Genomic DNA, 241,915 nt, shown 5'->3' with positions numbered 1-241,915 from the left:
AGATCCCAAATGAATGTTTGGATCCTGTGCTGACCTGCGCATACAGTGCCTATAGTCACAGCAGTGAGAGCATCTGAGGCAGGAGGATTACTTGTACCTCTGAGTCTGAGATCAGCCTGGGCAGTACAGTATGAGTATGTCAATGAACTCAGCATAGCCTAGGCTATCCTCAGGACCCAAGGCTGGTTTGTTTGGTTCACAATCTGAATGTGGGGGTTCAGAGAGATGGGTCAGTGGGTAAGAGCACTTGCTATTCTTCAGAGGACCTGGGTTGAATTCCCAGTGTTCCCAGTGGGCAGCTTATAACTGTCTGTAACCCCAGTTCCAGGGATCTGATTCCTGCTTCTGGCCTTGTGAGCAACACACACACACACACACACACACACACACACACACACACACGCACTAAAATCATAAAAAGGAATCTCATGTGTACTATTTGTATATTCATTTGTGTATTGCCTTTTGCTACTTTCTTGATTGGTCTGTAAATTGCCCATTTTGTGGTTTTTCTTGTCACTGGTTTATTGTTCTCCCTTTTCTTATAGATTTTTCTGGATTTCTTCCTGTCTTAGTTAGGATTTTTATTGCCGTGAAGAGACCATAACCACAGCAACTCTTATAAAGTAAAACATTGAATTGGGGTAGCTCACTTACAGTTTCAGAGGTTCAGTCCATTATCATCATGATGGGGAGCATGGTGGCCTGCAGGCAGATGTGGTGCTGGAGCTGAGAGCGCTGCATCTTGACTCAGAGGCAACAGGAAGTCGACTGACTGTCACAGTGAGGGAAGCTTGAGAAAAAGACCTCAAAACCTGCCTCCAGAGTGACACACTTCCTCCAAGAAGGCCACAACTTCTAATAGCACCGCTCCCTGTGGGGGCAATTTTCTTTCAAACCATCACACCCTCCTTCATCTTTTACTCATTTGTAATTTATATGCTCTATTTGCCTTCTGGCTGTTATCCTAGACTTTATAACAAACAACTTATTAATAGACACTTGGGCCTTGACTTTCCCGCTAGCCCTAGGAGAGCCCTTGAAGACCTCTTCTCCCTGGTGAGCCCTGACTATTTGTGTGGTCTATTTTCATTCTTGCCTTTCACTGTTGACCCTGCAAAGTCTTGTTTCACACAGGTGATGTTTGCTTCAGGTGATCACATACGCATCCTGTTCATCTGAGGCTTCCATCTGGAGTCATGTGTCTTCTGTCTGGAGTACAGCTCCTGAGGGTGGGGTGGGAGGGGAGTCTGCTAGTGACAAACTTTCAGTCTTTGCTTCTCTGAGGATGTCTATTTTGCTCCCTTTTAGAAATATAACTTTACTGGTTATAGAATTCTGGGGTCGGTAGTTATCTTCTGATTTCTGTTGTTCCTGTGGCTCCTGTAGTCAGAAGGTTTCTCTGGTCTCACCTGGCCCCGTGGTCCTACAGCCATTTATGAAATAATCATTTAGAGGCTTATATTAATTATAACTGCTAGGTCATTAGCTCAGGCTTATTACTGACTAGTTCTTATATTTAAATTAACCCGTAATTTTTATTTATGTTTAGCCATATGTCTTGGTACCTTTTCTCAGTTCTGCCTTGTCATTTTGCTTCCTCTGTGTCTGGCTGGTGACTCTGCCCTTCCTCTTTCCAGCATTTTCCTAGTCTGCTTGTCCCGCCTATATTTCCTGCCTGGCTATTGACCAATCAGCATTTTATTAAGCCAATGTACTATCCCATAGCAGGCTCCTTCCAAGATGACCTGTCACCCTACCCCAGTTTTTCCATGCCTTTAAAAGGTGTTCTTTTTATTATTATTATTTTCTTTTTATTGATTAATTTTGTTATTTGACAATTTCTTTTTTAGTTTTTTTTTTTTTTGAGTTGGAATTCTAACGCAGGTCTGTTCTTGTAAATTTTCTTTTTATTTATTCTTTGTGTTTTTCACATCATGCATCTTTATCCCATTCATTTTGCCATCCCTTTGTATCTGCCCTTGCAACCTCCCCCCCAAAATAAAATAAAACAAAATTTAAGAGAAAAAAAAAAAAGAAAAAATCAGTCTCATCATGGAAGCTGTAGCGTGACACAGCGAGTCACACAATATACCCTTTTATCCATGTATCTTTATTTGCAGGTGTTCACTGCAAAGTCATTGGTGTGGTTTGAGGCCCTTGGTTTCTGCTACACTATTGATGCTGGGCCCTCACTGGAGCTCCTCTCGGATATTCTATTGTTGCCCTATGTTGTAGAGATCCTGCAGCTTTGGGTCTGCAGGACTGGCCCCTTCACGTGCTCCAGCAGATCATAGATGGGGTGGATACTGGGGTGGGCCAACTCATAATCCTGCTTCTGGGCCTGGGTAGTTGCAGGGTTGGTCATCCCGCCAGCTCTCCCTTGTCCTCCCCACCACGGTGAACCCTCCAGCACTGCCCTGGCGAGTTCAAACCCTTGCAGCAATGAGCAAGGGGCGGGGCCAGTTCTCCTGCTTTCGTGCCCTCAGGGATGGCTCTCCCACACCTGGGCCATCAGGGCCATCTCTACTGTGTTGTCCAGGCGAGATGCAGGGACCACTCCCCTGAATGCTGCAGCTGATGAGGGGTGGGGACAGCTTTCCTACTCTTATGACCTCAAAGCCAGCTCTCCTACCTGCCACAGGTGGTGAGGGGCCGGGGGGTGGGGGGAGCATCCCTCCCTCACCCACACCACAGATGAGGGGTGGGGCCAGATCTCCCACACTTACATTCTCAGGGTCATTTTAAAAGACAATCCTTATCATTTATGACATATAATGTCATTGTTGTGTATCAAGATAATGATTTATCTTATCTCATTTAATATACACTGTGATTCTTGTGTCTGTGGTTTCCTTCATCAGTTCTGGAAAGTTCTCAGCCTTTATTATCAAATATTGCCTTTTCCCCATTCTCCCTCTGTGGTAGTTTGAATGTAATTGACCTCCATAAGCTCATAGAGAGTGTCACTATTAGGAGGTGTGGTTTTGTTGTAGTAGGTATGACCTTGCTGGAGGAAGTGTGTCGCTGTGGGGGTGGGCTTTGATGTTTCCTATGTTCAGGATAGCCCCAGTGTCTGAGTCCACTTCTTGTTGCCTACCTATCAAGATGTAGCCAGCACCGTGTCTGTCTGCATGCTGACATGCTCTGCACCAGCTGATAATCGATAATAATGGATTAAACTTCTGAAACTGTAAGCCAACACCTCAATTAAATGTTTTCCTTCCTAAGAGTTGCTGTGGTCCATTAATAGTGGGAGACTTCAACACCCCACTCTCACCACTGACAGATCTGCCAAATTGAAACTTAATAGAGAAATAAGGGGATTAACTGATGTTATGATTCAAATGGACTTAATTCCATCCTAACAAAAAAGAATATACCTTCTTCTCCGCACCCCATGGAACCTTCTCTAAAATCAACCACATACTCAGTCACAAAGCAAATCTCAACAGATGCAAAAAAATTGGAATAACTTTCTGTATTCTGTCAGACCACCAGGGTTTAAAGTTAGATTTCAACAACAACAAAAATTACAGAAAGCCTACAATCTCATGGAAACTGAATAACGCTCAACTGAATCAGCAGTGGGTCAAGGAAGTAATAAAGAAAGAAATTAAAGACTTCCTAGAGATCAATGAAAACGAATATACTACATACCCAAACTTAGGGGACACTATTAAAGCAGTGCTAAGAGGAAAACTCATAGCACTAAATGTCCACATAAAGAAGTTGGAGAAATCCCACACTACTGACTTAACAGCACACCTGAAAGCTCTAGAACAAGAGGAAGCAAAGTCACCCAGGAGGAATAGATGCCAGGAGATAATCAAATTGAGATCTGAAATCAATAAAACAGAAACAAAGAGAACAATACAAAGAATCAATGAAACGAATTTGGTTCTTTGAGAAAACTAACAAGATAGACAAGCCCTTATCCAAACTAACCAAAAGGCAGAGAGAGAACATTCAAATTAGCAAAATCAGAAATGAAAAGGGAGACATAACAACTGACAATGAGGAAATCCAGAGAATCATCAGGTCATACTTCAAAAACCTGTACTCCACAAAATTGGGAAGTCTAAAAGAAATGGACAATTTTCTGGATAAATACCACATACCTAAGTTAAATCAAGACCAGATAAACTATTTAAGTAGACCAATAACCCCTAAGAAAATGAAAACAGTCATTAAAAGTCTCCCAACCAAAAAACAAAAACAAAAAAAAAACAAAACAAAACAAAACAAAAAAAAAAAAAACACCCAGGACCAGATGGTTTCAATGCAGAATTCTACCAGATCTTTAAAGAAGAATTAATACCAATACTCTTTAAATTGTTCCACACAATAGAAACAGAAGGAACATTACCAAACTCCTATGAGGCTGCAGTTACTCTGATTCCCAAGACAAACAAAGATGCAACAAAGAAAATTACAGACCAATCTCCCTCATGAACATTGATGCAAAAATACTCAATAAAATACTGGCAAACAGACTCCAAGAACACATCAAAACAACTAGCCACCACGATCAAGTAGGCTTCATCCCAGAGATGCAAAGTTGGTTCAACATATGAAAGTCTATCAATGTAATACACCATATAAACAAACTGAAAGAAAAAACCCACATGATCATTTCATTAGATGCTGAAAAGACCTTTGACAAAATCCAACACCCCTTCATGATAAAGGTCTTGGAGAGATCAGGAATATAGGGAATATACCTAAACATAATAAAAGCAATTTACAGCAAGCTAACATCAAATTAAATGGAGAGAAACTCAAAGTGATTCCACTAAAATCAGGAACAAGACAAGGCTGTCTGCTCTCCCCATATTTATTCAATATAGTACTTGAAGTTCTAGCTAGAGCAATAAGACAACAAAAGGAGATCCAGGGGATATAAATTGGAAAGGAAGAAGTCAAACTTTCACTATTTGCACATTGCATGATAGTATATATAAGTGACCCCCAAAATTCGACCAAGGAACTCCTACAGCTGATAAACACATTCAGTAATGTGGCAGAATACAAGATTAACTAAAAAAAAAATCAGAAGCCCTCCTATATACAAATGATAAATGGGCTGAGAAAGAAATCAGAGAAACATCACTCTTTACAATAGCCATAAATAATATAAAATACCTTGGGGTAACTCTGTCTAAGCAAGTGAAAGACCTGTATGACAAGAACTTTAAGTCCCTGAAGAAAGAAATTGAAGAAGATACCAGAAAATGGAAAGATCTCCCATGCTCATGGATAGGTAGGATTAACATAGTAAAAATGCCAATCTTACCAAAAGCAATCTACAGATTCAATGTAATCCCATCAAAATCCCAACACAATTCTTCACAGACCTGGAAAAACCAATATTCAACTTCATATGGAAAAACAAAAAACCCAGGATAGCCAAAAGAATCCTGTACAATAAAACAACCTCTGGAGGCATCACGATCCCTGACTTCAAGCTCTACTACAGAGCTACAGTAATAAAAACAGCTTTGTGCTGGCATAAAAACCAACATGTGGACCAATGGAATTGAACTGAAGAAGCTGACATTAATCTACACATGTATGAACACCTAATTTTTGATAAAGAAGCCAAAACTATACAATGGAAAAAAGAAAGCATATTCAACAAATGGTGCTGGCATAACTGGATGTCAACATGTAGAAGATTGCAAATAGATCCATATCTGTCACCATGCACAAAACTTAAGTCCAAGTGGATCAAAGACCTCAACATAAATCCAGTTACTCTGAACCTGATAGAAGAGAAAGTAGGAAGTAGTCTTGAACGCATTGGCAATTAAAAAATGGGCTATAGAGCTAAATAGAGAATTCTCAACAGAAGAAGCTCAAATGGCTGAAAGACATTTAAGGAATTGCACAACATCCTTAGTCATCAGGGAAATGCAAATCAAAACGACTCTGAGATACCACCTTACACCTGTCAAAATGGCTAAGATCAAAAACACTGAAGACAGCTTATGTTGGAGAGGATGTGGAACAAGGGGAAAACTTCTACACTGTTAGTGGGAATGAAAACTTGTACAGCCACTTTGGAAATCAGTATGGCAGTTTCTCAGAAAATTGGGAATCAATCTCCCTCAGGACCCTTCTATACCACTCTTGGGCATATACCCAAGGAATGCTCAATGATACTATAAGGACACATGCTCAACTACATTCATACCAGCATTATTTGTAATATCCAGAGCCTGGAAACAACCTAGATGCCCTTCAACTGAAGAATGGATAAAGAAAATGTGGTACATATACACAATGGAGTACTACTCAGCAGAGAAAAACAATGATATCATGAGGTTTGCAGGCAAACGGATGGAACTAGAAAATATCATCCTGAGTGAGGTAACCCAGACTAAGGAAGACAAACATGGTATTTACTCACTCATAAGTGGATACTAGATGTAAAGCAAAGGATAACCAGACAGCAACTCACAGCTCCAGGGAGGCTAGCTAGTAGTGGTAGAGTGGGTATGGCCTTGTTGGAGGAAGTGTGTGACTGTGGAGGAGGGCTTTGAGGTTTCCTATAGCCGAATTTCTAAGCGGTCTTATTAAATAAAAAACACAGAGCCAAATATAGTGGTGAAAACCTTAGAGATCAGGGAAATAGTGAGAGCCACCAACCAACCTTATCTCACCAGCTCTGTAGCTTCCAAATGCCACAACTTCCTGTTTACGCAGGCTTTTATTGCCTTGCTGTTCTGCCCTCTCATTGGCACTTATCCCAGCTACCTCACTTCCTTGTCACTGCCTGTCTGTACAGACCTCCAGGTTTCTAAGGTTGGTACTGGGATTAAAGGCGTGTGTCACCACACATGACTCTGTTTCCTAGTATGGCCTTGAACACACAGAGACCCTGCCAGCTGAGTGATTGGATTAAGGGCATGTGCTACCACTGCCTGACTTTTGTGTTTACTTAAAACGGCTTGCTATTTCCTCTGATCTCCAGGCAAACTTTATTTATTAACATACAAATAAAATATCACCACGTTTCAGCACAAATAAAATATCACCACAGTTTCCTATTCAGGACACTGCCCAGTGTGTTAGTCGACTTCCTGTTGCCTGCCTATCAAGGACTATGTAGGACTCTCAGCTCCAGCACCACGTCTGCCTGCACACCGCCATGCTCCCCCTCATGATGAAAATGGACTGTGCTTCTGAAACTGTAAGCGAGCCACCCCAATTAAAAATTTTTTTCTAAGAGTTGCTGTGGTCATGTGTCTCTTCACAACACTAGTAGCCCTAACTAAGACAACATGCAACACAGTAAATTCTCATTTAATGCCGCAATGTATAAATCATTTTTTTTTTAAAAAAACATGTTTTAAAATACACATAAATACAAAGGAAACAGATGAGAAAGGACAAAGTCTCCTGATGCAGATAGCTACTGTAGACTTGCTTTTAAGAAGGAAAACCTTGGATCGGAGAGATGAGTTTAATTCCTAGCACCATCAGGCATTTTACAACTCCCCATAACTCCAGAGGATCCAACGCCCTCTTCTGGCCTCTGCATGCATGTTCATGCATGTTCTCACACAGACAAATACATAATAAAAAATAAAATTGTGGGACTGGAGTGATGGCTCAGTGGTTAAGAACACTGGCTGCTCTTTCAGAAGTCTTGAGTTCAATACCCAACAACCACATGGTGGCTCACAACCATCTATAATGAGATCTGGTGCCTTCCTCAGACATGCAGGCAGAATACTGTATACGTAATAAATAAATAAAATAAAATAAAAAATAAAATCATAGAAGTTATCTTTTTAAAAAGATATAAGCCAGTGTTCCAGGAATTTGGCTGTGGTAATATTGGCCATTGGCCCTGCGGTCACCCATTCAGTTCTCAAATGGGTGTATGTATTCTGAGTTCAGTAGTGTGTGTGTGTGTGTGTGTGTGTGTGTGTGTGTGTGTGTGAGTGTGTGTGTGTGTGTGTGTGTGTGTGTGTGTTTATGGAGAACAGAGCCACATTCTGTTAGATGTGGGGGAAGAAGAATGTGGACAGAAGCTTCTGTCCCTAGATTGTTCGTGTTCCAATCCCCCTAGGTCTGTAACAAGAAGACACTAACCCCCCAAATACTGAAATCATTGCTGGTGAGGAAAGCCTTCATAGGTCTCCAGGTGCAGTAATCTCAGTGGATATTTAAGTTATAAGTAATAATGTCCACTAGGTGGCGCTAAAGTACAACCAGGACCAAAATATTCACATCCTGTGGCCAGACCAAGAACTACAGCCCGGCAAAGGCAAGCCCAGCTAGGGTGGCTTCATTAACCTTTCAGTAACAGCAGTCACTTTTTTTCTATTTTAGACTTGCTGCCTTGTGACAGATGCTACTATGCATGAGATAAAGAACCTCCATTTCTGCTGCTACAATTCCAATTTTTTTTGTAACTGCTTCTTGAATTTTATTTCCAGAAAAATATTATATTTATGCCTGGACGCAAGCATCCACTTACACATTTTCTCCTGTTTTCGCACAAGCACATATTATTCAAAAGTGATTGAGCTTGCCCCTTGCTAGGGACACTGGTTCCTTATTAGCCTGTCTTGAAGATATTACTTTGCTGACAGGTACGCATCCTCAAATTATTTCCTAATTAATTTCACTGCTCCCAGTGTCTTATTACTAGAAACAGTGCGGTGAATGTTTCAAGAAGGGTAAACTGCATAGAAGATTGGTTGGAATTGCGGGTCCAGGGCGTTTTTACATCTTGATGGCTACTGCCAAATTGCCCTGTGGGCATGAAAATGCTTTGTATAGTTGGGGGTGGTCTCACTATGTAGTTCAGGCTAGCCACGAACGAGTGGGTGATCCTCCTGTTGTGCTGGGATTACAGGTATGAGCCATCATGCCCGACCAAAATGCTCGCGGTTTTTGACAGTTTTACCCCTGGAGCTCGGTGCCTGCCTTTTGGCTCTCCCTCTGGGCACGCTTTTGAACGAGGGCAGGGACGCTCGCCTGCGTTGACTCCTCCTGTCCAGCCGGGGGCGCGGCACGACCTCTCCGCATGCGCAGTGCGCGCCGTGTCAGCTGCCCGGAGCTAGAGGCCTGCGCCGCTTTCCCGTCTGGCTCCCGCGGACCGGGTGCCGGCGGCTGCCTCCCGTCTCCACGCGACCCGACACGGGCGGCCGTGGCTCGCGGCCCGCGGCAAGAGCCGGTGACGGAACGCGGGGCCGAGCGGGAGGCGGCCGGTTCCGAGGTGAGCGCGGGCCGGGCGGGCGGGCCTCACGGCTGGGCTCGGGGAACCCGGGGATCTGCAGGAGCGCTTGCAATGAGTCCCCATCTGTGCCCTCTCCCCTGGGCCCGTGCGCCTCGCTTCCTGCTCTCACTGGGCGCTGAGGGATTCCAATCTTCCCCGGGAGGTCTTGCACCTTGCCTCTCCCAGGCCGGTGGCTTCCAGGGACGTGGTGAGGAAGATGGCCCACGACCCATTGGCTCTGAGCGTGGACCGGGAGCTCAGGATAGTTGGGAGATGCGTTCCCGATGGTGGCAACAGTGTCCACTTCTGAGAGTCAAATAATGGCTTGGTGTCATTAATTAGGAAGTGCCAGTCTAGAAGGGCCCTTTCACTTACTGGTCTGTGGATGTTGTCGAGATTGGGACATGTCCATTTCAATTCTTTTTAAATCGACCAAATGTTCTAAGTCCTTGAACTGAACTTTGTGTGTTCCGGAGCTCAAGGCTATTCATGGTAATAAAGCACACGGTTGATTTTCATCGCCATCACTTTCCCTGACTGACGCCTCCTGGTTGCGCTAGCCAGTGTGGATGGGTTGTCATCTGAAGAACCAGACTGCTGGGCCCTGAACCCCGGCCTTGAGGTTCTGTTGTGGAACCCTGGAGGTTCTTAGCCTTGCTGTTGACTTTTCTCTACCACAGGAGGTTCAGAAGTTTGTCACACAGCGCTGTCAGGAAGATGAAGACTGAGTGAATGTATACGCGTAAAGCAGATGTGTGGAGTAAGTGGTACTTAATGTATTCACTGTGATGTAATGCCATAGTCAAATCTTTATACTAGACTACGTTTTTAGAGGTAGTTAGCCACACTGGAACGGTAATTATTATCCTGCCAGGCAAGGTTGTGCATTGTGAGTTTGTGTCTATTTGCCTACTTTGTTTCCAGAAGAGCGGTGGCTGTGGGAGTTTAGCAGGCAGGACATCTCCAAAAAGCCTACGAGGACAAAAAATTGTGACTTGGAACGTTGTGCTGAGTGGATTGGCTGTAACCTGGGGCTTGGAAGGAAGGTGGTTCCGGCCAGTGTTAGGACTAAGCAATTCCAGGAACCTGGTGTCTCACCCTGATGGTGGATGATGGGTGTCCCAGTCACTTCCAGTGACTCAGTCTCCACTGCTGGATGAAGGGGCCCAGCATTTTTTTTTTTTTTTTTTTTTTTTTTGGAGGGGAGGAGTTTGATGGGTTTGAAGGATGATAATTTGTAGGGTCTGTGTTGAAAGTCTTCTTGTGATCCAGGTCATGGTATGAAACTGGGCAGACAGAAGAACTGTGGCTTCAGCCTAGATGGATGCCTTAGGCGGGATTCAGCACAGGCTTATCAGCAGGGCTGGGCTGTGTGGAGGATGTAGCTCGGCTGGTAGAGTTCCCAGCATGCATGAGGCCCTGGATTGACTCTCCAGTAGCCCCATACACTGGGGTGGGGGTGCATGCCTGCAGTCTTGGCACTCAGGAGGTGAGAGTGGGATGACAAGTTTCTGACCAGCCTGGACTAATTAATTAGTTATGGATTTTCTTAATCTTAATTAATTACTTTATTACTTTTATTTTATATGCAAGTGTTTTGCTTAGATACATGCATGTGTACTATGTGTATGCAGTACCTGAAGAGGCCAGAAGAGGGCATTAGAGCCCCTGGAACTGAAGTTCGAGATGGCTGTGAGCTTCCATGTAGATGCTGATTATTATTATTATTATTATTATTATTATTATTATTATTACTGTATTGCTGGGGACCTAGGCCATGCTCAGCCAGCACTCTGCCCCTGGGCTGTAGCCCTGTTGCCATGCGCCCCCACTTCTTTTATTTTGGGTGTTTGTTCTGACTCAAGTGCTTTTGCACATCCTCAGCTTTCTTTCTCAGAATTGGTGTAGATGGTGGGTGTTGAACCAGCCTGTGAAGGCTTCCATAAGCCAGGAAGAGTGTCCTGCCCAGGCTGGTATGGCGTTGTCGTGCCTCAGCTCCCTGTCAGTCAGTTGGTTCTGAAGTATATTCTGTCTGAATCTTCGGAACTCTTAGCAGAACTTAGTTGTTTGCGGAGCTCGGTGATCTGGCCAGCTCCATCATCACCGTTCCCTTTTCTGGCTTCGCTCTGGGTTTTCTGAAGTCTTCTCCTGCCAGCTCCTTATGCTCATGTTGTTTTTCCCAGTTTGGCAGACCATGCTAGTCGGTCTAGAAGTGGCCCTAGCAAGCAGCCCTGAGAACATGTCCTGAGACCTTCTTGCTCACCCTCAGATGGCAGCAAGGACCCCTCCAGCAGTGGAAAGCAAGGCATCAGGAACCCCTGTACTCTAGCGGAACAGCTGTAGGACCTCCTACCGGGGCAGCTTGGGGTGAGCTCAGGTGGGAGGGAGGCAGTCCCAGCATGGTGGCTGTAGCTCTTGAGAGAGTATGGCCTGTGGTGATGGAAGGGTAGTGGCATTGGCTGCCTCTTGGCATCTTCCTTAGGAGCCTTCATAGCAGAGAATGCTAGGTTCTGGGCAGCCAGATGCCAGCTCAGGGCACATCACGAAACATGGGAGGTTCCATGGCAGTATGTCCTGCAGCTGGACGCAGATGTGATGATCATATTAGAGTTGAATCATCATCATGGCGGAACTGCTGAGGAGATGAAGGCATAGCCTTGGCATCTGTGGTCAAGGCCACAGTGGGAAGAAATCCTGGGATGGAGAGGCTGGGGACACTGAGAACTTGGATTCTTAGGATTCCCCAATCTCCGGCCTGGCAGCAGGTCTTTGAGGTAGAGGAGAGTTTCTTTGCCCAGGCTAGCCCATGCAGAGCCATCCCTGGAGGCAGCTGCTTTGCCCAGGCTAGCCCGTGCAGAGCCACCCCTGGGGCAGCTGCTTTGCTCGGCACATCTTGTCTGCTTCAGGGTCTGCCTCCACCTTCTCTGATGGCAGCTTCCCCTAAGTGGGGAGTCTTCAGATGTCTGTGGCTGCAGGACCTGGCTGTGTGGACTAACAGCAGCTGGGGGAAATATGTGGAGTGGTGGGCTATAAAACTGGATGTACAGGGTGTGGAGGCAGGTACATTTTCTCATGATCCAGAGTTAATGACCCAGCTGGATATCAGGAGCTGGTCCTAACGTGCTGCTGGACAGGCTTGAAGCTTGGATGCAGCCATGACCTAAACCACTGGTTCTCATCCTGGGGTGAGTTCATTGTCCTCAGGGGTATTTAGCAATGTCTGGATATACTCTTGGTGGTTACTATTAGAGATCTGGCTTTCACCAAGTAGAGGCCGAGGGTGCTACTGAAGCAGTTGATCTGTATAATAGTTTCCCAATGAGAGAGTTAGCTAACTCAGAATGTTAGTAGAAGCCACAGCCAGGACTTTGGCCTCCAGTAAATGAGGGGAGGCATCAGGACTGCTGTGGCAGTGTTGAAGAAGCCATTGGAAGTTTGGGGAGGCAGATAGCTTAGATAGGTTGTTACTCAAGGCTAGAGATAACACTGCTTCCTCAGCCAGCCTCTGGGGGAGTCCACTCCCTTCACTCTGCTGATATGGAATGGCCAGGGAGGGGCTGGCACTGTGGTAATATGGAATGACCATGGAGGGGCTGGCACTGTGGTAATATGGAATGGTCAGGGAGGGGCTGGCACTCTGGTAATATGGAATGACCAGGGAGAGGCTGGCACCTTTGAGACATAAGCTCAGCACTGACCCCCTGCAGGCTGGGATTGGCTTTCATGGTACCAAAGAACTGGGTTCCCAAGTTCCTGAGAAAGGTAGAGTTCTGTCCTATCAGTGGCCAGGTGGTGTCCTTAGCCGCATACAGAGAGGCAGACATGGTACCCATAGCGGATGGTAAGCGGGGACTCACCAGGCTGTCTTGACCCACTGTGCTGTGACTAGGCCATGGTTCTAGAGCAGGGTGGAAGGTCAGCCAGCTCAGACACTGCCTGCTGTGTGTGTCCTTTCTTTTGGTTTTGCTGGCGTGAGATTATTTATTTCCTGTGTTTTCATGGGTGTAGTTGACCTCCTGGGTTTGGATTTTTTTTCCTTCTAGTGTCTTCTGTAGGGCTGGATCTGTAGATAGATATTGTTTAAATCTGACTTTGTCATGGAATGCCTTGTTTTCTCCATCTGTGGTGACTGAAAGTTTTGCTGGGTATAGTAGTCTAGGCTGGCATATTTGGTTTCTTAGAGTCTGCAGCACATCTGTCCAGGCCCTTCTGGCCTTCAGAGTCTCCATTGAGAAGTCAGGTGTAATTCTAATAGGTCTGCCTTTATATGTTACTTGGTCTTTTTCCTTTGCAGTTTTTAATGTTCTTTCTTTGTTCTGTATGTTTAGTGTTTTAATTATTATGTGGTGAGGGGACTTTCTTTTCTGGTCCAGTCTGTAGGTGTTAGTGTTCTGTAAGCTATAGGCATGTCCTTCTTCAGGTTAGGAAAATTTTCTTCTATGATTTTGTTGAAAATATTTTTTGGGCCTTGAGCTGAAATTCTCCTTTTTTCTATTCCTATTATTTTTAGGTTTGGTCCTTTCATCCAGATTTCCTGGTTGTTTTGTGTCAGGAACCTTTTAGATTTAACATTTTCTTTGACTGATGTATCCATTTCTTCTATGGTATCTTCAGTGTCCAAGATTCTCTCTTCCATCTCTTGGATTCTGTTGGTGAAACTTGTCTCTGTAGTTCCTATTCACATTACTCAGTTTTTCATTTCCAGATTCCCCCAGTTTGTGATTTCTGTATTGATTCTATTTCCATTTTCAGATTTTGAACAGTTTCATTTGTTTTCTTCAACTGTTTGTTTTTTCTTGGCTTTAAGGGATTTATTCATTTCTTGCAGTCGTTTGTGTTTTTCTGGATTTCTTTAAGGGATTTATTCATTTCTTCTTTAAGGACCTCTGTCATCTTCATATAGTTGGTTTTAAGGTCTTCCTCTTGGGCTTCAGCTGTGTTGGAATATCAGGGCTTGCTGTAGTAGGATGGCTGGGCTCTGGTGGAGACATATTGCCCTGGCTGTTACTGATTGTGTTCTTGCTTCTAGGCATTTAGGTTTGGGGTGATTATAGGCCTAGCTGCTGATTTCTGGGTTTGTCTTTGTTGGGTAGCTGTTCTATTCCTTGGTTTCTGCTTCCTCTCTGGATTTTCAGAGAGCGCATTGGCTGTGTGTTGCCTGTTTTCCTGGTGTATGCAAGGGAAATGCTTGCTGGTGTTGGAGACGGGGGAAGGGGAGGCCAGGGGAGGATGGTCTGTTACAGTGCTAGGGGAAACCCCGGAAATTGGGACTGAGGTAACAGAGAGAGTGGAGAAGGCCGGACAGCCTACCTAGTCTTCTGGGGGGCATGGCCTGTGGTCGAGTAGGGAGTGTCTGCCTGAGTTGGGGGCTGGGTTGCATCTACAAGGTGGGGAGATGGTCTGTGGGGTCCACAGGAGGCGTGGACAGTAGGGAGGGGAGGTTGCAGCTGGTGTTCCGTTGCAGTGCTAGGGGTGACCCTGAGAATTGGGTTTGGGGGAACAGAGAGAGTGGAGAAGGTCCGAGGGCAGCCTCTCTGGTCTTCTGGCCAAAAAGTGGATTTCATAGTGTGAATTGAAAGGTTGGAAAACCATTGTGTGAAGGGAGTTGGTTTAAAGTTAGCAAAGGTCTCAGACTGACTCTGTACCGTAAGCTACCTTGGCCACCTTGCTCAGTGGTGGGTTCTCCAAGTCTAATTTAGACCAACAAGGATGAGCTGCAGTGGCGGGCCGTGAGTCCCCCTGGGGTGCTCACCTTGTGGCGTTTGGTAACTACTGACTTAGAATTGAGGCAGACGGCGAGAGCTTGTTGGGAAAGTTTGCACATGGGCTGGTGGGGTACATTGTCTGCCTCAACTCTTCCTCTCTGCAAACCCTGGGGGCCATCCGGGGAGGCAGAGCCATAGCACACACCGGGCCTGGGGCCAGTGCGGTGACTGTTAGGGTGTCAGAGAGGTGATGCCTCTGGAGCCCCTATTCCTGCTATGGAGGCACGTAGCATCTATGGAGTGGTTAACACATATATCCCAAAGATGATGATCTTTAAGCGTAAGTGGATAGACTTCTGCATGTTAGTCCCGATTCCTGGGCATACGTTGGTTCATGGTCTCAGAGATTTGAGTGAAATCACTTTTGACCGTGGCACATTTCCCTCCCACCTGGACTGGCAGTGATTGCAACTGCAATATTCAAGGCTGGAAAGTCTTCCAGGGTGTGCGGTGATGGGGTGGGGGACACTCTATTTAGCCAAAGTGAAAATGACTGATAAGCCCGCTGAGAACCTCTGGGTTTTTCAATAACTTCCCTCTGTGCTCAAAGTTACTCTGGCAAAGCAGTATTTAAGGGGCCCTTTGTAGTTTGGGGCTTCTACTTGAAATGCCAGTGTGGCTCATTGCAATCCTGCTCATCCATCACACTCTAGGCTGTGTCCTGCCCACAGCACCTGGGCGTGAGCTATGGGAAGCTGGCTTGGTAAGCACCTTATGTTATGATCTGCAGGGCAAGTGTGCCTGTCTTAGTCAGGGTTACTATTGCTGCGACAGAACACCATGACCAAACACAAGTTGGAGAGGAAAGGGCTATTTCACTCACAGTTCCATATGACAGTTTGTCATCAAATGCCATGCGGGCAGGAACTGAAACAGGACAGGAATCTGGAGACAGGAGCTGATGCAGAGGCCATGAAGGATGCTGCTTACTGGCTTGCTCCCCATGGCTTGCTCAGACTGCTTTCTTATAGAACCCAGGACCACCAGCCCAGGGATGGCAGCACCTACAATGAATGGGCTGGACCCTACCCCGTCAATCATTAATTTAGAAAATGCCTTACAGCTGGCTCTTACGGAGGCAGTTTCTCAATTAATGTTCTGTCTTTTCAGATGACTCTAGCTTGTGTCAAGTTGACCTAAGACTAGCCAGCATCCTGCCTTTTTGCTGAGCACTGAGCGGTTTCTTTTCTGTCTCAGCCCATGATGTTTACTGATTTTTTTTCTGCTGCTGTGTAACTGACCACGAAAACGCAGTGGCTTAGAGTGACAATGAGCATGTGGCCTTTGATGGGGACAGTGTGGATATCTGAGGGTACCATCCACTGGTTGCTCAAACTCTTGTGTAGTAAGAGTTCCCAAGGACTGAGGTTTCTTGGGACCCAGGCTTACAGTCTCAGAATGTCCTCTATGTAAGTGCCAGACTGGGCACTTGCAGGGAAGGGGCTGGGCTTCTGCTCTTGAGTTGCAAAGTGCTGCTGTGAGTATTCATGGATGGGAGGAGCTCTCAGCATCTGGATTGACCACAGTGACTCTTTTCTTCTGTCCCCCCTCCTCTTTCCCTTACTCTGGTTCTCCTGCTGGGTTCACGTGTATACTTTTCAGTGAAATGGGCCAGCCTTTGCTTTCATTATAAGATACCGACATGCGTTAGATTTAAAGATGGAGGCTGCTCTTCTGGGATGCCCTTGACCCGGCTCCACACTCTGCATCCCTTGGCTTCCTCTTCTCTCCCTCGCTAGGCCAGAGGCTCCTCTAGGTATGGTCAGCCTTGTCTCTGTCATAGTACCTAGTGAGTGAGTGAATGGAAACTGATTTTAGAGTTACAAAGCATCATTTTGGTCCAGGTAAACTATCACTGTAGGTCAGGTGAATGTTTCAGAATAAGTATCTGTAGTTATTTTGTTTTAGAATTTTCTTCTTGGGTCAGCACCTTCTTCCCAGGGCCCAACATTTTTTGGCTTATGTTTAAAGTGATATACATAGGGTTGGGGATGGAGAGATGGCTCAGCAGTTAAAAGCACTGGCTGCTCTTCCAGGGGACCCATGTTCCATTCCCAGCACATACATGGAAGCTCACAACTATCTGGAACTCTAGTTCCAGGGGAGACAGTGTCCTTTTCTGGCCTCCATGGGCACCAGGCACACACATATATACAGGCAAAAATACTTATACAGAAAATGGATAAATTTAAAAGATGAATACAAATAGGGCATAGCTATAATTTTATATTGTGTATGACATATTATATATTTATGTATAGCATTAAATATTAAATTTATCCTATATGTAAGAATACATATTTGCATATATTAGCAGTGTCAAAAATCCTTGTCATTTTGATGCCCTGTGCTTATAATCACAGTCTTTGGGACACAGAGGCAGGAGGATCAGGGGTTTAAGACCATCATGGGCTATGTAGCAAGTTCAGGGCCAGCCTGCGCTATATGAGACCTTGTTTTGGGAAAAAAAAAGAGAGAGAAATTAAATAAACGTATTAAAAGTTGAACAATCCAATCCTTTCGGGGTGTTGCTTGCCATCCTAAACATTTGCTTTTCCCCACGTTTGTCTGTGTTGACCAGGTGTGTGAGGAAGAGGCTCTCTGTGTCGTCATGTGCGCGTCAGTCAAGTACAACATCCGGGGTCCCGCCCTCATCCCCAGAATGAAGACCAAGCACCGGCTCTACTACGTCACCCTCTTCTCCATCGTCCTCCTGGGCCTCATCGCCACAGGCGTGTTCCAGTTCTGGCCCCACTCCATCGAGTCCTCCAGCGACGGGGGTGTGGAGAAGCGCAGCATCCGGGAAGTGCCGGTGGTCAGGCTGCCAGCTGCCAGCCCCATCCCGGAGCGGGGGGACCTCAGCTGTAGAATGCACACGTGTTTCGATGTCTACCGCTGTGGCTTCAACCCGAAGAACAAAATCAAGGTGTATATCTACCCCCTGAAAAAGTACGTGGACGACGCGGGTGTCCCAGTGAGCAGCACCATCTCCCGGGAGTACAACGAGCTGCTGACGGCGATCTCAGACAGTGACTACTACACCGATGACATCAGCCGGGCCTGCCTCTTCGTCCCCTCCATCGACGTGCTGAACCAGAACCCCCTTCGCATCAAGGAGACGGCACAGGCTCTGGCCCAGCTTTCCAGGTACCTGACACCTAGCCGCCAGAGCCCAAGGGATGGTCTGGAGGGAAGGGGAGAGACGGGAGCGTGTCCCCTGTTGATGTGCCCCCCAGATGCTTCAGCTCACACGTGTGTGAGTGACCGATGTGTAGCAGGAGGTTTGTGCTGTGAACGCCGGCCCTGGGGCTGTCATCCTGCGGCTGTGGCGGCCTGTGGCTTCGTGGAGTTTAGAACTAAGGGAAGCTCTCCTGCTAGACTTCTCCTTGTAGATTAAAAGGCACAGCCGTCTACCCCAGGCACTCAGGTCATTCCCGTTTGCTGTGAAAAGCCTGGAAAGGCAGCTCAGCAAAAGGAATGTAAGATTTATTCCACCCTCTGCCTCTGAGAGGTAACCACTATTACTGTTTCACTGGGCTTATTCAGTCTTTTTTTTTTGTTTCTGGTATGAAATTGCTGTGTGTGTATAATTATGCACATTTTTGGCCAGGAATGGCATCATGTGATCATACTCCAAAGAAGCTTCAATTCTCATAATGTATTGTGAATATCTTTCCAAATAATTTAATGGTGTGTGTGTGTGTGTGTGTGTGTGTGTGTGTGTGTGTGTATGTATGTGTGCGTGCACATAAGAGCACTAGAATGCACACACATACAATGTCTATGCAAAGGCCAGAGATTGATGTTGGGTGTCTTTATCACCCTCCATCTTATTTTATCTATCTATCTATCTATCTATCTATTTATTTATTTATTTATATTTTTTATTTTTTTGAGACAGGTCTCTCACTGAACCTGGAGCTTGCCCATTTGGCTAGGTGGCTGGTCATTGAGCCCGGAGATCTTCCTGTCTGTGCCTCCCCAGCAGTGGGGTTACAGGCATGCTCCTCTGCACTGGCTTTTATAAAGGTGCTGAGAATTGAACTCAGGTCCCCAGGCTTGTACGGCAAGCACTATGCTGACTGGGTCATCTCCCTAGCCCCTCACATTCTTTTTTTATATAATTTTGAAGGTTGTGTGCTATTCCATTTTATGGATATTCTGTATATATTTAATCAGCTGCCTATAATTTGTTTACGTTTGTTTCTTTTAAATTTTTACTTATTTAAATGTGTATGGATATTTTGCCTGTATGTATGTCTGTGTACCACATGAATGCCTGGTGTCCTACAGGCCAGAAGAGAGCATTGGATCCCCTGGAACTGGAGTTATAGATGGTTGTGAGCCATCATGTGGGTGCTAGGATTAGAACCTGGGTCTTCTGGAAGAGCAGCCAGTGTTCCTAACCACTGAGCCATCTCTCCAGTCCTACTTTTGCTTCTTGAGCATTTAGGTGGGTTTCAGGTTTTTGGGTTTATTTTTATGTTTAAATGATCAGAAATGGTGATGTAGCAGATGAGCTGGAAGTACACATCTTTCCATTTTTTTTTTAACCTGTTGTCCCTTTGGGTGTTCAGAAGTTTCTTTGCACCTGGGAGGCCTTGCTGTTGTGGCCACTTACACCTGTGTCTCAGCAGGTGGTGTTGTTGCAGGCTTGGGCTGTTTGCACATGTGATCCAGCATCATCATACCCTCATTTCTTCAGGGTTCAAGTGTGGACTCTCTTAATTGTTTGCTTTCTCAATAGGTGGGATCGAGGAACAAATCACCTGCTGTTCAACATGTTGCCTGGAGGTCCCCCAGACTACAACACTGCCCTGGATGTCCCCAGAGACAGGTGAGCATTTGGGAGGCTGTCCTATGATGGATTTCTGAGGATTAGGTAAGTTAAATAGGAATCATTTATTTCCATGAAATTGGGTTCCTAGATGCAGGTGAGGTGGCGCACACCTTTAATCCCAGCATTTGGGAGGCAGAGGCAGGCGGATCTTTGAGTTTGAGGCCTGTTCCAGGATAGCCAGGGCTACACAGGGAGAAACCTGTCTTACAATAGATAGATAGATAGATAGATAGATAGATAGATAGATAGATAGATAGATAAAGGAATTAGGTCCCTGAACCTGCTGGGATATATTTTACGATCAGAATTGCTTACTAAACTAGAAAATCCTCTGAGGCATTTCTCTCCTTAAGACAGGAATTCGGAAGCTGTTAAACTGTGGAAGCTGTTGGAGCTGGGGTCCTGGGACAGCTTGAAGAACTCTTATTTTCCTAGTCTGGGCTGGTGTTAGTTTCAAGTGTAGCATTCAGTTCCCAAGCCAATTAGGATAATGGTTGTCCATCCATGCTTTCTGAATTGGGGGTCACTTGCCAAAAGTGGTCCTGTAGCTCCTGAGGAGAGAAGGGTGGATGTGTAAAGGTCCCCGAAGCCTGTACTGTGAGGGCAGCCAGGGGGCTCAGGGCATCATTGCCTGTGTTTTGATCGGCCAGTTCCTCCCCTCCTCTCCCTGTTTTTTCCACCTCACTTCTCATCCCCACTCACCTCTCCCATGTTTCCTCCTTTCTGGGAAAGCTTCCCAAACAGGCCAAAGTGGGGAGAGGTGGCCAGCGGTCATGCTCCTGACGCCGAGCTCACTCATTACACCTCTCTGCCCTTTCATGCATCAGTTGACTCACTTTAGCCCAAGGCTCCTGGAAAGTTCCAGAATGAGGTGCTGCGCTTGCCTCCTCTGTTAGTGTTTGGCTCACAGCTTTGAGGAAAGCAGAAAGTTTGGCCCCAGCTCAGGACAGTGTTCAGGTTACAGGAGTGTTGTAAGAGTGTGTGAGCAGATTTTATTTATTCCACAGTCTTGTTAGATGATGCTGAACTTGAGATCAGTGTTACTGACAGAGGTCTCATCTTGAGACCAGCTGTGTTCTCAGAGGCTAACATTATCATCTGTGGAAATATACACTGTGTCATGTGTCTGCCCAGATGGTTGATCTAAACCTTCTAGGCTTCAAGTGGCTGCCTCCAGTCAGTTTTGATTTTCTGTCTGGAAGACACATAATAATGTAGAGAGCCTTGTGACCAACAGAGGGCAGTGTGGCTGCCACACAGAGAGCCCCATGGCCAACAGAGGGCAGTGTGGCTGCCACACAGAGAGCCCCATGGCCAACAGAGGGCAGTGTGGCTGCCACACAGAGAGAGGGGAGAGCCTTGTGGCCAACAGAGGGCAGTGTGGCTGCCATACAGAGAGAGGGGAGAGCCCTGTGGCCAACAGAGGGCAGTGTGGCTGCCACACAGGCAGAGAGAGCCCTGTGGCCAACAGAGGGCAGTGTGGCTGCCACACAGAGAGAGGGGAGAGCCCTGTGGCCAACAGAGGGCAGTGTGGCTGCCACACAGGCAGAGAGAGCCCTGTGGCCAACAGAGGGCAGTGTGGCTGCCACACAGGCAGAGAGAGCCCTGTGGACAACAGAGGGCAGTGTGGCTGCCACACAGGCAGAGAGAGCCCTGTGGACAACAGAGGGCAGTGTGGCTGCCACACAGAGAGCCCCGTGGACAACAGAGGGCAGTGTGGCTGCCACACAGGCAGAGAGAGCCTTGTGGCCAACAGAGGGCAGTGTGGCCACACAAGTCTGCACAAGCACTTCCCCCAGGCTGTCCCTGACTGGCCTCCTGACGAGCTGCTCTTATAGACGCCTAGAAAAGCAGAAATGTGTGAGGAATACGGGCAGAAGAAGGATAACCAAATTCTAAGGTTGTAGAACTGAGAGAACTAACATCACATAAATGTTAAGGGAATGATTGCTCCCACCGGCGTTAAAATGAAATAGGCTATGTGTATGTGGGCCCAGGACCCTCGCTGAGGCCCGAATAGTTGCTGATGTTCTGAGGGTAGGGAGGAGCTGTTGGGGTGCACTCCTGTTTGGGGTGTGCTTTAGGAAGGCTCGGTTCTGTTGTTCTGTTTGGAACATTTCACTTAAAAATTTCATAGTCTCACGATGTAGACCCAGCTGGCCTGGAGCCAGGCTGGCTGTGAAATTCATAGAGATCCGTGGCCTGCCTGTCTCCCGAGTGCTGGGATTAAAGACGTGTGCCACCATGCCCAATGGGACACTTGGCTTCTGCTGGGATCTTGCTGTATGCTCTGTGGGTGACACTGACCTTTATTTTTAATCAAGTGTTAAATGTGAGAAGGGGCCAAATGGGCAGAAGACGGTCGGCGTTTTAGTAGTTGGTGCCTGGGTGTTAGAACCAGAAGGCGAGCTTGTTCTCATCAGCATGTACCAGGCCTCCATCTTGGCTGCCGTACATTTCACTCTGATGCCTTGGTAGCTTTCTGTGTGGGAGGAGTCATAGCCTTGTTTCCAAGTCTCTATCCTCTGTCCTTGCTAGCGTGTTTGGAGGAGTGTACAGTAGCATCATCTGGAGCTGGATGTCTGCTCTGGAACTAGAAGGCAGGTGGATTAGATTAGATCTTGGAAGTCCAAATTCATGGATGTGCTTGCTCATATGATATTTTGTTTCATTTTGTTTTTTGAGACAGGATTTCTCTGTGTATCCCTGGCTATTCTGGAACTGGCTTTGTAGACCAGGCTAACTTCAAACTCAGAGATCCACCTGCCTCTGCCTTGCGAGTGCTGGGATTAAAGGTGTGCACCACCACTGCCTGTCTGCTTATATGGTATTTTGCTTAAAGAAATGTAAGGATCTGAACTGAATTAGAAGCCAGGGCCTTCTGTGTGCTAAGCAAGTGCTCTACCACTGAGCTGTAGTCCAAAACCCAAATGTATCTTTTATGCTGCTCTAATGTTTCCTATTTCTCTTAGAATTTTTAGGAACAGTACATGTGACACATAGGTGTTTTGCACAAGAGTTGAGCTGTATGCAAGTGTGTAAGGGATCAAACTAAACAGCCTGCTCCTTCCAGTTTCATGAGAGAGAGAGAGAGAGAGAGCGAGCGCGCGAGCCTCACCATTAGAATAGTGTCTTAGTTTTGTTCCCCGTTTCTCTGATGAACACCCTGACAGAGCAGCTTTGGGGAGACAGGGTTTATGGGATTTATTTGGCTTCAGCCCATCATTTCGAGGACACGAAGAGCAATGTGAAGCAGCTAGTCACATCCACAGTGATGAGCAGAGGGAATGGCGCATGTTTCCTCGGCTGGCATGCTCTACTCTGTACAATCCACACCCACACCCAGGGAGTAATAGTGGCGCCTACTTGGTGGCTGGGTCTTCCCATATAAAGTAGCATAATTAAGATAACCTCCTCTCCCCCAGACATGCCCACACGCCAGCCTAATCTAGAAAACTCCTTATTACAAATCCTTTCCCAAGTGATTCTACATTGTGCTAACTTGACAATTAAAACTGTCACAACTATTTTGTTTTTCTAGTCCTTTTGCCCCCATGAGTTTACACACACACACACACACACACACACACACACACACACACACGCACACGCACACGCACACGCACACGCACACGCACATACATGCACACCCTCCCACATTCAGTTTAACTTTAGTAGGAGCATATTAGACCTCTTCGATGCTTAACTAATGTTCATTTTCTCAGATATATTCTAGTATTACTACCTTGGCTTTTATTAGTCTTCCTTTGAATATGTCTTATTCATATTTCTGCAGTGGTGTGGGTGTCTATATTCATTTATTTGAACTTGTTAGGGAAACGTAAATCCTCTACAAGAGAATCGAGGATAGCACAGTGAACTCTGTACCCACTCTCAGCTTCATCCCCTCCTGGCCAGTCCTGCCCCAGCTGTTCAGAATGTGCTCCTCCTCCAATTATCTAGAAGCAAATTCCAGACCTCATTACATGTGCAGACAATCCTGTGTGGATCTCCGCATTAACTACAACACTATTACCATATGTAAAATATTGACAGTACTTAGGAAAAGATTTTAATTTCAGTGTGCATGTGTGTGCCTGCATGCGTTTGTGTGCACCTCAGGTGGGTAGGTTCCCTTGGAGGCCAGAGGGCATGTGATCCCCTGGAACTTGAGTTACTGACAATTGGGGATGCTGAGACCCGAACCCTGGCCTGCTGTAAGAACAGTAAGCACTCCTAACTGCAAAGCTATCTCTCCAGCCATATGGTATTTTTTTTTGGTGGTGTTTTTGAGACACACTCTCTCTCTGTAGTACAGACTAGCCTCAAACTCACAATCTATAGCTGCAGATTTCTAAGCTGAGATTACAGGCATACACCACCATGCTCTGTTCAACAATATTTCTTTTTAATTGTTGTTTTGTTTGTTTGTTTTTGAAACAGAGTCTCACTGTTTCAAAAAGGAGACCAGGCTGGCCTCGAACTCATAAATACCCATCATTCTCTGCCTCCCTAGTGCTGAGATTAGAGACATGTGCCATGCCGAAACATGCTCAACAATACTTCTTTAAATAAATTGATAAACTGGGCACCTCTGTTTGGCACTCTGAATGCTCAGCAATAGGAGGAGGCCTGTGAGCTCCTTGCGTGCATGGGAGTCAGGAGGGCGGTGGGAGCAAGACTCGGTGCTGGCGACAGAGGAGGCGTCCCAGAGTCAGGGAGCCCTGGCTAGTTCCATGCTGGAGACCTTCCCTATCGACCCCTTGGCCTGCCAGTCGGTAGGATCATTAACTCAGACTTCCTGACCACAAGTTTTCGATTCCATCTCTTGCAGAACTGAGCTCCAATTTGGGGATCTGTGATGGGAAAACAGAATGCCCTGCTCAGAAGTTTTCCCTGCAGTCAATGTGAAACATGTGTCCTGGGAAGTGAGGGCAGCTGGCACTGTATTGTAATGCCATGGGAAGCTGGGCTGAAGAGGCTAGGGTTTACAGGGGGGGATCCTCAGTACAGGCCTGGCCTGAGGACAGTTTGACCTCCCACCATCAAGGTCCTTTTGAGATCACAATCAGAGATGATGATGATGATGTGTGTGTGTGTACACATGACACAGGCCTGCTTCAGACACACTTCTCCACTGTATCTGCACACCTGCCCCACACTTCTGCAACATATTAACGTGTTTGGGGCCAGCACAACAGAATAATGGAATAACAGTGAAGGTTGATGTGAGAAAGGAAGCATGCTCTGCAACTCCACCCCCACCCCCCACCCCCGCCCTGCCCCTTCCTGTAGGCGGACAGTAACAGTCTCGTCACCTACAATGCTGGCTTGCCTGTGCTGTCTGGTGCCTGTCTGTAGCACTCACGTCTGTTTCTCTGCACAGCAGCCCTGGGCCCTGCAGGGTCTGCTTGCCATCACAGCCATGGAACCCGTCCAAGTTCATGCTGGATGGATTCAGTGCTGCATGCTAATCAGGAAAACATCAGAGCGTGTGTTGGTACTGAGGATAGTTATACCGCGTCTTAGAAGTAGTAGACAGGAAGCTGGAGAGGTCCTGAGCCTGCTTGTTACCCCACTTGGCAGTTCTTGGTTTCAGAGTGCTTAAGCAAACAGAGTGGAATTTCCAGGGGTGGTTTGAACACCTCTGAACTTAGACTGGCCACGTTAGAAGGGAATATAAGTTGTCGTCAGGGTGTGGAGGGGATTGGTAGCAATCAATATTGAGAAGAAAAATGTGGTTTCTCAGTTCAGACATTGTGCGCAGACTCCGAGGCATGTGCAACTAGCAAAATCACCCCAGAGAGTGCTTTCGGTGGATGGGTTGGGGCCCTAGGAGAGAAGACAGCCGAGGGTGGTGTGACCCACACCTGCTCCCTTTGTCTGGTGAAGTGTCATCACGGCACTTGCCGGACCCAGTTAAAACCATGTGGTGGGTGTTTTCTAACTAGGGAGAAAGCGTGCTGGTGCCCACAGACTCCAAGAGAGGCTCTAGTACATGGCCCATCCCTGTTTCCCAGTTAGGGAATGGATTAATAAGACCCACGCCGGGAGGGGCGGTGGCAGCTGCTGGAGGCTGTGTGAGCGACACAGCCCTGGCAGGGCACAGGGAGAGCTGCTTGGTGCAGGGACCAGAGAGTCTGGGCTGATTGGTGTGAGATGTGGTACCTGCCGGCTACCACTGCTTTTCTTGTCTGTAGTCTCGTGAGATTCCAGGAGAGGGTGAGAAATGATACCCAGTCTTCCTGCAGACCTGCCATTACTCCTGTTGCTGTGGGTGTGTCGAGAATAAAGGTATGGAGGCTGGAGAGCTGGCTCAGTGGTTAAGAACACGGGCTGCTCTTCCGGGGGATCTGGGTTTGATTCCCAGCACCCACATGGCTGTTCTTTATAACTGTCTGTATAACTAACCCAAGGAGATCCCATGCCCTTTCTGGCCTCTGCAGGTATACATGCAGGCAAAACACTCATACACATTAAAAATAATAAAATGAAATTTTAAAAAAGGATAAGGCTTTCCAGGGAGGCGCGTGGTGTCCGAAGGAGGTAACACAGGGGCTGACAGTATAGCTCAGTGGGTAAGGGGGGCTTGCTACCAAGCTTCATGACCTGAGTTCTGTCCTGCAACCCGCATGGTGAATGGAGAGCACAGACTCTCACAACTTATCCTCCGACCTCTACTCATGTACTGTGGTGCATGCACACGTGCAAATACACACACACACACACACACACACACACACACACACACACACACACACATCTATATACACACACCAAAAAATAGAAATGTAGTTCAATTTTTTCAAAGTAAGGGAAGGCTCTAGGCAGTGGAGGAAAGCTGTCGTTATTTGATGGAAGCAGCTGATGCCCGGGTGGTGCACTGTGAGTTAGGGTTGTATCAGTGTTTCTCAAGCACAGGGACACAGGGACTCTCATATTGTCTGTTGTGTTTATTAAGACTCGGTCATTGCCATCCCTTCCCATGGCGTTTATCACGACGACCTTTCTTGCTCAAATGTTTACCGACCTTTCTTGCTCAAATGTTTACCGAAGTCTTTTCTCTGCAGGGCGCTGTTGGCTGGTGGCGGCTTTTCTACCTGGACTTACCGGCAGGGCTATGACGTCAGCATTCCTGTCTTCAGCCCACTGTCAACTGAGGTGGCTCTCCCAGAGAAAGCACCAGGGTAAGGTGGCTCAGCCCAGGCAGTGTGCCATTACAGAGTGTGGGTGCTGGCAAGGCCTGGTGTGGGGTACCCTGGCAAGCAAGGTATCTACTTCAGGCCAGAGTCAGGAGTGTGCTGGCCTACCCCACCCATCTTGCTTTTCTTATAGCTTTCAGTATCGTAGGAAGCTCGTGGGCTGTCTGCTAAGTTCACAGACCAGAAACCAGTGGCATCCTGCCCCCTCTTCAGACAGCAAATTAACAAGTCTATCCTGTAAGAAGTGTTCCTCTGGATCTGCCTGCATCAGCCCACTGCCATCTCCTTTGGGATGCTAAGTGATGTCCTGTTTTGTGTCCCTGACTCTAGTCTCACTACCATCCAGCCTGGTCTTGCCCTTCCAGGGCCTGCTGGGTAACGCCACACTTCCCCGAATGCCTGTCACAGCTGTCTGGTGTCTGGCCTGTCTCCTGTGCAAGTCTTCTCTTGAAGGACTTTCCCTTCAGTTTTTTAGAACAGGTTTTACTCTCCCTGTTATTCTGTGAACTCTTCATCTGTGAGTGTGTGAGAGTGTGTGAGTGTGTGTGTGTGTGTGTGTGTGTGTTGTGTACACATGTTTATGTGTGTTGTATATGCACGTATGTATTTGTGGGGGTGTGTGTTGTGTGCATATTTGCGTGTATAGGCAAGGATGGCCCTCGGGTATCTGTCCTCCGTTGCTGTCCACTTCTTGTTTTTTGAGGCAGGGTCTCTCTCTGAACCAGAGCTCATCCATATGGCTAGGCTGACTAGCCAGTGAACTTCGAAGATCTTCCTGTATCTGCCCTTCAATCCCTCCCATCTCTCAGCCTCCCACCCAGGCTGTGCTCTAGACACATGCTGCCATGTCTGGCTTTCCACAGTGTCTCTGGGGATCTGAACTCAGGTCCTGAAGCTTGTGAAGCAGGTAGTCTGCCAACCAAGCCATGTCCTAAGCCCCGCCTGGCAGTCTTCCTCCTTATCTCTGTCAGTCTAACGCCCTGCCCTGCTCATCCTTTAGGTTTCAACTTGAAACTGCTTAGTTGGGGAAGGGTGGGCCGCAGTTTCTCTTCCCCGGGAGCAGATCCCCTGTATTATGTTCCCACTGCAGGCGTCCCCTCCTAGGATGACACTTGTGCAGGGGCACCATGACTCTTGGAAGGCCTGTCTGCTTTGGTCTTTGGATTCTGTCAGTGCGATGGAGTACAGGCCAGGTCTGCTGTTTAACCACCAGAGTGGGTCTGACATTTAGTTGGCTCATATTTTCGTACGTGCCATAAGGGGAAAGGTCTGGTTGCCTGGACGTGGTGGGCTTTCCGTCTAACCCTTTCTTTGCTGGAGACTATTTGGAAGTTGTTTCATGGTGGGAGCTCAGTGAGCTTTAAACAGACACGATGAGGATAGGAGCATCCTTTGCTTGCGTGAGAAGCACCCAGATACATAGCTGAGTGAATGTCCTACCAGGTGACGCTCGAGGCCAACTCACAGTTTGATAGAAAGGAATCTCAAGGTGCTCTTCACCCAGAGAACCATTAGGCCCATTCTCTGAGCATACCAGACTCAGAAGCCTGTATGGACTCTGAGAAGCCAGTGTACACTCCCTAGGATAAGACAGTGCCTTCTTGTGTGTGTTCCACCCCGTGGCCTGGAGCCAGCCAAGCCCTGAAGTATCTGCAGCAGTTCTTTAGCAAATGTTTGGACCCTGTGCCAAGCCCAGGTCAGCTCCAGGTACTTTCCTGTAACCCTTGGAAAGGGCAAAGCAGGGCTGCGTGGTCTGTACACAGCAGCACAGAGTCCTCCTGGGGGCGGCTCCCGGGTGTGACGTCATTACATTTAAGTTGATAGTAACTCACAGACTGTATATCCAGTGTTTTTAAAGTGTAAAATTCGGGCAGTGGGGGTGTTGTTGCTTATTCAGAATTGTGTAATTCTCATCAATACTCCTATCTTAATTCTAGAACATTTTACCACTCTCCAGATATAGTCAGTAGCTGTCACTGGTCATCTCTGCTCAGGGCAGCATCTGCTCACCTCTTTCCTTTCTCTGGTTCTGCTCTGGACACTTCTTGCTGGTGTGATCAGGCCTTTTGTGTCCATCTTCTTCCACCGAGTGTCTTTTTGCACTTTCCCCAAGCCGTAGCATGGAGCAGGCACTCTCTCATTGGCTGTTTCATTGTGTGTCTGCACCATGTTCGATTCACCCAGTCACCAATGGATGGCAGCTGTGATTATTTCTAATGTCTAGCTGTACTGAACATGCTGCTCTGGACTTTCAAGTGCAGGCTTTTGTGGGGGCCTGTGTTTTCAGTTCCCTGGGCGTTATATCGAGGAGTGGCATTGCTGAGCCATGTGGTATTTCTCTTGTAACTTGCAGAGGACACACCAGACCCATTCCCAAAGGTTACAGTGCTGCGCCAGCCAGCCAGCGCTGTATACGGTTTCCAGTCCCCGTCTTCAGAGCTCTGCCGTCGTCTGCACTCTGGATCCTGGCCATCCTAGGACATGTGGGCACTGTATCCCTGTTTTCCCCAGTGACCCCGCCTGCCGCTGCCTGTCATTCTCTTGTGCTTACGGTCATTTATATGACTTCTTTGGAGAAATGCCTGTTCATAGCATCTGCTCATTTTAAATTGACTCGTCTTCTTGTTGTAGAATTTTAACAGTTTTTATGTAGTCCAGGCATAGGGGCCTCACTGGGTATGTGATTTGCAAATATCCTCTCCTGTTCTGTAGGCTACTCTCCACTTCCTTGATAGTGACCTTTGAGGTACAAAAGGTTCTACTTTTGATGAAGTTCAGTTTCTGTGTGTGTGTGTGTGTGTGTGTGTGTGTGTGTGTGTCTGTCTGTCTGTCTGTCTCGGGTTGGGGAATGGCATTTGTGTTTGTGTTTGGAGGCCCGAGGCTGAAGTTAGATGTCCTCCTCATTTGCTCTCCACCTTGGTGGTTGAGACAGGGTCTCACTGGATCTGGAGTTCACCCGTTCATGGAGACTACAGTGCTGGCCAGTGACCCTCTAGAGTTCCCGGGTTGGTCTCTCCAGGACTAGGACTGCAGGTACATGCCACCGCGTGTGTGCTAGGTATTGGCATATAGACTCAGGGCCTGAGGCTTTCACAGGAAGCCCTTTCCTGCCTGGATGTCTCCCAGCCCCCAGTAGATCTGATTTTTGCTTAGGTTGCTTGTACTTCTGGTGTAAGTGTTAACAGTGAAAAGAGAGACCATTGCCGGATCAAGCCTATGCTCGATGTGCACGCATGTTTTCTTTTTAGAGTTTTTGTCGTGTTGGGTGTGTGATGTGTTTTGAGTGTGCTCTGTGAGGTAGGGTCACATCCGTTCTCCTGCTTGTCTATCTCCAGTTGTCTCAGCACCACTTGTATACTCAGACCCGTGTTGAGATGGACCTGGCCATGAAAGACAGACCTATGTTTGGACTCTCTGTGCTGGTTGTCATCGTGTGTCAGTCCTTGTGGAAGGACCTCTGTGGCTCAGTTACTATAGCTCTGCACTAAATTTTGAAGTCGGTAAACTGAGTTCTCCAACTTTGTGACCTTTTCAAGGTTTTCCCTGGCTACTCAAAGCCCATTGCGTTTTATTATTTTTGATACAACACAACTTCAATACAATTTCAAAGCATTGAGTCTGGAGAGATGGTTCAGTGGTGAAGAGTGCCTGCTGCTCTTGCCGAAGACCCACGTCTGCTTCCCAGCACCCACACTGGGCAGTTCGTTACTGTCTGTAACTCCAGCGGCAGGGCTCAGACGCCCTCTTCTGGCCTGCACGGGCACCTGCATCTTCATCCCATACAAGCACACAATTCACAGTTTTCCAAAAAGTTATTATGAAAATTTCCAAAAGCTGAACACCTTTTCACAGTTGCTGTAGCTCACTTTGAGTGCTTGCCTGGCACACAGACAGCTTTGGGCTCGGTCCGCAGCACCCCATACGCTGAGCACAGAGAACACAACGTGATACAATGCTCCTTTTTGCATTTCTTACATATCCTTCTGTGACTTATATTTAAGCCTCCCTTTCTTCTCATTATCTCATGAAATACAAACTTGCACACTGTTTTCAGTTGCTCTGACTACCGCAGACTGGTTTGTAAAGCATGAAGACTTATTTCTTGTTATTAGTTAAGGGCTGGGGTGTTCAGGATGAGCAGCTATGCTTAGCAAGGCCTTCTTGCTGGGAGAACTCTGCGAGCACCCAGGGGGTGCCGGGCATCACACCGTGAGACAGATGCTCCTATCCAGGCCTCTTCCTCTTTTCCTCTTTTTCTACAGAGCTGCAGCCCCCCCCCCCCCCTGGGTTAGGGCTCCACCTCCATAGAGCACAGTTCAGTGACTTCTTCTTCACTCTTCACAGTGGGAATTAAATTTCACTGTGAATTTTGTTAGGAATGTTTAAACCATAGCAGGCATTTTTAAAAATTAATATTCACCACTAAATATGAACAAAATAAATTTATTCCTATGCTAATTTTTTTACTATCAAAATGGAAATATTAAAGAAATTTTTTGCTTTTTTTTTCTTTCAGGGTTTGGGATTGAACCCAAGACCTTGTGTGTCTAGACAAATTCTGCCACAGACCTACACCACAGTCCTAGCCCTTGTTTCTTTGAGACAGTCTCACTGTGTAGTCCAGGCAAGCCTCAAATTTATAATCTCCCTGTCTCTGCCTTTGCCCTGCTGGAGTTACAGGTGTGGCCCTCCACACACACACACACACACACACACACACACACACACACACACACACACACACACACACACACACGTCACCGATGGTTCTTGAAGAGAGGCTCTTATTCTGTAGTTCAGGCTGGCCTGGAACTCACTTTATAGACCAGGCTGGCCTTGAACTTGTGACAGTTCTCCCAGTTCTGCTTCCCCAGTGCTAGGATTACAGGCACTTGCATGATCCCAGCTCTTCACAAACAGTTCTCACAGAGAATCCAGAGGCCAGGGAAACTGCTGCGCTTCAAGCGCCCTGTTCCAAGGCTTGTTGTTCCTGTGAGGCAAGCAGCTCTGTCACGTACCCAGGATCTTCAGTTTGATGCATTGATATAGCGTGAGGTAGGCTGGCCCTGCCTGGCACAGACTGTCCTGTTTGCATGCTTTGGGCACAGTGAACCTCTCTTACCAGTTCCCAGACGCCAGTCAAGAAGCCTGTAGTGAAAACTTCCACAGGAGAGCAGCAGGCCTGCCACGCTAATCCCCCTGTACAGGACGGCCACCACAACAGGGAGTGGATGGCCCCAGACGTCATCAGGGTGCGGCTGAGAAACGTGAGAAACGTTGGGCCAAGCAGTGAGTGTGTGAGGACTGGTCTGCTGGGCGTCCATGCCTCTGGGCCTGTCTGCTTGCTACACCTTCCCGAAACTCACTGTGATCTGCCCCGTGTCCTAATCCAGCCGCTGCTCCGTTGGCTTAGGGCTCTCATTCCCTCCAGATTTAACCCAGGGATGAGAACACTGGAGTCCAGAGATGGACAGGCACTGAAGTGCCGGAGACCACTCAGATGCCTGACTTCAGAGATTTAAACTGTTGTCTGTGGTATTTTTCTAGTAATTTGATCTTTCTGATTTTCATGTATGACTGCATGGAGTTGGAGATCACTTGAGGTTGCAATTAGTTTTAAAATTTTGTGGTGCAATAACCTGTGAGAGACCCCACTGTCTTCATGATAGCCCCCAAAGGCCAAGGGCTCGTGGGACAGGGCCCTTCCTCCTTGGCCACCTCGAAGTTGTGCTTACAGTGGAATGTTACTTCTATAAAAGACGCCCCTCTCCTGCCCTCCAGAGACTAAAGGTGAAAACAGGCTTTGACCTCATTAGCCTCTCAGGGCCCCAGGGAAGACAGGGAGGGTGCCCTGGCGACAGCATGCAGGTTCTGCCCTCTGTGAGAGGTGTCTCTTGGGGAGTTCCCACGTCTCGGGAGGGCCGCCGCCCAGCATAACAATGCTGTTTCCCTTTTTATTTTAAAGCCCTCCCGGTGCTTTTCCAATGGGAAGCCCGGAGTTGTTGCTATTGATAGCTGCTTCTCACAGCCGTGGTGGGCCTGGCTGGAATTCTTACCATTTTCCCTCTAAACGGAGCTAAATCAGGAGTTTACAACCCTGGTAAAGGTTTGAGGGAGACATCAAGTTCTCAGCACGATTTGGCTGTAGCTTTGAGATCAGTGGGGCTGGGAAGATACGTGAGAGTCATAGCTAACACGAGCCCTCGGAAGAAAAACAAATCTACCTGAAAATTTTGCCTGGTTAGAACTAAAGTGGGCATACTCCATCAGCTGTCCGATGAGAGCCAGCGTGCAGGCAGGGGAGCCTGTTTAGAGTCCTGTTCACGTCTGCACACTTGTACTCGGCGGGCCTGGGGGGTAGGTAGGCCCAGTGAGCAGAGCTCTAGTGGGCCCGACAGCTTCTGAACAGGTGAACAGTGAAATCCACCCTGACTCTGCTCAGGTTCCTTTGAGAACCACACACTACCATCTGTTTATTTCTGAATCTGCATAACTCTGTGCGTGTGTGTATGTGTGTTTGTGTGAGTATGGGCTTGCATGCACCCGTGTGCGTGTGTGCCAGAGGGGTGCTTGGGTATCATCCTCAAGAATGAGGTCCGCCTCCTTTGAGGGCTCTCTCACTGACCTGGAGGCATTAATTATGCTCGACTCAATGGCCACCAAGCCCCAGGGAGCTTCTCGGCTCGACCTCCCCAGCTCTGGGAGTGTGGGCATGTGCTGGGCTCGACCTCCCCAGCTCTGGGAGTATGGGCATGTGCTGGGCCCGACCTCCCCAGCTCTGGGAGTGTGGGCATGTGCTGTCACGTAGTGATGCTTGGGGCTTGAGCCCGGGCCCTCGTGCTTGTGTGGGCCACTGCCTGGGCCCCTCTGCCCTCCAGCCCCATATTTATATACCTTTGAGACCAGGTTCTTGCTGTGTAGTTCAGGCTGGCCTCAAACGTGCCACCTCTCTGCCTTAGCTCCTTGGTGCGGGGATTACCAATGCGTATTACCCTACTTGGCTCCAGCTCCATCCAGCACTGCAGGGCCATTCTGGTTCTGGCCTTCCATAGCTGCAGCTCCCTTCTGGCTCCCATGATCCTCAGTGTCTAGACATTGTGATTCTCTGTTCTGTATGTCTTCATGCAACTGAAGTGGACTTTGGATCTGAAGGTTTGTACTTTGGGAGGGTAACCTGAGTTGCAGAGCGTGTTCTTTGGCTGTGGGTGTGTGGCTAAGGCTCTCATCAGTTAGAACAGACACAGTCACAGGACTGTAGGCTTTATGAGCCAGTGTGGAAAACACACAGCTCCTAGTGTTCCCTGGCTTTGCCAGTTTGAGTTGGATGTATGTAGCCCTGCCCTGCTTTTCAGGGTAAGCAGGGGTAGGGTGTTCATTTTCTCAGAACCTGCTTTATGTGAATTTTCTCAATGGCAGCGATCCCCTGTCCTACGGGCCCTCTTCCCTGTGTCCTACCTGCTCTGTACTATATGTAGGAGTCCTGCCTTTCAGGCAGACATCTCCTAGACAGCAGCCTTACAACCGTTCTCACTGTCCAGTCTTTGGGGAGGGCAGCTCATGGCTCCAGAGGCTTCAGTTCACACTTGGCCCAATCAGGACAACATGGCGGCTTGAGCACGTGGTGGGGCAAAGCTGCTCATCCTATAGCAGCCAGGCAAGCTTGAAGAAAGAGGAAGGGCCAGAGGCAGAACACATACTTCAAGCACACCCCAACCTCATGCTTCATCCAATGGAGTCCCCCTCTCCCCCCGAAATTTTCACAACCTTCCAGGAACCCATCAAATGATTAACTTTTGTGTGTTTATTTGTGTGTGTGTATCTCTGTGTGTGCACGTGTGTGTGTTTGTGTGTGTGTGTGTGTGTGTGTGTGTATCTCTGTGTGTGCACATGTGTGTGCCACAGTGCACATGCAGCAATAGGAGGACATTTATAAGAGTTAGTTCTCTCTTTCCACCACTTGGGTACCAGGGACTGAGCTCAGGTCATCCGGCTTGGTAGCAAGCACCTTTACCCACTAAGTAATCTCACTGTATAATTCATAAATTATAAATCTATACATGGACTAATCTATTGAAGAGCTTGAAGCCCCATGATTGGTCACGTTGTGCCTCAGCCTCCTGAGTATGTGGGACATGTAACATGTGCCCCCATGCTCACAGTTTTGCATCTTTGGAGGCCTGCATAACACTGGACCTTTGATGTCTTTATTTTGTTTTCATTCTGGATACTTGCCATACATGTTGAGATGTGCTCTGTGATTTGGTAAGGATAGTTACCATCCCACCCCTACTCCCCCCGCCACCCCGTTTCTGGTTTTTAGATTCCTCTCCTGCCCATATGGCCTTGGGAATGGAGACGTGTCCCAGAGTCCCTACATAGCTTAGGGGTGCTGTTTGACACTGCAGCCCATCGGGGGGGCTCCTTCTCTCCCTGTTTGAAGGATGCAGCCAGTGTTCAGTTTCTTCTCAGACCATAGACTCAGGTTTAATAAAGGATAAGGTTTTGTTGTTCTGTTCAAGTAGTCAGCCTGTTTTCTGTTTATACATATCTGTGTTTATAGCACACTCTTCAGGCTTAGCATGCCACGAGCATTTCTTCACGATATTATAACAGTTTCTGTTGGACAGAGTGGCATACATACACCTTTAATTCCAGCACCCAGGAGGCAGAGGTAGGCGGATATCTATGAGATTGAGGCCAGCCTGGTCTACAGAGTGAGTTCCAGACTAGCCAAGATTACATAGAGAGACCCTGTGTCCAAACCAAGTAAAACAGCAAAAAGAAAAAATAGAAAGAGAAGAGATTTGCCTAAATAAGAATTTTATGGCTTCATATTTCAGAATACAAGTGAGTCATACCTTGTTTTTATATAGTATGTAATGTTTTTAATATCTAGTAATGTGACTCACTCAGTATAATTTTAAAAATAAGTGGTGGGTGTTGAGACTGACCTGTTGCTAGAAGTTCAGTGTTAAGCTTTGTGTGTGACCTGACTGACCGGTGACTGACCCCAGGCGACCTTTTCTCCCTCCCTCCCCCCATAGTCCGCGGCGGTACTTCCTGCTGTCCTCTCAGATGGCCGTCCACCCTGAGTACAGAGAGGAACTGGAAGCCCTCCAGGCCAAGCACAGAGAGTCAGTGTTGGTCCTGGACAAATGCACCAATCTCTCGGAGGGCGTCCTTTCCGTCCGCAAGCGCTGCTACCAGCACCAGGCCTTCGATTACCCGCAGGTGCTGCAGGTGAGTGCCACTCCAGACCCTGCTCAGCTCGGGGCGGGTTGCTGCCGGGGAGTGAAACTGACCCCAGTACCAGGAGCTGTTTTCTGTAAGTAACTGAGGTAGTACCCAAGAGAAGATGCAGCTCCTTCCTGGAGGTGTAGGCCACTGGGAGCTTGAGTGGATGGTGTGTTTATGTTATGTGGAGTGGCTTGATCCATAAAGGTTAATAATCTTTTCAGATACTCATTATACTTCAGATACAAAAACCCTCCAGATTTCTAAGAAGCTGTACAGGCAAAACACACAGATGTATCTTGCTTTTACCTGTCTTCCTGGGCTGGTCCAGAGAAGTGACCAGTAAGGTGGCCGGTTGCTTCTCTTTGCCATGACAGCCCATAGGGCCCCAGTTGGCTGTTCCTGAGCACTCAGGCCTGTTCTTATTGCTCTGGCTTGGGGGTATTTTGTCACCCACACCATACCCTTCACTTCCATCATGGGTGTGTTCCTCCATAACCACAAGGCAAAGTGGCCCTTTGGGGACTGTTTATAGGCAGATTATTTGACATTCCAGGTTATGGGGTGCTAAGAAGGGAGACTCAGAGCCTTGTTCACTTAAACATTTAAAATTGAGACAGGTTAGTTCAAGAGGAATTATCAAGGAGGTGAGGTCATTTTTATGCGTTTACATATTTATTAATTTTTTTGAAATCTCCAGAGAACCAGCGCATCCTGAGATTGTTAAAATACTCTCTCGAGAAGTGCTGTCTTCCTCTGGAGTTTCTGGCTAACAATGGTGGAGATGCAGCAGTGTTTATAGTAACCTTTGTCTGGACAGGAAGAACTATCTGCGTGTGTCCACATCTGGCTGTGGCTGCAGCCCAGGCGCCATGCGCATCCCACCTCCTCAGCAGCTTCTCTCCTGTGTCGAATGCAGAGGCGTTTAGGAGATTGACATAAATGTTTTTCCTTGACCTTCCTCTTTCTATAATGTTATTTATTTTTAAACAAAATTTTTATTAGATTGTTTAGATTGCACATGTATGTACGTGTGTGTTGCACACTTGCACATACCACAGTACAGTGTGTGGAGGTCAGAGGACAACTTTGTTGGAGTTGGTTTGCTCCGTCTCCCCTGTGGGTCCCTGGGATCAAACTCAGGTCGTCAGGCCTGGGAGCAGCGTCTTCACGGGCTGAGCCATCTCACTAACCCCGATAGTACATTCATGTGATTCAGGAATCAGTTTTAAGATACAATTTTCTTGTTTAAAATTACATTTATTTTGTGTAGGGAGACAAGGGAGGAACAGGATTTTTTTAAGAACAGGGTTTCACTGTGTAGCCCGGGTTGACTTTAAACTCACTCTCCTCCTGCCTCACCTTCCCAAATATTGAGATTACAGATACGAACCACTTTGCCTGGCTTTTTCCCCTGACTTTAAAGATGAGGTCATGTTTCCTTTTTCAATCCTTTTGTTTCCTCCTGAAGAGACAGAAGGCTGGGAAACTAGGAGTAAGAGAATTGGGATCTCACTGGGGTGCGGTGCCCACGGCACCTGCCCTTCCTCTGGGCAGCTTCCGTTTTCCCAGCGTCCCCCACATTGAGAGGTGTGAGAGAGAGAACGGGGAAGAGATTTTTTTGAGAGTTCATTTTCACTGGACTTCTTGTCTCTGGACCTATCATTTCAATGCCTCCTAAAGGCTCTTTGTGCCTTTAGTGACCAGCTTCTATAGGCAGACAATGCTAGAGCCTTAGGGACTGAAGATCAGAAAGTTCAGACCTTCCTTATGAGGCTCCTCTAGAGGGCCTGTCCCGTTGCAGGCTGGGCGGAGGCCGGGGATTAGGCAGTGCTGAGACAACATGCCATGTATGTGTACACAGTTCATCGCACTGATGGACACCAGTCTGCAGGACCTCACGCGGTCAGGTGAGGAAGCCTGCGAAGCTGGCTGTCAACATGTGCAGAACGCCAGCCCTGGTGACTTGTGGGTTGCACTGAAGAACGAAGGTGGGAAACCCAGCAGCCCGCTGGGCATTTCCTGTTTCACAGGTGTGAGGCCCTCTAGCAGTTTCTAGATGCCTCGGTGCTGCTTAGCTTTAAGCCTTGGGGGAATGCCATAGTGTGCAGGGATCCAAGTAAGTGATCAAGGGACTTCTTTGTAATCCTCGGCCTTCTCTTGTCTTGCTGCAGGAGGCTACTTTTTGCGTGGTCCTTCGAGGAGCTCGGCTGGGGCAGGCAGTGCTGAGTGATGTGTTGCAGGCTGGCTGCGTCCCGGTTGTCATTGCAGACTCCTACGTGCTGCCTTTCTCCGAAGTTCTGGACTGGAAGAGGTGGGTGTACTGTCTAGTGAACTGTAGCTGGTGGCGTGGCCAGTGTTGGAAAGGGAAGCCTCTTGGACCACTGTGATGCATACCCAGCTTTGAGAACTGCAGGCTGAGTGTGCCTAACTTGTAAGTCAGAAGCATTGCGAAGTGTGGAGCTTTGGAGCATGGTCAAGAATGCCAGTGGACAGTGGTAGCTCCAGCTACAGACAGTCCCACACTTGACATTATGTAATAGCTCACGGTGAAAATGCTGAGGTAGGGAGGTGCAGAAGAACGTGGGGGTGGAAGATAAGGTCAATATACCTGACACACGTGCATGAGAATAGCATAACGAAGCCCCGTTATTTAAGAAACAAACATGACCTTGAGGGTGGCCAAGGCCGTGTGAGTGCGGTACACACTGCTTGGCACAGTTCTTCAAAGTATTGGCCAAGAGGATTCAGACGCCAACACCAAGCTCACGTGCTGGGTGGCAGCCCTATAGTCCTCCAGGAAGTAGCCATTGCTTCACGGTCTTTCCCCAAGTCATCTGTGCATTTCAAATAGATTCAAGTAAAACACACACACACACACACACACACACACACACACACACACACACACACACATACATATTAAAGTATGAACTTTGATAGCCACCTAAGTTTGGTAAGAGGGGCAAAGGGTGCCGGTATACTGTAAATTACATTCAGGTTGTGTGTGTAACAAATGCACAGAACATAAATGAATCTTCATATTTAGACTGGAGTCCTGAGTTATGTTCATGCAGATATTCCCAAATTAAAGGCCCCTTGGGACTGGGCCTAGGGTAAGGGATCCCAGCCGCTGTTGCTTTAGCCCGTTTGCTGTGTCTTCCATCAGACTTAGCACAGTGGTATAGAGCAGGTCCCGGAGTCCAGTGGGCCGAACCCACCCGCTGGCTGTTTTTGTAAATAAAGTCTTATTGAATCACAGCTATACCCCTCATTTGCGTGTTACTTGTGAAGTGATGAGTAATTGCAGAGACTGGGTGGCTTACAAAGCCTAAAATACTTACTCCATAGCTCTTTCCACAAAGCGGTCGCCACCCCTGGGCTGGTGCAGTCTAGACACAGCTGGAGAGTTTCTTTCTTTATCCCAGGGGTTCTGAATTAAAGCTCCCAGGTAACCAGATTCGGAACTCAGTCCAGAGCCACTGCTGTGGAATTGCACCCTGTACTGGCTGCCAGTGGGGAGCCTCTACCTCCACAAAAGCTTGGAAACTCCAAAACAGAGGGATAAATGCAGATCCTGCTTGCTTGTGCTCACAGGAATTGCCCTCTGGTCACGTGTGTTATTTCCACAAGACAGGTGGCAGACTGTTAAAATGGAATTTCCTTGCTGTATACCCTTTAATTCACGTCTTTGCCACAAAAATTTAATTCTTTCTCTTCTCCCAACTCTTAGGACAGTTTATCCAACTCCAATAGCATAGGTGTTTGAACAATTTAAATAGCACCAATTTGGCTAACTCCCTCATCCATTTTACATTTATTAGAAAGTCTCCTGTTAATAAGATGGTATTTTCTAATCTGATAATAGGGATAATTTCTGCTTCTGAGGAGGTTAGATCTAGTGGGGAAGAATAGCCAGGGATCAGGGACAAATGCAGATTCTGTTCGATTGTGTTCACTTCCTCTAGCGAGGCTTCACTCCCCCATAACCTCCCCAAACAGCACAACCAACTGGAAACGGAGTGTTTAAATATCTGAGCCTATGGGGGACATACCGATCAGACCCTCACTGTCACCGTCAGCAACAGGTTCTCCAATATGAGTGAGGTCAGGCCTTTCTTTCTCCAAGGAAGCTCTCTACTTAGTGATGGGAGAGTGATGGTCTACTCTACATTTGGAGTCAGGGCTCTGTAACTCCAACTGGCTAGCTTTGAAATTATAGCACATTAATTCACCTCTTGGTCCTCAGTCCTGTCTCTACTGCAAAAATCATTTGCTTCTTTAGTAGATGTCCCTGAAGTCCTGGCTGTGTGGGAGAGAGCCCGCTGAGTGCCCTGGGTGCAGTGGTGGGCGGGAGCGGGAGCTAGATTTTAATGAGCATCTCTGTGCACATACAGTTACACTCTCTGCACACCGTCCTTCTGGAAGGCAATGCCAGTCTCCCTTTCTCACTCCTCATCCCCAGTCTGTGAGTGAATCCCGTGGGGGTGGGGAGTGTAGGCACCGGCTGGCCCTCTCCTCGCTCCAGCTCCACTCTGATGTAGTTCTGCAGCCTCTGCAGGAGTCCCAGCCCTCCTTCCCATGCCTGTGCCTGCTTCCTGTCACTCGCTGACCCCGTAGACAGCACGGGCCTGCTGGAGCTTACTGGGCTTCTCAGGCCTCTTTGCCTCCACCCCCTAGTGGTTTCCCATCTCAGCACCAAGCTCTCCATGGCCTCCAAGGTCCTGTGAGCCTCACTGCATCCCGCCCTCCCCCTTTCTGCTTGGCTCTCCTTCTTCTCCATCCTGTTTACTCTGCAGCAGCCACAGGGGCCTCCTAGCTGTTCCTGGACCATGCCCAACATGACGCTTCCTTGGCCTTTCACTCCTGAGCCCCGTGCCTGGGGCTCTCTTCCCACAGACCTTCTCGTGCCTGTTCACCCCTCTTTCCTCTGGTGTTCTCTGTTGAACTGTCAATGCCCAGCACATAGTAGGTCTGTCATAAGTAAATGCTGAATCAATGGACGGCTTTGTGTAGAGGCTAAAGGGGGGAAGGAATTGTTAATTCTGGGAGCGTAGAGAAGGGTGAGGACGGGTGAACAGGGAGACAGCATTTCACATGCAAAGGCCCTGTGGTGAGACAGAACTTGCTGTGGTAGGTGACAGCGATGCCAGGGATGACAGAACAGATAGGGAACGATGGAGGGCTGAAGGAGTTTGGGGGGTTTTGTTTCTGCTCTTGAGAAGGGAGCAGGACAGCGGACAGTGTTGCTTTCTGCAATGGGCTGTGCGTATGTAAATAGTGCTGTTGTCTCCAGGGCTTCTGTGGTGGTCCCAGAGGAAAAGATGTCAGACATGTACAGCATTCTGCAGAACATCCCACAGAGGCAGATCGAAGAGATGCAGAGACAGGTAAGAGGCCAGAGCTGAGACACCTGTCGGGGGTGGGGGTGGGAGTACTGGAGCAGTGGCTTGGACACAGAGGACCTTGAGCCAAGTGCACAGTGGGGCCGTGTACTCATTATATCAGCTATTGTCAGGAAGGGAGGGGTAGCGAGGTGACTTAAGTTAGGTTTAGATTAATGACAAGGGGTTCAGGCCATGCTGGGGGACCCTTGCTAGGATTTTAGGGTGCCAAGTGATGGCAGGCAGCAGTGACCAAGACAGCAAGGGGAGCAGGCAGGCAGCGTGTTTATTTGGGGTGTCCTAAGAAGACAGCCTTTGTGACAGTGTCCTCCATTTGCCGTTTGCCGCCTCCTCTGCAGGCAGACTTCGTTACCCTTTGACCCCTGTCTGAGTTCTGACTGCCCAGAAGACTTCACTGGGTTCCCATTCGGTCTCATTGCTCTCCCTCCTAAAGAAGCCTAACGGGGCTTCGTTGTCAAGCAAGTTAAGGAAATCTAAAAGATGGCCCTGAAATTGGTGCAGTGATCATCTCTTCTGTTTCTCTTTATGGATTTTTAGTGTTTTAATCTTTGTCGGAATTATCCACATGGCCTAGAGAGATGCCCAGTCAGTAAAATGCTTGCCATAAAAGCATGAGGATCTGAGTTTTTATCCTTAGGACTCATGTAAAAAGCCAGGCTTGGTGACACAGACCCATAACTCTAGTGCTGGTGAGGTGGACACAGGCGGATCTCTGAAGCCCATTCTAGTGACAGGATTGAGGGTAAGTGAGGGACCTTGTCTCCAAAAAATAAAGCGTTTCCGTTGCTATAAAGAGACACCATGACCACAGCAACTCTTATAAAGGAAAACATTTAATGGGTTGCTTACAGTTCAGAGGGTCAGTCCATTATCATCATGGTGGGACATGGTGGCCTGCAGGCAGACATGGTGCTAGAGAAGGAGCTGAGTGTCCTACATCCTGGTCTTCAGGCAGCAGAGAGCCTGTGTCCACACTGGGCGTAGCTTGGGCATAGGAGACCTCAGAGCCCACAGTGACACACTTCCTCCAACAAGGCCACACCTACTCCAACAAAGTCACACTTCCCAATAATGTCACTCCCTATGAGCTTATAGGGACCAGTTACATTCAGACTACCACAGGAGGAATCAAGGAAAGTCCTGACGTTATAGACATCTGTTGCGGTGCGCACGCATGCACGTGTATATACACACACACATGTATATATGTGCACACACACACACGCACATGCACACGCACATGCATACACACAGGAGTGGGCAAGGGAGATGAGTGAGAAGAGACTTGGAGGGTCTCAGCATAGAACCCATGTTTTTAACCTGGCTCCTCCCCAGGTGGCCAGAGAACAGGCTGAGGGCAGGTCGGCACCGAGCTGTGGCGAGAGGAGACCCAGAGCTGCCTGCTTCCTAAGTGCCTGCCCAGCTGTTCCCACCTTTACTCCGCTTAGGCCCTTCTGGTCCTGCAGCACCAGGTGCCCTGACTCCCTCTGCTTTACAGCATCCAGGTACTATGGATGTGTTCCCAGTCCCTTTACCGTGGGCTGGTGGCATCACGTACAACTTCCCATCACTTGTCGCCCCAGGAGGGATTTAGGAGAGAGAAAATAGCTGTGCCTGGTCCTACCTTTTGTACTTGGATATTTGTACTGGTAATTTTTTATCACTATGACAAATACTGGAGGTAATTACATGACAAAGAGGGAAGGATTGCTTTGGGCTCACAGTTCAGCAGATTCCAGGCTGTGACTGGGCGGACTTGCTGCTGGGTAGAAGGAGAGCAGCAGGTCATGGTGGAGCACAGAGCTGAGGAGAGCAGTTCACTTCGAAGACTGTGTGAAGAGAGGAGAGAAAGGGCCAGAGCCCCATGGTGTCCTTCAAGGGTGCATCGCTATGACCTGAGCACACACACCCCCGCTTCTAAAAGCTCTGCCACCTCCCCATGCTGCCACTCAAGGACCAAGCCTTGAACACAGACAGGTCTTCAAGCTTTAGTGACAGTCAGATGCTCTCACACAGTGACTCACCTGGGTGGAATGCCCACTGTGTACCCTTAGGCTGGGCTCTGCCTTCTGTGGGCCTCAGAAAGCCCTTCTGCAGAGCTCTGGGCCAGCCTGGTAGAGAGCAGCTTGCAGCTTGCTGATGCTGACAGCGTCCCCGCTGGCTTCTCATGGCTGGGAGTTCTGGGCTTCCTGTTACTGTTCACCACTGACCTCATCTGAGCTAGTGAATCCGAGAATCAGTTCAGAGCTTGCCATGTTTTTACCATAAACCTGTAGCGTTGGGGAACACTGCCTCTTGAAGAGTCTGGGCATTTGTGTTCTTTGTGTTACTTTTAAAAATTATTTTTATTTTATTTTATTTATTTATTTATTTTTTAAAATTATTTATTACGTATACAATGTTCTGCCTGCATGTATGCCTGCACGCCAGAAGGGGGCACCAGATCTCATTACAGATGGTTGTGAGCCACCATGTGGTTGCTGGGAATTGAACTCAGATAAAGAGCAACCAATGCTCTTAATCTCTGAGCCATCTCTCCAGCCCCTATTTTTATTTTTTAGACAAGATTGTAGACCAGACTGGCCAGGGACTCACAGAGATCCACCGTCCTCTGCCTCCAGTGTGCTGCGACTGCAGGCATTTGCCTCAACACCATAACTGTTGGTATCTTTGTTTACTAGATTAATTATAGAATCCTACACTAAATAAGATTCCACCTCACACAAGATTCTGCTGTAGGAATGTTAGGGAGAAACTGGGCCTGGGGTGAAGATGAACACATTCTGTCTGGTCTCCTCTCTGCCCTGTCAGCCCCATGTGGAGAAAGATCACTTGCATTTTGGAACAGAGCACTCCCAGACAGCCCATAGAATGGCGTAGTTGCTGGACAGGATCGGGGTGGGAGCTGCCTGCCTGAGACAAGCCTGACTTAGTTGTCAGTGGCCGGCTAGGAGTCGCTGGACAGCTGGAGTGAATGAAGGGCATGTGAAGCAGCTGCTTGTTGGTTATTGAGTTTGAAGACTGGGACTGGGCCCTGGCCCTGGCCAGGCTAATTGTGTTACCATCCTAAGCTGTCTAGGCTTTCATTTTATCATCTGTGGAATGCAGGGCTTCACTGAATCACCTCTCATGTTCCAGGCGGCCATTTAACAACCCTGTGGAAGTCTTGTCTCTGGCGAAAACGTTCCCTTCCCAACCAGCACTGATATTTAAGAGGTCATCTCTCCCTAAATACGTCATCGGGTCATGAGGGCCCCTGACCTCCTCTGCTGGTGGACACTTTCCATCCCACCAGCCTCCCCTTCTCACTCCTCCCCGGCTGCCCATCAGCCTGCCTGCCTTTGCTGTGGATTTTGTGTTCCCCAAGTGGCCTCTTTTGTCTCCCAACCCCACATTTCTGAACTGGACCGGTCCCAACTAAACGTGCTTGAAATAATTCCCAGTTTGCTATAAAGGCTGACAAACTTTCACTCTGGCCAGAAGCCAATAGCACCCTCCCTCCTACAAGCTGTGACAGCGACCAGCGTCTCTTGACATTGCCAAATGTTCTCCTGGGGTGGGAGCTATCAGCTTCAGTTGAGAACCAGTAGTTCCATTGATAAGTTGTCATCTCTTCGTTTGGAGCGTATTAGTCAGTATCCTGCCACTCTAAAGCAGTCTTGGAGGCAATGAGCTTAGACAACGTTCAGAGGCTCACATCTGATGTCCATCAGCTAACTGGTCTGGCCTATGATGAGGGCTGTCCTTGTTAATGTGAGGGTAAGTGGTCATGAGAGAGCAAGAGGGGGCTGTTGATCTCCACAGCCTCTTTTGAGGACATGCCCCACTGATCTGAGAATCCCTCTCTTGGCCTCACCTCTTAAAGGTCATAGTGCTTCCCAGTCCGCCATCTGAGGACCAAGCCTTTACATACGGGTCTTTGGGGGACTCACCAATGTGTGTGTGTCAGCGTGTGTGCTCTTGCTCTGAAACTGCACACACTGTCCTTTGCCTTCTGTTTATGTCTGTGGATTGAACTTGACCTTGGTTGGAGTGTTAAAACTGCTTCTTTATGTCAGCAAATCCTCCCTGGGGAGCTCAGCTTTGGGTCTTTTTGCAATCTAGGCATATGTCTCTGCAGTCACTGGGCCCCTCATACCTCCAGGTAAGGCATAACTGACAGCATAAACTGACACGGGCCTGGTCATCCTGAGGCATTCAGAGCTAGAGCTTAACGAGCTGCAGGAACAGTTGTCGCCAGCAGGGGTCTCCATCTGCTTTTAAGTGACTAATTTTCCTGCCAAGGATTTAAATCTGGGGAAAATCCCATATGCCAGGAGCTGGTTGCTTCTCAAGGGATGAGGTCCTGACTCTTGCTCTCTAGAGACCATGTTGTTCAAGGGACAAGTTAGGCATTTGCTCTAGCAGCATGAGACAGCACCTAACACACACACACACACACACACACACACACACACACACACACACACACACACAGAGAGAGAGGGGGGGGGTAATTAAAACTAGCCTAACAGAAATTTTAAGAAGAAAGGCCATGATCTGAGTGTTTGGTACACACTCATGACCATCCTAAGGTAACTGGGAGTTCAGTAGTCCTAACGGAGAGAGGCATGGAGGCAGCCATCCCTGAGGACAGGGCTGGAGCCTTGAGCTGGCCAAAGCTGTGAGGAAGCCAGTAGTCATGGAGATGAGCATAACAAAGAAAAGTGTCTTTGCAGATAGTCCTGAAAAGGCCCTTGTGAGCAGTGCGCGCGCGCGCGCGCGCACACACACACACACACACACACACACACACACACACACACACCACACACACACACAGCCTTGGTAAGTCTCGTGTGACTCGCACAGCTTTAGGAGGGCGGTTCAAAGCAACCCCTCCAGTTAGCAGGGGCAGCTGTAGCAGAGAAGCTGGTTCTCAGTTGTACTTTTATTGTCCTGTGTGCTAACTAACTAGTTAATTGACCTATTGAAGCCCTAATTGTTTTCTCAGGGAGAGATTATGGGCCACAATAAGGCTCTGTGGCTCTGCCTAGGGCAAAAGTCCTCTTGAGATGCAGCGGTCACCCCAAGCTGCCTTTGAAGATGGTGTTGGAGTTCCAGAGTACTCTAAGCTGAGATGGAAAGGGTGGCACTCAGGGAGCTGCTGCCAGGGCAGTTGGCTGGGAGATGGCCTTCCAAGTAGGTCTTAAAGATGAGCTTTGTTTTTTTTAAAAGGCAGGAGGAAATTTGCAGCTCAGTGTTTCTCCGCAGTCAAATGGCGCGCTCATACCCCCAGGCTCCCTTGAATCACAAGAGAAAGCACACAGGCACAGGTCTCAGAAGGCTGGGGAGATGCTGCCCTGGCTAGTTAGAAACCGTTGGGTGAAGGGGGAAAGGTGTAAGTGGACCCCCAGTTTATCTGTTGAGCAGAGTTCCCAAACACTGTTTTATTGGTCGGTGGCTCCCGCAGCAGTGACCTCTAACCCCAGCCACACTAGGAGGTGGAAGTCAGGAGCCTGCTCTGCCTTTGAACTCTGCTTTTGTACTCAGTTGATTGGGGGCCACGGAGGTGGCAGAGGCTTTAGCATCTTGTCTTCTCTCTAGTCAGCAGCACTCAGGGAAGGTCAGCTGTGAGTTTCTGTGGTCTTGTGCCTCAGTGTGTCTTCATGGTTGCCTAGTAAATATGCCGCAGAGCTGTGCTACAGAGAAGCCTTGGAGATGTGGGCAGACCACTGCTTAGCCAACAAGCCCAGGGGTGCAGTGCCCTTCTACACTACACTAGAGCAAGGCTCCAGACCGGGCAGGAGAGGCCACGGGCCAGGAGAGCTGTGCTGTGCCCACGCTTCACTTGTAGAGAGCCCCCTTGAGGGTGCTCTTGTTTTACCTCATTTATAGAGTCTCCAGGAATTGGATTCCAGTATTGGGTTCCCATAGCTGGAGTTGTTTAGATACCACAACTTGAAGGGGAGGACAAGGACCCAAAAGAGTCTCTGAGATGGGCTGGAACTCTCAGCGTAGTGGACATGAACCCAGACAGTTCTGCAGGCTTCCTCTAGGAGGTCTGTGGAGATGGCACAGTTCTTCGGGATATGGTGCCTTTGCTTTGTTTTTCGTGGTCTGCATTCTCTGTTAATATCAATTTATATACTGTTCCCCTCAAGCTGTTATTAACGAGCCCCTCAAATTCTTAAGGTAAAGTTTAATCTGTTGAGCATATATAATTTTTTAAAATACTGAATCATCTGTGTCTTACGAAGTTTTTTTGTTTAAAATATTTAAGTTCTTTCTTCCTCTTCTTCTTTTTGTTTAGATTTCCTAATTTTTTTTTTTTATGCGTGAGAGTGTTTTGCTTGCATGTATGTTTGTGTACCACCTGAGTGCCTGGTCTCCATGGAGACTAGAGGAGGGTGTCAGATCCCCTAGAACTGGGGCTATAGACAGTTGTGAGCCACCATGGGGTGCAGGGAATTCACTGCTGAGCCACCTCTCCAGCTCCCTAACTTACATTTTTCCAAGTGTTCTGTGATTCCCTCCTCTGTCTAGACACCTCCGCTGCCCAGACCCTGTGTGTTAGCTGAGGATTCCTCATGCTGCTGGCCCCACTGTTCCGTCCCTAGTTATATGGTAGGTAGTTTCTGTCCATTCCCCCTCCCCCCCACCCCAGCATACCCCAGTTTACAGAGCAGATTCCTTCCACAGGAGGGAGATAGGCTGTTAGAAGAGCCATCCGGACCCCAAGCCCAAGGCATGCTGGGCATACACTGTTCTGCCACAAATGTGCTCAGACCCCAGCGCCACTGTGGCCTGGGCAGTGGGTGAAGTCAGGCCGCACTCCCAGCCTTTCAAGCTGACTTCCTGTCACCTTGCCTAGCTTTCTCCCCAAAGTGAGTGCTTGAGACAGTTCGAGCTGGACACTCCCCTGGAAATACATTAGGAAGGAGGGTGCCATTTGGAATTCCCAGGGCCAGTGCTGTAATTCATGGAATTCTTACCCCGGCCCCCAACTGGGAAGTGGAGAATTTCTCATCTACATAAGCTGGGGCCTGAGATGGTGCCGAGGGAAAGGAGCCGCTGTGCAGGCCTGATGACCAACCAGGTTTAGTCCCAGAACCCATGGTGAAACGAGGGCACCAGTTCCTACTAGTTGTCCTCTGACCTCTGTACACTAGTTGTGTCTCACACACGTAACGACACACATGCAATAAATAAGCAAGTAAAGTGTAATCTTGGAACTTCACACATATTCAGCACACGCACATAAACAAATAACAAAGAAATTGGTAGATTATACTCTTGTAATTACGTACACTGACACACATGCACATATAATAAATTAATAGATTATTCTCTTGGAAATACATACTCTCACATGTGCACATGTAATAAATTAGTAGATTATATTCTGGAACCACACAGACTCTTACACAAGTACACATGTAATAAATAAATTAGTAGTTTATACTCTTGGAATTACACACACTCATACATACATATACACTCTCATGTGTACACATGTGATAAAAAAGTTTATTATACTCTTGGAACTGCACACACACACACACACACACACACACACACACACACACACACACACACACAGAACTATTTCCCCTGAGTCCTGACAGGCTGTCTTCCTTGGCCTGGCTTTCCAGCTTGCTCTTAAAAAGCATGGGGCTGGCAGTGCAGCTTGGTAGTAGAGCACTTGCCCCACGTGCACACGGCCCTGATTTCAGAACCCAGCACCACCAGAGAAGAAAATGCTGCTACTTCCCCTCAGAAGGGACGCTTTCTGGGCTGGAATTCTTCCCTTGAAGGGAGAAGTGCGTTCTGGTACCTGGAGGCCCTGTGGCCAATGGGGGAGCCTCTCTGAGCGTTAGCGCTTGGGGGAGGTTTTCAATGCATGTTTTTTCAGTAGTACTGTGTACTCTGTGTTTGAGTTTCCCCGTGTATATAACCCCACACTGTGAGGAGGACCAGTCTGTGCAGTTGTTTAAAGCAGGGTAAATAAGGACGGGTTTAATCGGCATCTTAGGGAAGAACATTTCTCTGTGTGTATGTTAAACTTTTTTTTTTGAAACTTTGGTATTAGGAACCTTGTTGGAAAAAGACTTTTACCAAGTATCTGATCGGAAGCCAAGAAAAGCCTTTTAATAGGGCTGTCTCAGATTTATAGTGCACTGGGGCCTGTAAATAAATTTTCCTGTCTTTAAGGTTTGGACTGATTTGCAGTTGTTTGGTATAGCTTCTGAGATTTAAATCCTCCAAGTCCAGATGGAGAGACCATAAAGCTGTGTTCTCTGCACCCTTGGTATGTCTTGTCCCTGTGCAAGCATAGCCAGGGAGTGTCACAGCTTGGCTGCCTTCCTGTGATGCCAGTGTCCATTTGTTGCTTTGGATTTTCTGTAGAGATTCACTGAACTATCAGATGAACTTATGTGGGTATGTGTGTAGTGTGTGTTCTGTGTTTGTGTGTGCACATGTCTGCACATGCGCATGGAGGCCAGAAGTTAACACCTGGTATCTTCTTACATCATTATCCCACTTAATTTCCTGAAATGGGGTCTCTCACTGAGCTCAGAGCTCACCAACTGGCTTCAATGGCGGGCCAGCAAGTCCCAAGATCCTCTTGACTTTGCTCCCACTCCCACCCGATCCACGGCATTCTGCACTACCTTTCCATGGGTGCTGGGGATCCAGACTCAGGTCCTCACGTTTGTACCGCAGCCGCTTTCCTGACCTAAGCAGCACCCCAGCCTCCAGATGAATGCATTCTAAGCACAGACTTGTTCCTAGCTTTGTCTTGGCATTGTGTAGGAGTGCAGCCTCTTCTTTCACGGGGACCTCAAGTTGCTGGCCCAAGTATCAATGGTAACAGAGGAGTCACAAGCCAGGGGTGTTATGTACCCAGTTGTCCTGAGGGCTTCAGGAATGTCTCTCAGAGGTGAGCTTCACCCTGGGCACCGTGCTGGAGAAGGGGGGCTGAGCTGTAAGGTTGTTGTTCTCCGCTAGAGATCTGGTAGATAAGGGGCAGCCAGATGAAGCATCCCAGGCTGGCAGGGTTCTCAGTGCCAGCAGCAAAGAGCTTCATAGTGAATTAGAAGGAAGTGTGAATAACACTTGGAGAGGAATGGCATGTATGTAAGAAAAGGGGAAGGCTAAATAATTGAAATTTTGTAAAAAATCAAATCTTAGAAATTATCTAGGCAGTCTTCAGATTTCACCAATGACCAGTGAGGCCTGGGGACCTGATAACCTTGAGGACACATCCGAGAGCCAGGGTGCTGGTACCCAGGTCTCGTGGCGCCTGGTCTGGTATTTTGCTTTTTGTTTTTATGTGATATATGGCAGTGTTTTCTAGCCTGGAGCGAGCTAAGGTCAATTCAGTGGGTCACAGCTGGCATCTAATTTAGAGAGAGAGAGAGAGAGAGAGAGAGAGAGAGAGAGAGAGAGAGAGAGAGAGAGAGAATAGGAAACTATCAGAGTGTTATATAGCGAAGGTAATTATTTCCTAAAACATTGGCTTCTTAAGTTGGGCTGGGGCTATAGCTCAGTGGTAGACCACTTGCCTAGCATGCACAAGGCCCTGTGTTCAATCCTTGGCACAGAAAAGTTTAAAAAAAAAAATCTGTCTTAACTTGCCATAGAAAGCATACGTGTGTGTTTTAACCATGAGTCCTAATCAAAAAGTTTTTATGTGGTAGTGGAAAGCGCAGGACTTGTGAGTGGGAGAAACCTGAATTCAGATCCTAAACTCCGGATCTGTTGATGGGTTCTATGGCTGTGGGCCCGTACCTAACTTTCCAGGCTTCAGTTTTCCAGTCTGAACCTGGGCTGGGTAAGACTGCCTAGAGGTCTCACCCACCAAATGAGATCATGCATTTAAAGCATGTGGGTTTTGCTCCCAGCTCCATGCTGGTGGTCATTCAGGAACTCCCTGGGGTCTGCATTTGAATTTGTGAAAGTGCCTCCTGGTAAGAGCCTGGGCTTCAGGAACCACAGTCGGTTAGCGGCACGGATGTATTATGCATTTGCTTCTGGCCTTGGAAACTTGAAACAGAACCGAGTCCTGTGGGCTCGGGTGTACTCTCTACGTCTTGGCATGGAGGGAAGTTCACCTCTGTTCTTCTCTCAGGATCAACAAGGCCCACAGGGAGATAAACATCACTGATTCCCTAGCCGGCCTTTTTGTTTTAATCCAGTATTAGGACTTTTCCTCCTTTCCAGTGAAATCAGTTTTTACTGAGTTTTCCTTCATCTTCTAAGTTCTTCTCTGCCAAGTCATGATTTTTATCATTTTTGAGGGGAGGGTGCTAAAATATTAAAAACAAAGTAAACAGAGGAAAATTAAAATGCAAATTAGCATCTAGATAGTGGACAGCTGTGAAGACCTACGTTGGTGTGGGTGTGAGCTTCATGCAGGGGACTTTTTATGGGGACTTGAGAGGATGGTCACATGCCTTTAGAAACAGTAGTTGTCATATCCTGCTGGAGAGAATGTGATTTAGGGCAGGATTTTTCTCTACTTTCTGCCTCTCCCCTTTTCTCTCTGTTCCCTCAGCCTCCTGTCTCCCACCCGTTTCTTGCCAGGCCAGTCTATCTCATATTTGAAATCCCACTGGAGAGCAGAGACGAGTCTCAGCCCCCAGACGATTCAGGCCAGGGGCTAAAACACTCCCATAAATCTGGGGCTCATTTGAGTGCCACGGTGAAGCTGTGCGAGCGGCTGGTCTCGGTGGCCCTTGCCCTCTCGCTTTATGGGCTGCTTTGGCTCTTCTCTGTAAAGAGGCCCGATGGAGTCATTTGAAAATTCTTATCAGCTTGCTGACAGCTATATGGCCTTTCTGCTGAGTCCGGGAGCTCAAGCAGGCGTGTGAAATTTTTGATATTAAAACTGAAGAAAAATGCCAGGCAGAAGAGACTGGATAGTGCAGTGGTGATCGGTGGTGGAATGAGGCTAGGCAGGCCTTTAACTTCTGCGGGTCGGACCTTACTATTGGCCGTTGGTGGGGAGCTAGCCAGGATGAGGCTGGCATAAAAAGGGGCTTCCATCTTTGACCCCATGCTGACAAATGCTGTTCCCTGGGCAGCTTGCCATCCTGCCAGGAGGTAGGCAAGCCCAGGGGCTGGGGCAGCCAGATGGGCAGCTCTTTCTTTCCTAAAGGCCATGTCTGGCCAGTTGCAGGCTGCCGTCCGCGTGTCCACAGCATTGCTGTTATTGAAGGTAAAGGGGCTTTGCTGAGTCTGCCTCCCCCCACCCCACCTTTGGACCCATCCTTAGCCACCCTCCCAGAGTTCTCTGTGGAGACCCCGGGCCCGTCAGTGCCTGAGCGTCTGCCCTCCCCTGCACGGAGAACAGACTGGAAGCTGCTCCGTCTTCACCCTTTCCACGTTCCCTTCCTTTCTCTGCTGGAAAACTCTTGCGGCCAGCAACCGAAGGGAAGGAAAAGCCATTACCTGGATTGAGGCCAGTGGCTTGATGGGAGCTTCAAAATCTTTGGCATCTCCTGCCCAGAATGCTTTTGCAGGCATTTTGAGCCTAGCATCCTTCCCCCTCCTCCCTCAGCGCCCCAGCCTTGCCATCTGGAGGGTGGGGCGTTCTCTGCCCCTTTGCTCTTCTGACAGAGCTTTAGGAGAGAGTGGTGATAAGCAAAGTCCAGCGGACATGTATTTTTAACCGCTCTGTATCCCTTTCTGTTCTAAACACATTATTTTTCCTTTTTCTAGTAGGTTTGCAAGCATGTTCAGTTTAAAACAGTCATTTAGTTTGAGGTTGAGACAAAAAACAAGGAGTATTTGTGGTGTGGTAGTCAGACTGACATATGCAGCTGTGATGTAGGGTTGAGCCAAAATGAAAACACTGCTCCTGTTATTTTTCATGCAGCTTCTAAAGGGAGAGCAGCTATGGACAAGACTGAAGGGCCACTAAGCCAGAATGGCTGAGTCCAAAATGGTACAACTACTTTCTCACTGTTTCCAACTGACAGATCGATAGCCTGTGATTTAAGATACCAAACTTTCAATTTTTTCAGTCATTTATTTTATGTGTATAGATAATTTGCCTGCATGCCTGTCTGTGTACCACATGAACGCCTTGTGCCTGTGGAGGTCAGGGATGGTATTAAATCCCCTATAAATGAAGTTATGGATGGTTGTGACCTGCCATGGGGGTCCTAGGAACAAGCTCAGGTCCTCTGCAAGTGTCCCAAGTGCTGTTAGTCACAGTGTCATCTCTCCAGCCCCGCCCCCTTCCGCACTGTAACTTTGACCACACTGAGTAACATAAACATGAAGCTGTAAATGCGTATTTGAGTCCTTGCTTCCAGGAGTTCAGGGAGGACCAAGTGGCCGCTGTTTCCTCCTTGGGCATCAGCAGGAAAACTGTATGTAAAGCTAACCACAAGTTAATAATCTCCCATAATGAATCCATAACCTGGGGCCTGGCTTCAGGAAATGGCCTCTTTAATAAAGATATTAAATATTAATTTGCAGCCCGTATAAGAATTGTCTTAGTCTTTGGGCTGGTGTCCCACAGGGTGAGATTATTCGTTAAATTTCTGAGAACTCCTTATAGGACATGTCATTGTAGGTTTTGTGAATTCATCATGCAGACACTTAGAGAAAGATCTAGGCTTGCAAGAGGCTAGTTCGTTGATGGTTAACGTGATGTTTGGTATGTTTTCAAGTCTTCAGTAAAAGCTAAACTGGCTCATAAAATAAGCTGTTTTGTTTATTTACACAACATGGCACAGTGAAGCTTAGTGTGCTCCTGTCTTTGACAACAATTGAACTAAATTCCTGTCTGTAGTTACAAATGCTAAGATGGAGTCTTGTGGATGAATGTGAATTGTCTCTCTGAGCATTGCAGGAACCTAGAGAACTTGACATTGCACACTTAGTTGGGGCCAACGTCATTTGTGATTTTATAATAGTGTGATTCATCTTATGACGATGGGTTGTGGGTCTTTGGCGCATAAGGCAATGATCGCTCACGTCTATGTTTCTGTTGTCACTTAAAGTCTGCCAGTACTGCATGAGTCCAGGAGTGCTGGCCGAGCAGCGTTGTAAAGCGTGTCTGGCAATGTAGGGTTCTTTCTTGTGGGCACTGAAGGGCTAACTCGTTACATTTAAATATGTGCTTACAGGTTGGCATGCTGCTTAGTGGGAGTGTGCCCAGTGCAGGAGTCCACAGGTTCGGTTCCCCAGCACTGTTAACCAGCTGTGTTTACTGTCTGTGTCAGTGAAGGTGTCAGAGGTGACAACGTGGTTTGCTGGTCATCCTTCACATCCCAGTGCTTTCTCCTAGAAGGAATCATATTTTCTTGAAAGTGTTTGAAGTCCACGTGTATAATGAGGTGAATTTAAATTTTAGCCTACTTGGATCAGGCCTTGAGATACTTGCACAGGTATCACTTGTGTTTTAGAAAGATCCTTGAGCTTTGCTTGTGGCTTTGAGCCCCAGGCAAGGGTTGAGTGTGGCTGTGTGGCATTCTAGAAGGGAACAAGAAACCCTAGAGCTTGGGAGACATGGAAGACCGTGGTGCAGCATGTAGACACCAGGCCTGAGGCACGCTCTTCTCTCTTCAGCTGAGACGAACCAGTCAGACATTGATATTGCCCCAGATCTGCTTCTCTAGCAAGCTCCAGGCAAACTGACATGTGATATGATGTGGCCGCAGGTATAAGCTTTGGAATCTTAAATAAAGAAAAGAACTTTTTTTTTTTTTTTTTTTAACCACTCAGCTGCTAAAGTGATTTTTAAGTGTTAGGTCCAGGAGGGCTCAGAACTCCCACTGTGAAGAGCTCTCTGGGCCATGGTGTGGGCACATGGATCTCTTGAGAGGTCCCTCTATAATGTACCACGGGCCTGTCTCTTGAGGCCTTGTGTAGTGGGCCATAGTCACTCTCACTCACTCGGCGACAGAGGACAGGGGTAAAAAGAGAGCCACCAACATAACACTTTTTTTTTTGAATGTGTGTTACAAAGGGCAGTGGGGGCAGCCTGACTGCTGAATTCATGTCCGTACCAATAGAAAGAACCTGCCTAAGAGTATCTCCCTGCCACCGTCTGCCGCTGCCCCCTAAGGGAAACGGGAGAGGGCCCCGTGCCAGTGTGGTAGCTTGGGGGTGAGCAAGCTTTTAGTTGTGCCCTCAGAGTCCCTTGCATGGTGTGTGTACGTGGTGTTTTAATTAACAGGGGCAGGCCTTTCAAGTGGGCCTGCTTGGAAGAAGGCTTGTTTTCTATTTACCTTCTCTGGTCAAACAAACGCATGCTTTCTTTCTCCTGGTTTTAGCATAGCAAACATGGGAACTCTCACCCCAGGCGGATTCCTTTATAGCTGGTTGACCCAAGTTGTACTCTTATTTGTTTATTTTTGATGACAGACCTTGATTAAAGGTTTCCAGTGCACCTTTCAGCTCTTTCATGAAGCCAGGCGGGAGAGAGGCCTGCTCAGCTGCTGGGCCCTGAAGAAGCTCCCTATCTGGCCTGAGAACAGTGGGATTTGGAGGCGGGATGACTCCAAAAACCCGAGCAGGCAAGAATGCAGTCTCTAGTCTCTTTGTTGAGAGAGCTGGCCAAACATAATTTTATTGGTCAGTGGCTCCTGCTTTAGTAACCTTTGACCCCTGTGGTCCTTGAAGGTGCAGGCCACTGGCCGGCCTTGCCTTTGAACTCCTCATGGCTCCTGCCTCCTCAAAGGCTCCCAGTCAGGGCTTGTGTTTTGCTTAGGACCTCGCCTCACAGCAGGGTTTCAGCAGTTGGGAAAACTGATCCACCCTAAGACCGTTGACATATTTGAAGGTGATACCCCTGAGACTGGAAACCTATGGCTTTCTATTTCAGGACCTGTCTGTCACATGTCAAGAAACATGACTCAGGCTTCCCCCTTTCCTCCTCTCTGCCTTCTTGTTCCCCACAGGACAGGAGGTCATTACCCTGGGGTATTTCCTAAGAGTGATCACAAAGCCTCTCTGACTCCATTTTCTCCCAGCTTTCCCTAAGGCATTTATTTTGAGAGAGTTCTGTTGTGAAGAGTGCAGAAGCATGCGAATGCTAATCTGTCCTCAGTGTCCAGCGGTGTCACCGAAGGTGCAAGGGCCAGGGCTCACATGCCTTGTCCCGATCAGCCTTCATATTTCCACAAGCCTGAGTCATAAGATGGCCCAACAGCCCTCCTCACTCTCAGGAAGAATTCGATCTTGCAAGAGGACAGAAAGAGCAGGGGTTGTCTTCCCACCTCTGCACGGCTCCTGGCTGAGGCACGGGAATCAAAACTTCCGTTATTTAGAGGCAGCTCTGGGGACACTTGGACATTAGATGATTTCAGCTTAGCATTCTTGGCAAGGAACTAAACTTGTCATTCTAAAAATATTCAGTAGAAAATCCATCTTTCTGCTCAGGATGTGGTTAGCCTAGGTCCCTGAATGGAGGGATCTCAGTAGAGACTCTTTGCTTTTTCTAGAACCTAAACAGCATACTGTTGATAATTTCATTGTCTTTGGCAGAGAAGACAGGACAGTGTGGCAGGGTCTGTGTTAGAGCAAAGGCTACATTGTGTCTACTTTTGACCCCTGTGGTCATGAGAAGTGTTTGGGGTATGGTCCCGAGCTAGCACTTCCCCATTAGGGAAGGGTAGAATGGTAGTTTTTGTCAGCTACTGCATTGGCCGCTTCTGATGAGGTAGCTGTCATTCTCTCCTGCAGAAAAGCAAGCTGGCCTGAGAAGCCAAGTAAGTGGATAAAGTATTGGAAGAATTGAAGCCTGTGATTTAAAAGTGTAAAGTTTTAGTTATGGAATGCTATGGTTCTTTGTTTAGCACCTTTTGAATGGTGGTAATCATCAGAAATAATTTCTAAATGCCCAGCTTAGGGAAGCCACTGTACACAGTTCAGGGTTGTACAGGCTAAGGTCTTTGTTCTCAAGCAGTCAGTGGTCTCAGAGGGGGAGGCGTCTGTCAGTATGCTATCTATCTGTTCACGTCTGAGTTAGTAGGCTAGGGCTGCCACAGCAGAGTAGCACAGGCTGGGTGGCTTCAACACCAGAAAGGTGTTCCTCACAGCCTGGAGCCCAAGTCCAGGCTGGGTTAGATTCTCTGAGGCCTCTCCTTGCTCACTGAAGGCCGCCCCCTCGCGACCTCTTCACACACTGTCCCCTGAGCCATGCACCATCTGTCCAGATTCTTTCTTGTGAGGACGCAGATTGGCACAGGGTCCACTGTGATAGCTCATTTTGACCCAGTCCCCTCTGTGGGGGTTTTCTTCAAAGTCATGTCCCCTCGGGCTGTGGGATAGACACAGCGCAGCTTGGGCTGTGTCACAAGAGGCAGACGAAGCCTGTAGGTGTCGGTTAGTGGCTCAGCTGAGAAGGACCTTACTGTGAAGTCCACTCTGAGGTGTTTCTCCTAACGCATTCCAGCGACTTTCTGAGAACAAGCAATAGGAACAGCAGGAGGAACCGGGGAGGAGTAATGCAGTGTGCAGAGAACACCCCGGCTGCGGTGTGCAGGGAACACCCCGGCTGCGGTGTGCAGGGAACACCCCGGCTGCGGTGTGCAGGGAACACCCCGGGCTGCGGTGTGCAGAGAACACCCCGGGCTGCAGTGTGCAGAGAACACCCCGGGCTGCAGTGTGCAGAGAACACCCCGGGCTGCAGTGTGCAGAGAACACCCCAGACTGCAGTGTGCAGAGAACACCCCGGGCTGCAGTGTGCAGAGAACACCCCAGGCTGCAGTGTGCAGAGAACACCCCGGGCTGCAGTGTGCAGAGAACACCCCAGACTGCAGTGTGCAGAGAACACCCCGGGCTGCAGTGTGCAGAGAACACCCCAGGCTGCAGTGTGCAGAGAACACCCCGGGCTGCAGTGTGCAGAGAACACCCCAGACTGCAGTGTGCAGAGAACACCCCGGGCTGCAGTGTGCAGAGAACACCCCGGGCTGCAGTGTGCAGAGAACACCCCGGGCTGCAGTGTGCAGAGAACACCCCAGACTGCAGTGTGCAGAGAACACCCCGGGCTGCAGTGTGCAGAGAACACCCCGGGCTGCAGTGTGCAGAGAACACCCCGGGCTGCAGTGTGCAGAGAACACCCCGGGCTGCAGTGTGCAGGGAACACCCCGGGCTGCAGTGTGCAGAGAACACCCCGGGCTGCAGTGTGCAGAGAACACCCCGGGCTGCAGTGTGCAGAGAACACCCCGGGCTGCAGTGTGCAGAGAACACCCCGGGCTGCAGTGTGCAGAGAACACCTCGGACTGGCCTGCTGCAAAACTCAAGGGCGAGGGGACTGCCCAGATGTCCTTGGTGTTTTCTACAGGGGCCAACCTTCTATCCTGGTTTCTAATCACAACAGAATGACAGAGATGGGTGGGTGGGTGAATGGATAGATGCCATGATGGATGGATGGATGGATGGATGGATGGATGGATGGATGGATGGATAGATAGATAGATATGCCTTGAACAAGACTCGAACCTACTGCAATCCTTTTGCAGCTTTCCAAGAGAGCTGAGATTCTAGGCTTTTACCACCATAGTATCTGGTGACACGTATATTATTAACACATATATTTCCTTCTCTCTCTCTCTCTCTCTCTCTCTCTCTCTCTCTCTCTCTCTCTCTCTCTCCCTTTCTTGCTTTTTCTTTGTGAATGTTTGAGATAGAGTCTTATTGTGTAGCCCAAGCTGGTCACAAACTCACAATCTTCCTCCCATAGTCTCCTGGATGCCATGATTGTTTGTGTGCTCCACCAGTGTGTAACCTTGCACAAGTTTTTTGCCTTCTGATGCCTCCAGTCTTCCATCTGCTTTTATAGTCCCTTGTGAGGGCTGACTCCTGACCGCGTTAGAATGAGCATGACAGTTTCTCAAGAGTAAGAGAGAATACTGTGCTTCCTAGACCCCCAGTTTCCACGTCTTGACGCCTTCCTAGAAGGGCCTTCCATCACTGCTCCAGAGACTCGCAGCAGCCTGTGTCCTCTGCTGGGCCAGATCATAAATGCCCTGGTCACTTAGCCCAGAGCACCTAGGACTGGGCTGAGAAAGGGAGGCTCCTCAAGAACTTGGACTTCGTAGACTGTTGAATTTTCGGCTGCCACTCATCCCTTTAGTGAGCTCAGTGGGAGCCCAGCTCAGCCCACACTTCAGTGCTCCTCGGGCTAAATCTTAAGTCAGGGGAAAGCGGGACCGGTGACCCCCATGAACTTGTCAGTGCCTCAATTTTCTCATCATAAAACAGGGGTAATGCCTTGAGCTGTGAGGATTAAATGCATGAATACAGGTAAAGCACTTAAAATGTTGCCTTCTGCATAGCGAGTGCTCATTAATGGACAGGTGTTTCCTGAACCCCTGCCTCGGTCCTGGAACACTTCTGAGTGCTGGGCACGAGCCAAAGAGTAAAACAGGCCAACGCCTCCACCCGCCTGCAGCAGGGCCGGTGTTGGGGTGAGGGTGAGGGCGACAGTGCTGCCAGCCTTACCCGGGTCCGAGTGTCACAGCGGAGTCAGCTGCCGTTGAGTCTGCTTGTCACCCCCAGGAGCTTCCGTCTGCTGGGTCCATGTGCCTTTGGGACATGGAGTGCAGAGGATGCTGTAGAAGCTGCTGGCCTGTGCTACCCTTCTCTATTTAAATGACGTGGGTGTTGGGCATTCCATTCCACATTCATCTCCCTCTGACTATGTTCTAGTTCTTTCTCTGAAAACTAGGTTTGTCGCCTCTTTCTGAGAATCAACCGTGTAATCCAAAGCCATGTAAACTTGTAAAGAGCTTGTAAACATATATTGACCCCTGAAAACACCCTAATTGGAAACTCTTGTGAACTCCCTGGGCACTCTTTCAGTATCAGAGATCACTCCTGTGGATGTTATTGTTCAGATTTTCATGGCTGTTGATGAGTATTAAGGAAGATGTGCTGTAGCATTTTCTCTGAAGGAACTAATGGATATGAATTCATTTTTATTAGCATATATTTTTGATTTTTTAGAATTTTATGCATGAGTACCATATTTACATTATTTCCTTTCCCCTCTCTCCCCCTTGAAGCACCTCTTTGTTCTCCTCCCAGCTCCTCCTCAAATTCATAACCTTTTTCTTTATTTTTACAACACACAAATACGCACACGCACATGCACACGCACACGCACTCAGATACCAGTTAGTCATAAATGCATATAAGCAACACTAAATGGACTCTGTAGGCTGAATGTTAATTCTTTAGTCACCCCCATAAATATAAATCCTGAGACTGGAGATAAAAGGGAGACTTCGCTTCTGAATGGATGACATGTGCCTGCATATGGACCTTTGGGCGTTTCTCGGCCAGTTGTTGTAGGACACAATTTGAACACCAATCTGTGTCTTCCCTTGCTTTCTAACCCAGAATGACCCACAGCTTTGGGTGAAAGAATAAGATCCAGAACTTTTAGAAAATTAAGGACACAGGGAAGCTGTGTTGTATGTCACGAGGGTGAGGTACACCGATATCAAGAATGTGTCAGGGATTCTTGGTTTGTGCTGGGGGCCGTGGAATGACAGTAACGGAATGTTCACTTGGCACCAGAAGAATGGGGGTCAAATGGGGAAGGCTCAGAGCCAGCCAACGGGGGGCAGAGACCAGGAGTTAAAGGAACAAGTTCCTGGCACCTGACGGGAAGGTGGACAAATGCAATTCCCAGGAAGGGTGTAGGGGAGAAAGGGGTCCATTTAGTAGGATGTGTGATTCATAACTGTGTTTTAAATATTTTTTCACTACCTGTACGCCAACTTGGTAAACTATTAATTTTAAAAAGGTAAAATGATTTGCGTTGATGGTTCGGTGGCTCAGGTACAGTGCAAATCTGAGGACCTGAGTTTAAAAGCCAAGCATAAAAAGCCCAGCACAAAAGCCAAGAATTTAATTTCATCCCCAGTGCTCAGGATTGGAGACAGGAGGAGACTCGGGGTTCACTGGCCAGCCGGCCTAGCCAAAATGACAGCTATAGGTTCAGTAAGGGACCCTGTCTGAAAAGGTCAGATAGAGAGGTGGTTGAAGAAGACATGCTAAGGTCTTGGCCTCTGATGTGCACATATACATGAGTGATCACATGCATGTGTATGCTCTCATGCATGTGCATGCACACATACAAAAAAAGAAAACAGAAAAGGGGAGAGGGGGCAAGACAGCAACAGTAGATATGCACAGTGGATTCTAAATTCTAACCAATGCTCAGGAGTATAGAAATACAAGTTAAGAAATAGGAGATTAAATCCTGGGAGAAACTAATGTATAGCAAGAATTATTGGATGAGTGTGGTGTGCATACCTACTTGATTGACTCAGACAGGAGAATGAGGAGTTAGCCTGGGCTATGGAGCAAGGCTTCATGTTGTATGTCAGCTCAGAGGAGGAGAGCAAAGTACTGTTAACAAGGTGTGGCCCCGTGGGTTCTGTATTCAGCTGTGCCTGCATTTAAAATGGTTCTCAGCAACAACACAGTCTCTTAAAATAGAGTCACTGTTGTCAGCCCAGTCCATCCTCTGCTGCTGCTGGGAAAAGTTGGTTGTGGTTTAAAGGATAAAGTTCTGTCTTCTTTGTCTGTTCCAGTTTCCTGGGGCTTGGGGTCTTGCTCCAGGAGAAGTTCGGGGTTCCAGTGTGCAGAAGCTTTGAGAACCCAGGGAAGCCCCTTCTGGGGCTGCTGTCCATCGGGCTCACTGAACGTCTCTTTGTTCTCCCTGTGTGGTTGTGCTTTTTTGTCAGGGCAGCCGGTCCACAAATAATGACACGGAGACTTATTATTGATTATAAAAGCTCAGCCTTAGCGTAGGCTTGTTCTTATAACCTAAATTAACCCGTATTTTTACATTTATGTTCTCCCTGAGGCTTGTTTCCTCATCTCCTTACTGTCCATGCTGCTTCCTCAGGGTCTTGCTGGAGACTCCACCTCTCTTCTTCCCTGAGTTCTCTCTCTGCCTGGAAGTCCCACCTGTACTCTCCTGCCCAGCGATTGGCCGTTCAGGTTTTTATTACACCAATCACAGCAATACATTTTCACACAGTATACAAATACCCCACAATATTTCGTCTAAATAAAAAGGAAAGGTTTTAACTCTAACATAGTAAAACTATATACAATAAGAACAATTATCAGGTAAGAATTATACTCACAATGTCCAGTCCATTTTGTATTTGGCATATTTGGAGAAAATACTCTATTATCTACCCTATCTTGATGAATTTAAAGTTTTATACCTAAACCATTTTTTAATCATAACTTCTATTAACATCCTAATAATATTTTTCTAGACCTTAAAACTTCTTCTTAAACAACTTAAGCTTTTATGTTTCTCAACCTTATAAACTTTTTATCTCTTTTGTAAGTTTCTTTTTTGAATTTGATAGCAGAGAAAATGGTGTAACTGTAGTCTTCAATGCTCGTCAGAGACCCGAGAAAGATATAATATTACCTGAGTAAACAGGAAGGGAAGAACAAACAACTTCTAAAACTATAGAAATGACAGAGACATTTGGCTACCTGGACAATCACCCAGTGTTCCTCTGTAATGTTGGGGCATCCATCTTTGACCTACAGGCCTAGAATATCCGACAGATTTTTCTGTGAAGCAGGGATTTTGAAGGACTCTCCTACCTTGTCTTGGCAAAATTTGGAAGTCGCCTTCTTTGTGTGCTGTCTGTCCAATGTGGACAGCAGACTGTCAGCAGGCAAGGCAACAGCAGCAGTGTCCTGCCCAGTGGCTAACCTTTGCCACAGAGAAAGCAAACTCCATATGGAGATTCTTCAATGCCCATCATCTTTTTTGAAGTAGATCAGTGCTGCCAGGAGCAGACGTGTCTCACTGTCATGAAAAGCCTTAGGTTATTAAAATATCTTAAATGCCATATTCTGTAGGTCTTTGAAGTGTTTGAAGACCATCTATCTATCTAGAATATATCTCTGACCTTGAAAACATACCTACGTGACTACAAGTTTGATTCTTATAGATGACTAACTACTAAGCTACATTTTTTACTTATCCTAAACAGTTTGTAATAATACCCTTTAAGGACTGGAACTCTATGTTACATTTTAAAAAGAGCTGTATAGGTATAATACCTTAAACAAGAGTAGAAACACATATACAATATTCAAAACAAAAATAACCATAAGTTTGTATTAATATACAAAAATCCATACTAATGTAAAATAATTGAGGTTAATAGTTGTTTTCAGCTTAAAAGTAGATTCAATAATCTACCCATTTATCCTATAATTTCTATAGCCCCCTTATCCTTTTAGAAAAAGATCCCTGAATCTAACCTACCTTGTTTAGTTTCCTCCCTGATCATGACCAATAAGAAATTGCAGCCAACCTCCCTAACAATTACAAACATCTACCTAATGACCAGAAACCACCCCACTTCTTGGAAATGTGGGTGTTGTTCTTTAGATCGCTTCTTCTTGTCTGGGGGTGACAGCATCTTTAGGGGACCCTGAGAAAATTGCGATAATAAGTCCTGAGAGATCTAGTTGTATTATTTTTTGTTTAGTCTCTGTGTGATGGGAAAGTGTAGTGCTTATCTGAAATCTTGACTGGAGTAGTCTGTGAGGCTGGACCATCTCAGCTACCAGCTTTGAGGTTGTTCTGGATGCAGAATTTTGAGGAAGCTGCAACAGAGGCATTCTGAGAGGCTGGATCATTTGGGCTACTTGTATTCATTGGTGTTTGGCCCTTTTTTGTTCTGAAAACACAAACTTTTAAAGGTAACATATCTGCATTAACACATGTATGGAATGTATGGTGTGCACCAGTCAGTTAAAGATGATTTTTTTTCTGTGTTTGAGCAGGTAAACGGCATCTATCAACTTTATAAGTCTGTGTGGACTGCCTAACCAAACTGTAATATAAATCTCTACCCATGCCAAATGAAAGGATGGCATGTAATAAGTTATGAGGACTTGGTAGCCAACAAGATTTATCATGTCTCATCCAGTCTCAGAGCTGTTCCCATATAGAGAGATCACCATATACATCACCTGTCCTGTAGTCTTTCTTGGCTTTTCCCTTCATGTCTGTAGCCAAGATGCTCAGGAGGTCTCCCCTGGTCAAATCTGATCTTGATTAATGTTGAAGGAATCCATAGCTTTTGGTTTCTCGTGGAAACAAAATCACATCCTCTCCCCCAATGCAATACATTTCCCAACTCCATTCTGAAGCCAAGACATCCCTGAAGTATCTAGGCTGGTTTAACTTAGCAGTCCCTTCCACAGTCCAGTGTCTCTCAGCAGCTGCTATTCTCTGTTCATCAGCATTCAAAAAAGTCAAAACTGACAAAGCACCATATAAGATCCAAACTCCCTGTGTTATAATAGTTTCCATCCTTATGTGGCTTTTTAAAATATTACTTTACTCTCTCCATAAAGACTTTATTTTTTTTAATGATTGTCTATACCTGTTTTCCTTTCTTTCTTTAGCACCTAAGCATCTTTTTAAGCTTTTTAGAGGTTTCTTGTGTCTAGACCTGGCTTTCTGCATGTCTGCAGGGCCAGTGTGGTTCCACTTAGCACATGGCACTGACAGCCGGCTCAAACCAGCAGGCAGCAGCGGGAGCCACACCCCTGTATGCTGTGAGCATCAGCTCACTTGAGAGACTGTAGGACCGGGAAGCCATGTCCAGCTCCTTGTCCAAAATTTCCCTTAGCTTTCTCAGGCCCTATGTTTGGATATTGGAACCGCCACATTGGTCTTTCTTGTCAGGACCTCCATCCACAAATAATGACACAGAGACTTAATATTAATTATAAAAGCTCCACCTTAGTTTTAAGCCTGTTCTTAACTAGTTCTTATAACTTAAATCAACCTGTATTTTTTAGTCTGCATTCTTCCACAAGAATGCATTATCTCATCTCCATCCTGCCCATCTGCTTCCTCAGTGTCTCACGGATGACTCCACCTTTCTTTTTCCTCCAAGTTCTCTCTCTGCCCGGAAGTCTCACCTATACTCTCCTGCCTTGCTATTGGCTTTTTAGCATTTTATTACACCAGTCATAGCAGTACATCTTCACACAGTGTTCAAATATCCCACAACATCCCTAAAGTCACGGAGATGCAGAGCAACTGCTGAGGGTTACAGAGGATGGAGTGTATGAATGAGAAGAGCCCCAGGATACTTCCAAGGAAGACACGGACATTAAAGTATGGATAGTTTGTTTGTTTGTTTTTTTAATCATGTTTATTTTAGAGCAGTGTCTTAGGTAGGGTTTCTGTTGCTGCAATGAAACACCATGACTGAAATGCAAGTTGGGGACGACAGGGTTTATTTGGCTTATATTCCCACAGCACTGTTCACCACTGAAGGAAGTCAGAACAGGAACTCATAGGGAAGGGTCTTGGAGGTAGGAGTTGATGCAAAGGCCACAGAGGGGTGCTGCTTGCTGGCTTTCCTCCTGTGGCTTGCTCAGCCTTATTCCTTATAGAATCCAGAACCACCAGCCCAGGGATGGAAACACTCAAAATTGCCTGGGCCTTCCCCCATCAATCACGAGTTAAGAAAATGCCTCGCAGACCTGCCCACAGCCTGAGTTTATGGAGGCATTTTCTCCCTCCCTTCAGGTAATGGTGCTTTGTGTGTCAACTTGACGGAAGACTAGCCAGCACGAGCAGTTTGAGGTTCATAGCAAAGCTGAGCAGGACAGAGAGATTTTCCCTATAGCCTGTCCTTTAGGTAACAGCCTCCTCCATCCCAGTGTCTCACGTTCCAGCAGTATCCATATGACCTACACTGGCAAAGCATCCTCTCCCAGAGTGGAGTTTAACCAGGCCTCACTCTTGACTACCCATTTTATGGGTTTGAATGAACAGTACCAAATTATGATCATTACTAAATCACTGAGCTCAAAATGATCTGTCCTCGACTGGTGTGGTGGTCCATATCTTTAATCCCAGCCCTGGAGAGGCAGAGGCAGGCGGAGCTCTGTGAGTTCGAGGCCAGCCTGGTCTGCAGAGCAGGGCTGGGCTAGCCGTGTCTGCACAGTGAGACCCTGTCTCAAACAAGCAAACAAAAACTTTTAAAAGGTGTAATGAAAGAAAAAGGAAGCTGAGCCTCCCTCCCCTGGCAGCCACAGCTGTCACTAGTGCCTTAGCTGGGGGCCCTGCTCCTGTGCTCCTCCCCCTCCACGCTAAAATGTTGCCGGGCTCCCTCTTCTGCGGGCAAGTGCATGTGAGCTCACAAGTGCTGCAGAGCAGAGTCTCTTACTTGTCCTCTTAGATCCTTGGCATTGGAAGTGATGGCTGACAAAGTGACGTTTGTTATGCTTCTTTTGGTTGCACTTGTTAGTGTCTCTTTTTCTCACACAAATCTAATAAAGTTGAAATTTACATAAATTAAATATATTCATGTAAAAATGTGGACCTCCATGAGTTTTGACAAATATGTAGTGTTGCATCATCACTACAACAAAGATAATAGAATATTTACATTATCCCCAGAGATTTCCTTATACCTTTGCCCTGTCAACTACCACATACACACACATACACAACAGCAGTACCCACAGCCTTGCTCACAGTCTGATAGCTAGTGACGACTGTCAGCATATGTATTTGTCTTTCCAGGTCTCATATGAATAGAATCATAGAGTTTGTTACTATATGATTTCAACCATGTGGAATCTCTGGAAAACGTCAAACCTTAGAGACCATAGACATCTTTGCTTTGTTTCTATTTTGTTTTTATTTTTCTTCTCTTATTCTACCTTTTGGAGTTTTATTTTAAAATTTTTATCATTTTATTATGTGTAGTTATGTGTGTCTGTGTGAATGTCGTGTGTGTGTGTGTGTGTGTGTGTGTGCGCGCGTGTGTGTGTGTGCGCGCGCACGCGCAGAAGTACCCAAGGAGGTTAGAGAGAGCATTGGATTCCCTGGACCTAGTGTTACAGGCATTTGTGAGTTGACCAATGTGGATGCTGGGAACCAAACTCTGGTTCTCTGCAGGAGTCCCAAGCCCTGTTAACCATAGCCCCCACCTTTTGGGATTTCACTGTAAATTTTTATGCAATTACACTCTTTTTTTAGCACATCAGATATGATTTGTATGTTCTTACACTCTGGTTTGCACTTAGAGTTAGAAAAAATCCAAGGGAATTTTCAAATAGCCCTGCAACATGATGCATGGAACATAGATCCTTAAAGAACAGAGCATTTCAGCTCTCCTCCCCTGCTACTGTTTTAAAATTTACCTATTCGCTTATATGTTATGATATCCATATGCTTATGTCATTAGATATGTTGTTGGGCTCCCTGCCTTCAGCAAACTGTCAGGAGCAGACAAAAATAAATTAATATATGCTCACTTGTTTGCTTACTTCTGCTCAGCTCAGTGTCTTTACTATTACATATTCAGAACCCCCTGCATAGGGAATGGTGCTGCCCACAATGGGACTTACATCAATTCACTAAATTAAGACAACACCCTCATCTCAACACACACACACACACACACACACACACACACACACACACACACACACACCAGAGATACACACAGACCATCCTTTGAGACTTTCTTCCCAGGCATTTCTAGGGTGTGTCAAGTTGACAGTGAAAGCTAACCATCACAAATAGTAACCATTCTGAAATACACCAGAGCATTCTGCATTGAATGGGGCCTTCGCTGAGGAAAGAGCTTACCAGAGACTAACCTGCTAGGTTCTTGTCAAAGCATAACTTCCCTGGGACTCTAGCTGGTTCTAGCCTCTCGTGCTGAGGAAGGGACATACTAGCCTTTCTCTTCTAGTCTTGCTCCAGCTAAACAGGTAGGGAAATGAGAAGCATTTGTGAAGCTTGCGGACTGGAGTCACAGACTCACAAAATACTGAGATGTGGATGACAGAGAACACTTCCCCTGCCCCACATCTTACCATCACATCACCACAGGCCTATTCGGAGTTCTTCTCCCCTAGGTCACACTGGCCCTTGCAGACATGCAGAAAGCCAGGTCTAGACACAAGAAACCTCTAAAAAGCTTAAAAAGATGCTTAGGTGCTAAAGAAAGAAAGGAAAATGGGTATAGACAATCATTAAAAAAAAAAAGTCTTTCTGGAGAGAGTAAAGTAATATTTTAAAAAGCCACATAAGGATGGAAACTATTATAACACAGGGAGTTTGGATCTTATATGGTGCTTTGTCAGTTTTGACTTTTTTGAATGCTGATGAACAGAGAATAGCAGCTGCTGAGAGACACTGGACTGTGGAAGGGACTGCTAAGTTAAACCAGCCTAGATACTTTAGGGGTGTCTTGGCTTCAGAATGCTGGGTAGCCAGCCTAGTCTCCCCAACCAGCTCCAGGTCAGTGAGAGACCCTGTCTTAAAAACAAAATGTGAATGCAAATAAACCTTTTCTCCCCTAAGTTGCTTTTGTCCTGTTATTTTGTCAACACAACAGAAATGAAACCTAGAGACCCTCCCTGCCCCTGCCAGAAGCCCCAAGGGATGTTCTCCAATCTTCACTATGAGATTCTAGCTGAAGTCGGAGATATTGATAAGACTCAGGAGTGCAGAACTCCTTAGCTGTGTTCCTGCAGGGATCTGTCGTTCACAGCTCAGGTTTTCCCACTTGGCACTGGCCTGTAGAAGTTTCTGTGCAGTGGATTGGGATTCTCTTTCCACCTGTCATTTTCTTCAGTTTTGGGGAAATAGCTGCCCTGGCACCTCACCTGCCTCATGGATAGAAAAAAGCATTGATTTTTTTCTCTCTTTTTTAAGTTTGTTCAGCTTTGTACTTGAATTAGGACAGAGTAGAGCTGTCTAAACTCCTTAAACGCTGGGGTGGGAGCTGGTGGTCCCCCGGGGAGGGTTGGGAAGATGAAAGAGAAGGACATTTAAGAGGAAAAGAGACCCCTGAAGAAACTCACTCTCTTGAGTCTGTGGGCCAGAACATGTGTGCATGTTTGCGTGTGTGTGTGTGTGTGTGTGTGTGTGTGTGTGTGTGTGTGTGTGTGTGTGTGTGTGACTTAGGGCCACATTTGGGCAGACTGGGTACAACAGATAGTAAGGGATTTTGAATGCCAGATAGGTCTTAGGATACAGAGAGGCACTCAAAAATGAAGAGCAGAGGAAACAGGAATTTGGCTGAAATATCACTGACTATCAGCTGTGGAAGGATCCTTAAGATTCTAGTTCAGTTAAAAGATACTACATTGAGACACAGGGAAGTTAACCAGCTCATCAATGTTCGGGGAAGTATTTAGTGGCAGAGCTCAAGCTAGAACTAGTCCAGTCTCATACCATCTCTACTACGGTGGTCAAGTTAATGATGTAATAGGAACTAAGCTGTGATTGCCCCCTTTATTAATTACCTATTTCCTGGGACTCACTGTGTTTGTACAGAGTTCCCACCTTACTAATTATGTGCTTCCTGGGACTCACTGTGTTTGACACACTGGACTCATTTAATCCCTCTTGAGTACATGGGGACTTTTGTACTCCCTTTGGTCCTGTGGCTTTGTTAACGATACTGTCCTAGTTAGGTGTTTAAGAAATATGTTCTGTTTCCTTCATAACCTTCAGAGATGTCTAGCCTGGGAAAAGCCTTAGTAGGTTAAGCCAACTTAAATTATGGAAAGCCTGGCTACAGTTCTGTTTGCCTTCCCAGAAGGCTTGTTGGCAGGACAGTGATGAACAGAACATGGGTTGGTGACCAGAAGCAGTGACTGCTGCCCTTCTGAGGCCTGCCTAAAGGTCAAATAAAAACACACACTACTTAATAGATTCCAAACCCCATAGTTTTCTACATTTAAACATTACTGTAACTGGGGCTGGAGAATGGCTTAATACTTAAGAACAGGTACTGCTCACTCTCACAGAGGACCCAGGTTTGGTTCCCATCACCCACATTAGGGTGGTCACAGCTGCCTGAAACTCCAGCTTCAGGAAGATCTGATGCCCTCTTCTGGTCTACACAGATACCTACTCTCACATACACATACCAGCCTATCCATTTACATAATTAAAAATAACTTCTCTGACATCAAGATTGTTTATAGTTGTTATACTTTTAGCTCTGTGTCATATTTTAATTGAAAACCTTTTTTGCCGCTAGAGTTATATAACAGTGCATGTTAAAATCAATGGCCCCAGGGAGCTTCGCTATATTAACACAGAAGTCCTAAACAAAACACTACCAAGCAAACTGAGCAGTTCAGGGAAAGGGTTAGTAGATCATCACTAAGTGAAGCCAGGAATGTAAGATTCGTTAACATCCCATGAGTTCAGCCAGTATAAATTACTGAGTTAACATAATAAAGAAGAAACTCCTAGGATCACCTTATAAAGTAGGGGGAAAATCATTTGACAAAATGTAGTGATTCAGACTGAGAAAAATAGCCCAGTTGTTCAGAGCACTGTGTGCTCTTGAAGGGGATCCATGTTCAGTTACCAGCACACACACGGCAGCTCACACCCTTCTGTATCTCCAGCTCCGGGGATCTGACATCCTCTTCTGATTGCCACAGGCACCAGGCACGCATGTGGTGCACAGTCATACCTTCAGGAAAAGCACTCACACACATAAAATAATTTAATTTAATAATTTTAAAAGTCCACAGTCCCCTTTGATAGAGTCTCAGTCAACGAGGGCACTTCTGCAGTTTGCTAAGGGTGTCTAAAAGACCTTAGCAGCTCCCGCTCTGATCAGCATCTCAGTAAAGATGGTCACTCCGCCCACTTGTGCTCAGTGGTGAGTTCTAGTCCTAGACAGTGAGAAAGGGAAAGGAACAAGGGGGGCAAAGCTTAGACGAGGGAAAAGGAAAGGAAAGCCATTTTTACTTGGAGATGACATGCTCACACAGAAAAGTGGCTGGGCCCTAGGGAGACACTTCTGAAGCACAGTGAAGTTAGCCTGGTTGTAGTCTAGAAAATGATCTGTCCTTTAAGAAAAATACAATTTTTACTTTGTTCCGTAGCTTCATGTTGATGGTGTTTCTGGTTCAATGGCCAGTCAAGGTCTTGTTAGTGTGAGACACTCCCACATGACCAGTTTCTCCCCTGTACAGCCCCCCAGGAGGTGGGCATGGCTGCCAGTCTCTCCCATTCCCAGTTCTTGGATAGACAGAAAGGTGCCTGATTTTCTTGGAGACGAAGAAATGCAGTAAGTAGTCGTGTTTGCTCGTGGGAAGAGAACAGAGGGGCTTTCGTACATTGTCCACATGACGGACACCCCCCTTTTCCTGTGGACAGGTAGCTGACAGAGAGGCCTGGCAGGGTTGTAACTCATGCCTTCTGAGCTCTTACCACCAGGGTCCTGCAGAAGCCATTAAGCTCGAGAAGCCCACTTATTCTCAGGCGGAGACACTTGAGCTGTGATTATTGGCAGAGCTTGCTTCCTCTCTAAGCGAATTGAAATTTGTGGGCGGGGGGAACTGATTGGAGACAGCTTGAGTTAGAGGTTGGGTTCCACAGCTGGCCTTCGGCCAGTATTCAGGTGCACATGTGCACACACACACACAGGTAGAGAATGACAGAGGGACGCTTCCTCCTCTGGCCTCTGCCTGGCCCATGGAGCCCCTCCCCCATATCACATGCACATGCACACACACAATAGATAAGCAAATATTTTTTAAAAATGAAAAAACATAGAAAATGTATGATGGAGAGAAAATATGAAAATTTTTCCTTCTGAAAATAATCTTCAAATTGATCTTTAGAAGGACAAGTGCCCAGAGAAAACCGGGCTGACTGGATAGGGAAGGAAAGGGCCATACTTCTACAATTTTATCCAGTAAATTTAACAATCTAAATGCGATGAGATCTTCCTTGAAAAACAGTCCTATTTTCAAGTGATCCAGATTTGCATTCTTCTATGTCTGCAAAAGAAAACCAGCAACTTTAAGCCACACAGCTGGGCACCTGAGGATGCTGAAACAGGAGGTGCAAATTTGGGGGACAGAGTAAGATGCTGTTTCAAAGAAAATAAAGTGCCAGTTGTGGCGGCGTGTGCCTGTAATCCTGGTATTTGGGGGGCTGAGACAGGAGGACTGTTAGTTGCAGGGCAACTTGGGCATAGTAAGATGTCGTCTCAAATGAACAAACAAAAATAATAAATAAATCTTGTCACACACACTCACGAGAAACCTACTTCAATTGTGTCTCTGATGAATTCTTCTAGACCCTTTTGAGAAGGAAAAGTAACATCAATTTTGTATTAATATTAAGTTCTTCAAGAAATAGAAAAAAAAGAGAGCACTTTTCAGTTCATTTTTGTGAGACCAGCCACACCCTGATTCCATGACATAAGTTAGGTGTTCCAAGTGGTACCAAATAAGTCTGTGACAGGAGAGCAAATGTCATTTGATGCCATTTGCGTGAAATTCAGAGTGAGCAGAGAGAAATCTACGTCATGGGCCTAAAGGAGTGAGATGCTGACTAGACGTGCATGGGGCTATCTGGGGTGCTGTGGTGTCCCCTGCCTTACCAGGGCTGTCCTTAAGAGTTTGCATAGACATAAACTTTTATTTGCCTGTGCATACAAGACTTCTAACACACTCTATATATGTTATATCTAATGTTTGTTCTTTGTCCATTTCCATGTGTGGTATGCATGCGTGCCTTTGTGTGTGTGTGTGTGTGTGTGTGTGTGTGAATGTGAACAAAGGCCTAAGGTTGCTAAAAAGAATCATCCTTCATTGCTTTTCTACCTTATTTTTTAAGAAAGGGTCTCTCACTCAAACCCAGAGCTCACTGATACACCTAGTCTTATTAGCCAGCCTGCTCTGGGGATCTCTTACCTCCAGTTTCTGATCCTAGGATTATGTATGGACTGCCATGCAGACCCAGTGTTTACATAGGTTTTGGGGGATTCAAACTCTGGTCTTCATGCTTGTGTGGCAAGTGCTTTAACCGTGGGGCTATCTCTGCAGCCCTCTATTTATCTTTTTTAAAAAAAGAGTCTAAACGTTGCCTGATATGACACATAGTACTTTCATCAACATAGGCTCCTCTTCTATTACACTGACTGTGTGTACTTTCCTGACCACTACTCTATTCTGACTGCCTTCGATACAAACACACCTCTGATGGACCTGGTGTGGCAGCAGGGCACCCTTCACTCCGGGAATGAAGGGATCACTAGCCCCAAGTTGGCTGTGACAGGGCATCTCATTCCCCCACATCTCACCTGCTCACCTACTTCTGTTGTTTTCTTTGTAGGCACGATGGTTCTGGGAAGCATACTTCCAGTCCATTAAAGCCATTGCCCTGGCCACCCTGCAGATCATCAATGACAGGATCTATCCATATGCAGCCATCTCCTATGAAGAGTGGAATGATCCTCCCACTGTGGTAAGTGGGTTCCCATGCTAGCTGCGTGAGCCATCGAGATGGGAGAAAGGAAAGTATCCTACTGAGGATAAGAGTATTTAAATGCCAACTGTCTCAGATGGGCGAGCTTTTCAGACTTGCAGCTTGATAAGGGCACCTTGGTTCAGAAAGTGTGACCAGAGTAAAAGGACAGAGGAACAGCAGCCCCCAATTTGTTCTCCATGCACTTGAGAAGAGTCTGTTTTCTTAAGGTCAAGGTAAGTGACACATGGGTCTTGTTGTAAGCTAAAGACTTCCTGATGGCTTTGGCACCGAGTACATAGAACACTTGAAAAGATTCCAGCAACAGCTTAATGATGGGCTTGTTTGAACATCCTGCTCTCCTGGAAATGGCATCAAGTGCTTGACATGTGTTAGTTGACATTCCCAAGGCCCTAGGAACAAAACAGTAGTAAGCAAAAGCAATGGAGTGGCCTTCGGGATTACTAGTCCCTTGCTAAGTCGTGAGCAAGAGGGGTGTGTGTTCAGAAGCCTGAAGGAGGTAGAGGCACATGTGTCATTGTAGGGACTGTGACAGTGGCTTATAGCACACCTTCTTTCTCAGTGAAAATGCCAAGTGCTCTGGGTGGCAATTATGACTTCCTAGCTGCTCTCAGACACACCTGGTGGTGTGGCTCACGGACTCGGAGCTCTCACATGGGAGCAGATGCTTTTCCACACTCCATCCTATTGATCACCCCCTCACCTAAATCCTATTGATCACCCCCTCACCTAAATCCTATTGATCACCCCCTCACCTAAATCCTATTGATCACCCCCTCACCTAAATCCTATTGATTACCCCCTCACCTAAATCCTATTGATCACCCCCTCACCTAAATCCTATTGATCACCCCCTCACCTAAATCCTATTGATCACCCCCTCACCTAAATCCTATTGATCACCCCCTCACCTAAATCCTATTGATCACCCCCTCACCTAAATCCTATTGATCACCCCCTCACCTAAATCCTATTGATCACCCCCTCACCTAAATCCTATTGATCACCCCCTCACCTAAGGTGGATTTCTCTAGCTAGGGCTGCATGCTGCCACACAGTTGATCACATCAGATCTTCATTTATTTTTCCTTGCCTGAACCCTGTGCCCGTTTTGTCCATTATCATATGGGTACTGGGTGGTTGGCACTCCATCAGGGAAAAAAGATAGACCCTAGCCTCAAGTGAACACTGATGGTGTAAGTCCTGCCGTAGACCAGTGCTCCAGAGCATGAGAGCATGTAGCCCCATCCCCCTCCTCCCTTCCGTGTTCCCGAGAAGAGTGCAAACACATGTATAGAGCAAACACATGCTTTTTTGAGGTGACCTCCTTTAACCGTTTCCTCTTTGAGCTTGTATGCCTAAAACATACTAAAACAGTTATTCAATGAAATCATAACAGGCAGTTCCCAAAACCTAGGAAAAGGAATGGACATCCAAACACAGAAGCATTTAAAACTTCCAGTAGACATGACACAGTCAGATCTCAAAAGGCAAAGCAGAGAAACAACTTTAGAAGCTGTTAAGGGAAAATGCCAACTCAAACACAAAAACAAAGGCATCCGAGTAACATCAGCTCTTGGGCTGGCAAGATGGCTCAGCTCAGATGGCCAAGCCTGACACAGCTGAGCTCAGTCTCCAGTGAGGACCAGTTCCCACAATTTGTCTCATACATATGACATGTAAACATATACACCCCCCCACACACCACAAATAACAAATAAATAAGTAAATGAAAACTTTTTTTACTTTTTAAAGAATAATATCAGATCTCTTACCATCAACCCTAAAAGCCAGTGAAGATGAAACGATGTATTTCAGTCCCTGAAAGACGTGACTGTCAACTGACAATACCCAGCGAAATTATCCCTGAGAACGGGTGTAGCTATAAGGACGTGTTTAGACAAGCATAGACTGAGACAGCTCATGATGGGCCAGCCGGCACTGCAGCAAATCCTGACAGGAGAACTCTCCAGAGGATGAGGGCAGCCCTCTGTGAGAGCACGTGAGGAATACATTTCATGAGAGGAACAGATGAACAGCGGAGAGCCAAGAAGTACTCCATCATGCCCAACACAGTGAACCTGTAAACCCCTAATACTGAAGGAGCAAGAAAAGAGCTGTCAGTAATCCACCCAGCCAGAGAAGGAACCAAGGAGCAGGCCCCTCAGTAACCTTGGATGCGGTAACTGGCCCTACTCACCAACTGACGGGTGCAAACTAGGTGACTGGATTCAAACTCAGCACCCAGCTATGTATCGTCTCCAAGACACACACTCCTCTGGCAGAGACGTTAGCAAATGGGAAATCAAAGGAGGGAAATCCACCCACCAAGCCATTGGAACCACGAAGCAGCTGGTGTCGTGATTCTGATATCTGATAAAGTAGACTCCAAAGCAAAACTATTCAGAAGAGATAAATCCATTACACATTTAAAAGGAGAACAGTTTATAAAGATTATATAGCAGTTGTAAATATTTGTACATTGAACATTGTAGGCTCCCAATTTCATAAACACTAAATGGCATGAAAGGTAGGAGAAGTCCTGATGTGGTACTGCTGGGGGACTTCAGTACTCCGTTCTTGTCTTTAGTCAGGTCTTCCGAACTAAAAGTAGAGTAATAACAAAGCTAACCCATACAATTGACCAGTTGGATGTAACAGACATTGACAGACCATTCCATCCAACAGATGACAGAATATATATTCTCAGCAGCCCATGAAGCCTCCTCTACAGTCAGTCATATTAGGTGTCACTGAGCAAGCCGTAACACATGCAAAATGTCGAAATAATTCCTTCTCTTCTCTTAGACCACAGACATAAAGTAGAAATCAACAGCAAGAGAAACCTCAGCGACTACACAGATACTTTGCTCTTTAGTTATCAGTGAGTCACTGAAGAAGCCATGGAGGGAATTTAACATTCCTATACTCTGATGAAAGCGGTAGCCTAGCCTATTGAACTTCTGAGATAGAAGGGGAGCCATTTATAGTAATTAGTGTTCAAATTTAAAAAAAGAAATCAACGGTTTAGTATGGTAGCTCAGCAGTTAAGAGCCCTTCCAGAGGATCCAGGTTCAATTGCCAGCACCTATATGGTGGCTCACAGCCTTCTGTAACTGCAGTCTCAGGAGATCTGACACCCTTTTTTTACCTCCATGGGCACCAGGAGCACACCTAATATGCAGACAGACACATAGGCAAAACCATGCACATAAAGTAAAATAAAATTTTATAAATCAGAGCAATGTCAAATAAGGTACCTAATGATATATCTGAAGTTTCTAGAAACACAAGAAGCCAAACCTAAATGCACTGTGGCCAGATATCATAAAGGTCAGGGAGGAAGTTAATGAATTAGAAACTAAAGGGACAACTCATAGACTTAAAGTGCTGGTTCTTTGAAAAGATGAACAAGATTGACAAAGCCCTGACCATATTAACTAGAAGAAAGAGAAGCACTGCATTGGTCAGATTAGAGGTGAAACGGAAATTGTTACAATAGAATCCGAATAAATCTGGAGAATCATTAGGGAGTATTGTAGAACTTATTTTTCAAAAAGCTGAAAAATCTGGAAATAGTTGATAGATTCTTAAATATGTATCACCTACCAAAATTAAATATTATAAGAACTTAAACAGATTCATAACAAGCAACAAAATTGAAGCAGTAATGAAAAGTCTTTCTACAAGGAAAAGGCCAGGACTGGGCAGATTCACTGCTGAATTCTTCCAAACCTTTAAGGAAGAGCTCACACAGTGCTCAAACTATGCCACAAAATTGAAAGGGAAAGAACACTGCCCAACTCATTCTGTGAAGCCAGTATTATCCTGATACCAAACCAGATAAGAACATGACAACAAAACTATAGACCAACTTTCACAATGAGCAAGGATATAAAAATTTTCAACAAAATACTTAACACAATTCAAGAGGACATTAAGATCATACATCACAACCAAGTTGGTTTCATCCCAGGGGTGCAGAGTTAGTCCAACATTCACAAACAAATAAGTGTTACACACCAGGTAAATAGACTTCAGGACAGAAATTGCATGATCTTCTCAATGACTACAGAAAAGGTATTTGACAAAGTTCAAAATGGCTTTATGGCAAAAGTCTTGAAGGAACTAGGACTAGAAAGAACTTTCAGTATAGTCAAGGCTTTTTAAGGCAGATAGATAGCCAACGTTATGCTAAATAGGGAGATACTGGGAATATTTCCTCAAACTCTGGAGTTCTCACTCTTCACTCACATTCAATATGGCTAAAGCAATAAGACAAGAAAAGGAAATAAAGGGACATAAGTAAGAAGCAAAAGAAGTCAAACTATTCCCATTTGCAAATGCTGTGAACTTATTTAAAAGACTCTATGGACACACCAGTCAGCTCTTAGGTCAGATGAATATTTTCAGCAAAGTTACAGGGCTCAAAATCGGCATACAAAAAATGAAAAGCTTTTCTATTTCAATAACTTCCCAAGGAGGAAATCGGGAAATACATTCCTTTCACGATGGCTTCAATCAGTAAATAAGTGAACAAATAAACCTGGGGAGGACCCTAACCAAGGAGGTGAAGATGTCTGTAATGCAGACCTGGGGACACTGAAGAAAGAAACTGAAGATGATGCTAGACAATGGAGACATGTTCAATGCTCTTGGATTGAAAGAACTAACATTGTCTAATCTACAGACTATACAATACCCATAAAAATTCCAATGGCATTCTCCACACAACTAGAAAAAAAAAATCCTAAAATTCACATGGAAGCACAAAAGATCACAAATAGCCAAAGAAATCTTAAAGCAGGATGTCAGACCTATTACAGTGCTTGACTTCCAATTATACCACCAAGCCATAGTGGAAAAGTCAATGTGGTATTGGCACAGAAATAGACACATACATGAATGGAACAGACTAGATGACCAGAAGTAAATCCATAGTCACCTATTTTTTGACAAAGATGTCAAAAGCACACACCGCATAAAAGATAGCCTTTTTAGCTAATGGTTCTGGAGGTACAAGGAGACATAGGAGCAGGTGGTTTAGGTGCTTGCTCAAGGACACTGTAGGAGCAGGAGGAAGCACATGAGAGGGAGGAGATGAAGCCTAAGGAGAGCTGGCTCACAGAATAGTCCTAGTTTAAACGAGGTGTTAGTGTTCTCGGTAGATGATGAGAAATCACCGTAGCATTAATGGAGTAAGAGTCCACCTGAGATCAACCTATGTGTGACACCAGTGTAAAGGATTGGTATGCACAGCAGTGGGACAGCATTGGAGACAACTTGAGGACATGAAGACAGATTTGAGCTGTGTCTGGGGAGATTGATTGTTCTCACTGGTGAGCCAGAGCCATAGTGTGTCATTCATCCTGAGAGGCTCAGTCTGGCTCAGTCTGCCTTTCTAGCCTGCTCTCCTGCCTGCTTTGAGGAGTTCTAGAGTATGGCCCACAGTTGCTTCCTTCCGGTGTGCCTAGCCATTGCTCCTTCCTAGCCCTATATGCCTGTCTTCACCATCAGTTCCTCTTCCCAGGGACCTGCACATATATCCTTTCCTCCTTAAGGTTTTGCAACGCCCTCCCCTCTCAGGAAGCCGTCTTTTCCTCTTCACAACCCCTGAGGGTGTGGAATCTGCTCCTTCCCATCACGTAGCACACATGGGAAGTAGAATTTCCTATGAGGTTTTAAGCAGCTGCAGGACTCACAGGCTAGTGTGCTAGCCATTATTTTCGTTGCCGCCCATATACTATCTGCCTAGAAGGTAGGGGAGTGATAGATGCCCTCTGTAAAGTAGTCTCATGGTGCATGATGGCCTGTGGCCTGTGCTAGTCACATAATTGGCAAGTTGTGTAAACAGGTGAGGCCCAAGCATCCCACTGCCTGAAAGTCCTCTGGGAGCCACTGAGCCTCCTCTCTGTGGAATATAACTCCTGCCCTGGTATATGGTGCAAGTTTGAACTGAAGATTCTCACGTGTGTTCCTCCACAAAATGCACACAAGTGCTACCAGCAAACTCAGACAGACAGTAATCGTTGGACTTTACCCTGAGTGTTTATCCAAAGCTCTAAGAATAAATAATTAGAGTTACAATTCTCTTTTGCAAGTATAGATTAAGGGAAAATGTGAAATTGTATAGTTTTGAAATGGATATACTTGGAGTTTAAGACAGATGGTCAAAGTGAGGAACTCATAGCTTGATAAAGAACCCAAGTATAAAAGGCATAAATCTAGGTATACATCCAGAAATGTATTTGTTATTTTTCATTTGGTTCTTTCTTAAATACCTGTTCAGGGCACTTTGGTATTCATCACATCTGTGGTCAGTCAGGTGATGAGGTTCCTGATTTACAACCCAGGGCTGCTTGCTTCTGCGTCTTCAGTGGAACCAACAGGCGGGAGGCTGGGTAGCAATGATTCATGTGTAGCTGACTTCTCCCTCCCCTCAGGAATATTTAACTGACTCTAGATGAGATTACTCTGAGCCCGGTCTGCAGGGGAGTCTGTCCTCTAGATGCCAGCAAATTTACAATGTCAGACACCCGAGGTGGGAGTAGGTGTGGATGGTGGTCAGTAAATCAAGGATGCTCTGGACTGCTTAAAGGTGTGCTGCTGGCCTCCCGCCTACTCTGTGCATGCTCAGACAGGGGAATGAGAGGTGAAAGCTGTATTTTGGATAGATACAGCTGTCTTCATTTAATATAGAAATGGCTATGGCTGTGGGTGACAGACAGTGAGGGGTGGCCTCCCAGAGCATTCATCACCAGATGCTTTACTAGTCTAATTGATAGGGCGAGGCCAGTTACATGGTGTTCCCCTTTTAGAACCTGGGAGCATTTGCCATAGGGAGCCTGGAGCACTAATTGGAAGTAGCAGGTCTGCCTAGATTAGAGAGAGACTGTGCTTGGGGAAGGACTTCTCTCTAAGCTCAAGCTGGTTAAGAGGCAAATAGGGAGAGAGACTGTGCTTGGGGAAGGACTTCTCTAAGCTCAAGCTGGTTAAGAGGCAAATAGGGATGGAGAGAGAGTTCAGACAATAAAGTGAGGGCCTGAGTACAACCCTCAGCACCCTGTGAAAAAGCCAGGCTTGGTGCTACACAACTGTAATCCCAGAGCTAGGGGTGGATCCCTGGTCTCTACACAAGTGTGTGTGTGTGTGTGTGTGTGTGTGTGTGTGTGTGTGTGTGTGTGTGTGTACATGTATAGTCCACACATGAACACACATGCACACACACACACACACACACACACACATGCATGCACACACATGCACATGCACACATGTGCACGAACCAAAAGTTGTTTTTGAAAAGAAATAATGCAGGGGCTGGAGAGATGGCTCGGTTGTTAATAGCACTGGCTACTCTTCCAGAGTCCTGGGTTCAATTCCTAGCACTCACACGGTGGCTCACAACCATCTATAACTAGTCCCATGGGATCTGACGCACTTTTCTGGTGTGCAGATGTACACATAGACAAAGCCCCCAGATACATAAAATGCATATATACATAAACACACACAAACACATACACACATATACATATATAATACATAAATGAAAGAAAGAGTGAATGTTTTTAGCCGGGCGTTGGTGGCGCACGCCTTTAATCCCAGCACTTGGGAGGCAGAGCCAGGCGGATCTCTGTGAGTTCGAGGCCAGCCTGGGCTACCAAGTGAGCTCCAGGAAAGGCGCAAAGCTACACAGAGAAACCCTGTCTCGAAAAACCAAAAAAAAAAAAAAAAAAAGAGTGAATGTTTTTATCCTGAACTTTCTTAGCTCGTCCCAGGCTTCCTATATCTTTTACCTTTTCTGTTTGTCTACCCATTGATCTCTCTCTCTCTCTTTGCACCCACCTGACAAATGTTATCATTTCCTTCTGCCTCCTTCCTCACTGTCCCTGCAGACTACCATTTCTGGGCTGGCCAAGGCAGCCAAGCTTTTCCCCAGACACCACCCTGGACCTCTGATCTCAGATATGCGAGATGCAGAAGGACAGAGACAGAGAGTATTATGTTGCGTCTGGCTTTCTAGCATGTGCTACCAAAGCTGAATCATCTCAATAACATTCTTTTAAAACATCGAAAGTATTATCCTCTTACAATTGTGTATTTCCTCCTTATTTTCTATAATGTGATTTTTTTAATTCCATTATGATTTTATTTACTCTTCAGTTAGACACATTTTCCCCCCAAGTTTTAACCAACAACAATGCCAGGAAAGATTGCCTTCTCTCTGTTTTTTCTTTCTGCGTTTATTAGATATTCTGTCTAGTTTTATGTTAACTTGACCCAAGCTAGAACCATTTTAGAAAAGAAAGTGCCCCACCTTGGCCTGTAGGCAAACCTGTGGTACGTTGTCTCGATTGATGATTGATATAGGGGGAGTCCAGCTCTCCGTGGGTGGTGTCACCCCTAGACTGGTGGTCCTCAGAGCTGGCTGAGCAAGCCATGAGGAGCAAGCCAGTCAGCAGCACTCCCCCATGGCCTCTGCATCAGTCCCTGCCTCCAGGTTCCTGCCTGGAGCTCCTGCCCTGACTTCCCTTATGATGGACTACAACTGTAGGCCCCAAGTTTGTTTGCTCTAACTAAGACATCAGACCTGGAACAAGGAAGGGGGAGAGGAATTCTCATCATGTCTATTGATAAAAATTACTGAGGAATTTAGGGAGGCTGCTTAAAGTGAGATGGAAAAACAAAAGCTTGTTACAATGAAGTCCAGCTAGAGGGGTGACTTACCTGCCATCGACCCGTCACATAAGGGTTATGTATGTATGTGGAAACCTCTGTAAGCCTCTGTCCAAATCCAGGTTTTGGAAATGGAAAGTCCAGAGGACTGTTTACACACTGAGATGGTCTGTGAGAGCTCGCGGTTGGTAGGTGCCAACCATGGGCTCAGTTGGGCAAATCTGGGGTACTTGAATACAGACCTCTGCCTGTCTACCTCAAGGTCCAGCTTAAGGTTAGGGTGGGTGCATAGAACTCACACTCTAGTAGGTTCTCAGGCCTTGGGTCTATTGTATCCTGCTGACCTAAGGGCCATGCTTTGATGTAGAGTTTGACTTTCTCTCCACACCCTGGCTCACTGACTCGGGAAGGCTCTTCTCTTCTCACCTCTTCCCTCCTTCTGACCTTCAGGGTTTAGATTAGAAGCATCCAGAGCTGTTCAGGCTCTGTTTGTCTCTGCCATACTTATGGCTAAAGGCTGCTTGCACTCAGCTGTCCAGACAGCTCTTGCTCACAGTGACTGTGCTTGTTCTGCAGCCCAGGAAGGCTGGTCAGACACATGAAGCAGAACTCTCAATTGGGAAAGACAACAGTTTCACAAATTGTCTGGCTCAACTCAACACCTGCCCTTTAGCTTCTGGGTTGTGGAATGCTCCTGTGGAATTTGAGGGCCTTTTCCCCAAGGAACTTCTTGGCTAATTCTCAGACCCTTTCCTCTTACTGCCTAGTTAAGATAAAAATATGTATGCAATTCAGAAATTTGGTTTGCATTTTAAGTAAAAGTTTTTGAGTTACATTGTTTTTAGAGGTATATCGTGAATTAGGTAACATTTGCACACGTGGTCTAGCCTGCTACCTTAAATTCTAGAGTTTCCTGTGAAGACTGCAGGGAAGCTCCAGAAGTCTCAAGTTCAGCAATCAGGAAATAAAGAAAGCTGGGCTTTGGTCTGCAGATAGAAAGATGCAAGACCTAAGGGGTTTGGCTGATTCTGGTCAGACAGAGACAGGCAGGACCAGGCACTGAGCCAGATTTGAATGGAGGGAATATATAAGGAATATGAAAGAACAAACTTGGGGGTGTGGCTGAGATCACAACCCTGTCAATCAAATCTTTTGCAGTGGAAGGCCTCTTCCACTGTATAACAGACACGTGTATGGCACCCCCGAGGGGGACACTGGGAGAATCCCCAACCCCTGTTACTGTGGATGTGGCCCTGCCTCTCTCTATCCTTTGCTTGAGGTGCACTCTGAGGGCCCCAGCATTCATGAATCAAATCTGGCTGCCTCTTGACATCGCACAGCATGTGGGAAGGCAGTGAGTAGAATAATGTTTTAGAGAATGTGGAAGCTTGCCCTGGCAGCAGATGAATTGAGAACACGCTTACTGCCCTGGCAACGCTGCCCTACACCAGTGGTCAGGTATTAATTAGTACAGTAGACCCCCTGGGCTTCAGAGGATGTGGCCAGGTTCCCTCCAGTTCTGCCTCAGCGATTCCAGAGCATAGTTTTGGTTTAGTTTTTTGTTTTTTTGTTTTGTTTTGGTTTAATTTGAGACAGAGTTTCTCTGTATAACAGCTCTGGCTGTCCTCACTCTGTAGACCAGGCTGGCTCCAAACTCACAGAGATCTGCCTGCCTGTGCCTCTGAGTGCTGTAATTAAAAGTATGCACCATGGCTGGACCCCAGAATGTTGTTTTAAGAGTCTCCAAAGTAATATTTGAATAAGATTTTCTCATAACCAGGTCATTATGGTTGTAGATTAGAGAAAAAAGCCACATTGCTTTGGCCAGAGTTTGACACTTGATTTTTATCCCCCCCCTACAATATTTCTTTATTTTATTGTTTAAAATAGTATTGTTTCACACATTTAAGTGGTCACATAAAAACTGGAGCCTGTTCCTGAGGGCAGCTGCTTTCAACTCCTCTGGCTGTCTTCCTGATTCCGTACAAAGTGCTCATAATGGAATTTTTAAATTTCTTACTAAGAAACATCTTTTTCGCTTTGTCCACTGTAGCTGGAAGTTTTCCTGTGTCCTGTCCAGTCCCACAACCTCTCAGACCCAGTTAAACACACGGAGGCTTGTATTACTTACAAACTGTATGGTCTATGGTAGATCTCTTGCTGGCTAGCTCTTATATTTTAAATTAATCCATTTCTATTAATCTGTTTTTTTTTTCCCCACGTGTTTTGTGGCTTTACCAGTCTGTTGACATGTTGCTTCTCCTTCAGTGGTGGCTGGCATCTCTCCCAGGCTTCTTCCTGTTTCTCTGTTTGGATTTCCCGCTTGCCTCTAAGCTGCCTTGCCGTAGGCCAAATGGCTTTATTTATCAACCAATCAGAGCAACGCATATTCACAGTGTACAGAAGGACATCACCCATTAGTCCACATTGGTGCTTTTTCTCCCATTCTCTCTGTTTTCCCTGTATGTTTTGTGCTGTGCATCTGACTGGTGGTGGCACCTCGTTGCTTTTCATTAAAATGGTGTTTACCTTATGCATAATTGGGGCTATATACATACGGTTTTCAGCTGAGCCAAGTCATGAATAGTACTTGATTCCCTATTTTCCAGGGAGGTAATAGCTCCTTTTTCTTTCCACTTTACTTAGTTCTACTGCAATGGTTTTCACTAACCACTCTGGTTAAGACAGTAAAATTGGTCTGTGCTGGTAGACTCTAGGCTCCTTTCTTTGGTTTTGTTGGCTTGTCTTGTGCCGCAGTCTGAGTGAGTCCTCTGTGGCTCTCTATATAGCTGTTATCCTGATCCTCTGCCATTCTGGAATTCTCTTTCCTCTCTGCATTGTGCGGTTTCCTTTTCTGGTTTCTTCCTTCCAAAGAGCTTCTTAAGGCAGCACCTGAGAGAGAAAGGGAGGTAATGCTCTGTCACCTCGTGTGTCTAGAAATGTGCTTCTTTTCTGTGTGATGAGGAGTGGGACTCAGAATTATGGTGGAAAACAGAGTTTTGTTTTTGTTTTTTGTTTTGTTTTGAGACAGGGTTTCTCTGTGTAGCCCTGGCTGTCCTGGAACTCATTCTGTAGACCAGGCTGGCTTCGAACTCAGAGATCTGCCTGCCTCTGCCTTCCGAGTACTGGGATTAAAGGCGTGCACCACCACCAGCTTTTAATGTTAACTTTCCCCTCAACTCTTGCCAACTTCTGTGTTTTAAAATTTGAGAATAATGTGCCCTCACATGAGGGTTTTTACTGACAGTGCTGATTCGAGCTCTTTCAAGCTGGAAATCCATGCCTTTCAGTACAGCGACATTATTTCATTTTCTTCCTGTATATTTGGTTACTGTCTTCTGTCCTCTCCTTTCTCTTCAGTGTCTATCACTTGGATGATGAATATGTGGATTAATCCTGCTTCTTTTCTTGCTGGACCTGGTCTTTCTGTTCTCATTTCTCTGATATTTCCTTCCTTTATCCTTTAACTTTTGATTAAAACAAAACAAAAACCATCTCAGTTCTTATTTTAAGGGTACATAATTTTCCATCTCTGAAGAGATTGTTTTTTGGTTTTATTTCCTTGCATTGTTTCCTTTTATTTCTTTTCTAATTTTTTATTTGCTCTTTTGTAATGAAAGCTTTCTTTATATACCTGGCCAGTGGTGGCATCAGCTCTTGTGAGTGAGGCAGTGAAAACTGATTGGAAGCTCTGGGCTTCAATGAGCTTTCCCAGCGATGAGCTGCATTCAGGTTGGGAAGATGGGGACCCAGGCATTTGCATAAATGTTACTAGTTACTTCTCTTGAACTGGTTTATTGCTTTGGAGAACCGTCTTTGTGCGCAGGGTGAGGGTTGGAGAAGGGATATACAAGTGTGGGCTCCAAGCATTTGGGAACTGAGTAAGGGAAGGAGATGATGGCTCTCCATCTTCATTTTGTAGAAGGTACCTCACCCCGCCTCCTGGTCTTGACGACCCTGAGTCTGGAATCTCTCAGCTTCATTTGCCCCATAGAATAATCTTTCCTTCTGCAGAGCCTGGGAATGGGGTCTGTGCCTTAGGTTTAAGGGATCTTTGACCAATTTTCTTATTGAATGTCTCTAAGTAGCTCCAGTGTCTGTCTTCTTGTCATCATCACTGTTAGGAAGCATAGAATTGATTGGTTGATTGATTGATTGATTGATTTTGCTTTGCTATGTCGTTCTTGTTAGTCTGACTTTTTTTCGTTGTTTTTGGTTTTTGAGACTTACTGTTGCCCAGGTTGAACATAAATGTTCCTCTGTCTCAGACCCATGAACCCTGGGACTATAGGTGTATGCCTTCACACGTCAGGAACCAGCGCAACCATTGAACAGTCCTTGAAGGGAGGAGTGAGGATTAAGAAATAATAGATATGAAAAATATAGACATAGACAAAGAAAAAGACAGAGACACAGGACAGCTTCGGGAGGGCTCTGGGTCAATACCACAGTCGCCTCAAGTTTATTCCTAGTGGGCTTTTTATACATCAGCAAGGGGAGAGGTGAAAGACCTCCCCCTTTCAAGGTCAAGGTACAAAGTACAAACAAGTGTAGACCCTATCTTAATTTTCAAAACACCTGGTAACCATGCCTTAATGCAAAGCATCTTGTAATTAGACCTTGAAGTATAAGACACCTGGTAACTATGCCTTTGCTGGGGGCAAAACAAACTCAGACTCTCTGACCCTGAGTCAAGATGGAATAAAGCCTCACTATGGAGTCTCTCTGGGTGCCCACGTTCACACTTGGCTAAAAATTCTATTTCTTTCTTTGTTTTTCTGAGGCTGTGGGTTGAACCCAGGCCTTGTGTGTGCTAGGCAAGTGCCATGTCCCTGATCTGTATCACTAGCACTTTTTTTTAAATTTTTGATAGTTCAGAATTGAAGTTTTAAAAAGTAGCAATTCTTTATGTACTCCTTTACCCATATTCCTCCAATGTTAATAATTTATGCCAGTTGCATTTTTCCATGTGTATGTATTTGGGTGTATTCCTGAACCCTCTAGAAGGTGTAAGTATAATGCACTTTTACTCTTGAATATTCCTCAAATAGAATTCCCTCACCATCAGAGTAATACTATATTCCTACTTAGACAGTGTCCATCAGAGCGAAAGAAACCACCATGCACTCACTTCTTTGTCTTGCAGGATGACATTTTTGAATATTTAGAAGAGAACTTGGCCTGTGTATAGTAAGACACACACCATACCTTCTTTTGTGAAGCAGCAAGGGAACTTTATTCAAAAGCAAAGCTACACACAGGCCATAGGTAAGCTGCTGCAGACAGGTGCGTGTCTGAATGACAGGGCACTCAGGGGCTCGTAGACATCTTTGGATTTGAAGTATCTGATGCTTTTGCCTGGTTAGATACAAATTATGCGCTTTTGTGAGTAATATCACAAAAGCATGTGTTCTTGTCAGAGGACACAGAGCATCAGTTCGTCCCGTTGTGATGGTGGTGGCTTGGATCACAGGTTTCTTCCAGGCTTTTCCCAGGGCTTCATTACTGTTTCCTTTTATATGCATCATACGAGGGAAACAGTGGCTTTTCAAACTGTAAATATCCTTTTATTTCCAAGTTTGCACCCTTAATTTGAGTCCCATGTGGGTCCCTGCCAGAGCAGGCGGCCCGTGGTTCTGCTTTGGAGGCTGCGTTTTCTCTTTAACCTGAGCGTCATGTCACCGGTTATTTGGGAAATTTCCCATCTTCTTTTCTATGAATGTTAAATATCTGTAGTTCTCACTAATCACTCCTTCTAGAGTCTTGTTAAATTTGTGTGCAACTTTCTTCCTTCTGCCTTTATCGTCTGTTTGTTGGTTTGGTTTTGTTTCTCAGATTTTCCACATTTTCATAGCTCTCATGCTGGAGAATGCTTTCGCAGCCATTTTCCTGTTTTCTTCAGCTGTGACTAAGGCATGTTTTTATCTACCCATTGTGTTTTAAAATTCAGTGGTTATTGGTAGAAACTCATTATGGTTACTTTAATCAAATCCGTCTTCTTGGCCCTTATGTTTTTATTTTTAAGGCAGGGTCTCACGCTCTACCCTAAGCTGACCTTGAACTCTGAACCCATCTGACTCCGTTTAGTTTCTTTTATGTCTTGAAGCATCTGAGACATTTACTTCACAGTCTGCCGCTCCGGTTCTCTGAGTTCCTGTGCAGCCTCCTCTTGTCATTGGTCACCTGACTTTTTTTTTGTCTTTGGTTGTATTAGTTCCTTAGTCTTTATAATTTTGGAGTGTGAGTTAGTTTACCTTTGATGAGGTTTTCTGTGTTTCTACTTTGTTACAAATTGGCCTAAGAGGGGACTTGCTTTTCACTCTGTTTTACTTCATTCATTTCTTTATTATTAATATATTAGTTAATAAATGAATGCTTCTTCAGGTACTCTTGAGGCCGCATAGAGATAAATCACTTTCCCCCACCAGCTCCTCAGCTGAAGTATCTGAACTTCACGTAGACTATGCTGAACCCAACCCTGCGTGCAGGCTACCTTTCATTAAACTTTCCCAAACGGAACATCCGTCCCCTCCCCCAAGCTCAGGTCTAGAAAGAGGAGTGCCTGTGTTCTGTTGCTTGTGTCTCCTAGCAGGTGGCTGTTCCTGCTCCTCTTCCTTCATTCATCACACAGGCCTAGTGTCCAAGTCTCCCTCCCATTCTCTCCCTCTCTGGCCTCCACGCCACTGAAGCTGAGCATCGTTGCACGGAGCCTCTGCCCTTCTGGGTGCCTCTGTGCCCACAGCTCCGGTGCCTTCCACTTCCCTTGAGTTTCTGCTGCTTTGTTCTTGGACCCAGCGGTTTCCCTTTTCCTGCGGCCTCAGCTTCAGGTTGAAAAAGAATTTCGTTATATTTCATCCTAGATTTTTATGTGTTTCACAGCAAGAGGATTTTTGAAAAGAAAGACTCCATGTGTTTCAGCTTCTAAAACTTTGTCAGACCCTGATCCATCATTGTCTCCTTCCCTGTCCTTTTTGCCCTGCGGGTTCATGCCTTCTTTCTTTCCCCCCAAGGAGAAACAGAGGGAAACACAGTAGACAAAACACGCACCTTCGTGGAATTCCAGCGCATTAAGAAATGGCTGTGTTGGGGAGGCTACTCCTTCCTTCCACCTTCCCAGCTCTCCCCGTGTGTGCTCTTGTCTGCTCACAGCCATACAAAAACTCTGATTTTCTTGCTCATAACTGTGGTGGTGCTTTGAGCTCAGATGTCAGGAGCTGTAATTTAATCGTTCCCAAGAGTGCCTGTGAAATCTTCCCACCTCACAGCCGAGCTCGCTGATAGAGCCAATGGGCTGCCAGCACATGAGTCTACACACGGGTTCTTTCAAACTACTGGAACTTTGCAAGCATGGGATAGTTTTAGGTGAGATTGTCAACTTGCTTACCCTCTCATAAGAAGTGGTGGTTTAGTGGACTCAATTGCTGTCTTTGGACTGTAAGTGAGCCTTGTTTGTTGGAATTAAGTAAATTATGAGCTTTTTCATGGAGGTCTTTCTTTCAGCTGCTCCGTCAGTCAGGATCCTCATGAAGTGATGGGTCAAGGGGTGATGATTGTGTGTGAAGACTTTGTTTTCAAACTCATCCAAATCTTGTGCAGTATCCCTGTCAAACAGTGGAATTGTTAATTTTGATACATCAAATTGTAAACCAATAAAATCAGTGATTGTTATCTTTGCCAATATCTTAAGCAGTCATATCATAGATATATTTAGTGAAATTTATTGCTTGCAGGCTGTTATAACTCATGAATTATTGAAAGTATTAACATCTGGAATCCTCTCTTTGCTCATTCCAAATTCTTTTAATATGGCTTATGTTGAGCTGTTTCACTGGCTTCTGTCCATCCCACTGATGGAGGCCACAGCCAGATGAGGGTTCTTATAAATGATTGCCTTCCTTTCCAAGAAATAGGAAGATGAAATGTCAACTTTTTCCTCTACTACCTGAAAAGCAATCAGTGGCCACCCTTCCTGCTCTTCTTGACAGTAGTTTGGCACTGTAAACGAAGAGTAGGCATCTGGCCAGATGAAAAATTCGGAGCTGTATAGAGAAGAGATTGAAGTGGCCAAGCCTCAGATAATAGCAGGAATTTTCAAGAGGCAGGCAGGTGGGTTTAACCCCCAAGGCTTCAGTAAGTGCAACCCAGACATTTTGGACTGTGCATTTCAATCCTCCTTTACTGCGTGACTCGAGGTGACTGAGGGACTCTTCCCTCAGCAACCGTTTGATGTCTGTAGGGCTGGGCTTAGGGATGCTAATGGCTGCCTAGGAGTATCAGGGTTAATTCCTGATTACGTATTGGTGCCTGAGCTTTCAAAGAAAACGATGGTTTGGAATCAGACCTGAGTTCAAGAGCATTCACTCGTTTGACCTTGAGTAGGTTTCCTCCCTCTTTGAAATTCATTATCTTTGTGAAGGGGAACCATGTAGGATGATTCTTAAGTAGGATGATTATGAAAATTAGAGGTATAATTTACAAGGAAGAATCTTTATAAATGGCACAGTACTTTAAAAAGTTGTTACTGTTGTAGCCAGCCACTAATGCAGCTGAGCCTCAGCATTTGTGGGGGATTGGTCCCAGGGTCCCCATGGATACTAAAACCCACTGATGGTTAAGTCCCTAGTGTAAAGTGGTGTAATTGCACAAGTCTGTGCACGTTTTCTTATAGACAGATAATCTCTAGATTGCTTTTAATGCTTGATTCAGTGTGAGTGCTTTGAGAACATCAGTTTCCTTTACTGCTCAGGGAATAAGAGAAGGAAAGGAAAATCTCTACTTGTTCTTACACAGTCAGTATTTCTCTCAAGTATTTTCAATCCAGTTTGTCGAATATTGGTATGCAAGGTCCACAGATACAGAGGTCAGGCTATATTGTGCTTTATCATGTGGAAACATGTAACACAAATTGCTGAATGGTCTTTTAATAAAAAAAAAAAAACAAACCAAAAACTGGTACCAGATATTGGGGTAAATGCTGAAGGATCAGAGAGACAAAGGAACAAGCCACCTCTTACCTCTAGGACTCCTCAGCCTGAAAAGCCTCCTCAGCCGAAAGGCTTTAGCTCCGGTCTCCTCACACCTTATATACCTTTCTCCGCCCACCCATATCATTTCCTGTCTGAACTTTCCTAGTGCTGGGATTAAAGGCTTGTGACTCCCAAGTATTGGGATTACAGGTGTGTGCCACCACTGCCTGGCTCTGTTTCTCTCCTAGACTGTGTCAATCTCATGTAGTCCAGGGTGGCTTTGAACTCACAGAGATCCAGACAGATCTCTGCCTCCTGAGTGATAGGATTAAAGGTGTGTGCCACCACTGCCTGGCTTCTATGTTTCATCTAGTGGCTTGTTCTATTCTCTGATCTTCAGGCAAATTTATTAGGGCACATAATATATCACCACAGAAGCATGAATTTGGAATTGGATGGGACTTTGTAGAGGAAAATTGAAATTTGCAGAGGGATATTCTTTGTATCCAGGTGATTGTCTTATGTATTTTCTGTTGTCTAGTCCTTATACCCCCAACAGCAGTGTTCTGCTCACTCAGTTCTTACAAGTGAAGGAAGGGAAACATATTTATTTCAGGACCTTCCTCCTGGGCTAGGATGTAGTTCAGTGGTAGTGTGCCTACAATGCATGAAACCCTGGGTATGATCCCTAGCACTACACACTCGTCCTCACCAACATCCTTCATATGGCTGTATCATCTCACTTTTCCAGTGAGGAAACAGAGTTCTGAAGAAGTATAGGGTTTATTCTATGTGCAGATTCTCTGCCCATCATTTCAACTGATATAATTACTGGCAAATTCTCATGAGAATTATTTTCAGCTTATGCACACACTTGGCCCTCAAATTAAATAAGGAACATGGTGGTACATGACTAACTTGACCATGTAAATATAGAAAGGTTTCTCTGAGCTGAGTAACTAAGATAGTACCAAATAAGTATTATGGATCAGTTTTAACCTGTTGCTGAGCTGGCATGAAAGGAAGCTGAGCCCCCAAATAAACCAGCCTTGGTGCCCTGAGAGGTACATATCAACTGTTCACTATGGAAATCTATGTTATTTGGTGATTGGAAGATTCCCTGATCACTGTGTGAAATGGGGCATGGAGAACAGTGTTTGTCACCTGTGATTCCCCCTACATCAAGACGTGGAGAGCTGTGTTTTGGTGACATGAAGAAGTGACCTGCCTAGACTGGCCCAGTACTGAGAGCTGCGCTCACAAACCACCCCACCCCATGTGGGCTGTGGGCCAGATTCACATCATGAGGCTAGTCCAAATAAGCTTTTGCGGGGGAACCGGAGAGAGCATGCTGGTGACACTCAGACCCTGTCTTGAGGAATTTATCCTCAGTCTGGGTCTCAATCCTTTCAGTAAAATTCTAGTAGCTCACCATCAGAAACCACAAACTCCTGACGCCCGAGTGAGAGAAGCAGAAACTGAGCTGTTGAGACTTCCAGTTTAGACTAGAGAATTAGATCCAAAGAAGTGGATGGAACGTAACTCCGAGAGACAGGTGAAACTGTGAAGCGCTGTGGAGAACAGAGGTAGACAGCCGACAGACAGTTGGAGCCGCAGGAGAAGAGAAGTAGGAGGCGCTAGAAAAGATGAGGGTTGAGAGTTTGCAGGACTGTTGTATGATGCCAGGCCTCAGACCCAAAAGACCAACAAACCACAGGCAGATTATCCAAATAAAGATGGGTAGGAGGCCATCGAGAGCCCAGTCTCCAAAGAAGAAGATCTCATACATCTAGACGACAAAAAAAAAAAAAAAAGTTTGAATTTGCCCTTGTCACTGTGCTCTCAATGTCTTCAGACATAGAAAGGGAGGCACATGTGGCCAGATGTCAGAAAGAAGAAATGCCTGGAAAGGGCAGACTGGCAGCCACAGTCGTCAGAGCCGACAGTTGTCTTAGTTCTCCGGCCTTTGATCTTTATCTTCCATGTATCTGCCTCGTGTGACATCAGTGAAATTTGGCCCTTGGCATTATTCTTGTTTTCCAGAACAAGCAGTTATTATTTGGGAGGCAGCAGGTTGACTCCAGACTTGTCTTCAAATCCTTCCTCTATGAACTAAGAAATCTTGCTTGAAGATAGACTTGGGCCCATCAGCACACTCTGGAAGAGAGCTGTGGGTAGGCAGGGCTCTAGAGGTTTAATGGTTAAGGCAGCATGGGCCACATTACTGATTGCCCCTTTCATATCTCCCAGTAACCATTAACATAAATATCATCTCACCATTTCAGACAGGGGACACCACCCTTGTGCGAGCGAGTGAGCGAGTAACGTGATGCAAGCTCTTAACCCTCTCAGTGTTTCCTTTGCTTCGGAGGCCTTGGCCCACATCCACCCATAGTCTCTTTGAACCTGGGTGAGGCAGGAAAGGGTTAACTCCTGTCAGTGTTGCCCTTTGACCACTGCAGGATAAGAGGCATGATGAAATACTTTTCAAAGTCTTCTGTGGAAACACATCATGCATAATTGGAGCAAAAAAGAATAAATCAAAGCTTTCTCCCCCCGCCCCTTTAGTCTGGTAATTCATAATTGAAACCACATTGAGGTAAGGGTTGATAACTTCAAAACAACCAACAAGACTGCCCTTTCTATCAAGGTAGGAATAGGTAAGGCTGCTCATTACAGGGGCTCCAGGCTTCTGTGTAACAGCCGGCCGGTCCTCTCTTCCTCTCTTCACTGACGTCTCACTTTTCACTCAGGAAAAGACCCCTGTTTACATCAAATATTGGCTGACTCAAATATCTGTCCAGGTCTCTTGTTTCTGCATGAAGTTAGACAGAGGGATGTAAAGCATCTCTGACATGGTGAGCAATGGGAATTGGGTTTCCAGTGGTCCTTGGCTTCTCCTCTGCTAGTATTGGGATTGGTCAGATTGATGGAGGCCTGTAATTGGTCATGAAATATGGCTTTCTCCCTCCTGATTCTTCCAGTCCCCAAGTGAACCCAGCAAGAGCATTTCAGAATGGCTGGCAAAGGCCATTTTGTTTCTGCACAGTAACCATGATCAAGATGGCTTTCGGCTACCATAATCTTTGAGTCTAAGAACTCCAGGACAGGGCTGCCGAGGGACTGGGACAGCTTCCTCCATGTGCAAGCTAGTCACCTGAGTTTGAGTCTTTTGAAGGAGAAACCATTTGATTGCTCTTGACTTTAATAACCTCAGTCTCCCTTGGCCTCCCTTGCAAGGCATCCTGAAACCTGAGTCTATTAGGAAGGAGCCTAAAGCCTTCCACTGAAATGAAGGCAGGCACTTCCCTCTGGCTGACACTGAGACTGGACAGTCAGCATGGCTATCATAGTCTACTTTAGTGTGGCTTCAGCTTAGTCATGGGAGTTTCTTCGTGGAACTTGCATAGCAAATATCCATTGTAGGGGTGAGACAAGCAGAGTGGAAGGATGGGTGAGAGAAGAGCCAGGCATTTTGGCCAAAGCCAGCGCTTTGTTAAAATAACACCTTCTTCTTCACCCATCTCCTAATATGTCTGAGTGAGCAGTTTCTTGTGAGATTATAGGTTTGGAAATTGCCTTGGTGCCTACCGTCCTAAGTCAGGATGGCTTTGCCTTCTTTCCTGTCCCCACTGCTGGGCACATCTTGCCATAGTGGAGACTTAATCAGCCACCAGGGTTAATTGCCAGCATTGTTTGCTCTTTCCTGGCAGAAGCCAGAGTCTTGAGTAAATTATGGAGGTTTAAATTTGCCTGATTTCCTGCAGAAAGTGGGGTCAAGAGGTCCCAGACTGTAGACACTCTCTGTGACCAGCCAGCAGGGGTCGGTCCTGAAAGGTATTTCAGAGGTGACTAAATGCCATTTTTTGAAATGTCCCTCTCCAGTGGGATATTTCTCTGGGCTTGGTTTGTTGACCTTACCCCAGTAGCACAGAGCTGCTTCTGTGAAGGCATGAGCCCCAATTAAAAGGTGCCTTTTCTCCACCCTGCTCCTGAGCTCCGCAGCCAAATGGGATTCTGTTTAAGGAGGGGATGGCACTTGGTGCAGAAGCCTATAGCTTGCCCCGGTTCCCTACCTGTGAACTTTAGAGGTAGCCATGTTCAGTCATCAGGAAAACACCACTCAGGAGAAGAAAGCCCCCAAAGAAGCATTAAATAAGGCAGTTGTAGGACTGAAAGACCTGTCGTAAGAAGCTTCTCCTTCTCACTCTGTGCCTTCAGCTGATCTGATCTCCCCCTTCACACATCATCCCACAGGACCCTGGGTCCTCCCTGTCTGCAGCACAAGCTCTGCAGTTGGATCCTCCCCTGCCTGTCCCTCCTGCAGCCTCCCTCCCCAGGGGAAGGGGGTGTGGTTGGATCTCTGCTTGCTGAGGTGGAACCCTGTTTGGTACCCTGTGATCCTGCCTGCTGTGATTTATCACTCCACCCTGCTGTCTTTCCCACCGAGTGAGGAATGTGTTCATCTTTGCATCTTGAACCCTGATCTAGGCTTGAAGAATATGATTAGGAAATGTAGACATAAGGAATTTGTTCCTGAAGCAACACTGGTAGGAATAGTTTCTGCATTGCCAACTCACTGTAGCAGACAAAAACACACAGTGGGAGGATCAGTGTATGTTTCGTGTTTGCTTTCAACTAATAGCCATGTATTCTGTCTTAAGTGTTGGCATACACAATCTCATTTAAATATCATTCCGCAGGGAAATAGGTACTGTCACTGTCCCATTCTTAAGGATGAGGAAACAGCTGCTAACAGAAATATGTTTTATGTCATAACACTAATCAATGCCAAGGCTTCTGCTTCATTTAAATATTACAATAAAATCCTATTCTGAACATGGTGAGATTCTTGGAAAGTACTTCTAAGATGAATTAATCAAGTCAGAAACTATTTTAAAACCCGGGCTTCCTGTCTCTGCATAGAGGACAAATGGAGTGGGGCCTGGGTCATCGGCTCTGAGTCTTCTGTTCTCCAGCTTTTTTAATAGCACCAGACACTGTCACAGGCACTGGATCTCCTGCCCTCACAGAGCCTTCGGTGTGGTTAAAACAGAGGCTCAGAAGGGAAAGAACAAATCATGGAAATAAAAATAGTATATTTGGAGGAGTAGCCGGGGTAGAATTCAGGCAAAGCAGGACATTGGGGAATGCTGGGGATGCTGGAGAGGAGGGGTGATTTCACATAGATTCAGTGCTGAGAGAGACCCGAGGTTGCTTAGACTGCCCCTCTTTGGAGACATGTAAAGAACAGCTCTGCAAGATCAGCAATTGACTTCACCTCCCCAGGGTCTGTGGATGCCCAGGACTGTATGCCCCTCTTTTGTGCCAAGTACCACCTCCTAGAAAGGTAACAGCAATGTCATGAGGACTTAATAGAGAAACTGAGGCACAGAAGACATGAAATACTTTGCCCAAGTTGCACAGCTCTTAGGAAAGAGAAAGCCTAGGCAGGTGGAGGCCTTCGGAGTCCCAGACTCACTCCAAATGCGCTGACTCACCCTAGGAGTCACTGAGTGAGCCCTGGCCGTGTGTCCACAGTGGAGTGGTGTCTGTCTCTGATGGATCTGGAGCTCACATGTGCCTCCTTGCTCATCTCAGTCTCCGGAGTTCCAGGAAAGGGCTGGCGAGATTTCAGTCCGCTAAGCTCCTTTCCATCTGCCCCCCATGTGCTGCCTCGCCGCCGGTGCTCCAGCCCTGTTTGGGACACAGGCCAGCAGTATGGGAAATGGCAGTTCTTCCCAGCAAACTGCCCCTTTTCTCCTTCCCTTCCGTGACCACCACTTCCTAAAGACACCCGGGACGAAACCTGTCACCTCACCAGAGAGGGCTCCTTTTCCTGGCAGCACCTTGAAATCAGAGCCAGGTGCCCTCGGGGAGCCTGGGTTTAGTCCAGGGCACCTACCCTCTGAAGCTGGCTTTGCATGTCTCTGGGCCTCCTTCTCTCCATGCTGTGCAGGCGTCCAAGTGCGTTGGCATTCTCCTCCCTCCTCCCACAGCACAGACCTTGTTTTGTGGTTCTAATCGTTTTTCCTTCTGCGTCTGTGGCATATTTACCTTTGTAAATTTATGTGACCACTTTGTCTCAGGGTTGTTATGTGTGGTGTGTTTTTGTATGTACTTTCTGCAGTCAAGGTTCTTGGGGAGAGAGTCTCATTTATTGGCCCAGAATTGATAACAGGGATCAAGCATTTTCAGGACTTCTGTCTTAGTGAGGGGGTAGATATATAGCAAACGCTGGCATCCCTTTCCCCTCCACTTCCTAAAGTCCTACCCAGCTGAGTGTGTTTGTAGAAAGTGGGAGGGGCTGGTGTCCCAGAGTCAAGATACCTGGGCTGTTTAGGTTCCATCACTGACAGGTTAGCTCTTGAACACAATGTGTGGTCTCTAGCCCTGAACATCCATTACCTGTGATGAGAACAACCCTGTCTTGGTGTTTTGAGTTTCAAATGAGCTAAGGGATGTGAAACCTTGTGCATGGCACTTAGGTGCTGCTCAGTGAGTCTTGCCTAGTTCTGCACATTAAGTGGTCTTACATGCTTCTTTTAAAGAGCATCACCCCCTTTTTCTTCTCCATTTCAAACTGTGTTTTTCAAGTGGACCTTAAGGCTTATAATTTCTGGGCATATGAGTAGGGATGGTAATGTCAGAGAATACCTGAGTGGTTCTGGAGGAGTACCTGTGACTTAAGAATAAGGCCACCTGCTAACTTTTCAGTTCCATAGAAGTCAGGACAAGATGAAGGATGAGACTTGAGAGGCAGAGGTAGCAAGATTATCTAGAGTTTGGATTCTTAGCATCAGCCACTGTCCTCAGACTGCAGCTCACAGTCAGTATGATGTCATGGCTCTCTCAGCTGTGAAGTCTAATCATGGCCATCTCTGGCTATATAGGCTTTAATATCCTGGTCATATTAGGGCTGCAGGAATCCCATTCAGACTCTCTGAGTCCCCGTCCCATGTGTACTCCATGTGTTTGTGTACATTTCCTAACCCGCACTGTCACATCTGGCAGACAGCTGTTATCACATGTGGTGATGGGTGTCCATCAGTGGCATAGATGAGATTGATAGGGCACCTCGGGAATCCAGAGTCTAAGGGCTGTAGGGAAGTTTAGGGCAGCCAGCATGGCAGATGGGACTTTCCACATTCTCCTCCCGATGGAAACTGCTGTTCTGGGCTGTTAACATGCTAACATACGATTGTGGGTCTAGTTAATAACACTGATTGTATACTTACAAGTCACTTAGGTGGGAAATGTTGCATATTTTATCATAGTTTGTTTTTAATAATGTAATATACAAGAACCATTGTATTCTGTGTATGTGTGTGCACATAGGGGTGAGAAGGAGAATGGGGTGCACATACCTATTTTCAAATACAGAAGCCAGATGAGGGTGTCAGAGGCGCGTGCGTGTGTGTGTGTGTGTGTGTGTTGTGTGTGTGCGTGTGTGTGTGTGTGTGTGTATGTGTGTGTCTTTATCTCCACTCTGTCTTATGGCCCTGGGACAGGGTGTCTCACTGAGCCTGGGCTCTCCTTTTTAGCTGTCGTAGGTACCTGGCAAGCCCCAGGGGTCCTTCAGTCTCAGTTCCCCACAGCACTGAGCCTACAGGTGCGCATGCGTGTGCCCAGCTTTTTTGCGTAGATTCCAGGGGTGTCCTCATGCCTGCACAGCATCTTACCTACAGAGCCATCTCTGTAGGCCTTGCTGTATTCTTGAAATGGGTGGGATGTAGAGAACATGGATTCTTTCCAAGGAAGCTCTGAAAATGTATAAGATCGTTTTAATAATAGTTTCTTATCTGTCATTAGCAGAACAGAATCCTCACTTCTGTTGTTCTGTTTAAACTATTGAACATTCTAATGGTAGGTAAAAGATTGTATTTTATTACCTTTTCCTCTTACATTCAAAACTCTATTTTGACCAAATTTCTAATTTACGGAGAGATTTTATGACTTGTCTAGTGAATTCCTGTTCAGAACTCTTCACCTTTGCCGAGAGTGTCCCTGCTTCCTCCGTGCAGAAACGGTGCTTGCTTCATTGTTTTGTCGTTTTATTTCTTTCTCTCTCTATTTTATATGCCCCCGTGTTTGTTCTTTCTTGGTCCATTGCAGTCTGAAGCTTTTGCCTCTCCCATCATGTACTGAGACCATGCTTAATTTCTCTGATAGATTCATTTTTTTTCATATTCTGTGGTTTGGAGTTTTTATTCCCCCTCCCACCCGCACAGCCTATTAAATGGATGTTGGATCATCCTGCTTTTTTTCTTCTTTTCTGTCTTATTTTTCCTTTTTTTTTTTTTTTTATTGGCTTGGAATATTTTACCATCTTTTAGCTTAGAAATCTCACCCTTACACACACACACACACACACACACACACACACACACACACACACACACACACAAATCTCTTATGGTTTTTAATATCCAAGAGTTCTTTCCAATGTTTGATAGATATTTTAAAATAAAAGTCGCCGTTTCATGGGTGAAAGCTCTTCTCTCCCTGGGGATATCATTTGTTGTCTTAACTTGGTTCTGTGCATCCATTGTCTGTCTGCTCTGAGCTTTGTCTACTTCTTCGGTCTGTGCCACTGCTGCTGAAGATGTTCTTGAGCTGTCTGTGAGTCTAGAATCTGTTTGTGATGAAGAGGGAGCCGCTAAAAGCTGATCAGAAGGTCTTTGTGGACCGAGTACTGCCTGAGGGCTTCCCTGGGAGCTGGAGGTGCCAAGACAGCCAGCCACATGGCTGGGGACGGGGCAGGGAAGGCAGCTGCAGGGCTCCTCGCTGACAATGGAGTTTTATACTGAGTTTGCCGCCCATGCCTGTGTGCCTGTCTGGAGATCCCGTCCATTTCCACCAGGAATCAACCTGGCCGAGTGGGCGAAAGGGGGGGTGTGTGTGTGTGTGACCTGGAGTCTGACTTCCTGACACAGCTTTTTAACCAGCCTGGCTTTCAGCACCTCTACACAGAGTTCGAGTCCTGAGCGCTGGGCTTCCCCTCACAAGCATACCCCTGGCTGGTACAGGTGGGCATCCCGACTCCGCCCTGTGGCCCGCTCCAGTCCGCTCAGCCTTTCAGCTCTTCTTCCAGCTCCCTGCCATTATAGAGTCATATTCTTTTCTAGTCATCAACTGCCACCTCAGTGGCTTGGGGAGGGAATGGGGGTAGATGTATGCTTTAAATCTGCTGTGTGGACATGTCTTCTCAGCTCAGGTGTTCTGTGCCCTTTTCGGTGACGTCAGACGGTGTGGAGGGGACGCTTGAACAGTGGCTTAGCTCTTACTGGTATTGCCGTAGCCTCTCTGATCCACACCTTCCTGTCCTCTTGCAGAAGTGGACGAGTGTGAGCAACCCTCTCTTCCTCCCGCTGATCCCACCACAGTCACAAGGCTTCACCGCCATCGTCCTCACCTACGACCGTGTAGAGAGCCTCTTCCGGGTCATCACCGAGGTGTCCAAGGTGCCCAGTCTGTCCAAGCTGCTGGTGGTCTGGAACAATCAGAATAAAAATCCCCCAGAAGGTAAGAAGAATGAAGAGGTACCGTGCTTGGGAAAGGCCCATTTAGGGCTTCCCCGCACCCTTTAGCTGCACTGGCTTTGGGTGGATACATGCTCCTGTCCTCTGCCAACAACACTGCCAGGCTCAGGCAACCTGACCCTGCTCTTCTGAGGCATTTCACCCGCAGTATTCTAGGGTGGCCCAGTGAACTCGGCGCCCTGGCATGCTCTGAGCCACAAGCGTTAGAGAGCTTAGGAGTCAAGGGGATCAAAGGCTGTCCGCCTTGGGAAAACAGGCCTCAGCTTCCCTCTGCCATCCCAGCCGATTTGTTTACATGAAAACTCAGTTTAAAGGGCATTAGTTTTCTGCTCCCTTATCTCTGTTCTGATATTGAGCCCTCCTTCAAGAAAACAAAACAAAACAGAAAGATAGCTCCTGTTCTGGTTGGGAGGTCAGCTGCCCAGCCCTTGGAGCCTTGCAGCCCAAAGTGGATTCTCACAGGAACTGGCCAGTTGTGCGTCACTTTGTCCCCTGCCTTGGCCATCCCTGTCGTCTGCCGCAGCAGCCCGGGTTGAGGCCTGTTTGATTAATTGGATTTGTTTTTAATTCGGGACGCACAGGAGTTCTTCCCACCTGCATTTAGCCTCTCATTCAGCCTGTCTGTTCCTGACCCTAATCCCAGGACTTCAAAGCTCCTGCCATTTAGAGCCTATTAAAGCCAGGAAGTTTCTGATGGATTAGAGCAAGGAATGAGTTTGAAGTTTGTAATGTGCACCACTGTCACCGATAAGGTCTAGTTTATTGCCTGACAGTAGTATCTGTGCTTTTTATGGCCAGTCCCTTTAACTGCTTACACTGAAGTCACAATGGCTAGCCCTGGAAACCACCAGTAGTAGATAGAGAGTCCGGGCTGGGAGACAGCCTGTTTCTCTCTCTGAGGCAACTCAGAATTTTCTGGACAAACTTCCAGACAGAAACAGTCACTCAGAGCCGCAGACTCAGGCGATTTTTAAAAAATGTACTTCGTGGCATGTTTAGTCTCTGAAAGAGTCACGTGCTCTTTTTAGGTTTGAGGAGCCACAATTTGAGTAAAATAGCTTTTTAATTTTTTTAAACTTGATTTATTGTGTGTGTTATGATAACGTATGTGTATGCAGGTAACATGTGTGCCACAGCACTCATGTAGAGGTCTGAGGACAACTTTAGTGTGTGTGTGTGTGTGTGTGTGTGTGTGTGTGTGTGTGTCTGTCTGTCTGTCTGTCTGTCTGTCTGTCTATCTGCCATGGCATGTGTGTGGAGGTCAGAACATAACTGGCAGGACTGTGTCCTTCTACCCTGTGGGTCTGGAAGACCCAGCTCAAATGGTGAGGCTGGTGACGAGCACCTTTACTGACTGACCGTCCAGGTGACGAGCACCTTTACTGACTGACCGTCCAGGTGACGAGCACCTTTACTGACTGACCGTCCAGGTGACGAGCGCCTTTACTGACTGCCCGTCTCACCAACTCAAATACCATTTTCACATGAATTCCTGGGATCAAACTCAGGTGGTCTTGTTGTTTAAAAAGGGCTTTTACTTTCTGAGCCATCTCCCTGGCCCACTAAATAGCTCTTTTAAATAATAGCCCTATGTGATGTACAAAGGCATAGCTGCTTTTTTATTATGCCAGGTGGGGTTTTTTGGTTTTTTTTGTTTGTTTGTTTGTTTGTTTTTGGTTTTTTGAGACAGAGTTTCTCTGTGTTGTTTTGGTGCCTTTCCTGGAACTCGCTCTGTAGACCAGGCTGGCCTCAAACTCACAAAGATCTGCCTGCTTCTGCCTCCTGAGTGCTGGGATTAAAGGCATGCACCACCACCGCCCAGCTTTTTTTCTTTCTTTCTGTTTTTTTTTTGTTTGTTTGTTTGTTTTAACCTTGTTAGTATAACATGACCAGTTTTCAGAATGCCTGTTTAGTTTGGCTGATTTTTAATAAGAAAGGAATGCTAGATGTGGTGGAGCACTACTAAAATCCTATCCTCAGTGATGATGATGATGATGATGATGATGATGATGATGATGATGATGGTGGTGGTGGTGGTGGTGGTGATGGTGATGACAGTGATGATGATTAGTGGTGGTGGTGGGGGTGATGATGATGGTGGTAATGGTGATGATGATGATGATGGTGGTGGTGATGGTGATGACAGTGATGATGATTAGTGGTGGTGGTGATGATGGTGGTAATGGTGGTGGTGGTGGTGGTGGTGATGGGGTGGGATGATGATGGTGATAATGGTGGTGGTGGTGATGCTGCAGATGATGATGGAGAAGAAAGGGTGTATGAGGTAAGAAGGTATTGACATAATCTAAGATGGAAGGACAAGGATGACTAGGGAAGGGAACCATAAAAGAAAATTTAAAAGATGAGGGCAGGGATTAGAGAGAGCATCTCTGGGACCCTTGGCTTTGTGAGTTGTAGCTGCCTTTCCCCAAAGAAGTGAACTGGGGGTCCAGGTCCTGCATTGCTAACTGTCCTCCTCTTCACTTACAGAGGACCTCCTGCTTTAAGAAGGAAGATACCCCTTTCACTCTGAATTCATGTGCATGTATTTGCTCCTGTCTCTTAAAGGATGGCCACCCAGCCCCATCCTTCCGTCCTACCCACAAGGCCAAGTACAGACTCTCCTGGCTGGTGATAGAGATGCCAGTGACTGATTGGATCTTTCCACTGGCCAAATATGTATTGAGCTATCACTCTGTGCCCCATAAGCACACACAGTTGTCATCTGTCAGTAAAAAACAACATAGAACATAAAGCCTGCCAGAGAGACGTCTCCTTGTAGCCACTTTGACGAGCTGTGGGTCTGAGTCACTTCCCTGGGGGCAGGTATGAAAGAAGAGGCTGTTCCAGCCTCGGCACTGCCTTTGGAGCAGGGTAGCCCTGTTAATTTTTGGTAGACCATACTAAAATATGGTGGTTAATATTATGACCATGGGTTTAGTTTAATTTTTGAATACTTTGGTTCTAAGGAGGAAAGAGCCTGGTGAGTCCTAGTTTGTGGTGTGTGTCAGCTGGACTGGCTGTTTTTGTGGATAGTTTTAGGTCAGGGCTCTGGCTTCGACCATGTGGTTGTTCAGGGAGAACATGGCCACGTCTAATCTCCCATAGGGTGTTTGTTCAGTTGGTAAGTGGGGCTGTCAACTGTGGTCTTTGTGTCAGTTCAGGCATCAGATTTTTCATCTACGTGTTAAAAAAAAGAAGAAGAAACAGACAAGCTTAAGGCTTTGAATCTTAGAGGTGAATGTGATGTTTTTCACTTTCTCTCCATTTGCTAAGATAAATATTGTGGTTAGCGTGTCTGCTGCTGGGTGGATTAGCGAAGACAGCAATCTACTCCTTCCCAATTTTTTTTTTTTTCGTTTTTCCAATTCAATCAGATACTTTCAACTTTGGGTTACAGTTAAGTCTAAATTGCTAGGTTTAAAGTTTAAATAAATATGTAGGCTAGGCAATAGAATTCCCAATGAGTTTTCGGCACATCATTTTGAGGTGTGTCAAAAGAAAAAAACCACCACCCTCCTCTTTCCCAGCTCTTCAGCTCTAAACTTGATGGATATAGAGAATATTTGCTTAGCCATGCACGTTTTGGCTAGGTGTAATTCAACCTTTAGGGTTTTTGTTTGTTTGATAACTTAAAAAAAAAAAAACAGATTTCTATAGGATATATTTTGATCTTGTTTTTCTCCTTCCCCAGTTCTTCCCAGATCCTCCCTGTCTCCCTACCCAGCCAAATGTATGTTCCTTCTTTCTCTCTTTCTCTTTAAAACAAAAACCAAAACAAACAACAACAACAACACAAGAAACACACACACACACACACACACACACACACACACAAACCCACAGAAACAGAAGTCAAGATAAAAAACCAAAAGACCAGTAAGACAAAAAGTGCTGAAACAAAATAAAATGAGACGAAAGATCTACAAGAATGCCATTGAGTTTGCTTTGTGTTGTCCAGATATCCCTGGGAATGGGGCCTGCCCTGAGTACAGTCTATATACCCAGTGAGACTCCACTGAAGAAAACTATTTTTTTCCTTTGCCAGTGGGCATCAGTTGCAGATAGCCTCTTGGTTAGAGTGGGAGCCTATCTCCACTTCTCCCTCTCAGTGATGGGATCCTGTCTGGTTTGAACCTATACAGGCCCTGTGCATGCTGCTGCCACAGTCTCTGTGAGTTCAGATGTGCATGAGTCCTGTTGTGTCCGGAAGACAGTGTTTCCTTGGAGTCATCCATCACCTTTGTCACAGTCTTTCTCCCTCCTCTTCCACAGGGATCTCTGAACCTTGAGGGGAGGGCTTTGAGGAAGAATCCCATGGAGGATGGAGTACTCTGAAGTCTTTCATTTTCTACATGTTGTCCAGTTGTGGGTCTTAGTTGTGGGTATTAGTTACCATCTGCTGCAAAAAGAAGCTTCTCTGATGAGGGCTGAGCGAGGCACTGATTTATCAGTGTAGCAGTATGTCACTTGGAGACATTTTATTGCTATATTCCTTTAACAGGATAGTAGTATGTGGTTTTCCCCTTGACCTATGTCTTATCTAGTCTCAGGTTCTTGGCTAGCTTAGCAGTGTCAGATACGGATTCCACCTCATCGAGGGGATCTTCAAGCCCATCAGAAAGCAGCTGGTCACTCCCACCACATTTATGCCACTGTTGTGCCATGGTCTCTTGCAGGCAGGTCACTGTTGTAGGTTGTAGAGTTTATGGCTGGGTGACATTGCTGAGTACCTTTCTCCTCTAGTAGTGTGCAGAGTACTTCCCGGTACAGTGAACACTAGTTAGTACAGGTAAAGCTTCTAGATAAACAACATCTAAAAACTATCTGGGATAGCTCTAACCAAGCCAGTAGAAAACATGTAAAATAGAAATTTTAAGACGCTGAAGAAAGAATTGAAGAAGACACCGGAAGATGGAAAAATCTCCTGTGCTCATAGACTAATAGGATTAATATTGTGAAAATGGCCATCCTACGTCTTAGTTACCTTTTTATTGCTATAAAGAGACACCATGGCCAAGGCAACTTATAAAAGGAAGCATTTAATTTGGGGCTCATGGTTCCGGGGGGTTAGGGTAGAGTTCATGACCATCATGGCAGAGAGCGTGGCAGCAGGCAAGCAGGCATTGCGCTTGAGCAGTAGCTAAGAGCTTACATGTTGAGATAACTATATGGCAGAAAGGGAGACAACTAGAATGGTATGGGGTTTTGAAGCTTCACAGTCCACCCCCAGTGACACACTTCCTTCCACGAGTTCACACTTTCTCATCCTTCCCAAACAGTTCCACCAACTGGACATCAAGAGTTCAAACACAGGAACATATGGGAGCCACCACACTACCAGAATCAATCCACAGATTCATTGCAATTCCCATCAAAATTCCAACATAATTCTTCTCAGAAATTCAACCATTAGTCTTAGTCAATTTCAAGTTTGAATTAATGTCAGGAGCAGCTGCCCTCCACCCCCAATTCATATTGTGACCATTACAGTCCTTAGTGGGCAGGGTGAGGATAGCTGTGCATGTCAGGATGGCTAGCTCAGAAGGAGCAGCAGGAAATAGGGTCAATAGCTCCCTTAATTGATCTCAGCTTTGGGATGGGGATGTCAGGTCTTAGGGAAGTACTATTCAAAGGAGCCCTTCTTCAGTGGCCAGTTCAGGGCTTGCTTCAGCCACGCCCAACGCTGCATACCTTTGCCCTTGTTGCAGAGACATTCCCTTTGTTTACACCTCTCCTGATGCTTAGTGTGGGCAAAACCCCATGGGTTAACCATGGACAGGGGATCTCTCTCTTCTTTGGGCTGGAGTAGAGTCCATTTGATGGGCTTAACAGGGTGCCTGGCTCCATTCTTTGTTTTCACAAATTGGGGGGTGGTTTCCCCCATAAATCATACCCTTCTGGTTACAGTGAATGAATAGGTGACATTTCTGACCTGCCTGCTACAGTCACGGGATTAGCCACTGCATCCACGGGTGTGCTGCTCCATTTAGAATGTAAGGGAATAAGGAAAGGAGACCCCGTGCAGGCTGAGCCATGGACTAGACCTGGAGATTTCTTACTGTGACATTGTGACCTCCTGCTTCAACAGGGTCATCCCCATGTCCATCTGTCTGACCTTCCAGTTAGCAGAGAGTCAGAGTTTGCAGGGCTTCATAAGAATCTGTCTGTGAAGATGACGGTGTCATGGTGCCCATAAGGCCTGCTGCCCAGTGCCACTCATGTCCTAAGTGGGGACTGCGCAGAGTGTGTCCCATGTGCCCTCTCCAGTGTCTCATCACAGCCTGTGCGGAAGCTGCTCTCATCCTCATCTTACAAAAACAAGAAAAATGAAGGCCGGATTGGTAATTTGCCTAAATCACAAAGCTGCATGTGGCAGAGGTGGTAGTGAGCTTGGGTCATTGGATGTGAAGGGACAGGTCCCTTGCACTAAGCCTGCCAGTCTGGTCCAGCCTTTTCAGTTCTCCAACCTGGAATTATGTAGAAGAGCTAGATCCAAGTCAGAGACTGAGAGAGAGAGAGAGAGAGAGAGAGAGAGAGAGAGAGAGAGAGAGAGAGAGAGAGAGAGAGAGAGAGAGCTGTTTTGGAAGCACTGGCCTCTCTCCTGTGTGCCCTAAGGCTCCATTCTTCCTCTTCTACCTGTCCTAATGTTTTTCAACACAGACTTTCTAGGGTTTAAATCACACACAGGTCGCCTGTGTTCAGGGCTCTGCTCCTGCACTCCAGTCTGTCTGCCCAGCAGGAGTGCCAGAGCCTGAAGTTAGGACAGCCCTTCTCCAGAACAGGTAAAGAGAGGGCAGAATTCCCTTCCGCCCTGCCTTGGGATGGCAATGCATCATTTAAGTAGAGGCTCCTTTGGTCAAAGCTGAACTGGCTACCCAGATTCCACCCAGAACCGGGGAAAGTGGTCGTGTGCGTTGAAGAGCCGTGACTCATTCTGAGCCTCCATCTGTACCCCATATCATCCTCCTTGGCTTTCATCACTCTCTAAAACTTCCCCATCAAAGACTTTACAGGGGCAAGTTAGCTCTTTATGGACATCGTCTCCAGTGATTCTTTGGATATATATAGGTAAAGAATGTGGAAATGCCTGTGGGGTGAACAAGCTGAACACACTCCCCAAGTGAAAGTCCAGATTCCACCCTGCGCAGAGGTGTGTTTCCACTTAGCGGTAGCAGCTAGCCGCTTTCCTGTGCAGAGAAAATGGAGCTGTTTGTTGCCTTGTGGAATTAACAGGGCCAAAGTTCCACGTCTTCAGTTTCATTAGTCTGTGGGGCGTTTTCAGTCCTGTAGCAGGGCTTCTCCACAGAAGTGGGCACAGTGAGCCAGGAGCATAATCTTAGCACTCAAGAGTCGGAGGCAGGGGCATCACAAGTTTGAGACCAGCTTTGGCTCCATGGTAACCGTGTCTCAAAGCACAAACAGAAGCCTGAGCTGTGACTGTGCCACTGGATGGTCAGGGTAGGTGTTAAATCTAAAATGAACCACCTTGCTGCCACGAACTGGGACTAGGAGAAGTGCTTTGTCTCGCTAATACACCGAGACTTCCATGGGAAAGTGTAGCTACCAGTGGGTGAGGGCCTGCTGTCCGCCAGGCACTGTGCTGCTAAATTCACTCATTCATTCATCCCCACTGTCAAAAAAAGAAAAAAAGAAAGGGGCTGGAGAGATGGGTCAGTGGTTAAGATCACCAACTGCTCTTCCAGAGGATCTGGACTCAATTTCCAGCGACCACATGGCAGCTCACACCTGTCTGTAACTCCAGTTCCAGGGGACCCGACACCCATGGCAAAACACCAATGTACATAAAATAGAAATAAATAATTTTTAAAAATGAAAGAAAGAAAAAAAAGAGAGAAAGAAGAAGGAAGGAAGATAGGAAGGAAGATCACGGGGGGCGGGGGGGATTTGGGAAACCCAGTGTCTCGCTGGGTCTGAGATCGAGTCTGCTCAGGAGTGTAGGGCTGTGGCCCACTGGTTGATGAAGCTTGCTGAGGTGCCACAGACTAGGGTGGCATCAGAAGGACTGACCGGGAAGCTGCCAGGTATTGATACTGAACTTGCTGGAAAACTGGCCAGGGCTTCAGTGGGATCCACTCGAAGCCATCCCTGTGGAGAGCCTTGGCTAAACTATAGCTGGGCATCCCCAGAAGCTGGGAGACGCTCCTTAGGTCTGCCACTCGATCCCTGGGCCTGCCACTCACACTTGCTGCCCACTTGTAGACTACTTCAGGATCAAGAAGTCAAAGAGGCACATCAGAACCAGTGAAGCCTCCTTCCTGCAATACTACTAGCTCCAGTCCCCTCTCCTGATAGAGCATAACATCCTGCCAGTGCGTTCACGGGACCCAGCCCTGGTGTCACAGAGCAGGGCACAATAATGAATCTGAAGCTCTGAGGCAGAAACCTAAGTGGCAAATCATTTCTTGAAGCATGTATGTTCTATAAACCCTGGATCCGGAAGCCCATGCCGTCTTCCAGACTCCAAAATGCTGGCGAGGCTTGTTATTCCTGTTGTACAGTGTGGTACCCAAATGTGAACAGGAATCCGGCACAGCCATTCTCAGTGTGTGAGTCAGGCACCCTACGCGTCCCTGGGGTCCTCGAGGAGTTGAGAGGGTGAAACTGTTTTCCTAGTAGTGTGGAGTTATCCTCTCCTTTCCCAGCTCTCCTTTCTTACAGTGGATGGCAGGGTTTTCCACAGCCCGCATGACATTGCTGCTCTGCCAGCTAATGGCTTGTGTGCATGCGTTTTACAGTTTCCTGATTTAATTTATAGCATAGTGAATAGTGAATATGTGTTTGTATAAATATGTACATATGTATGTATAGTCCATGTAAATCAGACTCCTTAAGGGGTTCTTGATACTTTTAAAAAACGTAAAACAATTCTGAGGCCAAAATGTTTGAAAGCCTTTTGGTCTAGTAGCTAAGGCTAGATCACCTTCTTTGTTGAAGGTGTTTCTTCAGGGTTACAGTGATCTGAGATTTAGTAGCTTTGTGACAGGGATTTTATTTGTCTTAAGTAGGGAATCCGATACAAACAAGAGTCAGGATGATTTTTGGACCTTCAGAGATTTATCCCAGGTTTAGAGAAACAGAACTCTCACACTGCAGTGGACTATGGCCCAGGTCGTATGTGGTCTTTGCTACTCACCAGACTTAAATACTAGTCTTATTGTTTCTTATCTGTGTACTACTGGACAAGTTAACCACCTCTCAGAGTTGTGTGGACACTGCTTTGACAGTAGTCTCTGACCTGTGGAAGGTCATCAGGTGTACTGGATGATGCCACATCTCTGAGAGGTCTAGCTATGCCCACTGAGCAATAAAGTCCCCTGCTCTGCTGGCTCCTGGGAAGGGACTTCCTCAAGATCTCACAGAAAGCTGGCAAGGTTGTTCAGTGGAAAGAAGCCCATCTGCACACACCAGGCAGCCAGTTCAATCCCATACATTCAGTGTGATGTGTATACACACACACACACACACACACACACACACACACACACGCACGCACGCACGCACGCACGCACACACGCGCACACACACACACACACACACACACACACACACACACACACACGCATCCACGAAATACATAAGAAAGCCAAGAGGCAAAAACAAAAACAAAAACAAACAAACAAAAACTAATAGAAAAGGCAGAATTCCCATTTGCCCACACGTTTACCCCCAAATGCTTACTGACAATGTGCCATTTGTAAACATACTTTTTTGGAGTTGGCCATTTTATGCTCTGTGCCACAGGCTTATTTAAAATTGGGGATGTCTAACTTAATGCCTCTCTGTCATATGGGCCCTTTTTGAGACCCCTGGGAGCACCCCAGCAATGTGTTACGTGTTTGTATTATTCTGTTCTGTTATATTCGGCAGAGCTCAGATGCTCAGCATTTTGTCGGACCAGCTTTTCCCTCTGACTTTCCTGCCTTGCTGCTGCTTCAGTTCGGTGACTTAGGAGTAGCTGAGACTAGATCTTCCCAGGATTGCATGGTGGACTCTGGGAAGCAGCACGCTTAGCTTTCCTGTTCTCACTTAACAAATGTGTGAAGAGCCTGGGGTCCGTGGATGTTGGTACCATACCCCCCAACAAAGCGTTGACTCCGTGCTTTGCTAAGTGCAGAATTTACAGCAGTGACCTTACCATTATATTGCTCCAGTCACTGCTCAGTGAAGTGAGGGCAGGACAAAGAGAGTCACGGGTTGTAGTTCTTCTGTACACGAGGAAACCCCACATAAGCAGGCCTAGAAAGCTGATACTTGCTCTATAAATTGGTCGTGCTGAGCAACCAAACCTGGTAAGTCAAGGAGAGAGGGTAAAGTGCTGAGTTAGGAAAGCAACACTCCGCCCATGTGCTGTGCTCCACGGGGTGAGTTCCGTCTGCCACTGGCTGGCCATGGTTGCCGGGGGGACGCAGGCACCCTCATCAGGAGCCGAGTTTCCTAGCACACTTCCGGGCGGTGTTTGAGCCGAGTGCACTGGTGGAAAAGCACTATGCAGAGTGTCTGCCAGGAGAGGGGAAGCTCAGGTGGGAAGGTCCTGAGACTAGTGCCTTGGACTCTTTGTCCTTGTAGCCCCAGTTGGGAATTGGAGCCAATTGAGGTCGTAAAGGTTTGAGGAGGGTGGTGCATTGGTGGGAGCCTCCCCTCACGCAGCTGGTACCTCTGCACTTGAGAGTCCCTGGTGGAAGAAGCTACCCCTCCCTGAGATAGGACAGGATGCTCTGACTCCTCACAGAGCTAGGTGAGTAGTAAAAGATGTCCTTTTATTCTTCTTCCAGAATCCCTCTGGCCCAAAATCCGTGTTCCCTTGAAAGTTGTGAGGACTGCAGAAAACAAGCTGAGTAATCGTTTCTTCCCTTATGATGAAATTGAGACGGAGGCTGTCCTGGCCATCGATGATGACATCATCATGCTGACCTCTGATGAGCTGCAGTTTGGTTATGAGGTGAGGTTCTTTTCAGAAGTCCATTGCAAGGCTAGGCATTTCATTCACATCTAGAAATGTGATTGCTAAACTGTCCTTCATGTGCCTGAGAGTGGGCTGTAAAGCTATCTTTGAAGTCCTGGGGAAGCCCAGGTCCCCGATGCCAACTGTACCCAGTTTTGGGAACTCCCAACAAGAGTCCTGGGGGATATTTTCTAAAACCTGGCTATAGCATTGAACAATCTAATCGATGTTTTCAAGCATAGCATTCCTGTGCCCCCAGCCACCTGGCTCCACAGCAGTAAAAGCATGAATAAGTCCAGAAGTGGCGGCATTGGCAAGCGTTTGGAAAGCAGCCTGCGGATGGCCTGCAGCCTGCGGATGGATGGCCTGCAGCCTGTGCATGGCCTGCAGCCTGCGCATGGCCTGCAGCCTGCGCATGGCTTGCTGTCTGAGCTCTGAACATGGACAGACTGGCTGCTTGTCTTTGTCACTGCTCCTTTGGGGCAGCTGATGGATTAGGCTGAGTTCAGGGGTTAAGCGTGGAGACCAGGAAAGGTCTCCCCAGGGGAAAGTGCCAGAGTTGAGGCTTGGCGCGCAGCAGTGGGAGCTGACGAGCCTGTCAGGGAGGATGTGTGTGAGAGGCATGCTGGCGACAGCAAAGGCCCGTGCTGCAGGGGTCACCGAAGTATCCAACCAAGCCCAGTGGAGGATACAAATCGCTTAGCTCCTGCTGGCACAGGGTACAGTGATGAGATTCATCCCATGGTCACACTGCCTTTGGGGAAGAGGAACCATTTTCTTTGGTTTTCTCAGGACCTGTTGAATTTGGAGTTCTTAAGAAATGTAAATTAAGACAGCATGGCAATGCACATCTTTAATTCTGGCGGAGGAAGAGGTAGGGAGGCAGCGGCAGGAGGATCTCTGAGTTTGAGACCAGTTTGCTCTACATAGCAAGTTAGGGACATCCAGAGCCACACAGTAAGAACCTGTTTTTTAAAAAATGAAAATGCATCCAATGGAGCCCTATTTTTTGCATATATGTTTATTACATAAATTTCTTTTGGCGTCCTTAAAGATTTGATTTAAGAGGGAAGAAAGAGGAACCCACACACATATACTACCAAAAATTAAAAACTAAGTTCACCATTGTGTGTTGCTTTTAAATATAGTTCCATTTGAGTGTGAGAGGAAGCCATTCTGGCATAGATTAGCTTGTGACCCTCTGGTCAGGTCGGCCAGTGAGAAATAGGGGCGTGTCTGGCAGAGCCTGAATTCTTTCATTTTTTGGATTTACTTTCATTCATAGGAAGTGGCTTAGGTCATCATAGCTAGAATATGAGTGACATTTACTGTACCACGTGTACTGGCCAATTGTATGTTCCCTTGACACAAGCTTAGAGTCATTTTGGAAGAGAGAACCTCAGTTGAGCAAATGTTCCACCAGGCTGGCCTTTGATCTAGCTTTGGTGCATTTTCTTGATTAGTGATTGATGGGGGAGGGCCCAGACCACTGTGCCTGTGCCAGCCCTGGCCTCTCGGTCCTACATGCTATAACAAATCAGGCTGAACAGGCTGTCAGGAGCAAGCCTGTGAGTAGCACTCCTCCATGGCCTCTGCATCGGCTACTGCCTCCCGGTTCCTACCCTGACTTCCCTGGATGACGGACTACAAGTTGTAAAGTGGAGTAAATGGTTTCCTCCCCGGGTTGCCTTTGATCATGGTGTTTCATCCCAGCAGCAGAAACCCTAAGACACCATTTTCCCACTTTTGCGGAAAGACGATTGTAAAGTGTTTCTCTAGGCAGGCCAGGGGGGTAGGGCCTCTTCCTTGGTACAACAGTTTCAAACTGTATCTGTTTGCTCAGTTTCTGGGCCAGAGTGAAGTGGGAACGAGGATATTCAGAGATATTGCCCAGAATCGATCTGGTCACTATCTCTGGTTACTGTGAAGGAGGTCTCTTTCAACCTTGAGATGAAACCTACTTCTTAGCTTATTCCTTCATACAATAGCAGTGGCATTCCCCCCCCCCACCCCCCAGGATAAACTTTCATAGTACCCGCCACACAGATAGCTCAGGGAGCACTTGGCGGAAGCCGCGGTAATGCCTTACTATAGGATCCGTACTATAGCTGCGGTCCTCATCGTGATTCTGCCTGGATTCTCCTGGGGTTTCTGAGACTTGTTGCCTGTTGGCTTCTCTGTTCAGAATTTTTCCCTGGCGAGGGTGCTTAGCTGAGTGTGGATTCAGAAGATGGAGAACACTGGTGTTTCTAAGTCCAGCTTCCACTCCAAAGCCTAGAGTTAATTTTCAAGCAGCAATTAGCAGCCTCAACTAAGTAAATAAGTAAGTTAATAAAAATTGGCATCCTAGGGGAATTGTGTCAGAGCCCAGAACCATTTCTTGGCGCTGAGCAGAGTCTGTTGGGTTATAGTTTTGTTAGTTTCTACTCTCCCTCTCACCTGATAGCTCAGGTGTGGCTGTCTTGAAGAAGCTTCCAGTTCCAGGCTAGGTGAGCTAGTACCTCTTAAAAACAAAAACAAAAACAAGGAAATCATTGCCTCATAGAGTTGCTGTTTAGTGCTTCCAGAATGTGAGCACCAGGGTAGCAACAGAAATTCAGCTTCTAGTTCTAGAGACTCAAAAGCAGGTGCCAGCATTGGCTTGCCTCTCTCTAGCAAGGACTTTGTGATTGATGCTGCAATGGGAGGAGCACGTATGGGAGAAGAGATCACATGTCAAAACAGGACGTCAAAGAGCAGTTCAGGGGTCAGGTCTCATAACAGCTCATCTCCACAGAGCTTTGGGACCCACCAGAGTTCCTTTAATTCCTTCTGATGACTGTGCCCCCATTGACCCCGGGACCTCCCACCAAGCCCTGCCTCTTAAAGTTCCCATACCACCTCTGTATTGTTAAACTGAGGGCCAGGACTCCACCATGTGATCGTTAGCAGACATACCATATCCAAGCCATAGCGGCACCTGCTGTGTCATCCCGCCATGCTTCCCACAGCATCTGAGGTCTAGAGTAATAAGTGCCCATGTCTCTGCAAATGCCTGGACACTGATGGTCATAGAAGCTTTGTTCAGTATAACCAGAACCTGAAGAAAAACAAAGCCGGTGTCTGTCAGTCAGGACAGTGGCTAAGTGAGCAGCAGGAGCTGACTAAACAGTAGGGAGGATTTGTTGGGGGAGGAGCTGGGAGGCATTGCAGTGCTGAAGATCTAACCCAGAGCCAGGCTAGCACTCTACCACTGATCTGTATCCCTAGCCTCAGTCATCAATAGAATAAACTGTTGATACATGCAACAGTGTAGGTATTTTTCAGAATAATTATGCCCAGTTAATGAAGTAAGATGAAGAAGAGAACAGTTTATTTACGAGTTCACATGTATGAAATTCTAGAAAATGCTCTGTGGGAACAGAAGATCAGTGGTTGCGTGTCTCTAATCCCCAGTGCCAAGGTTGCAGGCATGTGCAGCCAGGACTGTGTTTGTTTGTTTTACATAAGTGTTTGAATCCAAACTCAGGTCCTCATGCTTTCGGAACAAGCACTCCTACCTGCTGAGCCATAGCTCCAGATTTCTAAAATTTAAATGGGAATACAGTAGCCTTGCAGAAACCAAACCCTTTTTGGAAAATAACACTACTTTAAGACTTACTATGAGGTTGCAACAATCAAGACATTGGTATTGATTCAAATTTAGGCATGTAAATCAGTGAAACAGAATTTAGAGTTGAGAAATGGACCACTGTTGTGTGAACAATCCTGGGGAGACAAGAAACATCTGTTTACCCCAGATGAGACTCCAGCAGACCAAAGTAAGTGTTCCATTCAAGTCTTATCTTGGTGATCTAATGAATTTATTTACTTACAGTAGTATGGGCAACTTACCAGTACTACATTTTAATGAAGAAAATGTCACTGCCCTGGCAACCATTAACTGCCTATCTATTGTGGGAGAGGACAGTCCTCATGAGTCTCTCTCTGTCTCCATGATAGAATGCTAGTCAGTCCACTCTTGTGCAGGTCTTGTGTGGGGTCATCACAGCTGATGTGAGCTCAAGAGGATACAACCAGAGGTCAGTGTTCCACAATCCTGAACACATATGGCTAGGTAATTGTCAACAGAAGAGCCAAGTCAGTTCACTGCAGATCATAAGGTCTTTTTACTCAATGGTTTTGCAGCGTTTTCTTATATATGTTTTTAAAATGACCATACCTTATACTGCAGGTAAATATCTAACTCAAAGCCAGGTAGAGCAGCACATCCCTATAATCACAGTACTTGGCAGGATGGTTACAAATTTGAAGCCAGCATGGGCCTCATAGTGAGTTCCAGGCCAGTCTGGGCTATATAGCAAGACTGTCTCAAAATTAATTAGTTACTTAGTATTTGTAAGTTCCAAGCTTGGAAAATCAAAGTATGGAATACAACTAAAGCAGTACTTGGGAAAATTTCCTATCACTAAATTACAGGATTAGAAAAGAATAAAATCCTAAAACTAGTGACCAAAAAGAAACTGGGAAAAAGTCAAACTTGAGGCAAGTGAGAAAAAGGGAAGGATAAAGGTGAGCAGTGTTCTGGTGGAAGCCCCACCTCTCTGCCCAGACCCCGCCCCTCAGAAAGTCCCACCATACACAGCTCCTCCCCCAGAGATGCTCAAGACCATTCCCACTGGCTATTTAAACTGACCCCCAGAAAACAGACACATGGTTTTTTGGTCTCTGGTCCCTGTCTCCTCTCTGGGGGGCCAGAGAATCACCCAGGAACGCTTTACCCATTAAACCAGGGCATTTTCTAATTCGGTCTGATTTGGTCTGATTTGGATTGCTGTATCGGCAGAGAGGCCTATCGGGGTGCAAAAACTTTTCAAGCAAGTGTTAAAAACAGTGAAGTAGAAAACTGATCAACAGAGGAAATTAACATGTCCCAAAACTGGCTCTGAAAAGACTAACAAAGCAGATTAGCTCCCAAGTTTGGCCACTCAGAAAGAAGAAAAACACAAATTGTCATAATCAGGAATTATAATAGTTTTCATAGTAAATGTTCCCTTTCCTCTCCTCCTCCATCCTCATTCTCTTCCCTTCTTTGTCCCCCTTTCTTTCCCCTCCATTCATCCTCCTCCTGTCATGGAGGACACGAAGCTTCTCTACCACACACCACACACTCCCTGACCATGTCTTGTCCGAGTTCTTGGAGCCAAGCAACAATGGACGGAAATCCAGGAAGCCCATGAACCAAAACAAAACCCTTCCTCCCAGAGACTTTCTGTTGGGCATTCTGTCACCTCACTGAGAAAATGACTAACACTGAAAATGGGTACCAGGGGTGGGGTCACGGCTGGGACTGAACCTGGCCATTTGACTCACAGGCCTTTGGAGCAGGTTTACAGGAGGAATTTGGCGTGCTATAGAAGCCCTAGAATGGTGTACGCAGAGCTTTACAAGCCATTCTAGTAGACGCCCAGAAGAGACGAGCACAGATAGGTAGACAGTAAATGCTGAGTTCATGAAATTTCAGAGGAACAGAGTCTCTGTTCAGAATTAGACCAAAAGGCACTTGTGTTACATTTTAGCAAAGGATTTGTCTACATTTTGTCTATATCCTACAACTTTGGTAGAGAAAATTTCAAGACAGTGTAGCATTTAGACTGGGAATGGCTATTGGTAGCTGCTTTCAGCCAGATTTACAGCAAGAAACAGTAGTAAAAAGCAGAGCAGAAGGATCCAGAAACATTGTTCAGTCTGACCAAAAAAGGAACTGTTTGAAAGTTGCAGACAAGGAGCGTGTGGTTGTCAAGGAGATTAGTATCATTAGAAAGAAGCCAAGCTCTTTGTGGTTAGACAATAGAAAGACACCTGAGGGTATCTCAGCAATTGGCCAGACCTCACCCCTCCAAGGTTTCAAGGTACAGAATTGTAAGCTCATTTAAAAGACTTTGCCTTGACCAGATCATGCCCGTAGAGCGCCCTGCACAGGGCTACCTAGAGAAGTGTTTTAGTGGAAGGCCTTGGTATTGTCCACCTGATGCTGGTTTGGAAGGGATGAGAATGAGAGAGTAAGGAGGCTTCCACCAACATTTCAAAGGAATGCCTGGGGGGCCAATGTGTGGCAGGCTTGGGATTCCAGCAGGCAGCTGCTATGAGCTATAGCTTTGGGGGTGATACTCAAATACAGTGGAGACTCAAGGGTGTTACCAGGGACATAGGACACCGGCCTAGGAAAGCCATAGGTACCAAGTGGAACTTATGCCCAGGACAGGGGCCATGAGGGATGCAAACTCAAGGGGGTGGAGCCAGGAAGCCTGTTGGGGCACACATCCTGCTGCCACATACCCAGGGTAGCAGACTAGGAGGTGCCGAAGGTGTGTTTGCCCTTCTGCATCTTGCTTTGGTCCTTCCATGCTGCGTTCCTGTCCTTCTGTGATGGGAATGTTTATTCTTGTCATTCTAACTTGCTGTTTGCTTTACAGCAAGCAGCTCCCAGTGAAGAGTGTGCCTTGAGATGCGGAGGAGACTTGGAACTTTTAAACAGTGTTGGAACTGTTTAGACTTTGGGGACTCCTAGAGATGAACTAAATACGTTTTGTTATGAGATGGCCATGAGTCTTCAGGGCCCTGGGGCAGAATATTATGGCCTGACTATGAAATGGACCCATAAGCTCTAGTGTAGACACTGGGTTCCTAGCAGGGGGTGCTGTTTGGGAGGCTGTGGGCTTTTCAGGGAGGTGGAACTTAGGTGGAGGAAGTAGGTCACTTGGCATGTTCCCAAGGAGCTCCTGTTCCTGCTGCCTCTCTCTCCCCTGTGTTTTTGAGGCTGTGACGTTTTACCTCAGCTCATAGGATCACAAAGCCTTAGCTTGAAATCCCAGAAACTGTGAACCTAAAATAAATCTTTCACACCTTACATGGTGCTCTCAGGAGTTAGGTAGCATATGAGAATGAAAGACAGCTAAGCTTTAAAGAGTTGTTAATGCAGATGCCAGTCATTAACAGGCTATTACGAAACCTTATAAAAATTGATATGAAACTTCATGGACAAGTATAACTTGCAGAATATGTTAAATCAAAAGGGTGTGTGTATGTGTGTGTGTGTGTGTGTGTGCACATGTACGTGTGAGCACATGTGTTTGGGTTTATACAAATGTATGTGTGGATGTGGGTGTGTGAATGCATTTGGAGGTCAGAGGTCAACATTGCATGTCTTCCAACACTGCATGTCTTCTCCAATCACTCTCATCTTATTTATAGGTAGGGTCTCCTGTTAGGCCAAGAACCCAGTTACTTGTCTGGGTTAGCTGTCTAGTAGGCTCCGGGGATCTCTTTGTCTCTGCACACATTAATTCATTGCTCTCTGCTGTTGCCTGTGGATGTAATGTGACCAGTCCCCTCACATTCCTGCCGCTGGGGCTTCCCCGCCATGATGGACTGTAATCTGGAGCTGTAAGTCTAATGAACCCCCTTTCACTTACGTTGCTTATGTCACGGAAACAGGACAAAGAAACGGAGACAAATAAAATACTGAGAATGTTGCTAAAGTTTTCCACTATCCAGGAAAATTGCAGCTTTAAGGAGAAAGATAGTTGAGAGGTGTCACACCCTGAGGATGAGGCTGTTTAGGAACATCGAAAGCTGCTATTGCTGAAAGTGCTCTGATGAGCAGCATGTACCAGGGAAGCCAATGAGAAAACAAGAAGTCTCCGCAGAGAAAGATGGACAGAAGATCAAAGTAGAAGTGAATCAACCGCTGAATCAACCGCTGTGTGGGCTTTGTAGGAGGGCGGAGGTCCAGGAGGGAACCAGTGGGCCTGAGGATAATGAGTAGCAATTAGTCAGTAAGTGCATCAGCAGAAGTGGAGCCTGTGACTGACAGACCTGAGGGACAGTCACCAAGTATCAGCAGTACCTCTCATTGGAGTTTCCGGAGGAGGAAAGGGGTAAAAAGTCTGTGAAGAAGTGAGAGCTGACCATTTCCAGAACTTAGAGACTGGAGAGACCCAGCAGGCCGCAGCAGGACTTGTAGAGATGGCAGTAAACTTCACAAGCTGAATGCGGCCAAGTGGCCCTTCTGTGTTGAAGTGGAGATCAGAAAGAAAGCGTCTTCGAACGAGGAGTGTGTGCATCTGCACAGACGCGCACAGAAGGTGCATTTGCTGTGCCTCGCTCAACCTTGCTTCTGTCACCCGGGCAGAGGCCTCGTTGGCTGCGGTGGGGTTTCCTCCTCCTCCTGCTTCCCACTCTTCTCCCTCAAGCAGAGCCTCTCTGCTTTCCTTCCCGTGTGTCCAGTTCCAGTCAGACTTGCTCAGCTCCCTTGCACTTGTTTTGATAGATTATGTGAAATGTACAGTAGCTTCTAGTAGTTGGGGTGATGAATCTCTTTTATTGATTCTGGTCATTTCTCTCCTTCTCCCCTTTTCCCCAGGGTCTCACGCTGTAACCTAAATTGTTCTCAAGCTCATGACCCTCCAGCCTCCACCTCCCGATGGCTGGATTGCGGGTGTGTTCTACCACACCGATTTCCTTTTTCTGGCTCTGGTTAGACTCCTTGTTAGACCTGTGATGCCGTGGTTCTTTCAGAGAGCTGGCTTTGTTGGGCTTTCTCTGTTTGTTTTGTGCTCATCACCACTCTGCTTGACTGATTTCACACACTGCAGTAGTGAATCTGAATTGTATCCTTTTTCTAGTTTTTTTGGCTTGATAGCATAGGTCATTGGTTTTAATACTTATTTTTTTTTCTGAAGTATGCATTGAAATTTCTCTTTAATTGTTGCTTCAGGTGTATTATGAATTTTTTGTTGGTGTATTTCTGTGTGTGCCTGTGTGTGTATGTATGACTGTGTCTCTGTGTGTCTCTGTGTGTATGTGACTGTGTCTCTGTGTGTGTATATGACTGTATCTGTGTGAGAGTGTGTGTGTGTGTGTGTGTGTGTGTGTGTGTGTGTGTGTGTGTGTGTGTGTGTGTGTTGCAGAGGCCAGGGAAGGTTGTCAAGTGTCTTCTTCTGTAACTCTCCGCCCTATTATTTACGACAGGCTCTCTCACTGAACCTGAAGCCTAGCCAACAAGCTCCCTGGACCCACATGTCTCCCTCTCCAATGCTGGGGTTACAGCCATGCTCGGTCATGCCCAACTTTTACGTGGGTACTGGGAACTTTAACTCCGGTCCTCTTGTTTTAACAGCAAGTACTCTTACCCACAGACTCGGGCCCCAGCCCTCATTCTCAAGTTTGGATGTATCATATTTCTGTTAGCCTGAAGTTCAGATTACCGTGTGATTTCCTTTGACTTATCTTCTTTGATCCTTCGTAGGTCCATAAAAGCACATTGCTTGCTTCTGTCACATTTTAAAGCAACCTTTTCTCTCTTGTTCCTGGTTTGATACAACTGGTCTGAGAGACCCTCTGCTTGGAAATGCCTTGAGACCGGCTTAGCATAAAGCCTGTGTTGTTAATGTTTTGGGTGCACCTGGGAGGAAGGCTGATTCTGCATTTGTGAATTCAGTATTTACCTAAGCCAGCTGGTTAGGTTAGGCACCCCAGTGCTTCAGATGCACACAATCAAAAGTCCCCTGCCCATTCTCCTATGAAAGCAGCATCTTCATTTCTTCTATTTTTTTCTATAGCCCTTGAGTTTGTAGTGGTTTAATTCATTATCCTAGCTTAAGCCCCACCCCAATAGCTGAAACACCATATTGACTATGGGGGAGTCAGAGACAATGTGCCAGAGGCCTTTTACTGTCATGCCAGAGACTGCAGAAAAACCCCGTGACAGTGGGGTCTCCCCATCAGGAATCCGTGCTGACGGAGAAGGCTTCTAGGGTTTTCGCCTGTTTGTCTGGAGACAGAGCTCTAGACCAAACGACTTCCTGCAGCCCCTAAGGGCTCAGAGGTGCAGGTAAACCAAGCTGACTCCACATGGGAACATGCCAAACTGCTGGGCATGAAGAGTAACATCTGGAGCAATCCTGTGGCACTCAGACCAGCCACACATGAGGTGGATGTAGAGGGGAGGATGCCCAAGTTATGCTATTAGAGACAGAGCAGTCTGGGGTGACCCAGTTCTGACAGCACCTCTGCTGAGGTGTCACATGCAGACCCAGTGCATGCCCAAGATCTAGAAGTCTTGATTGACAGAGACCATTGTGAAGGAAGCTTCACACCATGCTTATGGGATTTAGGGCAAACTAAGGCCAGCTCATAGAACACACACTTCCCAAAGACACAAGAAAGATTCACAGTAAATCTCCCAGTACTATTAGCTTGGAAACCAAGTGTAAACTCTGCATCCCTTTCCAAGAGGAAGTTTGTAGAGCCCTGCAGTGCTCTGTCTGGCCTTTGCCAAATCGTAGCATAAGTAGGTGATATAAGCACACAGATGAGGCTTCATACACCAGGTATGACCCAGCCCCAACCTCACAGCTCATCTGGGGAGAGGCTCAGATCTCTGTGTGTCACCATACCCTGCTAGCCCTTCTAGTTCTGCTCAGAAGAATCCCAGTGAGGATGTGAAGGGACCTCAGAGACCACCCTATCCCTTCGTGCTTTGCGGCCAAGGGCCTGGAGAACTACAGAGAAGTCAGTTTATGTCTTTAAGATGTCAAATGCACATTGACTGTGTAACACTCTGCGGTGCAGAGTAAGGTCTGGGGAGTGAGGCCAGGCCAGTTTTCCTTCCAGTCCTGTGACCTGAGTGCACGGACATTTGGATCCAGTGCTAGATGTAATCATTTCCTTGGAAGGAAGCATGGGTTATTTGCCTGTCTTGGTGGGGTCACTTTCCCTCTTGGAAGGCAAAGGGCCCTGGGAAACTTTCCCTTCCCTCTCCAGCCCTGAAGTCAGGAGCCAGGAATGATCCTCCCTGGCCCTTCGTGTTTCTGACTTGTTTGACAAGCTCTAGTGAGCTACCAGATGGGAGATTCCTTTCAGCCTGGGATAATTTATTTATCTGTTTATGTATTTTACCAGGAAAGTATCTATTCAGTTCTTGATACTCATTTGCGAGTGACTCCTGGGGGAACAGTAGCGGTGTATAATGTTACTTGGATGTTTGATTTTTTTTTCCTCCCCAAGTCTGTCTACTTTTATTTCAGACACTAAAAAGCAGGGAAATAAAAAGCAACTTATTCCTACTCCCCTCCCCCTCCTCTAGGAGACAGTTGAAAACATGTGGTTGAAAATGAGCCGTGGAGACTTGGCTGAGTGTGCGGACCTGTGGATTTATTTTTCCTTTCATACTTTGATCCACATTTCCAACCATAAAAAATTATTAGTGGCACTTAAGTGTTGGACATTTTTCACCTGAGAGAGGTGAAACGCTCTTGGCTAATGATGTTGGCTATAAATATAGAGTTAGGGCTTCATGCGGGAGTGGGAAGGAACAGAGCGGCTGTGTGTTGTCAGGCGTGGATGCTGATGCTCGGACATCCAGAGGTGGCAGAGGCTGCTCAGGCCTCTTGGGTGCTAATAAATTGTGAAAACTTATTTACATTATTTTGTTCACAGCCGCCCAAGGTAATGGCAATTACATATTTTCAAAAAAATCACAGAAGAGAGCAAAATATCATGGCTTACCCCATTCTCTTCTCATAACACCTTCTCCAACTGCGTTTTCTTGATTTAGGAGTTATCTAGAGCAAGGCTGCAAAGTGAGAGTGAGTGTGGGCCGCAGAGTGGACCTAGCATTGTTAACAGTGGACGTCAGGTTAGTTAGACAGTAGAGGACCAGCTGAGGGAGACGCCGAGGCTAACAGAAGAGTCTCTTGGGAGGTGTGTGTAAAAAGAAGTTGATCTCGGGATAAATTTGTGGTGACAGAGACTGGAGACAGGAACACAAGTGAGACCCAGGTGGTGAAAGTCTAAAGGCAGTGTTGGAATGATTGGAGAGCCCAGGAGAAGAACAAGGCACGCTCGCCCAGAGCATGGACTTAATGAGTGATGGGGGACTTGGCTAATTGAATTCAGCAGAGATGGTGTGACGTTTATATTTTAAACAGAATTTGTAAAATACAGCCATCTATATGTGCACCCAGGGGCAGCAAGAGAGAGGATCCAATCTGTGGTTCTAAATAAGTTCTGGTTTTTCTCTTCTCATTACAATAGCTACAGATGGAAACAGTCCACCCTAGAATTAGATTCTGTTGTCACTGCCATTAAAAGCAAAGAGATAATGTAAAAAAGAAAGTATGATCTCTCTATCCTTGTGTTGGTCCACCTAGAGCGTTGGTCTGTCCTGGTGGGTCTCACAGATGCTGGATCTGGGAACAAATGAATGCAAAGCAAGTCTTGGACTCCTTCTGTCAGGCATGTGGTCCTCTGCCTTCTGCTTACCTCCCTAGGAATCCCAGTCCTAGTCTGGAGATATATCCAGGCAGGCTTGTTGGAGACCCAGGGGACTCTATAAAAAGAGACACATACTCCTGTGGGCTCTGGGCAAGCTCAGCCTTTGAGTTATCTAGGGCCCTGCAAAACTCAGTTTTTATATAGCCGAGACAGATACGAAGGGATCCATAAAGGAATGGAAATAGAGGCTGTTTCTTCTCAGCTGACTATGACAATGGCCATCAAGAGACAGAGTGGCTATGGTGACTCACAGACACCTTATCCTTCGCTCATATCAGTGAGTTCAACAGAACACCAAAACTGCTAGCAGTCTGTGGAGATGATGAGGATGTTGACACTCCTTGTGGAGGAGTAGGAAGTCTCAAGACCCTCCCCTGAGATTGAGGTCACTACTCCCTGCCCCAGCTACCATGGTCCTGGATACTTGAATATGCAGGAGGTGGGAGGTTGACTGGTGGGTGGGGCTTTTCAACATTGCAGCTGTCAGTGAGTTATCCCCAGGCGACTCCCCCAAGGTGGCCTGGGCAGAAGCTTTCTTTGGTCTGTCAGCCAAATAGGCCAGCTACAACACTCGGGTGAGTAGACCTCACACAACAGGGCATGCACCACAGTGGTTGAATAATCTGGGTCCTGGAGACTCACAGGCTTTGGTGAAAATCCGCACGTGAGATTTCCAGTCCTTGGCTCTTGGCTGCCTCCGATTCCTGAGCTTTCTCAGGGTCTGGCCAGTAGTGACTGGTTGGATGGAGAGCAGATGTCTTCTTCCTAATGATGGCGGCAGTCACTGGATCCCATCGTGGCTCCTTTTCCTGAGCCTGTAGCTAACTAACATCAGTACTGTATTGAAAAGGATGTCTGTCTGCCTGTCTGATGATCTGTCTGTCATCTGATTATTACTTTTCTTAAATGCCCTAAGAATTGCTGTCACCCAGACTCTTATCTTCAGCTGACAGTGTGGCCAAGTGGTCCTACCTCAGAGTCTGCACTTCCCCAGGCAGCCAGGGGAGACAGTGGTTAGAGGCAAGTGATTGTTTGGAGGCCCTGTCCTTTTCCCGTGTGCAGCGTGCAGACCTGTCCGCCCTGTCCTGTCTCCAGCTTGCATTGATTTACACCTGCAGGCCTCATGAGACAAGAGGGAAAACAGCTCCTGTGTGCAGCCAGAGCTGTGAGCACTGCTGAAAGAAGACCCAGAGACAAGCCAGAAGCCGAGGAGGTGCTGAGAGACACCGTGGCGTGGCTTGACCTTGCCAAGCCCTTCTGACGCACCCAGGCCCCGCCGGCGAATAAGTCAAACAAATATTAAGGGAAGGAAATGGAATATGTATGTTGAACATTGAAATAACAGCCAGCCACTTGGAAAAGCACCCAGATGGGAATTAGAGTGCAGTGGCACTGTCTTCCCACTGAGCAAATGAAAGCATGGTCAGAATGTGTTTATGTAACCACTAATGAAACATCACTGGGAGACTGTCCCCGTCCCAAGGAGGAGGACCCATGCGTGTACTGCAGGTCTCCTTATCCTAGGTGTCTCCTCTCAACACGCTCATGAGGGAGGCGGCTTAGTGAATGCTGGGCAGGGCTGGTGAGGCAGCTCCGACCTTTCCCTGGGCAGTCCTAGGCCTCCACAACTAGTGCTCATGGTGTGGGAAGGCCATTTTAAAGAGGTGTTGCCTGTGTGATGCTTGAATGAACACCGCCACCCCACCTCATTGAGCAGGAGCTATCTGCAGTGATACCCAACCCTGAGCAGATCCATGTGTTCAAGGGCCGTTGTCCCAAATCTGCCTGCTGTCCCATTGAGATTGATCACAGGGAACTCTGGCCCTTCTGGACAGAGCTTCAGACTCTGGCTATGGTCTCTAGATGGGAGGGACTTCTCTTCCTGGACCACTTGTCTGCCTTGATAGTGATGGAGATGCTGAACCCACGTGCATGGGCAGGATGTGGTGCAGGGACAGGGAAGTGAAAAGCCACATAGCACTAGGCCCTGAACTCCCCAGCTCCCACTGAGGGCAGCGTCCAGAGCTCCCAGGAAGCTTGGGGTTTCCCAAACATGAGACCATGCCGTCCATTGTCAGAGCACACAACTGTAGCCTGCTAAGGTCTGTATCTAAGACAGGCTTGTGATCCCTGTCACACCAGACGTCATGTGAAGGAAGGAGGAAAACACTGAAAGGCTCAAAGTGACCCCTGCCCTCGACAATGCCGAAACTGTGGAATGAGTCTCTAGAAAGCAGGATGCGCTCGCCAGCCTGATACATACAGCTTACTTCTCAGATCACATTTATTTCTCGGTGCCTGGAAATTGGTGCCTAGGGTTCTCATTAATCATGGTTGCTGTGTATTTGCTACTATCTGCTGGCTGGTTTAGATCAAGACTTGGCAACCTTTGAAAGTCATATTTCTTGGTTCCCCAGTAGCCTTTGGGTTGGGCTGAGGATTTGAGGGTTTGGGCGGAGGTCATAATCACACGCTGACACTCAGCTCTTGGAGGGGAAGGAAAAGGACACTTCTCACAGCCAGAGCCACCAACCACGTGTGCAGCAGAGGTGCCGGGCTTGATGATAAACAAACCATGGCGGTAGTGTGGTCCTTTCAGCAGGAATTGTGGCGCCTTTTTTCAACGGCTCTCTGCCTAGACTTCTGGCTCATAGTAAGTACTTATATAGTAAATACTTGCAGGATGACTGGAGTTGAGGTTTGGACATTGAATTGACTTCCTGTGAGTAGAATTATAAAGAACTGTTGGACTAAAATGTTCCCATAATCCCTGTGCAAAGGAGTGTTGGTCTTCTATCTACCGGCCAGTGAACAAATGGCAGAGAGGAATTTTTTGCTGTACTTACCAGGCTGTGAGCAATGGGGATCTAAATCTCGACTTTATAATTAACTTTCCTCAAATGAAACCCTCAAAATTTCTTCAGGTCCCTGCTTCCCTGTCTGTCCTCAACCCACAAGTCCCGTTTCTACCCTGGTAACTTCCTCAGCCCTTCCCCGACAGCCTCACTTCCTAGGGTCCTTGACTGTCTAATGGACATGCCACTGGGTTTCCCCTGCAAGCTCCATGTCAACAAGACGCCTTATTTTGTACCCTCTCCCTGAAGTATGGGGCACTTCAGGATCCTCTTGGGACAGGCTGGATTTTGACAGAAGGTACAGGTGCAGTGCCAGGAAGAGGCAGAACCTTTCAGAGACAGTTCTGGAAAGTTGGGACCTCCACAAGCAGAGGTTTGACTTAAACTTTATACCCTCTACCAAATTAGCCCAAAGCAAATCACACACTTAAATGTAAAGCACAAAACTGGGGTGGGGGTGGGGGTGGGGGTTCAGGTCCTAGGAGTTTGCAAAGAGATCTGAGCTTGACAACAAAAGGTCAGTCCATAAAAGGACAAATTGGTAAATTAGGCCTTTTCAAAATAAAAATATTTTGCTCTTTAAAAGACATTGTAAAGAAGATGAAAAGACAAGCTACAGACTAGAGAAAATATTTGTAAACCACATGTCCAACAAAGAAGTAAACATCTCGGACAGACAAAGAACTCTCCGAAGTCAGCAGTGAAATCCCAGCAGTCCAGCCAGAAAGAATGAGGGCACGGCCAGACTCCCCACCGAGCAGGATCACGGGCAGCAAGTGGAAGACTCAGAACCCTTAGCCCTCCCTCGGCACGGCGCAGAGAGAATGCAACGGCACACGCAGCACACCTTTCAAAAGGTCTAACGTTCAAAAAGACTGACAGCAGGAGCTGGGAGATGGCTCAGGAGGTAAAAGTGTGAAGACTGGAGGTGGCTGCCGGCATCTGTGTAAACCCAGAGCCAGAGAAGCAGAGACCGCAAGCCCCCCGGCGCTCTCTGGCCAGTTAGCCTAGCCGAATCCATGAGCCTCGGCTTCAGTGAAAGCCCCTGTCTCAGAGAATAGGTAGAGCTCAAATAAGGATGCCTAACCTCTGGCCTCCTGCATGTGCATGGACAGACAGACAGACAGACAGATGGGAGGAGCTGGAGCTAGCTCCACAGTTAAGAGCACTTGCTGCTTTTCCAGAGGACCTGAGTTTGATTCCTGGTTCACAGACACCTGCAACTGCAGCTGCTGGGGGCCCTGCACCCTCTTCTGGCCCCTGGGCACCAGCACACGCATGGCATACACACGCAACACTATATATACACATATGATATATATGTATATGTAATATTATATTTTATATATATTTAAATATTTTTAAAATAATGATAGAAGCTCGGTAAATATCCAGGAGCCAAATACAGATATAATAGAAACATCTCATCTCCAAGCTATGGACTTTGACTTGTTACTGGATTGCCTTTCTAGAACTCAGTGACAGGACTGACGTACGTGTGTGTGTGTGTGTGTGTGTGTGTGTGTGTGTGTGTGTGTGTGTGTGTGTATGAGAGAGAGAAGGGGGGGAAGTAGTAGTAGTAGTAGGTCAACCTCAAGTGTCATGCCTCAGAAGCTATCAACATTTTTTTTTAAGACATGGTCTCTTCAGTGGCCCTGAATTCACCCAGTACTTTATTCTGGGTGGCCAGTGAGTCCCATGTGCCTCTACCTTCTGGTGCTAGAATTATGTAGACAAGCACACACCACCACACCTAGCTTCTTCCATGGGTTCTAGGGATTGAACTCGTGTCCCATGCTTCTGTGGCAAGCACATGACCAGCTAAGCTATCTCCTAGCCTTGCAGCTGATATTGTGAAGCTATTTGGAAGAGATCCAGATGTTTGCTATTGTTTGCTTGTGTGTTTGTAACAGGGTCTGACTGTGTAGCCCAGGCTGATCTCATCCTCTGTTCGATGGTTAGGATTCCATTTGGTTGTGCCTTTTTCTGTAAACCACCCTGAATCATTGTTAGGCAGTATGTGGGACATAGGTTGGTATGGAGGGTCTCTGCTAGCTGATTGTGTATCAAGACTAAACAGAGAGTAGTGAGATTGCTCAGGAAGTGACCATTTAGAAGTTCCTCCATGGGGCTGGAGAGATGGCTTAGTGGTTAAGATCGAGCATTGGCTGCTCTTCTGGGTTCAGTTCCTAGAACCCACATAGCAGCTCACAGTTGTCTGTAACCTCAGTGTCAGGGGACCTGACACATTCACAAGGACACACGGGCAGGCAAAACATCAGTGCTTATAAAATAAAAGTCTGAAAAATGAAGTAAAGCCGGGCGGCGGTGACACACACCTTTAATCCCAGCACTCGGGAGGCAGAGTCAGGCGGATCTCTGTGAGTTTGAGGCCAGTCTGGTCTACAAAGCGAGATCCAGGAAACGCACCTAAACTACACAGAGAAACCCTGTCTCAAAAAACCAAAAAAAAAAAAAAAAGTAAAATATTTTTTTAAAAAAGTTTCTTCATGTTTTGAAATTAGTTGGGGCTCAGCAGTTTGCAAGTATCATTTCTTCCTCTGCATGAAGAAATGAAGGTACTTGTCAGGTTTGCTCTGCCAGCATCCCTAACTCAAGTGGTGAGAGCCACCTCCACAGCTGCAGGAGGCAGCAGAGCTCACTCACTTCTGCTGCACAGAGCTCGGGCCTCTGGTCCACCACAGTCATTCAGACTGCGCATCACCAAAGTCAGTTCGGAATTCTGAAGCCTCAGTAACCATCCACTGAGTGGAAGCAGTCTGTCTTTCCTCACTTTGCAGGATTTAGGAAACAGCCATTTGCCTGCTCATTACAGTTTTAACTTCACTGAACAGTCTCCTGAGACCAGGCCAAGAAATAGTGACTGGAGCTGGGGCTCTAGAAAGAAAATAAACTGGAGGTAGTGGTCTTCAGGGCTCAGAACTAGGTAGAGCATACCCCCATCCTGACCTTCCTGCCGCCCCCACCCGCACCCTCCTCCTTTCCTCTGTTGTCTCTCAGAAGAGATTCATTGCCTCATGAAGAAGAGTCGTCGGGTTTAATCTTCCACTCAGCTGCTCTGGGCTTGTGTTTCCTCCTCTGCCCCAGCGCCTCATAGATTCTGAGGTTCCAGGAGGCGCTCAGATGTGGTGTGGAAACACAGGCTTGCACACAGCTGACAGGGCTTCTCTTCATGGCATGAGCATGTAGCTGCTGATTCCAAATGGAAACCACATTCACAATGAAGCTTCTGCTTTAGGAAGATGAGTGCGGATGGGAGCAAAACACCAGCCGCGTTCCCTGCCTTCGCCACCCCAGCCATGCTCTGCGGTCCACCTGAATGATCGCTGGACTCTGTAGCTCTCACGGTACCTGTCACTGACTGGCACACAGGCTGAAGAAGCCAGGCGCCCTGGGTGATTTAGACTAGCCTCAGCCTGGCTGCCATGTTTCACCGGTGAGGGCTTGAGCTCGGGGGTGGGGTGCTTCTTAGAATGCTGGGAACCCATAGAAATTGATGAACAGGGCTGCTTTGTGGCTCAACCTAGCAGTGTAGCCTTGGAAGGCCACTTCCTCCTCAGGTCAGTTTTTTCATCTGTGGAGGGAACCGATGAGCACCTGGACGAATGATCTCCCCCTTCCAGATGATCTTGAAGGCTGCAGATCCTGGAGACAGCTTGGTCAGGGCCTCACAGCTCCGATCACCCAGTATGAGTCTTCTGGCACCTGTAGGTGAGCTGATGATACTGACTGGAGGATGAGGCGGGGGTCTCAAAGCCACCTTTTCCCAGAAGTGCCTTCCCAGTAATGGCCACCACTGAAAGATGGAATGGCACACGATCCTGCGCCTACCGTGGCTAAGCACAGCCCATCTCAGGCCTTCAGCACTGCCCTGGCCTGAAGATAGCACTTAAAAGAATCACACGTCATGTATCCAGTACCAAAGCCCTGCCCTCCAGCCAGACTGGGACAGACATGAGTGATGCAAAAAAACCCCAGAGGTCGCCCATGCTCCTAGTTTTCCTGCTGGGTTGATTTTAAACAGAACTCTTCCATGGCTTGAAAGGGACCCTCAGGTAGACTGAGGTAATCTCACAGGTTGACCTTAAAACACACTGTTTACACATGTATATATCGATGCTAGTCAGCATTAGGAAGCTCTGGGTGACAATGTCTGGGCTCCCCTGCTCTAGATATCGCCAGTCAACATTCACTTGTGCCCCTGATGTGAACCAAGGCTCTCAGCTTTCCACAGAGTTCCCTCTTAACAAACTGCCGTCTGCTGGTGTGATGCAGAGCCTGGCCTAAGAGTGAAGCCCACCAGCCCCCTTCACACTTCACCTCAGGAAGTTGCAAGTGTAAAAGGTAGGTCTGGGGCCCAGAGAGAAGGCCTGGTGGGTAAGAACACTGGCCAGACTTGCCATGCCAGTGTGAGGAACCAAGTTAGATTCCCAGCACCCACATAAAAAGCAAGGTGGGGCCACACACATGCCATAACCCTAGCATTGGTGGAGGGGCAGAGACAGGATTGTCGAGCTTACTGGCCACCAGCCTTAGCTCCAGGTTCAGTGAGAAACCCTGCTAGGGAATACACCCAGTATTCTGGCCTCCACATGTGCATGCGTGGGGACGGACACACACACACACACACACACACACACACACACACACACACACACACACACGAATCCTGTAACTGGCTTCTCCACATCTGGTCAGCATGCAGGACAGAGCATGTCCTGAGGGGAAGCATGCTGTCCTGAAGTATGAAAGAAGAGACCACTCATTAAAGACCTTTGCATGTTGCTGACTCCTTTCAGCTCTGCCTTGGCTCACCCGAGCATGAGACCACAGGGATTGAGCCAGTTCTAGAGCTCTCTGCCACTGTGACTCTTAGCAGTTGACACAACTCAGAAGTTGTTTGCAAGGAAAAACATGGAGCCATCGTCCAGTGGGACACCCTTGGAACCATACACATACACACTGCCTCTTACCTGCGCCACTTCTTTTTTTTTTTTTTTTTTTTAAGGATAGACACAGGTCTTGCTGTGTATCCCAAGATAGCCTCTAAGTCACGATTGTCCTATGTCTGTCTGCCTTCTTAGTGCTGGGGTTGCAGGCATGCACTGTCATGTATGGCTTCCTTTACCCCTCCTTCTTCCTGCACTTTTGTCTCGGTCATCCTGAAACTTGTGTCATCCCTGTGGTCCAGTGGCAGTGTATCTGTGGCACTGTGCCTTTGGGAGGGGAGGCTGTAACCGTCACCGCAGAGCGCGCCTGTTTTGATGTTGATGTCCTGGTCACACCTCCAGATGGACACCATGTGTGGCTGCATCTTTCCCTCTCCTTGCTGGTTCCTGAGGCTGACTGCACACCCAGGCTGGCTCACAAGGTAGCACGGCATCCCCTCTTCAGGAACATTTATGGCCTGCTCTCCTGTATATGGCATTTAACAAAGTGCACTGGTGCAGGCCAGTCTGTTCAGAAATCTACAGCCTGAAACAGATTACACTGGGCAGATTCATTCCTAGAAAACAGCCTGTGAGGAGGAAGGAGCAGAGAAGATCTTTGTCCTAAAAGGATATTAGCAGCCACCTAATCCAGATGGAAAAAGGAACTAGAAACAGGCCACTGTTACTGGACCAGTGGGCCAGCAGTCTGCTTTGGCCATGTGCCCCTGTGCCGTGTCTGTGGATGCAAGGGTCCAGTTAGGCTGCCTCTTAAGACGGGGAAACAAAGGCAGAAGGGCTTTGCCGTACCCTGTGGGAAGCCACAGAAGACCTCATGGCTTTCGGGTTTGGGCGGTTGTTTGTTTTCTTTTAAAGAAAGCAGAAAACGGCATCTGTGAGTCCTGAGAAGTGAAAAATCTCTCTGGTTAGGTAAGGGGTGTTTGGGGTTAAGAGCATGGAAGGAGCAGCTGTAGGAATATCCGGTAGCTGTACTCCGTATTCAGATAGAAAGATTATTACGGGCTTTGATCCTCGGGGTATGCCCTTAACTATCCAGGAGGGTGCTTTTCAGAAGGCCTGTGACTAGACTGGAGTAGGAAGCATCACTGTGTAGGTGGGAGGGGGAGCCTTAGAGTCCCGGCCTGCAGATGCAAAGGCTCTGACCCCAGACGAGAAAAGAGTGGAACTGGGACAGGGTGCTCAGCTGGGAGAGGGGCATGGAGTGGGCACCGTTGCTCCTCTGGCTGGGAAAATGCTTTACCCTGTGCATCATCAGCTCGGCTCTGTACTGGCTGATTAGTGAGGGCCATCCCATCCTGCTTCCCTTCGTTTTGATCCTGTAGTCAGCTGCAGAGTTATAGATGAAGTGACAAGGAGGGCGTCTTGATTGGATCCAGCTGCCTGGAGTAAGTCAAGGACAAGGGGGGCCCAGAAAGACCAGAAGTCAGGAAAGGCTCCAAAGGAATCCAAGACTCGGGACACCTCTGGTGCCTTTCAGCACGTGGTAGTTTGGCTGTCTGTGACTTGGTGTCATGGATTAAGTCCTGGAGAGAAGGCTAAGTGACTTCGGCCAACAGGAAGAATCCCATACTGAAATCTTAACAGCATTTGACCCTAAAACTGAGCAGATAATAACAATAATAGTGAAAAGGGGATGATGATGATGGATGATGGCTGTGGATGAGGTGGGGGAGGGCTCTGTAAAGAAGGAGGCTACTTGCCTTCCTTTGATTTCAATATAGAGCTGTGTTAATTCCAAGTCAACAGGAAAGGCAACTATTGCCTTCAGCAAAGCGAGTAGAGTTGGATATACGCCTGCATCTTGCTATTCCAGCTGCGCAGTTGTGTGTGCTCGGGGCCCTTCAGACACTAGTGTTCACTGAGGCAGATTAGCCAGCAAGGTGCTGTGACTTGGGTGTGCCGAGGACAAGAGGTCTGTCCTGGCTCACAGAGTTATGGCTTATACAGCTGTCCATGCCCTGTCTCAATAAAGCCATAGTAGCATCATACTTTTTAATCTGCTGAAATACACACTCCATACCAGAGAGCACACAGCAGCAGCTCACCCAGCCAGGGACATGCCTGACATAGATTCATTTGTCTGCAGCTGTTAGGACGATTTCTGTAGCCCATTAGTTTGGTTGGTTACAACATGGTGTTAATGAGGCCAAGGCTGTGAGTCTGAGAACCCTGCTAGGTGCACCAGTGTCACACCAGGGTAAGCTCTCCTTATGGACCCCCAGGCCACACCCGTGATGCCGATTAGATGTCCCATAAAATCTGGAGATGAAAACTAAAAAAAAAAAAAAAAAAAAAAAATCTGGAGATGATTGAGGGGGCCTGGGCAGAAAATGTAATAGCAGTGTAATGACTCAGCAAATATTCTGCTCCCCACCCCCACCTCCAGCTTCTGGAAAAGCAGTTTGAACATGTGACTTGCTGTGGGCAATGGCTCCTGTGCCTGTCACACTCAGAACCCTCAGGCTTGCCACTGACGCTAACTGGTGTGTACTGTGCAAGCCTTCTTCCACAGTTGGGCGCACTGTTCTGGCTGGGTAAAAATGAGGGTTCCCCTGCCCTCTCTTCCCAGTGCCACGGTGCCCTCAGCAGCTGGTGTGGAGTCTGTGGTGTGTGCTGCTCTTCTTCAGGCTTGGATACCACAGTGAGCGAGAGTCTCTGTCTTAGTCCGTGGCAACTCCCCTAGAGAGAGGTAAATAGTAACTAACTAAAGTGGCAGCACAAGTGAAAATTTAATAAGGAGAAGCAGGGAGCTGCAAGTAGTGACAGAGGGGGGCTAGCTGCCGGTGGCATTTGTCTGGTATGAGAAGCCAGGAGGGCCTGTTGAAGGTGTTGGTTCTTAAACAGAGTCTCCATTGATGATAAGGAGCCAGCCTTTTGAAGCTAGGAAAATGTTCCACAAGACACAGCAGATGGAAAGGGCTTGGGGTCTGGTCATGATCACAGAGCCCAGAGGAGAGCGTGGTAAAAGATGGCGTGGAAGTGGGTCCTTAACAAGGAGAGGATTCTGGGCATTATTCTTGGTGACATAGGAAGCCATTTTTGTTGTTGTTGTTGTTGTTGTTGTTGTTGTTGTTGTTGTTGTTTTGTTTTGGAGGGAATGTTTCTTAAAGATTTCCAGGAGATGTTAGGGGTTGAAATGTGTCCTCTCATAAAGGATGTGTCCAAGTTCTGACCCTCAGTACCTCAGATTGTTTGACAGTACCACTTTATTTGACAGTGGGCTTTTTGGAGATAACCAAGTTAAAATGAGGCCACCATGGCGGGCCTTGACCTGTGAAGACTGGAGTCCATGTATAACCGAACTTTGGACAGACAGACTTAAGTGAGGAGATCTGATCCAGTGAGGCTAGAGGGTTGGTTCATGCATCTATTGGGGGAAAAAAAAAAAAAAAAAAAGGCCTAAGACTTGATAACCAAGCACCAGAAACCAGGGACAGACAGGGAAGGGTCTTTCCCAACAGGCGTCGGTAGGACGTGACCCTGACAAACCTTGACTCAGGCTACCAGTTTCCTGAACTTGAGAAGTTTCGAATCTAAGGCCCCCCCCCCTGTGTGGTTCTCTTAGGAGAGCCCCAGGTAGCTCCAAAGGAAAGGACTTGCTGCTAACACCCTGGCTGTGCCCTGGAGAATGGCATCTACATGTCCTCCTCAGACTCAGTGTCATGGAATGGTGGGGAGCTGCTTGTCACTCTGGAACATGACCATTGCTTCTATCGATAAATGCAGAATTAAAAATATAATCATGAAACAATAGGAAAGAGCCTAGTGGTTGAACTATACAGAATGCTTGTAGTTCTTCTAGACCGACACTGTTAGACATGCGCTAGTCATGGTTGGGAAGGATGGGAGGTGCAGCATCTCTAACTGTGGCGGTCTAGAAGAACTACAAGTATTCTGCATAGTTCAACCACTAGGTGCCATGATGCGCATATGGAGGTCACAGGACAGCTTGCAGGAGTCACTTCTCTCCTACCATGTGAGTCCTCAGGATGGAACCCGGGTCATCAGGCTTGGCAGGAGGCACCTCACTTGGTCCCATGTGTACTTGTTAGTGTGGTTGTGTGCACATCTACGTGCAGGTGTGTGTGTCCAAGATCAGCACTGGTGTCTTTCCTTGATCGATTTCCACTTTAATTTTTTGAGGTAAGTTTTCTCACTGAGCCTGAAACTCACCGATCTAGTTAGGCCAGCTGGCCATTGAGCTTCAGCAGTTTGCCTGTCACTGCCCCCTCTGCTGTGGTTAAAGGGGGACGCTGTGTACCCACTTCTTCCCTGCATAGATAGGTTCTAGGGATCCGAACTCAAGATCCTTATGTGTTCCAGGCAGTCACTTGAGAACTGAGCCATGCCCTCAGCCCCCTCCTTACTTCTAAAGGTCAAACTAAATTGCAGGAAACACATGGAAGAAAGTACCAGAAGTGCCTCATTGATGCCTTGTGCAGGTGTTCTGTCAGTCCAAGCACCGTCTCTGAGGATTTCCCCAATCTAGAATCAGTTGTTCTCAGAATGCTTCAGAGTCTAGGACATCAAAGTGCCGATTCTCAGAACATACACAGGGAACTGCCATCCTACCAGACTCCGCTCAGAGTTCACACAGTAAGATACATTTTATTTGTCAAACAGCTAAGTTGAATTTTCTAAATGTATGTTATGCAGAGGAGGGCAAGGCAGCTGGTTTCACTGGCTAGCACAGGCAATACTCATCAATCCACATGACTTGAAATGGCCACGCACGCACACGACGTTCTAGAAGAAATCAAAATCCACTTCTGTCTCTGAACACTGGCGGAATTCTAGCTCCTGCTCGATGGAGTCTCTGAAGCCCACCCTGGCCCTATCTGGAACCTCAGAACCCAGTGGTCATCTGAGTCATCTGATGACTTATTGGTGTGCTCTGTCCCTAGGTCTGGCGGGAATTTCCTGACCGGCTGGTGGGCTACCCAGGCCGCCTGCATCTCTGGGACCATGAGATGAACAAGTGGAAGTATGAGTCTGAGTGGACCAATGAAGTGTCCATGGTGCTCACGGGTGCAGCTTTCTATCACAAGGTAAGGGGTGTGCGTGTGCGTGTGGCGCCTGTTTGACTCACTTGTTTGATTTTCCAGAGCTTTCACTGGGTTTAGGAAAATGTTTTACCTAAAAGGCTTAGAAAAGTCAGGTTGTATAATACTCCTTCTAAATAAAAAGCACCAAAAATTCATATCAGCTAGTGAGGAAAAGCTGCTTGTCCTTGTATCACTTAGAGACAGCATGGTTGAGAGATGCTTTTCTGGCCTTCTGTTTCCTCTGCGCACACACGTTCTCATCTGCACACTTTTTTGTTATTAAGGTGTTTTCTTTTTTTTTTTTTTTTTAAAGATTTATTTATTTATTATGTATGCAATGTTCTGCCTGCGTGTATGCCTGCAAGCCAGAAGAGGGCACCAGATCTCATTATTGATGGTTGTGAGCCACCATGTGGTTGCTGGGAATTGAACTCAGGACCTCTGGAAGAACAACCAGTGCTCTTAACCTCTGAGCCATCTCTCCAGCCCTAAGGTGTTTTCTTAAGCCATTCATCTTTCTTCATAAATAGTTATTTCATGGCATAATTGGTAATAAGCCACTATCTTGATGTTCCTTAAATTATATGTGTTTCTCTACCATTGGGTATTTAATTTTTGTCATTTCAGATAATGTTAATAGCTAATACTTACGGAGCAATTTATAGCCTTTTTATAACTATTGTGCTTGTGGCCATTAGGTTCCTAAAGGTAGAATTAGAACAAAAAGAGTGATTTCCTGGATGTTTTTAGATCCAGCAAGACATGAAATGGACTGCCTTGCTCTTTTGTATGACAATACATTTAGAAAATTCAACTTAGCTGTTTTGATGAATAAAATGAATCTTACTGTGTGAGCTCTGAACGGGTTCTGGTCAGGTGGCAGTTCCCTGTGAGTGTGCTGAGAGTCAGTACTTCATGGGCTTGACTTAAGATTTACTTTTATGCTGAGCATGGTGGCGCACACCTTTAATCCCAGCACTCGGGAGGCAGAGGCAGGCGGATTTCTAAGGCCAGCCTAGTCTACAGAGTGAGTTCCAGGACAGCTAGGGCTACACAGAGAAACTCTATCTCGAAAAGCCAAAAAAAAAAATAATTAAATAATTAAAAAAAACACTTATACAAACAAACAAACAAACAAAAAAACAGATTTACTTTTATTATTTTTCATTATGTGGATGTGAGGGGGAGAGGGCTGTATGCATGTGAGCACAGGTACCTGCAGAGCCTAGAGGTCTTAGATCCTCTGGAGCTGGAGTTATAGGCAATTGTGAGCCACATAAATGTGGATGCTGGGAACTGAACCCAGGTCCTCTGCAAAAGCAGTACTGGCACTTACCTCCAACCTCATAGCTTTTTTTTTTTTTTTAATTAAGGCAATGCTGGGTACTGTGCTTTTGGTTTTAGAGTATTCAGCTCAGCCCTGGCGTTCTCTCTGAGAGCATAGGGTTTAATTAAAAAGAATACCTCATAGCCGGGCGGTAGTGGCGCACGCCTTTAATCCCAGCACTTGGGAGGCAGAGCCAGGCGGATCTCTGTGAGTTCGAGGCCAGCCTGGGCTACCAAGTTAGTCCCAGGAAAGGCGCAAAGCTACACAGAGAAACCCTGTCTCGAAAAAAAAAAAAAAAAGAATACCTCATCTGTTGTCGACAGAAGGAGATCTAATGTAGAAAGCCCTGTTGAGCCTGCTCTCTTGCTGCTGGGCAGCTCATCATCATTGCTTCCACTTTCTGAGACTCTGGTCAAGAAATAGGTTTTGGTCTCAGCAAAACAAAGAAAGCAGACTACTGTGTATAGCTTCGGAAGTTTATCTTAATAGTGGGCATGCTTGTTTATATGTCAGTTTATGCATTTGTCTTTGGAGGCAGGAGCTTCCTAGGTCCCCAGGCTGCCTTTGAACTCAGTCTTCCTTCCTCAAGGGACTGGAGGAGCACACCTCCACAGCTGGCTACTTCTTTTTGGTCCATTAATTCTAGTTCACTCATGGAGTTGATGGTGATTTCCGGCTTGCCTCACTCATGTTCTGCCTCTCTAAACACATGCCTTCACTCTTAGCTCACAGCATGGCCCCAGAAATACATACTGGAGCAATCCATCTCCTCATGACCACTTACATGTCTGGCTCACACTTTTTATTAATAGGAAGACAATGGAAATATTTTTTTACAATACACCTTTGACCTATTATATGTAATATTCATAAACAAAACTTTCTACTTTGCATTTATTTGAATGTGTACACTTTAAAAGGGAATCGTAGGAAAGTGAACTTACCATACCTGACACCATCTGTCTGCTCTTGTCACTTCTCCAGGAATACATTAAAGTCAATCTTAACTTAAGAAATAAAAACACATATCTACCATTTTAATTTCTTTACAGTGGGGTGTGTGTTTGTGTGTGTGTGTGTGTGTGAGAGAGAGAGAGAGAGAGAGACAGACAGACAGACAGACAGACAGACAGACAGACAATGTCCCACTGTGCACGGCACCAGCCCATTTTAAAGGCACCAAGCCACTTAATTTCCTTTTGCCCTTTCCACTAGTAAAGTCTTGTGGTTAACCTTGTCCCTGTACCACTGAGTTACCCTTGACATGTCAGCCAAAGAGAATTACTGTTTGTGTATCTCTTCATTTTTTTTTTGTCTCATGCGACAGTATTTTAATTACCTGTATACCTACAAAATGCCTGGGGACATCAAGAACTGGGTGGATGCTCACATGAACTGTGAAGATATTGCCATGAATTTCCTGGTGGCCAATGTTACCGGGAAAGCTGTCATCAAGGTAAGAGCCCGTGCCACTCCCTGGCTTGGCTTTGGAGCTCGGCATTGTTCCCTGACCCAGAGAAGCTGTTGGAACAGTAAATAGATGCTGCTCTCTGCACAGAGATCTCTGCACAGAGAGGGGAACGATTATGCAGTTCTCCTGATCTTTGGTTTTAAAGATCCAACTAACAGTATTTTGAAGTACCTTTGCCATAACATACTAAAAGCTGAAAATACAAAGTCTGGGGCCTGAAAATATTCTTGAAACAGTTTATTCTTGAGACTCTGTGTTTGCTCAAATCAGAGCCCAAGTTATGGATCAGTAGTGGAAGCCCACTTATATGGACAGCATCATCTTTACCTCCTGGGTGAGAACTCCATGTGAAATTGGGTAGTGCCAGAGGCTTCTCAGCCTGAAAGGGTCACCATCATAAGAGTTTAGGCTGGCAGCATGGATGGCATCTCACTGACTCCCCAATCACGTGCCCCAGGGACTCAGAGGGCAAGGGATTTTCAAGAAAAATGGAAGAATGTAAATTGTGGGGGCTGCTTTCCAGGGACCCCAGACCTTAAATTTCTTTTTCAACATGTGTTTAGCTGTGACTGCTTACTGTGGGTGGAGTCTGTGACTCTTGACCTCGCCCTGGTTAGTGCTCTCATCCTCCCGTTCTTCCCTGTTTACTCATCTTCGTAGCAGCCTCCCTGGGTTTGCTAGAAGGATCACCCAGAGTCTCCAGTCGGGGGAGTGGGTGTTAAAAGGAGTCAGGGAAGAGGAGTCTCAGGGTGAAGGGTGGCTAGTTTATTCCTGACCAAGGGAAGTGGGAAATGAGCTGGCATCTCCAGGAGAGGTGCTGTTCCAGCTCTGGACCTCAGAAGGGAAGGAAGGCGAGAGACTGCCTTGTTGGGACCAGGGTTGAGACTGCAAGTTGTGGGAGGCTGTATTTCATCGCCTCATGACTGCAAGAACAAATGGTGTTTATACAAGGACCTTGGCAGTGAGAAAACAGTCATTAAACAGGAATTAAGGAGCTTGTCATCGCGACTTCTTTCCAGTTACAGAAGGCGAAAGCCCTCCAAGCTGCTTTTATTGGGCCCTTGGGAGTTCTGTCATTGGCTGAGGCAGCCCAGATTGAATGGAGGAATGCTGAGGTGTGTGCGAATGTGCATGTGTGTATACATGCACAGGGTGCACAGGATGTCCCTGCTCGCAGCACAGAAGCCTGCCTGCAGAGTGCCGTTGTGGCGTGGCTTTATAGTCCCGGGCACTGACAGCCAGGTGTGTTTCACGTTCCTCGGCAGGTAACCCCAAGAAAGAAGTTCAAGTGTCCTGAGTGCACGGCCATCGACGGGCTCTCACTGGACCAGACTCACATGGTAGAGAGGTAAGTACGCCTCTGAACAGAGGGCCACCCCAGCCTCCATCCCCATTTCCTCCCTCGGCCTGTTTATGGGACTATGTTAGAGATGCAAGGACAGCAGCTGGTAGCCAGTCACCTCCTTTTGCACTGTGGGAACTGAGTTAGTTCAAACCCAGGTCACTCAGTGAATTAATTTGGGATGCTGCTCGCTCAATTTGTAATGGCTGGAAGGGTCTGAAAAATATAGCTAGCCCTAAGCTCTAGAAGCCAGATCCTTTGTGTGGACTGAGTGGCTAACTGTGTGCAATCACTTGAATGGAAGTGAGCTGGCTCCAAGGAAACACTGCCTGTTTCTCTGAGTAATAGTTCCGTGTTACAGTAATGCTTGATTCAAAAGAAATAAACCCAACCCAGCAGAGACAAATGCCTGTGCTAATGCCACTAGGTCACCTGCCAAGCTCTGAAGGTTGGAACAGCAAGGTGACTGAACAATTCTGTCAGTTCCTTAGCAATCTCTTGAGTGTGACGTGTCGCCCTGGGCTAAGAATCCTAAGAATTGTGTCTTGGATGTCTTTCTTCACGACTGCTAGTATCTGTACTAGATCCTCATGGTCCACAGCCTTCAGAGCTCCTGAATCCATCAGACTTATTCTTCTAGAAGCTCCTCCATATTCGGGCCCACAAGCTCTGACATCTAGAAGTGCAGTTGTCAAGGGACGCAAGTGTGCTCCAAGAATGTGGTTGTAGCCTTTCAGAGGAGGCCTCCGCTCAGGTTCCCAAGCAGCTTGTGCATCTCTGACAGAGTTCATTTCTGAAGTCCAGACCCACAAGAAAATCCTCCCCACCCTTTGGTCTTGGGTTCTTCTGTCATGTTTTGTTTCTTTAACTCCAAATAACCTCCTTAGCTCCCTCATACAGATATCTCACTTAAAAGCCATTGACTTTTACCAACAGTTGGTGTGAAATCATATATGAATGTCCCCTGTAACACTGCAAATGCTGTAAGTATGGCAGAGTTAATTATTTACCATAGCTCATTGGGAAAAGACCCCGGCTGTAATTCTACCCGAGCAGATGAAATGGTTATTAAAACATACCTTACTCCCTATGTTGGGGAGAATTCATAGCGTTAAGGCAAGTGGTTGTGGGCGGAGTTAACGTGGAGGTTACAGTACAGGGGAGAGCGGAAAGCTGACCCGATGACAACCTCGAAGTTCATGGTGGGGTTAGGCAGCTCTCCTCTGGCATGAGAGCATAGCAGATTTAAAGCTGTGTTAAAGGCAGGGCCAGAAGATGGTTATGGTGCCCTGAGCAGGGAGCTGTGGAGGCTGCTTCACAAGAGAGCTGTGAAAACAGAGTGTTACAGTAACCTTTCAGGGCTTAGTGATTTATATTTACCAACAATGGCTTATGCACAAACAGACGTGTGTTTTTCTATGTATATAAAACCTAATCTGGAGCTGTTTGTGATGCATCACCCTAGGAAAGTACAGTTTATAATAATGAGAGGCAAGAAAGGAATGTATTTATTGGGGGGATTATTAAGGACAATTTTGTTAAAAGTGGTAACATGTAAAGGGAGGCTTCAGAAATCACCAGGTGGCTGGAGAGATGGCTCAGTGGTTAAGAGAACTGGCTGCTTCTCTAGAGGACTCAAGTTCAGTTCCTCATACCCAACTCCAGCTTCAGGGAATGCAGTACCCTCTTCTAGCCTTGACAGGCTTCTGCACTCATGTGGCATATACACAAACACACATGCATACAAATATTAAAAATAAATCACCAGGGGAGCTGGAGAGATGGCTAGATAGTTAAGACCACTGGCTGCCTTCCCAGAGGACCTGGGTTCAAATCCCAGCACCCACATGACAGCTCACAACTGTCTAACTCTAGTTCCAAGGAATTGGACACCTTCACACGGATATGCATGCAAGCAAAGCACCAATGCACATAAAATAAAAATTAATTAATTAATTAATTAATTAAAAAATTTTAAAAAATCACCAAGCCCTCATCCTCTGAGCAGGTCAGAGGGAAAGGAACTGTGAGGCCAGGTCAGCAGGTTCAAAGTTGGTTTGGCAGGCATGAAGAAATTCTCTTTGAGCCAGGTGAAATTCCCAGTTAAAGAGTTTGGGTTTTTACTTCGGGCACTTAGAAGCCATCATAGATTTGAAAAGGGGACTAACCTGTTCAAGGAATTACTCTGAGATTCATTTAAAGCAATCCTTGGGATGGGAAGAATATTGAAGAGACAGGAGGATGACCAACTTGAATCTACACAGAAAGGCACAAAAAAGTGCCCACAGTTGTCCAAAGGAAGACATGCTAGAGTTTTGTTGCCACCTTGATAAGTGTGGGGAGGCTGTGCGGAAAGAAGCTACAGAAATAACTTGGGTTTTTGAAAAATGGCAGGACCTGGGCTGGAGAGATGGCTCAGAGGTTAAGAGCACTGACTGCTCTTCCAGAGGTCCTGAGTTCAATTCCCAGCAACCACATGGTGGCTCACAACCGTCTGTAATGAGATCTGGTGCCCTCTTCTGGCCTGCAGGCATACAGAACATTGTATACATAATAAATAAATAAATCTTTAAAAAAAAAAAAAAAAAGAAAAAGAAAAATGGCAGGAACTTTCACAGTGCAAATAATACAGAGGAGGTGTGAGCAGTTGGTGAATGCTCGTCTCTTGAACGAGAACCATGGATGTAGGCAGAAGATTTTAACCATGGTCTTTTGAACAAGGCCATGGATGTAGGCAGGAGATTTTAATCATGGTCCCTTGAACAAGGCCATGGATGTAGGCAGGAGGTTTTAACCATGGTCCCTTGAACAAGGCCACGGATGTAGGCAGGAGATTTTAACCATGGTCCCTTGAACAAGGCCATGGATGCAGGCAAGAGATTTTATTCATGGGTGACATCAGTGGGATATCAGTGAGATGTGTTTCTGTGAGGACTTGCCCCTGCACAGGCCATTGGAAATGAAAATGTGTAGAAGTTACCTGCCCAGACACAGCAGCTGCCTTAAGAAAAACCAAGGAAAGAAGGGAGATATTCCTACATTTGGGAGACAGTGAAACCAGAAGCAGCCTGGGGAGAGGGAAGAAAGACAGGATGTGCAGAGCTGGAAATGAGGAAGCTGCCAGGGGCGTATAGGGCCTGTGAACTAAATACTTAGTGGAGACCCAAAGTTAACAGCATGGAGTAACTAAGGCAGGTTGTAGAGTGTGAGTGTGGGTGGCCAAGGGCAGCTGGGAAATATGAACCACCCTCTTGGGAGATTCAGTGAGGAGCAGTCGGAGACAAATCTGAAAATGCATGAGCAGCTGTGAGCAAAGCTCCATGGGTAAAGGTTGGAGCACCAACTTGAGAAACCAGGCACTTAGGCTGGGAGAAGGAAGCTGGTCTGAGCCGTCTAGAGAGCCCAGGAGCTGGTTCACTGTAGAGCCCTGAACTTGTCCTGCTTTCCAGTGTTTCTCTCTGCACAGCACCTTTCCTAAGCCAGTGGAGGGAGAAACTGCTTCACCATCTTTTGACCTTATGTCGGGGCCTGGGTTCAGTCCTAGACTTGGAGTCTGGGACCAGAACTGTCATCCAAGAAGGAAAGTAGCTTTTACTCCTTCAGGTCTATTTCCAGGGGCTGCTAGTTCTGCAAGAATCAGAAGAAGAGTTTTGTTCCCTTTGACCAGAGCCATTGCCAAGGGCGCCACGGCAGACAGTATTGACTTAAAGCAGCATTTTATGTCCACTCTTTTCCTGTTAGGGATCTAACCCACGGGAATCGGCTTACCTTACCTGAACTTCAGTTTTTCCATTATACATCGAATTATAGTGCCCTATAAGCTCGTGAGCGTTATGGTGCTCTTTGTACCAAACACTGTATTACATGCTGATACAAAAATAAATGTCGGCTTGCTAACCTGTGAGCCAGGTTGGGCCCAGCAGTGTTCATTTACATCCCATTTCCCTGTCACCATCTTAAAGGCTCCTGGTTCTATACGTGTATGACAGGAAAATAAGCTTTATCGTCCCTTCCTCCCCAGATACTTCCAGCAGGCAGATACAGACCCTGGAAGTTTAGTGTGCAGCTCTTGATTAGAAAGGCAGAGTACGAGAGGCATTCTGGTGGGGTAGCGGACACCTGACGGTGTGACTCAGGTGAGCCATCTGCAGCCAGCCATGCTCTCGGCCTATTGTTCCCAAGCCAGATCCCCTGTGGGCGAAGGTAGACAGCTGAGGGAAGGGCCTTTGCTGTCAAGAATGACCCGGTATCACTTCCCCAGCACTATGTGGAGGACAGAGACAACTGCCAGAGCAGCCCAGCCAGGGCAGCAGCGGCCTGAACTCCAGGGGTAGCTCTCCAGTTGCCTAGCTGACAGATCTGATTACAGAGGAGATGCCATCAATACTCCAGAGGGCTGTGAGCCACTCTCGCCCAGCCTGGCCAGAGTCAGGGGCCTTTTATGCAGACACCAGAGACCCTACACTGGGCCTAGTAGGGAGCTGGAGGTGAGGAGCTGCTGCTGTGTGCATCCGGCCAATGGGGAGGCCCAGGCTGGCCTGTACTGCTTTGGCCATCAGCTCATCCCTCTTGGCTTTCTCTCTTTCTCTTTCAATTCTTTGTATTCTAGGGGATTTCATGTTGCATACAATGAAGTATCTACCACCTATTTCCCTCCAAATGCCTGCCCCGTTCCCTTCAGCATAGTTCCCTCCCAGGTGTATGTCTTTTTTTTATAACCCCCTAAGTTCAGTTAGTGCTATCCATATATGCATAAGTGTGAGGCTGTCCACTGGACATGGGAAACCTACCAGTGGTCACATCCTCAATCAAAAATGATTTTCAGCCGGGCGGTGGTGGTGCACGTCTTTAATTCCAGCACTGGGGAGGCAGGGGCAGGTGGATCTCTGTGAGTTCCAGGCCAGCCTGGGCTACAGAGTGAGTTCCAGGAAAGGCGCAAAGCTACACAGAGAAACCCTGCCTGGAAAAAAAAAAAAAGAAAAGAAAAGATTTTCCTTCCTCCAGCAACTGTCCACTGCCAGTACCTCCCAGGAAAGGGTGGGGCCTGGAGTTTATATGTGCCATCAATGATGAGATTTTTGGCTGGCTTCCTCTTGTTCAGGTCCTGTGCAAGGAACCCTAGCTGCTGTGAGTTCATGTTTGTGACACCATGTCCAGAAGACAGCACCCCACAGCACCCCTGCCCATCTCCCATCTCTTGCACTGTTTCTGTCTTCCTGAGCCTGGCTGTGGTAAGGGCTTGATATGGACGCCCTGCTTAGGCCTGGGCGCTCAGCACTTTGACCGCGTAGGAATCTCCCTGTTGACTTCTGCCCACTGCAGAAAGAACTTTGGGCTCTCTGACCAAAGTTGAGAGCAGCTCAGGTCTATGAGAGTAAACATAAATATGTAGAAGGCGGTTTGACAGCAGGACCATTTACCAAAATAACAGTAGCACATTCTACCCTGGGGCCCATGCCCCTACTCTACCTAGACATGGGCTTTTGACCAGGGTTATAGCATGAGGTGTGGAATCCCCTCCTGTGAGGCAGGCCTCAAGTCCAGTCAGACAGCAGCCGGGGAGTTTATATGCCACTAGTGCGTGAATGGACATGTTTGCATTGGAGCGCTTCCAACCCCATGAAAGCTGGTGAGAGACAGTTTCCCAGTCAGCTTGAGATTAATTTCTCTGTGTCCTATGTCCAAAGTGCATGGTGTCTTCAGCAATAAGGTCTTACCATGTAGTTTTAGGGTGGGTCATCAGGGCCAGTGGTAATAGCCTGTGTTGTTTAGGAGACCTTGCTGACCATTAACTCATAGGAACAGGCTCCATGCCCTGTATGGCAGTTTTCATTGAGTGACCCATATTCTCCTGGGAGTAATATTGTCTACCCATGCTATGGAAATTCCATAGAAACATATGCAATGAAAGAAGTGGGGGGGGGGGACCCTGGGAGTTAAAGGGTTAATCGGGGATGGGAGGGGAGAGAAGGGGAGCAATGGGGAGTTAGCCAAAACTAAGGATGTGTGAAAAAGCCTTATGGAAGCCCACCCGTTAGTAAGCCAATTTCGAAATACAACTTTTTGAGAGGAAAAAAAAGAGGCCACTTGTGGAAGTAACCGTCTTATTAAATAAGAAACACACAGCCAATGTAAAGATAAAAGCCCAAGAGGTCAGAGCTAAGAGCCTTACCCTTCCTGCTTCAGCGATCCTCTTCAGCCAAGAGAGACCTACTTCCTGTGTGTTTGTCTTTATACAGACTTTCTGTTCTGCCTTCTCATTGGTTGTAAACCCAACCACATGACCGCCTCGTCACCGCCTGACTGTACAGACCTCCAGGTCTTCTATGGTTGGTATTGAGATTAAAGGCATGTGTCTCCAATGCTGGCTGTATCCTTGACCACACAGAGATCTACCTAGCTCTGCCTACCAAGTGCTGGGATTAAAGGCGTGTGCCACGAATGCCCAGCTCTGCTATGGCTTGCTATTAGCTCTGACCCCCAGGCAACTTTATTTATTAACATACAAATAAAATCACAATTTAGTACAAATAAAATATCACCATATTTCCCCTGTTCTATTTTAATAAAAAGAAAAAAGGTTATAACTAACATAAGAAAAACTATATACAAAAGTACAATAATTATATACAATATATACAAGTAATAAATACCTAAACAGTGTCTAGTCCATTTGTATTTGACAAATGCAGAGAAAATAATTCCATTATCTACCTATTTTGGTAAGTCCAAAATGTACCTAATTCACTTTCTATCCTAACTAGTCTTCAACTGTAACTAACTAACCTTCAACTATAACTAACTAATCTTCAACTCCCTCAGTGACCCAAGAAGAAATAATATTACGTGACAAAAATAAAAACAGGAAGTGCATGCAAGCAACTTCCAAAAAATTTGTGACTTGACAGAAACAGCCAGCTGCCTGGGCAGTCACCTGAGGTTTCTCCACAGGGTTGGGGCATCATCTTGAGCCTATAGGCTTAGCGTATCTGACAGACTCATTTGTGAAGTAGGATGTACACAAGGTCAACAGTTCAACCTCACATTGGGTAAGAGCAGTCCATGTACCGGAAACACCTGAATTCCACTAGTGTCATGTCATGATTCAGGATTTTAAATTCTGGAAATTGTTGATGGTTTTTTAATTCAGCTGTCCATTCTTCTTGGCTGTGTATATATGGCTTCATCTCAGCATCCCGTTCTTCTCCATATCCCTCTATTAAATGCCAGTCTACTATTGAGAGGCATGAGCTTAGTTATTCTTCAAGAATAACTGTTTCAGCTGCTGTTCCATTGCACATCAGAAGCCATCAACCCACTGCCTGTTCAGCTGCCTTCAAAAAAAAGGGCACTGTACCTTTTCTGGATTGTGAAGGCCACTTCAGGGATGGTGCCATATTTTCCTGGCTTCAGAAGATGCCTTTTGATAAAGCCATAACAACACTTGTTTTGACAAGAATCGGTAGTCCTTTGTTTCATGTCCTGTCTGTCCTGCTTGTCAGCAGTTGATTCGAGAATACTTTGTTGTCCAGTGGCTAACTTTTGCCACAATGAAAGTTAACTCCATATGCAGTATCTTCAATGCCCATATTCTCTCTGCAGTGGATTGGTACTGCCAGGAGCCGACATGTCTCATAGTCATAACAAAAAGAAAAATTTTCTAAGTTATTAAAACATTTTAAATGCCATATTCTGTAGATCTCTGAAGGGTTTGAAGATGACCTGTCTATCTAAAATATATCTGCTCAATTTTTAAAATATACCTAATATGACTACAAGTTCTATTATAATGTCTAACTACTAACTTTCATTTCTTTATATCCTAATAGTTGGTAATAATAACATTCAAGGATCAGAAAATTGCATTACATTGTTAAATGAATGGTATGAATACAATTAGAAATATACATATAGCATTTTCTAACAATATCAATTTCAAATTTGTATACAATATAAAATAGTCCAATCCAATGTAAAGTATTTAAAACTAGTAATTGACTTTTTCTTTTTCTTTTCTTTTCTTTTTTTTAAACAAGAACTTTAAATCTAATCTCCTTTGCTTAGCCTTTTTCCTAACCCTTGACAACAACTTGTAACCAACCCCCCTAAATAATGAAAATTATCCCAGACCCAAAACCCATTAAAAAAACTAAAAAACCACCGGCCCCACACCAACTCTTTGGGAATGTGGGCGTCGTATTCTTAAAATTGCTTCCTGCTGGGTATGGGTGAAGTTATCTTTATCCTGAAAGAAAAATTTTAGGTTAATTGTCAAATTCTAGGAAAGGTAACTATATCCTTAGTTATTCAGTCTGTGTATAATGCCAAAGTTCAGAGTTTATCTCAAGTCCTTATTCAAGTAGTCTTTGAGACTGGACCATCTCAGCTAGCCCTCTCAAAATTGCTCTGAGCACTTGGTATTTCAAAGCTGATCTGTAGATGATGTTTGTCAGCTTAATGATATTATTATTGTCCACATGGAATTTGTTGTTGTGGGACCCCATCTTCTTCCTGGAGACTTCAGTTGATGTTAGGCCTGGCCGTGACTTCCTGCAGAAAACTGATAAGACACTCGAACATAAAGACATATATATGCAGCTAATTGAAGCCTTTTTCTTTCTAGAATTAGGTAGTACTCTATATGACCATTCATATCTTAACAAAGTTTAAAATGTATATATATATTAATCTTACAAATTTTGATATAAAATTTATACTTTAAGAAAAGTTTAAAGAATCAGAATAGAATCAAAGAGTTGAGATTAGTAATAGAATAGTCCCTTAATTAATTTGGCTTTTCTCCTGTCCCATAGCAGAAGATGGCTCTTTTCTTCTGGCATGATACAGAGAGTTTGCATTTTCCTTTTAACAACATGCTTGAGTTTAAAGAAGGAGAGAGCCATTCTCCAACTCCAAAGTCAGCTTTAAATTTTAATTGAACTGGGACTATTAGAAGACCAATAGTGTTAAATCTTTAGAGAAGAGCAGAAACAAACATTTAGGAAGACATAAAATTTTTTAGATGGTATACCCATACGCCATTTCACTGTTTCCTGGGATAGATGATTTGTCCCTTTTCTTCAGTTGTCTCATTTGTCCTGTGTTCTTCAGATTCCTTAACCTTCATTCTCCTAAAAGACAAAACCAAAAACCTTTCCCCAACACTAATTTTGGGGATGTTCCTTTTTGGCAAGTTATTATCTGATTAAATGAAAAGGCATATGTTACTTGTATAAGTTAGTTTAAATTGGATGTTCATGCTGGTTGATGAACTATCATCCCCTCTAATTAAGAGGTCTCTCTTGTTCAAATCGAACCTTTATCAATTTTGATGGTACCCACAGCTTATCTTCTTCTGTAGAAACAAAAGCAAAACCTCATCCCCAATGTAACACATATCCTGGTTTCCATTCTGAGGTCAGCACATCCTTAAAGTATATAGGCTGATTTAATTCTGTAGTTTTTTCTATTCTCCAATGTCTCTCTGCAGCTGTTGTTCCTTTCTCATTGGCACTGAGAAAATTCAAAGTTAATAGAGCACTATGCAGTCTATTTCTGGGGGTTTTGGTTACCCCTTTCTGTTTATTTAGCATATCCTTTAGAGTTCTGTTTGATCTTTCTATAACTGCTTGACCTGTAGGATTATGTGGTATGCCTGTAATATGCTTTATATTGTAATAAGCAAAAAACTGTTTCATTTTAACAGAGACATATGATGGAGCATTGTCAGTTTTGATTTGTGCAAGTATACCCATGATGGCCATAACTTCTAGCAAATGAGTGATTACAGAATTAGCTTTTTCAGAACTCAAAGCAGTTGCCCATTGAAATCCTGAATAAGTATTGATGGTATGGTGTACATATTTCAATTTTCCAAATTCTGCAAAGTGAAACATGTCCATCTGCCAGATTTCATTCCTCTGAGTACCCTTTGGGTTACATCCTGCTGGTAATGGCGTTTGATTGTAGAAGGAACAAATAGGACATTTCTTTACTATTTCTTTGGCTTGTTGCCAGGTTATGGAAAAATCCTTTTTTAAACCTTTACTATTGACATGATGTTTTTTATGAAATTCTGAGGCCTCCAGCCTATTTCCTATCAATATTTTATCAATCTCATCATTGGCTTGTGCTAGAGGGCCTGGCAGACCAGTATGGGATTGGATGTGAGTTATATATAGAGGAAAATTAACTCCTTTTCCTGATTGTATCTTGTAATTGAATAAATAGTGAAGTTAATTCTGAAGCATCAGGGGTAAATTCTGCAGTCTCAATATGTAATACCACTCTTTCAGCATACTGAGAGTCAATTACTATGTTGAGAGGTTCTAAAAAAAATCCATTAATACCAACATAATAGCATACAATTCTGATTTTTGAACTGAATTATAAGGACTTTGAACCACTTTACTTAAATTTGTAACCTGCCTTTCCTTGTTTGTTGGCATCTGTATAAAATGTACGAACTCCAGATATGGTTTTTCCTGTACAATTCGAGGCAAGATCCAATCAGCTCTCTTTATAAGATCAATTCTATTGCTTTTGGGATATTTGCTGTTAATTTCTCCCCAAAAACTTACTGCAAGCTCTTTGCCAAGGTTCACTTTCTGTCCATAATTTTTTTAATGTCCTCCTTAGTTAAAGGGGTCTATTCCTGCTAATTGACGAAGTCTCAATTTTCCTTTCCAAATCAAGTCAGAGATTTTTTTCCACATGTTTTTAATTTTTTATTTGGTTTATTTGGTAAAAATACCCATTCCAATATAATATCTTCCCTCTGCATTAATATTCCAGTAGGAGAATGCCTAGAAGGTAAAATAACCAAAATGCAATCCAGCTTTGGATCAATATGATCCACGTGCCCTTCATGTACTTTCTTTTCTACCAAGGCCAATTCTTTCTCAGCTTCAGATGATAATTCTCTTGGACTATTTAAGTCCTTGTCACCTTCTAAGGTTTTGAACAAATTATTCAGTTCATCATTTTTTACCCCATCAACAGTTCGTAGATGAGAAATGTCTCCAAATAATCTTTGAAAGTCATTAAGAGTCTGTAGTCTATCTCTCCTAATTTGCACCTTTTGGGGTCTAATTTTTTGTAGCTCTATTTAATATCCTAAATAATTAATAGAATCTCCTCTTTGTATCTTTTCAGAAGCAATTTGTAATCCCCAGCAAGGCAAAATTTTCTTTACTTCTTCAAACATTCTTTTTAAAATATCTGCATTTGAGTCAGCTAGTAAAATATCATCCATATAATGAAAAATTATAGATTTAAGAAATTTTTTATGTATCACTTCCAATGGCTGTTGTACAAAATATTGACAGAGTTGGGCTATTCAACATTCCCTGTGGGAGGACCCTCCATTGAAATCTTTTAACTAGTTGAGAATTATTATAAGTAGGCACTGTGAAAGCAAATCTTTCTGTCTTTTTCTTGTAAGGGTATTGAAAAGAAACAGTCTTTTAAATCAATAACTATGAGAGGCCATCCTTTTGGTAACAGAGTAGGCAAAAGAATTCCAGATTGCAGAGAGCCCATTGACTGAATTACTTTCTTAATTGCTCTAAGGTCTGTTACCATTCTCCATTTACCAGATTTCTTTTTAACAAATACAGGAGAATTCCAAGGGCTGGTTGTTTCTTCAATATGCTGAGCATTTAACTCTTCTACCAGCTCTCCTAAAGCCTGGAGTTTCTCTGTTGTTATAGGCCATTGCTGAACCCATACAGGCTTGTCTGTTAACCATTTTAAAGGTAAAGCTGTTGATGTTTTTGGAAGATCATCAGTTGTTGTGCCCTGTTCTTGTATAATATGGATGGCTGGTGACCACTCACTAGAATAATATCTTCTAATATTTCTCTCAGTAACATGTGCTAGTTTATGATTTGTTTCTGAGATTGGAGGGATGTTAATCTGAGTATTCCATTGTTGCAACAAGTCTCAACCCCACAGGTTCATAGCTATGTTAGCCACATATGGTTTTAATTTTCCTCTCTGTCCTTCTGGACCTATACATTCAAGCCATCTTGCACTCTGTTTCACTTGAGGTAATGTCCCAATTCCTAACAGTTGAACATTTACCTCCTGAAGAGGCCAAGTTGGATGCCAAAATTCTGGTGCAATTATGGTAACGTCTGCACCTGTGTCTACCAGACCAGACAACAAAACACCATTTATTTTTATTGTTAATTTTGGTCTTTGTTCATTAATAGAAGTTTGCCAAAAAAAATTTCTTTATGTTTTCTCCTGAATTTTCTATTCTCTCTGTTTCATCATCCTGACCAGCATGATTTATTCCAATAGGCATTTGGTTATTTAATTGCTCTGAGTAGAGGTTTCCTCTACGACTGCAGGAAAGGTTTGAACTGGATTTGCTATGGGGGCCTGCATGAGGCCCCTCTGGGAGTTTCCCAAAGACTGCGGCAAAGGATTACCTTGCCTGTCCCCTGTTGATCTACATTCGTTGGTCCAGTGTTTTTCCTTACCACACCTTCTGCATACTCCAGAAGGAAGGGGCATTCTGTTACCAAAGAAACATTGTTTTCTAGGAATGACCTGTTTACAGTTTCTTTTCAAATGTCCTTGCTTTCCACATCCAAAACATCTAACATTCTTCAAACCTTTTGAAATTGCTTCTCCTACCCACATATCATCATGGTCATGAGCTTCAACATTAACTGTGTCTCTAATCCAATCTTCCAAGGGTGCAGATCTTGCCTTTAACGGCCTGATTATTCTTTTGCATGTTGCATTCGCATTCTCAAAGGCCAAAGATTCAATTATTATCTGGCTAGCTTCTGAATCCGGGACCATTCTCTTTATTGCTGAAGCCAGTCTTTGTAAAAAATCTGTGAAAGATTCTTTTGGGCCTTGTATAACCTTTGTAAATGACTCAATTTTTTTCCTGGTTCCTCAACTCTGTTCCATGCATTCAAGGCTACCGTTCGACATAGAATTAGGGTTTGGACATCATATAAACATTGTGTTTGTACTGAAGCATATTGGCCTTCTCCAATAAGCTGATCCTGGAAGACTTGTATTCCTTTATCCCTCCATTGTTTTTCTATGTTTTTAGCCTCATCCTTGAACCACATTTGCCACTAGAGCCTTTGACTGGGTTCCAGAACAGCCTGTGCCAGCTCCCACCAGTCCCGTGCTATAATACTATTATATGTTGACCAAGAGTTTAACATTTGCTTTACATATGGGGAATGCATGCCATAAGATATTATTGCCTCCTTAAACCTTCGTAAATTTAACATTTCAATTGGAACCCAAATATTTTGTATAGTCATTTGTTTAGGCAACTGCTGTACGCTTACCGGATAAATTAAGGATGACTGTGTGAAAACAGGCTTTCTTTCAATAACCTTATGATCCAATCTTGAAACAACTTCACTGTTAATTTCTTCTGTCTGAATTTGAATTTCTCTATAATTCATTTTTTACAGGTTTAACAGGTTTTTCTAAAACTGTTATCCTGGCACTTAAATTGACTATCTTTTTAAATAGTAAAATGAGGATAAGAAAAGTAATAAACAGCATAATTCAATCAATATTAATCTTCTCATATAGTTGTTCCATTGTCAGACTGCCTAAAATTTCAAACAAAGCCCAATTTTCTTCCAATGTACACATAAAAACCTTTTTTTTTTTTTTTTTTTGGTTTTTTTGAGACAGGGTTTCTCTGTGTAGCTTTGCGCCTTTCCTGGAGCTCACTTGGTAGCCCAGGCTGGCCTCGAACTCACAGAGATCCGCCTGGCTCTGCCTCCCGAGTGCTGGGATTAAAGGCATGCACCACCACCGCCCGGCTCCATTTTTTTTTTTAATGTGAAAAAAAAATTTCTCTTTTAAATAGTTTCCTTTAAAAATATCTGATATGTTATTTGACTTACCAAGTCTGTGTAGAACAGTAGAAATCCGAGGGAATTTCAAAACAGCCACCTAGTGTCCAAGGTGTGAATCCAGAGAGAGAGAGAGAGAGAGAGAGAGAGAGAGAGAGAGAGAGAGAGACTGCAAGAAAGCGTAGCCGGCTAAAGCTTAAATCAGCCACGCGTTCACGCTTGAGCTGAGTCAAGCCTTGGCTCCAGCTTCCTTAAGCTCCGACCACGTGTCTTGGCTTTACAGGCAGGGGCTCTGTTAGGCAGGGCAGGCCTGAGTTGTTTGTAGCACTGGCTTTAAGCAAGTAGCTCCAGCTGCAGCTAACTGCTTGGGGCTATGGTCAGTCCAGCCTGAGACTAAGCCAACCTGGGCCCGAGCTAGGGAGCCGGCCGCCCAGATGGAAAACCAGACCTGCCACCAAGCCAAGTCAAGTGGTTTTTAATGGATTCTTGTCACGTTCGGCGCCAAATGTTGAAATAACCATCTTATTAAATAAGAAACACAGAGCCAATGTAAAGATAAAAGCCCAAGAGGTCAGAGCTAAGAGCCTTACCCTTCCTGCTTCAGTGATCCTCTTCAGCCAAGAGAGACCTACTTCCTATGTGTTTGTCTTTATATAGACTTTCTGTTCTGCCTTCTCATTGGTTGTAAACCCAACCACATAACCGCCTCGTCACCGCCTGTCTGTACAGACCTCCAGGTCTTCTATGGTTGGTATTGAGATTAAAGGCGTGTGTCTCCAATGCTGGCTGTATCCTTGACCACACAGAGATCTACCTAGCTCTGCCTACCAAGTGCTGGGATTAAAGGCGTGCACCACGAATGCCCAGCTCCGCTATGGCTTACTATTAGCTCTGACCCTCAGGCAACTTTATTTATTAACATACAAATAAAATCACAATTCAGTACAAATAAAATATCACCAGAGCCCCCCCTCCTTTTACCAGTCTCCCCGAGGCCCTCCCTGTGCTGAGTCTCAGGGACTGCAGAAGCCCAGTTGTCCCCAGTGGTAGAGAAGGATTCAGCCAATGCCAGCCTGAGTCGGAATCCCAGTTCCATCATTGCTAGTCCTTCATTCCTTGGCAACTTAACCTCTCTGAACCTAACATGAGGCTAATACAGACTCAGGCCTTGGGCAAGAAGTTTGAGGTTGGGAGAAGAGTACTTTAAGAAATCAGTAAGATGTGCTGGAAAATTATCTGGTACAGACAGGGGTGCTGGAGTTGTGGCCTTTCAGCCCCTCCTATTGGGCCACACAGGTTAATAAGTAAATTTGTGTCTTGTCTTTAGTCTCAGGAGCTGGAAAGCCTAGGTTTGGCTCTGGCTCTGGCATGTTTTTTTTTTTTTTTAATTTATTCATGTATTTAACTTTTGAACATTAGCTTCTTAGCATCTTGGCCTTCCCACTAGAAACTGGGATGGAGGACACACTTGAGCCCTAGGGCTGTGGTGAGCATCCGCGCCCTTGCGGAGCGTCTAATGAGCGTTACCTCCCTGTGGTGTTGGTAGCTCTGTTGACATCCATGGCCAGAAGTCCATGATGCAACAGTGCAAGCTTTTCAGAAACACAACAAGGAAGGAAAGGCCGATGGTGGCGGCTTGCAGTCACAGCAAGCTGCCACAGACACCTCCCTGAGCCCAAAGCTCTGCTCTATCTACACATTCTGGAAGCAGCTTATGGGGCCTCTGGAGATGGGGAGGTGGCGGTGAGCATTTGGAGCTGGCTCCTGCCCTGGGACCACTCTCTCATCAAGCTTCCTTGCTGTAGCTCTCGGGCAGCTGCCGAGAAGGCACTGACCCTCTGAAATCCATCCTTCTGGGCCCCAACTTCAAAAGGGCTTTTCCCAGGCTGCTTTTCCCCTCTGGCCTGGTGCTGACGCGTCCTCATTACCCAGCTGTCACACTCGGTTGGCCTGACTGACCTGAGCCATTCCTATAAAGGGGGCCTGACCTTCTCCCCTGAAGGGAGGTTCAGCTTTGAGGGGGAGCAGAGGAAGCCCTGCTTTGCAATCTTCACCTCTTGTCACCAAGCTGTTCTTGCTCCTGGTTCTAGTGTGGGAGGGACAAAAGTCACACTCATGCAGAAGGCCCTCTGTGAGCTCTGGCCACGTCAGAAGAGCAGGCTTGTGGCTGGGTATTTACAGGCCATCGAGTGCTGGGGAGTTAAGTGCTCATTGCTTGGAACTCAGAATCACCGGTCCCTGTACTCCTCTGCCTTGCGTGGCTAGGACCCTTCTGTCAGCCTCTTCAGGTTAAGCAAGCAGAGTCTTTTTCCTTCCCATCATCCTCCTTCCTATGACCGGCAGAGATGGGGTTAAGGATTGCTGGAGCCAATCCACCTGGGTTTGAAGCCTGCTAGTGCTGGAAAAATGACTGGAATTCAAGGGGGGAGGGGCCGGTGTCCTGACCTGCAAGCCTGCCGAGGGATCTCCTGTTCACTTTCTCCCTCTGCACGGAGCCAGGGACCTCTGCTCGGTCACCTTGCTTTCCATCACAGCCCTTTGCAGAGCCCAGCAAAGGCTGGGTACCCTTTCAGCACCTTTCGGTTCTCTTGTGGACAGTGGCTGTGTTGGGCTTTGCTGTCTCTCAGCAGCTAACCTCTTCCATTCTGCTTGCCCTGCCCTCTCGTCCACCCACAGGTCAGAGTGCATCAATAAGTTTGCTTCCGTCTTCGGGACCATGCCCCTCAAGGTGGTGGAACACCGAGCTGACCCAGTGCTCTACAAAGACGACTTCCCTGAGAAACTGAAGAGCTTCCCCAACATCGGCAGCTTATGAAGCTTGCCACGATCCAGGGCTGTGGAGGAGCCCAGCTAGGCCCTGCAGCACTCACTGTGGGGTAGAGGTGGCCAGCCTGGGTCAAACTTCCCCAAGCACACTGGAGCCTCCCGAGCTGTGCAGCTTGCTTTGTCTTCCATCTCCAGTGGCCTCTCTGGAAATGCCAAAGGAAGCGAGTCTCAGGGACGAGCTGCAGTTTTGAGCCCCCCGTGTCTCTTGGCTTGCAGACCCAGTTTGCCAGCTCACCGGCCCTACACCTGCCTTAGAGGAGAGGGCTGTGATGACTGTCCACAGTGTTAGATCCAGGAGTCACAGCGGAGGCATGCAATCATTTCGCATCAGTGGGCTCTGGAGGAACTGCCAAGTCTAAAACATGCTGCAGATCCCAATACCTCTGAGGGTTAGAACGGTGCTTGGACCTGAGTCACAGTCCTGGGTACGTAGCAGAAGAACTCGGGCTGCCAAGATGTGTCCTGACAGTCCCTGAACAACTCTTTGTTTGGGCGTTTTGATATTATTAAAATTATTTTTTACTCCTTTTTCTTCTGTCTGGAATGCTGGTTCTTGTTTATCTAAGGGCCTGTCCTTGTTCCGTGCATATAACCCCCACCTTCTGTCCTAACAGCCATCTGGGAAGATGCAGCCAGGAGGGATACCCAGCTCCATATGCATCAAGTATATGAAGGACCCATGAACATCCTAAGAGCAGACAAATCCATCGGAGGTGTCCTTAGCCCGTAGCTGGATATTTCATAGGTGTACTCAGGGAAATAAGTGTCTCTGATTGCCACCCTGGAGTCATTCTAGCTGCTACCATGTTGTAAGAGCTGAGGGCTTTGTGACCTCCCACCCCAAGGGGATGCCCAGGATCCTCATTCTTTTGCTGTGGCTATAACATTGGCCAGGGGGTTCTGGCTAACGTTAAATCCTGCCGTAGCAACCATGTCCCAGCAGTTGCTGGTATATTTAAATCATTACATTTCAGCATTTCCTAATACTGCACATGTGTGAATTATACCTCTTTAAGCCCAGTTGATGAACAAATCTACTCTGGCAAATGTTAAATGTTATAGATTTGAAACAGATTTATCTGGGTCTAATATTAAGATTAGCCACAGTTTGGGCTTTAGCCATAACATATGTCCCCAGAACACAAAATACATAACAATTTGCTTAGAATATGGATATAATTACAGAAACCTAGTCGTACGCCAGTCATCGTCGCTCGCCCACACCCATTGTTCTGGTGAGCATCGTGGTGAACGCTGACTTATACAGTGGTCCTGAGTCACTTTGACGCTAGCAAGATGACTCAGCAGGTAAAAGTATTTTCCACACAAGCCTGATGACCTGAGTTCAGTCTCCAGAATGGAAGGAGGGAACCGACTCCTGTAAGTTTCCTCTGACCTTTATAGCACACGTAGTGCGCGTGCGTGAGTGAGCACACACACACACACACACACACACACACACACACACACAACCACACAGTAAATCAGTTTGTTAGAAGGCCCCCTCGTATGCATCCCCACCGCTGGAGAGGCCGGGGGAAGGTCTCTGAAGCAGCAGAAGTGGAGGGAGAGATTAGGAAGTTCATGTCAGCAGAGGGTGGAATCTGGGGTGCTGCTGGAATGGGCTAGGGCACATGGTACAGATGCAGACACTCCAGCTGTGCCTTGATGAGCGAACTGCAGGTGCTTACGGTGGTCAGCAGAGGACATGGGAAGTTTGGTCATATCACATGCACAACGCTAGAGGCCATAGGGTTGAAGCCAAAGGAAGGGGTTTCTTTTTTTACCCAGGTCCTTGAAGTTGCAATACTATGTCTATTTTTTTAAGGGGTCACCATCCTGTTTCCAAGATAGGGGATATGGGGTGTAGGGAGGAGGGGGATGCATTGAAATCCCTGCAGAGAGCCAGGGCCTGTGCTCATGGTGGGCTTATGTGGCATCACCCTCAGCCTGGCTGGTTCAGGAGAGAACCAACTTGTAAGGGTTGTCTCCGGACCACACATGCACCACAGGACATATGTGCCCAAACCCTCCCACACAGACGCACATCCGTGAAGAGGCTGAGGACATGATAAAGTGCCTTCCACACAAGCGTGCAGACCTGAGTTCAGTCCCCAAAGCCCATATAGAAAAGGCAGGTGTGGCAGTACACGTATGCAGTCCCTTTGTTGGGGAGGAAGAGATGAGAGAATCCCTGAGTTCTGGCCAGCCATCCTAACCAAATCTCATTCCAGGAAAAATTCAATACCCTGCCTCTGAAGACAAGGGGAGTGGGCATGACCCCAGAGGCTGGCCTATGGGCTGGCTCCACGTGCACACTCACATGGGTGCACATTCACGCAAATACACCACAAAAATAGCATTAATTAAGGAAAAAGGGAACTTTGGATTTGGAAGAAGAACTGTAATCTGAGATGTTGGGAGCCCCCAAGATCATGTGGCTGTTGGGCTGTTGGACAGTAACATTCCACACAAAGCACCCCACTGTTTCCAGAAAAGTTGGGGTTAGGTCTTAGAGCATAGCATAAAGTCCGTGCTATGTTCAGAACTGTGTCTTAGACTCATCACAAGCCTCAAGGGCTCTGTCTGCAGGACAGGTGGTCCCCTCAAGAGAAACACAGGACAGAAAATACGGCGAACGGCCAGGATTCAGAAGGACAAGGGACTGGACCCCACCCCTTGTGTCTTAAGCTAGCCAGCGAGCCTTGCCTAAGCTTGGGTCAGGACCATCTGCCCTTGGGATGCCGCAGAGCCTGGTTTCAGAAGCAGAACAATAATGCTAATTAAAACGCCATGTTCTGGCCTACAGCAGACAACAGCTGGTTCCAGAGTAAGACATCTTTTTAACGGAACTCCAGCCCACTGGCCTGTAGAGAACTGAACTGGCCCTGGATCTGGTCCATCTGTGTGCACTGAGCCACTGCCTTCCCCAGGGACTGGCTGGGAGGAGCCTGCTCAGAATGATACAGTTGCAAAGACGTTTCTTTTCTGATTCATTTTACTTAGATAGTTGCTCGCGGTTTGGGTTGGTTGGTTGGTTGGTTAGTTAGTTTTTAATTTTTATTTTACCATGTCTTACTTGGGCTTAGGCCAAATCTTTTTTCTGGAAAAATGAAATGGAAATAGCATCCTCTAACCTGACTTCTTACATCCCTGTGATGTTCTGCTGGTCTCTCTTTATGATGTGCTAGGTCCTGACTGCTCTGGCTTCCCAGCCTTGTCTAGTCTACACAGTGCTTGGAGCTCACCATTTAGGTGCTAGGTGCTTCTGTCTGCAGGGAGGGGAATCTCTCCTAGGATGTGCTGGGCAGGACCAGCAGAGGCAGACTCCTCGGCCCACATCAGCTGAGGGACTACCTAATAATCCTTGGATTCCAGCCTCATCCAGCATGATCTGACCGCAAACAGCCAGGAAGCATGATTTGGGATTCAAGTCCAAGAACCTTTGATAGTTTCAACCAAGGCAAAATTAAGAAGCAGAGGTCATGTTAAGGATGTGATTGGGTTCTACCAAGGCTTCTGCTGGGTCCACAGCTTGTGGCCCTACTGGGAGATCACCTGTAATGAGTCTTTCTCCATCAAACCAGCTCCCAAATAACAACACGGAGACTTCTTATTAATTATGAAAGCTTGGCCTTAGCCTAGGCTTGTTCCACCAGCCTTATAACGTCAGTTAACCTGATTCTATTCATCTATGTTTTACCCTGTGGCTTTTTACCTTTATTTCATTCTGTATGTCCGACTCCCTCTGTGTCTCATTGGTGTTTCCTCCGTGAGTAGATTCTTCTTCCCAGTTTCTCTCCCTCTGCTGTGGAAGTCCTGCCTATACCTCCTGCCAAGCTATTGGCTATTTTGTTTTGGGGGGTAGGCCTCACATACCCCAGACTAGCCTCCAACTCAGTAGGTACTTGGAGGGGGACCTTGAATTTCTGATCCTCCCCGGCAGGCCTCTATCAACTGAGCCTTACCTCCAACCCCCATCCACACGGCAGTGCCTTAGGTCTTCTTTGCTTCATGACTGTGGCCTCTTTGGGGGCTGCTTTCCTCTTTTCCTAGGCTCCATAGTCTTCTGTAGCAGCCAGAGAATCTACCACAGGCTGCCCAGAGAGGCCAAAATGGAGAGTGCTAAACTGGCCTAAGCTGTGCCCAACTACTTCCTGAGCAGCTCTGGCAGGAACACTCTCCATGCTGGCAGGTGACTCCCTCCCACCCAGGGAGACTCTGAACTCAACATGAGTAGCCCACCCACCCCAGAGCTCTATCCAAGCCCTGGAGTTCCCAGCCCAGGCCAATGTTCACCGTTCATCCTTTTCTACTTCTGAGGGTAATTAGGGGCCACCTTCCATACCTAGTGTACTAACTGTGACGGGAGGAAGACCTGAAACAAGGCTCCCTGGTAGCCTGCTGCTGGGGCTTTAATGTCAGGCTCACTGATGCTGGCAGCTGAGAGCAGATGACTGGGGTGAGTCTTGACACCCCACCCCCCAGCCTGACACCCCCCACCATCCCCGGCTTGCAGGATCCTTTCTTATAACCAGCATCTCTGTCCAGCATTTGGTTTCCTCCGATGTGAGGCTTTTCAGGGCTTCTCTTCTGACTTGGATGGACCCCTGGTTGAAGCTTTCTCACTCTACCAAAAGCAGCTACCTGCTACAGGCTTGCTCGGCAAACACCATCGCTGTACCACCTCTCAGGAGCTACACGTGGGTGAGGGCTGCCCAGAACGGAAGCCCTATTTCTTAGGCCAAAGCCACCCATTGGGCTCTACCACAACACAGAGCCTTCCTGGCAGACGGTGTCAGCTCTGGGCTTTTGTCACAGCGGCAAACTGATGTCGCTGCCTCCTATACCAAAGATAAACTCAGGAACCATGGTTTTCTGGGAGCACATACGAAGAGCAGCCAGTTCTCACCCAGGGCTTCAGAAGAGGACCATCCACACAGGCTTCTGACAGGCAGTGTACTATCTATCCTCCATGCTGTGCTGCTGGCAGAGATCCTGCCCCTCCTACAGGGAACACTGATCTTGGGCTATGCATATATCCTAAGCCCAACACTGGCCAAGTCTCTGAGGATTTGTGTTGTCGTCCCACACTTATTCTGGTACCTGGTGTACACCCTAGCGATATGCACAGGACTCCTCGATATGTCCAAGCTGTACTAGGGTGTCTAGTGTATGCATGCCTCAGCTGTGCATGGGGGCTCCAGTGTCTTCCCAGATGTGTGTGGAGACCCAGTGGATGCCTCAGCTGTGCATGGGGGCTCCAGTGTCTTCCCAGATGTGTGTGGAGACCCAGTGGATGCCTCAGCTGTGCATGGGGGCTCCAGTGTCTTCCCAGATGTGTGTGGAGACCCAGTGGATGCCTCAGCTGTGCATGGGGGCTCCAGTGTCTTCCCAGATGTGTGTGGAGACCCAGTGGATGCCTCAGCTGAGCGTGGGGACTCCAATGTCTGTCCCAGATGTGTGTGGAAACCCAGTGGATGCCTCAGCTGTGCATGGGGACTCCAGTGTCTGTCCCAGATATGTGTGGAGACCCAGTGGATGCCTCACTGTATGTGGGGACTCCAGTGTCTTCCCAGATGTATGTGGAGACCCAGTGGATGCCTCAGCTGAGCGTGAGGACTCCAATGTCTGTCCCAGATGTGTGTGGAAACCCAGTGGATGCCTCAGCTGTGCATGGGGACTCCAGTGTCTGCCCCAGATATGTGTGGAGACCCAGTGGATGCCTCACTGTATGTGGGGACTCCAGTGTGTGTCTCAGATGTGTGTGGAGACCAAGTGGATGCCTCAGCTGAGCATGGGGACTCCAGTGTCTTCCCAGATGTATGTGGAGACCCAGTGGATGCCTCAGCTGAGCGTGGGGACTCCAGTGTCTTCCCAGATGTGTGTGGAGACCCAGTGGATGCCTCAGCTGAGCGTGGGGACTCCAGTGTGTGTCTCAGCTATGAGCAGAGACTCTGATGTATGTCTCAGCTGTAAATGAGGACCAGTATATGCCCCAGCTGTATGGGAGGACCTCAGTGTCTGAGGATACTGGGAGATTGCTTTATTTCCTGGCCTCATACACCTTCCCTTGAGGACCTTAAGGGGGTCCACTGCCAGGGTCTCCTTCCTTCAGCCAGAGTGGAGACAGCAGGACGTCTCAGACCTCTCACCTCTCTTACCTGGGTCTTTTCCAGATTGTACCTGTTGATGCTGGCTGCCAGCCCTCTTCTGGCCCCTTTTCCAGCTTACCCTGTTACCAGAGAGCCTGGGGGTCTGGATCCTGTCTACCCTATCAGGGTGGATTACCAAATGAGCAGTCTTTTGCCCCAGTCCCTTTCCTGGGCTATAAATAAGCCCCGTGTTTATTTTCTTATGTTATTGAAATGAGCACTTGTGATTTGGGCCTCTTTTGACGAGTCCAGAGAGCGTCCATCCGGTGCCTGGTGAGGGCCCTGCCTGGCTGGCTGCTGTCTGAAGCTATTTGGAGCGCTTTCCCTGTGTTTTGGAAGTGGCTTAATTTCAATAGAAAAGGCTGTATGCAACCCTGTATCTGCTGATTTTCAGGTTTCAGCTTTCTGCCAGCCTCACTGCCTGCTTAGAAGAGAAGTTGTGTTTCTCATTACGGGGATAACAGCCACAATTGAGGAAATTAAGGAAAATTGTGCATTGGTGGCAGAACCCCTCTAGGATTTCCAATAGTCTTTCTCTGGTAGATCCTGTGGGACTCACCTTCATCTCCCTTCTGCCTACTCTGCGCCAAGTACCCTGTCCTGGCTTTCTGGATACAGGCCCAGCAATTTCCCTGCTAACAGCCTTGGTCTTGTCGCCAGTTTGGTTTGATATCTTGACAACATGGCCAAGCGTGGGTTTCATTAACTCCATCTTCCCCAATGCCGTTCTCGCCTCCCCTCACCCGCCTCAGCAGTTGTAAGGATGAATATCTGTTATACACAGTTGGGTGTGCCTTTTTGATTTCATGCTATCTATCTGGCAGCCATTCACTGGGGGTACCTGCTACATGGAAGCCTGGGAAAGAGAAAAGGTCCTGAGTGAGGACCTCTTGGAAAAGGTTTTTGGCTTCTTTAGCTTTGGACAATGGACCAAAGCTATACCAAAAACCATGACTAGGACCCAGCCTTGTCCATTTGAATTTCAGTTGATGACCACATCCTCTCACTTCTCAGCCATTGGACTGAGACTAACTGTCAGACCATTGTCCTCCTCTCAGAAAAAAATCAGTCTGCACTTGATGGAGACTTTTTTTCCAACCTGAACCCAAAGTCTATTTAGAGAACTGTATCTAACAGTAAATTTTAATTTACTTTTAGAGAAAGGACCAGAATAAAGTAAATATTCATTCCCATGTTTTTATTCTGTTAATTATTAATGATTTTCCTTATTAGGAAGAAAGAATGAAAGAGAGAAGGAAGGAAGAAAGGGAGGAAGGGAGGAAGAATGGGATGGAGAGAAGGAAGGAAGAATGGAAAGAAGGAAACCCTGATGTGATGGATTGAGTTTATAAATCTTTAATTATTATGTGTAAGAGTCCTTGCTTGGAGGACATTCCATTGAGTATAACAACGTACCTGCTAGCAGCAGGCCAACATTCTGAGGTGAAAGCAACCATAGCAAGTACAAAAGAGTGTCATTTCAAATGTCCATAACTACTATGAAAACAAGAAGGCTAGTGTTGGACACAGTAGTGAGTGGGGCATGAGAAAGTATTGTGGAAAGGGTGGCTAGAGAGGACATTTAAGCATATCTTTAAATCTTGAGAAGTGCTAAATGATGTAGATACCAGACTTGAGGGAAGAGTGAGCTGGTATGTGGCCTTGGCATATCCAGAGGGAGAGAGAGTGTGTTGGGAGGTGATTACAGGGAGATAAGCCAGAGCCAAATGGTGTAAGGACCATGTAGGTTGAAAAGACAATCTATGTTCATTATTAGTGTGAAGGAGAGTTTCTGAGGGATTTTAGGCAGAACAATGACTAGTCTGGGTGGCATTTTAAAATAAAGCATTTCAGCTACTGTGTAGAGAATAGATCAAAGCAAGCATGAAGGAAGGAAAGAAGTCAGGTTGCTGTTTTTTGGTTTTTTTTTTTTTTTTCTAAGTAAAGGCTAGTAGAGGCTGGAATGGGATGGGAGCGTGAGTGGTAAGAACTTACACTGGCTAGAATGTCTACTAAATTCATTGAAAAATCAAAAGTGGAAGGTGAAAGAAATAAAGGCTTATAGCTAACTCCTAAATTTTCATCCTGAATCCACTAAGTGAAACCATTCATTGAAAAATGGCAGACTGAAGTAAGATGGGAGTATCAAGAGGGAAGATCAAGAGTGTTTCCAGGGTTGGAGAGACAGCATTAACAGCACCTGCTGCACAATCTGGACAGTTGGAGTCAGGATATCTGCCCCTATATAACAAGCCAGGTGCCCTACAAATGCATATAACTCCAACTCTAGAGGATCCATACTTTCTTCTGGCCTCTGCATGTGCACAGATGTACACATCCCCTTACACACACACACACACACACACACACACACACACACACACACACACACTCTCTCTCTCTCATAGATATATAAATAATAAATAAAATCCAAAGTACCACCTTAGACATTACCTATTAGAATCTAAGGGGTGGTACTACTTAAGCAGTTGGATACATGGTACTCAGAAGAAAAATTAGAATTAAAGATATAGATGGGATTTAAAACTGTAGGAGTAGATGAGATTATCCAGAGTCAGAATTAATAAGAAAGGGCCTGAGCACTGGGCCTGCTCTGTCACTACCAGGTAGAGAAGAAAAGGAGAATGAGGATTTGGTGGCAGACTAGAAAGAAAAGCTGAGAAGTGTGTAAGACAGGCTGTGATAAATTACAAACACATAAACTGTGGGACAACCAGTGAAAATACTTTTTTTTTTTTTTGATTTTTCAAGACAGGGTTTCTCTGTGTAGCTTTGCGCCTTTCCTGGGACTCACTTGGTAGCCCAGACTGGCCTCGAACTCACAGAGATCCGCCTGCCTCTGCCTCCCGAGTACTGGGATTAAAGGCGTGCACCACCACCGCCCGGCTTGTGAAAATACTTTTAAGAGGTATAGTTGCTAAGGCTTAAGGGCAGAGGAAGAAGAAAAGGTAAATAATGAACAAACTAGACAAATAGAAACAAACAGAAATATGGTTGACTTAAATACAAGCATACCAATAATTACATTAAACGTAAATGGCCTAAACACTGTGAACAAACTACAAAAATCATCAGCTAGTGCTGTGGACTTACCATGTATGAAAACCGTAACTCTGATGCACCAGTGTTGAAGTGAGTGAGTCCTCATTCTCTGGAGTTACCATAAAAGCAAATTCATCTGCCTTGGCTGTGCCTCCTGCCATGTTGTGAAGCTCCAAGAAGGCCTTCACCAGAAGCCAAGAAGATGTCAGTCTTCAGAACCATGAGCTAAGTAAATACCTCTGCTCTTTATAAATGATACAGTCTGTGGTATTTTGTTACAGCAATCAAAACAGTAAGAACAATTATACACTCTTCTCAGGAAAGTAAAATGCATTTAAGTTTAAAAAGTGGGGGTGAGAGAAGGAGAAACATTTAATATTGATAGTGATAAAGGGCCAATTCGTCAATACATCAGTGTGTGTGACAAATAATTATTTCAAAATATATAAAGCAAAACCAACTAAAAGAAAAACAAAGTACTTAGAATTATATGTGTGTCTCAACAATGCTAGTGACTGATGAAACAAGTTGATAGAAAAATATAGATGACCTGAGTAACACTGTCAAACACTGTGGCTTAATTGACGGCTATAGAACCCTTCATCTATCACAGCTGAGACCCAACTTGTAAAATTGCATGCAATGTTCATCCCAGATGTGTTGCCCCCAAAGTAAGCCTCAATGACTTTTAAAAAACTGAGAATATAAATACATTCTTTGGGCCAGTGAGATGGTTCATTAAATAAAAGTGCTTGCTGGCAAATCTGATGACCTCAGTTTGAGCCACACGGTGGAAGGAGAGAACCAACTCCCACAAGTTGTCCTTTGACCTCCACACATGTGCTGTGGCATTTATGCATGTGCGCCCACACACAAATAATGAAATGCAATTGAATTTTTTATTTAAAAAATATATTATCTGGATGCAGTAGAATTAAGTCAGAAACCAGTAACAAATTAAATAACATATTTCCAAATAATACCTGGGCTGATAGAGACCCAAAGAAAATAATCTGAACAGTGTAAAAATCAAAAGTACCGGGGCTGGAGAGATGGCTCGGAGGTTAAGAGCACTGGCTGCTCTTCCAGAGGTCCTGAGTTCAATTCCCAGCAACCACATGGTGGCTCACAACCATCTGTAATGAGATCTGGTGCCCTCTTCTGGCCTGAAGGCAGACATATATAATAAATAAATAAATCTTAAAAAAAAATTAAAAAAAAAATCAAAAGTACCAAATGTGTGAGTAGCATCCCAAAAGGCAGACCCGGCTTGAATTCCTTAAACTAGAAAGGAAAGGTTTTAAACACTCTGGGCTTCTACCTAAGAAACCAGATAAAGAGTAAGCTAAGCCCTAAGCAGGCAGAGAGAATGGAGAGCAGACATCCATGAGCTAGAGAATGGGAAATTCTCAAAACAAAGCTAGTTCTTTGTGAGGGTAAGCAAGGGCTCAGCTGTTTGGGGCAGCAGAAGCATGATACGGATGATGGGTATCAGAAAATGGCCTTGGTCCAGGTTATAGACTATTAAAGGGTCTCCAGTGCCACCCGGCAGGTGGGAGGTGAGTAGGATTTAGTGCTTTTATAAAAGAGGCCCAAGAGAGGCATGTTTGTCCTTCCTACCATGTGAAGGAAGGTGCCACACCAGCCCCCCAGGCTGCTGCCACCTTGAACTTGGGCTCCTTGCCTCTATTGTGAGAGGTCAATGCCTCTTGTTTATAAATTGGATTTTGTTAGGGCAGCACATACAAAGAAAGAAAGAAGTGAAAGATAACTTCTGCCTTCCAGGGTCATTTCCTCCAGGAAGAAGACTGGATCACTCAGAGTGCCACCAGTCCTGTGAGGCAGGACTTAACACAGAGGGTTTCAGTCTCTTTCTGTCCGAACTCTAAGCCCATGGCATGGTACCACTCATGCTTGGGGCAAGTCTTCTCCATTCTATTTCTGACTTACACACCAGGCTCCTTTGGAAGCCCCCTCCCACCCAGAAGGGACCCTGTAGGTATCCCATAATCCAATTAGGCTGACACCTGCAGTTTATGGAGCTGTAGCCCCGGCCTCTCGGCCTCTCGGCCTCTCAGCAGTGAGGCTTCTCAGGTTAGTGTCTCACTAGGGACAGTTGGACAGAACTGGTTGCTGGCCTGATGATATGGACCAGGGAGAGAATGGGAATGAGAGGTGCCTAGAAGAAAATGGCAGGGCGCTAAACCAGAGGTTTCCAGACCACTGTGGGAACTCACTGGGACTTCTGAAACCCTCTAGTAACGATCGGCCACTTGTCCGTGTGCATCCATGTCCATCACCCACATAACACACACAAGCCTCACTGCTTGTTATTAACTGAATTCTGCCCCTCGCTCACTTACAGGAGCCCTGGCACACAACCCCACAGTGCCACTGTGTTTGGAGACAGCATCTATGAAGAGCCCATGAGGGCGGGTTCTTCTGTCAGCAAGAAAGAGAAGAGACAGCTAAGCTGTGTTACTCCATGTGCCTGTAGAGAGGGCACAGGAGGACCCCCAGAGAAGACGGCTATCTGCAAGCCAGAGATAGACCACTTCAGTTCCATGAGCCAGGGCCCCAGCCTCTGCTGCTGTGAGGAACTGAATGTCTGTTGTTTGTGGAACTTAGTTATGGCATCCACGAAGACAGAATACTGCACTGTCCACCTTGAGTCGCCCGGAAATACATCCTAGTCTGGTGACACACTTGGTGACAGTCCCCCCATGTTTGGTGTCCTGCCCTTAGCCACTTGGGTGGCAGCCAGCTCTTGTATGCATAGCATCGCCTGTCTCTGCAGCTCCACACTGTGCCAAACCTTTCAACTCTTGGACTCCGTGACTGCCTTGTGAGAGGATCACAGCCATGTCTCTGCTGTGTAGATGGGGGCAGGACATGCAACAGAAGCATTTTAGTGTCTGGCCTGAAGTAGCAGAGCAGAGGCCATCTTTAAGACCAGCTCTGACAGCCATCACTTGTGACTTCCCGGCTTCCCCCTTCTTTCCTCAGGACAGAGCTCTCCGTGTAAGTCTGTTAGAGGGGAGGTGGGGCCTGATTCTGCACTCCGTCCCTGCCCCATCCTCTCAACCATCTTCATCTGTCTCTCATCTTCATTTTTCTCTCAGTCCATGGTATATGTGGGCCGATTACTTTTCCCAAAGAGCTTGGGAATAATAGAGGTACACTGTAGGTACAGAGCAGAGAAAAGCGGGGGAGGGGACTTGTGAAAAAATGAAAGAGACATCCCCAGAAGACTTGGCAAGAGCCCTGCAGCACCCCACCCCCCCAGTCCTGGAACATCTAAGAACCATGTCCTGAAGGGCTCCAGGGAGATCCCATGCAGGCATCACAGTGGGCTTGCTCCCCACCAGCCAAGGCAACACCTTAACACATGGTGTGCACATGGCCGTAAACCCAAGCTCCGCGCGCAAGCTTGCCCTTCCTCAAGCCTGTTGGTCTGTGTTGAGCTAAAAAGGAAAAAAAAAAAATCTGTTTGGAATCACACAGAATTCCTGGGAAAATTTCAACTCTCACACCCCATTGTCTTCTGGCGCCGGCTTACATCTTCTCGCCACGAACACGTAGAGGGTCTGTAGTCAGCCCTATTTGGGGGGAGCTGGCTATTTTGTGCTATTTGTGGAGGGTCCATTGTTCCTTAGCTGCTGAGCATGCAAATCTGGGCCATGGGAGGATGAGCTCCGCCCCCAGCCCCCACTCCACACTCTCCAGCACAGCAAGCGTTCTGTTGTCTGGGGACCAACCCACTCATGGTGGCCAGGGCTGGCAGGGTTTCTTATAGCAAGGCAGGGGGCACAGGGCAAAAACAGCTTTGGCTGGGCTTGGCACCAAGGCAGGAAAAAATCTCTCTGCAGGCTTGAGGGTGTGGGGCACGAGGGTTATCTAAGGGAGACTGAAACATGGGATTTGAGCCCAAGACTAAGTGGAGAGGCTCCAGGATGAATGCTGCTGGGCCAGGACTCTTGCTGCACTGTCATGGGAAGCTAGCCTTGGGCTGGCTTGACCCCAGGAGGAATAAATAATGGGGACAGATGCCCTGTTATGGCTCTTCACAAAGGTACAGGAATCCTGAGGAACACAGCAGGGTTCATGGTCAAGCTGAGGCTCTGAGTTCATGACAAGCTGCTCTCCAGAGACCTGAGTCACCTTCCTCTGCCCCTCTGTCTTCCTCACTTGCTTGCTCTCCCTCCTCCTCCTCCTCTTCCTCCTCCTCCTCCTCCTCTTCCTCCTCCTCCCTCTCTCTCTGGGGTCTCATGTCACCCAGGCTGGCCTGAAACTTGCTTTATAGTTAATGATGACCTTGGACTTGCAATCCTCCTGCCTCCACCTCCCAAGTGTTGGGATCACAGGCATGTGTCATCATTTATGCAGTGCTAGGGATGAACTGCAGGGCTTCATACATGCCAGGGAAGCCCTGCACCACCTGAGCTACATTCCCGGCCCCCTCTGGCTAGACATAAAGTGTACTGACTCTCTTCCTCCCCAACCCTGAATCACAGCTCCGAGTCTTATTTCGTTCACTCAGAACCTGCACTCTAATGTGAGCACAGCCTGGGTCCTGAGAGTCTTTAGTTGTGTGGGATAGGCACAGATAAGAGTTGATGCCCTCAGGGTTTTGTGCCAATACCACACTGCACACAGCTCCCGGGAAGCAGATGACCTGGGTGGGTACTAAGCAAAGATCCACAGAGGCCTTGTCTGAAGGAAACGCACAGGATCAGTGGGGGATCCCTTAGTGGAAGAAGGCCAGGAGGGGACAGAGAGATGGCTGTATTGAGAGGTACCAGTCTCTGGAATGGACTCCCTCAGTCACCAGGGATGTAGGACCCAGCCATCTTCCCACAAGCCAGACTTCCCTGCTGTGGGATGTTCTGTATGCTGTGAATGTGTTGCTCTGATTGGTTTATAAATAAAACACTGATTGGCCAGTAGCCAGGCAGGAAGTATAGGCAGGATAAACAGACATGGAGAATTCTGGGAAGTGGAAGGCTGAGTCAGTAGATGCCAGGCCACAGTCCAGGGAGCAGAATGTAATGGCACACAGGTAAAGCCACAGAGCATGTGGCACTTTATAGATGAACAGAAATGAGCTGAGTTTAAGTGTAAGAGCTAGTCAGTGGTAGGCCTGAGCTGATAGCTGAGCAGTTTTAATTAATATAAGCCTCTGTGTGTTCATTTGGGTCTGAGTGGCTGTGAGACTATGAGACCGCAGAAGCCAGGACCAAAAAAACTTTAGCTAAACTTCCCTGGAGAAAGAAAGAGCCTTGTTTCGAGTGCCTAACTCCCGAGGAAGAAGTAGAGATGGGTGGTAGAAACAGCACTCCACGGTTTCTAGGTACATGTGCCTTTTCCTGCCTCGGCCTCAGTTGCTGTTCTGTGATTTGGGGTAAGAGTCCAAATGCTATTGTGTCTCTCAGCCCTAATGTGTGCCAGCTGTCATTTCCTAAAGCAAGTTCCCAGGTCTACCTAAAACATCTGTGCTACACGGAATTCCCTCCCCAAGGCAACAAGTCTAAGGTATCTCTGAGAGTATTCGGATAGTTGGAATGGGAGGCTGGGAAGAACAGCTATGAACAGCCATCATTCTTCACACCCCTTCGCCACGTCAGCTTATAAGCACATGCATTAACCCTCCCCACAGCTTGGTAGACTAGACAGAGACAGGGTGTATTCCTGGGCTTCCGACCCTGCCCCTCACATTAGCTGCTCTGAGACTCAGGGCCTCTTTCTGAGTCCCATCCCACAGTCCCTGTCTGCTTCATCCTTTGTCCTCAGAGTCTGGCTTTCAGACTTATTTGTCCATTTTTTTTTTTCCTTCTGGGAAGGCTCCTTCTACCACAGAGTACTCCTTATCAGGGCCAGGCTTGGGTCTTGCATCTCCCAGAGGTCTGCCCTGTACCTCTCAGTGCAGAGTTGCAGGACCTGATGCCCTGGCCCTCATCTGGCTTCCAGAACAGCCTCCAGAAGCACTGTTCTCAGGGACATCAGGGATGTGGAGCATGTCTGCAGATGAAGCCCTCCTGGCACAGTCTGTACTAGGCACAGGGGAGCAAGAAGCTTTGCCCATGATCCGTCCCACTGTCTAAGAAGCACGCTTAGGCCTCTCTGGGCCCTTGGACTTGCCTGCCACTCAAGAGCCAAAGGGTGTGTGTGTCCCAGACCCCGTCAGACCATGCACCCCTCTTTGCGCTGGAGGATTGGCTGGCCACCTGTTGTTAATCTAGCCTGGTAACCCATCCTGCACTGTGTCAGCAGTTCAAAAGGGCACTGTTAGTATTTTTTTGCCGACTTCAATTAACGTGAGATTTCAGAGGCCTCTCTGATCACATTTCATCTGTCATAAGTCAGGAACAAAACAGACAGACTCCAGTCGAGAGGAGGAAGGAGTTTATTGCAAACAACAACAACAACCAAACAGACAGTCTGGGCTGCGCCCGACGAGGCGGCTGCTGGGAGCGTCAGCTGCCTCTGCCTTGCATTCCGCCCACCCCAGCCCCTCAGCCCCCTTCTTCCCACATTCCTCCCCTCTCCAAAAGATGTAAGTGCAATAACTTACTTTAAAAGAAAAGAATGCTCCTTTTAATATTTTGCTATAATGTAGTTACATGGTGGTATAGGCAGTAAAACTTTATGGAACGGACCTCAATTTTTTTTTTTTACGTTTTTCTGAAATTTTAATGTATTTTATATATCTATATATATATTTATATATATTTGAATGTTCCACCCCAGGCCATTAAGCTAAAGAAAAAGTTGCATTTATACAGGGTTAAAATATCTTACAAGAACAGCGAGTTTTGGTTGAGGTTCATGTTCCATCTCTTACTCAGTTTTCTCTTTCTCTCTCTCTCTCTTTTTTTTTTTCTGACCACTGCACACCCAAACAGGTTATTAGACACTGAAAACGGTCCTCCAAAATCAGTAGTATACAGGCCTAGCTCTATGTGTGAGTGAAGGGTGAAGAAAGGAGAGGGAAGGCTGGGAAGTACTGTCTGGTGGGAATTCCTCCCTAGGGCATCCTTGCAGGGAAGGAGGGCTGGGGGAAAGAAATGGAAGCTTGTCCTGGTTTGAAATTGTATGGTTATTGGTTAGCACCCTGGGGGCCAGGCTGCCTGCCACTCTCCCTCTCCTGGGTCTGTGTGTCTCCGTACCTGACAGTCAGGGTCATTCCCATGGACCTGGGGCCTTGGTTTCTTCTGAGTCCCCAGAGATGATCTGCCCAAGGTTATCCCAGAGGGCAATTGACTGTGTAAAGGGCACATGGCGGTTTCCATGGAATCCTTCCTGTCTCCTCAGGGAGATGAGGCGTCAGAGCTGTGTCCAACATGAGCATGGCAGTGTGTGCTGGGGAAGCCCTGGATCTTGCTGCCTCTTTGCCTAAATCTTCACCCATCCTGCTTCCCAAAGGTAGAGGCATGGTTGTGAGAACAGAATCAGGAAGAATTAAAAAAAAAAAAAAAAAAAAAAACTAAAAGAAAAAGAAAAACTTGGAGACATTTCTGTCTGCCCCAGAGTCTTGGCCCCCCATGCTGTGAAAGGAAGGGGCTCCTGGAGAGATGGGTTGAGACAGGCGTAACCGCTCTCTGTGATACACCAGGCTGCCAGGACTGGATGTGGCCGCTTACTGTCCTGGCAGGCAAGGCTGGCTTACTCAGCTCACTCAGTTTGCTTGTCCAGCAAGTGACCACCCAGCAGGTAGTCTTCTCTCTACAGCTGTGCCTTTGGAAGATCTGGCTCATTAGGAAGCTAGGTTGCCATGGAGGCCTTTGTTACTTTAGGGCATCCCAGGGGCTAAGACAGACCCACTAGGGACAACAGGACCCCACAGTTCTCTTCAGGGGACCTGGGCAGCTGAGGAGATGTGAGACATGATGGAGGCCCCGTGGGAGCTCAGAGCATCTCCTGCTGCCCTAGGAACCATCTGACGCCAAGGCCCTCCAGAACAGCCTAGGTAAAAATTGCTCCATCTGGAGAGATGATGGGAGGTATGTCAATTCTTGACTGTGGTGGAGAGCAATCTGCTATTGCTATATACTTTTTTATTCTCAAGCTTATGGGTTGGAATTTGCCTGACTTGGGTCTAGCCTGGCCAGGAATAAAACCTAAAGAAGTTATATGTCACTCCTTTCCAGAAGAATCTACCAAAAGCTCACTCTCCCTTCTTCCTGAGCTGTTCTGGTTCTTCACTCTTTGTACTGATTATCTAGGGTATGGACACATTTCCCCACTTGCCCTGCCCCAGCCATGACAGCCATGAGGAAGAACCCCAAGGAATTGCTCCTGCCCTTAAGTTCTTCCTTCTCTTGCTAGATTCTGAGGGAGGGAGTTATTTCAGTCACTCCAGAACTGGAGAACTTGTTCCCCAAACATCTGAAACATTAAAGCCAAGCCACCAGGAACACTGAATTCAATACCCAAGGCCTCCTTTGTCTTTCTAAGATCTATTGGAGAACTACAGTTTCTGAAGAGGTGGCCAACCCAGAGTCTACATTCTGCTGAGAGCTTACTCTGTCTACGTTCCAGAGCCGACAAGGGCACACAACGGGGGTTTGTGGTTCCCTCTCACCCACTGAGACCTAGGGCAGATCTAAGGCAGGGGTCCTCAGTCCTCAGCCCAACCTGAGAGACCAATCAGTGAGCAGAACCCTGGGCCTAGTGGGCCCAGCCCACCTCACGGACAATAGTCAAGGCAGAAGGTAGAAAAGGCAAGTGTGTCTCCTCAGGAAAAGGCCACCTGCTTGAGGGACCTACCTCAAGGGTGGCTCTGTGCTCCAGCTCAGGTGAGGGCTGGGACCACTTCAAATCCTAGTTCCTAGCTCCAGGTCAAGTCAGGTAGACAGGGATCCCCTTCCTTCAGATGGGGGACTGACTTCAGGAGGACTTCCTGCCACAGAGAGTGGGCCTTGATGTGAGTCTTTCCTGAGGCCAGCTGAGGCAGAGACCATGGCCCCTGGGGAAGAAGTAAGGACTGGCTCTCTAAGAGGGTGTGGAGGGCAGCTGGAAAGCAGCTCTCCTTTTAGCCTAGAGGGGCACCGATGTCCATCTACCCTGTGTGGAAAGCTCCGGCAGGTGTCATGCTGTGGTAGGATGGTGGGTGGATGGACATTGTTAGTCTGAGCATAGAAAGGCCATTCTGGCAGGAGGCTGAGCTGGTCACATGTCCTCTGTTCCAGAGCCCTTCAGACGTGGCCCTGTGCTCTAGCTTATGTCTTCCAAAGTTTAAATTCTTCCAGACCAGGACACGGCTCAGCAGCCCCAATGAGGGGCCAGAGGGGGCCTGAGGAGGCTCCAGTGCTGACCAAGGGACCTCCCCACTGCAGAAGATGCCAGGTGGTACCCAGGTTCAGCCCACTGGATCCTCCTTGTGGTCATTCTGAGAGCTTCTCTGGCTCCTGATGGTCATGTGTGGTGGTAGCAGTGGTGGTGGCGGTGAATCTGCGTCCTTGCCTCCCCTCTCACATGGCACCCCACCCCCCACAGTGTCAACCAGAACCAGTTTCAGGATCAAAGGCTGGCCCACATCTCCTTGGAGCTTGGTCATCCTTATGGGTGGACAGCAACAGCATCCTTCAGTTCTGTCCCCTCATCTCGCCTCCCACTTTTCCCAGGTGCATCCATCACAGGGGACAGTCAAGCCACAGCCACAAGGTCCCTTGGATGGATAGATGATCAGATGCCTTGGATAAAGAAGGTGGGGTTCCATGTGCTTTCATGGGGGTTGGGGGCAGAAGGGGTCAGGAGCTGACTCGCAAGGCAGCTTGTTCCTTAAGACACACAGCCATAGGCCCAATGACCAGGGGACCACATAGGAAGAAAGGACGGTTGGACAAGGCTGGACCGCTGTTAGGTCTGGAGGGGAGCCTAACTTCGACTCAAGTCAAATGGAAGGGTGAAGGAACCCGAAGAGAGAGGGCCGCAGCTTACGTGATGCAAAGCTACACACAGAGCCACCTGGCTTTCTGCACTGCCTTTGGCAGGGAGCAGGGCTCAAGGCCTCAGTGCTAGGGAGGGACAAGGGCCTGCCACCCCCTCCCTCCCAGCAGTCCCTGGGGCCTCAGACTTGGGGTGACTGAAAGTGCTGAGGGCCAGGCCCCTGGGCCAGGCCGGGTTCCTAAGAGGAGAGTCAAGTGGGAAGCTTGGGGCCTGGAAAGCAGGGACGTGGCCAAGGCCCCAGGGAGGAAGGAGCACGGCATCAGGACTGGCAGGAGGGGCCCTGTCATGTGGCCCAAGAGATGGCCGCGCTGTGTTCCTTGGCCTTCATGCGCAGGGCAGCGATGCTTGAGGTCTTGCGGTCTGGCTCGCCGTTCATCTCGTAGCCGTTGAGGCTCGGACTGAGGCCAGCCGCTCCAAACAGGCTGCCCATGTGTGTCTGGCCCACGTGACTGCCAGCCCCGGAGACACTCAGGAAGTCGGAGACGCTGCTGGCCCCAGAGCCAGGAGGGTGAGCATGAGGGGACATGCAGGCAGGCACCGGGTCGCAGGGGACCACACAGGCTGGCACGGGCGAGGCAGCCCCATTGTTGCCAATCCAGGACGGGTTCTGAATCTGGGGACAGTGAAGGGAGAGATGTCACAGGCCAGCTCGGAGGGCAGTGGTATAGAAGGGGTGCTTACCCTTTTCACCTGCCCACCATTACAGTGAAACCCTTCTTAGGCGTTTAACATGAAGAGTGCCCAGGGAGCTGGAGGTGAATTTGTGTTTGAGACTTGCGATTCCCAGAGCAGATCCATACTCGACATTCAAGAGCCAGGATTGAGTTTCCAAGTGTCTCAGGGTCCAGTAAAAGTATTACCCTGGATCAACCTGAGAGCATCTTGTGGGGGACACTGGCTCTGTAGGTTGGGGTGATGTGGGGATCATTGTGGGGAGCAGGCATATGAATGCGCCCATAGGCCCAGGTCAATGCCTAAAGCTCCAAGAACCCTTGAGGTTTCCCAACTAGCCCAGCCATGAAAAGGTGGCCCCAGCCCCCAGGTGGGGCTCAACCACACATTTTCCATTGAAATGACTGTCATTCCTTCTCTCTTCCCACCCCACCCCCCACTTCTGGCCTCACCTTCCTCTGGCTTCTAAGCATCTCTGAGGAAGTAAGTCTGGGGTGCCGAGGTCCTCTTTGAAGAGAGGACCATGCTCCTCTAAACTGTAACTCTAGGTTCTCAGTTATCTCAGACAGGCTTCTCCTGGCCTGCCCACCCACAAGGGTTTAGGAAGAACTCAAGGAGGCCTTTAAAAGCACCAGGTAGGCACTGGGTCCTCAAGGTCCACAGGAACTTCTAATGGTCCCAGGAACTGCCTGCAGACTGACCATGTCCTGTTCCTGGCCCCAGCATGCCCCAGAGAGGGGACAGTTTGCCTGCCACCCCTCTCGGAAATGGCCTAGGACCTGGAGTCTATGGGGCAGGTGACAGAGACAGGCAGGGTCTCTTGTTGGTTTCTTCCCTCTAGCTCTGAGCTCAGATGGCGGCCGCCAAGGGCCAAGAGTGAGAGTTAGAGGTCGGCCCTGGGAGCACAGAGGGAGAGGGGAAGAAAAGCATTAAGGAATGTGACCAGAGGTGAAGCTGATATGCTAGACACCCACATTCCTGAGCCTCACCTCTAGGGCTGCCCTCTGACCCTCAAATCCTGGGGGAGCAGGAGGAGGTACAGAGCCGGCCCAGGTCATTTAACAGCACCACACCCAGGCACCCGGGAACAGTGGTGCTATCGGCTGCTGGAGTCCCAAGACTTAGAGCAGGAGGCAGAGTGCGAACAGGAAGGAGATGTAATAGGTGAGGAGGGGCAGGGGCAGAGGGAGGTCATGAGAGAGATGTCACGGGTGCACTCAGCCAAGAGGACATCTGTCCAGGAGCCCTGGGTGCCTGACATCACTCAATACCCCTTGTTCTGGCTGATGGACAGACAGACAGGAAGTTGCTGGAGAAAGGGAGACCGCGGGCAGATGCCCGAATATCAAGCCCACGCACGCTACTTTCCAGAAACCATGACCCTAGACCTTAGGACAGTGTTATAGAAGAGCTGAAGTGGACACATATCATATCTGATTCATAAGCAAAGAAGCTGGGCCTCAGAGAGTTGGAGGCACTCATGTCGGGAGCAAGACTAAGACCGAGGAAGCTTTGTCGTGGGCGCAGATTTCCATGTGCATTCCAACCTGGCCACAAGCTCTGGAGATCTCAGAACAGCCTTCCTGAGGGTGCCCTGAGTGACGGCCAACACTCCGGAAGCACCTGATCATCTGTTTGCCGGGTGCTTACCACAGCAGAGGAAAACACTGTCCCAACATTCTAGGTCTCCCACAGTCGGGGACAAACAGAGACCTGGGGGTCTCTGGGCCTAGCCCTCCTCCTCCCTGCACCATCAGTGTTGGGGTCTAGGGTCAGAGGGGACAGCTGGGCAGGAGGACTTACCTGGGCATAGTTCTCCGCTCGAGTGAGGAGGGGCAGCTCATAGGCCGTGGAGAAATGGGTCCGGACCTGCTGCATCTGCCCAAAGCGCTCCCTCTTCCGCCACTTGGCCCTCCGGTTCTGGAACCAAACCTGCAGGACAAAGGGGTGGTCACGGGGCTCAGGCCTTGCCCGCAGGCAGGGAGCATTGCTCCCTAACTCCACCAGCCAGGGGTGTGTGTTAGGGGCACAGAGAAAGAGTCAGCCGCCACCTGTCAATCACGTAGAACTGTCAGCATTGGCAAGGCTGTGTGCACTGCACTGACCATAAGTGTGATTTGGGGCCTAACTGCTTAAGCTACACACACACACACACACACACACACACACACACACACACACACAGGCACGCTCACATAAGTGAGGAGACAGAGAATGAGCGCAAGCCATTGGTTATCTGTTTTCCCAGCACTGTGTATAATCTGCGGAAGGTCACAGACCCCAGGAAGAATTCCATCAAGCTATGAAGACCTTTCTAGAATTTTCTTCCCTTAGCTAGTCTCAAATAGTCCTGAAGGCCTGTGACACTCTAGGACCTGTCTATAGATGCAAATCCAGAGTACACACGTCCCTGCATCATTTTGAGAGAAACCAAGTCTGCTCAGAACTTTCCTGGAGTGATGGTGGGTGAGGCCTTCCGGAGAGAGAGCAGTCAGGAAAAGATGTGTGGAGACAGGAGCTAGATGGTGAGGGGCTGCATACACCAGCTGGGAGGGGATTGCCCTTAGCAAGGTGTTAGTAGGGTGACTGCTGAATATCCTAGACAGGTTGACTGATGCTGGCCAGGTGGTACCTCTCTCTGAGACATAGGTGCTGGGCCATTGACTTGACCAAGCACAGGGCCAGGAGAGAGGTCTCTGAGTGTAGAGATTCTGGTGGGGTGGCTGAGAACTACCCAAGACACAAAGACAAGGAAAAGGGCAGGCTGCTCCTCTAGAGGCCTTTACTGGTTAGGGACAGAGTGGAGGGTGCGGCCAGAGAGGATGGGAGAGGAGAACAGTGTGAAGAGGGCAGGCTAATTGCTCCTCAGAGAATGATGGCAGCAGCTTCCTCTGCACCTTCCAGTGGGCTCTATAGATTCCGATGCACACAGGCACAGCTCAGCAATGTGTGCTCAGTCTGTGGTCTGCAGGCCACATGCACCCCAAGACAGCTATGAACACAGCCCAGCGCAGAAGTGTAAACTTGCTTAAAACACTTTTAAAAATATATTGATTTTTGTAACTCAATTGCATGGTTCTCAATCGTGAGCTTTGTTTATGGCAATGTCCTATTGCATTGGCAAATGGTTGGACAAGTCTGGGCCAGTGTGGTCTGCACCCAGGCTGCTCACTTTGGGCCCAGACCGTGAGAAAGATGATATGGACAGGCAGGGCAGAGGCTTCCCTAGCCAAGGCAGCCAACTGTGCTTCCAGGATGGAGACCAGAGCAGCCTCTCCACTGTCCTGCCTGTGAGCACCCAGACTCCTCAGGAACCAGAGCAGACGCTATGGCCTGTGGGGCTTCTGGAGTAGCTTGGAAAAGAAGGGGCCGTGCAGCGAGTGCACTACCAAGAGCCTCAATTTCTACATCCTCAAAATGGGGCGAGGTCTGGGCTGATGTCCTGGTAGAGGTGGTGACTGGTGGGGACAACAGATGGGACACAGCATGAAGTTTCTAGAGCCCTCAAGTTGTTTGTTTATGGCGCCTGACCTCATTCTCTTGCTGAAGGAAAGTGGTCAAAATCTGCGGGCTGTGTGTCCCCTTAGTATTGGGTCGGGAGATGGGGTGCACTTCCTCTCCATTCCTAATCTGACATACACACACATTTACACACAAACGTATCTGTCTGGTCATGTGTGCGTGCACACACATACGTGCACATACATATACACACCTCGAGTGTCCTTCCTGTGACCTCCCTGGAGAGCAGCCCTCTCCAAGGCTTAGGGTCTCAGTCCCTGCCCCAGAGCCTGGGGGAGGGGTACTTTTACTCTGGGGTGCAGACCCAGGATGCCCACTGGGAGAAAGGAGCACACGAGGGCTCTTCTGCATGGTGAAATGGGATCCCCCTTTATCAGCGGCTGCGGTGGGGGCTGGGGGTGGGATGGAGGAATCAATCAGGGAAGGTTGTTTTCATTTCATGTTTAATTTCCTGCAGACTGAGCTCTGCCTTCCGCTCCATCCTCAGCCTCCCAGGGTTTTCTGGGGAGGGGGGGGCACTAGAGGCACCAAAATACACAGCTCTATTCCTTCCTCTCTTTGGGGGTGGGGCAGGGACAAGGGAAGCTGCCCTGCTGCTGCTGTTGAGGTTTTGTGTCTGTGGGTTCCAGGTCCCTTCTGTGGTGGGGATAGAGAGGTGGGTGATGTCACTGGGGGCTGGGAAACTGAGGACCCAAGGAAGGCTGGGAGGGATCCAGAGCATAAGGTGGTGTCTGGCAAACAGACCTGGAATTGAGGGAAGGAGTGGAGGAGTGAGGGATAGCGCTTGAAGGAGGTGGGGAGCCCCTTTATCTGGGTAGAGGCAGTCAAGAACACTGTTTGGGGGAGGGAGCAGAACAGGGTCATGGTAAGATTTATTTGATGGAGGTCGGGGCAGAGTGGAGAAACTCGGATCAGTGGGAGCTGGCCTGCCTGGGACCTCCTTTTCAGGACACTCCTTTGTCCCTTTCCTATCCTTTCCTATGCCTGAGGCCTGAGCTTAAGTTCTGCCTTTCCTGTCCCCCAGTCAGCAGAAGCTGTTAGCCTGGCTGACCTCCAACGTCCTCCCATCCTCTAGGAGGTCGCATGGTACCTGCTGGTCCCTCTGTGCTCCAATCCATGTCTCTGTGCAGAGACTCCAAGTGTCCTCTCATTTCTGACCCCCAGCTGTGCCTCTGTGCCTCAGGGCTGTGCAACCACAGGCTTGTCTCTACATTCCCCCAGGAGGAGAGCTCACCAAGGTCCCCACTGTGCTTCCATTCTGCATGTCGTGCCCAGGACCACCCCGTTCCAGGGCCACCCGGGCCTGGCCCACTCAGCACAGGCCTCTCCGGAGGACCAGGCCGTTCAAGGAACCAACTGTCTTGGAGGAGGCCTCTCTAACCGCAGCCCATCTGGGGCCAGGGCGGGGTGGCCCAGGGTGGGGAGGCCTGAGTCTCATTGTCTTCAGACACCAGCTGTGGAGATTGGAATCCCAGACAGCAGAGAGAGGCCCCGAAGTTCCCTGGAGCAGGGCCAGACCCCAGGCTGCTTCCCATGAAGGACCATCTTGAGACCCCCCTCATGGCCCCCTCCTGGCCGCTGCCATCACTGTACACCAGGCACCTGGCTTGCCACCAGCAGAGTGTGGGTCCTGAGCAAACGCCACGGAGACAGGCAAAACCGTTCCACTACAGTTCTAGTCCACCCCTGCACTACTCACCCCCACCCCCAGGGCACTGCCAGGCTCAGAGCTCAACCCAGAGGTTTGACGCACATGGCGATCCCACCCACCCTGCTGCTTTTGTGCAGAGAAAAGACAGAAAACAATCTGGCATGTGCTGGGAGCGGCACGCTGAAGTCAAAGAGCCCGGGCCTGGAGCTGGGGAGTCCTGGATCCCAGGCTCAGCCCCGCTTCTGCATCGCTGTCCACGCTGGACAATCACTTCCCACATCTCGGTCATTCCTCCCCATTGAAAGATGATGGGATCTTTTCGGCACTACCGTTCTGTAATTCTGTACCCTTCCTATTTGATAGGACTACGTTTGATAATGTATAATCTGTAATGTATCTGTATATTTGTATATCTGTATTTGTAATGTACCTATAATGTGGTTGTATAATCTGTAATAATTTGATAGACAATAGATTAAGGTTTTCCTTTCTACCCTGGCTGACAAAAAGCTTGAGGCTGAATTCGGACAATAATGAACCTTATCCTGGTGAGGTTTTTTTGTTTGTTTGTTTTAACACACTCACCTCATTTCTTGACACTGTTTCTGATCTTAAACTAAAATAAATCTCTAATTGTCAATTTTCTCAACGTTTTGGAAGTAGGCTTGAGTATGTCTGTGTGTGTCAACAAGGCAAAGTCCTAGCAGTGACCCAGAAACACTTATTTTGTATCATTTTCTGCTTCTTGCTGAATGACACTTGAACTCTGCTCTAGACACTCGAATTCATTGGAGAAGTGCACATGTGGTGCTCACATGCACACAGGTACACACATACAAGCAGAAAGCAAGCAGGTTTACCCCATGCCAACATGCTACCTACTGGCACTGTGGGTTTGCAACCAGTTACCCCTTTCTCTACCCCTCCTGCCCTGCCCCCAGTCCTGGGCTGGAGCTGAGGCTGGATTCGGGGGTCCTCTGTGAGCTCAGATCTCAGGCAGGTGAAGTCTCATGGGGCACGAGACGGCTCTGGCATGGCAGTCAAGCCAAGCTGCTGTGCGGTTCTTCATTAAACCCTGAGACTGCAGCAGTGCCCCAGTGTGTTAAACAGGACTTGGTGAATCTGATAGACACTCAGCTGATGCCTCAGAACCACCAGTAGAATAAAACGCTACAATGTCCATGAATCTGCTCATGATCACAGGACTCTGTTCTGACTCCCCAGGCCCCAGACCATAGGGCTGTGCCCATTAAAAAGAAACACTCTCTTGGGGCTGTTGAGATGGTTCGGTCTTTAAAATACTTGCCATGGAAGCAAGAGGTCCTGAGTTCAGATCCCTGGAACCCACTTAAAAGAGTCAGGTATGGAGGTGTGCACTTGTGTCCTCCAGCGCGGGCAAGTGGAACAGACAGGAAGCTCAGTGGCTACCTAGTGTAGCCAAATCGGCAAGCTCAGGATGCAGAGGGAAAAAAGACATTTTCTAAAAAATAAGATCAGGAGCAATAAAGTGCCAGGTTCCTGCTGCTGGACAGGAACCCTCACGATCTGTCCTTGCCATACCTTGAGTGGAAAAGCAACCTGACTATGGAGTTGATTTCATGTTAAACGGAGGCTTGAACGCTAGTGTGTGGGCTTGTTCACATGTGCTTTGGCATATCGGGCTTCCACTTTCTTTGCTGTGATTTCCTGCAGAGGGCCACAGCCTCTGGGCAAAGCAGGGCTGCTAGGCCACACAACCTTGCTGCCTTTGCTCAGCATCCAGCCTGATCTAACTGGTGGGGACACAGAAGTGTGGCCTGAGCCTGTAATCCCAGGGCAGGAGAGACAAGACAAGAAGGCCAGTAATTCCGGGCCAGCTGTGGCTACATAGTAGAATAGGGGCCAGCCTGAGCTACAAGAGACCGTATCTCAAAAGCAGCACAGGTGGATGGATAATCAAGGATCTCTTATTTCAGGGGCAAGAGAATACTGTGACCAATCATAAAGTCTACTCAGAAGAGGAAGGAGGACGAGTGGAAGAAAGTGATCTGCTTTGGCTGTGTTGAACTGGATTGAGTTGTAAAGGGCTACGTAGTGTTTTGTGGTGTTTAGCCAAGTCGAGCGGGGTTGATCAGGACTGAATTGGCACACTGAGCTCGACAGGGTTTGTTTGGGCTGAACGGAGCTGTGTTTGATGAATTGAGTTGAGGTCGTTGTCTGGTACTGTGTTGCACTGGGTTCAATTTTGTTGTGCTGAACTGTGTTGAACTGAGCTGGATGTGCTGAGTTGGGTTGTATTGGGTTGGCTGAGTAATATTGCATTGGAGAGGGTTGGGGTGTGATGTTCTATGTTGGGCTGGGTTGTACTAGGTTGAACTGAGCTGTGTATTGTGAGTCACACTGTCTTGAGTTGGGCTGTACGGGGCTGTGTTGGGTTGGGTGGGGTTAGGTTGGGCTGTATTATTTGGGCCATGTTGCATTGGGTTGAGCTGAGCTGTACATGATGTGCTGTGTTACGTTTGACTGTGCTGTGTTGTGTTGCATTGGGTTGGTTGTACTGAGCTTAACTGAGATGTGCATGGTGAGTTGTGCTGCGCTGAATTGGTTGTCCTGGGCTGTGTTGTATTGTTGTGCTGGTTTTTATTGGGTTGTAGTGTGTTGTTAGGTGGGGTTGTACTGGGTTAAACTGTGTGTGCTGAACTGCACCACGTTGAATTAGCTTGTTCTGGGCTGTGTCATATTGATCTGCATTGAACTGAACTTGTGTTGTGAGTCGTACTGTTTTGAGGTAGGTTGTACTAGTCTGTGCTCCTTTGCACTGGGTTGGGCCATGTTGTATTGAGTTGTGTTGTCCTGGACTGGACTGAGCTGTGTATGGTGGGTCGCACTGCACTGAGTTGGTTCTACTGGGCTGTGTTAGGTGTGCTGGGCTGAGTTGGGTTGAATTGGGTTTAGGTAGTAGCTGTGGTAGGGCATCATATTGGCCATGGTGGCCAGGAGTCTCCTCAGAGGAGGCATGTTGATCGGGTGTAGGAGGCCACTATCCTAGACAGGCATGGGGCTGTAGCATTCCCTGCTTCTGCTATGGGGCTGTAAATGCCTGTGCCTTGTTCATCTCCAGTCTGAGAAATGGGCCTCCCAGAAGAGACCCGCCATCTTGTCCTTAGGTCAAGGCATGGACTCACAGGTGGCCGCCTTCCCTTTCCTCCACGGGGCCTCTCTCCTGCCCCAACCCTGCAGAGCTCACTATAGTGGCTGGGCAGATCTATTACGACTGGGGAAGAGGCATTGGGGTAGTCAGTCCCCCTCTTGGCTTGTCACGCCCTCCTGGGATGAGGAGAACCTGGCAGAGCCCATAGTAGTCAGTAGATCCCAGCTGCAGCTGGAGCCCAAGGCCTCGCAGGCCCTGTGGGTCCCCTGCCTGTCACTCTGGCTGACCTGCACACGGGCCTCGGTGAGATCGGTCCTCATAGCCAGTTGCTCGCGCGCATACACATCGGGGTAGTGTGTCTTCTGGAAGACTTTCTCCAGCTCCTCCAGCTGGTAACTGGTGAAGGTGGTGCGGTTCCGCCGCTTCTTTCCTTTGTTGCTCTCCGAGTCGGTCTTTTCCAGGGGGCTGGGGATGTCAGCACTTGCCCGGTCCTGGGGCCCCTTGGTCCCTGTCTCCTTCACACTGAGGTAGCTGTTGTCCATGCCCACGGGTTCCGAGTCGGGGGGCAACTCTGGCTCGCCCAGGTTGCTCTCTTTGGCTGAGGGAGAGAAAGGAAGGTCAGTCGAGGGAGGACACGTCCCCCTAACAGAGGCACACGGAGTACCCGGTCAGGAGAGTCAAATTTCATATCCCAGCTTCTCATCAACACGCTGGGTGACTCTAGGCAAGTCCCTCCCCTATCTCACCCCGTGGTATCATTCTTAAGTGGGTCTTTTCTGGCACCAATGTCAGGTAGCTCTGGGTTTGCCTGTCTGACCTTTGTGACTTTCTCCTCACTCTGTGGCTGAGACTCCTCCCTTACAGCCAATATCTCTTGAGAAGCCTTGAAGACTGTCTCAAGACTTAAGTGTTGAGAGACCCACCCCTCACCTCCCACTCCACTGGTAACAGTGGTCTCACTGCCCGCAGAGGGGCTTTTAGCAGGTGGGGTTCACTGAGGCATAGGTGCTTGCTGGGGTCCCTTTCACTAGCAGCAGCTGCCACTGTCTGCCACAGCTGTTGAGGCCCTCACCTCTGAGGATCCCCTCTTTGGGGCCACTGCAAACACAGCTCACAGACCAAGCCCTTGCTGCTACCTGCTGACAGAATGGGACCCCCGTGGAAGATTCCTGGAAGCTCAGGGCTACAAGGAACCAAGTCAACCATGCAGGTCAAGAGTGGGGAGGTGGAGACCAGGTTAGGAAGGTGGGAGCTGCTGGCCCCATCCATCCATCTGGCAGACACACTTGCCTCACAATGGCAGAGGGTTCAGAGCCTGGGCTCCAGAGCCCGGCACCAGGGTGTGTCTGCCACACCTCTGGCTCTATAGCTCCATGTTCCTAACGAACCCCTTTGCGGCTCAGTTTCCCCTCTGTAACTTTGTGGGTGAATGAAGATGCCCACGGGATATTCCCCATGGCCCCTGAGAAAGGGAGAGGCACTCTTCCATTACTGGCTCCTACTTCTGGTCGGGCCTTGCAGGCTTACAGGCCCGGCCAGCACTAGAGGAATATGACCCAGGACAAGTCCTCCATGGGAAAAGTCCCCGGGGTGCAGGCATGTGTATAAAAGCATTATGGGATGGGAATCAAGGCATGTCTCCAGATGTGGGGAGCCCCTTTTTGGCCATATTCCTTATCTGAGACTCAGAGAGAAGGAGACAGGTTCATTGAAAGAGTTCAATGAAATGTGGAGGGAGATTGTGGGAAATCCTTCAATACACTTAAGTTCTGTCCATGTACAACAAGCACCACCCATTCTGACCTTCTGTTTCTTCTTCTGGAAACAGGTCATGCAATTTGCATTTTGCATCGGAATGATGCATCTAGCCTTGATCTTCTGATGCCGTCCAGACTGGGGATGGGGGACTGACATTTCAGGTTTACCAGCCTCCCTGTGAGCATTAGGGAAGCCAAGAGGGACTTTTTGCTTCGGTCAGTCTCCCTCCAACTCTGTGGTGCTGAAGAAAGGAAGAAGAGGGGAGGGCCGAGAGCAGGCCTGGAAGCAGCTCCTGAAGGGCCACTCACAGCGTCAATGCCACAGGGGTGGCTCACCCACCCGGAGGCGTCACAAATGACAGCCATGTGAGCCCAGCTTACACAGTGGGCCGTGGCTTCAGTGACAGCGTTGTGTGAATTGCAGCTGGCAGCTGGGCCAAGAGCTTCCAGCAAAGATATTTATCTTCCTGGCAGACAAATAAGTTTTATGTTTGGGGTTTTTTATTTTTATTTTATTTTTTTTTAAGGAAAGAAATCCCACCCAGCTCACCAAAAATAAACATTCCTCTTGTGCAACTTCCTGGCAGCCAGGCCAGGGGAGACGGCCACCACCCCTCCTGGCCTAGCCCTGCTCCTCAGGCCCATCATTGCCCCGCGGACCCTGGTAGTCTCTCCAGGCATCCAGCCTAGAGCTAGGATCACCCCATGGGAATGGGGGCCAGTTGAGGGCAGCTACATAGAAACCAGGGTTGGAAGGACCAGCCTCAGCTTCTCATTTAAACTGAGGAAAAAAAGGCTGGATAGGAAAAAAGAATAGTCCTTAATTATCCACAGAACACAGCCTCCTGCTCCTGAGACAGCCCTACTCTCCAAGCATGGGCATGGGACCTGTTTCCAGGGAGAAGAAATTCAAAGCCTCTTAGCACCCAAGAGTCCTGCCCCTGAGGACAGGGGACTAAGGTGCAGTTCAAGGCACCCTCCGTAGGGAGCAAGTTCTTGGCCTAGCTGGAGAAGATGGCAGAGTGCCTGCCCAGTCTTCTAATGAGAAGTAGGGTCTACCTCTGCCCACATCCAGCCACCCACTGGCCAAGCGTGTGGGAGACAGGGAGACTGCAAGGTGTGTACTGAGATCGCAGCCCCGGAGGGACGTGCCTGCTCTGGGCTCCAGGTCTGTTAATTCTGCCGTGTGTGTGTGTGTGTGTGTGTGTGTGTGTGTGTGTGTGTGTGTGTGTGTGTGTGTGTGTGTGCAGATGCACACGGAGGCCAGAGGGCAGCCTCAAACACTGATCCCAGGGGACATCTGCCAGGTTCTTGGATGCAGGATCCCTCAGAGGGGCTTCCTGTTTCACGAGGCTGACGGGATATCGAGCCCCAGGGATTCACCTGTGTTCTCCTAGGCGCTGGGATTACAAGCACATCCCACCTCGCCCAGCTGTTTTAGGTGTGTTCTTGGCCTCTAACCTCACACAGGTGTGGCAGGCACCGTTACCAAATGAGCCCTCCCCAAGCCTCAAGGCCAATTTTTAAAAATGTTTATTTTATAAGAATGTGTGGCAGGTGGCGGCGGCGGCGGCCGCACACGCCTTTAATCCCAGCACTCAGGAGGCAGAGCCAGGCGGATCTCTGTGAGTTAGAGGCCAGCCTGGACTACCAAGTGAGTTCCAGGACAGGCACAAAGCTACACAGAGAAACCCTGTCTCGAAAAACCAAAAAAACAAAAACAAGACAGAACAAAAAAAGAATGTGCATCATATGAGTACCTGGGAGTTATGGAAGGTTGAGAACCACCATGTGGGTGCTGGGAATTGAACACAGGTCCTCTGTAAAAGCAACAAGGACCCTTAATCACTAAACCATCTCTCCAGCCCCTCCAATCTTTTCTTTTTTCTTCCATTATTTAAAACAATGTTTAACTTTAAATATATTCTGATCGTATTCCTACCCTCCCCCAAGTTCTTCCGAAGCCTCTCCCCATCCCTACCCACCTGACTTTATGTTCTTTCTCAAAAAAACAAACAAAAACTTAATGCAACCAAGAAAATCAAGTAAAACACCACCCAAAAAGAAAAAAGAAAGGAGAAAAAAAAACCCCACCAAACTGTAACCAAATAAAAGCACACCCCACAAAAACAAAACAAAACTGTGGCATGCATTCTGTGTTTGTCAACTACTCCGGAACGTGAGGCCTGCCCTAGAGTGGCACCCAGTGCCACTCCTTTAGAGAGACTGGTCTTCCCTCTCCCAGCGGGTGTAAATGACAGCTCAGTTGTTAGACTTTACCCTAGTCAGCAGGTCAATTTTGATCCTTCATTTTCTTGCTTTAAATGCTGAGGCTGGGCACTCTAGACAATAAAGGAAACATCTCCCAAGTTCTGGAGCCATACCCACCTTCTCAGAATGGCAAGCCTGACCCCCCAGATACCTAGGGTCAGAGACTCCCACCGTCTGTCTATAAGCTCCCTCCCCCTGTGGCCCAGAAGCCAGGCCGTTCGCCCTTAGCCAGCCCATGTTTGTCCCCTGGGGATCTGGTTCATTGTTCATTGTTCCTGGTCCATCTTTCCAAGGCCCTTTCTCAAGCCAGCCCCCAGGATCATGGGACACAGCTCCTCTGTCTGAAATGTGCCGTCTATCCAGCTTGATGACCATGGCTCCCACTCCTCCTCCTCATACAATCCTAAGTAGACAGGCTCTGTTCGGGTTAGGTGGGGTTCAGGGATGAGGAGGAAAGCATGTGGGGCCCTGTGTGAAGCCAGTCAAATGATCCAGAGGCTAAGGAAGTGGCCTGGGTTAGACCTAGTGTATTCAGAATCTAGCTCATCCTGGCCATCCTCATCAATGAGATGGGTCTAAAATCCCTGGCTCCACAGTGTGAGTCTGAGTACTCCTGACCAATAGAGGCCGTTGTCCTCCATGGGTCCCCACCACCCTCACCTCTGACCATCTGCTCAGAAAATCTTTCCTTCCAGATGGCCTGCAGCTACTTTCCCAGGAAGTACCCCTCGCCTCCTACCCCCAGCCAGAGCCAGACCTCTATCCTCCACTTAGCTCTCATGGCCTGGGGTTTGTGGAGTAGCTATGAACGAGGCTCTCATTGCCTGACTCCCTCGTGGAGGATCAGTGCCCCAAGGAGAGTGTCTTGTCACTTGCCCTACCTCAGCTCATGGCATAGGGAGGGACAGGCCCAGATACGCAGGGAGAGGCTGTGGAAGAAAAGAGGAGTCATGGCCAAGAGACACTCCGATGCTCCCTCTCCATCCAGCCACCAGCCACACCTGTGTGCCATGGCCCCACTTCGTACTCCCAGAGAGTTGCTGTTGAGCAGGTAAAGGGACCAGGCGTGAGTCAGGCACATGGTGGATGGAGCAAAAGCATGGCACTTTCAAGGCCGATGGATGTCTCACGTGACTGGAGGTGACTGGGGAATCGAGCAAAAGCATGCCACTTTCAAGGCTGATGGATGTCTCCCGTGACTGAGGAAAAGCAGGTAGAAGAAAAGCCGAGATGGACCCTAAGGGGCACTCTTCTCCACATGGCAAGCAAGCAGGAAGGGAGACATAAGCAGGGCCAGTAGAGAAGGGCCAGCGTCTAAACCAGTGGCTCTCAACTTTCCCAGTGCTGTGACCCTCTAATATAGGTTTCTCATGCTGTAGTGACCCTCAACCATAAAATTATTTTCATTGCTACTTTATAACTATAATTTTGCTACTTATTATGATTTGTAATGTAAATATCTGATATGCAGGATATCTGATATGTGACCCCTGTGAAAGAGTCATTTGACCTCCCCCCCAAAGATGTCACTCCCCACAGGTTGAGAACTGCTGATTTAAACTATCATCCACCACCTACCAGACAGTAGCTGCCTCTGCCTCAGAACACCACACTGCACAGGAGAAGTGGTCTCTGGGGGCACCAGTTTGCCCAGCTGTGGAGGTCCTTCACTGCCCTATGGCTTCAGTACTGGAGTAGGCTCAGGAGCAACAGAGCCCAGCTTGAATCCAGGCCACCACCAGCAAGGCTGCTTCCCCCCCCCCCCCCGCCCCCTTCAGGGACACCCTGCATGGATTCTACACTGGCTGGGTGTCTTCCTTCCCAAATCAGGGAAGGAGCCTTTTGTGGGTGTGTCCCAGGGTCGAGGCAGTGAGTAGAGCCTAGGGTCATCCTGACCTAAGGCTTCCTCAGTCCATCCACCCCTCTCCCAGTGGCTTGGAACTCACTATGTAGATCAAGCTGTCCTCCAGCTCACAGAGATCTATCTGCATTTGCCTCCAGAGTACTGGGATTAAAGGCGTTTACCACCATGTCCAGCAATCAGACCCAGGCTACCCAGAAAAGAGATAAGGAGTGACCACAAGTGGATGTTCAAAGTAATGCCTAATCCAGAAAGGTCTTCCCTTAGCGCTGTCAAAGGCTTTTGAACAATCTGAGACCAGTATTATTCCCATGGACTGATTTTGACAGGTGAGGAGCCAGAAGCAAGAGCTTCCAGTAGGCCACAGACCTCTTCTGGGAACCAGCTGTCCCAAACTGATCCCATTTAGTGTTGGCTGTTGGGTTTCAGCTTGTGAAACCAAGAAATCAGGAGATCTACCTTCATTCCCTTAACCTCTACCCACTTGTCCTTGGTCAACCCAGTCACACCCATCCCATCTAGGGTCATCCAAAGCTCTTGAGAAATTGCTAAAGGGTGTGTTTCTTTCTTTCTTTCTTTCTTTCTTTCTTTCTTTCTTTCTTTCTTTCTTTCTTTCTTTCTTTCTTTCTTTCTTTCTTTCTTTCTTTTACTGTGATTGTGATTTGGGAGCACATGGGGAACCTCTTGTGCATCTGTCTATGTTAGAAGATGTGAGCCCCAGGGTACGGTCACAGGCCTGCAGCTGGGGATGACTGTGGGGGACACATTCCCAGTTGCCTGGAGGAAGGTTTGTGAGTGTGCAGACCTGCAAATAGTTGTGTGTCAGTATGGAGAGGTGAGTATGGACCTGGGCAGAATGTGTGCACGTGTGTGGCTGGGCATAGGCAGTGCATATGGAGTGTATGGCTACAGGGTCTGAGTAATTTTATCCTCCATGGTTTTGATTACGTCTATTTTCCCTCCAAACATCTGCTTTGTGGGGGACATGCCACTCGCTCTGTTCCCGGGTGAGCTGGCCCCACACACCCTGTGGCGGAGTGCACTGCACCGATGTAATCTCCTTAAACAAAACAGGCCAGCACGGGGCCCTTTCATGCTATTTAAAGGGCACTGACTAAACCCACCGCTGTCCAAACAGTCCTAGGGGGCTGGGGCAGAGGCTAAAGGTTAGCCATTGATCACATAAATCCTCACCCCACCTCATCTGCCCCGGGGCTCTGTCCAGAGGTCTTTAGCTTAGCAGGCAGCTTGGTAAAATAATGCCAAAGGCGAAGAAGTACCCAGGCGACATGTGAGCAAAAGCACAGAGGAAGCATCTGTGTACACACTCCCGAGTCTGTGAGTCTAGAGGGGAGAGCGTGTGCCAGAGAGTGCTCAGGCTAGTTGGGGACAAGGCACCTCATTCTGAGCACCCTCCAGCCAAGGAGCCCTAGTGAAGAATAAGAGGCACAGACCAGAGGAGGTGGAGGGGCAATGAAATGGACTGAGTGTCCCAGGATATGGGCACTAGCGGGAAATAGTGAAATCTCTATTGGGTGGGGAGTTTAGTTCATAGTAATGCTTTTTTTAAAAGTGGCACTTTGTTTGAACAGGAAGCCCAACAAGGAAGACATCCAGGTGGCCAATCAACCTGGGGACAGGCAGGCCACCACCACTACTACTACTGAGCACAAAAGAAAAGTGGGGGAGGATGCTCCACACACAGCGGAGACACAGAGACAGGAACCAGTGATGCTGGTCGCCATGATTGCAACAGCGTCAGCAGTTTCTTATGTGATTAAACCTACACTGTGGCCCCAGCAAGCCCACAGCTCAGCAAATACCCTAAAGAAATGAAGACCCAAACCAGAGAGCCAACAGTGGTGTGGTGTTTGGCGCTGAATGTCCCCAAAGGCTGTTTTTGTGTCACCACATGAATCACAGGTTTGGTCCTCATCTTGACAATGCTGCAAGGTGATGGAAGCTTCAGGAGCTGGGGTCCGTAGAGGGGTGTGGGTGGGTCTTAGATGCTGGGGATGTGTCCTTGAAAAGGATTGTGGGACTCTAGTGTCTCCCCCCGTCTCCCTTTCTGCTTGCAACTCCCTCTGCATCATGCTCCTGCCGTGAGGAGCATCATCACAGACCCAAAGCAACGCAACCAACTGTGGTATGAATTCATACTACTGAATAACATTTTAGCACATAGAATGATGCTCACCCCTGACAAGTAAATCCCACCCCCCCGCTCATGGGTTTTTTTTGAGCAGGGTTTCTCTGTGTAACAGCCTTGGCTGTCCTGGGACTCTCTTTGTAGACCAGGCTGGCCTTGAACTCACAGAGATCCGCCTGCCTCTGTCTCTTGAGTGCTGGGATTAAAGGTGTGTGCCACCACTGCCCAGCTGTAAATCTCTTTTTGACAAGAGATAAATAAAAGTGCTGGAAAGGTGTTGGTCTAGAACCTCCAAAACAGTAGAGCCTTTTTCTTTCTGGTTGTCGTAGGTCTTTTGTCCCAGTGCCAGTCAGATTAACACAAGGAAAGTCCTTTAGTAGGTAAGCAGGTTGAGGAACACTTGGGGGAGCAGCAGTCAGTACTGAAATGAACCACTGACCCCAGGATTTGGGGAGTCTCAGAAACACACTACAGTGTGTAACAGAACCAGCTTGAGAAAGCACACGCTGTGCAGCTTCGTTCAGTTGTCATATGAGTTTGGAAAAGGTACAAATGGAGGGACAGAGGGCAGATGGTTGGCTGTCAGGGTTTGTGTGTGTGTGTGTGTGTGTGTGTGTGTGTGTGTGTGTGTGTGTGTGTGTGTGTGTGTAGTTTGTTGTGGACAAAGAGATCTCATTGGTGTCAAAGACTGTCTTAGAACTATATGATTGTGCCTTATGACGATGGCAATAGGTGCATAAATCCGTATGGGGATGCACTAAAAATTCCACAAACTTACACCAAACTTTATTTTCACACACTGCTATTTTTATGGTGTGAAAAAATGTAACTAAAGAGAAAATACGAAATGACATTGAACATCATTCGATGTACTTAGACCTTCACCCCAAAGTCCCACTTCAAGGGTCTTAGTCTAAAGAAGCAGTTAACACTGGACCTACGGAAAGAACAAGAGGCCAAGTTCATCAGGCTGTTGTCTGTTGTATGGAAGAAAGCCGAGGTTAATCAAAATAGCCAGCATAAAAGGTGTTCTTGCCATATGCGGATGCTGTGCGCTCTGCACAACCCCTTTGTTGGCATTTAACATGAATTATTGTGCATTTATCTGTTTGCTTATTTCTCCTTTGTTTCTATTGTTCCCCTCCCCCTCCCTGAGAATGCAAGGATCTTTCTTCGCCCTGTCTGCCCAATACTTAGTATCAACTGGGATCACATTAGCTGTGCAGTAAACACCTGACGAGCGAAGGACTGAAACCTGTTCTAGAACAGGGCTTCGGCAAGTGGAAGGTCGTGCACCTCTATGAAGCTTCGGGTTGATAAAGAGTGGGACAAGCATGGAGTGACTGCCATTAGAAAATAGTAAAAGCTTTCCAGAAGTAGGAATTGAAGCATACAGGCTTCTTCCCTTTGTCGGTCTGTTTTGTTCTGGCTGGGTTGAAAGACCGTTGTGTTTGTCCGGTGGGGTTGGGTAAGGCTCTTATCTGAAGCAGAGACTGGCATTCCCAGTGAGGCCTGTGCTGACAGGAAGCTGACACTGCTATGGGCTTACGGGAAGTGAGAGGCCTGGGGGGAGCAGAGGGGGAGAGAGCAGCTTCAGGGAGAGGCCCCTGTTATGTGGGGATGGTACTGTCCTCCCCGCTGGGCCCTGGTGAACTCCAAGCCAAGGCCTCTGGTGACTGCTGACTCCCAGCCCTCAAGCCCAGTCTAGATCTCAGAAGAGTCTTGGCCTGCAGCCTTATAATCCTTGAATACAGTCAGAGGGGGCCTAAGACACAGATACCCATCATGCCACAACCCACGGCAGAGGTTCCCTCTAGCTCCCAGGGGCCTCATTCAGATGCCGAATACACGGCAGGGTGTTCCTTGAAACAGTACGTCTATATCAACAGTGAACACCTTTTAACGTAAGACTATCCCCAGAGCCTGGGAGATGGCGCACCTAGGAAGGTGCTTGCTTTGCAAGCAGGAGAACCTGAGTTCAATCCCCGGCACCCACAGAAAAACAGGGGCAGGTGCACAGGCCTGTGATCCCAGCTCTGGGAAGGCAGAGGCAGGAGGATCTCTAGGGTTCACGGGCCAGCCAGCCTAGCCAATGAATGATCTCCAGGTTCAGTGAGAGACACTGTCCCAAGAACTAAGAACACACTTCTGCTTTCCACGTGGATGTGCACCAGTGCACACAAGCACACATGCACACATATACAAACACACACACACAACATTAAAAATACCCGGAGCTAGGTGGGGGTGGCACACACCTTTAATCCCAGCACTTGGGAAGCAGAAGCAGGCAGATCTCTGAGTTCCAGCCCAGCCTGGTCTACACAGTAAGTTCCAGGACAGCCAGGGCTATATAGAGAGACCCTGTTTAAAAACAAACAAACAAACAAAACAACAACATATCAACACCCCAAATATTGATGAGAAATACACAGAATGATTCCTTCTGTATTTGACATCAAATGTGAAAGGACACCATGGTTTTGTTTTCATTCTGCTAAAGTGGCCAACCTCACTATGGCTTTTAGGGATCTTTTAGGACTCCCTAAACTTTCTTCTGTCCGACTCCCCTACATGACCACTTCCACCCCCACCATGTGCCTTTGGCTTTGGCTTCTGCAGGCCCCTGTCTCCTGTCTAGCATCTAGCCAAGCCCTGCTGTGTCCTGCACATCTCTGTCTTCCTCTGTGACTTTTGTAGATTTTTGTCCTTGTCACACTATCCTGGGTTCTCTATGGAAAGTTAAAAAACAATCGAATCAAAAGCCAAAAGGGGCGGGGCTTTAACACTTAATGCACACGAACACACTGGTTTTGTAGAAGCCTTTTCAATCCCACTCTGCCCTGAGTCTCTTCTCCTGGTGCACAGGACCCCACCTATTTTATGTAACCTGTCCTCTGCTGCTGGACCCACAGCTGTGCCTGGGAGAGACAGACGGTGGCAGGGTTGAGATGAGCATCTGTGATTTCAGTCTCTTTGCATTCACGGTGATCACCTTAAAGCAACTCCAAGAATAAGAAAGTCAGAATTACGTTGTAGTTGCATCTCCAGGCCTCTGGTAAACACAGCTAAACTGCCTTCCAGAAGTGGGCCTGTGTGCTCAGCCACAGCTGTGTGTCCTTCCCCTTCAGGGTCAGGCTAGGCCATTTTTAAAATCCCTGACATGGTGTGGGATGAAAGCAGGGTCTCGGCTTCATTTCCATCTCTGTTGCTAACCTCAAGAAATCTGTGTTCTCTGTTTCTGCTGTAAATGCTCTGCTGGGCTTCCCAGGCTCAGCCAGAGGTCACTCTCCATCCCTGACCCCAAGGTTGGGCTGAACTCTTGACCATAAGCTATACAGAACAGAATCTGGGCCTGATAGGTGTGCTCAGGACACACCCCTCAAGTTCGTGCCATGAGTGTGGGGTGTGTGCATAGAACTCCCGGGCTCCTGCTATGCTAGCTCTGGGTCCCCTGCAGGGGCTGGACTCCCCACACACACTGCCGGTGTGGATGGATGCCCCATGGGGGTTGGAAGAGCTCTTTGGAGAAGGAGCTCAGAGAAACCAGCCATAAAGCAGGCATGAAGGGCCAAAGGTGGCTCTGTGGCTGCTTGGCCCCTGAACAAACCTCTGGGCTAACAATGAATGTTTCTTCAGTTCTACAACTCTGAATGAATCCATGCCACCAGGAGGGCAAAGGGGCACTGTGGAGGTCCCAGTCCCGTGGGTAGCCGGCACTGGGAGGGGTCTCCTGGCAGCTGCTAGACCCCAGGGCTGGTTCTGTGTCAAGACTCTAGGTCCAGCTACCAGAGGCCAAGACCAAGGCTGCAGTTTCACACAGTTACCACTAAGAGGCACTGTAGTTCCAATAAAATGTTTCTGGGCCGGAGGCAAGCGGATTGGGGCCCCCACTCCTTAAAGTGGTTTGAAGACCCTTGCCTGGAAAGACCTACCAATTCAGCAGGTATTCAGTCCTAATGTTCACCTACCACAGTGCCATCTTTACTAGGGGCGCAGGGATGAGCAAGGCAAGGAAGTCCTAGCACTTCCTAGAAGAGCTCTTGCCTCCCCTACATCTACCATAGCTGATTTTACCACCCTCAAAATCCTCGATGGGCAAATGAGGCACTGGATAGAGACCCGTTGAATATCACCGGCATCTAAATTAAAAGCCTGAGGCCTGGGCTTTGGTGGGATCATCAGGGTCTGCTGGGCAGGTGCCTTGGTAGGACAGGTGTCTCCTGGGACAGTTGCCCTGGTGAGACAGGGCTAGATATTCAGAGACCAGGGCCAGAAGGAAGGGAAACAGGCTGGGAAGTGCAGGATGCCAGTTTCTCCCATCCGCCTGAAGGAGGACCTATCACATCCCATCTCTGTGCTAACACTGACTAGGCTGCCCTGTGCATGAGACCAGTGCCACTGTCTGTCAGGGACCTCAAGTATAAACTTGGGTCAGCAGAAGAGTATCTGGGATCCCCTAGTACACACGGCAGCTTTTCCCTATGCCTGAACCTTTACCAAAACAGAAACCTTTTTTTTTTTTTTTTAAATCAAGGAATGATATCTGTCGGCCAGTAGGAAGCTGGCCTTATCCAGGGTCCCATCACAGAAGGCACTCCATACTGCTTCACACAGGGCCTGGGCAGGTCTGTGGTGAGTGTCCTCAGCCTCCAATGCCTGGTCCCCATGTCCTCAGCAGAGCCCAAGGCTGATGCCCGCTCCAGAGCCCACACACCTCACCCAGCTTTCTGAGAGCCCATTGCACCCGGTCCTTCAGAGGCCACCTCCCCACCTCCTTCAGCAGGGACGTTCAGGCCTGTAGGCCACAGCAGCGGCGAGCAAAGGGCGTGCCGCTGTTAGAGCTGAGAACTAGAAAAAGACTCTGGCTCTATCAGGGTTTCTGGGCTGCCACGATGGCTTCGTGGGCACAGGCGTTTGCTGCCAAGTCTAATGACCTGAGTTCAATCCTCTGAACCCATAGAGTGTGAGGAGAGACAAACAGCTCCCACAAATTGTCCTGAGCGCCACACATGAACCATGGCATGAGTGCCCACACACATAGACACACAGAATAAATACATAGAAGGGGAGGTGGAAACAGGTGGATACCTGGGCTCTTTGGTCCTCTCGCCAAACCCACTGAGAGGCCTTGTCTCAAAAAGCAAGGTGTCTGGCCTCCATATATACATGCACACACACACACACACACACACACACACACACACACACACATACACACACACACACACACACACACACACACACACACACACACATACACACACAAGGCCACAGCGTGGTGGAAGGCACAGACAGGAAACAAGTACCTGCCTGGACACCAGGGTCCACAAGAAGGAGGGCTGGCTGCTTGGGGTGGAAAAGGTCAAGGAGATCTTTGAACTGGGGGCTAAAAAGCCAACAAAGACTCCGACTAACCTATAAGCTACTCTCCTGGAAATTTCCCAGATCCTGCAAATAAAGGCCCGGCTCAGGCCTCGAAGCACACACTCTACGTGCCAGCTTGTGAACGGTGGGCTTGAACCCAAGTCTTCCCACTTCTAAGCTTGTGGTCTGTCTGCTCACCACCTCTAAACTGTGTGGTCTTGAGTATGTCCCCAAATGCCAGTAATTTGGTTACCTAGATCCTGTGTTTCCTCTTGCAACAAAAGAAAGCCCACATCCCTGATGGCCCCTCAGGGACACCGTGACAAGATGAAGAAGTTTAAGTCCTGTGCAATATGAAGGAATGAGAAGGGTCATGGGTAGGACAGGCCCAGGTTCACGCCCAATGCTGCCGTCCTTTGTTCCCTCAGCCACCCGTTCGTTCGTTCACCTGGCACTTCTGAACCACCTTAACAAGCTGGGAAAAGTTCCGGGGGAGAGGAACGGAAAGCATGATGGTGCCTGTCTCAGGGAGGAAGGCCGTGGAGGAACGGAGTGGTAGAATGAGAAGGACAAGTCACCTGGCCTAGGTGACAGAGTGGATTACCAGGGCAACCCTGATCTGTGCGTGGGGATGCTGAGGCTGCCATGTGCTGAAGAGGCCAGCTTGAGGTTCTTTCTGCCTAGCTAACCTCACTATACCACGGATGTTGACCGTCCCCACCAGACAGATGGCAGAGGCAAAGGGCAGACTACAGAGGCCCCCAGGCTATCTCTCCACTCAGCCTCCAGCGGCATCTTCGGGAAAGCAACCGTTGTGTGCCTCAGTTTCCTTGCCTGTGAAGCAAAGCTAAGCAATCTACATCCCAGAAGGCTGTGAGGTGGAAATGAGGCAGAAAGTGTGGACTCATATCCCTTGCCACCAGAAATCCCCCAGGGCATGTAATAGAGCCTATGGGGTCCACAAGCTGCAAGAGGGAAGGGAAGATCCCCCCGCTGCAGGGGCATCCGCACCTCCCAGTCCTTCCCTGGCGCCTTCTCTTCTGTCCAAGTCTTTTCAGCTTCAGCTGCCGGGACGTGTATGGATCATAAACCTCTGTGCAATGTGGCTCCCAGGGTCCCCTTCAATCAGAGCTCATTTCATATCTGTAGAGATGGTCCTCTGACAGGTGAAACATTCATAACCGCTGTAAATTTTTGGAACATTTGAAATTGTCATAAAGGTCAGGCATTGAATGTTCATTCCTTTCCTTACATACACTGTTTTATCTCTCTCTCTCTCCATACATCCATCCATCTATATCTATCTATCATCTATCTATCTATCTATCTATCTATCTATCTATCTATCTATCTATCTATCTATCTATCTATCTATCTATCTACATATATCTATATATTCCTGGCAGCTTCCTCCCTTAGATCCCTTGCCCCGGGCAAGGAAGATACCTTCCTTACCAGCCTCCCTGGCCTCTTCCTGCCCTATGGCTGTCTTTAAACACTCGTAGAATGACAGATTCTGGTGTAGCTGCGTTTCCAGCCTTTGGAGGAGCCATATCAGTTTAGAAAGAGACTGCTTCTCTCACTGGTACCTAGCTTCCTTTCTAAAGTGTGCTTGTCCTAAGGCATAGAATCTCTGACAAACGGGGGAGGTGGGGAAGACCTTTTCTCTCTCGGATGGGAAGGAGGAAGTCATGGCTAAATCCATTGCAAAGCTGCTATTTAGTTTTCTGAGGTCTAGAAAAGACCATTTGATATTTGATTTCAAAGAAATCTCATGAGGGAGGTGGTTAAGTGGGTAAAGCCCTTGCTTCACAGGCATCAGGACCTGAGTCGGTCCCCAGAACCCATGCAAAAGCTGGGTAGACAGGACTGCAGTCCGTGATAGCTGATTTCCCAGGCAAGCTAACGAGCTGGGCTAGCTGGAACTGGGGAGCTCCAGGTTTGGCAAGAGACCCTGCCTCAATCAATAGAGTGGGGAGCAATTAAGAAGGCATCTGACATCAACTTTGGGCAGCACACATGCATGAGCACCTGTACACAGACGTGCACACACATGTCAACACGCATCACGCACATATGTATGCAAAACACCTGACTTCCATACACATACTGTGCCATGTGCACTCTCACATACACATCATACACAAATGCATGCACACACACACACGCACACGCACACGCACACGCACACGCACACACACACAAGTAGGTTTTAGAAATTGCGAGTGCTACCTTCCTGTAGACGAGGCCCAGCAGACTGTGACTGATCATTTGGGCTGATGCTTAGGCAAGGGAGCCTCTTCTTCTGGGGCCCAGTGCTTGGAGCCCGAGGCCTGGTGGACTCACACACTGACGACTGGGCAGGGGACAGTTGTGCGGGTGCCTCTTCTGGGGATAAATGTTACACAAGAGATCTGACAGTGTGGAGCCTGCAGGGGCGGGTCATAGGCTTCCTTCCTGGGAATCCTCTCAGCACACAGGGAAGGTTTTGGACATGTGGCTAATGATATGAGGTTACATCCTCATTAGAGTTAACTGGACCCAGGGACCCCCAAATAGCCAGGATTTTAGGGGGCACTTCTGGAGCCTTGGCTTGCTGCTCTCCCCTCTGTCTTCCCTTTTCAGCTCTGGTTCCTGAGAAACAAATGTGTCCCTGAGTTGACTCTCTGTGGCTGGCTAATCACTGACCTGAAGGCAAGAGGAGAGACGGAGTGACCTATGGATTTCCCTGTGCACTCTACTATCCTGAGCATCACACGAGAAAGCCCTGCTGGGGACAGACAGATGGAATGGACCAAGACAAGAGAAGAGAAATCTTAGCGGGAAGCTGTCAGGTGCCCGGGTGAGCGATTCTGAAGCAGCGTCTTGAGACTACTCTGTGGAGAGGTGGCTGCCTTCTCTTCTGGGATGCTGGGAACCAAAAGCCCACACACAGATGCAGCTAGTGCCCGTCTCATGCTGGACCCAGAGACTGACACAAAACGGACCAAAGACCTGACCTGAGTCCAAACGGCAGCAGAAGGCAATGGGAATTCATGGCGCAGGTGCCATCGGTGTAGATGAGACACCAGAAAACTGGGTGACAAAGGGGGAGAATATAAACCAGACTTTAGCAAAATGAAAAACGTTTATCGAAGGACAGCATCCAGAGAGGCAAAGATGGCCGCAGGAGGAGAGGCTTTGTGATACTTCTAAACCATCTTTTTAGATGAGAGATTATTATCCAAAATACTTAAAGATTCTTCTATGGCTCTGAGTGTGGCTCAGAGGTAGGACACACACATGGGACCCTCGGTTCAACACCTACTGCCACAAATAATAATAAGTCCTTCCACTTAACCACAAAAACATTCCAACAAACAGATTCAAACATTGGAGAAGGATCTGGAACAGGTATTGAAGTCACACAGATGGCCAAGAATGTCTATGGATGGCCAGGTACCAAAGCACAAATTTAAATGAGAGTAGGGGATTCACAGAGACAGAGAGCAGAGTGAAGGCCACCCAGGGCCAGAGGAAAGAGGGCGTAAGCTTTTGTTTAACAGGCAAAGGTATTTAAAATGATGGGAAGGTTCTGGGAATAGAGAAGACTTGATACCACATTTTCCATGTGTTTAATGATACTGAATTGTGCACCTAAAGAGGTTAAAATAATTTTATGATATATATAACTCTCTCTCTCTCTCTCTCTCTCTCTCTCTCTCTCTCTCTCTCTCTCTCTCTCTGTGTGTGTGTGTGTGTGTGTGTGTGTGTGTGTGTGTGTGTAAGGATCTGTTACTCTAGTTCAGACTGTCCTGGAACTCACCTGCACAGGATCTGTGAAGTGAGGGCAGGTTTCCTACTGCACAGTCCTATGATGGAACCTAGGAAGGTGCCCGATGTAGCCCAAGCTAGTCTTCTCCTCATTGCAAACCTCCTGCCTCAGCCTCTCACGTGCTGGGATCACAGGCTTGAGTCACCATGTATGTGCATGTTACTACCATTAAGAAAACAAACAAATGCCATCTCCCTGATGGCTGGAGTTTTTGAAATTGTTTTTAAAAGTCATACCAAGCAACACTAAGAGCATTCATCAGGGGGGCTTGCCTTCACAGCCCCCTCAGCAAACCTCCAGGGGGTCCCCTAAGCTCCAATGACAGTCCTCACAGCTGGTCCCTGCCAACCCTAGGGCTCCAATTCCCTGCAGCCATCCTGGCCACACTCAGACCTTTGCTAACTCAGACCCTTCATTCAGGCAGTTTCCTGATGGCAGAGGGCCGTATCTAGCTCCTTCTGCTGACTGGCTCCAAATCAGCCTTTGAGGTCTATTTCAGATGTCCATAGGAAGCTCCAGCCCACTGCCACCTCTCTGGGGATTCCCCATGTGGCTCATCCTGGTAAGGCTGGTGGCTGTGAGGACAGGAATCAGCTCATTCATAGCCAGACCCTGGAACATGCCTGATCAGGATGCTGTACACAGGGTCTGTTGATGGGAAGAAACCTACCCAGGACCCTGGCTGCAATCTCACATGAGTCTGTTCCCGCTTTAGTGAGGGAGACTGGAGACCTGCCCTGCTCTGTCTCTGTCCATATTCTCCCCAAAGGACCTATAAGTCTGGAATAGTGGAAGTCACCCCTGAGTGCTTACATTCCCAGGCTAGGTGTGTGTGGGGCATGCCCATACAAATTCTGGGGGCCACAGGGAACAGAAATGCTGGGAGAGAGCCTAGCCTGGAGTAGGTGACTCAAGCAGAATCCAGCAGCAGAGTGGTCCCTTGCTGGGAGAGTCTCAGAATCTCAAGGAGGTGAGATGAATAGATAGGTCCCCAGGGAGGATTATCTGCGCTCCGAGTGGCCCTATAGTCCGGCAGGGGCTCACACTAACTGCAGGCAAGGTCTCAGGAGATTCGGGAGAGGGAGAACACCAGCCTGATTGGAGCCAGCCTCGGCAGACATGGCAGCTGGACAGCAGGCCTGTGGCCTTGGAGGTGAGCCCAAAGGGGGATAGTTGGGGATGGAGGGAACTCCCCCAAACTGCCACAGTTCTGCAAAACAAATGCCTTGTCTTCCCGAGACCTCCCTGCTCTTGAACCACAAGCTCCTTGCAGAGTGAAATCATTTTCCACAGGATAAAAGAGGTCCACGTATCTGGCTGCGACCCCACCTCCACAGAGGAAGGAAAGAGGAGGGGAAAAGTCACAGGGCTTCCAAAATGTTCACACCCCCATATCACTCGCTTATCAGCAAACACTGAGTGAGTACCTACTGTGCATCCCAGGTGGTTTCAGGGTCTGGAGAAATACTTTGGAACAGCATAGACAGAGCCTCCACGGTTCCGTATCTCCTGGAGGAAAGACACTTTCCCACGGCTCTGTTCTCCTGATCATTCTCAGCTCTCTCAACCTGACCAGCACTTCAAAAAGTAATACCCACTTCAGTTGTTAGGCACAGGTGCCATGCTGTTCTCACCAGGCACAGGTGAAGAAGCCATGCTTGAAGTCCCACTCAGGCCTGGAACACTACCCTACCAGGTGCCAAAACCCAGCCTTGATCTGGCATCCCTAGACAGGCTTTGAAGACCTCTTTGGGAGCCATGTTTGAAATACACCCTATCGCGCATTCCCACACTATCCAGGAGAGAGCTGGAATGACTTGAAGTATAATCAGGTTCATCTAGGAAAGGATTCTTTGGAGGTTCTTAGTCTTGGGGCTACCAGGAACTCGTTTGTTCCTGCCTAACTGCCCCAGCCCGCACACGCTCCTCATTGTCTACCAGGTCTCTGGTGAGTCTACCGATCTCACAGCATCATAAAGGGGTTGCAATGAAACAGAACACAGGAAGCACTCAGGGCATTGCCTGGAACAGAGCTGGCCTGTGTTACAGCAACTGCAGAGGCCTCTCTTTGTGCCATTATTGACCTGTCCTGCAGGAGGGAAAACGAAGGGCCAGACAAGGAAGGCCTGCTAAACATTCTCCTTATAGCAGGTGGCCAGACCTTCCCTTGAGTACAATACAGTGGGCAGAGAGGCAGGTCCTTGAGGTCTCTAAAGGTTGCTTAGCCCCAGGACCTGAACTATGTCTTCTAAAACAATCAGATTCCATAAAAGGTTTTCAGATGTGGAGACCTGTGCCTCAGATGTGTGCACATGCTTGTCTTGGCTGTCATGAGTCCCTTCTTAAAGATCAAGGACTTGCTGATCCCAGCTCAGTGCTCAGTTGTGAACTGGATATGGAGGTGGCTGAATGGTGGGGTCAGAGACAGGGCTAGGAAGACTTCTGGACATCAGAGAGGCCCCCATATCCAGAGGTACCTCAAAGTCCCCATTCTACCCTAAAATTTGATCAGGGTCTAAAGCGGCATAGTGATTGCCTAGCATGTATGAGACCCGAGTTTGGTCTCCAACACAGCAATAATAATAAACAAATGGCACCTTATTAAAACTTCGTCATCATCACCACCTGCAATACTCTAGCTTCCTCAAAAAGGTGAATGATGGGTAAGGCTCAGAACTCAGCAATACAGGATCTATCTGCACTGGGGTCACATTCCAGGCTCACACATCCCCTTGTTCCCTTCCCTCTTAGTCAGCAAGTCCCAAATAGCCACATCCAACAAATGAAGTCACTAGTGACACCAGAGAGTGTACGTGGACACTGTGCTAAAGGTCATGGTTAATTCCACTGAAATGCCAGTACCTGCACCCAGACCTCTTGATCTGCATAGACAGGGAGGAAGAGTTGACAAGGGTCTTCATACTCCTCCGCTCCCTCCCCTTACTGGAGGAGGGATCCCAGCTAGGGAGGGATGGTGGCTTCTGACAAGCTCTAATCGCAGGGGCACCTTTCCCCTTGCAGTTTGTGAGCCAGCCTGATGGAGGCTTCCCCAGCCCAGCACTGGTGCCAGGGGAGAGGAACTGGAGGTTGCTTGTCTGCCTCTGGACCTGAAAGCAGAGGCAGGGTCCAGCACTCCTCAGGCCTCCCAGGGCCTGGCTCAGGGACAGGCAGTTTGATGAGTAAGTGGAATCAGGCATCCTAGGTCCCAGTCTATGCAACAGGACATTAGGCCATTCCTTCTAACATAGGGCAGGACCCCATGGGGATATCAGGACCCACTTAAGTCTGTGTTGGGGGACAATGGTTCCTGGGCCTCACTAAGGTCCTCAGCACTGGGTAGGCAGTCATGTGAGAGAGGGAGAGGTGGATCCTTGGTCTCGGGGTACCCATGCAATGTGACTTCCATACCTCCATGCAAGAACAGGTGATCCAACCAGATAGTCTCCAGATGCTGCTGCCTCTCCATTCAATGGTAAGAGGGGTTCCTATCCTCCTATCCTCCCTACAAGCTGGGTTGGGGCCCCTTCTCTCCTGGGATCCTTACTCATCTACTAAAGGTGGTCTGAAAACTACATCGGGGTGGTGCCAGGAGAGCTTACCACACGGGGCAAAATGGACATCCCAGCACCCAGAGATGGGGACAAGTCCACTGCACTGCAGGTGGGCTGGATGGACCTAATCTGGACCGCCAGGGCTCGCTGGAGACCTGCCACCTGGAGACTCTGCTAGCCTATGAGTCAGTCTCTGGGAAGCTGCAATAGGCAGCCAGAAGGAGAGAGGCTTGGAGCCAGAGACACACAGACGCTTAGCCTCCCTCGGGCACAACCCTCTGAGGCTTGGTTGTACACAGGCTTGGAGGCGCTTTCAGAGCCACACACAGTTACTCTTGTGCACATGCAAGTACATAGGTTCCCATGCCGGGGTAACCAAATGGCCCCACTCATGTGCATTTTCCATACAGGAGTGCACAACAATTGATACACACAATTATAACCTGACTCACTCAGGAGGAGGAAGAGGACAGAGTGAACTATGGATGGGATGCATGCCAGCTCACATTGACACACAGACACACAGACACAGACACAGACACACAGACACACACAGGCACACACAGACACACACACACACACACACACACACACAGAGAGAGAGAGAGAGAGAGAGAGAGAGAGAGAGAGAGAGAGAGAGAGAGAGAGAGAGAGAGAGAGAGAGAGTCCTGGCATATTTTCACAGATGCACCCAACCTTCTGAATAAAACACCAATTTTTCATTCATCCTTACAAGCTCCAGGATATACACTAGAAGGGATTAGGTTCCCACAGAAGGCCCACATTCTCTTGGTTTACCAAGCCCTTATTGCTCTTGGTAGGCAGTTGGAAAGCACAGAGACACGGAATGCAAATGGAACATCAGTTCAGGGAGACGCCAGAATTAATGCATCCTTGGCTTGAGTCTGGTGCCATGTGAGCACCAAAGAACAGTAGCTTACCTTTCCTCATATTTAAGGCCCGGTGAGGAGCCCAGACATTTCACCAAGCCGCACCTTCTAGGACTGTCGGCGCGCCCACTTATCTATCTGGACCCCTCCCAGACAAAACCGTGTAGCAGTGGGAAAGCAGAGCAGGGCTAGCACCCTCACAGACCCTCTCAGACAGAAGTCAGGAGTGGAGAGGACTTCCTCTAAGGCCATGCAGGGACCTTGGAGATCCGTTTGCTCATGGACTCAAACCCTCCGCGGACTCCTGACTCTTCTGGATCACGTAGATCCCGCTCAGGGTCGCGGATCCAGTCTTCTAGAAAGCGCGCGCGGGCTCCCGATTCAAGACGAGAATCTCCCCCGCCCCCCCAAGAGAATCCGCTTTGAGAATCCAATGTGCGGCAGCGGCGCACGGCTTCCCCCTATTCCGAACGCGGCGCCAGTTATTAATTGTGAGGTCCCTAAGCACAAGGAAAGATAGGCATCTTGGCAGGCAGTGGCACCTCTCATTCTCAAGGTATCTCCGGGTGATTACTCTTCTCCAAAAGCACCCTGCGTGCGATTCTGCCGGCTGCCTTTTCGAGTAGAAACGGAAGCTGAGGCCGCCCAGGTTGCTATGCCACCCGGCTGCCTCTCGCTCCTCTGAGCAACCTTTTGCAATTATCTGAGCCCAGGTTTAACTTTTTTTCCTCCTCGGGCTCTTTCTCTCCCTTGGTGCTGGAGGTTGGGAGTGGGTGGGATGTAGAAAAGAGTTGTAGGTTACAGAATGTGCTGGGGACAAAGAGGAAGAATCTAATGCGGTTGGAGTACCTGAAGCACCATCCTGAAGGCACAGGAGGCGTCTGAGCCAGACTCGTCCTGTTTCCCGGTGGCTCAAGGGTTGCCGCCCCAGGCTACTCCACACCTCTAAAAGATTAACTAACAGAAGCCCCATTAATGGCGATGTGGGTGTCACTCAATCACACAGTTATAGCAGAGTAGTGTGGTCCCCGGGGGCCATTGGTAAGTGGTCTCAGAGAAGAAACCGTGGCTAAGGACTGTGGCTGGAACCGCTTGCTGACTAGAGCGAGGGTGCGTGGTCCTTCTCCCAAGGGGCCCTGTTGGGAGGAAGGACCAATTCCCACTTGTCCAGTGGTGCTGAGCTGGTGGCTCCTATAGCTTAAACATGGAGTCACCGTGGGCTTCCACTCTGAATTCGTTGGAGGGAATCATCACTGAGCTGTAGCTGGGGTCCAAGCACCGGTGTGGTTTCCCGGTCTGATAACCACCCGTAACTCCTCAGTGAGGGGACTGCACAGCCTGGAGAGGTCCACAGTTGTCAGTGGACATGCAAGTGGCACCCTGAAGCCGACATTTGGTCACAAGACCGAGTGAGCGGTCCCGTCCCACCTAAACCTGTGACTGCCGCTTAAACTCTCTCGGCTTCCCGAGGAAAGTTTCCTCGGGACTGAGGACGCTGGAGCACCAGGGGCTTTCCAGAATTTTCTTGTTTCCTAAGTACTTGCTTTCCCACTCACCCTACCTGTGTATCAGTGCGCTTGTGGCCATGCTTCTGGAACGCGACCCAGGCCGGGAAAGCGGCGGGTGGCTCAGGCAGTTAGCTTTCCTGTCCTGTCCCTGCCTGCTGCCTCCGGCACCCCCGAGGTCCAAGGGGCCAGCAGACAAGCCCCAACCCGGGTCAAACGCACGGGACGCCAACCTCTCCTCCCTCCCAGTTGCTACAGAGGTTTTTCCGTTTCATTTTTTCAGCCTACTACAGAAGCAACTGTACAACTGCTCTGCGCAGCTTCCAGAAGAAACCCGCCCACGACCTGAATCAAGGCACTTTCCAGAAAAGTCTATCCATTTGCCGCTGGAAACCAAAGCCCTCCAGGACGTTAGCAAGATGTAGTACAGGGTGTTATAATTTGTTTTCCTCCGTGTCCAGAACCTCAGGGGCAACTTGAAGGCTTTGATGGCTTCAGGAGAGCCGTAGAGAGGTTCTAGCTAAGCTGCTTGTAGCCTCCTGTTAGGGTCAGGGCAGCACAAACGTCCGGGAGTTACAAGGTCACCCTTGACATACTGCAGTGAGAAGCAAGTGGGGTCCCCGGTGCTTCGAATTTTTTCCTGCAATTTTCTTGATTCACAAAAGGTTTTTTTCTCCCTCGAAATTTTTCGTGCGCATATTCAACACATATAGGACCGTGACTTGAGCAAGTTCCCAACCAATTTCCCGATTTTTCTATTTGAGACGTTGAACCTTCAATTTATGTGTAAATTAAAGAAAAAAGTATGCCAAGCCCATTGATTTCAAAATAATGTTAGACTTTTAATACAAGCCTTCTGTTTCTCTGGTTAAGGACGTATCTTTGGGGCCGGATTTTTGGAGCGGGCTGGGGGCTATGGAAACGAACAAAGTTAAAAATTCAAAGCTATTCTTTCCCAGCCTTCCCCCTAAAACTGGCAGGGGATCTCTGCCTTCACCAAGAGAATTAATCCTCTCAGAATGGCCTGGGGACTACTTAAGGCTGCTCCCCGGGCCCCTTACGTCCCCATTCTCCACTTTTTCGGGAGGGGAGGATTTACAAAAGATCCCGAGTCCTTGACTAAATCAAGGAAGAGTCACCTTGTGTGGATTGTGTCTGTACTGGGGAGGGGGAGGTAGAGAAATACCTCCAGAGTTTAACATTTCGTCTAATTCAAAAAATCAGAACATGCCCCTCGGTGGCGCCGCTCGGGCTTGAGCCAGGCCAGAGCCCCGGGGGACCTGGGCGCCGAGGGCTCTGCATTCCGCATGGGCTGTGGCGGTCCCAAATTGCTCTCAACGAAAACCTGCGTGCACCGAATCGAAAGCGAAAGAGGAGGTGGCCGGGCTGTTCCCAGCGGAGCCGCACCCTCAGAGGTACCCGCTAGGCTGCGCGAGGCCGCGGGAGGACTGCGGAGCTGAAAGCCCCGGTCCCGGTGTCTCCTAGCATTGCACAGCCACGGCAGGTCTCCACCCTGGCGAGCCGGGCCGCCCTGGCGGAAGGACCGCCCGGAGCCTGGTGGGGTTTAGATCGCAGTGGGCGAGGACTCCTCTGTGGGGCCCTTTCATAAAGCCGCGAATGACCCTGTGCTGGCAGGAGACAGCAGAGTCACTCTGAGCTTTGCCTTTTTAGTCAAGATAAGGAAACTGAGGTCCGGAGCTCTGTAAGGACGCCTGAAGCCACAGGGGGATTTCCCTTACCTCCAGTTCAGGAGTCTCCGGAGACTCCGGCCTGCACTCCCTCAGCTTGGTGTTAGCCAGCCTCCAGGCCTGCACCTTCCTCCCAAGGGACCTCAAAGTAATACCAAGGCTGAGGTCTTGGACGCTCCCCTCCACTCGGAACTACTTTGGGGTCTGGACTCCTATAGCCAGCAGAAGTTGCAGAGGCTGATCGGCCTGGGCTGGGGATCCACAGCCACCAAAGCAAGGCCTATTCCCAAGCCCATCGGCCTTTTGCCAAGTTCCTGAGAACATCTCAGGATTTTTCCTGGAGCCCCAACCTCCCGGCTTTGAGTATACTATAACGATGTTAGAGAACTGTTGTCAATACGTGTCTTGGTTTCCCAGCTTGCTGGCAGATTAGACCCCCAACTCCACAGACCTTCTCCCCATTACTTCCGAAAGCGCTCAACTCTTGTCTCTGCTTCTCAGTGCCACAGTGGACGCGATGTGCCTCATCCTGTGTAGATCTGAAATCTCCTTTGGGACAGAGAGCCCTGTCTCTGAGAAGGGACAGGGACAAGGAGTGTTTTGGCCTTCCTTGGTTGTTTCCTAGAGGAGTGCCTCCGTTTCAGACTGCGATGCCATGCAACTGGGTCTTGGAAGGTTCCAGCTGTCTTTCCTCCCAGCCTGCCCTTTGTGACTTTGTCCCAGCAAGGGCAGGAGCTTGCCTTGTCCTCAGAATTGGGGGATCCCAGCAACATAGAAACGAAGGGGATTGTATAGGAGGAAGGCTGTATGGGGGAGGGGGTCCAGCATTTACGACCTCTCCTTTACTGCCCCGGTATCAGCTAGGAAATAGGAATTTAGTAGAATTACTCACTCTGGGGTCACTCTGTAGGTTAGGGGCAGTTCCAGGTCAAGTGGCCGCTCCTTTCCTTGGCCATAATGGCTAAGGCAGGTGATATAATGGCCAGCCAGTCCTGAAGACCCCATAGGACAGGTAGGGGCCTAGCCTCTTTCTTTACCCTGGGGGCCTAAGGGCGTCTTTCTCACCAGGAGCTTGAGAGCAAGCAGTTTGATTCTTCTTGCCTGGTGTCTCAGCCTCCTCAGAGGCCACACTAACGGATGTCTTTAAATGATGAAAACGCAGTGCAGTGGGGGAGACATCAAACGAGCCCGGTTTTGCAAGGGGGCACTTTGTACAGTGCACTTCTGGGAGTCTGCAGTCTGCTCTCACCTGGGAGTCACAAGGGACAGGGCCTGGGTTCTGGAGCTGGGCATGGAGGGAGGAGCACCTGTGTGGTGCCTGGTATCGTTCCAGCGAAAGGTGGGCAGAGAAGGTGGCGGAAGTGGGGAAAGCCCACCAGATCTGTCCAGATCTGCTTTCAGCCCCTGTCCGTTTGAGGGTTTGTAGCTTTTTTGAAGCCACATGAGTGTATGCATTTGGTGTGTGACCATGCTGGCCAATAAAGAAAAAGAAGTGTGTGTGTGTGTGTGTGTGTGTGTGTGTGTGTGTGTGTGTGTAGAATTCCAGTTTAGGTAAATGAGTATGTCCACAGTCCCCAAAAAGCTTATTCCAGTCCTGTCTGTGATTGAGCTCAAAATGAGGGAGTGTGTGTGGGCGCGCAGCGCGTACTAAAAGCTTGGGCTGTGTCCCTGAGATTATTCTGTCCACCAAGACCTCAACCATGTCTCACCTCTGTCCCCAGGATTAGTGCCTCTGTATACCTGGGTCGGGGCAGCCAGAGTCATTGGTCTGTCAAGTACCAGCGCATTTCACTACGGCCTAGCCTAAAGACAAAGGCCCGGGGAGAAGGTCCTTTCTCCCTTCTTTGAGTTTGGGGTTTCCGAAGAACTCGGATGCTATGGAAAAAGAGAGCGTTTAGGGGTTTGGATGGTTTGGTTTCCTAACTCATTTGATCAGCTGCTGCGGAGTCCTCAGTGGTAGCGGAACACGGAAGACTCAGGCCTGAACCCTGCAGCCACGTTCAAGGGGGCTTGGAGGTCATTTAGGCCATCTTGATCAGGTTCCTTGTGGGATCAAACCAGGACGCGGATTCTTCCTTCTTTCCACAGTCCTGTGCTGGCTGTATCTCAGACTTACTGCTTTCCCACTCAGTAGGTCCTAAACCGTGTTTTTCCGATGCCGCTACTTTCAGACATCTCAGACCAGCGGGCCGCGGCCCCCTAGGCGATCCGCGCTCCCCACCCCGGACCGGGATTCAGGTTTTCTGATGCGCCAGGTTCTCTGGACCCAGACCCGCACGAGCGTAGCAAGCGACGCGGTGCGGTGGCTTCTAGCGAAGGCTCGGGGACTGCGCCCAGGATTTCCCCGCGCGCTCGACACCTGCGGCTTCTTACCTGCGGCACGGTGCGGGGAGGCTGCCAGCGGCGGGGAAGCCAGGCCTCAGCGGCTCCGGAGCCGCTCGCCCAAAGCAGCGAGAGAAACTTCTAGCAGCCTCCCGCCGGGAACCGGGACGAAGCATCCGCTTCAAATCCAGCCCCGCGGGACAGCGCAAAGCGAGACGTTAGGGTGAACAGAGGAGAAACCCAGGAAGCGACGCCAAAGCCAGTGGAAAAGCCACAGCGCTCGAGCCCGGGCCCGGGCTGGAGACGCAGCAGGACGCAGAGATGTCCTCGAAGCTCTCGAGCCTCGGGGCAGACCCGGAGTTCCTCCAGCCTCCACCTCCAGCCTCCCGCCAGCCCAACAGGTTTGGCGGTAGCCGAAGCCGCGGACCCCAGGGTCCCCGGGCCCGGTGCCCCGCACGTGCACTCACCGTAGCAGGGGACCTGCAAGGCCGCGTTGTGGCCACTGCTGCTTTCCTGAAGCTTGAGGCTGCCGTCCGGGGGTGTTTTGCAGGCGCCCCGCTGCAAGTAGAGATGCGCCGGCGGCGCGGGCGGAGCAGGCGGCGGCTGCGGAGTGGGTGGCTGCGGCTGGAACTTGTTAAAGGAGCCCCGCGCCCCGGCGCTGCTCTCCAGCGGTGCCGCCAGGTCCTGCTGCCCCGCGCCGTAGCGGGCCCGGTTCTTGGCGTCCCCGAATCCCTGTCCTTTGGCAGCGGCCGACAGAAAAGTTGTACCGAACTTGTCGCCTCCTGGGAATCCCCTAAAAGGCGACGAACCTTCCCGGCTCTGCGGCACCGGGCTGTAATAGGCGTCCATGGCAGCGGCCGGCGACTCGCAGTAAGAGACGCAAGTCTCAGCGTTCATGCCTGGCCTGCGCGGGCGACGGGCGGGGGCGCCGGCGAGGGCGCGAGGACGCCACCGCGCGCCTTGGCTGGGAGTTGGGGAGGCGAGGAGGAGGTGGCAGTGTTCCGCTCGGCCTGCTGGCTGCCTCTCTCTCCTCCCTCCACCTCTCTCTCTCTCTCTCTCTCTCTCTCTCTCTCTCTCTCTCTCTCTCTCTCTCTCTCTCTCTCTCTCTCTCTCTCTCTCCCTCCCTCCCTCCCTCCCTCTCTTTCCCTCTCTCTCCCCCTCTCTTCCTCTCCTCCGCTCTCTTTCTCTCGCTCTCCTCTTTCTCTCCCCTCTCTCCTCTCTCTCTCTTTCTCCACCCCCACCTCGCTCCGCACAGCTGGCCCAGAGAAAGAACCAAGAGCTGTAAAAAGATTCGGATGCTTCGCAAAGTTTACCAGATCTCCCAAACCCTCTTAAGGTTTTGAAGCAGAAAAAAAAAAGTGATTTTCCCCCTTGACTCGCTCCTTCCTGCTCCCCTCCTTCCTCTCCTCCTCTCCCAGAACTCCTTCCTCCCTCCCCAGCCCCTCCTTTTCACTCACTAGAGATGCCACTCACTGGCTAGAGGCTATTCGACCTGGAGAAGCCTCAGGGCCTTTGGATTTTAGGCTAGGGTGGGGAGGTGCAGCGACCCCCAGGGCTTCCGAAGCTGGGCTGAGAATTGACGAGCGGTCTCATCTAGGGCCTAGAGTAAGGGGAATGAAAATTTTATTGACAGGTTAAAAAGAACTGTAAGAGGTTTTGACTTTCGGAGTCAGATGAGCCGCTGGTCTGGCGAATCCTTTGAATGCTTCTTGGTGAACTTGGCCCTGCAGCCAGGGGCCTGCCTGCCGGGACCTTAGCCTGGGTTTTCAATCCCGCCCTCCCATTCCCGCTTCCCCATTCCCGATTCTTCCCAGTAATTCACACACAACAGATCTCATAGTGGTCCGGAGACGGCCCTTTTTACATCTTAACTATTTCCCTCCCCTGTAAGGGTTCTGGGACCGGTTGCTGTGAGGTCTGTGTTGGTTCAGTCACTCGGGGACCCTACACTAACCTGGCTTCTAGAGCTGAGCACCTAGGCTCCCAGCCCTCCAACCTCTTACTTGCCAGGGTGGGGGTGGGTGGGGGGTGGCCCTCAAAGTCAGGTTGAGGGTAGGGCCTTAAGAGACATCCTTCCCGCCCAGCCTTGCAGGATAAACTGTCTCTGTCATCCGTTGAGTGAAATCAGTATTTCTCTCTTCACTGTGCCCACCCACCACCCCCATTGTGAAACAAAAGGCTCAGATTTTGTTGATTTTGAAACAGGGTCTCACGGGTTAGTTCAGGCTGGCCTGGAACTCAGGGTCCTGTTTCTGCCCCCAGAGTGCTGGGACGGCAGGCGTGCACAACCACACCCACAGCATGGATTTATGTGGACACCTGGACCTGCATAGAGCAAGGGGAAGGACCTTTCACAGCCTGTCAGGCTCCTGGGCTGGACTGAACGTGGGTTGTACCTCACAACCAGCAGAGATTGGATGCTCTTAGGTGCAGACACACGGTCAAAGGACCACTGAGAAGTCAACATGTCCTCCTCAGAGCCCCTGAAGAAACAGTCTCCATAGACTTGGGAAGTTGAAGCAAATGTCAACAATGGAGACCTCAAAAGTTAACTGCCTTCCAGCTGCAGAAAAGCTCAGACAGATTCTTTAGAGCATCCCTCCTTAAACTGCAGGAGAAATCTGAGGGTGGAAGACTTGCCTCAAGGGGAGTCTGGAGCAGGCTGGGGTGGGGAGACCCTGAATGCTCAGAGCCCAAGGATGGGATGGATGCCTACTCTCTGCACTTGAAGCACCCAGAGAAAAAGTATAGGAGACTTGCATCTACCTCCAACTCCACCTATCCTTGCTCTCCACTCCACCCTACCCCTTGTTATCTCTGGTCCTTACTTGATGCAGACTGCACGATCCCACATCTGGTTTTCATCGCTGGCTTACCTTGAAGTGCTCGTTAATAAAGATATTCCTCAGAGCCAGGGGCGCTGGACCACTGTGGCACCCATCCCCCCACGGCTGGTCAGAAACCCGTGTCTGTCTGTCTCTTTCTCTGGCCAGCAGATCTTAACCACCAGAGAGTCTCATGTTTATCGAATGTCTATTTTGCCAGAAGCCACATCAGTTTGGCCTCACATGCTTGTCTTAGCATACCTGTTTTGCTATGGGTAGACTGAGTCCCTCAATCCACATCATTGTTCAGTCTCAGATGGCAAAAGGGTGGATAAGTGTGCCCTTGCCCTGAATGTTCCTGTTTGGTCAAAGTTTCCTCCCATCCTAGAGCTTCTGGAGCCCTCCCCCCTGGGCATCTCAGGACAGGTGGTGGCTCATCTCCTATCACCCCTGTGATTTTGTCTGACTCATGATTTGGAGCTCATCCCCGAACCCCATGCCCTCTCATCCAAGTGTTATAAACCCACCGGCCTCCTTACCATTCCAGACCTCAGGGGTGGTTGAGCACTCTTTGTGCTCATAGCTCAAGTAGTTGGTGCTTCCTGAAGAGTATTAGCGTGTGTGTGTGGGGGGGGGCTGAAGAACTCTCATCACTCTATTCCTTCCAGCATTCCTGCACAGCGGCAGCCTAGGAGCCCATGATTTCCTTTAGTCCAGGACAACTAGTTGCCTGCTCGGGTCCTCTTCCAAAATCAAGTGTCAAAAATTAATAGCACGACTGCCTCTTCTGGGCTGTACACTTCCCTCTCTCCGTCCTCCAGCCCCAGAACAGTAAGTTCTCTTAAAACAGGGACCAGGCCTGTCTTGCACACCACAGGTCTTGGCACAGCACAACCACAGCACAACTCCTCATAAACCGTGTGTTGAACGAATGAATGAAATCGTCATGCAGTTCCCCCGGGGTGTAAAGACTCATGTTTTGTCCAGGAGTTTCAAGCAAGTAGGAGTGACTGCAGTCCCTGGAGCCTAGAAGCTGCCCTCAGGCATCCAGATGCGGACTGCCATCTTCCCACTCCTTCTATCCACTTCCTGGCTCAGGAGGGGGAGGGCTGTGACAAGGAGTTACAAGAGTGGGGTGGGGGCCAGTGGCGATTACACAACGTTCCTGCCTCCCTGGGACCCTGGAGTGCTCACCATGCATCCCACTGAGCTGACTCTCACCACCACGGGCCACCTGCTTAATTACTGCCTAATTCAGCCTTTTCCCTGAGCATGCTGGTTGTGGCACGTGATGGGAGTCTCCTACTGAGGGCCTTCAACGGTCTGAATCAGAGCTGAATCCTACTGAGGGCCTTCAGAATCAGAGCTTATGGATGTTCAAGGAGGCTGAGCCTGTGAGCCAGTGAGGATGTGGCTGTGAGTTTGTCTGCAATGTGCAATGATGTTTGGTCCTTTGATGGTGCCACCAGGAACCTTCCCGCAAACCGCCAGGGATTTCTCGTTTGGATTATCAGGAAGAATGCTCCCAAGTGAAGCTGTTCATTCTTCTCTGTTAACTCAATTTGTTCGCCCATTTGAACATCGAGTCATCTTGTCTGTCCCAATGGAAAGCCTGACCTGAGCTCCATCACCATTACTATCAAGGCACCCTTATAGCCTTCTGGTCATGGAAAAGCCACTGAGGCTGGCTCTGGCTCTATCTAGCCTCCGCTGCGGGATGCAGTATTTCTCTCACAGATGGGACCCCTGCCCCGTTGCTCTGTAGATCTCCTGAAGTCCCTTAACATGCCAGGTTGTGTTTCTTTCTTCTCCTCTCCTCTCCTCTCCTCTCTTCTCCTCTCCTCTCCTCTCCTCTCCTCTCCTCTCCTCTCCTCTCCTCTCCTCTCTTCTCTTCTTTTCTCTTCTCTTCTCTCTTTTCCTCTCTTCTCCTCTCCTTTCTTCTCTTCTCTTCTCTTCTCTTCTCTCTTTTCCTCTCTTCTCCTCTCCTTTCTTCTCTCCTCTTCTCTTCTCTTCTCTTCTCTTCTCTTCTCTTCTCTTCTCTTCTCTTCTCTTCTCTTCTCTCTTTTCCTCTCTTCTACTCTCCTCTCTTCTCTTCTTCCTTTCTTTCCTTCCTTTTTTCTGCAACAGGAGGGACTGTACAGGCCAGTGTTTGAGGTCTTTACTTCCCTAGCACACACCCCAGCTGCTCATTCCCCCCCCCCCAGGTAGTCACACAGGAAGCCTCTTGCTCTTTCCTAGGGCAGGAGGCACTGTGGCACTGTGCATGGAGGGGGGAAGGAGGGGGGGGGGAGACCGGACAGGCAATCTTTCTCCCTCCTGGAAAGCTCCTGACATGATTTCCCCCGTGCATGGATTGTTTGTTTCTTTGTTTGTTGTCTGTCCTTCCACTAGAATGGGAGTCCAAGGCCACTGTCTCCTCTGTGCTGAGTGTGGCACAGGGCACACAGGGCTGCTATTGAATGACCACTGAACAAATGAACAGATGCAGAGAGGGGCTGGAGGACGACTGTCGGGTTGTTGCTCAGGGTTAGAGCTCTTGAGGCAAAACTGGGCACGGAGAGAACCGAGTTGGTTAGAAGTTCCCTGATCCAGGAAAAGCACAGCAGACTTTCCCACCTTTGAAAGGGAAGAGCAGATTCTTCGCCATTTGGGGCCAGGCTGCTACCATTTCCTCAATCTCCCACTGTTCTCCTGGCTTGCCCAGTCAGACCATGGAGCTGTGAGAGGGATGTGGCAGCTACTCGCAAGCCAGGTGAAGTCACCTGACTGTCACAAGCCTCAGCTTCCATCTAGGCCAAAGGAAACTTCCCGACTTGGTGGAAATTGCTGCTCTGTGAACTGCGGGGGAATCTCGGAAGTGTCTCAGAATTTGAGGGCAACGGAAGGACATTTTGGACACTCAGGTGGCAGTAGGTATTAAGATACATAGCCCGGTGGTCAAGGGTCTTAGGACTCTTGAAGACTGTTTTTTTGGCACCCAAACCCCAGACAATCGACGTAGCAACAACAGCCAACATCTCTGCATTCCTCACAGCGCAGAGGAGCGAGGTGTGCAATCGCTCAAGCCTAGGATTTTGGATTTGAGTTTGGGATTCCAGCACCGGGGCTGAACTGTTCTCAACTGCTCACTGCGCGTTCTCAGCGATTTCTGGAGGTGAACAGGTGAGGGTAGGCCAGACAGAAAGGCTCCGGTTCTCCCACACCCTCGGGACTCTAGGAAATGCTTCATCCAGAGCCAGTGAGGTGCCAGCGACCACCAGGAGTACCTCCCCCGATCCCCACCGGGTGACTGCCTATCAACTGAGGTCCGCCCCGCACTGACCAAGCGAGTTCCCCCATCACCGGTGAAGAGAGACCCGGAACAAAGTTCGCCTGCTGTCTAGGGTCGCAGACTCCGTCACAGCATTGCTGCAACTCCGAGGCCACCGCATCTGTCTAGCTCTGCCCCCCATGCCCGCACCCATCCCAGGACCAGCCACAGCTCAGCGACGCTTGGAAGGAGACCCGGCCGGCCCCACCGATGCTCTTGGAGACCTGTTAACGCACCAGGCTTCTGCGCCCGCCCGAGAGGCGAGAGGCTAGGTCGTCTAGGCGCTGACCTGGGAGAGGAGGCTCGGACAGGTCGGCGCCCGCCTAGCTTAGGAAAGTCCTGGGAACACTGCATTGCCACCCAGAATCCTAGAACCGCACTGGAGATGAGATGCTTAACCATTCCAGATTTGCTACCCAGCATTCTAAACACGGCCCCCCTAAGGCCTTGGCACCCCGCTCCCCCTTGCCTTATACTGTGCTTGACATTGCAGGTCACCCAGGAGAGCTAAGGCAAATTTTAACAGCGCAGACTGCAGATACTAGCAGTTCCCAAGCTTTCCCCGTAACAAAGAAATCCACACCTGCATCGATGGAGGTTTAAAAACGAGCTAGCTCCAATGACCCCAAGATGTATGTACACTTTGCCTACACATATTTGTTCTCTGGCACTTAACTTTCTGTTCTGGGCGCTCTGGGTATCAAGGGCTCTCCAAAGCTGCTGGGATTCCCTCTGAAGATGTAGCCCTGGTGCACAGGCCACTATCCTCCTTCCCGACAGAGCTAGGCTCAGAGAGGCTAAGAGTCATGGTCTGGACTGGATCAAGGAATTTTTCAGAATGCCTGAAGCTTGTGGAAAATGGGTCTCCACTCTGCTGCAGGATCACTATCTTAAATCTTGTTGACCTCAGAGGAAAGCTGTTGGAACCAGAAATAAGTTTATGGAGTGGAAGCCTGTCCACACTATGAAAATCATGTCAGTTAGAGCCTCCCTCCGAGGATGTGATTAATTTGAGTCCTCAAGTAGTTTTCCGATGTGTGTTAGCCAACCACTGGCCCTGAGGTGCTCAGCCAGCAGCCCCTACTCTTTTCTTATGGAAGATGCAGGGTACGCACTTCCCAGGCACCTGGGGGCAGAAATGAGCCTTCAGATGATTTCCTGGGGTGTTTTGGACAATGGGTGGATCTGTCTTTGCTGCACAACTTGGCTTTAGGAAGGCAGATGGGAACCCAGTTTTCACCCGAAGAGGCAGAGTACTCAGAAAGGAAGGAGAGGCATGTTCTCGGCCAGAGAGATCTGAGAGACCCACATCCTCCCAAGCTCCCGTCTCACTCTTCAAATTTCACTGGAGTTTCCAAGAAATCTTTTGACCCCTGAAGGCTGAGGTCCACATCGGGGCAGAGATGGCCCCCTGGGACAAAGCAGAGCTCTTTCTAAAAAACTCCACAGTCCTTTGTTTTCTTCAGAGAGGATTTCATATTAACCTCTTCCCTCTGCAGAGAGGAGCCTACCCACCCAGCCTGGGCCTGCCCAGATGACTGCTAGAACGTGCCTGGGAGGGGTATTCTCTCCCAAGGTCAAGGGCACTTCATTCTATCTAGCAAGGAGTAGGTTTTAGCAGTTTCCCCAATCCAGAAGGCAAAGTTTCACCTGAAGAGAGGCAATGGGGGCGGGGGGCAGGTTTCTATGTGATAGCTGTGACTTGGGATCCCTGCAGGGATGCTAAGCTACTCCATTTCTCTTCCTTTCCCCAATCCTTCTCTTAGCCAACCACCAGAGGAGGATTTTGAAACTTTCCTGGGCTCTCCTCCAGGGATGGAGTGTGACCTGCTGTTCCCCTTCTCCGTCACCCTGGCCTCTGAGCTCTTCTCTTCTAAGGTCTCATTTGCTGGCCCACCTGCACCCTCCCCCTGAGCTGAGAGTTGGTGAGCAGCCAGGGGCAGCTCTGTTGACTGCAGTCCCAAGCCCCTCTGGGACCCAGTGTTGCCTCCATGGATGTGCAGAGGGGGCTTCTAGGCAGAGCTGGGCTGAAGGGGATGTTTGTGACAGCGAGGAGGCCCCTGGGAAAGTCAGAACACAGCCTTTCCATTCATACCAAGTTTACAACCTCAGCTTTCCATCCAGGGTGAGTTACATCCCATGTCTATTGCTGATTGGCTGTGACATATAAAGCCAGCTAAGTGACCGCCTCTGCAGGCCTCCGTTTACCCTCCTGTGCAGGGAAGATGAAACTAGTACCCATCTCAGAACGGCTGAAGGGTTAAATATAACTGAACCCAACTTCCTCGATAACTCCACCAATAGCAGTAACTACTTCTTTTATACCCCGGGGGCATTGGCTATTCTAGCTATTAGAATCCTGGAGTGATGAGCTGGGGCTCCTGTCCCTTAAATGCTTGGGAAACAATGGGCCCTATTCCTCCTCCTCTTCCAGCCACAGCTCCATCCTGGGTAAGAATTTCAAAGCAAAGAGGAGGGTAAAGGCTGAGGAATTCCAATTCCCAGGACCTGGCCCTTCCTGCCAGTTGGTGCAGGGTGGGAGTAAGGTATGTATGTGTCTTGGTGTCTGTCCTGGGAGGAGGAGGGTCTCTAAGTCCACCAGCTCCTCATGCCACTCAGGCCTGTACTTGAGGCAGCCTCTTGATTACCCTCAAGTACCACTGCTTAGAGGAGTAGCATCAAAGAGCTCAGAGACCTTCCCCCCAAGTCACCTTCAAGCCAGACATCAGGCTGGCCCTCAGCTCAGGGCTCCTGGTTCAGGCTTGGTACCCTTTTCCCCAGCCAGGGCCTCATAGTCTGGGGCGGGGGGGGGGGGGGGCGCGGTAAGGAAGGGAGATGTGTGTCCTTAGCTCTCCCTGCTTCAACCCCCTTCCAGCCCCTCCTCCAGTTGCCTGCCCTGGAAGACAAGAGGTCCCCACCCCAGCACCTGTCCTAGGAGGCAGCCGGGTGCACATTCTGATCTAAATAACCTCCAAGCTTGTGATAGGAAAGGACTAGGGTTGTGGTGGGGAGGGCAGGGCCATGGAGAATGCTGGGAGAAATTCTTGGGTATCCTTAGGCGCTGGAGACAGGATAGCAACAACTGCAAACAGCCTTCAGCCCAGGGCTTGGCTTATAGCAGATGCTTAGTTAGCGGCGGGAGAAGGACATCTTCACTGCGTCTGCTCTCATTAGCTGCCCGCAGAATCTCCCACCTCCTCTTGATTGGTACGGTATCTGAGGACTCCAGTGGTCTGATTACCCCTTCTCCTATCCCATATGAGGCATCTCCTTCCGCGGGACCTGTGGGCACACAGTTGACTACTCAGAACCATCCTGGTAGCCAGAGCTGAACTGAAGCTGGCCTTGCAGCTAACTGAGGTCACTTTTCCAACCCTTTGTCCAGAACAGGATCAAAAATCCCTGGCTGAAGTTCTAAGTGGAAATCACCAGAGGTCACACCCCTCCACCAAGTTCTTAGCTTAGCTTCTTCAAGGGCCCCTAGGTCCCTGGAACCACAGAGAACACATTTCCAAAACCAAAAAGGCAGCTGACAAACAAAAGGAAGCTGTTAAACCTACAGCCTGGGACTCCACTCAGGGCGGAGGACAGAAGTAAGGCGGGGAGGAGCCAAGCGGGCGGCAGGGTCCCCAGGAGGAGGAGCCGAGCAGGCAACAGGGTCCCCAGGAGGTGGCGCTTGCTTTCTGTGCCTTTTCTGAGTTTCACAGGTGACTCACATAGGTGGGGTGCTGAGGGAGGTAGGGCATCTCTCTGCCTGGAAATACCTGGATGGACAAAGGTTGCAGCCCTTCAGAAGGGACCCAACCTTATCTGGGGCTTCAGGGGTGGTCTGGGCCCCCACGTCCTCTCAGCCTGAAGATCTCGAATCCAAAAAGCTTTCCTAGGAGACAGAAACACTACCCCCCCGTCCCCCTCCCCCCCGCCAGACGAAGAAGAAGAAGAAGAAGAAGAAGAAGAAGAAGAAGAAGAAGAAGAAGAAGAAGAAGAAGAAGAAGAAGAAGTTGAAACACAGGGAAGCTATGTAGCAGGCTTACACACTCTCTTCTGTGGAGGATTACCCACCAGTGCCCACAGGGTAGGGCACTTTTTCCAACTAATACCTGGAAAAACTCTACCAAAATGAACTCAGTTTAGAAAAAGCAGGGAGGGATTTCCCCTCTGTGGATGGCTCTGCAGCTGGGAAGCATGGCACCCCAGGACCTCCTCTCCTTTGAAAGGGTTGCTTGTCCTCAGAGCTAGGTGGCTGTGCAGGCAGACACTGTAGACTCTAGAGAGAATCTTGACTTTTCCAGTCTGTTGGCTGCAGACCCTTGTGAGTTCCTTCCTCTAGTCTCTGCCTTTGGCTCCCAGAAGTAGGACTCACCTAGACAACTTCATCGTGAGACTTCATTTAATTCAGCTGCTAACACCCTTTTCCAAGTAAGAATACCCCCATGGGTACTGGGGGTTAGGACTAGACATATCTTTTAGGGAGTGGTCTTTCTCCCACCCATTCAACCCCTAACAGGTACATAACATGTCACTGCAGGGAGTAATCAAGACTATCCAAATTTCTGTCCAGTCTGACAATCTCTGGCTAGCACCTGCCTCCCTCCCTTCCTCCCTCCCTCCCTCCCTCCCTCCCTCCCTCCCTCCCTCCCTCCCTCCCTCCCTCCCTCCCTCCTTCCCTCCCTCCCTCCCTCTCTCCCTCCCTCTCTCCCTCCTCCCTCCCTTTCCCTTTTCTTCCTGGGGATTAAACCCAGGACCTTGAACATTCTAGGCAAATTCTCTACCACTGAGCCCTTAAAAATCAAGGTTTTAATGCCACTAAAGAAACTTTCAGATCACCCTTTGAAAGGTGGAAAGAAAAGCAAACACCCTTAGACGTCAATCTGATCCTTTACAGTCTTCTCCTTTTAAGAAAGGGCATGGGCTTTGGCTCAATGGTGGAGTACTTGCCTGGCATGCACGAGGCCTTAAATCATGCTTAATACTGGAGGGACACCATGGGTTGGGGAAGAACACAGATATCCATGGTCAAAGGGGGAAAAGGAATGAAGCCACCATTCTGCCTCCGTGATATCATATACTATTTTGAGGAGCAGCATTCCAGAACAGAAGGCTGGAGACAAACCGGTCGCCTTTTTCACAAAGAAGCCCTTGAAAAACGCAGCATCAGCCAGAATCTAAAACTGTGAGAACAGACCCACAGGAAATTTCACCCCACGGCAGACAAACTTCATAAGGGCACTAACCATGGGGGCTCCACCACTCAGAGAGAGGCCTTTTAAGAAAATTGCAACTTTTCCACAGACCCTGAGGGTATGGGGAAGTGACACAAAGATTGTCACGCCCTTTGTGGCTTCTCTTCTGGGATGGTGAGGGAAAAGAAGAAATATTTTTTTCCTTCAGGGAAGGAGAGCCAGGGTGGAGGAGGAGAGACTGGCTGGGGAGAGGCAACTTCCAGAGCCAAGGGACAGGATGACTCCAAAGATAGAAATGACAGCTTCCTCAGCGGAGTCCCCAGGCCTCCACCTGTGTCCTTCCTGCGGATCGGATTTATAGAGTGTAACATTTTAATAAAAAACACACACACCTTCCCATTTGGGTGCATTAAGAGATTTTTAACAAAACACTGTAATGTCGCTATAAATTTCCCCCCCACAGAACCCTCACAAGTAATAACTCAGCTTTGGCATTCTGCATTTAATGTTTATTTTGATGGTTATGTTCCAGCCGGAGTAGGGGCTCGGGGTGGGGAGAGAGGGGGCCGAAGCGCCTCGCCTCCTCTGCTAGCCATGCCCTGTGTGTTTTTAATAAAGTCCCCACAAGCTGGGGAGCCAACACTTGGAAAGGGAGGGGGGAAGTCGTGACACATTATCAGGATGTGGCTGTGGCCCTAGCTCTAGGAAGCGGCTGTTGTGGGGTGCCGGCTGGGCCCCGCCAAAATGGGCCCCGGAGGGTTCCTGGAATGTCCCTTTGCCCATGTCATATATTCTGTTTGAAATGTCCCCTCCATTCTTCCCTTCAGCGTCTGAAGTATAATTCTGGCTTCATCTTCTGGAATTTTCCATGGGCCTTCTCTACTGGAATTACGAGGTCTCACCCTGGATGGGATTTTTCTTCTGACTTTATCACCTGTGACACCGCTGATGGGTAGAATACACTCTAGCAAACAGAGCTGAATGAATGAATGAACAAGGGGAAGGATGAAAAAATGAAACAGAACTTCTGGGAAGTCTCACCTCACCATCTCTGAGTTATGGTCCCGATGGCAACTATTTTGGAAGTGGTTAGTTATTTCCCCCTTTCTAAGGGGTTCCAGGACTGGGAGATGGCTCAGTGGTTAAAGTGCTTTTCGAGAAGGCAAAAGGACTGGAGGACTGGATTTCTGACCCTCAGGACCTATGTAAATGCTGGGTGGGCACGGCAGCATGCCTGTGATTCCAGCCTTGGGAGGCAGACACGGGGGATCCCCAGAGCAAGCTGGTTATCAAGACTAGCCATATCTGCAGGCTCTGGCTTTGACTGAGAGACCCTGCTTCCGTGAAAAATGTGGGAGAGTGATAGAGGAGCGTTTCAGACATCAACTTTAGGCCTCCACAAGTCCATGTGTGGCGTCCATGCACAACGAGAACACACGTACACGTGAAAAACACAAAGGAGTTGGGCTCCAGATATTTCAAAATCCGGTGGAGGGCAGTTCACAGGTCCCCCTCACACACAGGGGCCGTTATCTCATCTGACATGGAGGGCACCAGCGAGAAGAGGGCCATTTGGGTACTCTGGCCCATTTCTTTGCTTCTGGGTAGAAAGGGAACAAGGGCTGCTCTTCCTGGATGTCACGATGGTAAGAGCTGCTTTCCAGAAGGTGGGAATGAGGGTCCTAATTCAAGATTGATGGGGGAAGCTTGGTTTTCTCACCCTTCAGTAGGGATCTCCCCAAAGCTCTCCTGCCTGCCATCTCACAGGCCCTCCTGAGAGTCTTCGAATCAAATTCCAGGCCTGGAAAGTTCTCTGGCAAACTGCAGAGGGCCTCTGACAGAGAGTGGCATTTGGCTCAGCGATCGATCGATCGATCGATCGATTGATCGATCGTGGGGCACAGGGGCAAAGAGTGGGAAGGGCTCTGGAACAGGTGTGGTTGTGCTGTGCCTCTTAGCGGGGTGCAGCATCACTTTTCTGTGGTGATGGTCCAGGACGAGGGTTTATTTAAGGAAGTTCGTGGCCATGCTTGGTGTAGGAGAAACCCTGATGATGCACTCATTCAACTCTTACCCCTGGGCATGGTTAGCAGGCTTGGTGGAGGCTGGGGGGCTTCCTCTAGAATCTAAGGACTGGCCTCACTCAAGCTGATCTGTTCTGCCCTTTCCATGAATGAAAGCCATTCTTCCTTTAATTGTGCAGATCTGTTTTCATAGAGGAGGATGCTGGCCTTGGTGCATTGTAGTGAGATTGAAGGAGGTGATGAGAAGTTCTGAGTACTTGAAAATGTTTCTTACATACCCCTCTCTCCCCAGTACCTGACAAGCAGCTTCTGTATATGATGCTCAGCTGTCTCTCACGGGATCTGCATACAAGCAGTGCCCAATAGTGGCTCTAGATGAATGGGCTTGTGGGAAACTGCATTACTCATCCCAGGGCTCCCAGGGAGACCCTTCACTCTTCCGCGATGAGGAGATGCTCTGCATTTTCCCTTTTACAAGCTTTCAGCCCAGCCTGTGGCATTTTAAAGCTGAGATAAATAGTTCCAGGGCAAAGTCAGGATCAGGGCTGGTCTTGGCTCTTTCTGAAGTGTTTCTGAGCCTTTTAGGGAGGATCTCAGCCTCCACCCCACAGCCCCTCTCGCTTTAATGGGTGCCGAGCACTTTACACCCCGTGAAACCCTCAGCAAATGGTCCTGATCTCTGATGTGCGGTCCAGGCCGGCAGCAGGGCGCTGGCGCTCAGCCTCCACCAGAAGGAAATGAAAGCCTGATGGGGCTGGGGGAGGAGAGGGCCCAGGAGCCTCCAGAAACAGCATGGCTGCCCAGCAAGGCAGACCTTTGCCCCAGTTGTGCCAGCCCTCGGGCATCTAGCTGACCCTTCCCAAGGCTGCAAGATCTGCTGGGTCAATGAAACCTCCCGCTCTCTTCCAAACCCCATTCTGAGTCAGCCTTATGTCCTCATAGTTAAAGCAATCAATAGTTAGTACCATTTAATGAGCAACTACAACTGTCTCTGGGCCTGCTCCACAGAGTCCCTATTCTGAGCCACCCAATCCAAGGGAGTCCCTCTGCAGAGACTTGCTGACACCACCTCTTTTCTGAACTGTTATCAGCCTTGGGGATACAGCTCATCTGCCTGCTGCCTGTCACCCACCCCAGCCCCCATGATGATGCAGGAGGCCCTGCATGTGTTTGGGCTCCAGCTCCAGGGCCTCTGAAGGGTCTGGCACAGGGAAGGTGTTCAGCAGCCCATGCTCAGTTTTTGGCTGTATTGTGGATAATATTCATAGATGAAGCAACCGAGGCAGGGCAGAGGCTAGGAACAAAGGATGCCCAGTCAGAATGGGCAGAGCTGGGATTCCAATGTCGTGTGATGCCATCCCCCGCCTGCCTCATAGGGCCACATCTTGACACTTGCCTTTCCTCGGGTGAAGAGTCTGTTGGAAACTAGCAGCCCTTCTGGGGTTTAAATAAACATTTCCCAAATATCTACATCCACGACTCTACAGTCTCTACTTTTTTCTACAGCATATAAAGTATTGTTATCGTGTACCATCTTATACTGAAGAGATCTAGTCTGAGAAACACTAAACACTTGCCTAAAGACACACAGTGGTGAGATGGCAGGGTAGGCATTCAAGTCTGGATTTGGCCGGGTGGGCTGTACCCATCCCATCTCACAGGCACGTGGTTGTTCAGGGAAGCTGGGTGAATGTCTGGGCTCCCATAGCCAGGGACATGTGCTCTCTCTGGGCCTCTGTCCTCACCAGACCTTGAAGTCTAGAGGGCAAAAGGAAGGTAGAGGATGTGGTTGTCTTGAAGGCCAGGAATTGGCAAGACTGACTTTAAGCGGAACTGTCAGAGAAACACAATGGATGTGGGTAGCATATCAAGACCCAGTATCACATCATCTCACCACTTCTCCCAGCCACCCACCATGGGTCAGGGTCATCATGGAAGGAGAGCAAAGGCAGAGAAGCTACTCAAGAGGGATGCATCTCTGTAGGGCCTGCTGCAGAGCCTGTGGGAAGGATGCAACAGTGCAGAAGAGAGAAGACCAGGCCAGGTCACAGGGGGTCTTAGTTGTTTCTCATTTCCATGACGGAACGCCTGACAGAATCATCTGAAGGGAGGCTTTTGCTCGCTCACAGGTAAGGCAGACAGTCTATCATGTGGGGAAGGCAACGTGAGTGAGGGGGCTGGATTGTACCCACAGTCAGGAAGCAGAGGGGATGAAGGCTGGTACTCAGCTCCCTGTCTCTTTTTTATCCAGTCTGGCACCATGGCCCATTGGATGCTGTTGCCTACATCTGGTGTAGATCTTTGCTCTTCAATGAACCTAGTTTAGATACTCCTTTATAGACACATCCCGAGGTTCATTTTTATGGTGATTTTAAGTCCTGTCGGTGAGCAATCATTATTGCTCCCCATCACAGGGCTGGGGAGCAGAGGATGGAGCCTCAGAAGGGCTCCCTGCTGTTCTAGAAGATGTTACCGAGTCTGCAATGAATTCTTGTGTAACTTCAGGGTACTGTGGGTACTGGGCCAGTACCTTCTAGGTTGTAGTTGTCTGTAAGGGTGTGAGCTGGCTTGACTTTCAAGGGTCAACTTATATGCCTGCATGTCTCTGAATGCCTGCTAGTGACCGCCCAGGTGTTCACGGAGGAGGTCATTTTAAAGGAAGGTGCCGTTGGACTGACAGGGTCCTGTGGTGCCCCATTCCCCAGCCCAGAACTGAGATCACTTTTCTCTCAGGAGTTGGGTTGGGATGACACTGAGGGACTTCAAAGGGTTGAAACAGGAAAAACTCCCCTCGTCCCACTTTTGAGGACTTGGCATTCACGGGTGGAGCAGGATGTGGATGGAAGGGTTCCCTGGGGAAAGTACACAAAGTGGCATCAGGGGACATTTGGTTTAGAGAGGGACAGAAAGACGAAGGAAGTGAGGGAAGGGGCAGATAGTCTCAGAGGGTGTGGGGAGCTTTGGAAATGTGTCCAGTGGGGGTAGGGCTGTCCTGTCCACTGTGTCTCCTTCGTGCGCATAATGGTTAGTTTTAGTAGTCAACTTGACACAGCCTAGCATCACTTGGGAAGGGAGGTTTGGTGAGGGGTTGCCTAGATGATTGTCTTAATTAACGAAACTGACATGGGAAGACCCAGCTTGAAAGCGGGCAGCACTGTTCTCTCGTTTTGAATCCTGTACTGGGTAAAAGTAAAGCTAGCTGCGCACCGCGTGTGCATTCATTCTGTCTGCGCTTGGCTGCGGGTGTGATGTGAACGGCTGTCTCTAGCTCCTCCCGCTGTGAGTTCCCCACAGTGAAGGACTGTCACCCAGAATCGTGAGCTGAAATCCACCCTTCCTCCCCTAACTTCCCCTTGGGAGGGGTGTTTGATCACAGAAATGGAGTGAAACTAGCGTGCCACGATTCCCAGAACGGGAAGCTCTGAGGCCCTCGGAGGAAAAGCAACCATGCCCATAGCACCCTCGGTTGAGGTGCTGGACACAGAGAAAGGCCACCGGGCCTGATGTGAGAAAGGTTTCCCCATTGCTCTCTGCTCATACCTGCCAGCTGTGCTTCCCACGGCTCCAGCCCCCAGCTGTGAGCACTAAACGCTGAGTGGGAGCACTCTGTGGGCACCAGCCTACTGGCCGCATGAGGTCTTCCTCTTCCATCATAACCATCGTCCCTGTGACCCAGCTGGAGCCTCCGGGTCTGATGTCCAGAACTGTGGGGCCAGCAGCCGCCAGCATGGTTGTCACAAAAGTCATCTCCGCTTCTGGTCTTCCTTGAACTTCATCTTCCCGAACTGAAGACAAACTTCTTTTAGGAAGCCATTTGGGTTCCAGCCCAAGGAATCACTCCCTGCCACTTCTCCAGTGTCACGAGGTGATTCGTGGCTGTCCTCACTGCTTGTCACTCATTGGGCTTCACTTTAAATGGCTACCTGGATCCTTCAGACCTTGGGCTCTTCTGTGTCTCAGGGAGCTGCTGGGAGGACATGGCAGATGTCCTTAGACAGGAAGTGATCCTTGGGGTGGGCATCACAGGGAAGGAATCAGACACTCAGAAGGGGCAGCCAGGACGTCAGCTGTCTAGCTAGGAGCCGATTCCATGTCTTTCCCCTCATGGCCTGCTGTGGATTGTCATATCACTCTGTTGCTGCCAGCCCGCCATCGCCTTATTCTCAGCAAGCATGACCACAACCAGTTTCTACGTGGAATATGTTTGCTCACTTTTGTTTTCTGGTTTTGCTAGTGGACAAAACCCTCCAGAAACCCACCGAAGGGGGTCACATGTAGGACGAGCCTCTGGAACCTCCAAGTGGGCAAATCCCACTGCCGCTGGCTGGGAGTGTAGATATTGTCCAAGGGCCTTTCCGTCTTTGCACAGGTTTCTGGTTTCTTATGGCCTTCTCCTCTGACCCTTCTTCTCTCCCTGCCCCCTCCACCTGGCCAACTCTTCTCCCTCTCCCCCAGGACACCTCAGGAGCCAGATCCTGGGCCAGGATGAAAGCACTAGCCAGACTCATAAATCAGCCGGCCTGTGGCCCTTAACCTTCCTATTAACCTCTCGCACGGGCAGGCACTAGGTGCTACACAGGGCTGCCATAAATTACTCGCCAATGAATTTATGAGGGCCGGCCCCTCAGAGGCCCGCTTCCTCTCCTCCCCCACGTTCCTCAGCTCCTTCCGGAGAGCAAGTCCAATCTTAGGATCCTGAGACATGCCAGCAGAAAGGGCTGCTGCCAGAGGAGTGGAGTCGAGAGAGCACCTCTCAAGGTCCTAGCGAGAGTTCACACTCCCCCGAGACACTGCATGGAGATGCCTGTCCTCTCCCTCCTCGGGTGAACGGTGAGTGACATGAACCATCACTTGGTGCTCTCCATGGGGAATCAGCCCCTTTCCACTTCACAGATGAGGAAAAGGAGGTCCCCCGCAAGAGGCATGGCAGGGACAGCAGCAGCTACTTTCTCTTCCCATCTGGACCAGTCTGTGGAGGAAGACGCCCACTCTACGGATGGGAAAATGAAGACCTGAGGTCAGCTGCGGGCCCAAGTCACATAGATCATATACGGCAGTGGTAAAGTCCATGGGCTGCCTTGCGTCCTGAATCTGAACATCTGATTCTCCACCACCAAGCCTACCCAAGGGTAACCATGACAGCTCTGAACAGGAATGTGTCTCTGTCCTTAGTCTGCCCAGCGATAATGGCATCTGGGACAGTGATGTGGACTTGAGCATATGGGCATGACCATGCACTTGTTGTTTGGGTAGATACCTGCAGAAACTTGCTTGCTTTTTTTTTTTTTTCTTCCTGCTGTATGAGGGAGAGTTGATGCTTTGGCCTGGTTTCAGAAGAGGGAAACCAGAGGCTAGGAGGGGGTGGAGAAGATCCAGTGTGTGAGTGCCAGGCCCAGGAGTCACCCCCAGGGCACCCAACTACAAGGCTGGAGCAGTGACAGTAACAACACACGTGAGGGATATTACAGGTAGCCTGGGGGCAGAATGGGCCCATTAGTAGCCAGTAGCTGTCCACTTACTGACTCCTTTTAGAGAGAAAAAACCCTCCTTTAGCTCTCTAGGCCGTGATGTCTGCTCTCTTCCTCTTTTCCTAAATGCCAGCAGTGGTGGAAACTACTTGTTCCCTAGAAGTGTGTGAAGTGCCTGTTGATAACTGCCTCTCAGCTCTGGTGCCCCGACTCCAAAAATGAAAGGGCCCCTTCTGCAGCTCCCCAAGTGTGGTCCTGAGCAGAGGGGAGTGAATATCTGGGGTCAGGAGACAGCTGGAAAGGGAAGAGGAAAGATGACGGGTGGGGAATAGGCCTTCAGGCGCCTGAAAACCAGTAGCCCAAGAGGGACACGGTGGTGGAAGTCTCAGGAAATCCATCTGTGTCAACTGCCACTGCACGGCCTATATCCTGGTCCCCGGCTGGAGCTCTGACACACAGAAACACTCCCCTCATGCCGCCCATAGTCTCAAGGGTGGAGAGCTGTGGCTTGTGCTCTCCCCAGAGGGAGGGACAGCTCAAGGGCCCATGGTGACCCCCAAGCCTTGAAAACGAGGACCTGGGTCTTGACTGTACTGGAAGTAGGGAAGTTGGGGCCCTAAAGACCTAGTTTATTCAGCCCAACTAAACTGGGTTGACTAGCGTTCTGCCCAAATTCACATCTACCCTGCGGCTTGAGACCATGAGTTAGTTCATTTGGAGACAGTCCTTGCAGACATGACTTGTTAACACTGGGCTAGACGGGACAGAAATGGGTTCTCATCTGATGGGAAGATCCAGTGAAGACAGAGGCAGGGGCTGCAGGGGTCAACAAGTGCTTGACCCCCATCAGAAGCCACCAGAGTCAGAGAAGGCCTCAGTCTTCAGCGAGAGAGCATTGTCACCGTGGCTACACGGGACCATGTGAGAAAACACTGATTTTTGTTTGTATCCCCAATCTGGGGGGCACGGTATGGCAGCTGTTGGGAGCCATTGAATACACTTTGATAGTTGGGAACAGATTGCTGGGCAGGTCATGAGCCTCTCAAAGCATTGGCTTGAACATCTAGGTCACACGGTGTTTTCAGAGTCACTTGTAATGATGTCTCAAACACTAGCGCTTCTCTAAGCGGCAGCAGGATTTGACCTGGAGTGTTCAAACACTTGAATTCACTGGGAATGATGGGTATCCTTTTAATCCCTGCACTCTGGAGGCAGATGCAGGCAGATCTCTGAGTGAGAAGCCATCCAGGTCTACAAATCGAGTCCCAGCACAGGCAGGGCTACACAGAGAAACAGTGTCTTGTTTCCCCCAAGATCACCAAAACAAAACAAAACAAAACAAAACAAAAAGCCAACTGAGAAACCACCGCCACCATCATCAACAGCAGCAACAACAAAAAAAATCCTAACAAAAACAAAAAAATTCTCCAAAGTTGGGAGACTGACAGGCCCATGCTATTTTTTTTTTATGGTTGACTTTGAAAATTCTAAGTTAATTAGATTGACAGTAAGTCATTTTATATACTATTCTCTGTTTCTGTCTCTCTCTCCCTCTCTCCTTTGAAGGAGAGTCTCCTCTATCCCACGCTGGCCTCAAACCCCCTTCACAGAACCTCTGATCTTCCTGCCTCTACCTCCTTAGTTCTGAGATCACAGGGGTGTGCCACCGCACTTTGTACTCAGTTTATGCCATGCTGGAAACAGAATCGAGCGCTTTGCGGGCACCAGGTAAAACCTCTGACAGTCTTTACCCCCAGCCCTATCCTTCCTTAAAAGCGCCACAAGTTGTGTATACAACATTTTAAAGAAATGGAGAAAAAATTCCAATTTTAGTTTTCACTAAGGCACATACAGATGCTATGTTTCTACCAGTTCAATGATGTTAGTTTACACCAGATGCCAGCCGCTTGCCCAATGCCAACTGAAAATCAAGTTATGTGTGTATGCACACTCCCATAAACTGGTCCCCGATCTTCTATATAAAACCATATGCATCTGTATTTCCATGCACATTGAATGTTCATATATGCATAACAGATGTGGGCACTTGTACACACACACACACACACACACACACACACACACACACACACACACACTTCAACTTTATATTGCAAATACTTACACAGTCCCCACTGTCTTTGGGGCAAATGTACAGGCACATACGTCTGTGTGCAGGTACAGAGGGAAAGATGTCTGTGCTTATATTTCTATATGGAGCTCATTGCATTAGAAGCCACTGGAACCCTGGAGGTAGGAGCATATGCTTTGTTGCTGGGAGATGGAGCACACTGCATATTCCCAGGCTAGACCACAAACCAAAGCTAGGAGATGAAGACCAGAATCCAAAGGAAATGGGAGAGAAATGGTGAAGGCAGACTGGGGCAGACTTCAGGGTATGGGGGGTCTGTGGGTCCCCTCTTATGCAAACAGGGTCAGGTCAGGATCATGACTAGTAGACTTCAGGTTGGGCTAACCCAGGCTACTACAGCCTCTGTCATCTCAGCTCTGTTGCTGTGACTGAATACCACCATAACCTGGAGATTTAGGAATCAGAGAATGTGGTTCAGATCATAATCTGGAGGTTGTGGTGTTCATGGCATGGCATTGGTGACCCAGGAGGGCTTTCTTGTTGCATTGTAACATGATATGGAGGCCATCATCTGTGACAAGACAGTGCAGACATCTAGCTGAAATGCCTTTACTCACTCTTACAAAGCCACTAATATCTTCATGGGAGCCCTACCCTCATGGTCTCATCTAACCCTAATTGCCTCCTGAAGGCCTGTTGAACATGCATTTTGAGTGCGTGTCTTCCCACCACCTCAGCGGAGACACAGAATGAAACAGTTTTCAAGAAGGACACCTGGGGTTCTGGGTCTCCTGCACTCAGCATGTCTTGAATGGAGTAGACAGAATGCCTAGGAAATGTCACCATGTCCCATGAGCACCTAGCCTCTCATGGATGGCATTTCATCCCAGCAGGCGCCCAGGTCATCACAAGCAGAGCCTCTGGAGTCCCCTGTGCTCAGCTCGTCCCTTCACAACCAAAGTCATGTCCTTGGCATCCCTGGGACCACTGAACTTCCAGCCCAGAGACGGTCTCATGAGGCCTTCTATATTGTATTGGAAACTAGAGGCTTAGAGAGGCAACGGGATTTGTCTAAGGCCAGCCAAGCAGTGAGGTGGGTGTGCTCACATGCCCACAGTGTGATTCACTAAGGAAACCGACAGCTTCCAACACCTTGCGACACAGACCTCTTTAGAACATGCATCCTGGCCTCCGTTACACATGGCTTCCCACCATTTGCACAGTAACCAGCATGCAAGCAGGCTCTCAGAAAGTGTCCACTGACAGAACTGACCATGTGGGGGCCTCAGGACCGAGCACTGTATGAGAACAGTTGTTTGTGGGGGCAGGGAATTTTCCACTAACCTAACAAAGCCAGAGCCAGGTCTTAGGAGACAGGGTCTACAAGCAGCAAGGAGCAGGAGTTGACTCCAAATTATGTTTAAAAAATGCATGAGATTTGGCTGTGGTAATTCTGATAATAATTAAATATGCCCAATAGGAGTGAGCTGAAACAGTGAAAGTTTTTCTTTAACTTTTGTGAGGACTGACCACTAGGATTTGAGCACACTTTATTCCATGAGAAATGGCCGGTATTGTCTCTTTAAGAGATGAACAAGCAATTCAGAGAGGTGAAGCAACCTACCCAAGCTCACACAGCCAGGATGTGGTGCTATGGCCTCCAGGAGAAACCACTGCTGGGCTCGCTCCTGAATCTACCATAGCAATTATTGCTAGCTCCACCCTCTCTTTATTTTTCTTGCGAATATTTAATTATTATTCAAAGCAAAAGGGATCGATTTGGGGCATTCAGATTTTGTTTTTGTTTTCATATGCTGCCTGGCGTGTCGTCCCGGAAAGATGGAGTTGGTCATGGCCTCTTTCAAAGGGTACAGCATGGACAACGTGGATACCAGCAACGCACATTGTCAACACAAGCCTGCCCTCCTGTCCTTCCGAAGACAGCCTCTGGATGCCATGTGACGGAGACAGATGGTGTGCAGGGGGGCCGCCGGTTCCCACTAGGTGACACAGCTGTAGAATAGCCACAGGCCTAGGTGTTGGGTGGATGAGTGCATGAACTTGCGGGGGTTCCTTTACTCTAGTCTCACCGTGACACACCTCGGGACTGAAGCAATTGTGTCACTTGGGTGAGCTGAGACCCTCTCCAAAGAGCTCCCTTGGTATCCATTGACTAGTGACCTTGCCTGGGAGTAGCTGGGTACTCTCGGGCAGATTGACGCTGCCTCAGTTTCTTCTTCTATTGAATGCAAAGGTTAGTAGCAGCAACTGATGTGATTATGTTCTCGGCGAGTACAGAGCCTGGCACCCAGGGACACCAAATACGTGTCAGCTGTTATTACTAGTGTTGTACCCTCAGAGGGTGTCTTCCAGAGCATGGCAGGTGACCTAGGCCTATGCTTTGGGGAGATCCGGGGGCTGGAGGCTGAGGGCAGGCGTAGTGTGAGCAGGGTGTCTGGACCTGTAACCGTGGCCTGCTTTTGTGCCCTGGCCCTGGGAACCTCCCCTCTGTACCAGCTGCCCCCTCCCACCTCTGTGCTCCAGGCGGATAGTCTGTCTCCATCAGCCGGCCGGGCAGAAGAGGCCCAGTGAGAGGGCTCTGGCCCCATGCCGCGCTGCTGGCCCAGCAGGCCAAGAACTCCCTGTCCTGGGAGGGACTGGCCTTGGTGGCAGCTGCTCCTCCTGGGAGGGGCAGGCAGGGTTCTCATTGCCTTCCCACCCAAGGGTCAGCACCCCAGAGAAGCACAGCCCCCAAGACCCTCACCGTCCCTGGGGATTACTTCCTCTTCCTGGGCATCCGTCCCAGAAACCTGAGAAAATGAGCCAAGTCCTGGGGCTGGGCGGGTGGGTGGCCCCTTGACCCCAGTCACTGGGGCTGGGGGTGGGATGGCCGCACTCTGTCCTCTTAAAGATCTTCTCCCTCCTCCCTCCCAGAGCCTTCCCTTTCCCACACTCTCCCCTAAGCTCATCCACACACCCAGCTCTTCTTAAAGGGACTCAGAAAAGAAGACATTTGCTAGCTGCAGAATAATGCCCCATTAATCTGAAGAGGGGTTTGGCTTGGCAATGTCTCTGCCTTTGATTTAAATATCGCTTTGGGAATGGGTGGGGATGGGGGGGGGGGCAGAGAACGAAGAAGTCTGACTCTGAGGAAGGGCTTTCCAATATCTTCTGTGCACGAGAAGATCCAAGTAGAAAATTAAACCCCTGCTCCCTCTCAGTGGGTCGGTCTCTCTCCCTCCTCCTCCCTCCCTCCTTCCCTATTCCACTCACCCAAAAGCTCGCTTCCCACATACTTCATGGGGATATTTCAAGTTAAGGTTTTGTTTACCTTATAGAAAAGTTAATTAGTTCCTTTTGATCTCGTAGGGAAAACCGCACAGGAAATTTTTCTTCAGAAAGTATACACACGAAGGCGTGCGTTACCCTCATAACCAGAGATATTCATTAAAACAATTCGTTTCGATTTTTAATTTAAAGAAAACATTTTACGTTCTCCCTATTTATTATTAAGAAAGCAGTTGTCCCCGGGGCAGAGAAGGAAGGGGTCGCCGTAGCGTGTGTGTGCTGTGCTCGCAGCCAGCGCTGGGCGGCTTAGAAGGCAACCACCCCTCCTTTGTTTTTCTATTTCGGATAACGAGAGACTTCTGCGGAGAGGCAAAGCTTCAAACATGCCAGATCTCAGTCGCCAAAATATTAAAAATCCAGGGTTTGGAGAGTCAGACTGTATGGTTCAAATAAAGATATTTAAGTTCTGAAATATAAATATTGGAGATACCGAAAAGAAAAAAACAAAACATATCATCGCATTAAAATCTGAAACGGGCAGTGGGGGAGCAGAGGGGAGAAAGTGTTTACTTTTTTGAGGTTTAACTAATGAAATGTAATAAATAGTACATCACGCTTTTTTTTTCTTTAAAAAAAAAATCATTCTATCATTTTATTTAAACCCTAGAGATGATTCAGCAATACCTGGATTTGTTCAATAAGCCGCTTAGCCGAGGTCTAGAAAGAGAGCTGCTTGGATTTTCAAAATGCGATTTTCAATCCTAAGCACATTTTGCACATCATGTGTTGTTATGGGATAGGACACGCTGGGGCTCTTGAGTTGTGGGATTCATTTCCAGCACAGACCAACCGAAGAAAAAGAAATAGTGCGGGTCTACCGAGGTTGAAAGAACAAATTAAAGAATACTGCCGATGTTGGAGCCAAAAGCTGTGGTGCCCATTACCGCAAGAAAAAAGTGATCTTATAGATGTGCGTGGACAAAAAAAAACCCACCCGTGGAAGAGATGTTTTCACAAAAGAAAAACCACAAAAACATAACAGTTCTTACGTGTGGTGTTGACATCAGTATATAATTTTCAGAGTATTTTTGGGAACGTATCCCTTTCCTGCCCCTGACACAAATATTTGGAGATTGTGACTGTCACTGTTGATAAAAATTAAATTGAAGCCGCATACGAAAGATATAGAAAAAGCCTGTTAACAGATGGGGTGGCTTTGATGGCTCTCTGGATGGAAGAGCCTAAGAATCTGATGACATCTTATTGTCACCAATTTGTGTTTTAATCTTTCCCAACCACTGTCTTTAAACAGCTCTTAATAGAGATTTCTTTACTAAAAGTTTTCACCTGAAGACAGACTTTAGAAAAATATTCAATCCCTGCTCCCCCTCTTTTAAAATAAGTGGTGAAGGCATGTGACCATCCATTTATCAAGCAAGGCAAGAATGCAGATATTTTGAAGAGGTTTAAAAATGCTGACGGTGGATCAGAGTCCTGCAAATGAGCAGCCCCAGGGAATCTGGTTATTAATCTAAGTTTCCAAAGTCTAGAAAGTTCAAATGCAGGGTCCAACCCCCTTCTTAAAACTGTGTCTATGGTGGAATTGCCTTCATTGCCTTCCCAAGACACCTTTGATATTTTCTACTGAAACCATACTTACAATTTCTTAGAGGTGGAAACAGTCTCTCTCTCTCTCTTTTTTAAACCCCATTCCCTTGAGAGAAATGGTTAAAGGCCAGAGTTTTGGGGAGAGAAACTTCTTTAAAAATGGAGTCAGGAGCCTCCATTGGGTACTCAGCTCCCTCTCTAGTTACACCAAATAATAGCCCCATACTGAATACTTCACCAAAGAGCATTGATTCGATTCTTCCCAAGTAAATATGAATTGATTCTAGTTCATCAAAACATCTAGGAGATTTGGAGACTGGGATTCTTGCCTAAGTATCTTTTTTTTTTTTTTAAGGGAGAAACTCCAGCTCACATTATATACATACATATACCGTCCTTTCCCCAAAGGAGGAAAGAGAACATTCCAACAAAGCGTTACTTTTTTTTTTTCCTGGAGGAGTGGTGGGCTATGGCAGTCAGGGGTCCTGCAGAAATGCTTTGTTTGCTCAAAGGCAAAAAGAGGGAAAAAGGGTTGAAAAAAAAAAAAAGGAACAAGAAAGACACAAGCCAAAGCAGGATATGCTTATCAGAGTGACGGAAAGACCGAGGCAAGTATTGTCCTCACACACTTTCACACGGTTAGAGAAGAAACAACAAAATCCGGTCCCTACCTTCGTCAGCTGAAAAGGAGTAAGGGGCTCATTTCCAAAGTGGTTATGACCTGCCCAGCCTACACAGCGCTTCTTACCTTAAATCTATACATTTTGAATGGAAACAGCTTGGAGCAATTCTCCCCAAACAACCCCGAATGTTAACCATTCCATCTCAAGATCAGGTTTCGGCTACAGCCTGCACAGCCCTATCGTTCAGCGTTCTTTTCTTCTCTCCCCACCCCAACCTTTAAAAATATGTATTCTTATGTTTTCAATCCTCAAACATACTTTTCCCATCTTCCTTAATGCTCCTTCTGGCTGGGAGATAGGATGGGAGCCCTGCTCGTCAGGACGATTAGCCCTCAACTTGATCATTTTAAGATGCGATGATTTGTCGTGGTCACTGAGTGGAGGCTGTCTCCCGCTCGCCTTTAAGATGGTTGCAGATACGTAAAGTTTACGGCGTGTTGTAAATATGTCAACTTTGGCCAGGGAGTTTGCTAATAAAGAACTTACAGGTAATATTGATGGAAAAGATAATGTTTTCAATAAGACTCGAAGGGGCTGGAGTTGGAGACACCGCACTCAGCCAAGCTCAGGGGTTGAAAATGCTGACCTCTGGCTGGCAGGCTGCGTTGGGCCTGCCTTTCACAGGACGGGCTGCCTCCCGCTGCCCCGCTGCCCCGCGGCCACCGCTCACAGAGACTCTGCCTTTCGGCACTGCCTGAAACACCCAACTGCTTTAAGAGCTCTTTCCTTTTAAAACCGGGCTCTCCTGCCCACCAGCCATAGCTGAGCTTGTCAGAGAACCACAAGGGGCCACTTCCCCAGTCTGATCTCTTTGTGTTTACGGACTCATCAGCCCATGTGCACAGTGCAGGGGAGGAGTCAGTTTTCATTACCCTCTTGTTTTGGCATGTGAGGATTCTTCCTCACCTCCTCACTCACAAAGAGAGAAATTATAGAAAGGCCCCGGGAGATAGCCCAGTTGTTAAAATGCTTGTGATTTCAAGCACCAAGACCCACATGGGGACTCCCAGCACCCATGTGAAGAGTTGGAAGCAGCAGTGATGCGGCTTCCACGATCTCAGCACTGGGGAGGTAGAGAGATGAGGAGCTCTGGTGCTCACCGGTCAGCCAGATGAGCTGCATCGCTAAGCTCCAGGGTCAGTGAGAGACCCTGCCTCAAAAACAAGGTGGAAAGAGAGAGAACCTCTGTTCTCTGTGTGCAGCACACACACACACACACACACACACACACACACACACACACACACACACACACGTCAAGAGATTGCTCTTCATCGCCTATGCTGCCTGTGGCTAGCGGCACAGTCACCGTCACTCGGCTCTTGTTTTGTTTTGTTTTTTGGTCCCACCACCCCACATGACAATTTCATCTGGTGTTAATGTGGCCGTCACATGGGCTGGTCCTCCAAATTCCATGCTCATTCACCATTAATCAAACGCATCATTATGGATTGTGTATGCATCTTAGAACAGACCCGAGCCCCCACGCCACAGCCAAGTGCTTTTCCATTCATGTTCGGCAACAGAACCACACACAGCTGCTGTGAAGGTTGATGGCGAGCCTGGAGCCACTTTCCTTGCATCTCCCTAGACCTGAACTCAAAACAAAAAAGCAACGCCCAGGTAGCGTTAATAGTTTTTGGATAATTTTTAATAGTACTTACAGACCACTGCCATCACCTCCAGTAATGTGAGAGGCCAGGGGACGGCTAGGGGATGGCTGTCTCTGTGTCCTCACTGTCCTGAGGTAGAACTAGTGGCTTGGGGAGACTTGAGTCTTCAGTTGCATTTTAGCTGAAATAGGGACTGGCCATTCCAATTTGGAGGAATGTGAACTATTCACAGGCTGAGCGGGGTGCGTAGGGGTGGAGGCTGGGCAAGTGTTATTGCAAGAACCTTTGGGACCTGAGTACTGCTCTTCTCAGAGACCCATTCACCCAGCAAGGCTCTGTGGGAGCACTCTGGGTTCTGGAACCTTCTTTGGAAG

General features: G+C 48.0%; 2 protein-coding genes across 3 annotated transcripts; one reads left to right on the top strand and one right to left on the bottom strand.

Moving 5' to 3' along the window:
• The first annotated feature begins 8,978 nt into the window (after nucleotides 1–8,978).
• Nucleotides 8,979–158,661, top strand: Ext2 (exostosin glycosyltransferase 2). Of its 2 annotated transcripts, XM_006995920.4 has the most exons (15): nucleotides 9,016–9,235; nucleotides 9,916–9,995; nucleotides 17,582–18,147; nucleotides 19,748–19,837; nucleotides 26,911–27,027; nucleotides 36,087–36,282; nucleotides 38,451–38,590; nucleotides 41,573–41,666; nucleotides 73,825–73,956; nucleotides 100,958–101,147; nucleotides 111,961–112,127; nucleotides 137,178–137,321; nucleotides 139,973–140,101; nucleotides 141,382–141,464; nucleotides 157,982–158,661. In XM_006995920.4, the coding sequence occupies exons 2-15, from the start codon at nucleotides 9,987–9,989 to the stop codon at nucleotides 158,118–158,120; spliced, it is 2,196 nt and encodes a 731-aa protein (XP_006995982.3). In that variant the 5' UTR covers nucleotides 9,016–9,235; nucleotides 9,916–9,986; the 3' UTR covers nucleotides 158,121–158,661. The 2 variants fall into 2 exon arrangements, with proteins under 2 accessions (XP_076426235.1, XP_006995982.3); XM_076570120.1 differs by lacking the exon at nucleotides 9,916–9,995 and having other exon boundaries at nucleotides 8,979–9,235.
• A 15,567-nt stretch (nucleotides 158,662–174,228) lies between these two features.
• On the bottom strand, nucleotides 174,229–214,491 carry Alx4 (ALX homeobox 4). The gene is made up of 4 exons (XM_006995921.4): nucleotides 213,915–214,491; nucleotides 186,560–186,870; nucleotides 179,773–179,901; nucleotides 174,229–177,910 (listed from the first exon to the last, which is right to left on the bottom strand). Exons 1-4 carry the CDS (start codon nucleotides 214,342–214,344, stop codon nucleotides 177,581–177,583), a joined length of 1,200 nt encoding a protein of 399 aa, XP_006995983.2. The 5' UTR covers nucleotides 214,345–214,491; the 3' UTR covers nucleotides 174,229–177,580.
• Nucleotides 214,492–241,915: the final 27,424 nt, after the last annotated feature.

Source organism: Peromyscus maniculatus, chromosome 4 (genome assembly GCF_049852395.1).
Source record: "Peromyscus maniculatus bairdii isolate BWxNUB_F1_BW_parent chromosome 4, HU_Pman_BW_mat_3.1, whole genome shotgun sequence".
Classification (NCBI taxonomy): domain Eukaryota; kingdom Metazoa; phylum Chordata; class Mammalia; order Rodentia; family Cricetidae; genus Peromyscus; species Peromyscus maniculatus.
This window is presented reverse-complemented; position numbering and strand designations above follow the sequence as displayed.

Coding starts and splice junctions, on each gene's coding strand:
- Alx4 (XM_006995921.4), bottom strand. CDS start 214,344: ATGAACGCTGAGACTTGCGTCTCTTACTGCGAGTCGCCGGCCGCTGCC. Junction 179,902..186,559: donor TCACCGAGGCCCGTGTGCAG/GTCAGCCAGAGT, acceptor TTTGTCCTGCAG/GTTTGGTTCCAGAACCGGAG. Junction 177,911..179,772: donor GAGCGGAGAACTATGCCCAG/GTAAGTCCTCCT, acceptor CACTGTCCCCAG/ATTCAGAACCCGTCCTGGAT.
- Ext2 (XM_076570120.1), top strand. CDS start 9,044: ATGCGCAGTGCGCGCCGTGTCAGCTGCCCGGAGCTAGAGGCCTGCGCC. Junction 18,148..19,747: donor GCTCTGGCCCAGCTTTCCAG/GTACCTGACACC, acceptor CTTTCTCAATAG/GTGGGATCGAGGAACAAATC. Junction 73,957..100,957: donor GGAATGATCCTCCCACTGTG/GTAAGTGGGTTC, acceptor GTCCTCTTGCAG/AAGTGGACGAGTGTGAGCAA.